This window comes from Vulpes vulpes, chromosome 7 (assembly GCF_048418805.1).
Source record: "Vulpes vulpes isolate BD-2025 chromosome 7, VulVul3, whole genome shotgun sequence".
In the NCBI taxonomy this organism is placed as follows: Eukaryota; Metazoa; Chordata; class Mammalia; order Carnivora; family Canidae; genus Vulpes; species Vulpes vulpes.
The window spans coordinates 24,046,939-24,265,718 of NC_132786.1; the positions used below are offsets into that span (position 1 = coordinate 24,046,939).

The 218,780-nt window shown below is 45.6% G+C and overlaps 2 protein-coding genes and 1 long non-coding RNA gene across 4 annotated transcripts; 2 read left to right on the forward strand and 1 right to left on the reverse strand.

Annotated features, from left to right (window-relative positions):
- Positions 1-28,441: 28,441 nt before the first annotated feature.
- Positions 28,442-38,064, reverse strand: LOC140599650 (uncharacterized). Its single transcript, XR_012002535.1, has 3 exons — positions 37,764-38,064; positions 34,469-34,592; positions 28,442-31,635 (listed from the first exon to the last, which is right to left on the reverse strand). It is a non-coding gene; the product is annotated as an uncharacterized lncRNA (long non-coding RNA).
- On the forward strand, positions 35,055-35,379 carry LOC112916281 (small ribosomal subunit protein eS27-like). Its single transcript, XM_025993895.2, has one exon. The coding sequence runs from the start codon at positions 35,076-35,078 to the stop codon at positions 35,328-35,330; it is 255 nt and encodes an 84-aa protein (XP_025849680.1). The 5' UTR covers positions 35,055-35,075; the 3' UTR covers positions 35,331-35,379.
- UBE3C (ubiquitin protein ligase E3C) lies at positions 37,156-164,730 on the forward strand. 2 transcript variants are annotated; one of them, XM_072763262.1, is made up of 23 exons: positions 37,156-37,644; positions 65,213-65,266; positions 69,481-69,555; positions 70,010-70,156; positions 74,227-74,342; positions 74,707-74,864; positions 76,957-77,110; positions 77,539-77,771; positions 78,397-78,551; positions 82,235-82,422; positions 92,257-92,343; positions 96,337-96,494; positions 96,648-96,880; positions 105,337-105,441; positions 107,405-107,492; positions 108,555-108,652; positions 109,736-109,868; positions 116,066-116,313; positions 137,973-138,185; positions 146,656-146,844; positions 146,947-147,013; positions 155,022-155,152; positions 163,193-164,730. In XM_072763262.1, exons 1-23 carry the CDS (start codon positions 37,579-37,581, stop codon positions 163,361-163,363), a joined length of 3,267 nt encoding a protein of 1,088 aa, XP_072619363.1. In that variant the 5' UTR covers positions 37,156-37,578; the 3' UTR covers positions 163,364-164,730. The 2 variants fall into 2 exon arrangements, with proteins under 2 accessions (XP_072619363.1, XP_072619364.1); XM_072763263.1 differs by having other exon boundaries at positions 37,446-37,644; positions 74,275-74,342.
- The last annotated feature ends 54,050 nt before the right edge of the window (positions 164,731-218,780 follow it).

Genomic DNA, 218,780 nt, shown 5'->3' on the forward strand with positions numbered 1-218,780 from the left:
GGTTAGGACAGTTAACTCAGGAAGGACTCCAATCAGTCCTGTTGAATTCCACAAATTTGCACCTCTGGCACAAAATCCAGGAGTTTGGGGCTTAAATGGAGGCCAGAGGTTAGGGGGCACACAAAAGGTTGGTGCAGAAGAAAGTTAGTCTAGGGTCATTGAAAGAAGTTGAATGTGTGAGGAGAGTTAGCTGTGGGGGAAAGTTGATTCTTTCCGTTTGGGATTTGGTAGTTTGAGGATATGAATGGGACACCTGAGTGGAAATGTCCAGCAGATCCAGAGGTCAAGCCTGAAAAAGTCAGCTTTCTCTGCCTGTACCTCCTCGTGGATCTACCTCCTGACAACCAACCTCGGCCATCAAGCCCCTGTCCACGGCCACCCTGAGGTCAGGCACTAGCCCCTTCCGGCCTGTGGCTCAGCAGCAGCCACCTTCTTGACTTTACCTCCCAGTGTGAGGCCAACGGGAGATGCTCCACAAAGGTTTGCCGAATGAAATGAGATGGAATCTGAGATGTGCAAAAAAAGAGGGGAGTGTTAAACTGCTAAAATTTGGAGTTGGCAGCATTTTTATACTTTTTTTCCAGACTGGCAGGAAGAAGAGGCTGATGGGTTACAAAATGGCAGTGTGGCAGGAACATCTTGGCACCAAGGGCAGGCCTGAGACCGTGGCTCTCTGCTGTCCTCAGAAAGGTGGTGGAGCACACTCAAGATGACGGGTGGCCAGGGGCTTTAAAGAGGGTGCACCAGAGAGTTTCTGGGGGTCTCCGACAGTCCTGAACAAGTGGCATCCGTGTTCTGGGCCACTTTCTGGCTTATGGTTATGTTCCATACCCCTCCTGGCCTCCTCAGGAATTAACAGTGACCCTAAGAGGAGGCAGTTAGCCTGGTGCCAGGAAAGTCTCTGCTGGGCAGGTGCAGAGAGGAGGACATCGAAATTGGAAGTCACTTCTTGAGAGCCACACAGCAGGGCAGTGGTGGCAAATGGTAGAGGAGCCCCCACACCTTGTGCTTCAAAACTTGAGGCAGCGGTTCCAAGCAGCTCTGGGGTAGCTAAGCACTTGCACTGCTAGGCTGTCCCACAATGAATCCCCTTCTTCCCTCCTCTGTACCCTCTTCAGACAAGATTTACTGAAGTCAAGTGAACCTTGGTTCAACCTTGTTCGCAGGTTCTAAGTGGTCGTTTCACTTAAGACATTTACCTAAAAGCCCTTTCCATAGAACCAACTCCTGCAGGCATGCTGCCAGCAATTAATGAAAGATGATAAAATAATAAAAGAAGTAATACATTAACTATATTATCCTTGCACATTTGGGCAGTCCTTTTCATTATATCCTCTTTATGGACATTCTCCAGCAACATTTGAAGAGCTCCTTTATTGCTGTTCTGTGCCTGTTTAGGTTTCTAGACATTAACAGGCTACTTAAATGCTAATGCTCTCTTCGGCTCTCTGTCTTCGCTGGTGGGCTTTGATGCAAATGCTCAGTGGGTACATTACATCCATACCTTCCCCCTTCTGCTTGGAGAGTGAGCGGAAAGAGAACTCGGGATGACAGATTTCACTTTTGGGCTCCCAGCCCCTGAAGGAGATTGGCTTGCTAATTAAGAGAAATGATGCAATCGGCCTTCATCTCTAATTTGCTTAGAGAACAACGTGGTCTAGAAGGCAGCGTCCCTTGGAGACCTAGGATTTCCAGGTCACAGTCTGGGGTGGGCACCAGCGACACCTGTCTTACCCGGAGCAGCCAACCTGGGGTGACATACTGTGTGCTGCGTGTCTGTGCTTCTGTTCCACCGGCTTGTCCCGCCCCCTCCGAGCCTTTCCCAGACCCATTAATACCTGTCTGATACACCTAAGGCCCAGCTGCTAACTTTTGAAAAGAGCGCGGGTTTGGGAGTAGAGAAACTGTGCCCAACAAAACCACGTGGCAGCTGGCCACGTGACACGCTTCTGACCAATGAGATGTGAGGAGAAAGTCGGAGGGGATGCCTGGGAAAGTCTATGAGACCACGTGACAGTTGACCAATGAGAAGCAAGGAGAGTTATGGGTGTGATTGTTGGGAAAGTTCAGGTGGCCACGTGACACGGTTCTGACCAATGAGATGTGAGGAGAAAGTCAGAGGGGATGCCTGGGAAAGTCTATGTGACCACGTGACAGTTGACCAATGAGAAGCAAGGAGAGTTATGGGTGTGATTGTTGGGAAAGTTCAGGTGGCCACGTGACACGGTTCTGACCAATGAGATGTGAGGAGAAAGTCGGAGGGGATGCCTGGGAAAGTCTATGAGACCACGTGACAGTTGACCAATGAGAAGCAAGGAGAGTTATGGGTGTGATTGTTGGGAAAGTTCAGGTGGCCACGTGACACGGTTCTGACCAATGAGATGTGAGGAGAAAGTCGGAGGGGACTCCTGAGAAACTCTATGTGACCACGTGACAGTTCTGACCAACGAGATGTAAGACGGATGGCACGATTTCTAGGAAAGTTCATCTAGCCTCACTCAGGAGGCCCTCCTTCCTCTCTTTCCTTCCGCCTTCCTCTTACCTTCTTTCTGCCTGGCAAGGGGACGGATGTACTCCGGACAGGCAGCCTGCACCCCGAAATCATCGGGTAATAAGCCTGAGCGTGGAAATGAGCACGCTCAATGCGAGGAAGAGAGCAGACACACCGAAGAGCCTGAGGGGCTGGCAGCATCTTGAATCGATGTGGGTCGGGTGTGGGTCACCTACCTCGGGATTCGTGGCAGAGACGAAGTCCCTGGGTGTAGGAGCCACTGTGGGAGAGGTTTTCTGTTCTTGCAGCTGGTTGCCTTCCTCGCTGATGTGGTGTCACAAGGAGAGAGCTGGGCCGGGTGAGCAGTCATCATCTTTGAAGCCTGGGCAGGACTGGGGACCTGCCAGGGGTCCTCTGGCGGGCACAGCCTCACCCCTGCTATAAACTTGGTCCCCGTGGCCTCCATTCCTCCTGTGCTGGTCACCCTTGTTCCTGTGCTTACCTGGCAAGAGCTGACTTCTGGAGGCCCCGCCCAGGACGCGTGCTGGGCCCCTCTCCCTCCCCAGCGTCTCCTCTTGTGTCCCCACTGCAGGCACATCTTTCAGTTTTGACTGTTGTGTGACGGGAGGCGCAAGCCTTCTACCTCCCCCTGGCTGGAAGCTGACTGCTCTAAAGACAACAAGTTGAGAGCAGACGACTAGAGAAAGTGAAAAAGACGCCAGAGAGTGGCAGTGGGTGCGGGTGAACCCAGCTGTGCCCCTGATAGCTTATTCTGCAAACCTCCTGTGTCTGCCTTCCTTCTTGAACCCTCAGCTGAAGAACTGAGCTCAATTTTCTGAGCTGATCCAAGGAAAGGAGAGAGCCTTATGCCACTGGAGCGTCGTGGAGGAGAACATGGGCTGCTGGCCAGATGCCTGTGGCCTCCCTGGGTGTGGACAGGTGTCCTCAGATGGGAGGAGGCCATCATTCACTGCAGCGCACGTTTTAGTGGTCTCTTGCCATTTTACTTTTCAGCTATTTTTATCAAAAACTTAGTTTTTCCCTGCAGTGGACTTACCGGTCCCTTTGCCTAATGATAGTTCTGATTCTTGGAAGCTGAATGTCATTCGGGTTGTGCCTCCAGTGTGACGGCGTTCTGGGGCAAGGCCTTCTGAGTTCCAACCCTCTCCTTGTACTCCTGAAGAAGCTGTCGCAGAGGCGAGCGGCGCTCCTGCCACAGCTGCAACCCCCCACCCCTACCCCGGCTTTTCTCTTCAAGGTTCTGGGCCTCTGCTCTCTCTGGTAAAGAGCAGAAGTGGGTCTCCAAGGAGGCGGACAAGAAGGATTGAGATGCAGAGGGGACAGGTTCCAGCACAAGGTAAGGTCAGGAGCCTGAGAGGTCACAGTCTTTTGTGAGCTCAGGAACAGGGTGACCAGGACAGGAAGGGAGGACGGTAGCCAAGGAAGAAAGCAATAATCTTTTCCAAACTTCGAGGCCTCTCCTGCTCTTCCCTCTCACATGACTTTCCTGGATGTCTCTGCTTCTCTGCTAAGACTCCCAGCGTCTATTGGCTCCTCAAGTTCATAGGGGACCTGTGGACCACAATCCTTTGCTGTGACATAGCTGAGCTCTCAGGCAGCTCGCTCCCCAGCCAGCTGCCCCAAAGGGTCAGTATGAGCTCGTCCTGACCTTGGATCGGTCCTATCTCCAGTGAACACCAAGAGCTGTTTGGGGAGGAGCTCCAAACTGACCCTGTGAACCCCATAGAAAGTCCCATGTGTGTAGTGCCGTTGAGGCCTGAATGCTCTGGAGAGGTCGCCTCCAGCACTCATGGTGATGAGAAATTTTTGTGAATTCATGAGCACCTGTTTTTGCCTAAAGAATAAAAAAGACAAACACAAGTTGCCCGTGAGAAAAGATCCTTGGTTTCATCCTCTTCAGCTCAACTGACCAGTGACATTGCTCGCTGGTACGACAATGACATATATTCACTGTATTAATATTTTGTGAATGGCTAATCTTATGCATCCTCCTTTATTCCTTTTATTTTGATCTTGGAAGAAACACTCATAACCTTTCAATTTAGACATTTTATATTATTCACGATGGAAATCAAAAAGCTTTGCCAGATTGGAGCTGAAATGTCAATTAATTGTCAATTCGTCACATTGAGTAATTGATTAATTGGCACAATGTTAATCTCTAAATCAGTGGTAATAAATTACTTGGTTTTTAATCTTGACCTTCAGAGTGCTAAAACTCTTCAAATTGCCACTGTTCTGTGGGAAAATGACTGATGGAGCTACATTCCTCCCATAATTTTTGTTGCTCCTAAAATTTCTACCTAATTGAGAGTCACAGGAGTGCCTGGAAGCCAGCTGAGCCAGAGCACTCCAGCCTTGCGCCGACGTCAAGGTGGAAGGATGAAAAGTGGGTCAGGGCGCCGGCTGTGCCCAAGAGCACAGCCTGGTTGAAGGCTTTGGTGTGGGGTTTTTGGATTTTTTGTTTTTTTTTTTCAAACCTAATCACTTTAATATCACTTAGAATTAATGTAATAGATGCCCTATTTACCACAAAATTTATAGCTAAGCCACTGGGAAAGTGTCCTTTTTTTTCTTTCTTTCACTGTTGAGGCCAAACACGGAATATGTAGTAACTGTGTTCTTCACTGTTCTCAGATCTGGCTTCCTGGGGTTTCTGGTCTCACGTCCACAAACCCCATTCTCTCCTTGACCAGAGGAATAAATGCATTCACCCTGACCCCACATGGCTCAAAAAGGGTAACGTTTTTGCAAGCTGGAAAGCCTTGGGAGTAGCTCCTTTGAATTTCCTTTCTAAACCAGGGGTGAGATTTGAGGTAGGTCACCTGGTCCTGGGCCTCAGGGCTCCACTCTCAGCCTCCTTCGTCCTTCCCATTCCCTTGCTCCCTCTTCTGTGAACACACTACAGATAGCTCGCGTGTGGACCTGCCACCTTCCGGGGCTGCTTGATAATTAACAGGTCCTCCTGAAGGAACCCCAGAGCTGCCCCTGATGCCCTGGGAGCCCCCACGTGCCCCCCCGCCCAACCGCTGCTGTCAGCCTCTCCTGGTTGACAGTCCGTGGACTGTCCTGGGACTGGAGCATGGGCTCCTCTGAGGGACCACAGACGGTCAGCTGAGGAGTGGTCATGTTGTTATGTGAACAAGTCTACACAGCTGGGCTCTCACCACCTGGACCTGGCTACCGTCTTTTTGCCTTTGGGAAGCCACTCTGGCCTCCCTGAGGGCTTTCCCATGTGGAAAAGGTTTAGGAAGGTAGCGTTGTATATACATAAGGTGGGATTTCACTTGTTTGATGTTTCTAGGAGTTTCAGTGAGATTCATGGCTTTTCTGGGAACCCCCCACTGTACAACCATCAGGCCTAGGGACCTCCTGACCCTGGTTTCTCAGGTCCTCCTGGGACCCCACAAGGGACTAGGCCAGGCCACACACAGGGAGATTGACCACCAGCCGGGCCAGGGTGGCCTTGAACGCAGCCCCTTGTGACCCAGGCAAGGAGGCCAGGCTGGCAGAGGCAGAGGAACTATAGGACTTGGGGTGGGCGTCATGGAGACGGGAGTGTGTATGTCCTACACACAAAATGCTAGCGCATTTTGCCAAAAAAAAAACCTCTTCTGCATAAACATAACCTGTGTCATCTTCTTCCCAGAGATGCTAGCCTGCATAAAATTAGGAGGAAACAAGCAGGACACTACAGAGAGGGGTCACCAGACAGAGTCGGGGAGACCCGGCCTGGCCTCAACTGGCAATTTGATGCTGTGGAAAATAATCCCTCGTGTAAAAGAGACCAGCAGAGTAAAACCCAAATGCTGTGTAGGGACCTGCAGGGAATCATGACTTTAAAAACTCCCTCTTTAAAAAAAAAATGAAAAAAAAATAAATAAATAAAAATAAAAAAAAAAAAACTCCCTCTTTAAATGGCATTTAGGGGACAAGCGGGGAAATCTGAGGATGGACGGTGTAGCACGTGATCTGTGGGGTGGTCTGTTGTCTTCAGGGTGATGGTGACATGTTGCTTGTCCCATCACTCCAGGAGATGTGTGCTGACGTATTAGATGTGAAAGTCATGCTGTTTGTAGTTTACATTCAAATGGTTCAGCAAAAAATGTGTACACCCTCGCCCACCCAAACAATACGCCCACAACTACATGGACACATGTGTATACACACCCACGTTCACATCCACAGACATGTACTGCATGCATACACACGCACATAGAGCAAGAATGTAAATGTGACAAGATGTTAACATTTGGTGAATTTAGGTGTAGGATATGTGAATGCTTTTGTACCATGTGTTTAGTTTCATGTAGATCTAAAAAAATTCTTTTTAAAGATTTTATTATTTGAGAGAGAGAGAGAGAATGAGCAGGGGGAAGGCAGAGAGGGAGAAGCAGACTCCCTACTGAGCAGGGAGCCCAATGTGGGGCTTGACCCCAGGACCCCAAGATCATGACCTGAGCCAAAGGGCAGACGCTTCACCAACTGAGCCCCCGCAGCTGCCCCAATTCAAACATTTTTTTAAAAGGATTTTATTTATTCATGAGAGACACAGAGAGAAAGAGAGGCAGAGACACAGGTGGAGGGAGAAACAGGCTCCATGCAGGGAGCCCAATGTGGGACTTGATCCCAAGTCTCCAGGATCACATCCTGGGCTGAAGGCGGCGCTAAACCACTGAGCCACCCAGGCTGCTCTCAAACATTTTTAAAATAAAAAATGGAGCGATAAGCACCGTGCAGGTCGAAGAAAACCCATTCGTGGCCTGGGTTTGGCCTACTGTTGCCCGTAGAAAATTCTAGAACTAGTGGTTCATTTAAATTTAGATTTGAATTTTCTTCTTGCATCTCCTAAGCTGCTATAACTTAAAAAAATACTTGAGAATAAGTAAAGAAGTAGTATTACAAGTTTTTCTAACCTTTTGCTTCCTTCTTCAGATTTCCAGCCCTGGTGTCTATTTGGTTGGAGAACAGAGGGCAATAGCCACAGAGAAGGGAAACATTCTGGATTTTCATAATTTATCAGAGAGCTTAGCGGAAACCTGACTTGATATTCTGCGTCCTGTGGGCCCGTTTTACTGACTAGGACTGACTACTGCCTGGGTCTGGAGAGCAAGGGAAAACGCAGGACTCTTTCTCTCTGTCACTCCCAGGTGCTGGGTGCTGGTTTGTGTCCAGGACCCTTGGGACAGGAGGTGTCTAGATCCTGTCTGGATTAAATACCCTCCTGTGCATTTGCCTCCCTGGAGATGCTCTTCTGTGGTCCAGTATGATGTGTGCTTGAAGAATGTCCTAGAACATTCTGGAACATTTTCAGCTTGGTTTGTCCCTACGAATGAGCAACGTGGTTTTCCTCTCACTGGGAGCACACCCCAAACACCAGTGTGAGGAGCTCTCCTCCGGAAAGGTGATGACGGGCACAGAGTGGGCCTCCGTTCCTGAGGTGGACTCGGGAGCTTTTGAGCAAGGAATGCTAATTTCCGGGCCCTGTGAGCTGGTTGCCTTGGGCTCCCTTGTGAGCTGGCACCACGTGCGCCCTCTGCTTCTTGGGGGGCTTTGGTGGGGGGGGGGGCTTTCCTGCCGCTGTGGGAGGAGGGCCGGGCCCAGTCCTCACCCAGCGGGGTCCTCAGCCACCGTTCAGGTGACAAGTGACAGATGCCCATGGCCACTCCGCTGGATCTCAGCCCAGGACCTGGGTCCTGCCCAGGGAGCAGCGGCGGTTTGCATGGTCTCCTGACCCAGTGACTGGGAGGGCACCCGCAGCCCCCAGGACGGTGGTGAGGGCGGGTCTGGTCGGGGCCTTCACCACCTGCTCGCACCGACCTGCTGTCCTCACGGGGCACGAGCTCGAGAGGGCTTGGAACTCGCGGCCCTCGGGTCAGAAGTACAGTATAAACACCTTGGCAACACAGGCTGAGGGCGGGGCTGAGGATCACGTGCTCACCGTGCGATCCAGGAAGAAAACCCCGGGAGGGCAAGATGGCCTGGGTGGTGTCCGGGTGATGCAGCAGGAGGACTCCGGGACCCCGGGCCGTGGGGCACAGCTGGGTTTTCTGCTCCAGGCTTGAGGCCCTCAACACGTGCGTACCACCAGATCCATGGTTCTGCCTTTGCCTTTCCCGTGAGACTGGGCTGCTTACAGTTGGGAGTCCGCCCCTTGCTGACCCTTGGTTCCCGAAGACCCCACCCCAATCGGTGTCCTAATGCTTCTGCTCAAGAATCCTCAAAAGGAAAAAAAAAAAGCATCCTCTAAAGGACGATTTGGGGCTCTTGGTGTCCCCGCCTGGGGCTGGGGGCTTGAGGCTGCTCCTGGTGCCTAGGACACCCTCCCTGACGCCTGGCCCCTGCACCCCCAGAACCAGCCTTGGGCCTCTGGTAGCCTGCAAGGGGCCCGATGCTGCCAGATGTCCTATAGCCCCACGGGGCACCCCCTGCAGCACAGAACGATCTGACCCCAGTGCCGAGGTTGACAACTCTTCCTGCCCATATAGCCCTCTAACCCCATTCCTAAGTATAGTGAACTATTTATAAAATACTTTATTTATTTATTTGAAAGAGAGAGAGCACCAGCAGGGGAAGAGGGAGAAGCAAGGTCCTTTCTGAGCAGGGACCCAGATGTGGAACTTGATCCCAGGACCCTGAGGTCCTGACCTCAGCTGAAGGCGGATGCTTTACCAACTGAGCCACCCAGGCGCCCGAAGTATTATGTATTTTAGGTAAGAACTTAGACTGCTCCCTTAATTCCAGGCTCGTCCTTCTAGCCAAGGGTGTCATAGGCCTCTTGGGGATGTGTCGACGGGGACGTGAGGAGGAGAGGGCAGACAGAAACGGTGGTGGCCCCGCTGGGCCCTGGGCTCAGTCCGTGTGGCTGGCCAGTCAGCCATGAGGATTCAGGTTCAAACTCTCTTTCTTTAGTCACAGTATTTGGCCTAAATGATACAAATCATTCCTTTAATTCATCTCCCTTTTTCTATATGGACAACCAGAGGGGAAGTCTGTTTTCTTTGAACGTGTTCTTCCCCTTGCTCTGTGCATGCTCACAGGCATCTACACACCACAGATGAAATACTAAAGCCAATGGACTGTGTTGACTAAACTTGCACTTTAGCAGGTGGCTTCAAAGCCTCTGAGTAAGAGCATGAACATGCACAGAGCTTTGCCAGGCTTCTTCCTGATTCAGCTTCCTTCCACATCCCCAAATCAACTTCTGACTAAGGTGGGAATGCCCAGTTCTTGAAGGAGCTGCTATCTGTATGATGCAAGCTTGAAGAATGTCCTGGAACAACAGTATACAGTGTGTAGGGAGCATAGTGTGCACAGAGCAAGAGTCGGTGCCAATGAGTAGTGGGGCCCCCACATAGCCTGTGTTCGCCTGCGACATAGCCATGTCCTCCCGTGCAGCCAGCAGCATTGATTTCATGCCTCACCAACCAGAGCACCATGCTGGTTTTGGGGGTGACGCTCGGAGGTGTTAGCACAGACCTCAGGTCTCCCGGGATGGCTCACGAGCGCAGGACAATGGGCTTCTACAGTCGGGGCGCCCCTGACACTATTTATACTGTCATTTGCCAACTTGCCCTGGGAGCAGAGGATGGACGGCTCGCCCAGCTTCCGCGTGTAGGAGTGACCCCACTCATAGCTTCGATTTTTCCATGCCCACTCAGATGCTTAGCACCCACATCCCTCCCCCAAGGCAGGGGGGCAGAGGTCAGGTGGAGAGGCAGTGATCACACTGCAGGGCATGGCTGTGCTGCTCCAGCTTCTGCTCCTCTCGCTGTGCTCAGCTCCTGCTCCTCCTCAGCGGCCCGCTCCTGCCCTGAGACTTCGTCCTTGGGTTTCGGTGGGGGGTATCCATAGGGCCCATGGAGACCAGCACGGGGGAGACAAATCACCCACTTGTTTGAAAGGGAAAGGGCCACAAATCAGCATGGGATGTGCGAGGGGCGAGGGAGCAGAGGTCGGGTAGCAATTGGAGAGTGATGGGGGAGGCCGATGCACTCAAAACCCAACCCCCGCATTCACACCTAAAAATATAAAACTGTCAATTTTCATTAAGGCTGAAGCAAAGGAAATCTAGATGGTGCCAAATAATTAATGACTTTTAATAACCCTAATAAATTTGAATTTCATCGAAACCGTGTTGCCTACCATGGACGAGCTCTAGGAGAGTGGGGAGCTGTTAAGGGGATCCTAACACCTGTGTAAAAATGGATGCCACTGACATCCTTCCCAGGTACATCAATTATAATTAAAGAGTAATAAGAATGCCAAAATGGACTCCTTTAGCACTTTGATACATAGGCCTTTGCATTTAAAATTAAATCCATTAATTGTAACTACTGTACTTTTGTGATCCTGCAGGTAGCGCACAAACTAATTCATGGTTTTGGCAATCACACAGGCTTTGCTAATTAAGGATCTTGATTTATCTCACATAGGGAGGGCAGCAGGAGGGTGCCCAAAATCACACTGATAAAGGGTCATTAGATCATTTTGCTCCAGACATTTTAGGAACTGATCATGAAATATGTTCTCGAGAACCTGGACCAGAAATGACTGGGGAAGACGCAGTGGCATCCAGCTGTCCCAGAGCTCGCAGGAAAAGAAGCATGGTTTTCTCTTGCCTGCATGCTGGAAATTTATTTTAAAATAAGAGATTTTTAATGGCACTTGGCATTTTTTCTGACTATTCGGGTGGCGGCCATTTCGATGCATCCGTTTTGATTTCAGCCCAACAGAGGCTAGAGGGGGAGACAGAGGAACCGGCCTCCGAGCAGCCCAGGCAGGCCCGTGTAGAGGATGACGGTGGGGCAGGGGGGCCGAGGGGTGGCCAGCCTGCCACTTGGTCCGAGGGAGCAGGGAGCGAGGGAGAAGAGGTGGCCTCCGGGTGGGCACTGCTGGCCCTCCGGTGGGAGGTGCCGGGGGGAGTCTGGGTCTGCCTTCGGGACCAGGGCCAGGGCCCCCAGTGGGTGGTGGCCAGGGCGGTGTCAGGGAACACAGGAGGGGCCCCCGTGGTGGAGGCCTTGAGTGGGGAGACAGGCCATCTGCCTGGGAAGGCTGCAGGTGGAGGCTGCAGAGGGGAGGCCACACAAAGTAGAGGCTGCGAGGAGAAGCTAGGCCCTGGGCTCCTGGCGGAGGCGCTGCAGGGTGATGTCCTGAGGAGAGTCCTGGAAAGGGAAGAGGCTTGTCAGAAGCCGACAGGCCCTGTCTTGAGTCCAGCCCCCCGTGGGATGCCCTGACCCCACTGAGCAGGTGGGGTCCCCTGCTGTAGAGGTGGGGGGGGTGGTGGACAAGAGGTCCAGCAGGTGGATGACCAGCCCCCGAGGACTGTGTTGTCCCCTGGTGCTTCCACTGCCCCTTTCTGGCAGTCCCCTCACCTCCAGTGTCCCTAGGGAAGTCCTCCCTGGTTTCCTCTGTCAGGCTGGCCGGGGGTCCTCAGTTTGTAGCTCTCAACGCACTGTGTGTCCTTGAACGAGCCAGGAAGCCTCTCAGGACGGGGTGTCCCTCCATCATAGTGCATGGCCGGCGCCCTCCTCATGAGCCTGGGACAGCCTCCACGGACGGAGTGTGGCTGGAATCCTTTGCTGTCCCTCAGCCAGGTGCAGCCTTCCCTCCTGAATTCTCCAGAAGCGGTCTCACCAGTTTCTGCTGAAAATCCTGAATTGTCTCCCCAGGAGCCCTCAAAAAAGCTCTCTCCTTCAATGTGAAGCTCTCCCACATATCTTAAATAAAAAATATACTTCTAGTAGGCAGAGTAATGCCCCGTAAAGAGGATCACGTGGTAGTCCCAGAACCTGTGACTGTCCCACCCTAGAGGGTGAAGCAGATGAATGTGGATGTGATTATTTAGGGATGCTGACCTGGGGAGATTTCCTGAACTGTCTAAGGGGGCCCACGGCAACCCAGGAGTCCTTATAAAAGGGATGCGGGAAGTCAGGGTCAGAGGAGGAGACTTGAGGACAAGAGAAGCAAGAGCAGTGTGGTGGCCAGCAGGCTGTGAGCCAGGGGACAGGAAAGGCAAGATTCTCCCCCAGGCCTCCAGAAGGAGCCAGCCCTGCTGGCGAGCGGGAGTGTGCAGGGCCTCCGAGCCTCAGAACCGTCACATTATGGGTGTGTGTTGTTTTAGGCAACTAGATCTACGGTCACTTGTGATGGCTGCATGGGAACTGATACAACACTTATATTCCCACCTCCTAAAAATGAAAACTCAAGCCTTCCCTGCTCTGTAAGAGCAAAGCTCAATAGAGTCAAGAGGCCTTACCCAGCACCCCGGGAAGTGACAGCCTCGCCGCTCAGCGGGGCCTTGCACACCTGCACACAGCACATCTGTCCACGCAGTGAGGACCTGGAAGGCCACCCCCCACCCTGTTGCCTCTTTCCTGCGTCTCTCCCCCAACCTGGCCACCAGCCGGTGCTCAAGGGAAGCCCCTAACTGGCACGGATGGTGTATTCAATCGTTACCCTAAGACTCTCTGAAGCCACAGTCTGAGATTACCTAATACCTAATAACCTGATCACGTATTCAAAATAATTGACACATTTGGTAACATAGATAGGACATTCTCTGCTCTTGGATTTTGAGGTTTCATGCTTCCAGTTTTCATTTTCACACACCCTCACGATACATTCAGTATCTTCACTCAACCACATACTGTGCTATTCGTACTTTCTTTTATTTTTTTTTTTTAATTTTTTATTTATTTATGATAGTCACAGAGAGAGAGAGAGAGAGGCAGAGACACAGGCAGAGGGAGAAGCAGGCTCCATGCACCGGGAGCCTGATGTGGGATTCGATCCCGGGTCTCCAGGATCGCGCCCTGGGCCAAAGGCAGGCGCCAAACCGCTGCGCCACCCAGGGATCCCTCGTACTTCTTTTAAATCAAAAAGAGTTATGTTAATCTTGAGCGGTTTTTCAACTTATTGTTTTAAGACTCTTAATTCTTTGGAAGGCCCTGGGACTTCACAAACTCAGGTGTGGCGTTGTGTCAGGTATAGCAGATGTGTGGCTATGGTACAGGGAGGCTGTCATGCACCTGATGGGTTGGCCATAGAACATGGTGCGCGTGGACCGGAGAACAGCACCCGGCTTGCACCAGGCTGTGTGAGTCTTCATAAGGTATGTGAAGAAATCTCATATCCTAGCTGCTTCACTCACAAAATACTGTTCAAACTGTCACAAGGCAGGTCTGAACAATTCCTAGCAGTGTGTGGACAGGAAAGGAAATGAAGGTTTTTTCAGCATCAGATCGCATTACCCGTGTAGGGAGAAGAAATATCCTAAAAAGCAGGGATGTGTGGAAATGTGTCAGGAATGGCAATTTCTAGAGCAAACAGCTACGTGAAGTTGTTATTTTGGTTTATGAATTGCTTGTCTGGAAGCAGAGAATCCTGACAGTGGCCTTCTGTCCAGGCCTGGGAACAGAACTAGTAACTGTGAAGATTAGGTTTTTCTTGATTTCATTTCATCTCACAGGCTGAGTATATTTTATGGGTTTCGTGAAAGGCATGATTTATGCCTTGAGACTCCTGGAAGGGCTCACAGCTTTTAAAAATAATTTCTGAAAATGAATTTCTTTTTGGGGTCACTGACTCTACTGTGTAGCTCAAGAAGACTCAGGCATTTCCAACAACAGAGCGTTCAAATGTTCCCCTCTTCCTTCGAAATTCATTTATTCCTATGGAATCTTAAAAAAAAAAGTCAATAGTAGCCATGTAAAATACGAATCTCTTATCTTTAACATATTCATGCTCCTGTCCCCCAGCATTTATCTCAGCACCTCATCTGTGGTAGGCGAGCCATAAACATTGGCTGACTGAATTTCGGGGAGCCTACAGATGCCTCACCAGATGGAGGTGCCAGGCAGGCTGTTGTTGCCTCAGAGCTGAGGTCCTCACAGGGGTTGTGATCAGCATCAAGGTCAAGGTTGTGGAAAAGAGGCCGTACCCAAACCTATGTACATATTCATCACCTCGTGCAATTACCATGTGTGTCGAGGAAGTAGAAGCTTTAATTTTTAAGATCTGTCCACTTTGGAAATTTCAAGCATACGGTATAGTATTGTTAACTAAAATCACATTGCAGCTCGTCAGGCCTGTAGGACTTACTCATCCTGTGGAGCTGCAACTGCATTCGGCAACCAGCACCATTCCATTTGCTGGCCCCCACCCCAAGCCCAGCCCAGCCCCCCAGCAAGTGCCACCTGTGCTGTGTCTGTAGCTCTCACTGCATTAGATTCTTCCTACAAGTGAGGTCATGCGGTCTTTGTAGCAAATGGCAGAGTTCCCTACATTTTTTTGAGACTAAATGATATTCCACTGGGCATATAGGCCACATCTTTTCTACCCACTCATCCATGGAAGGACACTTGGGCTGTTCCCCCAACTTGGCTGTTATGAATAATGTCGCAGTGAACATGGGGTGCAGATCGCTTCGAAATTCTGATTTCAAATCCTTTGGTGATGGTGTATACCCAAAAGCGGAATTACTGGATCATAGCGTAGGTCTATTTTTAATTTTTTGAGGAACCAGCATACTGTTTTCCATAATGGCTGTGCTAATTTACATTCTCAGCACCAGCGCACAAGGGTCCCCTTTTTTCCATAGGCTTGCCAACATTTGTCACCTCTCGTCTTTTTGATAATTGCCATCTTAACAGGTGTGAGGTGACATCTCATTGTGGTTTTGGTTTGCATTTCCGTACTGATGAGTGACACCAAGCACCTGTGTGCCTATTCAGATCCTTGGTCCGCTCTTTCATTGGGTCATTTGTTTTTTGCTCCTTATATATTTTGGATACTGACCCTTATCAGATATATGATTTGCCAATATTTCTTCCAAATCTGTAGGCTGGATTCTGCTCTGTTGCTGGTTTCCTTTACTATGGAGAGGCATTCCGGCTTGATGTTGTCCCACGGGGTTACTGTCGCTAGGTACCTGCGGGTGGCCCTCCACCCCCATCCCTGATGGGGTTTTGGAAGACCTCTTGAAAGCAGTTGTGGGGAGGCTCCCCTGTGTCCCCATTCTCCCTGTGAGATGCTCTTCCTCCCTGGAAGGATCTAAAATGGTTAAGGAGAGATAAGCCCTTTGGCTCCCAATGCTGCAGGCCTTGCCCCGGGCCGACCCTGGGCTCAGATGGAGCAGACACCGCAAGGGGATAAACAGGAGGATAAACAGAGGATAAACGGGTGAGTGGGGGGCGAGGGGAATTCCCAGGGAGAGTTAGCCCCTCATTGATCCTAAGAATTCTGAGTCAGGCCTAGGAAAGGGGGAAAGGGGCAACTTTGATAACAGATAATAATGGAGACAGGAAGTAGGTGAGGTGAGGTCCATGTATTACTCTCTCATGTATTACTCTCAAAACTCCCTTCAAATTCCTTGACTATTTATTTATTTACTTATTTATTTTTCTTAACTAGGCTCCCTGCCCAGTCTGGAGCCCAACATGAGCCTTGAACTCACAGCCTTGAGATCATGACCTGAGCTGAAACCAAGAGTCAGATGCTCAACCAACTGAGGCACCCAGGCACCCCAGATTTCCTTCCTTTTTAAGGCGGGTTGATAGTCCAAAATTCCTTTTTCAACCCATAACTTAAAAACTTGCCCAGAGGAGCCTAGCTGGCTGAGTTGGTAGAGTGTGCAACTCTTGACCTCAGGGTTGCAAGTTTGAGCTCCACGTTGGGTGTTTTCTTTAAAAACAGAAAAACCTTCCTCTTAGCTTATCAATCTTCATTGATAGTAAACCAAAACTTGTCCCTACGCTGCTTAGCACCCTTCTGTTGGGGATCAGAGGGGCCCTCTGGGGCTCTCTTTTTGGAGGCAGAATCCAGTTTACAGTCTTAATCACAGCCTTCCAGGGATGCCCCCATTGTCCCCCAGAACATTCTCTCCATGCTGGGCACTGGCCCCACCACGCTCCTTTGGGTCGCCAGGGGCTACAACTGCTTTGGCCTCAGGGCATCCTTCTGAGCTATTCCCTGGGTCCTGGATCCTCTTCTTCCACATCCCCTCCCCACTACTTCCTTACAGTGAGGTGTCACTCAGTCACCTCCGCAAAAAGGCTTTCCTGACCTTTGGTCAGGCATTGTCCTCTACCCTGCCCCCTGTCAGCATCACACCATCCATCTTACTTCCCTCCAAACCCGAGTCATTCTTTCATGTGTTCTCAGCCTGGAGAGCTCCCGAGGGCCAGCACCTGGTTTGGGCTTCTCCTGGCACTACTAGACAAGAGCTGGGCGCAGGGCAAGTTTCAAGACACTTTATCAAACAGGGACACGAGGCAGACACGAGAGGTTGGTGGCACCCATTTGATACCCCAGAAATATTGAATGTAAAAACACCTACCTGGTTGTTAAGTTTCAGGATATTAGGGTGACGATCCTGCACATTTCTGTGGTTGGAGGAACAAAGTTGTGTGCAAAGGATTGGAAGTCAGAGCCTCATCAAATCCTCAAAATCACCAAGGTAAATGATGAGACAGTGAATCTAGTGCTCTACATCCAACCAAACTATTACTTACTTACATGTGAGGATAGAAAAAGACATTCAGAGACACTGAAGATCTCACAAGATCGACCTGTCTTACATTCTTCTCTACCAAGCTATTGACAGATGTGTTCCACCCAATGGTTGAACCAGGCCCTAGGAGATCACATTTCCAGAGAAACAGCTGTGTCCTCCCAGAGACAGATGTAGCTGACAGGTGTGACTGCATGTGTGGCTGAAGGTGTGGCTGACAGGTATAACTGACAGGTGTGGCTGACAGGTGTGACTGACATGTGTGGCCAACAGGTATGGCTGACACGTGTGGCTGACAGGTGTGATAGGTGTGACTGACACGTATGACAGATGTGACCAGTAGATGTGAATGACACGGGTAGCTAATGGATGTGACTGTATAAAAAGATTATTAGAAACATTGGGAGACATTTTATAGGGCTGCTGGAGGTGAAGACATGGATATTTCAAAGATAAAGAAATACATAAAAAATTAGACAGTTATTGGGACACCTGTGTGGCTCAGTTGGTTAAGTGTCCAACTCTTGGTTTCAGCTCAGGTCATGGTCTCAGGATCACGGGTGTGGATCGAGCCCTGCTTGGGGCTTTGAGCTCCACACAGAGTCTACTTAGGACTCTCTCTCCTTCTCTCACTGCCCTTCCCTCTTGCTCATTCACACTCTCTCCCAAATAAAATAAATAAAATACTTTAAAAATTAGGTTTTTTTAAAGTAAGCTCTATATCCAACATGGGGCTCTCATGACTCTGAGATCAAGAGTCAAATGCTCTACCAAATAAGCCAGCCAGGCACCTCAAAAATTAGATATTAACTTTTGGGAAAAGGTTATATAAGAAAGGAAATACCGTCGTAGTATAGATTTATTGTGCTGTCTAGTATGGGAGCCATGAGACACAAGTGGCAATTTAAATTTGAATTAACTAGATTAAACACAATTCGGTTCCTCAGCTGAGTTGGTCACAAAAGCTCGTAGCCACATGCATTTAGTGCCTTCTGTATTAGCTCAGATACAGAACATTTATGTCATCACAGAAAGTTCCGTTGGGTAGCACTAGCACAGAACTTGGGTCAGCAATGAAAACACAGAGTCATAATGATGAAAACACTAAATGTGGATACACTATAAAATTGTAATATATCTGGGTGCCTGGGGGACTCAGCTGGGGAAGAATCTGTCTTCTGCTCAGGGTCAAGTCCTGGGATCAAGTCCTGAGTTGGGTTTCCTGCTCAGCAGGGACTCTGCTTCTCCCTCTCTCTCTGCTCCCCCTGCTTGTGCTGACTCTCTTTCTCAAATAAATAAAAATTGTGATGTATCTGTCCTGGGGAGATGGGGAAGGGTAAGGGGCACGGAGAGCTGCAATCCTCATCTTTAACCCCACGTCATCTAATGCAGCCAAAGTGTTGAAGACGGACATATCAGGGGCTAGCTGATAATGCATTTTATATAGAAATGAGGAGGGAAATAGCCAGAATAAATGACTAAAAAAATTAAAAGTGGCCACCCCTGAGGATTGTGGATAGGGTAAGTTGAGACCTCATAAAATTTTTTTATGTCTACAAAAAGCTGTACGTATTTAATGCATATAACTTGATGAGTTTGGAGATGAGTATACACCCATGAAACCATCACTGTGATCTATGCCAGAAGTCTATCCATCACATGAAAAGTTTTCTCCCACCCTCTTATAATAATTATTATTATGTTTTTTTGGTGACAAGAGCACTTAAAAGATCTATCCTGTTAGCAAACTTTAAAGTGTGGGATAGAGAATTGTTCACTCTAGCACTACACTGTGTGGTCGCTCTGTAAGACATCCATGTCCTGTAACTGGAACTTTGTATTAATTACTCCCAATGTCCCCCTTTCTCCAGCCCTTGGCCACCACCGTTCCACTCTCTCCTTCTATGAGATGTTTTGTTTGTTTGTTTGTTTGTTTGGTATTGTTCAGTGTAAGCAGACTTTACTGAAGTCAGTGCTTCTGTAAAGAGACTGAAGACACTGTCCACATAAGACATAATGTTACATAAGACTGTAACATTTGACAGTTTCTCAAGGAAATGTCAATAATGATGATGCTCACGCCCACAACCGTCGACAATCATATTTTAGAAGCATTTTCAACCATTTTAAAGAAATGCTTATAACATCGTTGTATGCTTATATGGGTTTCAATAGTTTGAATTCTTCACATATGGGGCATTAGCAGTATTTGTCTTTCAGTGACTGGCTTATTTCGCTGACAATAATGTCCTTCAGGTTCAGTCACCAATAGCAGGATTTCCTTCTTTTTTTGAAAAGGCCAAATAGAGGGGCTCCTGGGGGGCTCAGTCGGTGAAACATCTGCCTTCAGCTCAGATCATGATATCGGGTTCTGGTTTTGAGCCCCAGGTCGGGCTCCCTGCTCAGTGGGGAGTCTGCTTGTTCCTCTCCCTAGCCCCCCTCCTTGCTCATGCTCTCTCTCTCTCTCTCATAAATAAAACCTCTAAAAATAGATAAATTAAAATAAAAGGCTGAATATACTTGGTGAGATATGCACGTCACCTTTTCTTTATCGGTTCATCCACTGAAGGACGCTAGGGCTGTTTCCACACCCTGACTACTGTGAGTAATGCTGCAGTGAACACGGGGTGCAGACACCTCTAGGGGATCCTGATATTACTCCTAGAGGTGGGACCGCTGTGTCATATGGTAGTTCTGTCTTCCACAGTGGCCGCATCAGCGTGCATTCCTGCCAGCAGTGCCCGAGGGCGTCCTTCTTCTCCGCATCCCCACCAACACCTGTTGTCTTTTATTTTTTATTTTATTTTTTTATAATAGCGTCCTCACAATGGGAGGGGCTATCTCATTGTGGTTTTTTTTATTTATTTTTTATTGGTGTTCAATTTGCCAACATATAGAATAACACCCAGTGCTCATCCCATCAAGTGCCCACCTCAGTGCCGGTTACTGTGGTTTTGATTCGCATTTCCCTGATTTGTGAGCCATGTCGAGCAACTTCTTGTATAACTGTGGGCCATTCATCTGTCTCCTCCAGAGATATACCTGTTTGGTTCCCTTGCCCGTGTTTAAATCTGGTTGTTTTTCTGCAATTAAGTTGTAAGGGACTCTTGCTTTTGTTAAAAGCTTTGCAGTACTCTTTGATTTTGAAAACCATGTTCGCATACTCCTTTGAAAACAATAAAAAATAGTAAAAAACACGAGAACTGCAAGCCACATGGTACACTTGGGAGACAGAATGCTGGGGAATGCACATGGAAGATAGAATGGTGCCCTTGGGGCCACAGGGAGAGGAGGGACACGCAGGAGTATTTCCCCAATATCTGACAGTTTATTTATTTATTTATTTTGAGGGAAAAGGGTGTAAAGCAAGTGCAGGAAATATTTATTTTATTTTATTTAAATTCAGTTAATTCACATATAATGTATTATTGGTTTCAGAGGTAGAGGTCAGTGATTTATCAGGTTTATATAACACCCAGGGCTCCTGACATCCGTGCCCTCCTCAATGTCGGAAATATTTCTTAAACGTGGGTGATGTATACACAGCTATTTGCTATGGCCTCCGTACTTGCGTATGAAATGCTTCAAAGAATGAAAGAGAAATTCCCCCCTTACAATGAGGTCTGCAGTCCATTTCTAGCAGAATGCATTAAGGTGGGTTCTTTCGTAAATGGGGCAGGGATCATCTGAGTCAAGCCTGGAATATCTTGTCATCAAGAAAGCTGTCACAGGTGGCACGGTTGATGCCAGGTGGGTGTGGGGGCTGGGCACCCTGAGCATCTGGAAAAAGAATGATTACCGTGGGTTAAACCACATCAACCGTATTTTCACTGACGCTTTATAAAACCTTTGCTGTTACCCAGTTGGCCCAACTACCCTCCACAGGACTGCTCTAGCTTCACACACCAGTCAGAAGTTTGGGGTCTCCAGGGCTACTCTCACTTCTGACCAGCTGGCTACAAATTCTGGACCACCCTCAGGTTCAATAATTCAGCCTACATTAGAAAGTCTAGAAAAGGGATCCCTGGGTGGCTCAGCGGTTTAGCGCCTGCCTTCAGCCCAGGGTGTGATCCTGGAGTCCCGGGCTATCTGCATGGAGCCTGCTTCTCCCTCTGCCTGTGTCTGCCTCTCTCTCTCTCTGTGTCTCTCATGAATAAATAAATAACATCTTAAAAAAAAAAGTCTAGAAACACTGGCAGAATTCAGGAAAGAGTGATCCTTAGGGTTATAGTTTCATTAAAAAGGATGCAAATCAGAACCAGGCAAAGGATGAGGCACAGCCCAAATGCTGTCGCCTTGTTCTTAGGGATACATGACCCTCCCAGCATCTGAGCGTGACTATATACTCAGAGAGCCTTGCCAGTTCTTACATCTCTGGCTCTCTGGCATCTCCTGCCCCTGAGGAGGTGGTGGATCTTGTCTGAGGCCTTCCCCACGCACACACCCCAACCACATTCGTATAAACTGTCATGTGTCATCCACATGAAGAATGGGGACTTGCCCAGCACGTGCAACCTCCAGGGTTCAGAACACACATCCAGGGGACAGGGACAAAGGCCCGCTGAATTCTTTATGACACTGCTGGTCCTTTGGAGAATGCTCAGGAGCCAATGCTTTATTTTCAAAGCTGGTGGACAAAGGTAGAGAGCCAATCAAGCATTTATCCCTCTTTGCCTTTTTTATTGTATCAATGAGGGGAAATTTTTCTTAATAGAAGTTTGTCATTAGTAAAGAAAGAGGGAATGGACTGGAATCTCTTTGTCCAGCACACACTCATAGAGGTTGAGTGATGATGGTGACAACAGGCACCAGCATGTTGGTGAGACTGCTGAGAGGCAACAGGACAACCAGCATGACCAGCCTCCTGACGCTGCCCAGGCCCACGGATCTCACTGGTTTCATCCCCACCACAGGGAAGAATTTTGTATAACAGGCACCAGGGACCTGGTGTCTTCAGAAATGAATTGTTGAAAAAAAAAAAAAAGAAATAGAGGTGGAATCTAGAGATTATATTAAGTTTTAGAGACATCTCCACAAATTGCCACCTGTGAACATCATTTGAATCCTGACTCGAAACAAAGTAAAAAATTATGAGACCCTCAGGGAATCCAAACACTGCCTGGATATTGGATGGATTAAGTAATTATTTTTCATTTCTTTAGGTGTAATAATAGAACTGTGGTTATAGTCTAGAAAAAGAGCACTCCTTATCTTTTCAGGAATACAGCCTGAGGTATATATGGAGGAAATGGTGCAGTATTTGGGGTTAGCCTCAAGATACTCAAAATGATCTGGGGCTGGGAAGAGGACAGGTGGCCAGAGAGGAAACACGATCAGTTATGAGTTGGTACTGTTGAAACTGAGTGATTGATCCGAGAGGGTTTATGATACTTGGCTCCCTACTTTTGCATATGTTTACATTTTTCTCTAATAAGAAGCTTTAAAAATGTCCATGGTGTTACCTGGGCAGAAGAAGAAACATTGATGTGTCATCACTCACTTCCAGATCAGCAGCTAAGGCCAGGGGAGCAGGGGACGGGTCAGGTCAGGGGCCCTGCCTGAGGAGGAGTGGCCCCCCGCCAGGGCCTGGCAGTCCTGTAAAGGGGACCAGGATGGCATGAAGGAGGGCAACAGGCTGCGGCTTGGCCCAATCCTGGGTGTGTTCCGCTGAATGTCCTCCTGGTCCTGAAATGTAAGGGAAAAGGCTCTCTTTGAAACGAGATTGAGATAATGTTAGGATAATAAACAAGGCATCATGATATTAATGTAAAGAATGAGAATTGGAAATTACATCCACTCGGGTAATTTTCTTGACTTCTCTGAGTTCAAATTTTTTAATCTGTAAAATGAGAGGGTTGGACAAGATCCATGGCTATCAATCTTTGTGCTAGTTAACATTGATCTATTTAATATCTGTATGTCAGTCTTTGCACCTCAAAAATACATTAAATATTTTAAAGTAATCACATTTCCTCAGGAAAAATATCATCATAAACCTACTTACCAAATTTAATTTGAAAGATGAGTTACAGGTGGATTACGAAGGCTTGCTTTCTAGTGTGACACTGAGCACTTGGACATACATTCGTGGCTCTGCATTCATTTATTATTATATTCTGTTTTTTTGTGTAGAAGTGACTATAAAACCCAGATTCCAGGATATGATGTTCTATTGCACATCAATTCTATAATTTTTAAAAAGATTTTATTTAGTTATTCATGAGAGACACAGAGAGAGAGGCAGAGACACAGGCAGAAGGAGAAGCAGGCTCCATGCAGGAGCCCAATAAAAGACTAAATCCCAGGACCCTGGGATCACAACCTGAGCCAAAGGCAGATGCTCAACCACTGAGCCACCCAGGTGCCTCAATTCTATAATTTTTTAAATTATGCAGTCCCAGGACATATGCTCTTAAATAGCTTTGAATCCAATCACAATTTCCAACTTCAGGAGGAAAACATCCTTGCTTGAGGAGCCTAATTTCGCCCTCCCCTGAGCCAGCAGTCTTGTGATTATTTTCTGAGGAGTTGTCATGGGTGGCAAATGACAGAATCAGCCACTGCCTTCACATGCACACCAGATTTCATGTTTCCTTTCTGTGGCCGTGATTGTGCCATAGCAGAGAGGAGTTTTATTGAGTCCCCAGGTATATGACTGATGGAATTGGAAGTGGAGACTCAAACATACCTGTACACCAATGATCACAGCTTTATTATTTACAACAGCCAGAGGTAGGATAGCTAAATTCACAACAGCTAAAACATGGAAGCAATCCAGGGTCCACCGATGGAAGGATGGAAAACTAAATGGGAACTATCCATACACTGGAAATTACCAGCTTTAAAAACGAAGGAAATCCAGACACTTGCTACAGTACAGGTAACCTGCATGGGCCGAGGGAAATAAGACAGTTGCAAAGGACAAACACTGCACAATTCCACTTTCATGAGGTCCCTGGCACCATCAGATCCATAGAGATGGAGAGTAGAGGATGGGCATGGGGAGAGGGGCAGGGAGTGTTAGTGTTTTATGGGGTCATAGTTTCAATTTAGGAAGATGGAAAGTTCTGGAGATGGAGTTGTGGTGGCCGCACAACAATATGGATGTACTTAATGCCACAGAACTGTGCACTTTAACATGGTTAGCACGGGGGGCATCTGGTTGGCTAAGTTGGAAGGGCGAGCCACTCTTGATCTCGGGGTTGTGAGTTCAAGCCCCATGTTGGGTGCAGAGATTACTTATATAAGTAAATATTATAAATAAATAAATAAATAAATAAATAAATAATGGTAAATTTTACGTTGTGGGTATTTTGCCACTGTTAAAAAATACATAAGTACAAAACAGGTTAGGTTTAGCTCATTCCTTAGACCCCATCCCTTGACTGGAGGGGGTGTGGCAAAGTCCTGAAGGAGGGACTGAAAACAGTTCCGTGGCCCTCCTCAGAAAGCAGTCAGCTGTGTTTGCCCCAACCGCTGTTGGTAACACAAAGGTGCCAAGCTGCTCCTGGGCCGCGGGGAGTGGGCTAAGCGTTTGGCTCAGGTCATGAGTCCTGGGATCAAGCCTGATATCCGGCTCCCTGCTCCAGGGGAGTCTGCTCTTCCCTCTCCCTCTCCATGTGCCCCTTCCCTGGCTTGTGCTCGCTCTGTTTCTGTCAAATAAATAAATAAAATCTTTTAAAAAAAAGATCAAAGGCTCTCTCAAATTTCAAATACAATGTGCTATGACATTCAATAGTTTGTTATAAGGGTTTTCTTGCTTTTAAATTCGATTATAGTGGCAGACTTTCAGATAGAATCCCTTATCTTGAAGGAGACTCTGGTCCCCTAGGTATCTGCCAGCTGGGAACGAGTAGGATCCTGCTGAGCGGGTCCCCAGGACGAGCGTGCTCGGGGTGCAGAGATGGGGGTGGCGCTATGCACCTGAAGGCCAACCTTGAGGAGAGGGAGCAGGAACCCATGGTTGCCAGGCTCGCTGGCAGACGGGCCACAAACAGGGCTGGAGGCGCTAATGGGGAGGACTACAGGATGGACCGGGCAACCTGCTGGCGCCCCCGAAACTCCGACCCGAGTGGAGACAGAGCAGGTCGGAGGACGTACCTGCTCTACCCACCAGTAGGAGCAAGGCCATGGCGGTCCTGAAACATGTCAGTGCGGAGGCCCTGGGTAGTGGTGCCAGCTTCCCGGACTGTTCTCCCCTGAGCCCCCTGCTTCTCTGGCACATTCCCTCGAAAGCCCCCACGAGGCGGGATCTAGAGGAGGACAGGCTTCTTCTGCAGCCTGAGGCCAGGGGCTCTTCCTACGACCATGAGCTGCTTTCCCCTCATGTGCTGGACACCGACGAGGACACTGGCCACCAGGTTATCAAGGTACAGCTTTTAATTCTAGACCTAGGCAGTGTTTTAAGGGGAAAATGGTCAAAATATGGCACAGACAGCCACACTTTAACTCATGAGCAAGACACGGAAGGGGATGGAGGAAAGGTGATGCGCAAACCCTGCAGGTGGTTCTGGAAGCCTCCTCCCCTCTGCCTGCTATCTGCTTAGTCTTGTCAAAATAGCCCCTTCTGATCAAATGAGATTAAAGACTCATAAGAGCTCCATGTAATGTCTGTTCCTCAACTGGATTCTGAACCAGGAAGAAAACTCCAAATTACTCTGGAATGTCTCAGGAAGTGGTTACAGGCGGCTGGAGGAGCTCAAGCAGCAAAGGTGAACTGTCAGGGCAACTGGGCAATGGCGCCCAGTTCTTCCCACTGTGATTGTGACTTTTCCATGTTTCACATTTTTTGTTTAATTTTTAAAAGTTAAAATAAGTTCAACCCATTCTACCACACACCTCCCTCTGTGTGCCCACTCCCAGCTGGGAACCTCAGGTGGCTTTGTGAGTGTGACAGATGCACAGTTCCCAAGGCACCACTGCACCCTCATCAGACCCTGCTGTGACCCGTGGGGCCGGAGGTGACTGGAGTGGAACAGGCATTTCAGAAGCAGTTATGAAAGTGAATTTCATCAAAGAAAAGGCTTCTGCAGTCCTTGAGATCCGGCATGGCTCAAAGGTGAAGCTGGACACAGGGCAGGCCTGGGGGTGCAGCTGCTGGCACTTGGCCCCTGGGGGAGAGGGAGCCACAGCCCCTTCTCAGTCACGGGCCATTCCAATCCAGGTGGGTGTCTTTAGAGCAGACACACGGTGCTCCAGCCCACCAGCACCTCCATCTGGAAACCTCTGGAACTGACTAGAAATTGGTTCTGCAATTTTCTCTGGAGAACTTGTATCTCAAGGGTCTGAGTACTGTAAACAGCAGTGCCAGGATCCAGCTTGACTGCTTTTCCTGGTATCAGACCCACAGTCCTGGCCTTATTAACTCTGGGAAGATCCAGATTTGCCTTAGAGCTGTATTGCTGCCTAGAGAATTACCCCAACAGCCAGTGGCTTAAAACAATAAACATTTTGTATCTCAGTTTCTGTGGGTCAGAAATCTAGGAATGGCTTAGCCTGGTGGTTCTCCCTCAGGGTCTCTTGGGAACTTGTAGTCAAAATGGTTCTGTGGCTAAAGCCTCATCTGAAGGCTCACCTGGGGCTGGAGGGGCCACTTCCAAGATGCCACTTACTCCTGGTTGTTGGCTGGCAGCCTCGGTTCTCTGTGTTAACCACATCTTTTATCTTCTGTGTTCTGAGACTTTGATGTCTGGGCCTCACTGGCCCTGGAGGCTCTGCCTACCCAGGGTTGGCCACTGCTTAGGGACAGTCGACACTTGTCCACCTGTGAGGGCATTTCACAAATGCAAACTAAGCAATTTGGAGCCCATACCCGTATCGCCTATTCTATTGGGTCCTCACACTCTGGGCCACTGTCCACCTGCCCTAAGCACCCTAGAGCAAGGTCCCAACGATTTGGGGGTGGCTCCTATGCCCCAGAGTCCACCTAAGTTGTTCAAACCCAATCCTAAGCCTAATTACCCTACCCGCCCATTCTTTTCAGCAGAAACCACAGGGAAAGCTCTTGCCCATCTTGCCCAAGTCACCATCACCTGCCCCACACCTCTTGACATGCTTTAGTGCTTCCCACATGGCCCCCATGGTGTGGCAAGCCCCCTCCTCTTGGGACCTAGCATACTACTGTTTCACTTGGCAGTTTTGTCTAGTCTGTTGGCCTCACATGCCTGACTAATAAAGCCTACTAAACCAGACACCCAGCTCGGTTCTCTCCATCCCTTGCAAACACTCATTTGATGCTGCTGCAGACACTGTTGAGGTCATAGCTGGAGGATTCACCTGCTTAGACCTTGTCTGAATTACAACCGACTGCTGTGTGGCCTGACTGCTCATAGAGAGCTCTGAACAAGGCCTGGATTTTTCTGGATTTTCCTTCAGGCTCCCTGTTGCTTAGAGCCTTGGCTCTTAAATGAACACCTTGTATCAGAAGAGATTTACTACTCTAACTATATCCGTATCTCAATTTAATGAAAATGTTAAGGATACTTTGATGGTCTTGCGCCAGTGTAATTTTAAATAAAATGTCTTCATTCTTTGGCAGCATATGCTGCCCTGATGTTTAACTATTGGAAAGTACTTAACTGAAGTGCTCTTTACAATATTGTCTTTACAACATCAGCTTGTTTTACAGCATTATTTTCCCAGAGTAAACAAAAAATATTTATGGAAATATTTAAGGCAAAACTTCATCTATGTTGCTAGAAATTAAATCTTAGTTGACTGTAGATTATGAAGCAATGTATCTTGAGCAGGGAGGGGTGGGGGGGACAGAGGGCTTTGAAGTTATGCAGTAGCTCTGGATTTGAACCTTAGCCATGTGCAGACTAGCTGTCAGACTTGTTATTAGAGTGTCCAAGCTTTGGTTTCTGGGTTTGTAAGATGTGGATAATGGTATTTATCTCGTAGGGTCGCCATGAGAAGCTGATGTGAAAAAGAATCCATTTTCTGACTATGATGCCAGTCAGAAAATGAATGCTTGAAACATAGTTGCTTCTTTTTCCCACTGCTGTGTTTATATACTCTAGCACTTAGTTATTTGTAGGTGACTTTGAACAAAAGTGTAAGTGTGTTTCTTTCCAAAACACAGTGCATTTGGAGGTTTAATACTTTTGCTCAGCTTAGGGAGGAAGAGCTCTCCTGACTGTCCTGGCAGCTAACAGCAGGCCAAGGCAATTTGGAACATTTGCAGTTTGGCCTCCTGCCTCCCGCATGTTGACACTCTTAATTGTCTAACCTTTTTAAGTGATTAAAATGATGATGATGATAATGCATAAAAATAGAATCAGTAAAATGTTAACAACGTATTACTGATGCTGGGCCTTTCGATATTGTTTCTTGTTAAACTTTCTTTTTTCTCCTGGGCACTTGGCAAAATGTCCTTTGAGTATAGATGTTTAGTACAAACAATAGACTACAGTGGCAAAGTTCGTTCGATATATTTGTATCACCAAGACCTCGATCTCAAGAGCTATCTGGGCCTGCCAATTTGGCAGGTGAAGTTGATGAAGTTACAAAACTCATCCAAAGTCACACAGCCAGGACAGCAGGGCTAGGACCCCTACATGGGCAGGGCTGGGACCCAAGGCTGCTGTGGCACAATGCTCTGCAACAAGAAAACATGTTACCTTATAGCAATTGCATTAGGTATTTACCCCAAAGATACAAATGTGGTGATCTGAAGGGGCACCTGCCCCCAATATTTATAGCAGCAATTTCCATAAGAGCCAAACTATGCAAAGAGCCCAGATGTCCGTTGACCGATGAATAGATAAAGATTTGGTATACATATACTATGGAATATTACTCAGCCATAAAAAAAAAAAAATCTTGCCATTTGCAAGAGGATATTATCCTAAGTGTAATAAGTCAATCAGAGAAAGACAATTATATGATGTCATTCACATGTGGAATTTAAGAAACAAAACAGAGGATCATAAGGGAAGAGAGGAAAAAATAAAACAAGATGAAATCAGAGAGGAAGACAAACCATAAAAGACTCTTAGTCAGGGATGCCTGGGTGGCTCAGTGGTTTAGTGCCTTGCCTTCGGCCCAATCCATGATCCTGCGGTCCTGGGATCGAGTCCCACATTGGGCTCCCTGTATGGAGCCTGCTTCTCCCTCTGCCTCTCTCTATCTCTCTCATGAATAAATAAATAAAATCTTAAAAAAAAAAAAAAAAGAAGACTCAGTCATAGGAACAGGGTCACTGGAGGGGTGGGGGTGGGGGGATGGGGTCACTGAGGCATGGGCATGAAGGAGGGCACGAGATGGGATGAGCACTAGGTGTTATATAAAACTGATGAATCACTGAACTCTACCTCTGAAACTAATAATATATTATGTGTTAATTAATTGAATTTAAATTTAAAAAATAAAACTAAAATAAAAATATGACCTTCATAGAAAGAAAGAAAGAAAGAAAGAAAGAAAGAAAGAAAGAAAAAAGAAAACATGTTAAACTTTATTTTCCTTTGAAAGTGGAAAGCAGGGATCCCTGGGTGGTGCAGCGGTTTAGTGCCTGCCTTTGGCCCAGGGCATGATCCTGGAGACCCAGGATCTAATCCCACGTCCGGCTCCCGGTGCATGGAGCCTGCTTCTCCCTCTGCCTGTGTCTCTGCCTCTCTCTCTCTCTCTCTGTGTGACTATCATAAAAAAAAGAATGTTTGAAAGTGGAAAGCATGCATGGACATATGTGCACAATTTTAACCTGTTAGTGACAATAGGAAAAAGGTACAACTCGAAAGGATGAGGCCATTTTGTATTAGATTCAGTTCAGTTTTTAGCAAAAGTAAATAAATAATTCATAGCCCATAATCTTTTTTTTTTAAGATTTTATTTATCTATTCATGAGAGACACAGATAGAAAGTGGCAGAGACACAGGCAGAGGGAGGAGCAGCCTCCATGCAGGGAGCCCTACGTGGAACTTGATTCCAGGTCTCCAGGATCAGGCCCTGGGCTGAAGGCGGCACTAAACCGCTGAGCCACCTGGGCTGCCCATAGCCTGTAATCTTAAAGAGCTTTCTGAGAAAGAGAAGAAAGGTAAACACTGATCAATGCAAAGCCTGGTTATGACTCAGGAGCTCTGTTTCACTCCATTCGTTACACAGGACCTGCCTCCAGCTTCTGGACATGGCTGTGGGCCTTTGCCTATTTTCATACATCCCCAGCCTCTTGTACCTTCACTTCCTGGTCTCTACATTTAAGGTACAAAGTCACGTATGGTGACCAGGACCATGGGACAGGCCTTTGGGGGCACATTTTATGTCCAGAGAGAGCACGTGGCCCTGGACATTAGGCCTCAGAGCACTGCACTGACCCCAGTTTCCAGAAGCGTGGTGCTGAGTGCTGGCACAGCTGACAGCACACGAGGCTTCCCACCGCTGTGGGGCCACTCTACTGCTGCAGCAGAGCGAGAGGATGTTCATCTTGGGCCATACAAAGTTTTGACCTCATTGGGCGAGTGCAGCTGATGGTGGGTTTGCCCACGTGCAAATGTCACGTGTGCCCTGACTGTCCTGGTCCTGCACCAGGTGAGAACATCAGAGAAGGTGTGGCTGTGGGCCTCAGCCTGGGCACAACATGGAGGGCATCTCGGCCACACAGCAAGGGCTTGGGGCCAGCTGCTGGAGCACGGCCTCCACCTCGGCACAAGGCATGGAACAGGTCAGATGGAGAGACACGCTTGCTGTGCAAGGGTACAGACAGAGGGAAGGGGTCCGGTGATCCCACGGCAGCCCGCATAGTACCTTCAGCGTGGAATCAGCTGGATCCAATGTGGGATATGAGGAAACTGCCCTAATCAATGGGCTGTAGGTCTAAGCAATTCTTCAGTAAGGCGCAGGCTGAGGGCCACTGTGGGGGAAACTCACGGTTCCCAAACCACCACGGTGGAGCCCACCCCTGGTGGGCCTCCATACCAGAGACACAGTTCAGGGGGAAAGAGATGAGGGCTTTCAGACATTTGGGGTAGGAGACAAAGATGACCCAAGTCAGGTCTGCTTATTGGGCCTGTCCCACCGCAGATTTGTAAAGTTCGCAAAACTGCAATATCTTGAGTCCAGCTTTCTGAAAAGCTGGTCCAGGTAAATTGGCCTCCTCCTCTGGATGTGGCGGCCACGTTGCACAATTAACCTCTCGGTAGGAACCAAGAATGCCTGGCACGGGGCCTAACTGGCACAGGTGAGCCACATTTTTGTGAGCCTAAAATTTTATCTACCTGTGCTTGGGATGCCACTGCCCCTGCCGTGGTCCCCAGCGTGTTCTCTGGATTTTCATTCATCTCAACAGGCTTTTTTGGTTCCCCTTGCGATCTCTTCCGGAGCTAGGGACCATCTAGAATGTGTTAAGCTCCACATTTGTGACTCCCTCAAATTTTCCTTGTCCAGGATTTCTCATTTCATTCCGCTCTGGTCAGAGAACATATTTTGATTTCCGTCCTTTTACACGGACCAAGATTTGTTGATGGCTAGCATGTGACCCACTCTGGAGAATGTTCCACGTGTGCTGGAGAAGAGCTGTGAGAGGTGGGCACTCCTCAGCGGTTGGTGTACACTCCAATTCCCTTGGATTTCCATCTTGCAAAGCAAGCAATTTAATTTTTGTACTTTCCTTCCCCTGGAATATAATGGAAGAGGAGTGTTTATTCAAATTAAGGGCATCTTCTTACTGCCATGTTACTTATGTTATGGACTGTCCCCCCCACTCCTATGTTGATATCCTTATTGCCACCCCCCACCCCCCGCCCCCCGTGATGCTGTTGAGAAGTAGGGCTTCAGGAAGTGATGCCACATCCAGAGGAATCCCCTCAGGATTGGGATTAGCACCCTTATGCTGGGGCCCAGGGAGCCCCTCAGCTCTGCATGTGAGAACCTGGGAGGGTGCCAAGGGTGAACCGGGAAGTGGTTCTCACCAGACATCAGATCGCTGGGCCTTGACTTTGGAAACGTTTCTGTCGTTTGTAAGCTACAGAGTCTGTGGTGTCCTGTTGCGGCAGCCCAAGCTAAGACAATGAGGTCTTTCTAAAAGGATCTTATCCTTAAAATCATTGCACACACAGGAGGTATGTGTAATCTATCCACATTCCGAAGAATGATACCAAAGTTAGCACCCCCCAGGCTAAGTGCAGCCAGTACCTGAGAAAGCTCCCCCAAGACCTTCCCTGACCAGCAACTATCAACTATCATCCCCACTTCTGCAACAAAATTCTTTTTTTCTTTCTTTCTTTCTTTCTTTCTTTCTTTCTTTCTTTCTTTCTTTCTTTCTCTTTCTTTTCTTCCTTGTTTCTTCTTTGTGTATTTCTTTCTAGTTTAATTTACTGGAGTCTTTTTGTATTTTATTATTGGAAAAAATGTGATCACTTCCTCTCATTGCATGAGTTCTGGGTAATTCTGCCAGACAATGTGGGTGGATTTTGGGGGGCATGATAAATGGAGGAAGGAGTGAATTTCCAGCCTTGGGTGTACAGTGGCCTTGGTGTTAATTTAATGAATGCTCTCTCTGGATGAATTCCAGAGTCTCTGAGGCAGCACCTACATGGCTCACCAGCATTCCTAGGATGATTCCAAAGGAAGGGAGTATATCCTCTGGGGAGAGTGAGGAACTGACCTTATCAAATGTAAGCTTGCACCCCTACAACTCAGCCATGCAATGTTAGGGAGTCTACCCCACAGGAAGAATTCATTGCTAAGCGTGAGAATGTTCTTGTGGCAGAATTTGTAACAAAAAAATGACATCAACCTCAGCATCAAACAATAGGGAAATGGTGAGATAATAAATTATGGTCCATCTGTACAATGAGATCCTAGGTAGCCAATGCAACTAATGCAGTACATTTTTAAAAAATTATTTATTTATTTACTTATTTGAAAGAAAGAGAGCATGTGAGCATGGGCTGGGGGGGAGGTGGTGGGTAGGAGCAGAGAGGGAGGGAAAGGGAAGGGGAAAGATTCTCCAGAAGACTCCACTCTAAGCATAGAGCTCAATGTGGGCTCGATCTCACAACCCTGAGATCATGACCTGAGCTGAAACCAAGAGTTGGTTGCTTGACTGATTGAGCCACCCAGGTGCCCCCTAATGCAGATTTCTAAGTCCTGTCATGGAAGGATATCCATGCTACATTTGGTACAAAAAAAAAAGATTTTGGGGTTTTGGAGGTTAATACGATCTCTCTTTTCTTTTTAAAGTATGTTGCACACCCAACTTGGGGCTCGAACTTATGAACCTGAGATCAAGTGTCACATGCACTTCCCACTGAGGCAGCCAGGTGCCCTGATCTCTTTTAAAAATAGAACAATCCCCAATAGACAGCATGGTACCCAGAATAATGCCTCTCCTTCCAAAGATGCCCACATCCTAATCCCTAGAGCCTGTGAATATGTTACCTTACCTGGAAAAACTGACTTTGCAGACGAGGTTCAATTAAAGATCTGGAGATGGGATGATTATCCTGGATTATCTGAGTGGATCCAGTGTAATCACAGGGGTCTGTATACGAGGGAGGGAGGAGGGTTAGGTAGAGAGAGGTGTGGGGACAGAAGCAGAGGAAGGAGTGATGTGAATGATGGATGGGGGATGTGGAAGCCTCTAGAAGCTGGAAAGGGCAGGTAGATAGATTCTCCCCTGGAACCTCCTGAAGGAATCAGCCCTGTAGACACTTTGATTTTGGCCTGGTGAAATTTTTAAAATTTTTTAAAGATTTTATTCATTTATCAGAAAGAGAGAGAATGTGCCCATGAGAGCACAAGCTGAGGTTAGGGGCAGAGGGAGAGGGAGAAGCAGACACCCACAAAGCAGGAGCCCAGTGAGGGACTCCATCCCAGGACCCTGAGATCATGACCTGAGCCGAAGGCAGACACTTTACCCACTGAGCCCCCCAGGTGCCCTCCACAAGACTCCTGACTTCCTGAACAGTACGGTAATACATTTGTGTTATTGAAGCCATGAGGTTTTTGGTGATTTGTTAGACTAGTGAGAGGGAACTAAGGCAGAGAGATCATCTCAAAGGCAGGGTGAAGGCAATGCAAAGCAGATGGAAATTTTCACCTTGTACTTTGCTTATGTTGCTACTGTTTTGATTTTAGTACTTAATAGTATTTTTTTTAAGATTTTATTTATTTATTCATGAGAGACAGAGAGAGAGGGAGGGAGGCAGAGACACGGGCAGAGGGAGAAACAGGCTCCATGCAGGGAGCCTGATGTAGGACTCGATCCCGGGACACCAGGATCACGCCCTGGGCTGAAGGCAGGCACTAAACAGCTAAGCCACCCAGGGATCCCCTGTTTCATTTTTTTAGAAAAAGAAATGACCAAACGCTTTTCCAGTATGGCTGTAACATTTTACATGGGGGAAGCTGGGTTTCTCTACCTCCTTGCCAGGATTTGGTGCTGTCAATATGTTGCAGTTTAGCTGTCTTAATGGCTGAGTAATAGTTACGTGATTTTAACCTACCTCTTTCCACAGCCTTTTAGAAATCATGGATGCAATTCACAAATACTTGAGGGCCTATTGCACAGCAACTAGAGCAGAGCCGCGAGGGAGCCAGCTGGCTCCTGTGCTTTAGAGAAGCTGCGTTCTAGAAGAGGAAGGAGGACAGGACACAATTAAGGGTCACTGGAGTCACATTCCACTGGCTTTACGCTCTGGGGTCAGCACATATGGTGGGGAACCTTTATCCCCAACCTAACTTTGACAACTGTGGTTAGTTTTTGTAGGGTGATAATGATAGAATAATGTCTTCAAAGAAAATTCCCCCCGTTTTTAGGAGACACATACGGACATATTTACATGAAATGACATCTAGAGTTTGCTTCACGATAATGGGGAGAGTGGTTAAGAAATGGGACATGAATTATACCAGAGTGGCCACGAGGTGATAATCTCCAAAGCTAGGTGACAGGTAATGGGAACCCATTACACCATTTTATACTTTGCATCATCAGCCTTGAAATTTCTACTTAAAAGTATTTAAGAAAAAAAAAAAAAAAAAGTATTTAAGAAAAGTCTTTAAAAATCTTTCAGAGTCCCTTTCCGGCGGTGACGACCTCCCCACGAGAATATGCCCCTTGCAAAGGATCTCCTCCACTCATCCCCAGAAGAGGATAAGAGGAAGCACAAGAAGAAGCACCTGGTGCAGAGCCTCAACTCCTACTTCATGGACGTGAAGTGCCTGGGATGCTACAAAATCACCACCATCTTCAGCTGCGCACAGATGGTAATTCTGTGTGTCGACTGCCCCACTGGCCTCTGCCAGCCGATGGGAGGAAAAGCAAGGCTTACAGAAGGATGCTCCTTCAGGCGGAAGCAGCACTAAAAGCTCCCTGAATCAAGATGAGTGGGACACTATCCCAATAAACAGATTTTGGATACTACTACTACTACTATTAATAACAACAACAATAATAATAATAATAATAAAATAAAAATCTTTCAGAGGAATCATATTTTGATAAGCCATTTTTCCCTCTAGCTCGGGACAGATGACTGATTCTTTAGTGGAGCTCTAGGCCAGTACTTGGCTCACACAGCAGGCCACCTGATAAACCAGCAGAGTGGTGTTCACACCACAGTGGCAGGTGTAACCTAAGACCAAGAGCAACGCTGGCTTTTTTATTTTTTTAAAGATTTTACTTATTTATTCATGAGAGACACACAGAGAGAGAAAGGCAGAGACACAGGCAGAGGGAGAAGCAGGTTCCATGCAGGGAGCCCAACGTGGGACTCGATCCTGGGACTCCAGGATCACGCCCTGGGCTGAAGGCGGCGCTAAACCGCTGAGCCACCCAGGCTGCCCAATGCTGGCTTTTTTAAAAAAATAGAACCACCTTCCCTGCCCATGGTCCTGGTCAATTAAAACATTGGAAAAATACTCAGCAGATGGAGGCCACATGCCTTACTTCCCAACAAAGCTGGTACAGGAGAGCCAGGGGTGGTATTCACACCTACTGGGATTGTCTGGACTGTGGAAGAGTTTATCTGCAGCCAACTCTGAGAGCTGTGAGCAGACTCACTCAGGGCACATACTGGATATTACCAATAGTTTTAAGCACTGCTCATCTGACAGGTTAAAGAAAAGCATGATGTTCTATTTACAAAATCTGGAAAATTTCAGACGGGGTAGAAGTCAAACATCTTTGTTGAATCAAGGATCTGTTGACATATCAGAGGAGCTGTATATTTTAGGTGATATAGTGAGTACTCTTCCCGAGGCTTTCAAAGTTTTTTGATCCTGATTTATAAGAACCACACTCTGTACTGCAACCCCGTTCACAGTTTGTGTGCACACATGGCACAATTTTTGAGACTGAAACCCATATCGTGTTGTGAAAAGTAATTTGTGCTTCATTAAAACTAGCATTAAAAAGGGACGCCTGGTAGGTTCAGTTGGTGAAGCCTCTTCCTTGGCTCAGGTCATGACCCTGGGGTGCTGGGATCAAGCCTTGCATGGGGCTCCCTGCTTATCGGGGAGTCTGCTCCTCCTTGTCCCCCTCCCTCTCCCCTTACTAGTGGTGTCTGTCTCTCAAATAAATAAATAAAATCTTAAAAAGGATCAGGGCATTGCACCGTTAGGATAAAGCGTCCTAAGTTTGGTTCTAGCGGGGCGTAGATGACACGCACCTATGTGTACGCACTGTGTGTGCGCGCACGGGCGTGCACCTGCACGAGTAGGACGTCCGTGAGCGCCTGTGCACGCTCGCACAGCAGTGCACGAGCACACGGCGTGCAGGTGCCGGTCCCCGCGTCCTGCACTTGGCCCGCACGCTGGCCGCTCCCAGTCGCCTCCCAGGAAAGCGCACGAGCCCCTCGGCGCCCAGCGTCTGGGTGCACCTGCCCCGGAGTGCGCTTTCGCGGGGCTCCCCAGCACCACTCCCCGGGGAGCCCTTCCCTTCCCCTCCCCCAGTGTCCTCGCCGCAGAGCGGGGTCACCCCGGGGTCTTCTGAAGCTCCGGCGCGCCGGCGGCGGGCGCGCGCACGCTGGCGGGCTCCGAGGAGCGCCGCGGCGTCGGCGGCGGGCGCGCGCACGCTGGCGGGCTCCGAGGAGCGCCGCGGCGCCGGCGGCGGGCGCGCGCACGCCGGCAGCCCGCGGGGTGGAGGGCCTCGGCGTCGGCGGCGGGCGCGCGCCCGCAGGCGGGACCGCGCACGTCAGCCCCGGCCGGCGGCCATCTTTCCTCCCGGCGGCTGCTCCCGGTGCAAGTGCGGGGTCTGCGGCCCTGCCGGCGCCCTCGGCCTTGGCCGGAGCAGTGGGGAGGCGTGGATGAGGGGGGAGGTGAGGAGGAGCCGTCCCCTCCCCAGCGTCGCCGCCTCCCCCCCGCCCCCGAGGGCAGGCCGGGCGGGCACAGCCTCCAGGGCGAGCTCGGGCTCGGGCTCGGGCTCCAGCTCGGGGTCGCCCCCCGGTGCGGCGTATCCCACCCGCGGGAGACCCCTCTTCTGGCAGACCCCTCCCCGCGGAGACCCCTCCCCCGAGACCCCTCCCCGCGGGAGGCCCCTCCCCCCGGGGCCCGCCCCGCCCGCCCCGCTGCTCTCAGGGTCGGGGGCTCCTCCCAGATGGGATAAGCTGTAAAGATGTTTAGTTTTGAAGGGGATTTCAAAACGAGGCCCAAAGTGTCTCTCGGCGGCGCCAGTAGGAAGGTAAGAGCGGCCTGCGTTCGTGCGGCGTCGGCTGGGCCTCCGGGGCGAGCTGCCTCGGGCTCCGGGGCGGGGGCGGGGGCGAGGGGCGAGGGGCGAGGGGCGGGGATCCGCGGGCTCACCTGCTGCGGAGGCCCGGGGCGGGGGTCCGGCCGGAGCCGCGCGGGCTCACACCTGCAGCCCAGGCCCCGGCGGAGGTCCGCGAGCTCCTGAAGCCGCGGGGAAGCTGAGGGCGCCCCGTCTCGCCGTTCCCGAGGTGAAAGCGCTCGGGCGAAGGGCAGTGTTTCTTCTCAGAGATGAAATCTGGATACTCTGTCACCCGTGACCTGTGATCGCGGTTGCGTGGAGAACGCTACCCAAGGAGTGTTTCCTGCTGTAGCAAGCGAACGGGTGTGTGTGCCCATGTCAGCAGCTCCCGAAATCGAGGCTGACCGCCTCCTCGGCCACGTGTCTGAACCCGAAGCGGCGTAGATTATTCTTGACCGGCTTTCTGGAAACATTGCTGGGGAGACTCTGGACCGTTGCTCTCTGAGGCTCGGTCGTCTGTTACTCTTGCAGTTACTCTGCCGCCCTCCCTGATGCCTGGCATCTATTGATCCAGCGGACTTGCTGATACATGGTTCCTTCGGTGCCAGCGTCGCTTCACTCGCTTGTTTTCACCTCTTCTCCACTGTTCTGGTTCGTGGGCGCCTTTTCGGTCTGTTTAGATTTTAACGGGTTAAAGATAAATGTGTGGTCTGCGCGCTGAAAGTGTTTGAAAAGTGTAAGTGAATCTAATTAGCTGATTGTTTACGAAAGGATTTTTTTTTAAGTGTGTAAATGCTTTGCATATTATTTTTGGCCTTACTCGGGTAACTGTGTTGGCATGTAATTCTGGGGGAATGCTCGAATCCAAGTAGGAACTTGGATCGTGCCCTGGGTGTGTGTGTGTGATGGAGGAAAGGAACCCAGCAGGGAGTTGGTAGAGAACTGCTGGTAATTTTCAGGTCTTGAGTTTTGCATGAAGGTAGCTGGCTGCAGAAGTAGGTATTAGTACGAGGTACTGTGTAGGTGTGGCAGGATTCCTGTGGGTAACGCTCCGGGCCCTGGGTATTCATGAAAATGACAAATGAGATAGAGGAATTTCTGCCCTTGGAGGGTAGAAGAGGCCTTGGGGATTCTGTGGGAAGATCTGGGGTACAGGTGAAGTAAGTAGAGAGCATATGGATGGTACATGGCACACAGCAAGCTGGTGGCAGGCCACCAGCTCATAATCTCCTGACTTGTCTTTCAGACAAGGGTGCCCCTGCATGCCCTGCCCAGGTTCTCAACTACTAAGACAACTCTAGTCTGAGGAAAGTGCTCATCTGTCCATCAGAATCTTGGGGAGATTGTACATCTTGCTGTTTACCTGTGCAAAACAATTTATCTTTTTTATCCTTTTTGGTTGAGGTATGGACTAAACCTTAAGTGTATGTGTCTTAGGTCATGTCCCAAGAACTTGAGGAGGTGACCTTGGTGCATGTGAAATTGAGGGAGGGAAATGGTCTTCTTGCTTGGCGTCTATCTGTAGCCCAATCCCACCGAGAACTTAGGACTGTAGCTGGCATCATAGAACTGTCCCTTCTTGACGTACGGGGGCTAGAATTTTGTAAACCTGCCCCCCCTCCCCCATCAGTTGGTCATTGGCTGAAGGCGGGAGTGTGACACTGCTGGCCTCTGAGCTAAGTAAGGGCAATTATTGGGAGAAGGTAGCACTAAGGAGCCAACAGTAGTTAATACACAGCGGCTGGGCGATGGGTGCTCTGATCTGGAATCTGGGTGAGGAATCACCTGCAGGTTCAGCTGGAAGGATTTTTATGGATGACTGCCCCCTTGCGACCCCTCCCCCCAAATCAAATAACATTCCCAGCATTCCATAGGCTCCCACCTGCTCCCTTCCATTTAGTATTCCTTCTCCTGAAGACAATTGATAACTGCTGTTAGGTCTTTTACTGTAGCTTAGTTTTGCCTGATGAACTTCTTGTAAATGGAGTCACATACAGTTTCTGTTTTTTGGGTCAGCATTCTGTCTGAGAGGTGGAGTCCATTCTCCTTGTTCTGTTGCATTGTATGAAAATAGCGTAGTGAATACAATCTGTTTCTAGGTGTCTCCTGGTGTGCTCACGCGCACTTAAGCTGGGTTATTCACACACTGAGGCCTAGCTCTGGTGCACACACGTGCAGTGTGTCCAAGGGTATCGGTGGCCTCACTTGCTTTCAACATTTATTGTCAGTCCTTTTAATTTTGGCAGTTCTTTCTTTTTCTTTTCATTTCTTTTTTTTTTTTTTTTAAGATTTTATTTATCCATGAGAGACACAGAGAGATGCAGAGACACAGGCAAAGGGAGAAGCAGGCTCCATGCAGGGAACCCGACGTGGGACTCGATCCTGGGTCTCCAGGATCACGCCCTGGGCTGAAGGCGGTGCTAAACTGCTGAGCCACTGAGCCACCCAGGCTGCCCTAATTTTGGCAGTTCTGATGGGGATGTAGTTTCATTGTTGTAGTTTAAATTTTGTTCCCTGGCAAAATTGTTGAGCACCAACAAATGCATATTATCCTTAATTCTCATTAGCTACAATGTAATTCCCTCCCCTCACTTAAAAAGCAAAAGGTTGGGATGCCTGGTTGGGTCAGTGGGTGAAGGGTCTGTCTTCAGCTCAGGTCATGGTCTCAGGGTCCTGGGATTGAGTCCCACGTTGGGCTCCCAGCTCAGCAGGGGAGGGGGTCTGCTGCTCCCTCACCCCGCTGCTTGTGCGCTCGTGCTCTCTCTCTCTCACTCTCTCACATGCACACACTCTCTCTTTAAAATATTTTTTTAAAAACCAGAAAGTTATAATGGTCTTTCCTTCATGTATCTTTTTTTTTAAAGATTTTATTTATTCATGAGAGACACAGAGAGAGAGGCAGAGGGAGAAGCAGGCTCCATGCAGGGAGCCTGATGAGGGACTTGATCCCGGGACTCCCGGAATCATGCCCTGAGCCAAAGGCAGGCGCTCAACCGCTAAGCCACCCAGGCGTCCCTTTTCCTTCATGTGTTAAATGATTTGTAATTTGTCGTCCTTTCTTGAGGTTGGTGGAAAACTGAATATTGCTACCTTTTTAATACATCTTATCTTTTCCAAATTAAATGAATATTTTTAGTGTTTATTTAGAGGTTCTGTGTAGTATTGAAATGTAATAAGGAGAACTCTGCTCCCATTATAATCTTGTTAGAGAGATAAGACTTAAACAATTAAAATTTAAGTAACAGTAGAGAGGGCAGCCCCGGTGGCCCAGCGGTTTAGCGCTGCCTTCAGCCGGGGGTGTGATCCTGGAAACCTGGGATTGAGTCCCACGTCGGGCTCCCTGTGTGGAGCCTGCTTCTCCCTCTGCCTGTGTCTCTGCCTCTCTTTCTCTCTGTGTCTGTCGTGAATGAATGAATAAAATCTTTAAAATAAATAAATAACAGTAGAGAATAGTTACTGTGTTCTAGATTTCTGTTGGGCTGGTCCAGGAGAAGGGTAGAGTTGGTTGGGGTTTAGCCTTTTTTTTTTTTTTTTTTTTTAAGATTTTATTTATTTATTCATGACAGATACACAGAGAGAGAGGGAGAAGCAGGCTCCATGCAGGGAGCCTAACGTGGGACTTGATCCCTGGTTTCCAGGATCACACCCTGGGCTGAAGGCAGCATCAAACTGCTGGGCCACTGGGGCTGCCCAAGTTGGGGCTTAGTCTTGAAGGATGAATAGAATCCGGTTTGGCGGGGAAACAACACGGGCATTCTAGAGGTGGAAGGGCATACATGGAATAAGTATGCACTGGATTCCACTATTCTAAGTTACACAGTTTACTACTTTTTAATGTTCCTGAGATCAGGATACATCTTAGTGGCATGACAGTTCACTGGCAGTATTTTTTTTCCTCCTTTCTTATAGTGCAGAGAAGAATATCTTAGCGGCCATTCGATTACAAGTATAGAAATCCACTGAAAATTGCTTAGTGGGGGGAAAAAAGTGTATGGGAAGAGTATGATTTCTCAAAGAACCTAAGCACAGAAATATATCCAATTACCAAGTCATCAGCACCAAGGTGGTTACTCCTGCGTTTTCTCCCTGGGCTGTGCTGTCTCCTTCATTCTTGCTTGATGCACTGCTGACTGGCTTCCTCCCTTTTACTTGTGCATGACCTTGGCAGTGTATGCTTTCCTAGTTTAGGTGTCCAACTGAGACAGTTGGATATCAGTTCTATTTCTCAGGAAATCTGGTTTGGGTCTGCCTTTCACCTGATGAGCTGAGACTGGGATGGGGTTGTAGGGAGTCTAGACGTGTGAGTTGTAGGGAGTGGATTATCCAATATGGGGAAGTGGTGGTTGAATGGAATGTCTCTGTTTCTGTGGACTTAAGTAGAGGTGTGTAAGGGGCTGTTGATTGTCTATGTGTGAAATGAGGGAGAGAAATTGGGGCTAGACATGCAGATTTGGTAGTTACAACAGGTAGGTGACGCAGAAAGAAGTCCTTAGAGGAAGGCCTGGAGTTTGGGGTGGGGTGGGCTTGTGGGGTATTATAACATCTAATGGGCAGCCCAGGTGGCTCACTCCAGGGAGTGATCCTGGAGACCCAGGATCGAGTCCCACATCGGGCTCCCTGCATGGAGCCTGCTTCTCCCTCTGTCTGTGTCTTTGCCTCTCTCTCTCTCTCTCTCTCTCTCTCTCTCTCTCTCTCTCTGTCTCTCATGAATAAATAGTCTTTCTTTAAAAAAAAAAAAAGGGGGATCCCTAGGTGGCTCAGCGGTTTAGCGCCTGCCTTTGACCCAGGGCGCAATCCTGGAGTTGTGGGATCAAGTCCAGCATCTGGCTTCCGGCATGAAGCCTGCTTCCCTCTCTGCCTCTCTCTCTCTCTCTCTCTCTCTATATATATATATATATATACACACACACACATATATATATATATATCAAGAATAAATAAATAAAATCTTTAAAAAAACTTAAAAAAAATCTCATAAGTGAGGAAGAATACTTAGGAAAGAATCACAGCTGGCCTGGGGCTAGAGCAAGGAGGGGGAAGTGACCTCAGTGCTAAGTGCTGCAGGGGTGCCGTGAGGATACAATAACCAAATATGAAGGCCCGAGTGACTTTATGGGGTTAATAGTCCAGGGTAGTAGGACTTGGAAGTCAGATTGCAGTACATCAGGGAGTGTATGGGAGGTCCAAAAATGGCTAGATCTTTTCTGAAAAGGACCCGAAGAAGGATGCATTTGGGGTCTAAGGAAGGTTTTGTTTTGGGCCTATGAAAGAAGCTTGAGCAAGTTACAGACTGGGGAAGGAGCAGGTGCAGGAGGGAGGAGGACTAGGGGAGGGAGTGGAAAGAGGTGTGAGCAGAAGAAGAAAATATTTTGATACGTACAGGGAGGAAATGGATGTGGATATAGAACAGTTTGTAGGTAGGAGGAAGGAAATTAAAACTTCTTTCCCAACTTTGCACAGTTGAGGAAGAGTGGCAGGAGAAGTAATATTTCTTATTTGTTTTTAAGATTTTATTTATTTGAGAGAGAAAAACAGGGAGCACAAGCAGGAGGCGTGGCAGAGGGAGAGAGAAGCAGACTCCCTGCTGAGCAGGGAGCCCAACATGGGGCCTGATTCCAGGACCCTGGGACCATCACCTGAGCTGAAGGCAGATGCTTAACCCACTAAGCCACCCAGGTCCCATAATATTTCTTTAATGTTTGTTGCTTTAAAAAAAAAGTAGGATTTTATTTTTTAGAGTTTTATAGAAGAAAATCAAGCAGATGGTACAGAGTTCCCTTTTGCCCCCTCATCCTCCACCTTCCATTTCTCCAGTTATTAGAATCTTGCATTAGTGTAGTTCATTCATCGTAATTGATAAACCGATGTTGATACGTTAACGTTCACTCTTTATGTTGTATTTTCTTTTCTTCTTTTTTTAAGATTTTATTTATGCATGAGAGACACAGAGAAGCAGAGACATAGGCAGAGGAAGAAGCAGGCTCCCCATGGAGAACCCAATGTGGGACTGAATCCCGGGACTCTGGGATCACCACCCGAGCTGAAGGCAGATGCTTAACCACTGAGCCACCCAGGCGCCCCTATGTTGTATTTTCTTTGAGTTTTAACAAATGTATAATGACGTTATCCACCCTTATAGTATCATACAGAAAGATTTATTGCTCTAAAAATCCTCCCTGCTTTACCCATTCATCCTCCCTCATACTCCCATGGATCATTCGGTAGGAGTGTTTAGTTTTAACACTGCAGAAGCTAGGGCATCTGGGTGGCTCAGTTGGTTAAGTGTCCGACTCTTGGTTTCAGCTTGAGTCTTGATCTCAGGGTCCTGAGAGTGAGCCCGGCACTCAGTAGGGAGTCTGCTTCTCCCTCTCTCCTTGCCCCTCCCCACTGTATGTGCTCTCTCTCAAATAAATAAATACATCTTTAAAAAAAAAAATCTGCAGAACGGTCCTCCAAAGTGGCTGCACCATTTTGCGTTGCCACTGGCAATGATTGAGAGTTCTGTTGCTCCACATCCTTTCCAGCATTTGGTGGTGTCAGTATTCTGAATTTTGGTCATTCTAATAAGTGTGTAGTGGTATCTCATCATTCTAATTTGCATTTCTCTGATGACATATGATGTGGAGTGTCTTTTCATATGCTTATTTGTCATCTGTATACGTTACCTTTTGCCCATTTTTTAATTGGGTTGTTTATTTTCTTTTTACTTCTTTTCTTTTTTTTAACTAATTTTTTTTAAGTAGACTCCATGCCCAGTGTGGGGCTCAGTCTCGCCACCCTGAGATCAAGACCTGAGCTGAGATCAAGAGTTGAATGCTTAACCGTCTGAGTCACCCAGGTGCCTCTGGGTTGTTTGTTTTCTTATTGTTGAGTTTTAAGAGTTCCTTATATATATTTCTTATGTATTTGTATATATTTTGTAAATATGCAAGCCCTTTGTCAAATATGTCTTTTGCAAATATTTTTTCCCACTTTCTTCTAGTTCATTTTTAAAATTATCTTAACTGTCTTTTGCAGAGCAGTTTTTGATTCTAATGAAGTCTAGTTGTATCAATATTTTCTTTCATGGATTATGCTTCTGATGTTGTGTCTGAAAAGTTGTTGCCAAATACAAGGTCACCTAGCTTTTATAAAAATGCTATCTTCTAGCTTCTAGTAGTTTTATAGTTTTGTATTTTACATTTAAGTCTATGATCCATTTGAGGTTAATTTTTCAGAAAGGTATAAGGTCTGTGTCTAGTTTATTGCTTTTATTTTTATTTTTTTTCACGTGGATGTCCAGTTGTTCAGCCTGTTTTGTTGAAAAGCTGTCCTTTCTTCGTTGAATTGCCTTTGCTCCTTTGTCAAGGATCAGTTGATTCTATTTTTGTGGGTCTATTTTTGGGCTCTTTTATTCCATTAATCTATTGGTTCTGTTTTGTTTTTGCCACCATACTATCTTGAATTCTGTAGCTTTATTCTAAGTCTTGAAGTTGGATAGTGTCATTTTGTTCTTTTTCTTCAGTACTCTGTGAGGTATTCTGGGATTTTTGACTGGGATGATGTTGAATCTGTAGATCAAGTTAGAAAGAACTGATAGTGACAATACTGAGTCTTTCTATCCAACATGGAATATCTCCAGTGTTTAGTTCTTTGACTTCATTCATCAGACTTTGGTAGTTTTCCTTATGTAAACCATATATATATATATATATATATATATATATATATATATATATATTTGTATATATAGTTAGATTTAGACACGTATTTCGTTTTTCTGGTGCTAATGTAATGATACTGTGTTTTTCATTTCAAATTCCAGTTGTTCATTGCTAGTATATAGGAAAACAATTGATTTTTATATTTATGTTTCTATTTCTCCCATCCCCTAGCCCCTGGCAGCCAGTTTCCTACTCTATGATTCCAAATGTTTGGCTTTTTTCTTTTTCCTTAAAGATTCTACATGTGAGTGAGATCATACAGTATTTGTCTTTGCTTGGCTTATTTCACTTAGCATAATGCCCTCAGTGTCCACCCATGTTGTCACAGATGGCAGGATTCCCATCTTCCTCGGGGCTGAATAATATTCGATCGTGTATATAATTTACCACATCCTTATCCATGCGTTTGTTGATGTACCCTTATGTTGTTTCCATATCTAGGTTGTTGTGAATAATGCTGCAGTGAACACAGGGGTGCAGGTATCTCTTTGATATCCTGTTTCATTTCCTTTGGTTATATAGCCAGAAATGGGGTTACTGGATCATAAGGTAGTTCTGTTTTTTATTTTTTTGAGGAAGCTCCATATTGTTTTCCACAGTGGAAGCCATATTTTTGTTTTTAATTTCAAATTCCAACTTTTCATTGCTGGTATGTGGAAAGGCAGTTGATTTTTATATATTAACCTTCTATCCTTCAATCTCACTATAATCACTTAATAGTTTCAGGAGTTTCTTAAATCAGTTGTTTGGAATTTCCTACGTAAATGATCCTGTCATCTGTGATCAAAGATAGTTTTCTTTTTCTCTTCCCAAGTCGTCTACCTATTATTTGTTTCTTTTCTCCCTGCATTAGCTAGGACATTTAGTAAAATGTTAAAGCAGTAGTCTGAGAGGGAGCATCCTTGCCTTGTTCCGATCTTCCTGGGAATACTTCTGGTTTCTTACCATTAAGTATGATGTGAGCTGCAGATATTTTATGGATGTTCTTTATCAAAGTGAGGAGGTTCCCTTCTATTCCTAGTTTACTGACAGTTTTTTTTTTTAATCATGAAGGGGTGTTGGATTTTGTCAAATGCTTTTTCTGCATCTACTATTGTGATCATGTGATTTTTCTTGAGTCTGTTGATGTGGCAGATTGCACTAAGTGATTTTGGGTGCTGAACCAGCCTTGCATACTTAGGATAACTTCCACTTGGTTATGATGTGTAATTCTTTTTATACATTGTTGAATTCCTTTTAATAAAATTTTGTTGGGAATTTTTGCATCAATGTTCATGAGAGATAACTGGTCTGTGATTTTACTTCTTGTGATGTTTCTGTCTGGTTTTGTTATTAGGGTAATGCTGGCCTCATAGAATGAGTTACTATACTCTAGGGCCTACCAAATTCAGCTATTGCAGTTTTAATTTCCCCTTTGATAGGTTTAGACTACTCTTTGGATTTTAAGAACTTTGATTTGCTGGCTTTACAAAACTGCCCTTGTTCTGCAATTGCAGATCTTACTTAAAATATTTGAACTTAAAAAATATTCCTTACTATATATATGTATATATATAATTTTAAAGTAGGCTACTTGCCCATTATGAACCCCAACATGGGGCTTAAACTCATGCCTGAGATCAAGATCTGAGCTGAGATGAAGAGTCAGATGCTTAACTGACTGAGCCATCCAGGCGTCCCTCCATGCTCCTTTTTTTTGAAGTTGGCATTCGGTAAATGGTCCTGCTACTCTGTGTACATAGAAGTGTAAGATAAAACTGTTTCTTACAGATCTGGCATTAAGTAAAACAAAAATATTTTCTAAGATCAGATTTAAAAAAAAAAACTTTATTGTCAGGTCTGGTGTTATTACATTGCTATTTTTTTAAAGATTTTATTTATTTATTCATGAGAGATAGAGAGAGGCAGAGACATAGGCAGAGGGAGAAGCAGGCTCCATGCAGGGAGCTTGATGTGGGACTCTATCCTGGAACTCCAGGATCACGCCCTGAGCCAAAGGCAGGCACTCAAAGGCTGAGCCTCCTAGGCATGCATCCCTGTTACGTTGCTGTTTTATCTAGCAGTACCACATCTGTTCTCTTGAACATAATTGTTGGTAGCTTTCACATATGAGACCAAAAAACTGCAGTTCCCTGTAGCAGATAAGGTCAGGAGTTCTTGACCTGGTGCTTAGGGAAATTAAGCAGAATAGAAGGGCTGAGACTATTTTTCTAATTACCTCTGTACTTTTAATCAGGGCCTGGAGTGAGACAGCAAGGCACCTGGGGCACAAAGTTTAGGGAGGTGCTCACTTCAGTTGCACAGCTGCATGGTGTAAGGTGGTCCATGCTCTTGTGGTGGGCCCCACACCTGCACCACCCATAGAGCAAGAACAAGAACACCTCTGTAAATCTCGTACCCTGGGGACCTAGTTTGGCACCAGTCCCTGCCTGGCTGTGCACACTGGAGCTGATTTTCTTGGGTTAAGGAGTTAATTGCTAACTAAGTCTCTTTCTCTCTTTTTTAAAAAAATATTTTATTTATTTATGAGAGAGAGAGAGAGGCAGAGGCACAGGCAGAGGGAGAAGCAGGCTCCATGTAGGGAGCCTGACACAAGACTCGATTCCTGGGTCCCCAGGATCACACCCTGGGCCGAAGGCGGTGCTAAACCGCTGAGCCACCCAGGCTGCCCCCCCCCCCCCCCCCCCCCCCCCCCCGCCACTAAATCTCTTAACTAAGGGAACACCTAGGAAGTGTCGTGGACTGCAGAAGAGTCTCAAAAGAGTTTGTTGCTGAAGCAACAGGGAGTTTTCTTCTGTGACTCTCTTTATTCTTACAACTTTTATTGAATGCAGACAGAAGTTGGGAAGTTGACGATCTTATTCTTTGATGCCACTGTTAGAGTAGTTGCTTTCTACATGTTCTTGTTCTCCAGTCACAGCCTCTTCACACCTTCTTTTACTTACACTGTTGTCAGTGTGAAGGGAGGAGCAGAAACTTTCTTCTGCTGGTGTGTCTCCACAGAGCCCATCACTTGCCATGGTAACTAGGTTAAAGATGGAAATACAAAAAAAAAAAAAAAAAAAAAAGAAATACCTAATGGTGTAAATTGGCACAACCTACTGGGATGGGAGGGATGACACTTTAGCATCGCAAGTTTTAATGAGTACGTCCCCTCTATTCCAGTAATTCTACTTTTAGAAGTTTATCCTAAGGAACTAATTTGGCAGGTGCATAGGAAAGATGTATGGGAAAAGATCATGACTGTGGCAATACTCCTATTAAAAATTTGAAACAACCTAAATGTCTAACAATAGGAAATTTGTTAAGCAAATGGTAATATAACAATGTAATGGAATATATTACACAACCATTTAAAGTGGTCGTGATGGGGATCCCTGAGTGGCTCAGCGGTTTAGCATCTGCCTTCAGGCCCAGGGCATGATCCTGGAGTCTTGGGATCGAGTCCCACATCAGGCTCCCTGCATGGAGCCTGCTTCTCCTTCTGCCTGTGTCTCTGCCTCTCTCTCTGTCTCTGTCTCTCATGAATAAATAAATACAATCTTTTAAAAAAATAAAGTGGTCATGATGTTTGCTTTTTATTTATATTTTAATGTCTTATATTTATTAAAATGATTCATTGTTAATAGAAATAAACAGATTACAAAACAGTACTGCAGTGAGCATTTAAGTTATTAAGCTAAACAGTCATATTGGGGCACCTGGCTGGCTCAATCAGGAGAGCATGCGACTTTTTGCTTTGTGTGTATGTGTGTGTGTTTAATGATTTTTATTAATCTGAGAGAGAGAGAAAGAGCATGAGCAGGAGGAGGGGCAGAGGGAGAAGCAGACTCCCCTCTGAGCAGAAAGCCTGATGCAGGACCTAATCCCAGGATCCTGAACTGAAGACAGATGCTTAACTGACTGACCCACTCAGGAGCCCCAAGTATGTGACTTTAATCTTGGAGTTGTAAATTTGAGTCCCATGTTGAGGTAGAGATTACTTAAAATCTTAAAAAAAAAAAAAAAGTCATAATATCTGCTTTACCACTTTCTTAATTTCCAGTAAATGAAGGACATGTATGTGTTCTCTATTCCTGCATAATGTGGCTTAAGGCAGTACAGTCTTATCATCTCAATGAGTTTTGTGGGACCAGTATCTTAGAGCAGCTTTTGGGGTGGTTCTGGCTCAGGATCTCTCAGAGGCTAAGATGTCTAAAGCTTGGACTGAGCTGAGGAATCCACACCTAGGCTCACTTCTCCACGTACCTGGAAGTTAGTTGCTGGGTCTTGGTGGGAGGTATCAGTTTCCTGCTACCCGCACATCTCCTGAGGGCTGCTTGAATGTCCTCATGACATGGCATGTAATCTGAGAGGGCAGAGAGAAAGTGGCATGCCTGTACAAGGTAGTCCTGAAAGTCATATACACTTTCATCGTATTCTGTTTGTCCATTCAGTCCACACTCAAGGTGAGAAGAATCAAGCTCCGCCTCTTCAAGGGAAGAAACAATTTGTGGAAATATTCTTTTTAAAAAATATATATTTCATTTATTGTGAGAGAGTTCAAGTGGCACACAAGCAGGGGGAAGGGCAGAGGCAGAGGGAGAATCTCAAGCAGACTCACCACTGAGTGCAGAGCCAGACACAGGGCTCGATCTCACGACCCTGAGACCATGATCTGAGCTGAAATCAAGAGTTGGAGGCTTAACTGACTGAGCCACCCAGGTGTCCTGAATTTGTGGAAATATTCTAAAACCACCATGGAAGGGGTTATCAGTTTTAGCTGAGTTGTAAATGCTACTACCATGTGACTTATATGTCATTTTCTATCTTAACCTATTAAGATTTAAATATTATGGCTTTCCTTCTCTCCTACTATACTGAGTCAGTAGTTACTAGCTATGTAACTATTATATAAATAATGAAACAGTTTAAAAGTAAAACTTGTCAACTAGATAATTTTCAGTAGACATTTTGATGAAACTTGGTTGACTTGGAGGCAGTTTTGTAGCTCTGTGTCTTCGAAACTTAAGCAGATGTCATTTATTTGCAGCAATGTGAATTTACTTAGGTCATTTACTTCTTTAATCCAACCACCCTTGGAGAAAAGGGGGGATATACTGTTGGGCCAAGGGGAGTAGGTAATTTTGGAATGAATGTCTTTGGGTTGTCACCATGACAACCATAGGGCAGGAGGCAGATGTGAGGATATGGAAGAGAGGTGAGTGAAGTAGGAGAGTATCACGGTAAATTTTTGGTCATCTGGGAATTTTTTTTGGACAGTCGTATACCAGGATAGAGGGAGGAGGTCAGTTTTCCTTCTCTTCTAATATTGATGTATGCTATTTGCAGAGCCCCAGACAAATGGTACAAGGTTAGTGCCATAGGCTTTTGTGTGCTGGACTGTGTATCTTAGTACTGTTTATATATGAACATTGTTGCCATGAGTGAGAAGGAACAGCATGGGCAGAGGTGTCCAACCCTGGAGGAGTGGTAATCACCTACAGGTTGCTCAACATGGCTGGCTGGAGTCAGGGTGAGAGAAGAGAAGGCTGGGGAGAGGCAGTCAGGGGGCTAGATCCTAAAGGGCTCTGGGGGGCACATCCAGCAGTGGTGAGCCAGTGAAAGATTTAAACAGTGAAATGAGGTTTTGGAGAGATGAGTGTGAGGCAGTGCCGGTGTGGGAAACCATGCAAGAGAGCTGCAGTTGTGCAGAAGAGTCACGAGGGCCTAAAGCCAAGCTGCGGGCCCCTGAGTGGGGAGGAGTTCAGGAGCTGTCAAGGAGGCAAAACTCATAAGCTCTGCAATGAGAGGGTCACCTCAGGTGTTGGTCTGGGATTACCAGAGTGGATAGTGACTCCAGAAACCAGACGATGTTAAATTCCTAACATCTTGATTCAACTTGAGATGTTCGGGGATGTTCAGGAAGCACTGCTCTGGACTTTTGGGTGGAGACTGGGAGTCCATCAGTAAGTGGTGGAAATTGGTAGATGCACTGGAATCTTCAGGAAAGTGTTCCTGAGAAGACTTGCAGGCTCAGAACAAAACTCTTAGGGATGCCAACATTTACAGAATCAGCAGAGAAGCGGGCATGCAGCTGGGGCCTGGAGCGTGGAAGGCCTGTGGGTGTGTCCACGTGTGAACGCCACCCTTACCATCAGACGGTAGTTGTTACTGAGGGAGTGAGTGGGGCTCATCAGAGGCCGCACACCTTATCATGAGGCTTTGTTGTGCTGTAGCCATTCCTCTCTATCTTGTGTCTGACCATAAAACATGTAGACTCTATGTTATCCCAAAGCTGAGAGTAAAATCCTTCAATCTGTTTTCTAAAATTAAAGTTTCGTTTAATTTTTTAAAATGACCATGCGTACTCATTTAATGAACTTTGTATGAAGTATATATGTTTATCCTTTATTTTTGGACGTTTAGGTCGTTTCTGTTTTATTGTGAAATCTGTAGAGCCAAAAATGTATAATTATTTCTTTAAGATAAATTAAAGAAGTTGAATTACTTGGTCAAAGTATGTTTTGTAAAGGCTTTTGATACGCTTTGTTCTCTAGAAAAAATTATATTGATTTCTATTCCTGGGCAGGACAGCTACGTGCTGCCTACACATCTTTGCATTGCTGCCTACTGTCCAGTGCTCTAAGAACATTTTATCTCTTTACTTGTCACAGTTACATAGGTGACTGTACTTGGGATCTGTCCTCCAGCAGGGTGTTTTGCCTGTGTGCTCACATTTCTCTGTGACTCCTGGAGGCTCTGGCATTCCATGGAACATCCTTTCAAGGGGGAAATCAGAACCCAGAAAGTCCAAAACTTGAGTGAGAACCACGGAGCTCAGATAGCCTGGTCTGTTCTCCATATGCTCTGCTGGATGTTGTGTAGCCTGCACATCCTGCATCCACCTCCTGCATGACTTAAGCTTCCCTTTACTGCGTGGGACGTCGAGGAACATGTCTTGCAGGCACGGAGAAGGTGGCTCTGATAAAATCCTATGTCTTTCTGAATTAATTTTCCTTATAATGAAGCTTTAATGCTCTAATGTTTTTTTTTTTTTTAATTTTTAATTTATTTATGATAGTCACAGAGAGAGAGAGAGAGAGGCAGAGACACAGGCAGAGGGAGAAGCAGGCTCCATGCACTGGGAGCCTGATGTGGGATTCGATCCCGGGTCTCCAGGATCGCGCCCTGGGCCAAAGGCAGGCGCCAAACCGCTGCGCCACCCAGGGATCCCTGCTCTAATGTTTTTAAGGAACATTAGTAAACTCTAGTGTGTTGGCAAGCAGCACCATTCGTAGCACATCTTTACTACAAAATGTGGAATTGGGATCCCTGGGTGGCGCAGCGGTTTGGCGCCTGCCTTTGGCCCAGGGCGCGATCCTGGAGACCCGGGATCGAATCCCACGTCGGGCTCCCGGCGCATGGAGCCTGCTTCTCCCTCCGCCTGTGTCTCTGCCTCTCTCTTTCTCTCTGTATGACTATCATAAATAAATAAAATTTTAAAAAAAAAAAAAAAATGTGGAATTGTAAAAAGTACAGTGGAAACCGGAAAAAAATATTTATCTTCATAACCAAGTGTCTTCAATGGTAACAAAATGCTTATCTTTTCTGGTCTTCTCTTTTTCACATCTTATACTATGAAAGTCATAATTCTTGATAATGAAAAAGTCAAACTGAATTATCACTAATCTTCCTTGCTTTAATAATGTCTCCATTTCCAATCTCCAAATAGGAGCCTTTAAAACAATGTTAACTTTTTTTTTAATTGAAAAAAATTAGAAAAAGTGAGATTCATCTAAAGGACTTATGATGAAACCTTCCTCTCACTGAGACTCCTAATTTCCCCATTAGTACCAATTTCCTCAGTGTCTGTTCAGAACTAGTCTAAACATAAATAAACTTATCCCCCATCATTTTTTCAGTAAAAATGAGGGAGCATACTGTTCTCCTTAGTGTCCTATCTCAGTAATGTCTCTGCAACAGCACCTTTCAGTCTCTGTAGCTGTGTTGTCATAGATGCATAATATTCCACTGCATGGTTGGTATCATGTAACCACTTTCTTGTGTGTGTCTAGGTTATTTCCGCGGTTTTGCTATTAAAATGGTGCCATATTTACCACCCAGTTCTTACGTAAGAAGAGAAAGTCTTTCAGAATTTATTGTAATGGGATTTAAACTATTGCATTTTGCTTTAGATATTTTATTTAAAAGTGAGCTCTTTATAAATTATAATGTTTATTGTAGAAAATTTTAAATATACTGAAATGAAGAAAAACTACCTCTTTGGAACGCCCCACCCTCCATAGAAATAAGACACTGCCGGGCAGCCCCGGTGATGCAGCAGTTTGGCGCTGCCTGCAGCCTGGGGTGTGATCCTGGAGACCTGGGATCGAGTCCCACGTTGGGCTCCCTGCATGGAGCCTGCTTCTCCCTCTCCGACTCTCCCTGTGTCTCTGCCTCTCTCTCTCTGTGTCTATGAATAAATAAATAAAATCTTAAAAAAAAAAAAAAAAACTGCAAATATGTGGGTGAATTTTTTTTTTTTAATTTTATTTATTTATGATAGGCACACAGTGAGAGAGAGAGAAGCAGAGACACAGGCAGAGGGAGAAGCAGGCTCCATGCACCGGGAGCCCGACGTGGGATTCGATCCCGGGTCTCCAGGATCGCGCCCCGGGCCAAAGGCAGGCGCCAAACCGCTGCGCCACCCAGGGATCCCGTGGGTGAATTTTTTATAGTCTTTTTCTATGTTTTTTGAATTAGGAATCATATTGGACATTCTATTTTATGAATATGATATTTAGTAATGGTATTCGATACACCTTTAAGTAGTTTTTGCATTACATGAAGTTGGTTGCTCTTTTATTTTCATAGAGGTTCTTAGGAAAAAACCATATATCATAGATTGTCTTATTCACAAATAATACTTTTGCTAACATTTAGCATTTTAATAACTCAAAAGGAAGTGTTTTACTTGAATATTTGAATTGTGTGAAACTGTTCTTACTATGTTAGTGCATGAGACTGCGAAAATACTAACTTAACACAGGTGTGAAACTGATTATTCTGTTTACACTGTTAAATGGAGTAAATTGCTAAGGGAAGATAACCCAAATAGTGAAACAAAGGAAACTTTTAAACTATGTTTAAAAACATAGTAGTTTTTAAAAATCAAGATATTAGTAAGCATGCTAGCATTCTTTTTATAAATGGTTAGCCCATTTGAGCATTTGGTTGATGGAAATCATATAAATTTATAGTTCTTTAACTTAAGTGACTGTAATTTTTTTATTCTGATAGTTAATGAAATCTAATTTAAACCATGTAAGACTTACTTTTTTAAAAGCTTCATTTTGTTACCACTGAATATATCTGCAAGATTTAAAAAACATTTCTTTTCTCACTTAGAAGCATTTTTGTTAATGGTACGTTTGAAGTTTGGCCATATTTAATTTTCCGAGGAGATAAGATAATGTGCCTAAAGCTCAAAGCTCAAATAGAGAAGTTTGCTGTCATTTACTCTTATTTACATATTGATGAAAAGTTGTAGTGTCACAGCTGTGGAGGTGAGATTAGTATTGAAAGTGACATGTACACAAGAACAGGCTTAGTCATTCCAAAAACATTTGATGATCCTGTTTTATGAAACTGGTATATAACTGCCCCTAAGAATTCCTAACTTTTCTAGGCCTGTATCATTTAGAAGGTAAAGGAGGTTTTCATGTATGTGTATAATAAATTGGAACCAAAAACTTGTTAAGAATCAAAATCTGAATGCCCTTTTTGCTGGTACTTTATTGTTCATTTCCTCCCAGCCACTTCATTATGAATTTATTCTTGGTTATGTGGAGCTGCTTTTAAATTTTTATGTTCTGGGACACCTGGGTGGCTCAGTGGTTGAGCATCTGCCTTCGGCTCAGGTCATGATCCTAGGATGAGTCCTGCATCAGGTTCCCTGCAGGGAGCCTGCTTCTCCCTCTGCCTGTGTCTCTGCCTCTCTCTCTATGTCTCTCATGAATAAATAAATTTTTTAAAAAACTAAAATAAAAATAAAAATTTATGTTCTGACATAGCTTCATTAGTTTATTATTCCAAGAAAGTGGAAGTATTAACATGGACATGGATAATAATTCAGGTGGTAGAAAGTAAAGATGCAAAATAATCAGTCTCCCCACCTTTCATCCTGCCTCTTAGTCCTTCATCCCTGATCCTGACAATCAGACTCTGTCACGGGTTCTTCCCTGTCCTCTTGGCTACTGTCTGCATATGGAATCATCCAGGTGCGTGCTCTTCTCTTATTCAAACACATGGTAGAGCATATTAGACAGTGGCACTTCTCTTACCCTTGTGATGATACGTTTTGGAGACAGTTCTAGTTCGCTGCAGGTAGATTGGCTGTACTCTTTTAGAAAGCTGGATGAGGGCAGCCCGAGTGGCTCAGCGGTTTAGCACCGCCTTCAGCCCCGCCTTCAGCCCAGGGCCTGATCCTGGCGACCCGGGATGAGTCCCACGTTGGGCTCCCAGCATGGAGCCTGTTTCTCCCTCTGCCTGTGTCTGTGCCTCGTGTGTGTGTGTGTGTGTGTGTGTGTGTGTCTCATGAATAAATAAATAAAATCTTAAAAAAAGCTGGATGATCCTCAGTGTAATTAATGTTTCAGAACTTAGCCCTTATGTACTTTAATGGCCCTTTGCTGTCCATTTTTTTGCTAATTTAAGCAACATTGTAGTACATATCCTTGTATATGTGCCTTTAATATGTATAGGTTAAATTTCGAGAAGTGCTAGGTCAAAGGCGGTGCACATTTTGAATTTCAACAGATTCTCCTAGATTGCTAAGGTTCTTTAGTGAATGAAAGTAGCTGCTGTCTGCTATAACTCAGAGCATACTGAGTTTGTTTGCCAGACAGGTTAAAAAGCCTGTTTCATTGTGTTTCTATTGCATTTTTTCCTCAAATGAGTAAAGAAGTTTTTATGTTTAAAAGATTTTTATTTCCCTCTGTACTGTGTATAGCTTTTGCTAATTTTTCTATTTGATTGTAGACCTTTTAAAATTATTTTGGAGAGCTTTTACAAACAGTTGGTTTTGCACTGTTACAAATATTTATTCCCATTTTGTCATTTTATTACCCTGTGCTACATTTTTCTGTGTAGAAAGTTCTAACTTTCATGTACTCAAATTTATTCTTAAGTAACTAATGACAAACAGTAACAAGACTTAATGTGTGATATATTTTTCTTAGAGGAAATCTTCCACATGTCTTTTTTAAATTCTCATATTTCTATAGTGCTTTATTTATATAAAGCACACACGCATATATAAATCTTAAGTCCCTGTGGGCTCTTTTTTGATATGAAGACTAGATACATTGTCCTTTATTTAGATCACAAAATTTTTGCTCGCATGTTTGTTGAACAGTATACTTCCTATATAGATTTTAAATGCCACCATTATCACATGCTGAATCTATTTCCATGAGTCTCCCTAGAGACCCTCTAATGTTGACCTGTCTATTCATGCTTTAGCTTCATTAGTATAGGTCACCATTTGTCTCAATGTTTGTGATGATTTAGGTGGCGTATGAAGGAGCATTTTAAAAACTTCGCAGTTCTTATTTCAGTGTCCAATAGAAAAATATAACTAGGGTGTCAAAGCTGTGATTTCTCAAAGTGCTAGCTCATGATGAGGTTAGAGTTTAAGGAGCTTTGTGGTAAGCTAGGCATGCCAGCGACGTGTCAGTATTCAGTGGTTGCAGTTTGGGGATGTATGGATACATAATATGGGTCATATGTATAGTCCGTGTTGCTCGTGTGATTTCTATATACTGAATCGCGTTATGCTTTGTTGTAGGTTTGTTTCTTTTTCTAGCAGCATGATGAAATTTCACTTTCAGAAGTTGATTGTTATTTACTAATGTGAGCTACACATAGGTATTGGTAATAGCAAATTAGGGTCATGCCTGTGTCTTTGTTTTTTTCCACCTGACTGCTGTGCCTGACATGCATGGTTTGAGTTTTATAACAACAGAAAATGTGTAATTTTAAGGCCTGAAGGTAAAGATTGTCTTATAAATTAAGCCACTAAGGATAATTAGGATTGTCATGATGTTTTCATTTATAATAAGGACCACATTTTGACCCACTGGAATTAGCTTTTTAGCTTTAGAAACTTAAAGCCTCCATAGGAAACACAAATTAAACAAATATGATAAAGATTTCTGAAACATGGTTTTTCATGCACTGGCTAAGACAATGAACCTGTCTCATTATGAGCCGGATCTCAGTGTGAAACCACCATGCTCAAACTTGATTTTGAACCACACCCAACCTGTTAAACTTTTTGGGAACAAACAGGAAAGATTTCTAAATAGCCTGAAAGTAAGTGCAGAATGTGATGGTGAGTTAAAATGAAAAGCTGAGAATGCTTCATCTGGAGTATTATATTTAATTGCAAAGGCTAGAGCTGCTAATTGGCAAGATACACGAAAAGTTATGATTAAAAGTGGTGATTGGTAACAAAACAAATAATTGATGAGATTCCTTTGTCTAGTGAGTTAGTTCATTGTTCTCTTATAAATAAGTATGGCTAGTTGTTAATCTTCCAGGGAAGACAGAGTTGATGCTGCTCTCTACAAACCAAGGAGCTCACTGATGCTTTGAAATCAGCAAATCCTTTGCTTGTCAGCTGTGAGCGGAATTAACAAGTCCATGAAGACTTTTTTGTCTGACTCATAAATTAGGGGAAATCTTTTAAAATCCTTTGGTGACTTCGTGACAAACAGTAACACAGACTTAACGAATGATGTGGAAAAAGCAGAGTTAGTACAGAACACCATGGTGGTTCAGTAAGAGATTTAATCCAGTGTGTTCCAGCCCTAGAAACTGGACCCTTTCGTATCTGAAAGGCAGTCTTGTTCCTTTCCTGTCTTTAGGAGTAGTACCTAATAGGATGTCAGTTCATCACTCCTGTGCCAGGTGACGTCATCCTCTAGCTTTGTGAAGGTATGACAAGCACTCGTTTCTCCCCAGACTGAAAGCAGAAAGGTCTCCTCTTGACTGTCACTTCAAGAGGAACGTCAGGTCCTGTCGAATAAACCTTTTACCTAAAGCCATGGGAATTCCACCTGCATTGTGGGGGAAAGATTTGGGAACATCTAGAAGGAAGTCTGTTGCATACCTTAGGTATCAAGTTAAGAGTGAAGGTCTCCAGAACATTCAGAAGATTGGGCCCTGGATGCTTTCCTGAAACTAAAGTTTGTTGAACCAAAGTCACACTTGGTGTTATGGTTAGGAATTCATTTTCAGAATCCAGTTCTGTCAGAGAAGGCTATTAAATAACATTTGCCTGATGTATTGATAAACATGTTAGCATTTTCTGTGTTGTCCAACATCAAAATTAAAAAATAGAATTATAAACTTATCCTCCTCTTAAACTTTACATAGCAACTCATACTCCTTTATTGTGATGATAAACTTCTTTTGCTTTAAGGGACTGTTTCTGATAGGTCTTTTCATAAATAAATTTATTAGGTTTTTCTTATAATTCATTGTTTATTTTTTAATTTAACTTAAAATTAATTAAGGAACATTAAAATGTTCCTGCAGTTTTGTTTTCATTGTTTTATTTTTATTGTTTCATTTTTTTTTAAAGAATTTATTTATTCATGAGAGACACACAGAGAGAGAGAGAGGCAGAGACACAGGCAGAGGGAGAAGCAGGCTCCATGCAGGGAACCCAACCTGAGACTCGATCCCCGGTCTCCAGGATCACACCCTGGGCTGAAGGCTGCGCTAAACCGCTGAGCCACCTGGGTTGCCCATTGTTTCATTGTTTTATTTTCTAGAGTACCTTGTATTTGTGACAATAATCCTGTAGGGGTATATGATGGCCTTGTGACTTACTACTGGGGAGGTTTGCTTAGTCACTTGGCTGGTGTCTGCAGGGTTCTCTACTGTACATTCACTGTCTTTCCCTTAGTAGTTGATAAATATCTTGAGGAGGTACTTTGAGATCAAACAAATCCTGTTTTTCCTCAAACTTTTGCCCACTGATTTTAGCATACATCAGTAAATATTGTCTGCACCATTTGTTAACTGTGTTGTTTGGTGATTGTTTTCCTCTTTCCTTCTACATTTATTTCTGGAGAAGAGATTTTTCTTCTCTCTCATTTATATATTTACTTGGTCATTTAAATAAGTATGGAGACACAGATATACATTTTACCATATACATTAAAGTCCGATATTATCATTATTGCATAACCTCATTCCATTCGTAAGACAGTATTGGAAAAACCCAAATCAAGGAGCAGAGTCCAGAATATAAAAGAAAAAGGTGGAGGAACTGTTACAGATTGGTAGGGGTTAGGAAAAAATAGTAATTAAATGCAGTGTAGGCTCCTGGATGGGATCCTAGAATAGGCAAAGATCATTTAGTATAAAAATGAGTGAATTTCTAATAAAGTTTGTAGTTTAGTTAGTAATGTGCCAGTGTTAATTTGCTGCCCTTGCTAATTGTATCCTGGTTATGGAGGGGTAATGGGGTAAGAGAGAGAAGGGATAAGGAAACTCATTGCAACTTTCTGCAACCTTGTCTAAAATTAATTCAAGGTAATACATTTTAAAAGCCAGTTCTACCTTTTACCTTTATTCCTTCTAAATTTAATCCTTCAATCTTTACATTGGGTACAATACTAAGTATCAAGATTATAAAGAATAAGGCATAGGCCTTATTCTGAGGGAATTTATAATTTATTGAAGGAGAAACAAATACAATTAAGGTTACCTTTACTCTTTTCTCTTGCCAGGTGCACTAAGATAAAAAATGTTTTTCTCTTTTAAATACACACTATTGTGTCTGAAAGTGATAAAATCCTAGAGCCTTTTCTAGGCATATAATTCCAGACCCTAGTAAAGATTTAATATTACCAAGCTTGTGTGGTTTGAGCTTGGTTTGCAGGGAAGCATCCTCGGTGTCTCTTCCTGTGGGTGTGTGCCCTGTGAGGCTGCCTGTGGGCTCCCACAGCACACGCAGTCAGAGCCTGCTTCTTCCTGCTGAGAGGTCTCAACTTGCTGTCTGCTCATACTCTGATCATTCATTACTTGCTGTTTTAACTGACAGAGTTCAAGTTTCATTTTCTTATTTTTTGCCCTGAGCCTAAAAATGCACTCCAAAATAATCATACCCACACTAGCACTCCACGTGTGCTGCAGAGTGATCTCCTGCAACATTTTGGAGACAGCGTCTGATCCCCGTATTGGCCTCTATGATTTCATCTAGAGCAGATACCATCATTTTCTGCTTGGTGAATGGTAAGCCATATGTGCTAAGTACACTTCATGAACATCTTCTGGTCCAAGACAATCTCGGTGCATTGGTGAACTCACCAGTTTATCGCGTGGAGGAGTGGGAGGGATGGTGGTCTTGTCGGGACAGCTTCACGGGGAGGACATTTAAGTGGAGTCTCAACTAAGATGAGCGGTACTTGCTCTGTGTGTGTTTTGGCGTCAAGAGGGAAGGAAGGCCAGATTGAGCAGAAGGGAGCAGGGGCATTTGAGGCTTGAAGGACCGTCGGAGGGAGAGATGCGCTTGAGGCAGCATCAGGAGATGGTGTGAGAGGAGTAGTCGGGAGACAGAGGAAGAAATGTTCCTGTGCTAAGGCTGTGTTTCAGCTTGATCCCTTAAAGTACACTGGTGGTTCTCGAATCAGATCCTCAGATAGGCTAACAAGAAATAGAAAATAAGGACAGTGGAATAGGTTTTCCATAATTCGGGTTAATTTAAATCACTGAGCATTGAGGAGATGATTCTTGTATTTGATGTTCAGTGGGTGATCTTTTAGGAAACGATTGAGAAGAGGTTGCAGTTTTTTCTTTGTTTTAAAGGATTGGCAGCACTCCATGAGATGATATAGATAGGAGATGGGGAGTCACAGAAGGAGCTCAAGCTGAAGTGGTGGCTGATCCCTCCCTGTTGTCTTCATTACCTGTTTAACGTTCATTAGTCCTGTGGACGTCTCAGCGGCACTGAATTATACCTTTATTGTCATCTCCTTTCCATCCATCCTGTGGTGACACGGGCTCCATAGCCAGAAATAGAGCTCTCAGGTTCTTCACTCCCATGGATAGTTGCCGAAGTCAGTTCCTCCCCAGCTCTGCTGCCTCATGCTCTCTTGGGATGTGTTCCCATCCTGCTGAACACATCCTTCCAAGTTGCCTCTCAAATTTGCCTTTTCTTCTGAGCTTTCTCTTAGTTGCTGAGGCAGGATGTGTCTTCTTTCCCCGCTCTTAAACCTGGCGCAGCTCTGTGTACAGGGGCACAGATTGTCTTCTTCAGGCTTCACCACTAGCGTCTAGAACTGTCTGGCCCACAATGCATACTCAGTAAACAGGCTTTTTTCTCCCACCAGACTAGGAACCCCTTGCAAATGAGCAAATGCCTCACTTACTTTTAAAATCCCTGGTGCCTGGCATGATACTTGATTCCCTAAATATTTGTTGAATTGATAAATGCACCTCAAATGTGCCTCATCTGAGTGTCTTTTGAATGAAGATGTTCTCCAAAACGGGGAACATATGGAGAAGTTGTGGTTCTGATCTGGAATTTGGTTACATATTTAAGGGCTCCATGTTGATAATTTACATAATTTATAGACACGGACTATGTGCCATGTCACACTTTTCTTTCTGTGCTAGGCTGGCTTTTCATGGCAACCTTTTGTCCTGATCCTTTTTATGGCTTAGTTTGTCTTTTCTAGACATTCTGTATTCATGTTTCTCAACACCCTGCTCCCCATGCTTTCTGAACTTATGTCAAGTATTGAAGGTCAATTTTTTTTTCCATGTCTTCCCTCTCCCCACCAGCCTCCTTTGTGAATATCTTCCAAGGTTCCCCTGTATAATGAAGACAAAGAATTTGTTTTAATTTCTCAAAAGATAAAATAATAGTTATTATTTTTCAAAGTATATAGTATACTGCTTAGTGAGCTAAGCTCTCCACCATCTGAGTTCAGATCCTGGATCTACCACTTTTAAGCCTTACTTTTTTCATCTGTAAACAGGAAAAATAATAGTACTGACCTTGTAGGCTCCTTTTAAGGAATACGTGAATTAATCAAAGCCAAGGGCTTAGAGTGTTGCTTAGTGTGTAGAAGAAGCCTTCAATCCCTGATAGTTTTCTGTGTGTGGCACACGTGGCCTCCTCTCCTTGTCCTTCCTGTGCTCTAGGGCACAGTGTATGGGTGTAGACAAATCAGTGTTGATGGCAGCTGGTCTGCGGTTCTTAGAGTCAACTTTGTGGTATGCCTAACTTGTAGGAGATTGAGTTGGACCTCAATCTTGGACCTCTCCCTGTAGACCGTTTTCTTTTGTCTGCACAATATTTAAGGAGCATACGTACCCTTTGAAAGGCCTTATTAGCATTTTCAAAAATATAATTTTACTGTTAAAATTACATATCAGGGTTTTTTTTTGTGTGTATATCCAGTATTTTGGATTGGCTTGCTATACCTTTTTTTTTTTTTTTTAAATGAATTATCTTTTAAGAAACTTTATAGTCCTTGAGCACAGGTAGGAGAAGTGACCTTCACATTTGTATGTCCTATGTCCTGGGATTTTCATCTTCGGATAATCAAAAGTTAAGAATATTCATCCTCAACATATTCAGCATTGCCTCTTGTGCTTTCCTGGCTCCTCCCATAGCATGAGCTTCAAACTTAGAATTTCCGAGAAATTCCAGTATTCAGTTAGAATCTAATTTTGCTTTTTGATACTTAGTAGCTATTTTGATTTCTAAAATATCGCAACCTAGGTACTGTGTTGCAGTATCAAAAAGTGCTTTGCAGCTGTTACAGTTACTCCTTCTTTTAGACTGCTTTGTTTGACTTAAAGGAAATGTTTGTTTAGTCATTTCATAAGTATGTTGAATACCTACACATGCCTGGTGTTGAAGCAGATGAAAGCAATAATGTACTCGGGGACAAGGAGGTACTTGAGCCTGTGAGGCTTTTAGATTAGTAATGACTAGGAGCTAATTTGTGTGTGGGAGTAAATCTAGTGACTGTTTTGCCAGCATCACCATATTTTTAAGGTAAAATGTTGGTTTGTTTAATTTTAAGAGGTGTATTCTTTCATAGTTGTAACAGTGTATACTATTTTAAGAAATCTTTACTTTTTAGCTTTAACCAAATAATGAACAATATTAAATCTGGACAAATGGAGATAGAAGGAAAAGAAATTATAGACACAAACCTACCAATTCTATTGATTAAAATGGATAATGGCTAGAAATTTTTATCTAGAAGCTTCCCATAATCCTGAACATCATAACTTTGCACTTTTTACATTAGATTTTCCATTCCCTCTCCTCCTTTTAGTTAATTAAAATTTAAGACAAAATTTTTTTCTGACTTTGGACATGTGGTAGATAAAGGCTTTTTATTTAAAATTCAAGAAATGAAATTTTCTATAGTGGAAAATATCTGGAGGATTTCTGTTCCTTTCTTTCCTCTTTTCATTGAAGTAAGCTCTGTGCCTCTGTGGGGCTCAAATTCATTCCCTGAGAACAAGAGTCGCATGCTCCATTGACTGAGCCAGTCAGGTGCCCTGGATTTCTTTGGCTTTAAATTTTGTCAGTGAGAAACTTTTTATTTTGCACACTGTTGATTCACATATCAATGTATAATTTTAAATTGGCTTAATTTCTTTTTGTTTTAAGATTTTATTTATTTATTCACGAGAGACACACAGAGAGAGACAGAGACCCAGGCAGCTGGAGAAGCAAGCTCCCTGCAGGGAGCCCGATGTGGGACTTGATCCCAGGATCTGGGATCATGCCCTAAGTACAAGGCAGATGCTCAACCACTGAGCCACCCAGGCATCCCAATTACTTCCTTTCTGACACTATTTTGAGGTTGTGTTTTTGTTAAGAGATCTATGTTTATTCATTTTTATAATGACTCATATATAATGTCTTAGACTGTTAATTTTATTTTGGATTACATTTACAAAAATAAAATGCCCATATACTATAGATTGGAACAGTTCTGGGGGAAGGATTATCTTTAAATATTTTTATTATTTGAAATGTTTAAGTTTTCCATTTATTACTTTGGTTCCTTCTGCATACCATGTAATTTTGTTCATAATTTAGTTTTACTTATGATGAAAGGAGAATTTTTAAAAATTCAGTAACAATACTGAATTTTGTTTCATCAGAAATTTTATTGAGATAATTGTAGACTAGTATACAGCTGTTAGAATACAGAAAAGGCCGCCTGGGTGGCTCAGTCAATTAAGTGTCTGCCTTCAGTTCTGGTCTTGTGGGATCAAGTCCTGCATTGGGCTCCTTGCCCAGCAAGGAGTCTACTTCTCCCTTTTCCTCTGCCCCTACCCCTACTTGTGTTCTCTCTCACTCTGTCAAATAAGTAAGTAAAATATTAAAAAAAAAAAGAAAGAAAGAAAGAGAAGAGAAGAGAAGAGTACAGAAAGGTCCTTTGTTCACATTGCCTGATTTCCCCTGGGAGTTATATTTTGCAAAACCGTAGTATGATCATCACAACTAGGATATTGACATTGATGTAAATCACTGATGATATTCAGATATTCCTGGTTTTACTTGAATTCTCTTGTGTGCGTAAAGAAATCATATTTTATTCTTAGAAAACTACTGAAATACTAACTTTAATTAGCTCTGTGATCTGTTGGGGGACTGTTTAACCTCTTGTGCCTCAGATTTCTCATTAAGTCACAGAGTTTGTATGATCTTTAGAATCCTTTTTGGGTCAAAAGATTCTGTAATTTTGTATGAAGAGTATTTTAGAATTTGAAATTATAGCCTTTATCTTTTCTCTTTTTGTGTTTAGGAAGAAAAGGCTTCTCTTTTACATCGTACTCAGGAAGAAAGAAGGAAGAGAGAGGTAAAAACAGTTTTGTAATAGTCTCTTTAAATAAGCTTTTTTCCATAGCACTTAAATAAGTCTTGGTTTTAGTGTCATACATGTGTATAGATAGATGTATGTTATAGGTAGATATGTATGTTATAGGTAGATATGTATGTTATAGGTAGATAGATGTATGTTATAGGTGACATAGCATATATTTTTATGTATATTAAACTACAGAAGCATATCTGGATTTTTTTGGATTTTATAATGCATAATTTATTCTGGAATCAATGTGGAAAAGATGGACTAGAAGGGCAGTTTCCAGAACAGAGCGGGGAAACAGGCTTTTATAAAGTTTACTTGTCTGCATGGTATGGCTTCCAGAAGATCTAGAAATGCTTAGTATGTGATGTTCATGTTTTGCCAAGCAGAAGAGCACTCACTATTAAGGCAAGTATCTTAACTATTTGTGAGGAAGGTAAATAAACAAATGGAGCTATTGACATTTGTTGTTTTATTCTTTACTTTTTATTTTTTTGTTTAATATATTCTTTATTTTACATGTCTCTCTGGTGACAATTTGTTAACACGGCTTTATTTTGTTGATTAATTAGCAATTATGATATTTTATGGCCTACTTTCCCAGATTTTTATTTTGTGTTGTTTTCTAATCATTCATTCATTCCTTTAACAAATATTAATTGAGAGCTTGATATGTTCCAGGTACTGTTCTGCTTGCTGGGTATATAAATAGTGAATAAGACAGATAATGTTCTTGCTGGGTTCTAGAGCACAGATGTTAACCAACATATTGAGCCAGTGATATGTGCCATGAAAGCAGTGGAGCAAGGTGATAGTGACAGGGAAGGGTATTCAGGGAAGGACTCTCTGAGCTGGTTAGAGGGTGAAGAAGAAGCTGCCTTATGGAAAGCTGAAAGAAGAGCATTCTTGGTGAAGGAAATAGCAAACACAAAGACTTTTATTTTTTATTATTTTTTATTTTTATTTTATTTATTTATGATAGAGAGAGAGAGAGGCAGAGACACAGGAGGAGGGAGAAGCAGGCTCCATGCCGGGAGCCTGATGCGGGACTCGATCCTGGGACTCCAGGATCGCGCCCTGGGCAAAAGGCAGGCGCCAAACTGCTGAGCCACCCAGAGATCCCCAACACAAAGACTTTTAGGTGGGGTTTCTCAGCCTCAGTACTGTTGACATTTTGGACCAGATAATTCTTTGTTGTGGGGGCTTATCCTATACATTGAAAGGTGTTTAGCAGCATTCATGTGTTCTACTCTACCCATTAGATGACACAGCACTCCCTCCCTCCAGGTAAGATAACCAAAAATGTCTCCAGAAATTATCCAATGTGGCAAAATTGCTGACACTTGAAAATGACTGCTCAAAAGAGAAGTATTTAAAGTATTGTTTATTTATTGTCTTTTATGTTTTCTGAAACATTCTCAGTTCTCATCTCTTGAGTAGTGTTTCTGCTTCATTCTTCCTCTCCTCTTCTTCTTGGACTCAAATTATGTACGCACTTGACCTTTGCATTGTGGCATGTATGTCTCCTATGCTCTTCTGTATATTTATTCTTTTAAATATTTCTGCTTTGGTTTGGATATTTTCTTTTTTTTTTTTTTTTAATTTTATTTATTTATTCATGAGAGACACAGAGATGCAGAGAGAGAGGTAGACACACAGGCAGAGGGAGAAGCAGGCTCCATGCAGAGAACCTGATGTGGGACTCAATCCTGGGCCTCCAGGATCATGCCCTGGGCTAAAGGCGGCGCTAAACCGCTGAGCCACCCACGCTGCCCTGGATATTTTCTTCTGACCTAACTTCTGATTTACAGATGATCTCGTTACTAGTGTCTAATTGTTACATATATCCCTTGAATTCTGAATTTCAGATTTTATTTCAGTTCTAGAATTTTCTTTGATTGTTTCATTTATTTCCCAGTTCTCTTGTCTTTAACTTTCATGAACATAGTTATGGATTATTAAAGATAATGTTTATACTCCAGTTTTGGATAACCTGTGGGTTTTTTTTTTTCTGTTGTTTGTCCTCTTGATTTTTAGTTCTTGTCTTTTGCCTGGTTATTTTGATTGAAGACTGACAGTTTATATGGCAAAATGAAGAGCAGAAGAGCTCTCTTTTGGAGAGCATTACATTTTCTTTTGGTGGGCAATAGGTAGAAGGACAAATCACCTTTAAGTAATACAGGGTTTAGCTGGTATGCAGCTGGTCTTCAGTCCTTGTCAGGGTCAGTCTACCTCCAGTACACCTGAGATGGAGCCCTTAAGTCCTGGTCCCAGCCAGAGGCTAGAATGCTACCAAGACTTCCTCCTTAGTGAACAAATGAATGTAAAAAAAGTGTTTTGAAAGCTCACTGGACAATATATTATGGGTTTTTGTTTAAGTGCTCTTAGAATTATCATAGTAATGAATAGAGATTCCCAAAGTAGTTTTAAGCTCGGGGGTTCCTTTGCTATAAACATTTGAAGTTCAGAAAATATACTTGCATGACCTAATTGGTGTTCTGCCATCCCAAGATTGTGGGTGTGCATGTATATTTCAAACCTGGCAGGTGGCCTTCATAGAAGACAGACACAGTGTCATGTGGTAAGATGAGTACAGGTTTCAGTGTCATACTAGAGTTTGAATTCTGAGTCTCTTACATCTTTCAGCATCACTTTATCTTCATGGAAATTTCAGCTTCCGTATCATAAAACCTGGAGTAGTAGTCATCTAAAATGATTGTGAAGTGTTAGGGCCAGCACATAGGAGCCTTTCAAACAGTGGTAGCTGTATTGATTACAATAGTGTGAAAAATAAATATTTTTGCTAGGTCACTGAAAATTTTAAAGAGTCTTAAGTCAATCAAAACTGAAGTTTTCTCTTTTGAGATAAGAAAAGTGGCTTTTAAAAATTGATGTTTGTGTTGTCTATATTCTTATTATATTTAAAACTGGAGGATCCCTGGGTAGCACAGCGGTTTGGCGCCTGCCTTTGGCCCAGGGCGCGATCCTGGAGACCCGGGATCGAATCCCACATCAGGCTCCCGGTGCATGGAGCCTGCTTCTCCCTCTGCCTGTGTCTCTGCCTCTCTCTTTCTCTCTGTATGACTATCATAAAAAAAAAAAAAAAAAAAAAAAAAAACTGAAATTGGGATGGCTGGATGGCTCAGTGGTTGAGCATCTGCCTTCGGCTCACGTTATGATCGAAGGGTCCAGGGATCAAGTCCCACATTGGGCTCCCTGCAGGGAACCTGCTTCTCCCTCTGCCCATGTCTCTGCATGTTTCTGTGTGTCTATCATGAATAAATAAAATAAAATCTTGGGATCCCTGGGTGGCGCAGCGGTTTGGCGCCTGCCTTTGGCCCAGGGCGCGATTCTGGAGACCCGGGATTGAATCCCACATCGGGCTCCCGGTGCATGGAGTCTGCTTCTCCCTCTGCCTGTGTCTCTGCCTCTCTCTCTCTCTCTCTCTGTGGCTATCATAAATAAATAAAAAATTTTTTAAAAAATGAAAATAAATAAAATCTTTAAAAATAAAATAAAAATAAACTAAAATTGTTGTTATAAGTCTTACTGTACTGGTGGGATTCATCTTGGAAAACAGTCTGACAGTTCCTCAAATGTTAATTCCACTCCTAGGCATACACCCAAGAGAAATGAAAACCTGTATCCATACAAAACTTTTACATGAGTGTCCACAGCAGCATTATTCATAATAGCCCATAGTGGAACAGCCCAAATGTCTATCAGGTAGTAAATGAACAAAATGTGAGACGTTCATACAGTGAAGTATTAATTGGCCACAAAAAGTAGTACAGCTTAGATATATGGTACAGCATGGATGAACCTTGAAAATAGCATGCACAGTGAAAAAAGTCAGACACAAAAGGCTATATATAATATGATTCCATTATAAGAAATGTCCAAAATAGGCATTGCCATACAGATAGATATTCGACTAATGGTTGCTGGGGATGGGGGGGACCCAGGGCTGGGATTGAGGAATGAGTGCTAATGGGTTCAGGGGGTTGGGAGTGGGTGATGAAAGTATTCTAAAATTGGACTGTGATGATACTTGAACTTTGAATATTTTGAAAATTGGTGAACGATACACTGAAAAGAGTGAATTTTGTGGTATGTAAATTCTATAGCTTTTTTTTTTTTTAAGTCTTTACTAGAAATGTCATTTCACTATGACCAATTGTTCCTTCCTCCCTCCCATTATGCAGGAGGAAAGGCGAAGATTGAAAAATGCAATAATTATACAGTCATTTATACGAGGCTATAGAGACCGGAAACAGCAAGTAAGTTTGCTTATAAACTGGGAAAGAATTAGAAAGGCATGCCAGAGCTAAGCGTGGCTTTGGAGTCTTAGAAATAGAATCTATTTTGTGGGTATTTTACTAAAATACACCTGTTTAATGAAAATTAATATTTATAATATTTCCCAAATAATTTCAGTGGTTTATGTTTACATAAAGATTTACAGGTAGAGGAATTTTGAGGTGATTTTTAAATAATGAAATAGAAACATGGGCTGCAGCTAAAGGTTGAAGTTGGTGGAAGAGTCTTTTGGGGGGTTGAGGGGTCTTTATTCCATCCCAGGTTTTCTAGGTTTCAGTTCACTTTTCTTAAGAACTGCACGGGTACGGCAACCAGACTATGAGCCCCTGCTGCCATTCAGACCCCCGGGTACCCTCAGGCTGCTGCAGTGTGCAACTGCCTGTCACACTCATGTGTCATTTGTCTTGCCTCCAGCACGCCATCCAGAGAAGCGCCTTTGATCGCTGCGCCAGTGCCTCACAGTCAGGTGGCACTTTCTCTATTGCCAGTGGGCCCAACCTTACCCTTTTGGTGAGGCAGCTTCTGTTTTTCTACAAGCAGAATGAAGACTCAAAACGTTTGGTAAGTATTGCCTACACTTCCACTTATCGTAGTTTATGTGTTTTCCAGCGGTTTTGTTTGTTTGTTTATTGTTTTTTAGTGGGGTCAGCTAACCCTCCAGTATGCCTTTGTGAACTTCCCTCAGCCTGCTATATATCATAGGTCATCTTTGTGGTGATGTGCTTTACTTCTTAAAGAGAGATCTAAATTGCCAGTACGTTTTTTTTTCCATTTTTAAAATTATGATATATTTCAAATGTAAGAAAAAATAGAATCATATATTGAACCATCCACCGTGTACCCAGTACTGTGTCCGTAGTCATCCATGCCTATCTCACCCAGAGCCCTCCATACCTGTGCCTCCCTATCAGTCAGCCATCATAAATCTTATAGCATGTTATCTGTAAATACTTTAAATCTCTAACTTATACGGTCTCGTTCTTGAAACATCTCAAGTATGACTGTAGTACTGTTAACTTTTGTAGGCTTTTGAAACTAACGGTGATGAGGAATGGTGTTTGAAAATAAGGATGGGTGTGTAGATGAATGAACTTTTTAAAATGCAACTTGTTACTGTGTCCCATTTCTCAAAATATTAAGAGGTTCCTATGTAAATTATTAGGTTAAATGTGTGTTTATTCTTAGGAATTCTTCTTTACTTGTAATAAAAATTTCAAATTATATTAAAAGATGGTATACAGGGATGCCTGGATGGCTCAGCGATTGAGCATCTGCCTTCAGCTCAGGGCGTGATCCTAGAGTCCCAGGATCGAGTCCCACGTCGGGCTCCCTGCATGGAGCCTGCTTCTCCCTCTGCCTGTGTCTCTGCCTCTCTCTCTCTCTGTCTCTAATGAATAAATAAAATCTTTAAAAAGAAAAGATGGTATACAATGAAAAGTATGTCTTCCATACTACAACCATACATACTGGAAAGATTCCCCAGAAGAAATATAAATACACAAACACTTTATTGCTTATCTGGTGTTTGGCTTTAAAACCCAACATTCTTTCCTGATTTGGGCTAGCCTGGAACCTGGGAAGAACTTGCCATAAACTAGAGACAGTCTAGAGAGGCAGTGAAAGTGGCTTCATTTGCTCATTCTAGACTTTCCTTAAGTGCAGGCTGTCTTCAGGCCTTCTATCTGAAGTTCATAAGAAAATGAACCAGAGAAGTACTGTAGTAGATAATCAGGCTTGCTCTCTGGGACAGTCCATTGCCACCTTCATGTAGTCTAGTCTTACAGATTGAGAGATTGCTAAGGAGCACAGACATGCAGGTGCCGTGGGAGATGTTGGTCATTTATGGCTCTCCAGAGCACCCCATTCCTCTGCAGAACTGCTCCTGCATGCTCATGTGTAAGGGCCAGTCCACAGTCCCCACATTACTGGTTCAGCAGTCATTCATTCATGCATAGCTTGGGGATGAATATGTGTTTGTTGCCAGGCCTTAGGCCAAACAAAGCAAATTGCTCATGTGTGGATTCTGAACTCCTAAATAAAATTAAATGTCATCAAACCTGGTTAATAGAACAGAAGTGAACTCAAATGTTTTTTCAGTTTGCAAACAAAAATGCAAGAACAACAAATTAATCCTGTGTAGGGAAAGAGTCTCCCTGCTCCAGTCTTCATACTCCCTAATTACCCCCTAGGAGCCAGCATGATGCCACTTTTGTGTTTTTCTAAGACATTATATGCAAAGCTAGGTATATACTATGCCTTCCTCATTTCCTTCCTTTATTTACTTATTATTACTATTATTACTTTAAATATAGTCTGATAAAATAGTATACTCTGATTATATTTTCTTTTGTGTTCAGCTTTATTTAATTATTTCAGAGTTCATAATTGCCTCACTTTTGTTTAACTTCCTTTGAGTCTCTTGATAAAGTTGCCTTACACTTTTGACAGTACTGTAAAATGCTTCTCAGTATAATTGTCCATGATTAAAGATGTCAGGTAGTCAGAAGCTCTGTTTCCCTGGAGCTAGCCTTCTTGGATTCTAGGAAATTCTTGTGTCATTATCTTGGAAAGGTCACTTGCTTTGCTTCAGTTTTAGATCCTCCCTCCTGATTCCATTATGTTTTTGCTTTCTTGATTTACTCCCTCATTTTATTGGTACATATCCTCAGTTGACTTCCTGAGAAATAAGGTGTTTTTAAAACTTTACTCATCTGCATTTAATAAATACCAACAAAAAGTTAGGCCAAGTAAGTGTTTAATGTAGTGATCATACAACTTTCTGGATGTTGTTGGTACATAATGTCAGGGTTGTAAAATACAGAATCAAAACTCAGTCTGGGGGCCCATGGGTGGCTCAGTTGCTTCAGCATCTGACTCTTGTTTCCGGCTCAGGTCACAATCTCAGGATTATGAGATCACGCCCCGAGTTGGACTCCATGCTCAGCTTGAGATTCTTTCTCCCTCCTGCTTTGCCCTTCTCCTTTGCACACTCTCTCCCCCCTCCGCCCATCTCTAATTAATTAATTAATTAATTAAAATCTTCAAAACAGTCCAGAGAGTGTTTAAATATCACTACTGCTTTGAGTTTTTTAATTTCATAAAGCAACTTGAAACATAGTTACTAGATTAACATATTGACAGCCTTATTCTTGAAGTTCCTACAATTGCCCTTTAGATTTTGATAATGTTTAGTTACTGTTTTTGCTATTTTTATTTGTTAAGATGGTTTGCAGAATGAACTGCAATATACTATACCATCAGATAGTATAGATAGTATTGTATCCTGTTGATTCTTGAGAAAAATATGGGCAGGGTAGCTCCATACACCTCAAGAAGAAAGCTTATGTATAAGCAAATTCATATTTGGAACAGGTCATAGAGTTCTTTCCACTCAACCTAGGACCTATTGTAATTTGTTTTATGAAACACTTTTGCATTTGTATTTCATCTGATAACATTTTATATGAAAGAAGTGCTGCTGTCAAAGGAGAAATTCCTGAAAGATAACACGCAAAGAAAAGATTGTGTGGCATATTTGCAAATAGCCACATTTAAGAGGCTGTGTTAATTTTAACTGGTTCTATGTGAGTCTTATGAAATTAACAAGTAAGTAACAGTTGGTTTTACAAAAATTATAGCACAGAAAATAGAAAAGATTCGTTGTTGAGTATTGAGTTTTCAAAATCACTTATGGTAGCTACACCCATAGCAGATAGGCTTCCTGGGTGCAAGTTAGATATCTTACATTTGCTGAGTTCACTGACTAGTCATTGTGTCCAGGAGAATGGGGAGTTCTGGACACCCTGGCATATCCCTGACTTTTTTTTCCCCCTAACTCTACTGAGGCATAGTTAGCAAATAAAATTTAAAGATATTTAAAGGGTGCACCATAATGATTTGACATATGTTAGCATTATGAAAGTATCTGTCCTGTCTCCGATCCCTCACATATTATGTACCTGAGCTTTTACTGGGTATAATAGAGCTATATGATTACCTTTCCTACAAAAATTTCGTAGGGAAGGGGAATATCCAGAAGGAAAGGATGCTGGAGACACAGAGGCAAAAGGTAAAGAAACAGAGATCCTTGTGTACCTCATGATTAATATTTCTCATGTTTTTTTTTTTAGTGTGGATTACTGGTTTTTGCAAATGAATGGTTTTATTTCAGATTTATTTTATTTTTTTAAAGATTTATTTATTTATTTGATATAGAGAGAGAGAGTACAGTGGGCAGAATGGCAGGTTGAAGGAGAGGGAGAAGCAGGCTCGCTGCTGAGCAGGGAGCCTGATGTGGGGTTTGATCCCAGGACCCCAGGATCATGACCTGAGCCAAAGGCAGATGTCCAACCAATGGAGCCACCCAGGCACCCCTTATTTCAGATTTAGATGAGTTTTAAGTGTACTTTGTTTTAGTAGTAAATTTAGTGATTTAGCTTACTGATGTACTATTTTAAGATGGAAAATCTAAGAAAATATAAATCTATGTTACAATATAAAACCTCATTTAGAAGATTTACTTTTTATCATATTTTAATTATTACCACTTAAGGAAATTTGGAATGTTATATAATATAAACAAGAAGTTTTTTTTATGGATTGAGAATGATCTGTATGTTTTGCTATTTCAGATATGGATGTATCAGAACTTAATTAAACACAGCTCTCTGTTTGTCCAGCAGTTGGATGGATCTGAGAGACTTACGTGTTTATTTCAAATAAAGAGGTTGATGAGCCTCTGTTGCAGGTAAGTCAGCAGCTTATCAAAGGTGTGGAAAGTCTTGAGGAGCTCTTTAAACTTCTCACACTGTTTGTGATCTTTGATTTTTCTTATCTGTTCTCCCTCTGTGATTGTGCATTTTTCATCTCTACAAACCCAGTGCCTGCATGCTATTTGGCACATAACAAGTTCTCCATATGAAGTGTGCGAGACAAATGTGATTATTGTCTGGTCTATCCTCGAGTCATGCCTGTTTTCAGAGACATCTAGTACTAGAACAGAGTGGCTCAAACACTTAACCATAGCAAATGAAAGTTGTTTGCAGGAGCTTGGGATAACATTTGCTATCCAGTAAGTATGTGAATACTTTTTGTTTGTTTGTTTTTTACAGGTTATTGCAAAACTGTAATGATGACAGTTTGAATGTTGCACTTCCAATGAGGATGCTTGAGGTGTTTTCATCTGAGAATACTTATTTGCCTGTTTTACAAGACGCTAGCTATGTGGTGTCCATAATTGAACAGATTTTGCACTACATGATTCAAAATGGTAGGTGGCAGGTGGGATCGGGGCTGTGCTTAGGTAGGATGTTGTGTTGGGCTTGAACACTTGGTCTGAACACCAAGAGTGACTGTAACAGGGCACTGTTAAGGGAAGCACCTGCTGGAGGCGCTGGTGCCAATATTGGTCTTCAGCCCTCCGCACCCCAAATGTCTTTACATTTTCCTTATGCTTGAAAATGAAGCAAATGAGTGTATGCTTCCAGAAACTCTTCTGGTTATGCATCTCTACAGCAGCCAGTCCTCCCATGGCTGGGCAGCCAGCTGGGTCCTGAGTTGGTAGGTGTGGTGGTGCCCCAAGTATGAGGGAGATCACCAGGATGGCCTTAGTAGAAAGTCAGTCTTCACATCAGTTCAGTAGAGGAGAGCAAGATATTTAGTCTGAATTTTTTTACTGCCTGGCTGTTAATGCTTTTATGCATGGACGCTCTTCTGATAATGATTCTGATTTTATAAAGTATAATAACCTAGATCTGAAATTCCTCTGAGGACACATTTGTGGCACTGTTCTGGAGAAAGACTATGAAATACATATGATATCTAAAACTTTTATGATGAATTAAGCAGTGTAAGACAAAAATTTTAAAATCTGACTTCCAGTGTTCTCACAGGTAAATAGTCAAACATTCCAGGGCTTGGACTTCAGAAGTATTAGCATTTAAAAAATATGTATGTTATTGGTCATAAGAGGAGCAGTATAATTTATATCCACTATAGATATTTCTAGAAGGCAGGAGTCACTGGTGAAAGTGAAAAATAAGTTTCCTTTTGTTTTCCAGAAGTGATGGACTAATCTAGACTAAACCTCACTAATTTAATCCTCAGTACTAAAACTGTAAAAATTAAATTCGTATACATCGCAACTTTAGCATTTGGCTTAGGTTTAAAATAAAAAAAGAAACCTTTGTTGAAAAATGAGGGAGTCAACTAAAATAGGATTTGATCTTTTAAAAAACAAAGGTATGGTAATTAGAAATCATTCCTTGAATCAATGCATTATTGTGTATACTGATTTAAAGCTAAGCAATCCGTGAGTTTTTTTTCTTGTTTTCTAAAAGCATGAAGAACATAACTCAGAAATGCATTATTTTGAAATGTGTCTATAAGTAGAAAAGTATGTCACAGTCTTGCAGTGAAAGTGCTGCTTTTGGCACCTTCTGTGGTGACCTGCAGAGTTATATCAGTTTCAAGTGTGCTGTCAGTATGTTTAAATCCATGAGTTCAACATATTTTTTAAAAACCAAAAACTAGGGATCCCTGGGTGGCGCAGTGGTTTGGCGCCTGCCTTTGGCCCAGGGCGCGATCCTGGAGATCCGGGATCGAATCCTACGTCGGGCTTCCAGTGCATGGAGCCTGCTTCTCCCTCTGCCTGTGTCTCTGCCTCTCTCTCTCTCTGTGTGACTATCATAAATAAAAGAAAAAAATTAAAAAAATAAAAAACAAATAAAAAATAAAAACCAAAAACTAAATATTAGAGGATGCTGAAGAGTCAAATGAAAACCATCACAGTATATGGGCCTTACTTGGATCCTGATTCAGGCAAACTAGTTAAATAAAATTTATAGCAAGAGAGAGTTGGAGACTTGAACACTGACTAGATGCTTGTGATAGCAAGAAATTAACAATTTATTTTAGCTGTCATTAATGGTATTTTTAAGAAAAAGTCCTTTGATGACACAATGAAATAATTATGTCTTAGATTTGCTTTCCGGCTTATGGAGGAGTGGGTGATGGGTACATGGAATTTATAGACCATTTCAGGGTACTTATGTATTTAACTTTTCCTTAATAAAACAGTAGAAGGGGTGCCTGGTTGGCTCAGTCTGTGGAGCATGTGATCTTGATCTCAGAGTCATGAGTTCAAGCCCCTCATTGGCTGTAGAGATTACTTTAAAAAATTAGTAAATTGGGGGAAAAAAAGCCATTGTCTGTTTAGCTAGTAATTTTTTTTAAAAAAGAAAGTTGAAGAAAAATTAATTTGGACCTATGGAGATTTATAAAAAGCATATAAAAATTGACATTTTTTCCCTCATTATGATTAAGATACCAAATTCTAAATATGTGTTTTTCCTTTCTTTTAGGGTATTATAGATCTCTCTATTTGTTAATTAACAGCAAGCTTCCATCAAGTATTGAGTATTCTGATTTATCTCGAGTTCCTATAGCAAACATTTTGCTAGAGAATGTTCTGAAACCATTGCACTTTACTTACAACTCCTGTCCAGAAGGTGCAAGGTGAGAATGGGATAATTTACCAATTGTGTAAATTCACAAGGTCTCTATCTAACAAAAACTTTTACATGGATGCTATTTTACATATAGAGTTAAGTCAAATTTTTACTTTATTAATGTGACTCAGTTTAAAGAAAAAGTTTACTATTTGTTTGGCCTGTACCCTAATATAAATGTATAATTCTAATAACCTGGTTATTTTCCTGTTCTAGTAGCTATTGAGGGATATAAAAACATGGCAGAATTTTCTCAATAGGGAAGGCCCCAAATCAGTTAGTTTCAGGGCAATTTAGTTGATATTGAATGCTGACCTTCAATTAATTTGGAAAATAATATTTTGAAAGTTAATTTAAAAAAAAAAGAAAGTTAATTTTAATCAGTGATTTAATGAACAATATGTTTTGATAAAAACTTGCATTTTTCTTTTTCAGGCAGCAAGTTTTTAGCGCCTTCACTGAGGAGTTTTTGGCAGCACCTTTTACAGATCAGATTTTTCATTTCATCATTCCAGCCTTAGCGGATGCACACACTGTTTTCCCTTACGAGCCCTTCCTGAGCGCGCTGTTGTTACTGGAGAGCAGACGCTCCGGGACGAGCAGCAGGACAAGCAGCAGGGCACCGTGGCTCTTCTTCTTTGTCTTAACTGTTGGCGAGCAGTATCTAGGTATGAGATCCAACATGTGTTTTCCCTCACTTCCCATGTACACAGTATTAGCACATAGAAATCAAGAGAAGGGAATCCGGTGACAGTTGTATGTTGTCAAGGCTGCTTCTGCTGGGGAGTGCGGTTGCGGGGGGGGTGGTTCTTGGAAGAGTGCTCAAGGTCTCAGCAGTTTCCCCAGGGAAGGTTTCTAGGCACATAAAAAAATCCGATTCAGGGGTGTCTGTCAAGCTCCATTGGTGGAGCATGCAGCTCTTGATCTCAGGGTTGTGAGTTCGAGCCCCACCTTGCATGTAGAGATTACTTTAAAAAAAAAAAAAAGGCCTGATTCAGATTCATGTTACAAGGCCACACAGATTAGAAAGAATTTTGAAGTTGAATAGGAGAATTCCTGTGAGCACAGGGATGTTATCCCCATTTGTGCTGAACTTCTAATATGCACCTATCCTAGAATTATTGCATCTTTCTCTGATGTAGTTTAATACATACATCTATACATGAATTATTAGAATTTTGATAATAAGTTCTGGTTGGAGATGTCTCTGAATATAAGAAAAATGATACCTGAGTTTTCCAGTTTCTGTTTAATCATTTTTAATGAAATGTTACAACTGACTGTTTTACAAAGGGACCCTCTCTGAGGAAGGACTGCTGGTGTATTTAAGAGTACTCCAGACCTTTCTTTCTCAGCTACCAGTTTCACCGGCCAGCACGAGCTGTCAGGATTCAGCCAGTGACTCGGAAGATGAGGGTGAAGAGGCAGACAAGCAGCCAAGCACTCCTGTAAGCTCCTGTGGGCCTGGGGGTCAGAGAACAGATTACACTGCACGCCACTCCATCTAAGTAATACATTAAAGGCTTCAGACTGCACATGGAGTCCCTTCCCTCTACTGCCACCCTGCCCTTCCAGAGGTGACCATCCTGGCCACTGGGGACTGGGGATGCTCTTCTACCCAGGATGTACCTTCTCTTGCCCGTCCATACAATTATATGTGGGGATACATAGTCGTGTGGTTGTTTTATTCAGAGTAGGCCATGCTGTATATTAATCTAATTATTACTTGGGAAGTTTTCCACGAAGGGCCCTTACTATGTGCCAAGCACTGTTGTATTTTTATTTTATTTTATTTATTTTATTTTATTTTATTTTATTTTATTTTATTTTATTTTATTTATCTTAATTTTTTTTAAAGATTTTATTTATCCATTCATGATAGACATAGAGAGAGAGAGAGGCAGAGATACAGGCAGAGGGAGAAGCAGGCTCCACGCAGGGAGCCTGATATGGGACTCGATCCTGGGACTCCAGGATCGCACCCCAGGCCAAAGGCAGGCACTAAACCACTGAGCCACCCAGGGATCCCCGCACTATTGTATTTTTAAGAATTTATAGCAGGGGATCCCTGAGTGGCGCAGCGGTTTGGCGCCTGCCTTTGGCCCAGGGCGTGATCCTGGAGACCCGGGATCGAATCCCACATCAGGCTCCCGGTGCATGGAGCCTGCTGCTCCCTCCGCCTGTGTCTCTGCCTCTCTCTCTCTCTCTGTGACTATCATAAATAAATAAAAAATTAAAAAAAAAAAAATTAAAAAAAAAAAAGAATTTATAGCAGCTTTATTGAGATACACTTGACCTTGAAATTCACCCTTTTAAAGTGATGTTCAGTGGAGTGATTTCTCAGTATATTAACCTAACCATAGCCACCACCACTCTGGTAAAGCATTTTCATTGTCTACACAGAAACCCACACCCATCAGCAGCCACGCCCTCCCCCTTTTTACCCTAGCTTGTGAACACCAAGTAATGTCTCCTGTTAATTTTTGGCAGTTTTGTAGATGACAAAAGTTGTGATTTATTTGAAAATTAATTTTGAGTGCATTGTCACATATACTCTCTATGCCACCCCGCCTTTTCTCACCTCGCCTGGTTTGCTGTGTATTTTCAAGGAATAAAAAGTTTTGTATCATACACGCACAATGTGTGTGTCTTCAGTGATACCTCTTTTTCTTTTAATTACAGAACTGAAATAACTTGAGATATGGCTGTAATAAGTTTAAATATTTTGTTGTTGTTAGGAACCTACTCAAGAGGCTCAGGTTTTCCAAAGGACCAAAGGAAGTAAATCTTTAGGATCTTGTGAAGTGAAAGGATGTGTTAGTACTGCCTCTGATACAAATAGTTTGATTAGCAAAGTTTGTTTTAAAAAGTAACAATAAGAAGAAACAGATGAGTTGTTGCCCCTTACAGCTAGGGGAAGGGTTAATTGCAAAGGGGCAAAACTGAGTGTTTTGGTGGAAGCTGGAAATCTTCCATCTGTCAGAATTCAGAACTGCACACAAAAATGTGAATTTTTTATATGGCTAAAAAAAGAGAGATTCTATAGATGGAATGTAGAGAAAATTTTTGTTTTTAGAAGACACTTTTTTGGGCAGCCTGGGTGGCTCAGTGGTTTAGCACCGCCTTCAGCCTAGGGCCTGATTCTGGAGACCTGGGATCGAGTCCACGTCAGGCTCCCTGCATGGAGCCTGCTTCTCCCTCTGCCTGTGTGTGTCTCTCTCTCTCCTCTGTCTCTATGAATGAATAAATAAATAAATAAATAAATAAATAAATAAATAAATAAATAAATTCAAAAATATGTATTTTTTATTTTTATTTTTATTTTATTTTATTTTTTTTAAATTTTTTTATTTATTTATGATAGTCACAGAGAGAGAGAGAGAGAGAGAGAGGCAGAGACACAGACAGAGGGAGAAGCAGGCTCCATGCACCGGGAGCCCGATGTGGGATTCGATCCCAGGTCTCCAGGATCGCGCCCTGGGCCAAAGGCAGGCGCCAAACCGCTGCGCCACCCAGGGATCCCAAAAATATGTATTTTTTAAAGCCCATAAAACTATAGATGAATATATGGCTTAGAGCTTTTTTTTTTTTTTTTTTTTTTTTTGGATTTTATTCATTTATTCATGAGAGACACAGAGAGACAGGGGGGCAGAGACACAGGCAGAAGGAGAAGCAGGCTCCTCTCAGGTAACCCGATGCGGGACTTGATCCCTGAACTCCAGGATCACACCCTGTGCTGAAAGTAGAGCTCAACTGCTGAGCTATCTAGGTGGCTCTGGCTTAGAGCTTTTAAAGTTTCTGAATGAAAGACTTTGACATGTAAACCATTTCATGGGTTAGGCATCCCATAAAGTCATTAAAAATTTTTTTTGATGAACCGCAAAAAAAAAAAAAAGTATAGCTTGATTTTGTTACTTATATTTGTGAGAATTTTTACTATATTTTTCTTCCTTTATATACAAGGGTTTCAAGGTCTGTATTAATATATGATTTATTTCTCTTTTTCATTTTTTTTCTCTTCATGTTTCCTTTGCATTGTTTATCATCTCTCCCTTCCTGTCCACATTTGGGTTCAGAGCCAGGGACACAGGTATAGGCCAGGTACTCACAGATTTGACTCCAAATCTCTTCTAAATTTTTCTGTCAGATGTTTTGATGGTTGCTTGCATCCTGCCTTTTCTTTCCTATGATGATTATGTAGAGTCTAATTGATTAAATGAGATTTTTCCAGAGTCAAATTTCATATAAACTCTTAGGTTTCTATATCGGTTTAGTTCTGGTTTGTGTGTAATGTATTTTAAATAGATACAGTACAAAAATAGTACCAACAATACTCTTTTCCTAACTTCTTTTATTAGGTGCATCTTATTTACAGATTCAAGTTTGGCAGATAGAATTTATTACTTTTATCTAAAGCAATGTTTTATTTGGTAGATTATTATAAATTGCATAAATTATTACCATTTAAGTTTCCAAACAGTGTAGTCAGCAATACCCCGTGTTGTGTATATAGTCTTATATATATACATATATATATACTTGGACATATATGTATGTGAAGAAACTATGTATCTTTGACTTAATACCCCAAAGAAGTAAATGTATAGTGTCTCAGTTCAGGTTTTATTCAGTAAATCGGATCTTTAGAGAAATTAATATGTAAAATATATCTCATTTGATTTAAAAAATTAAGTTCTTTAATATGCTAATTTTGCTTTAACTATTATTTCCCAAATAATTTAAAATGGAAATTCTATTAGATGATAAATTCTCACACATGTATGCTTACTTAGTACAATGGTATCTAAAACTGAAATGAATTTTTCTTAAGATGTCAATACTGAAAATATTATCACAAAAATCAGGCAGAAACTGAGTATTTATAGTTCTGTTATGCTGGGTAAAATTGGTGCCTAACGTTGATAGTGACTGGATCTCTAGAGAATCTCGTATTACTTTAGTGGATGCATTTGGGGAGATACTGATTTGTCCATCATGATGTGGGTAACTTTTAGATAATGCCTATTTTGTATTTTCACTTGAAGTAAAATCAGATTTTCTGTGTGTAGCATAGAGGCTCATTTCTAAGAAAGTATCATCAACTTAGACAAGTGTATCTGGTGTGTTTTAGGAGGATGGTCGACTGTCAGTCCCATACATAACAGAGGAGTGTCTGAAGAAGTTGGACACAAAGCAGCAGACCAACACTCTGCTAAACCTGGTATGGAGGGACTCGGCCAGTGAGGAGGCTTTGACTCTAATGGCGTCGATTGGCCATACACTCATGGTGCAGCATCGGATGGTGGTGCCCAAAGTCAGGCAAGTGTCCTTGGGCGCTGTGCACGCATGGCGGTCTGTTACCCCCAGACCCTGGGCTTGGTTTCTGTCTTCATCTCTGATGGTTTTATCTGCTACTTTCTGGTAGAGTATGGTGTAGGATGTTCGTTCAACTCTTCAAGCATGTCCTGGAAAATGAAAATGTGTTTTTCTTTTCTAAATCAGCTGATAACTATTTGAATCCATCTTCCTAGCCAGTAATGTATTTTTCTTGAGTATCTTGGAAATGACAATGGAGTTTAGCCCTAACCCCCTTTTAAACATTGAACTCATGCCTGTGTTATATAGTACCAATATATCATACATCTTTTAGGCTTTCCCACAGCACTCTTTTTATCAGATCGCCCTCAGAACTTTAGCACTCTGAAATTTTTGTTTTTCAAAACTTTGAAATAAACTTTTGAAAGGGACAAAACAAAACAAATTAGAATGTGGCTAGTTTGTGCTGAGGTGAGGAAGTATGATCATAGTGTTGAACTATTTTTCTCTCTCTAATTTGAGTTATACTTTAGTAGTTTCTTGAGAATTTGACAAATATTTAACAGAGTCCACGCAAAGATTCGTAGTAGTTGTGGTAGGAACAAAGGGACTGATGTTATACAGGCAACCTGCTGAAAGGCGCTGCCTCTTAATACATAGGTCCCGATTTACGTTACCCTAAAGAATCCTTTTCTGTCTTTATAAAATGCTTTCCCATAATGTGAAAAGAGCGGTTTCTCTTGTTCAGGAAGGCATTCTTTGAAACGAACTGTATGCAGAGAACACATCACCCGCTGAAACTACCTTGTAAACACTAATGCAGCCAACTAATCAGGTGCTCTCTTAGCACCCTGGTGTTTATTACTGTCGGAGGAAGTAAGATGTCCGTGAAACTGTGATCCCTCGATTAGGTAATTAGCTCTCTGGAGGCTAATTGCATTAGGGCAGGATGTGAGATCTCAGGATCATAGCAGCTCATCTAGGACCCTTGCTTTTATTGTAGCACAAAGTCCATCGCTTTGGATAGTAATTACTGGATTTAAATGCATCACTGCCCTTGTCTGAGGTTCACTAGTGAACTGTTTCCAAAAGGTGTTTAATGGGTAAAGAAGCTTTATATGTAGCCTTGATTTTATGAGTACAACACCTATTTCCTCTAAGAAACTACTCTAGGAATTTTATTTATGGTTTAAATACATTAGGTTTTAAGTATTTAGAGTGTTTTCATAGCTCATGAAAGCAAGTAGGCTCCCTTTAACTGTGGTAGATTTTCACTGCTTTCAAGTTTGTTTGGATTTTTTTAAGGTATTTAAAAGATAATTAATAAATTCCAAGGCTGATGACCCCTGTCAGCACCTTTGGACCCATATAAATCCCTCTTACTTTCATGGTTGAGATTTGCCATTTTAATTTCTTCTTCACCTTTTTTTAAAGATTTATTTAGGGATGCATGGATGGCTCAGCGGTTGAGCGTCTACCTTTGGCTCAGGGCACGATCCCAGCGTTCCCAGATGGAGTCCCACATCCAGCTCCTGTGGGGAGCCTGCACTGCTTCTCCCTCTGTTTGTGTCTCTGCCTCTCTCTCTCTCTGTCTCTCATGAATAAATAAATAAAGTCTTAAAAAAAAAAGAAAAGATTATTTATTTGTTGCAGAGGGAGAGGGAGACAGAGAAACTCCAGCAGGCTCCATACTGAGTTCAGAACCCAACTCGGGGCTCAATCCCAGGATCCTGAGGTCATAACCTAGGCTGAAATCAAGAGTTGGGTGCTCAACCAACTGAGCCACGTAGGCAGCCCTGCAATTTTAATTTCAGGTTAACATTGATAATCAGGATGTATGAAGGAACATGGAGACTCCTTTTACACTGATATGGAAGGAAAGGAAGCTATGGTACAATATGAATAATACCTACTTTTGTGTCAGAATGGTAGAAAAGGTAGGAATGTATGTTTGTATTTGCATAAAAAAATCTTGGGTGCAGGCAGGCCAGGTGGCTCAGCGGTTTGGCACCGCCTTCGGATCAGGGTGTGATCCTGGGGACCCGGGATCAGGTCCCGCGTCGGGCTCCCTACATGGAGCCTGTGTCTCTCATGAATAAATAAATGAAACCTTAAAAAAAAAATCTTGGGTGCATACACAGGAAATTCTTAAAACTGATTATTTACATGTCTAGCTGTGCTGGGGAGGTCAAGGGTAGAGGAGAGTATGGACACTGTATTCTGTATTTTTTTAAAGATTTTTTTTAAAAGTTTATTTGAGAGAGAGAGCGTGAGGAGAGGCAGAAGGACAAGCAGACTCCCTGCTAAGCAGGGAGCCTGACATGGGGCTTGATCCCAGGATCCTGAGATCATGACCTGAGCTGAAGGCAGATGTTTAACTCACTGAGCCACCCAGGTGCCTATCAGTGTATGTTTTTTGATACAGTTTTGAGTTTCAGATCATGTGAATTACTTAAATTTTAGAATATTAAGTAATAAATGAGTTGCCAGTTCCTTTTATGAGATAAAATTTGTAAATCTTGCCATTGGATTTTGGACTTTGAATAAATATTTGGATGTAGAATTACTTTTTCCTAAGAAAACATATTCACTATTTTTAAGATGAATGTTACATGATTGTATTGTGAGAGGGAAAACAAAAAGGCAGTGTCCCAGTATCCAGAGAACTAAACCCAGAAAAGTGGGCACTTAAGTGGACACTTGAAGGTGGCCAGTGTCCAGTGCTCAGTGTTAACCCTGGCTAAATCCGAATCGGGAGATAGTAGGTTAGTATGTCATTGGATGGATTTGTGCTGTTCAGAAGTGTTACACATAGAGCTGAGGACTTTGCCTTTCTGTTCCCCCCTTCTTCTGGCCACACCTTACCTTGCTCTGCCAGGGACGGGGGGACCCCATAGGCCCCCCAAGAAGCCCCTAGCAAGCCTAGCCCTCCATGGCCAACCGCATGGCTGCTCTTCCTCTTCTCAAACCTCCTCCCCTGTTAGCTTTGCAGACACTGATATGAATTCCCCATTGCTCTTGGGCTTCTCATTTTCCTCTTTTTCCTCCAAGGGCTCTTCTTTGTGTTTCAGTATTTCCTGAGCTTCTTTGAATTCTTTTTCTCTTCAGTTTCTTTGTTTTTTCCTACTCTTGATTATCTGGGTGATAGAAGTGGTATCAACCACTTTCTGGAGCTCCAGACTCCTATTTAGCTGCATAACAGGGACCGTCCTCAGACCCCTTCTATATACTTCCTAAGAATGAGTTTAGCATCTTTTCCCCAAACCTGGAGGTCACGCTGGGGGAGCCACTAGCAAAATGTGGCTATGTCACTTTAAATTAATTACACTTAAATGAAAATACCAACCCAGTTCCTTGACCACACAGCTTTCCACATTTCAAGTGCATAGTGGTCATGTGTGGCTGGCCAGTGGCTACCATATTAGATAGTACAGCATAGACAATTTCCAGCATCACAGAAAGTTCTGTTGGACAGTTTAAGCTTAGATCCGTTCCTTTCTTGGTAATTCCGCACATGCATTCAGTCACTGTGATAGGTGAGGGCTACATTTTTATACTCTATTTTTGCCAAACTGAATTGTCAGAAATGTAACCCTATTACTTATTCCCTTGTTCAGACATCTGCCAGGGCATCTCCTTTGCTTTGAGGAAAAAATTCACATTCCTTAGTTTATTGATTTGTTCTGCATCCTTCACTGATCAAGTATTTGATTACCTCTCTGCCCCAAACGTGCTCATGCTGGCTTTCTGCCTCCCCTGTATCTCAGACCAGTACCCTTTTGCCTCTGCTACACTCTGTCCAAAATGCATCTTCCCTCCTTGTCTTTCTTGGCTCAGTTGTCTGTTAGATTCATGCTAAGGTTTTCATCTTTGGAGGCCTTCCTGAGTTATACACAGATTTCACCTGTAATTTCACTTTGCAGTGACATTTTCATTTTATGGCAGGCACTTCCTGTTAGTGCTGACGTCGGGAGGGGGTGTACACCTTAGGTGCTAGGTGGACTTGTTCTTGGTGCACGCCTCTTCTGTTCCATGGATTTCTAAAACCTTTGAAATGGAGATTTAAAAGGTAGTGTTTTAGGGATCACAAAGGTTGCTATTTTAATTTCCCTGTGGTTTCCTTTTAAATACATCAAATCACAAGGCCTCACAGATCAGTTTTATTGCAACATGTGCTTCGTTTTTCTACCAAAAACTAATAGAATGAGGTGGCTTAATTGTATTTTATGTTATTAATTGTGGTTTAGATAATTGTGTGCCTGGAAGGACGTGGCTGTTGTCCCATCTGTTTTCTGAGCACTATCGAGTAATGGACATTTTTAAAATTCTGGTTCACAAGTTCATGTCTGTAATCATTTGAGGTAGCATAATTATGCACATTTTCAGTGGAGAAAAACACAGATTAGTGTTTGTTTAATATTGCAGATTATCCTGGGTTCATATTTTTGTAAACAAATTTTTACAATTTTCTTTTGAAAATATTGAGACTAGGTACCTACAGAAAGAAATTTACTTTTTCCTGTGATTTCATGCTTGCCTTTTTTTTTTTTAAAGATCTATTTATTTATTTATGTATTCATTAGAGAGAGAGAGAGAGACAGGAGGAGGGAGAAGCAGGCTCCACTCCAGGAGCCCGACGTGGGACTCGATCCCGGAACTCCAGGATTGCTCCCTGGGCCAAAGGCAGGCGCCAAACCACTGAGCCACCCAGGGATCCCCCTTCACGCTTGCTTTTATTATCAATGTTATTTTCAGTATAATTAATATATTTGATTTGTTTTTGATTTGTGTTAGAATTTTCTATGATAGAGGCCAAATAAGATTTGTGAGCTTTTATTTTTTTTTAAAGATTTTTATTTATATATTGGAGAGAGAGAGGAGAAAAAGAGAGCATGAGGGGAGCAGAGGAAGAGTGAGAAGCAGACTCTCCACTGAGCAGAGAGCTCAATATGGGGCTCAATCGAGGACCCCCGAGATCATGACTTAAGCCAAAGGCACTTAACCAACTGAGCCACCCAGGCATCCCAGATTTGTGAGCTTTTATTTTTATTTTTTAAAGATTTTATTTATTTATTCATGAGAGTTAGAGAGAGAGGCAGAGACACAGGCAGAGGGAGAAGCAGGCTCCATGCAGGGAGCCCGACGTGGGACTCGATCCCCGGTCTCCAGGATCACGCCCTGGGCTGAAGGCGGCGCTAAACCTCTGAGCCACCTGGGCTGCCCGATTTGTGAGCTTTTAAATATTTTAATACATAATGATTTTATTATTAAATCTATTTTGAAGTCATATGTAGTTTATAAACTAATTGACAGACACATCAGATTAATCAAGTGGTCTTGATTTGGTCAAAGAAATAAGTGAGTTTTGAAACTTCTGAGAATTTTCTAAACATTTATGAGTGACAGCTGATTCATAGGAAGCACAGGTGACCTTGAGAAAAGCAGCCTGTGTTGATCTTCATACGTGTATTTTTTAAGAGTAGTGTTAAGAAATGGTAAGGAAAACATCCAATGTAACAAATGTTACTTTCCCATTTTAATGAAACTGTAGTATGGAAAAGTTCAGTTTACAGATCTGTTCATTTTTAAATTAAAGCAGTTGTCAGGAGGAAGGGAACTATGTAAACTGGTAGTGGTTTTAGTACTAAAACATTGACTTAGTGGAGCTGTGTGTCTGAAGCTTCTCTTCTGTTCGTGGTTTTCAGTTTGTGAAAAGAAATTCTTTGACAAATTGCCTTAAACTGAAATATGTCTCAAAAATTTTATAATAGTAAAGGAAATTTAGTGTATTTTTAATCTTGTATTATCTCAGAGGTGAAATGTTATATGTGTTTTTTAATGTTACTTTTGTCAAATAAAGTGATACAGCAGGAATACACAAAGTATTACATCTGCACTTTGGTCGGCTGGCTTGTTCTTTTTCTTTTACCTGGGACACCTTCGCATACAGAGGAAGTGTCTAAGAATGCCTTTCCTGCCTATGTGTGCACTGCTCTCCTCCTCTGTGTTCTCTTTAATGACTTAAGTAGTCCCTGCAGACAGCTGGCCTGAATTTATGACTCAGGTTGAAAAGGTTGCCCTTTACTAAGTAACTCATAGGGTTATCTCCGCTAAATAAAACTTAGTATATATAAAGAACATGTTACTTCTTTACTTTTTAGCAGTAAGGTTCCAAACTAAATAACCTTCAGTGATTTAGAAAAATGTTTAATAATTTATTTTATTTTTTATTGAGTGATGAATTTATGAAATACAGTTGTTTCAAAGGTAACCTGAGATACAACTTTTGAAATGTGTAGCTGTTAAAATGGTGTTTCAGAAATATATATATATTTCAATGTGGAAAGATGGTAATTATAATCTTACAGGGAAAACTATCAGAATGTACTGGGAGGACCCATTTCTGTTTACATGTGTCCACATAATATCTGGAGGATTTATCCCAGGGCATTAAGTCTGGTTATTTTGGGATGAAATGTTGCTAATGCTCTTAGGCCATATTGTCGTGTTGCTCCTAGAAGAGCAGGGGCAGCTGGGTGGCTCAGTCAGTGAAGCGTCTGCCTTTGGCTCAGGTCATGATCCCAGGGTTCTGGGATCGAGTCCCATGTTGGGCTCCCTGCTCCACAGGGAGCCTGCTTCTCCCTCTCTCTGCCTGCCACTCCCCCTGCTTATGTTCTCTCTGTCAAATAAATAAATTAAATCTTAGAAAAATAATAAATAAATAAAACAGAGTGGAGAGTATCAGTTAAAAAAAAGAAGAGCAAAGGAGACACACATTGAAAATATATAATTTCTCAGTTTTTTTAGATACTAAGTTTTAGTATTTATATGTAACATAATTTTAAGAAATCTTATTGCTGTCAGTAAAATTATACTAGATAATGTGATTTTTAGAAGAACTCAGTTTCTTGAGGGAAGAGAAGACAGACAAATACTACCTTCGAGAATTCTTTTGTGTTTTTCATAGCTTTCTTCTCTCTACGTCTTATATGTTGTTTCAGCATCCTTCATAGTACATAAAGGTCCGTAAAGGCAGGAAAATCAAATTTAGCACTCTCTGCGTGTTAGGTGTGTGGCCAGCATTTTCAGGGATGGTAGTACAGCTACCAGTACAGCTCTCATGTGCAACAGGGGGGTCCTTTTGTTTTTGGAAGTGGGAAGTTTAGGTGGGAATTTGCTTACACATTAATGACAGGGATTCAGCATGTTGGAAAACATGGTTTTTTAACATTTCTCTAACTACTTTTGAAACTCACCCAGTTGAGCTTTTTCTTATGACTGAGTGTTGTGTTGTTACCTCTTTGTCCCAGTACGCACCTGTGACAGATCTAACGCACTCCTAGAATCACCATATGTCTGAGTGGCAAACCCATCACGTCCTGATGAGCACAGATTGCTTGTGGCCTCTGTGGCATTGCAGAGCGGGTGGACCGAATGATCTGATATACTGTTTGTAGCTGAGGTTTCAGAATTCCAGGTCAACTTCACATACTCTTTCCGGCTCTCACTGGTTTGTAAATGACTGTGCTTTTATAGCCATTTGGAAATCTCAAAATGCACCACACTACAATGAGATTGGATTTTTTATTTATTTTTTTAAGATTTTTTGTTTTTATTTATTTATCAGAGAGAGAGAAAGAGAGAGGCAGAGACACAAGCAGAGGAGAAACGGGCTCCATGCCGGGAGCCTGACGTGGGACTCCATCCCGGGTCGCCAGGATCACACCCTGGGCTGAAGGTGGCGCTAAACCGCTAAGCTACCAGGGCTGCCCGAGATTGGATTCTTTAAAACCAGGACTCCTTAATTGCTATTGTGTACTCAGAAAATGCTAATACTGAAGAATGTATCTGATATTTTGGATTGAATGCAGGAAAATAATCAATTTTGAGATATTTGTGTTGAAAAATGACTCACTTGTCTAAACTGTTCACTTCTACAGTGGACATTTAAATTAATGCACTCCTTATAGAATTCAGTCTGTTAAAATACTATGTATTACATTTACTGTACGAGTTATAGTAACTATAATTAAATGCGTGGAGAACTGCAGATGCACACAGCATAGTGTTTTTGGTTGAGATCATCCAGTCATTGGTAATGGCCGTTTCTTACCAAGACAAGTGGAAGTGGTCTTGGGAGATCGTGGGGGCTGGTGGAGATAGAAGGAGGAAAGAGAGGAGCCCTCTGGGACTCAGGAGCCTGCTGCTTATTCTTGCTACAAGCTGGCTCTTATGTCTCTTCCACCATGAAAATCCAGCGATTTAATCCTGTTAGCTCCAGCATCCCAGGAAAAGTATATAAGACTAGGTGATTTGCAGATATTTAAAACATGGGGTTCTGGGGCACCTGGGTGGCCCAGTGGTTGAGCGTCTGCCTTTGGCTCAGGGCGTGACCCCAGGGTCCTGGGATCGAGTCACGCATTGGGCTCCCTGCATGGAGCCTGCTTCTCCCTCTGCCTGTGTCTCTGCCTTTCTCTCTGTGTATCTCATGAATAAATAAATAAATAATCTTTTAAAAATACAAAAAAAACCCAAAAAACATGGGGTTCTGCCCTCTTAGTATTTTTATCTGCACATTTTCATTCCAGGATCATTTCTAACACATCCTGTGATTGAACTGACAATGTTTGTATTCTCCAACTCTGTTCACCTAAACCACCTATGTTTTTGCTCTTTTACTTTATTGTTTCTTCTGAGATGATTCTAAAGCAAGGTGACAATCCTTTCTTAAAGCCACGTTTTCCTACTATCCTAAACCTTTTTAACTGTGATTTAGTCTCATAAGTTTGAATTTAATTTTTGACTCCTACACTTCTAAAAATATCTTATGTTGGTTTTTTTCTGATTATAACACTGTGATGAGAAAGTGTATCCTATTACAAAAATGCAGTATACCACAGAGTTAAATAGATTTCTCTTTTTTTAAAGATTTATTTATTTTATTAGAGAGAGAGAGTGTAGGGAGGAGGGGTAGAGAGAGTCTCAAGCAGATTACACACTGAGCATGGAACCCAATCTCACAACCCTGAGATCATGATCAAGCCAAAACCAGGAGTCGGGAGCTCAACCAACTGTGCCACTCAGGCACCCCTAGACTTCTGCACTTTATCCACAGTTTTTTTTAGTCTTTTTAATCAAATTGATTTATTTTTAAAAGATTTTATTTATTTGGGAGAGAGAGAAAGGGGAGGGGCAGAGGGAAAGGGAGAAGCAGTCTCCTCATTGAGCAGAGAGCCCAATGCAGAGCTGGATCTGGGGTCTCTGAGATCATGATCTGAGCCGAAGGCATGCCTAACTGACTAAGCCACCCAGGTGCCCCTAATCAAATTGATACTATACAGGAGGGTTTTTTTTTTTAAAAAAACCTTAAAAATATACTTTTAGATTTGAATTCTATTTGAGATGCTAGTTAGCATTAAAAAGCACATTTTTATGTGTTTGTTCAAGAATGGTGACTTAAAATTAGTATTTAAAACAATTTTAATTTATATTAGTAACATATAATATTAGAGCATACGATACATACTCGGAGGGTGAGCACACTCAGCTTGTCCTCTAAAACAGCCCATCTCTTCTTCTTGGGGTGCACCTCGTGGCCCCGGCTCAGGACCGGCTAGCTCTGGAACAGCACCCGTGGATCGATGCCTTCTGCAGCACTCGTGGTGTCAGTGTGTGTTGCCCTCAGCAAGAGCCTGGTGCGGGATGCATGCTGTTGGTGGGCTTAATGTAGATGTTTCTAAGTTGTACACTATCTTCATTTCATAGCTTTCTTTAATTTTGAAGAAATATGTTGAGTATCTGTTTATTCCCACTTATTTTCTCCCATTCCCTTCTTAGGCTTCTCTACAGTCTAGCCTTTAATGCCAGGTTTCTGAGACATCTTTGGTTTCTCATTTCTTCCATGACAACACGGATGATCACAGGGTATGTATCACATGAACCTATAAACTGAGTTTAAGTACGTGGAAAGTGATGATCAAGTTAAAAATATTGTAAGATCTACTTATTTTATGTAAGAAAAATTCTAGATGGTTGCAATTTTATAAAAAGAAATTAATGCCTAATTTTACAATTGTTTATCTGTATACATAAAGAGTATGGCTTTATCTGAGAGTCAGTTTGTTTTTAATATCCTAGTTGTTTTTTTAAAACCATGACTTTCATATAGTGAAAACAGTTGAAGCAAATTTAACACCAATACAGGCATTAAGACATATTAAATATTGTGGAAGTTGGATTTTGAAACTTTTTATTTATATAATTTGATTTTTCTCATATGAATCATTATGCAACTTGAGATCTGAAATCTTTAATAAGAATATTTTAATTGAATGTGTATTTAACAGAACATTTAATATTCAGATGTCCTTCGTGGTGAGCTGACCTAGCCTAGTGCCTCATTGAATCTTTCCTCTGTCAGGAGTCCAAGCCAACTCCTCTCTGCTGTAGTAGGAAAAGATGAGTGTGTGACTCGGAACCAGAGACTAAACTTCCAAAATGCAACTAACTCTGCTAGTGATTACAGTGGTCTGCAGCCTGTCCAACGAAGGAAAGATACATCTCAGTTTTAGGGCAAGAGTTTGGAAGGGACTGTCTTCCTGTCTTCCCCACCCCACCCCCTATGCCTTGGCATATGACAGGTTTATTTAGCACAAAAGATCAGGGATTGCTGGAACAGGAAATTATCACTAGCCTCACACTGTTTGAGCTTAGCAACAGAGACCCTGCCATAGCTCTGCCTGATGATTGCCTATTTATTTATGGCATTTGTCTCTTGGTAAGGAAATGGAGTCATAGTGTGTGAAAGAAAAATGACATATTACTAATTATATTAAACTATCAGTATTACTTTATGAGTATATAAAGTTATACAAAATTTTTAAAACTCATTATTTCTTAAAAGCCAGTTTGAGTATTTTGGTTTCATTTTACTTGTTTTAATTAAAATAAAGTCCCTCAAGAAACATATGATGGGATATATATATATTAGTACTGTATTAACACGCTGTAAGTTTCTTGAGTTTACTATTAGAATAACATTTAAGTTGGAATGCCTGATTTTTCTGAAACTGGTGTTGAGTTAATTGGGAAATAGTTTCATAATGAGACTTACACTGGGACTTACAAGTTCTAGCGAGTGTAACGGTCATCTCCGAAGCATGTTAAAATGTGCATTTCCTTGTTTTTGTTTTTGTTTTTTTTTTTTGCTTTTTTTTTTTTTTTTTTTGCTTTTTTTTTTTTGCATTTCCTTGTTAACACCTGAGACCTGACAGTGGCCTGGATTTAACAGTCCAGGGCTCTGTGACCTCATAGACTCCTGGGTGGTTGAGGTGCAGCTGAAGTTGCAAGAACACACGGACAGCTGGTTTGTCTTTGTTGTTAGACATACCTTTCTTTACCAGAGGCTCACATGAGGGGCTTTGCTGAGTCACAGCTTAGGCTTTCATTCTTCTGATCCCAAAGCTGGTGTGGAGGACTTATCTGCTTATAATCAAAATTCTGTGCAGACTGTTTTGATTATAAATTACCCGTTTCTTGTCACACTGACACCAGTAGTAAGTAGTACTCCTAAAATTCTTTTTTGGCAAGAAAGCATTCAGGAGCAACTTCTGTAGAAGAGAAGTGCTCATTGAAGGGGAAGTGGTGCCACAGACCCAGCATGGGGGCACTCACGTAGAGGGTGAGTCCAGAGGTGCAGAGCTATCTGCACTCTCAAGGATGCTCACGTACCAGCCAACTCTCCAAGCTCTGAATCAATGTCTTTTCCATTATAGTAAATTAGGGATTTTTATTTGCACATAAGACTTTGAGATTGACCTGTTTTCAGAGGAATATTTGAGTCAATGTTTATGGCATAAAGTGGCCAGCAGAGAATCAAGAAACATGCTTCATTTACATCTCTGCTGGAGGAGACCACAGGCACACATCTGACCCTCCTTGTCAGTCACATTTTCTGTCATTAAGATAAAAATGATTAATTCTTTTTGTTTACCTTATGGGGGTTAAACAAAAAATAAGCTGATGTTGAATAATTACCCCCATCTTGTTTTAGGGAATCCCATTGTGAGCATGTTGCACATACTGTCATATATGTGCGTAACTGATGGTGATGGTTAAGTGCCAGGATGGGTGACAGCTGGGGGCTGGCGTGTCCCTGTTCGAGGTTCAGGATTACCTTCTCCACCTTGGCAGCCAGTAACAGCCTGTACCGTGTCCCCCTGAATAACATTTACTCATCACTGTCCTCTATTGTTTGTGTAGTTCTGCAAGGGAACCAGGAAATACAAAAAATTTTTACTAATATCAGTGACACGTAGGACATTAAGCTTTTTTTCTTCTCTATGTCAACAAAATTTTGTGTTGTAAATGACCCAGTACTAGGCTGGTGGTGAGTAACTCAGGAAGGTGAGGAAGGCTCCCACCCTCTCAACACTTGCCAGTTCAAGGGGAGCCCACATGCCTCTTTTATCCTTACATAAAGGGCCTTTTTCTGTCATCCTGACTTTGGCCGTGAGGTAGAACAGTTGTACTTTGTCCCTTTTTATATGTTCTCATTGAGCTTTTATTTTGGACAGACCGCTTTCATCCATTGCTTCACTCAGCTGGGCTAAGTGCTGTGACTGACAGAGCAGTAAGGCATGTTTTGGATCAAGATAGGAAGATGTTTGGAATATGTTTCTTCTCTGTGAGAATGAAGTTCAGGCTGCACATCTGGGTCCCTGTTGTCATAGCCCTGTTGGTAGCAGTGCTCTCCCCTCAAGTGGGCCCCGTGGAGATATAAAGCTCCAAATGGTTCAGGCCAGTTCACCAAGGCCTGGCCTTAACTTCTGCCTTGCTCTTTCACATAACTTTTGGCGGTGGTGGGCAACAAGTTGGTAATTTGTGAATCCTCACTCCTGATCACAGCTCATCTAAACCTGTGGTTTTGTGGAAATAGAGATTCAAGGCATAAGCATACGTGGATGAAGATCAGAAAGTGATCTTGTCAACAACATCTGCTAGCTCAGGGTTCATAGGACATGCTGTAGGTGACCATGGGGTGTTACAGATTGGAAAGAACTTATAGGTGAACCTCTGGTCACTGAATGTTCAACAAGACAAGGAACCACATTTAACCAAGAGAGAAAGGGAATAGATTCTAGGTAGAAGAAGTAAATTTAATAGCTCACAATGTCTCAAGCGTCCTGGTAAAAGGAGCAGTAACAGGAGCTGGTAAATAAGCTTGGATAATAGAATCAAGGCCCAGCATACAAGAGGGGAAACTTTGTTCCTAAAGGTTTGAATCAGGGTTCAATATTCACCTGTCTTGAGTGTTCCTAAATATAAGTAACTGGATAAAATTTTCATGAGACTTTGTTAAATATGGTAGGTAGAGAGGGGAGAAAGGGGACCGTTTTCAACATAAAAGTTAAGTGTGGGGCAGCCCCAGTGGCTTAGCAGTTTAGCGCCCGCCTTTGGCCCAGGGTGTGATCCTGGAGACCTGGGATCGAGTCCCATATCAGGCTCCCTGCATGGAGCCTGCTTCTCCCTCTGCCTGTGTCTCTGCCTCTTTCTCTCTCTCTCTCTCTCTCTCTCATGAATAAATAAATAGAATCTTAAAAAAAAAAAGTGTGTGTCTTTAATAGTGGCATTAGTCACTATAACCCTCTCTCTGGGGACCACTGGCTCACTCTCAGTAAGGGCATCCTCCCAGTTGATCACAATAGCAGGAACGTTAGTTAAGAGCAGTGGGTTACTGTCTTTGTAATTTGAGCTCTTTACAAGCCCATATTGTTAGAAAGACTTTACCTTCCCTTTAAGTAGTTTAATTGCTAATATGAGTGTTGTTTTCCCTGATTATATTTCCCTGATATCATGTCTTAATTCATTCCCAAATTGAAACCAATCTTGAAGTCACATTTGTCTTGCCATTTCAAGGTCTGTGGTGCCACTGCTCCAGGTGATCTCGAGGGGCTCCCCCATGTCTTTGGAAGACTCCAGTCGGATCATCCCTCTCTTCTACTTGTTTAGCTCTCTGTTCAGTCACTCGCTAATTTCCATACATGACAATGAATTCTTTGGAGATCCCATAGAAGGTAAGAGTTTTGATGAATCCATTTTTTGCTGGCTTCATGGACTATCCATTTTCGTGGATAGAAAAGTTTTAAGCCTCTTGAGTCTTTCACTTTGTTAAGAAATGAAAAAAAAAAAACCTCAAATATGGTAGAATATTGGATTATGTTTTCCAGTTGTAGGTCAAAGACAATCATCAATGATGCCTTTTACTCTAGAAGAACTAATAATGTTGTCTCGCTGCCTTCGAGATGCATGCTTAGGGATCATCAAGTTGGCTTATCCAGAAACAAAACCAGAAGTTCGAGAAGAATATATTACAGCATTTCAAAGTATTGGAGTTACGACTAATTCTGAAATGCAGCAGTGTATACAGATGGAACAGAAACGATGGATTCAATTATTTAAGGTATAGAGTATATGGGTGTGTGTGTGTGTGTGTGTGTGTGTGTGTGTGTGTTTTACTGAGGTCAAGTAATGTACAGATGTGTTCTGACCTGTTTCATAAGAATAGAAGTACCGCTTTGTTTTACGCATAATTTTTAATTTGCAAAACTTTTTTAAATGAAGAAGAGTCATTTTCATTTTACTTTTGCCGTATTTGAAACCCTTGTTTTTACATTGTTGCATGTATCGTTTGTAAATTGCTGAGTACTTTGAGTGACAAGATGAAGTATAAATAAAATGTTTCAGTATTTTCATTTTTCACTAAACAATCTCTTACAGATTTTATTTTTTTGATCTTTTCAGAAATTGATTAACAAAGGTGGAGGATAAGGTCATTAGTGTAATGCAAGTTGCATATAAATTATTTTTAAATATCTTCATTTTTAACCATTCAGAAAGAGAAGTTATGAGTTACTGTGGCTGGAGCACTGGCAGAAAGTCATCGCTGCTGAGAATATAACTGTGGGGTAGAAAAAAAGAAAAGAAAAAGGGTGCTTGACTTGCCATGAAATTTCTGCAGCAAACACATCTAGTCAGCTAAAATCGCTCATTAAAGGAGTGAGAGCAGAAGAAGTGCATTTTCCAAATTGAATGCTGGATTTACAGTCCGTTTAATACCCGTGACCCCTCGCACACTAATGTGCAGCTCGAGTCATCAGCTGTCCCTTCAGGTCTTTTATCACTGCTTTTGTCAAGCTATCTATTTAATTGAAAGAAGTTAATTGAATGAAAATGATCAACTAAGCTTGTATTAATATTGCTAATGGAACTTTCTTCTTGGCCATGTTTGGAGAAAGATGTCAAGCTAGACTTTAGGAAAGGCCCATTAATGCTTGCACTTAACCTGATGGGCTAATTAAGGACTGCTTATTCATCCTACGAGTGCACGATAGTCTCTATCCAGCCCATTCTGCCTGATTTTACAACACATTTCACTTATGAGCATGAGCATTAGTAGCAGTGAGAGTAACTGATAATGTTTTGATTGCACTGAACACAGTACTAATGCATCATTGAATTTATAATTTGTGCAGATTGATGTAATATATGTTTGCACAATTTATTTTAATTACCTATCTCTATATTCCCAAGTAAACTTTAAAGGTCACATGTTGAACTCTTAATATATCCTCCATTCTTAAAGATTGACAATTTTGCAACTTCTCTAAGTTAAAAATAAGCTGTCCGACCCATTTTAAACTTACAGTTCTTAGGTAAACTTTGCTGGATATGTATATTATGGTAGCATATGTGTTTTTCCTCAAGTATTTAATTAAACTCTGGGATCTTTGTTAATAAAGCTTTCCATTATATTAGGATATCAGGTTTTGTGTACAGTATCAGATAATCTCATTATTTTATAGCACCTATTGAGAATTTCATAATTTTCATATGACAGGCTTATCTTTAGGACCTAGAAATCTCAGGATTTAATAATGCTATAGAAGACATTTTCCCCTGGCCCTATTTTACTTTGTTTAAGCATTAAATGAAAATTTCATAGTGAATTTTTTTTTATGCCTCAAAAATGACTCATTACCACTTGATTGAGTGAAGGTGAAGGTCCACTTTTTTGGTATGGGATTGTTTTAGATTTGAAATTCAGGTGTTACAAAGACCTTCTGAGTTTAGGACAGAATTGTTTTAAGATAGTTTTTTGAACAAGATTCCTGTTCTTTGGAGGGTAAAATAAAAACCCAAACTTTCTCATACTATCTGCTAGTAAGCTGAGCCCAAAAGGTAATGAAAAATCAAGGCACATAGTCTTTGAGTTGTAGAGAAAGGTTCAGCTGCTACTAGTTTTTCTTTTAAGAAAAAATTATCCTTAATATGAGATAAAGAATCCCCCTCAGTGGTTAGTGTGTCCCAGGCAGTAATCTAAGGGCTTTACATATACTGATTCATTGAACACAATAATTCTACCAGGAAAATGCTATTATTACTCTCATTTTACAGATGAGCTCACATAGCCAGTAGGGGTAGAACCAGCACTTAAACTCAGCTGCTAATCGGCATCGCCCTCTGGAAAGTACTAGCACAGAATGTTAGCATTTTTCATGATTTTAGTGCCAAATTTAAGTTGAAGAGTTCAAGGTAGAATCAACTGAAGAAGGTAACAGCATTTTGCCAGTGATTTCCTGCCTTCCACTGATTTTGACAGAATTGCAAATGATGAGACCTGACTCCTTCAACCACCAACCATTTTCATTTTTCAGTCTTATGATGGTCCTTTCAAACTAATATCTGTGAGAAGCTCTGTTGGCTGGTCACAGAACATAGAATTTTAAGTGGAGAGAGTCATCTTTCTTTGTCACTATAAGAATTGAGGTCAGTTGCTAAGCCCTGCATTGACACTGCTAAAACAGTTTATGCATTTATCAAATTTATAAACTCCTCTTGAAGTGTAATTTATAGCTATAATTACTTTAGCCCTATGAGGAGATAGGAAGTCCTGTTTGGTATCCCTTTGTGTGCAGCTATCAGCCAAAGTCGGAGTCACCTGCAAGGAAGAAAGTCTCTGGGAAGAGGAAAGACCTTCTTCATGCCTTTCTCATCTACACACATCTGTATGAGAGAGAGAGGTCTGTGTTACGAGGGATGTTTGCTTTCTTAGTGGCTGATTTCATTTTTCAGTTTCAGAAAGAATTTTTTTTAAGTGAAAATTAAAACAGCAGCAATACCTAACATGACCCTCAAGTGCCACCATTAATTATCCACGTTAAACAAAAACAATATGCCCTTTGTTCTTATAGAGCTGTGTAGTGTCCTTTTCCACCTTCAAAGGTGTTTTTTGTTTTGTTTCTGACTGCCAAATAAAATGGGTACTCTAAGAAATAATTTTGTAGTGTTTTAAACATCCTGGAGGATATTGTTGTCTTTAAAAATACAGCAGTTTTCGTAAGTAGTAAGTCAGGGTTTTATAAATCTGGGTTAACCTCTTGACGTTGGTAGTCTGTTTGAGACACTGATGACTGATGCGGATTCAGGCTCTGCTACTGCCAGTTACTTGAATACCCAGTCCTTATCCCAGGCATATTGACTCCAGGGACCCCTTGCTGGGGTGTTATGAATGGTGTTAGACTGGGCCCTTGCTCGCTCAACGTTTTTATGTAGTAAAAAAGATGAACATTCAGCTAACCATGTTGTGATAAACGAGATCAGTACCATTAGAGCACACAGGATGGAAAAACAACTGCTGAGGTCACTCAGAACTTTGGTTCGCTCTAGGAAAATAGTAATTCTGGTCTACGAGATGATGTCCTTGGAGCTGGTGCTTTACCAGTGTTTCTCATATATTTCTCATTTTTCATTTCTATATAGTCTTCATTATGAAATCAATTTTTTTTTTTTTATTTATGATAGGCACACAGTGAGAGAGAGAGAGGCAGAGACACAGGCAGAGGGAGAAGCAGACTCCATGCACCGGGAGCCCGATGTGGGATTCGATCCCGGGTCTCCAGGATCGCGCCCTGGGCCAAAGGCAGGCGCCAAACCGCTGCGCCACCCAGGGATCCCTTCATTATGAAATCAAATGTGGCATCTGGCTGGCTCAGTTGTTTGAGTGTCTGCCTTGGGCTCAGGTCATGACCCCAGGTCCTTGGATTGAGCCCCACTTCAGGCTCCCTACTCGAGGGGAGCTGCCTCTCCCTCTCCTCCCCACTTGTACTCTCACTATCTCTCTCAAATAAATAAAATTTAAAAAGAAATCAGAGTGTAAAAAATTATTGTATGATATATATTTACCACATTATACATTTACCACACTTAAGTACCCATAGATTATGTGTTATATCCTGTACTTTGTATTGAACTTTTTGAAGAATTACCTAAGATGTTTGATTTTACTTACCAGATTTTACATACAAGATTTGAAGTAAAAAATTATTATTTTATATTATAATTTAATCTTGCAGTTGCCTTTCACAATTTAGACTATATGAACTTTTTTGGGGGGGGTGGGTGGGTTACAACAGTTTACCTAAATGTCAAGAATCTCCATTCAAAGTGTCAGAATTTACCATCGATAGTCTTCAGCATCTAATGTACATATAATGCTAATTATATTTATATATATGATGTAGAATGTGTGATGCTTGAGAATATTTCTTTAAATCATTAGGATTTTGTGTGATCATCATAGCCAATGCACTAAGACACATAGGGTTCTGTGGAACGGTGTCTGTTAATTTGCCATTTTGACCTGGGATAACTGTCAAGGGGGTTTTTATGAGCTGTCTCTATGTTTCTAAGCAGTTACCTACTTGATCTTTTTAACGTTAGGGTTCAAGGAACCTGTTTACATGTGTCACCTCTTCTTAATTCAAATGGCAAATAATAGAACATGTATAATAACAGTTGTGTGCATTTCTGAATGTTTACTTAAATAATTTTTTGAGTTATGGACGGTTTAGATCTAGCATGGAAAAACACGATATAGGGGACAAGAGTTAAACACACCAAATAAATGTAATATGTTATATTTATAACTATTGAAGTCTGCTAAACCTGTATATTGATCTGGGTATATCTAGTTAGTCCAGTGTTTGCTTGTTTACTATTTTATTGTACTTCGTAATTGCATATCAAGATCTCCTGGGGAACAGTTACAAACATGACAGACTACTTCACATAAATTGGATTAAATTCGCTGTTGGTGGGGCCTCTGCATGGGCATCCATTAACAGGAGATTTCAGGGATCCCTGGGTGGCGCAGCGGTTTGGCGCCTGCCTTTGGCCCGGGGCGCGATCCGGGAGACCTGGGATCGAATCCCACGTCGGGCTCCCAGTGCATGGAGCCTGCTTCTCCCTCTGCCTGTGTCTCTGCCTCTCTCTCTCTGACTATCATAAATAAATAAAAATTTAAAAAAAAAAAAGAATTAAAAAAAAAAAAACAGGAGATTTCAGTATGCAGGTAGGGGTGAAGAACCATAGGCCTCGCTGTACAAAGAGGTCACTCTGGACAGATATTTATAACCTTGGATCTTGGTTTACAAAATTGAGCTTATCTATGCTTTAGGTCCTGTTTAAATCTAAAATTCCTTCAGTTTTGGAAGTCTTTTTTAGTAGGTATATCTGTGCCAGAAAATTTAATAAAATTAACTGAAAGAAAGACTGCCTTCTGATTTCAACACTAGCTCTCTGTTGATCCAGTTCAAAATTGTGACCCCAGTTTCTCTTCCCTTTCACAATCTTTAGTCAGTTTCTATAATTGTAGTGGTTACCTCCATATATGTTCCAAGTATTTGTATAGCAGCTGAGAGTATGTGATCCTAAAAATGGGTACAGGGAAATCGTACAGATGTTCTGTGCAATATTTTGGATATATTTACATTTTTAAAAACAGTATTTAAAATATAGTTATACTTAAAAAAAGTTCTATATTTATCTGAAATTAAAATTTAATTAAGTATCCGTTATTTTTCTCTGGTAATCCTGTCCAAGACTCATCTTCAAGGTTGGCTTGCTATCAACTCTAACTTATTAGGCCTGCTTTTTCACAGTGACTCCTGTCTGGACATCTTGTCCTTGACACACCTCCTGAGGCTCCTGTCACTTTGTGTCTCCCACTTTCTCCTTCTCTCTCTCTTTGCTTTTTTTTCTTTTAAAAGAGGGTCACTGATACCAGGACATTTATAAGTGATGTAAGATTACTTCTTTTTTTATACTTTTAAATAAGAAAAGGGGTGCCCTGTATTGAAACTTTTTAATGTTCAATTTAACAGTAATTTATTATTTTAAAGATTTTATTTATTTGAGAGAGAGAGAGCATGAGAGAGAGAGATCACAAGCAAGAGGGAGGGATAGAGGGTGAAGCAGACTCCCTGCTAAGTAGGGAGCCTAACATAGGGATCATGACCTGAGCCAAAGGCAGACACTTCACCGACTGAGCCACCTAAATGGCCTAATTTCACAGTAATTTAAAAGAAGAAAGTAAGTTATGCCATTAATTGCTTCATAGGTAGTTTAATATTTGTGACCTGAAGAAAATAAATGACCTCATGACCATAGATTAAAAAGAGATGACTACGGAGTTAGGCAGCCCTGGCCCTGCCCCTTGGCAAGCCTTCGAGTAAGTCTCTTACTCTCAATAAAGGTAAGTTTCCTCCACTGTGCCATGGGGAAGGTAAATACATGAGGATGTCAGCATCTGGTGGGATGACATACATAAGCCGTAAGTGTATATATATAAATATTTGTCAGCATGTTTTTTAATAGTTGTGGTATATTATGTGTAAATTTCAGCCTGGTATGTATTCAATCTGAATTTATTTAAAATACTAATATAGCTGGTTATGAAAATGGAAAGCTAAGATGTAGTATTCTTCATACAGAAAGATTGTGCTGTGTCTCTGCTGTTGGAAGAGTGTATGTTTATGTGGTATGCTCCGTACACACTGACCTGACTTGTTCCAGACAAGATCCCACATGTAACATAACTCATTGGCATCTGGTCTTCTCTTTTGAAGAGCAAAACTGAGAGACTTCTAAAATTTAAGTGCATTAGTTTAATGACCATACTTTGTTATGACCATGAAATTAACCAGCTAGAACCCCAGACTAGGCTGTTCTTAGTCTACCTCACCTATACTTGAAATGATCATAAAACCATTGCATGTGTTATAACTTAACCCCTGAGCAAGCACAACAGGAGTCGGGGTAACTAAGTTCGAGGTCATTCTGACTAACCTAGGCTGGGTTCTGCTGATTCATAGAGGATACACTGTAGAGTTATGATAGGTAGTGTTAGGAAGGGTAGGGTTAGGATAGGCTTCAAAATACTACCAGGTAGGTGTCACAGCTACATTGGTAAGAAGCATCCATCAGTCAGAAAGCTGTATTCTACATCTTGAGACGTTTGTACTAATTGTCTCCATGGCCAAATTTCTACCATATTTGTCCTCGGTCAATGGGCACTGCATCTTCTTGGTGTGTCTGCATTATAGTGATCTGAGGTGGCAACCAAGGGCCATTTCTCACCCATTTTTATTGGACACAGAATTTTTGGGATCCCTGAATGCCAGGATTTGCATGTCACAAGAGAAGCATTTGTATTTCTATTGTATATAGATGCTGAATTGTGAAATTTTAAAGGGAAATCTCTATTAACAGTTGAAATGATGCAATTGTTTGACTTGTGGGTATATTTTAAAATTTATCACGTGATCCTAATATTATTCTTTACCCAAGTCATTATCTTATCCTAATTCCTTATCCAGATTATACTTTATTTAGAGGCAATGTGTATAGAGGCCTGGCTGACTTTTTTAGGAAACATCATTGTAGTCATACTTTTACAAAGGAGTGTGATCAAATCCTGTTGGTAAAGGTTTAAGACTTTGGATTTAACAATTTGCGTTGGTTTATCTTCATTTATTACAAAGTACATTTGTATTTAATATAAAGTGTCAGGCCTTTTTTATTTTTAATTCTAGCTTTTAAAGATTTTATTTATTTTGAGAGTGAGCATATGCATGAGTGAGCATATGGGGGGGGCGGGGTGTGGGAGGGACAGAGGGAGAGAGTGAATCACAAGCAGAATCCACACTGAATGTGGAGCCCAGTGTGGAGCTCTTTCTCCTGACCCTGAGATCGTAACCTGAGCTGAAATCAGGAGTCAGAGTGCTCAACCAAGTGAGCCACACCCAGGCACCCCATCATCAGGTCTTTTTAAATAGGCAATGCCATGAGTTCTCTTTAGTCATATATTTTAAAATTTACAATTAGTTAACTGATCCCAAGTCAGTTTCAAATGCCTGCTAGGTTTCCAGGTAGTTAGTTGGGAGTTTCTTCTTTAGGGAGCTTCCTGCATAGCCCGGGGCGGGGGGGGGGGGGTACTGATGCTCATTGTCAAAGCAGGAATGAACGATTTGGCTTGCTGGTATGCAGAAGTTAGACTGAGTTTGTGCAAAATTATGATGAGAAGTAGGCCTGACTTCAGACACTTACATAAGGGAAATACTGCAATTGTTTTTCTTTTCTTGATGGATGTCAGAGATCCATCCAGGACATTTGATAGTGTGTCTTTTCAGAAAAATATGAAATGCTATTACTGTAGGAAAAACTTTACAAAATTGCTATCCTTGGAGATTTCTGACACTATAGCTCAAACAAGCTAATACATTTCCAAATTTGTATTTCAGAACTTAATTACTACTTCGTGTCTGCCTTTAACATATTCCTGTAAATTTTTCTCCTTTCGTTGGCACATAACTGCTTTGTACATAAAATTCATTCTTATGCTCACAGGATAAGGTACTTCTCTGTGGCCTTCAGCAGTAGCCTAGGGCAGGCCAGGCGGAGGTGGGGGATGGGGCTGGTGTGCCAGGTCCTGGGGCTATTGGTTGGCACTTTGCTGCCTTTGCACCATGGTGGTCACTGAGCTTGTTTATGAGACTTAGCCCTCTGTTTCCTCTGCAGGTGATTACCAATCTAGTGAAAATGCTCAAGTCCAGAGACACAAGGAGAAATTTTTGTCCTCCAAATCACTGGCTGTCAGAACAAGAAGATATTAAAGCAGATAAGGTTTACTGACAGATCTTTCTAATATTTTTTGTTAAATGTATTTTTTCAGCTTTTGTCTTTCTGGAGAGAATGATAAATCCTTTTAAATTGTTTCATTTCTTTTTATGTAACTAAATATTAACAGTAAGCTTTTTTTATTATTCTTAGGTCATCAAATATATAGCAGTATCATTGACTTCAACATACATCCTGAATTTATTGTTAAACCTAATTTTCAAAAAAAAAAACCTAATTTTCTCCTTTAACCACAAATTATGTTGGAGCTTAGTGGTTCTTTGTTGTGATTGCAAGAGATTTTACTTTTATTGTTGTTATAATTATCAATCTGTATTTAGCACTTGAGGGAGATAGAGCAAGTCGTTGATTTTCTAAAGGAACAGAAACAAATTTGAATATTATTAAGATATAGATCTAAAGTAGATTCAATATAAATATTTTTAGAAATTTAAAGAACAAAGGTCATAAATTATTTTCATTCTTGTCAGAAAAAGTCATGATTGTATCCATTTCAAAATCTTGGGGCTGAGGGCAGAGAGTGGAGTGTATAGAAGAAGGGAGAGCATAGAAACATTAAAGAAAAGGAAGTAGAGGTGTTTTGCAACGGTTTCAGATACTATGTCTGCACGAATCTTGAAGCACTTGGCTTCTAGCCATGCCCACTGGTCAGACTGAGAAGCCATGACAGATCATATAGCCATGGCCACCTCCAGGGCCCAGGGTGGGGCCTCTGAACAACACTCACCACCAAAAGGAAACAGCCTTTGGTGTGATGGAACAGCATGGCTCCAATTCTCTAGACTAAGTGCAGGGGACTGAATGTGAAAGAGGCTTCAGTCTGCGCGCTCATAAATACATGAGAAAGAACTTGAGTGGCTACCTTGTGGGCTGCAGAGGAACCACCTCCTTATTCGAGTACTGTTTGGAAAAAAGAAGTAACCGCATACAGAGCATGCCTCCTTCGTGAACTTTAGTATCTCAGCCTAAGCAAGCGGTGATGTGAGCGCCTTCTCGGTGTAGAAGTAGCTAAGGATGCATGAAAAAGGCGTTTCTGACCTGGGGTCACACAGCGTACAGGCTCTTATGAGTACACAGTGTGGACAGTGCCCCTTAGGGTGCAGGCCCCATGGTGACCTGCTGAGACCGGACTGGAGACCCTGGCACGTGGGGGTCCAGTGCCGGAATATCTATCACCGTGCTGTGGGAAAAATGCCAGCTGAACCAAACTGCCTGCTATCAGGAATAATTGATTCCTGCATTGGCACAAGTTCTCAATCCCCTCACTGACCTGTAGCAGCCAGTACACAGGCCTGCAGCAACCAGACATGTCCCTGTTGAGAGAACATGCTGCCTAGGAAGTTTTCTGGCCAAAAATCAAACCTGGATGTGATGAAACCTCTGGATGGAATTGCAGATTTATAGGGAAATGGAGGGCCTGGTAGCCCACAATGACCCTGAGGGGATGCAGCCAGCAAAATCCAGGTGGTGGAACCATAGCTGGCCAGCTGGGCAGGGCCACAGCCAAGGCTGAGGGAGCAGGCAAAGCCACAGAGCATAACAGAATGTCCACAACCCCAGCCTTACTGGGGTGCTGATGCAGACATTATATTTTCAGAATTATGAGACACTGAATAGTAATAAGAAATTGTTAATTCTTTAAGTGTGATGTGTTTTCATTTATAAGGTAACCACATTATGACAATTTACTATATGCAGGTATTACACAGCATTAAACAGAACAAGTAGAGATTTCCTTGGGATATAGAGAACAGTTACCCTATACAAGTGTAATTGTGCAGCCGGCCGAGGAGAGGGCGCATTTAAAGGTAGCCTGAAAAGAACATGAGGTCAAAGACCAGGACCTGGTGCTAAGTGCATGGACAACATTGGTATAGTTCACATGTGGCAAGTGAAAGTTTGTACCACAACACAGGGATGTACTAAGCCAGGATTGCTGGCCCCACAGGTCACTCAGCTCTACGTCCCGGCTTCCAGACACGTGTGGAGGTTCCGGCGGATGGGGAGAATTGGCCCCCTGCAGTCGAGCCTGGACGGTGAGTTCTCTGGGGAGTGTGTTTCTCCTTCCATCCAGCCTCACGGGCTATCATTACATATGGAGAAGTCCACTGTTTGGTGTACTTTTCTGTGATTTTTCAAAACTTTTTTTTAGTGGGGAAGGGGCAAAGGGAGAGAGCATCTCCAGCAGACTCCACTCGGAGCATGTAGCCTGACATGGGGCTTGATTCCACGACACTGAGGCCACGACCTGCGCTGAAATCAAGAGTTAGACATTCAACCGACTGTACCACCCAGGCGCCTATAGTGGTCTGTGATTTTTGATAAACATCTGCCACCATGATCAACCATATAGAAAAAGTTCATCGCTCCAAAAATTATCTCATCATCCTTTATAGGTAGCTGCTTTCCCCATCTCCTGGCAACCACTGATTTGGTTTTTGTCCTGATAATTTTTCCTTTTCCAGAATGTCTTCAAATGGAGCTGTATAGTATGAGTCTGGAAAGGAGAAATCCAGACATATACTGCTGACACACGGCAGGTTTGGTTCCAGACCAGTGCAATAAAATGAATGTCCCAAAACAAGTCAGTTTTTGGTTTTCCAGTGCATATAAAAATTACGTGTGCCAAGGTGCCTAGTGACTCAGTTAAGCATCCAGCTCTTGATCTTAGCTCTGGTCTTGATTTTAGGGTTGAGGGTCCAGGTTCTGCACTGGGCTCTGTGCTGGGTGTGGAGCCTACTCAAAAAAAAAAAAAAAAAAAGGTAAGTGTGCAATAGCATTGCATCTAAGAAAACAATATACATACCTTCATTAAAAAGGCTTTGAGCTAAAAGATGCTGACTGACCATCCTCTAAGTTTTCAGTGACTGGTGATCACAGGTCACCATAACATATACAGGTTTGTTATAAGTTTGAAATATTGCAAGAATTACCAGAGTGTGACACAGAGACACAAAGTGAGCGAGTGCTGTTGGAACATGCTGGACATGCGGTCCCCACAGACCTTCGGTTAGTAAAACGCACAGCGTCTGCAAAATGCGATGAAGTGAGGTTCTCCTGGGCACAGAACTTAACAAAGGCTTTCCCATGTGTTGCAGTGGGTTTGGAGTCCCCGCCACTGTCTGTGTCTGAGGAACGACAGCTCGCCATCCTGACAGAGCTGCCCTTTGTGGTTCCATTTGAGGAGCGAGTCAAGGTGTGCAATTTGGTCTCTTTATAGATTGACTTCATATGTGTTATGGTTACTTACATCGTTTCAGTGTTAGAGAATTGACACCAACGGAAAAATCTCTGAAAGTGCTTAGTGCCGAGCTGGTTACATAATTTGTATTTTTCTCATTAGATTGTAATAGTGGACAGTGATTTATAAAATCATAGTCCAATCAAATACCTCTGTATAGACTTGAAGGATATTTTTTCCTTAGTTGTAAGTGTAGTTGAAAAGGCCTGTCATACCATTGTCTTCTTACAATGAGAATATAAGGGCCTTTCGTCTAGTAAATTTTGCATTGTTTTTAAAATGCAAATTTTTGAAAGATATGCTTCTATACATTATGTTGAGGTTATTGATCATAAATACTACTTTATAAAACAGAGTTGGACAGGTACTTTAATTTTCTGCCTGGTGGTTTTTGACCAATGTACAAAACTGTTTACATTTATGTTTTGAGATTTAAAATATTTTGTTTGTATTCACCAACTTAGGAAATTTCTAAAAACTATTAAGCTCTATTCCTAAGTAATGGCATCGAGAAGGTAATTTTAGTCCTGCCCACCTTCTTTATAGGGTGAGCAAAAGAGTGAGTTTCTTTTAAAGCTACGGTTTCTTCATTAAGACACATAGACTCGGGCACAGATGTAAGATGACATTACATGGTTCCTGAGCTCCCTCTACTGGACTTTTAGCATCCAGAAAAATTACTTGAATCTTTTAGGGAGATATTCTTACTATTAATCAATTTTCAGCTTTACAAAGCTCTTCTTTCTTTTTTTCTACCACTTTGCAAAAGAAAATACTGAAAATACTGAAAATTTACTACAGCATGGGACTTTTAAAATTTGTTGTAAAATGGGAAAGGGGGGCAATATTACAAACACATAAGTATTACACATTTACTGATAAGGCATAAAGTCTATATTTGATACCTTGGCTTTTAAAATTTGTTTCACAATTTATGGAGATAGAAAAGTTAAGGTTTATTTAGCAGTTTTCCCTTGTGTTGCTTATGTTTGTAAGAAAAAAGTTTTAGATAACCTGACAACTTCCCCTGTTTATTAGATCTTTCAAAGGTTGATTTATGCAGATAAGCAAGAAGTTCAAGGAGATGGCCCGTTCCTGGATGGAATTAATGTCACAATAAGAAGAAATTATATTTATGAAGATGCTTATGACAAACTTTCCCCAGAAAATGGTATATATAATTCTGTCTATATGTCTGCATGTGGCAGGGGGAGGCTGAAGGAGTATTTTAGAAGATGGTTATCATTAAAACATTAGTGTGCATCATTTTGTTTGGCAATGACTTGTTAACAGTGAAATGTAGTATGTCAGATTTGGCAGATGTGTCAAATAACATTCCCAAGATCGACAATTATAATAGAAGCCTTTCAAATACTGATTTTTTTTTTTTTAAGGCAAGAAACTCCACCCACAAATGTCCGTCTACAATTTAGTTGACAACTTTAATTCTGAAAATATTGGTGGGCAGCCATTGACATTCTGTAGTACATATGATAATCTATTTACGTAAATATTATAGACTCTAAGCCATATTTAACAGAGCAGAATAAACCTCCCCACAGTGCAGACCTCTCTACAGACAGGCGTAGGCTTCGGTGACGGTACTAGTAGGTGAACGCAGGGGATCCACACTGACAGTGATTTGCATTGCATTTACAGCTCACCGACATATTCTGTCTTATGTGAATATTTGACATGCAGTGTTAAATGTGTAGTATTATAATTTATGTATTTAATAATTTTAGCTTCAGTATATGGTATCCATGACAGTGCATTGAATTGGGGCTCGATCAGCGCAGAGAATCAACAACAGAAGCTTGGCAAGATCTGGATCACAGTTTTGGTAGATGATGGGAGGGTGTCAGAAGTGAAGTAACAGTTGCCTCTTCTAGGGGAGCAAAACCTCAAGTAATTTTTTTTTTCTTGGGGACCTGATTGTGTCACTCTGTGGGAATAACAGAGGATAGCTGGCAGCAGTCTCTGGCCACTTCTCTGTGCCAGGTTTTTTTTGTTTTTTGTTTTTTTTTTTAAGATTTATTTATTTATTCATTCAGAGAGTGAGAGAGAGAGGCAGAGACACAGGCAGAGGGAGAAGCAGGCTCCATGCAGGAAGCCTGATGTGGGACTCAATCCCAGGTCTCCAGGATCACACCCCAGGCTGCAGGCGGCACTAAACCGCTGTGCCACCGAGGCTGCCCCTGTGCCAGGTTTTGTGTGCAAGGGTTTGATGTTCACCTAATGTTGTCTTGTCATGTAATCTGTGCTGAAGCCCACTGAAGCCAGACACCACAGACTCACTCCTGACTCCTGGCTGTGAGCTCTCCACTGCACCAGCTTCCTCTTGCCTCGCATAGTATGTTTTTATTTTTATTTATTTTTTTTTAATTTATTTATTCATGATAGTCACAGAGAGAGAGAAAGAGGCAGAGACACAGGCAGAGGGAGAAGCAGGCTCCTCGCAGGGAGCCCGACGCGGGACTCGATCCCGGGTCTCCAGGATCGTGCCCTGGGCCAAAGGCAGGCGCCAAACCGCTGTGCCACCCAGGGATCCCCATAGTATGTTTTTAAATTTTCTATATGAACAAGGCAAAAAATCTGGGACTCTGACTTCAAGAAGCCCAACATATTTTTTGGGGAAAAAAAAAAGATCTCCCTCCTTGGGGATCCTGTCCCTGTAAATGAGCTCTCGTAGTTGTGTCTCCCACTTGGCCAGGGCTCCCTACTCTGTGGGATGGAGTCCTTATCCTTTGCTCCCCTGAAACAGCTGGTGCTCAGTAGATGTTGAATTTGCCACTGAACCCAGGGAAAACTCAATAGACAGACAAAAGTGTTAAGTGTGCCATCGGTTCAGAAGTCTTGGGAACAGAATTGAGGTGTGGTTGATGCTGGAGGGTTTTGTAAAGCAGTAGGATTTAGAAGAGGGAAGACAGTGGTACAGGTGGGGGAGCAGTGATGGGCATACCAACTGTGCACAGGGCTGGTGCAGGCTCAGAATGCTGGGGTCAGAATGAGCTCCTTGGCCAAAGGATGCGAAGTGTGTTTATCAGCAGTTCTAAATTAACTTTAAAACTGTTTCATGTAGATGGTTTTTAAAGACCTTACTGTCCAGGGTAGCCCCGGTGGCTCAGCGGTTTAAGCACCGCCTTCAGTCCAGGGCGTGATCCTGCAGACCCGGGATCAGATCCCACATCGGGCTCCCTGCATGGAGTCTGTCTGCTTCTCCCTCTGCCTGTGTCTCTGCTTCTCTCTCTGTGTGTGTCTCTCATGAATAAATAAATAAAATCTTTTTAAAAAATGAAAAAAACAAAAATAAAGACCTTACTGTCCAATTACAACAAGCCCCAAATTTCCTTTTTTTTTTTTTTTTTTAAGATTTCATTTATTTATTCACGAGAGACACGGAGAAAGAGGGGCAGAGACACAGGCAGAGGGAGAAGCAGGCTCCCTGTGGGGAGCCTGATGTGGGACTCGATCCCAGCACCTCAGGATCACACCCTGAGCTGAAGGCAGATGCTCAAATGCTGAGCCACCCAGGCATCCAAAACCTCAAATTTCCTAATGAATCCTTTAGGTTAAAGTTATTCAGAAATTGATCACGCCTTAACTCCCCAGGTGTGTGCTGATACTTGTGTTGAGTTTAAGGGACTTGGAAGAATCTTCTCCTAATACATAGGTTATAATGCTTTACATCCCTACAGATGTTCTCTAATTCAGGCCTTATTAACAATAGTTTTTTAAACCATATGTTAAAATTGTGATTTTGCTAGGGAAAGTAGTAAAATTAAATATCTCAGAATGTGTCACTTATTCATGGGAAATTGGTGTGAAGTGCTTTGTTGACTGATTATTTACACATAATCAGTTAATATGATTGCTCCATATGCCATCTCATCCTTACAGCACATCAGGCCTTTATGGATACTCATCCTCTCCTATTCATATCTTCTCAAGACAGTTTTCTTTCTTTTCTTCTCTTTCTTCTCTTTCTTTTCTTTTCTTTCTTTCTTTCGTTTTACTTATTAAGTAATCTCCACACTCAGTGCAGGGCCTGAACTCACAACCCCGAAACTGAGCCAGCCAGGTGCCCCGTAGGCCAGTTTTCTAGAGTGTGGGTGTAAGCCCCATGGGTGGTTGAGCTGACTGCTGGAGCTCAGAGACATGAAGCCATTTTTTCTCTTATTGGATAGTCAAGCAGTGCTGGTCCCAACACCAGGCTACCATGTGTGCTCTATACCCTGCCCCACCCAAGCGTGCGAAGATGGAGAAATGATCACGGTTACTCTTTGGACAACTCTAGACTCTAGCTCTTTGTATCATCTGTTCTCTTGGCTAAGAATCCGCTAGATTCTTGGTTCAGAGCTGGCTCTGAACTGTACTCTAGTTGGTTCCTGAGACCTCTCTATGCTTTTGTGTGTTGGCTGGTTTTATTATGTTTTATTTAACGGGCAGAAGGTATTACATTGTTTTCCTGAACAAGAAACTATTATAGGGTAAAATTCAGAGTAACATTTTACTTAGGTTTTAGGGGTTTTTCCCCCCTCCACTAAAACCTTCATGTGTAAGTAGATATTTTAAGTTTGTCGTTAGAAACAAATAATGAGGGGATCCCTGGGTGGCTCAGCGGTTTACCACCTGCCATCGGCCCAGGGCATGATCCTAGAGAGCCGGGATCGAGTCCCACATTGGGCTTCCTGTATGGAGCCTGCTTCTCCCCCTGCCTGTGTCTCTGCCTCTGTGTGTGTGTGTGTGTCTCTAATAAATAAATAAAATCTTAAAAAAAAAAACACAGTAATGGCCAGATACCTCGCAGGCTAGATTTGACTCTGAAAACATTATTGTGGCTAATACATATTACTGTTTACAGAAATGAGCTTTGGGGAACACAGAATCTCAATTCTAGCCAACTTAGAGGGTGACTTCTGTGACTGGCCACTGAGTCTGCAGAAGCCAATGACACACCCCTGTTCCCCTTACTGCCGCTATAGCTATAGGGGAACGGGTGTGGTAAAAAGGTGGGCCCGGGCTGAGTGTTTGCCACTTAGAACATGTGTGCACTTAGAATTTTTACAGGATCTCCTACTAACTGCTGACCATCAGTTTGAGAAATAATTATATATGACAAACAAATGCTTATAGTCCTTCCTTGAAACTGGGTATTAAGAGGAATATGTTAAGGTGAGAAATACCCAACTATATTTTTGCATTCCATCTATAATTATCTGCTTAGATTTCTTTTGGCATTTTAGCCAGATCTTGAGAGTGAAGATATTTTATAATTCTGTTAATCAGAATAGATGCAAATAACATATTCATGGAGTCAGTAAAAAGCATTTTTTCATGTAACTATAGCTAAAATTTAAAAATAGAAGAGAATATGGTTTAGTATAAAAGCCTGTGCTTTGTTGCCAGTAGACCTATCTTTAAATTACAGCTCTTTAGAGTGGTAGCTATATGTCTTTAGATACATAGAGACATATAGCTACTTATATGTATATATATACTTATATGTATATGTATATGTATACTTACATGTATACTTGGTTTTGTCACTGCAGAATGAAGATAATTCTTTTTTTTCAAGTTTTTATTTAAATTCTAGTTTGTTAACATACAGTGTAATAATGGTTTCAGGAGTAGAATTTAGTGATTCATCACTTCCATACAATGTTTAGTGCTCATCACAACAAGTGCCCTGTTTAATCCTCCTCACCCAGTGGCCTATCCAGAATGGGGATTGTTCTTAACCCAGAAGGTTGTTAAAGGACTTGAAGTAAAGTGTGTGAAATCCTAGTGTAAATTCTAGCTAGTGGTAAATAATCAGCGGTCGTTATTCTTTACAAAGTATGAGAGCGAGCTGTAACCAGATGGTTTAGACTTATTTGCCTTATTCCTATGGGAAATGCAGGCATTAACGTGGCACTTGCCTGGCACAGCGTTTGTCCCTGCTGGCAGGACAGGGGTGGCCCTTCCCCGTGCCAGCCCAGTGAAAGATGATGTCTGTACTGCTGTTCACAATGGTGTAGATCTCAGTCCATACAATAAATCATCCTGGCCCTGTTTGAACCATATTACAGAATATGCACAGCCAGGTTCTGTCTTCAGAAGTACTGACACTGTCCCGCCACAGTGTTGGAGGCTCTAGCAAGCATGCGTTCTGCTGAGCCTTTCTGGAGTGTTTTCTCCAGGTCCCCATCCCTTGGGATACTTGGGGTGGCCACATACAAAGCCTGAACGATGTCAGCCACTTGTTAAAGCCCGGGAACTCTGGCACCACATGCATACCCTGCTCCTTAGCACACTCACTTGGCAGCCCACCACCTCTGCCCTCCCCACTTGCTTAGATGCAGAGCACCCAAGACACAGGTGGGGAAAGGTGAAGGATGTGCCAGTTGCTTTCTCAAACCTGCACCTTGATTAAGCCTTTCCAATGAAGACCACCTGGTTTGGACTTTTGGCAGAATCGCTTTCTTTGGCCTTTGTTTGGTAGCTGTGTACCATCGTAGGTGAGTCCAGGGATGTTTCCCTGCTGATAGCAGAACTGTCCTCTTGAGGACCTGGGCGGGAATTACTCTAAGATATCAGGCATAATTAAGCAACTTCACAATTTAAAAAGATTTTCATCTTTGTGGCACACTTTTTTTTTTTAATTTTATTTATTCACGAGAGAGAGAGAGAGGCAGAGACACAGGCAGAGGGAGAAGCAGGCTCCATGCAGGGAGCCTGACGTGGAACTCAGTCCCAGGGCCTCAGGATCCCGACCTGAGCCAAAGGCATACGCTCAACCGCTGAGCCACCCAGGTGTCCCTTTGTGGCACACTCTTAACCCAAAAGACTTTCACCCTTTCAGCCAGATACTGCTTTTAAATGATAAGGTAGACTCTAGGTCCTGACTCTCCTACATTGTTCACCTCTTTCAAACACTGTACTGTTAATTGCACTGACATCTTCTTTATTCATTTATGTTTTCTGACTTTCCTGGTAACAGTTTCTATTCCTCTAGTGCTCTTATGTACTTAATTCCCTCCCTCCTCTCCTACCTAGTATTAGAGTGTCATATCCTTTAGAATATTTTATACTTTATTTTCTTTATTTTCTCCTGAGCACTCTGTTTCCCCTCACCTCTGTGTGTGATCCATTAACTTCTTTCTCTTTCTCCTCTTGGCTTTGGGGAAAATATGCGTCCATCTGTCTCATTTTCTATTATTAATCTCAATTGATTTTTTTGAGTCTTACATTAATATATCTCTAATATTCTTGCTCCCCTTCCCAAAACTTCCTGTAATGCCAGCTTATTTTATTGCTTTCTTTTAAAATCTTTTCTCCTCCGCACCCCCCCCCCCCCCGCCCCCGTTACCCTTGTTTTAACAGAGCCTGATTTGAAAAAGCGGATCCGTGTGCACTTACTCAATGCCCATGGCCTGGATGAAGCTGGCATTGACGGTGGTGGCATTTTCAGAGAGTTTCTGAATGAGCTGCTCAAGTCAGGATTTAACCCCAACCAGGGGTTCTTTAAGACCACGAATGAAGGGCTTCTGTACCCCAGCCCAGCCGCTCAGATGCTCGTGGGGGATTCCTTTGCCAGACACTACTACTTCCTGGGCAGGATGCTTGGAAAGGTAAAGTAACTGTGTGTGAAAATGGATCTCAGACACAGGATGTTGAAGTTTTGCAATTCTATGTGGTTGCTGTCTGTTGAAAATCTTTCATCAAAATTGCTGAAGTAATTTTGGTAAACCCTGAACAGGATTCTTTCACATAATTAACATTTCACTGTTATACATTCCATACACAGTGGTCACTTACATAAATCATTTGTACAGTGTAGAAACCCCAGGGAACATAGGACATGAAGTCTGTCGGTAGCGATCTGTAGCCATCAGTGAGCACCCTGGAAATACTGCAGACCTCCCCGTTGTTCCTGTTGACCATGTTCATTTCTTTAATGTTCTGTAAACTTTTAAGATGCTACAAGGCAGGAGACTAGTTGTTTGGTATGGGTTAAGTTTATTATGTTATATGCACACTCTAGGAAAATGGCCCCTAAAAATGACATGATAGTATTGCTCTAGAAACCATTGTTACACACCCGCCGCTACACAAAGAGTTTACCCTCTACTGTCAAAGAAAGGAAAAAAGGAATGATGTAGCCTAATGGAAGCATCCTATTTAATGGTGAAACAGTGATAAAGCAGATCAGTTCTACCCTGTTGTAGCCCCTTCGGGTGGCTACAACAGAACACCACAGCCTTGGCAGCTTATAAATCACAGACATTTCTTTCTCACAGTTCTGGAGGCTGGACGTTCACCATCAGGGTGCCATGTGGCCTCACTTGGTAGGGGCACTTCTCCTGCTTCATTACCTAGGGCCATCTCTCTGGGTCCCTTTAATAAGGACACGGATCACATTCCTGAGAGCTCCATCCTCCTGACCTAATCACCTCCTAAAGGCCCACCTCCTAATGCCATCACCCTGGGGGATTAGGACTCAGTGTGTGAACTTCCTTGGAACACCAGCATAGCCTGTGGGTATGCCAAAGGCAGGGAGCAGCAGGGGTGGCTAATTCCCTGTGGGTCAAATGCAGTCCAAAAAAGCAATTTAGTTGTTTTTCTTTTAAATTGCTTACTAACATTTTTAAATGGGGAATATTTATATGCAGGGTTATATTTCTGGGTTACTTTGTTTTATTTTGTTTGCATCTTTGTACTTGAAACAAATTCCGCATCAACAGTTGCTAATCCTAACAGGATACAGCTGGCAAATATCCCAATAAAATCTATAATTGAGACTTAGGTCTAAACTGCTCTAAATGAGGTGGGAAATCATCTAGGCTACTTCCCCGGGAATGGAAAGTCGATTCTTGATTTTTTTTCTCTGAATGAATGATCCATTCCACTCATCATAACTTCACAATAGAGAAAGCCTGAAGTGTGTGGGGCAGCGCACAAGGATCTCCCAGGATTCAGACTTACTACCAAATAGTCACTCTAGTGACAAGTGACTCAGGCTTATCCCAAACCCACTGTGTAAATCAGAAGCCCGCTGGAGTACCCTGAGAGTCGAGGGCTAGAGAGAGCATGGTGCTCAGCACTCAGCAGCTCCCTGAAGGACATGGTACCTTCCTGTCCTCACCAACAGTGCCTTCATGGCTCTTCATGTGGGTTTCGGCCAGGCACCAGCCCCAGTTCAGAAGATATCTTCCTTGTTTTCATTATTGGGATGTATCTTGCCGCATAGAATAAAGATGCAACATATCTGAATCTGTAAAAGGACATAACATATCCAATAATAAAACTATTATTAAATAAAATTTATGTTACTCAGGAATCTTTGGTGTCTTATTATAGATAGGTAGATGTTTTCCATGGTATTTGGGAGAAATTTGTTAGGATTTTTGGATAGTCTGGGAATGCATTTTGATTTCCCCTATTTAAGACTGGAATTGGAATGCCTGATACTATTTACTGCCCAGTACATTTTGAGAGACAGATTGGATTTTCACACAAGAATCATAATCCCTACAGTTTCTGCAGGTCAAAGGTATGACTAGACGTGACACTCTAGAATCAAGGGTAGCAACAACTACAGCCTCTGTCCAAGTCCAGCCACCTATTTTTGTAGTCTTAAGAAAAAAAAGGTTTTACTGGAAATCAGCCAGGCCTTGTTTACATTTTGTCTGTGGTTGCTTCCCCCACAGCAGCAGTTGAACAAAGCCTAAATAAGGTGTATGCTCTTGGGGTCTTTCCAGGACATGTGCTGGCCCTGCTTAGGGCTAAGCCAGCAGACAGATCATAAAGAGCCAAGAGCCTTTGTGTTACATAATAGAAAGTTTGGTCTCGGGGATCCCTGGGTGGCTCAGCAGTTTAGCGCTTGCCTTCGGCCCAGGGAGTAATCCTGGAGTTCCAGGATCAAGCCCCACATCGGGCTCCCTGCGTGGAGCCTGCTTCTCTCTCTGCCTGTATCTCTCCCTCTCTCTCTCTCTCTCTCTCTCTCTCTCTCTCTTTCTCTGTCTCTCATGAATAAATAAAATCTTTAAAAAAAAAAAAAAAAAAGTTTGGTCTCCATACTGTGGATCATGGAAAATCATTGTTTGGAGCAAATGGCTGAGACTTACTACATTTGTAAAGAGCCAGCATGGGGCAAATTGATTTTAGAGGGTAAGACTCAGGAGTTACAAGTTAAAGGTCTGGGACAGTGGCGTAGCTCCTCAGTGATACTAGCTGTGATCATAGCAGTATGATGCCATGAGCTCAGCAAGACTGAGAAGTGACTGCAAGATCAGCCCTCAAGTCTTGATTTCCCTGGTGCTTGTTCTTACAACCGCTTTATTAAGAAATGACTCACATACCCTGTAGTTTGTCCTGTTTAAGTGTGCGATTCAGGGGCTGGCTCAGTCAGTGGAGCATGCAACCCTTGAATTTGGGGTCACGAGTTCAAGCCCCATGTTGGGCGTGGAGATCACTTGAATGAATGATTTTTTTTTTAAGTGTGTGATTCAGTAGTTTCAGTAGATTCAGAGTTATGCAACCATCACCACCATCAGATTTAGAACATTCATCACCTGTGTCCTAACAGTTTTCGTTTCCCCCAGACTCTAGGCAAACCCTAATTTACGTTTAATCTCCATAGAGTGTCCTGTACTGGACATTTCATGTAATTTTACCACACGTGTGTGGCCTTCAGTGAATGGCTTCCTTCACCTGGCATCATGTGTTCAAGGTTCATCAGGGGTGTAGCCTGTGTCAACATGTCAGTCCTGGCATTGTGAAGTCCTAGTCCCTTCTGTAACAACCACAGTCGTCCATCCATCAGGTGAAGTGCATGTGGTTGTCCTTGGTGATGTTTTCAGCAGAGTGGTATGATAAAAATGAGTTTTCTATGGTGTGACGAAGAGGAAATGGAAGGTATAAAAGCAGAAAAGAGTGTCAATGCCTTTTCAGAAGGCTGAAGGGAAGGAGAAAGAGAATCCCTGAAGAAAGAACAAGTTCCAGAAAAGCATGAGCAGGTTGATTTTTCAAAAATAGGGCAGCTTTGTGCAGGTAAAATATCAATGATAAAGAACCACATGAGAGGGATGGTTTAGCATGCTGGGAAAGACAGCAAGGGACTGAGACACAGCTATGCACCAGGAGAATTTGCGTGGTGTATTGTCATCTAGCTGGGGCCGGGCTGGTTCAGGGAATCAAATTTAAAAAAATTTTTTTTTTTTAATTTATTTATGATAGTCATACAGAGAGAGAGAGAGAGAGAGAGAGAGGCAGAGACACAGGCAGAGGGAGAAGCAGGCTCCATGCACCGGGAGCCCGACGTGGGATTCAATCCCGGGTCTCCAGGATCGCGCCCTGGGCCAAAGGCAAGCGCCAAACCGCTATCCCGGGAATCCCGGGGGAATCAAATTTATGATGTAATTCTCATCAATTTGGATGTAAGCAGCCACTTGTGGTTGGTAGCTGTGGTGTTGAGCAGCTCTGGAGCATAGATAAAGGTAGTGGCTTCAGGTGTCATGAGCAAGAAAGGTGGGCCAGGGGGATTTCGTGTAGCCTGGGTGAGTAAGGAAGGTCAAAAGGTGGGCTGTCGCTGGCACAGGTGCCCAACTGATAGAAGGATGAAGAGCCAGAGAGACTTCAGGGTGTGGTCACGTGGGGAGGAAGATCAAAGAAGAGGGGTTTTAGAAGGGAAGAAAGTGTATCGCGTGCATTAACAGCCTTTTCCTCCAGCCCACCTCACCAGCCCCAGGCCATCACTAATCTGTTTCTGTGGATTTGTCTGTTCTGGGCATTTATAGAATGGAGTCCTACAATAGCATATATTGCCTTTTGTGACTGGGTTCTTTGACTTAGCAGAATGTCTTCAGTGTTCCTCAATATTGTGGAATGTGTCAGAGCTTCTTTTATAGCTGAATAGTATTCCATTGTGTGGATATGGGACGTTTTGTTTATGCATTCATCCATCAATAGACATTTGGGTGTTCCCACTTTTTGGTTATTATGAATAATACTGCTATGAACATTGTCTACTGATCTTCCCTTAGGATGTTACATCCTGATAAAAAAAAAAACATCATAAGTTGAAAATATCAGACATTAAAAATATATTTAACACACGTAGCCTAGCAAACATCACAGTGTAGCCTGGCCCACTTTAAGTGTACTCAGAGCTCTCACGTTAGCCCACAGTTGAGCAAAACCATGTAGCATGAAACCTATTTGACGGTAAAGTGTTGATTAGCTCCTGTAATGCACGGAATGCTGTACTGAAAGTGACAGACGGAATGGCTGTGTGGGTACAGACGGCGGTCAGTGTATCAGCTGCTGACCCTTGTGATCATGTGGCTGTGAGAGCTTCAGCCACCACCCGGCATCATGGGGGAGGATCAGGCCACATGTCATTAGCTCAGGAAGAGATCCACATTCAGAACTCAAAGCATGGTTTCTACTGAGTGTGTATCGCTTTCACAGCATCGTAAAGTCAAAAAATCCTAGGTCAAACCATCATAAGCTGGAGATCATCTGTATAATTTTCTATGTGGTCATAGGTTTGCATTTCTCTTACCCAAGAGACATATACACCTAGGAGTGGAAGTGCTGGCACATAGGGTGACTCTACTGTCAAAGTGTTTGCAGCCTTTACAGTCCCAGCAGCCACGTAGGAGGGCTCCAGGTTCTCCTTACCTTGGCAACACTTGATATTGTCTATTTATTTTCTGTCTTTTTTTTTTTCTGTCTTTTTTATTATAACTGTTCTGGTGAGTGTGAAACAGTATCTCATTATGCTTTGGTTTCTTTCCCTAATGACTAATACTGTTAAGCATCTTCTTGTATGCTTTATGTTTTCTGTGGAGAAAGATCCCTTCAAGTGCATTGTCCATTTCTTAAATCGAGTAGTTTGTCTTATATTAAGTCCTGTATATAGTCTAGTTTCAAGTCCCTTATCAGGCATGATTTGCAAGTATTTTTTCCCACTCTGTGGGTTGTCTCTCACTTTCATGATGGCAGCCTTTGAAGCTCCAGAGTCTTTACCTGTAACGAAGTCTAATGCATTTATTTTTCTTTTGTTGTCTGGGCTGTTGGTGTCTTAATCTAAGAAACCAGGGTCCTACGGCTTAATCTGAGGTCACAGAGATTTACACCTGGATGTGTCCTCCTAAGAGTCTCATAGTTTTAGTTGTTATATGTAGGTCTTCCATTTGGAGTTAACTATTTTTGTGGTATGATTAAGGATTTTATTTTTAAGTTTTCAGGGCCAGATAAGCTCCTCTCTTTCCAGTTACATACCATTTTGAGTTAATATTTGTGGGTAGTGTGGGTTGGGGGGTCCCAGATTCCTTTGAATGTGGATATCCAGATGTCCCAGCATCATTTGCTAAGACTGACCTGATTCCCTTGTCAAGAATCAGTTGACCATGAATGTAAGGCTTCATTTCTGAATTCTCAGTTTTGTTTCATTGATCTCTGTCTAGCCATACTGTACCTCTGTAGTCAGTTTTGTGTTGTGTATGTATTTTTGTTTGTGTTTGTATTTGTCATTAATAAATCATGACAGATGGTGGGTGCCTGAGGGGCTCCCTCAGTGGAGTGTCTGCCTTCAACTCAGGTCATGATCCCAGGGTCCTAGAATCGAGTCCTGCATCAGGCTTCCTGCTCAGTGGGGAACCTGATTCTCCCTCTCCCCCTGCCCCTCCGCCCTGCTCGTACTTCTTCTCCCTCTCTCTGTCAAATAAATAACTAAAATCTTTAAGGAAAAAAAAAAAAAGACAAATGGTAATGGAACTCCAGCCCAGCAAAGCAGAGGGGTAGTGTCGAAGGGAACCAGTAGATCCTCAGTATAAAAATCATACCCCTTTATTCCTATTTCTGAGATACATAGAGGCCCAATTATTATTCATTTGTTCTGATTCCAAATGTTACTTTAATAATATGGTCTCTTAAGTGTTGTTCACATTTAGTAATGGGCTCCAACTTGACCTCACCATTACTACAGTATTTCTTTAGGCTGTCCTTACCATTTCAGAGACAAATTTCAGACATCGGCCTGGTGTTAAATTCCTTTGCATAACTGTCAAACAGACCATTTTCTCACTTTATTTTAAGACATAACCTGTCTCTCCCACTTGAAGCTGAGTGCTGGCTTTGGTGTCTGTTTCTTCGAGATGCTGCCTCTCCCTGGCAGTGGTCCCCATGACTCAGCTTCAGCTCTCCCTGCCCTCCCCAGAAGATACACATTTCATAACTTATTTCATAAAAGTCTTTGAAATGATGCACTAGTTCTTTCTATTGAGGCGAGGCCAAGAATCTCCTATATTAACAATAATGAAATTCAATTTTTTAAGATTAATTATTTATATATTTGTGAGAGAGCACAGGCAGAGGGGAGCTGCAGGCAGAGGGAGAGGGAGAAGCAGACTCCCCGTGGAGCAGAGAGCCTGATGCAGGACTCAGTCCCAGGACCCTGAGATCATGACCTGAGCAAATGCAGACACTTAACTGACAGAGCCACCCAGGTGCCCCTGAAATTAAATTTTAAAGTAATAATGGTAAGCCTTCATTTTGGTAGACTAAACTGAGATATCCTCTAAGTCTTTTAAGTATTTACTTTTTATTTAAGCAATCTCTACCCACAACACGGGGCTTGAACTCATGACCCCGAGATGGAGAGTGGCACACTCCACTGACTGAGCCAGCCAGATGCCCCTGAAGTACCCCCTTAATTTGGTGGTTCTCACACAGTGTGGTTACAGACAACAGATGGAGTGATTTTATTTGGATGAGTTAAATCCTATTAAAATTTTATATTTTTCTTCCTGACTGTATAAATTATCCAATCTTGATTAATATAGAGATAAGATAATTAGAGGATCCTGGTTCACTGAAGTTTTCTGGCCAGTAGTTAATGTAAGTTTGTTAAGGATACACTCACTTTTCCCTTCTGTTCATTGACATGCTGCTCTTAAAGCAGATACTGTGAAGAAGAGGTTTCATTGTGAAGTACTGGGGCTCAGAACAGACAATAGATTGCTCTTACTCCTCTACTTGTGAATATGTGTCTCTTTAAACCAGATTCCAGGGAGGATAATTTGAAATGTACATTTTTCTCCCAAAAATGAAGTTTATGTAAATTATGTATCAGTAAAGCTCTTTAAAATTGTGGAGGTTAGATGGAACCAGTAACAAAACTATAGTTATATGAGGATGTTAGATAACTTAGTTACATGTATTTAAGATTTTACTTACATAATTTTCTGCATTTTCTGGAAATTCCTAAGGGAATAGTAGTATCTAAAACATCTGATTATTATCTGATTATAAATGGTTAAACTTTATACCAACATGTTAAAAATTGTCCAGATCTAAGTGAGCATGATAGAATAGCACTAATAGTGTGGTATCTGCACATTAAATCCTTAGGAGAAGAAAATTGTGTATTGATTGATTATGATATTTATTGGGTCATAATGTATTTAAATTTTCTTTAATGCATATGTTAGTGATTGTTTACTGTGATAAAGTGCAAAGAGGTCTTCAAGAGCAATCCTACGTAGAAAGAATTACCTCATGTCACTGGTCACTTCTCAATTAGAAGTTCCATTAGCAGATGATTCCTGCTTCTGGTGTGGGTCGTGATTGCATTTTATTGCCTGTAAATCAGGCTTTAGACAGGGAATAAATAAACAGCTCAAGGATGTGGTAATGTCATCTTGAACTTTTTTTTTTTACAGATAGAAGCACCTAGGTCCATTTAAGCCAATTAAGTTCAGAAATTTATTGAAGGAAATCTTTTATCATATTTGAATTCTATTTCAAAATGGCTTTTTCCCCCTTGCTTCAGAATATTGATTTAATTGGAACAAGATGCCTATAAATCAAATTACTTGATAATGTCTTAATCATATATTTCCAATTTTTAATTAGCAGACTGCGAAACTTGCATGTGATTGGTAATTTTGTGTTTCAGTAGAATACAGTGTGCACTTAATGGAGCATAGAGTGTAGTAGTTAACGGTTTATCCTTTATCCTGAGATTTTTGAGAGTTGGGAAAATTTATTTTTTTCTATCATTTGTAAAATGCTCACTGAATTTGCTGAGCCTTTTAAAGTGTAGATTGAAGTGAGTACTAGTGATTTAAGTTACCTTGGTCTTTAAATGGCAAATCTTCTCTTTTATAATATCTTGTTTTGAACTCTCAAACTCATTAAGGGTCAGTGCAATTGAGCATCTTCATCTGATTGTCATTGGACTAAGTGCTCTTGTCTCTAAAGTTAATATATCTTTCCCCTAGATTTTTTAAACATGATATTCAGCAAATAGTTGATCATTCTGTGCTTAACACAAGCCTTCCAATCAATGTTAAGACTTTTTTACTTTGATGTCAGCAAATTTCACAAGCAAGCTTTTTCTGAATCTCCCAATTATCCACAGTGGACATTCATTATGAGTTTGCTCTTGTTGACCTTCAACTTTTTTTGGAAGCAAAAAAATCAAAGACCATAATAACTTACAAGTGATCAGTTTATTGGACTCTTGCCCTTTCTGAGGACTGTGCCCACCTTCACAGCTTTCTGATGCTCACAGTTTACATTCTTTCCCTTTAACAATGAAGTGCTCACCCATCTGCAGATTATTCCTCCTGTCAGGGCCGTAGTTCTCTAAGTTCATTTTATTTCTTCAAAAGTAAATGTGAAATTAAAATAAATTAGACTCTATGGTAAAAATAACACATGTGCTCCAGAATTCAATTGCTTCTGCTACCTAAAAGTATTATTGGGATCCCTGGGTGGCGCAGCGGTTTGGCGCCTGCCTTTGGCCCAGGGCACGATCCTGGAGACCCGGGATCGAATCCCACATCGGGCTCCTGGTGCATGGAGCCTGCTTCTCCCTCTGCCTGTGTCTCTGCCTCTCTCTCTCTCTCTCTCTCTCTCTCTCTCTCTCTCTGTGACTATCATAAAAAATAATAATAATAAAGAATAAAAGTATTATTGTAGTTTTAGCCACTCTGAGATATTTACTAAAACTCTGCTCCTGAATAAAGTAGAGCTTGCTTACTATTGAGGTATCCCTTCTTATAATTTTTAAGCACATCCAAACACTAGTTAAACACAGATCAGTACCGTATTGAGACCATTTTCCTTTCTGTAAGCCATGTTAAATCATCACTGTGAAAATTAGAAACATAGACTTACTGGGTAATTTGGGTGGCTGAGTAGATTGAGCATCTGCCTCCAGCTCAAGTCGTGATCCCAGGGTCCTGGGATCGAGTCCCATCAGGCTCCCTGTTCAGGAGTGGGGGGTCTGCTTCTACATCTCCCTCTCCCACTTCTCCCTGCTTTTGTTCTCTCTCTGTCTTTCCCAAATAAATAAAATCTTTAAAAAATTAAAGGAAAAAGGAACACAGGCTTACAGATTTGCTGGTCCTGCTTTAGTCTTCTGCATATCTTTGGTCTTCATTTGTGCAATAAGGACAATAAATATCCAAAAATAAAATAAAGCCCACCTAAATCCTTCTGAACATTTAGTATGTGTGCTACTGAAGCAAGCACATTCATTCTGAACATTTAAATACTAATTGAGGGGAGTGCCTAAGTGGCTCAATCAATTAACATCCTGACTCTTGATTTCAGCTCAGGTCATAATCTCAGGGTCATGAGATCAAGCCCCGCGTCAGGTTCTGCACGCACCTGGGCGCCTGCTTGTTCTTCTCCCTCTCCCGGCTTGCACATGTGCGTGCTCTCTCTAAAATAAAAAAAAAAAAAAATAAAATAAAATAAAATAAAATAAATAAAATATTTTTTAAAAATACTACTTTAGAATTAGTAAACTTAATTTTATGAAAACCAGACCAAGTAAAGATGTACATTGTTACTCTTGTTTCCAAAATTGTGATGAACTTTGTATGGGGGCAGCAAGAGATCTTTGAGCTGAAGCACTTGAGTAAGACCAACCAGTCTGGGATTCCGGTTTCAGGATCTGAGCAGAGCAGTGATGGGATATGAATTATGTTTAGCTGATCTCCTGCCGCTACTATTGTAAATAGCTTAAATGGCAGCAGGACCTCATGCAGAGACCAGTTGGAGGTATCACAGGCACTCAGATTGAGTGGTCATTAGTATCTCCATCCTGGGAGGTAGTGTTGGAGAGAAGTAGTTGGACCCAAGGATATTTGCTTTAAAAAAAAAAAAAAATCCGATGTTGAGATATGAGGAAGAGAGAGATGGTGGGGCTACACAGAATTTGTTCTGATAACCAGAGGATGAAGGTTTCATCAACCATGGTGGGGAAGACTTGGGGAAGGATGATGAGATGTTCGTTTTTCCTTAGGTCTGAGATGTTTGTCAGACATTCATTCAGAGACTTCATCTAAATATGCAGTTGAATCTGTGGACCTTGAGTTGAGGGGTGAGGTCTGAGCAGAGCCATCAGCGTTCAGGTGGTACTGAAGATCATGAGACTGGACAGTGTCGCCCAGGGAGGAGCACTGAAGAACCTAGTTCAGAGGCTGCAGGAAACTGTAGCCACCAAAGATCAGGAGAAGCAGATGGAGAGTAGGGAGCAAACCAGGAAAGTGCAGTATTTCCGAGACCAAATCAAGACAGTGTTTCAAGGGAGAGAATGATGAATAGTGTCAGATACTATTCATATATCAGGAAAATAAGGGCTGAGAAGTGAGCATTCATAGTGTGTTCAAGAAGCTTGTGTGGAGGGTGGAAGCCAAAGCCTTAGCACGTGGAGGCAGTGTCTTCCAGAAATGCCTTATTATGTGCCCTGTCCTGTTCCTCTGTAGCTCTGTCCCAGCAGGAACACATATGTATTTTTGCCAAAATAGGCATATGAGAATGGTTACGGTAACACTACATTGTAGAGCCCGAAACTGAACCATCCAGACGCCCTTCAGAAGGACAGCGTATAATAAATTGTGGGACATTTACGGGAACTAGGGAATGACCAAACCACAAGTATTCACAACGATATGGAAGACTGGCATGGACCTAATGTTGAGTAAAAGAAGCCAGAAACAAAGGAGTACATTCTGAGGACTCTATTTATAAGCAGCTCAGAAACATGCAAGCTGGTTTCTGTTGTTGAGCGTCCGGTCCTTTCTCCCTGACGGGGTCAACAGGAGCTTCTGGAATGCTGCTAAGTCTCTCTTTCGGGGACTGAGTGCTTTGAGGGTGGTTCACACTTAGGACCGGGGCAATCTGCTGCAGTAGATGTCTGTGTGGTTGTAGGAGGAAAGGAGGGGAGGGGAGGGTTGGTGGGCTGGGATGGACAGTTCTTGAGGAGTGTTTCTCTAAAGAAAACCTGAGCAGTAGCACAGGTATGGGCTTGATGGAGCTTAGATTCTGTTTTAAAGAAGAGAGAAGGCATACGTGTTCGTGTGCTGCTAAAGTGGCCATGGAGACATAGGGACACTTGCTGGAGCAGTGGACTGGAGAAGGTGGCGGGCAGGGCTCTGGTACACAGTCCAGTTTGCACGCGGGCAGTTTGTGTGGGAAGCAGAGGCAGAGTGTGGGGCATGGTGGTGGGACGTAGGTGCCCACAAGCTGTCCTTCTGAGCATGCCTGCTCTCTTGAGGTAGGAGGGCAGCCTTTGGCGAGGTGAAGGTGGGGAGGGAGGGTGAGAAGCCAGAGATGAGATGAGGACGAGGCAGGGTCTCAAAGGGTGGCTCTCAGAGCAGCAGTGGGGCTTGTCAGTCATGCCTTTTCATGGCCTCTGCCCCAGGCCTGCTGGGCCGGCTGGCCTCAGGCTCCCTTGAGGCTGGCAGCATCATTGTGTGGCGGAGGGGGGCGGGGGGGAGCAGGCACGGACACTGGTGTGGTGGCAGGTGTTTGCTGGCAAGTATGATAAAGAGTGAGCTGGGTACAGGGGAATCGAGGACATAAGAGGTGATCATAGCCATGAACCTTTAAATCTGGGCTGTGGCGAGGACGCTCTCCATGAGGACCCGAGGGCAGGGAAACAAGAAGGTGACGAGACAAGGTATGGTGTTGTGGTTGGAGGGGAGCCACATGGCCTGACAGGAAGGAGTCAGAGTGTGGGGTGGTTGAAATCAGATCAGGGAGGAGCACTCAGTGACTGGCAGCAGCACTTCCAGGACAGGCCTAAAGACTGGGTGGCTGAGGCGGGAGCAGAGGACAGCTGAGGGCAGAGTGACAGAAATGTGTGAAAGCCAGCTACAGGCTCAGGGTCAGCGTCAGAGCATGTGGGAGATGGCCGCGGAGTCGGGGTCAGGGAGCTGGCAGCCATGGGAAGAATGGCAGTGGGTGCTCTGGCCCAGCACACGAGAGTGAAAGCCAGGGACGGGTGGGTGGCAGGTGTGGTGTGAAGCGGCAGTGAGAAATGGAGGGTTCCCTACCTCACTTTTTCCACTGGTGCAAGAGTACGACAGAGCAAACAACTACCAAAGGAGGAGGGTGCTGAGGAATACGAAGAGCATAGCACTTAAGGCACTGGTGAGGTGTTGGTGAAGCATCCGACTCGGTTTCAGCTCAGGTCATGATCTCAGGGTCTTGGGGTCAGCCCTGGTCGGGCTCCCTGCTCAGTGGGGAGTCTGCTTCTCCCTCTGCCTTCTGACCCTCCCCCTGCCCATGCTCTATCTCTCTTTCTCAAATAAATAAATAAAATATTTAAAAAAAAAATAGGTTGGACTTCATCAAAAACTTTTGTTTCAAGGAATACTGTCAAGAAACTGAAAGGACAGCCCACTAAAAGAATGTATTTGTAAATCATATCTGATAAGAGACTTGTAGGATGTAGAAAGGACTCCTTAATAAAAAGACAAACTAATTTTAAAAATGGGCAAAGGACCTGAATAGATATTTCTCCAAAGAAGATAAATGAACATTTTTTAAAAGATTTTATTTATTCATGAGAGACACAAAGAGAGAGGGGCAGAGACACAGGCAGAGGGAGAAGCAGGCTCCACACAGGGAGCCCGATCTGGGACTCGATCCTGGGACTTCAGGATCATGCCCTGGGCCGAAGGCAGGGGCTAAACCACTGAACCACCCAGGGATCCCCATAAATGAACATTTAGCACATGAAAAGATGCTCACCATCTTTAGTCATCAGGAAAATGCAAATCAAAACCACAGTGCAAGACCACTTCATGCCCACTGGGATGGAAAGAATGGCCAAGACTGGTGATACCCAGGGCTGGCAAGAATGCAGAGAAAGGGACACCTGTGCATGAGGGTAAGGAGGAGTGTGAGACAGTATGGCCACTTGGGAAAGCAGAACGGCCCATCCAGGTGACATGGCTACTTTTGATGCAGCCAACATATGTTCACACAAAAAGCATTCACAGTAGCATGCTTTACAACAGCCTACAGGGAGGAATGAGCCCAATGTCTGTCATCTGACAAGAGTAACAGAATTGGTCTGTCCATACTGTAGGATGATTTGGCCATGAAAATGAATGAGGTCCTGAGAGCTGCTAGCACACTGCTGTACAAAACACGCTCTGTGAAAACAGTGCATCACGGAGGATCACCATCATAGGGTTCCATCTCTCTGAAATGACCAGAGAGGGAAATATGTGAAGTCAGAAAGTAGATTAATGATAGTCCCAGGAGGAGGGTGGGAGAAATGAGGACCATGAAGGGGTAAAAGGTTTCTTTTGTGGGGAATGAAGATGTTCAAAAATGAATTGTGATAGTTACACAACCTGGTCACAGAGCCATTGGATTGTTCACTTTGATGAATGAATTATAAGGTATGCGAATCTTCTCTCAATAAAGGTGTTACCCAAAAAAAAGTGTCACGCAGTGATTTTGCAAGAGCCAAAAAGTGTCAAAGGAGTTAGCAGAAGGAGAACTGGATATGGGGTGGAGTTTGTGAGTGTGGTCGTTTTATTTTTTTTTAATTTTATTTATTTATTTATGATATCACAGAGAGAGAGAGGCAGAGACATAGGCAGAGGGAGAAGCAGGCTCCATGCACCGGGAGCCCGACGTGGGATTCGATCTTGGGTCTCCAGGATCACGCCCTGGGCCAAAGGCAGGCGCCAAACCGCTGCACCACCCAGGGATCCCCCGGTCTTTTTTTTTTTTAATAATAAGTGTATTCCTTATTGGTGTTCAATTTGCCAACATACAGAATAACACCCAGTGCTCAGCCCATCAAGTGCCCCTCTCAGTGCCCGCCACCCAGTGACCCCCCCATGCCCCACTCTCCTCCCCTTCCACCACCCCTAGTTCGTTTCCCAGAGTTAGGAGCCTCGGTGTCCATTGAAAGATGAATGGATAAAGAAGATGTGGTCTATGTATACAATGGAATATTACTCAGCCATTAGAAACGACAAATACCCACCATTTGCTTCGACATGGATGGAACTGGAGGGTATTATGCTGAGTGAAATAAGTCAATCGGAGAAGGACAAACATTATATGGTCTCGTTCATTTGGGGAATATAAATAATAGTGAAAGGGAATAGAGGGGAAGGGAGAAGAAATGGGCAGGAAATATCAGAAAGGGAGACAGAACATGGAAGACTCCTAACTCTGGGAGTGTGGTCGTTTTAGCGGGAAGGAGCGGTAGCAGTCCTGTGTCATGCTGTAGAGAAAGTTTTCAGCACCTGGTGGTAACGAAGTTACTTGTTCTGGAGGGACATCCATATCCTCAAATTTCAAGGGGGGGTAGCATGATGGATTTCACCTTCTACTTTATTACTCTGTGTGGTAAAAAAATGTTCAAACCTGAAAAATGTTTCCTTTTATTTTTTTTTAAGATTTTCTTTCTTTTTTTTTTTTTTTCTTAAGATTTTATTTATTTGAGAAAGAGAGCCACAAGTGGGGGGCAGAGGGAGAGGGAGAACCAGGCTCCCTGGAACCTGACATGGGGCTCAACCCCAGGACCCCGGGATCATGACCTGAGCCAAAGGCAGACATTTACCCAACTGAGCCATCCAGGTGCCCCAAAATGTTTCCTTTTAGTTAGTGAAAGCAGTTCTGCCGTGTGGGGTACCCTAATCGGGCCTCAGTGTTTTTCTGAACTCCTGATAAATCTTTCAGAAGCAGGGATGTAACAACTGTCCTAACTCCCAGGTATTTCCTTCTTGGGGTTTGTCACTTTGGTGTGAACCCTTTTGGTCCTTTATCTTCCAGAAATAGCTCTGTGGACCAAGCGGGAGGAGCAGGAGACCTGTGTTTCTGGGGGAGCTGGAGCCTGGGAGAGCGAGGGTGGACACGCGCAGGAGGGAAGCCTCAGCAGTCGGCTGGTCAAACTGACTCCACGTTACTGGTTGGTCTCTGGGTGTCCAATGAGGAAAATAGGCTTTGAGAAGTGAACTTTCATTTCCCACTCACCCAGCATATCCTGCATGTTTTCCTACAGGTTTAACTATTTTTAAAAATAAAGCTGTCAAAGCATTAAGTGCAGATCATCAGTTAACAACAAACAAGAAAAGACCTGTCCCAGTGGAAGCCTTTGTGTCCAGTGCTGGCGGGTGGTGGGTGCCAGCAGCACCCCTGCTCACTCTCCTGTGCTGCTTCTGTGAGAGGAGGCCTGTGAGGAAGGTCTCAGAAAAGGAAGCTTGGGAGCAAGGCCCGGGCGCTCTGCTCGCTGGCACTTCGGAGCCTCTGTAGGGAAGAGGGAGGCAGTGCCTGCATCCTAGCATGGAACTTCAGGGTTTCAGTGATTCCTTGTCTTTAAACACCAGAGCCACCAGCCTCTGCTCAGTTGTGCCTGGTGGACGTTTGCTGAATCACGAATGGACAGTTACTGTACGGTGCCCAAGAGTGTGAGGGACTGTGGAGCTGGAGGGGCCGCCTTGGCGTCCTGGGTGGTGACCGTGCATGGGAGACGTGTAGAAATATGGGACATCACCCGGTAAAATGCAAATCTTGACATTCCGTGTTGCTGCCATTGTGAACAGTGTGGAAAGACCTCTGGGATAGGATTGCGAAGGCCCAAAGGTTTGAAATGAATCTTGACACATACGTGCTTTTGCATAATCTGAAGCATCTGTTTCAGAAGAAATGGGATTTTACAAACGAATTCATGGTTGTAGAATTCCAGTGTAGAATGCAGTCCCTAGCACATGGTTGGCACTTAATAAATGTGTCTTGAATGATTTGGATGCCATATGGTGTACGTAGACTTGGGCATTAAGGATGAGGTGTGGTTTCTGCCCTGCAGGAGCTTATGGTCCTAAAAATCCACTGTAGTCCCAATCAGAGACCATGTTTTCCACTCCCAGTTATTATTCATTTTGAAGTGCAACTATTAAAGAGCATATTACTATCAGCCTACATCCTTATGTCCCATTTCTTTTTTTATTTTTTTAAACTCCAAGGTTAGGGATCCCTGGGGGGCTCTGCAGTTTAGTGCCTGCCTTCAGCCCAGGGCATGATCCTGGAGTCACAGGATCAAGTCCCACATCAGGCTGCCTACATGAAGCCTGCTTCTCCCTCTGTGTCTATGCCCCTCTCTCTGTCTGTCTGTCATGAATAAATAAATAAAATCTTTTTAATAAATAAACTCCAAGGTTAGCATGATCTGAAATAATTAAAATTATCTTCTTGTTCAGTTAGAGTGGCTTTAACACAAGACAACTCTGATATAGTTTTTAGATTAAGTTATAAATGTTCACTTTAGAACTACCTGAAGATTGATAGAGATGCATTTGAAAAGCATTATTTTTTTATTGATTCTTAATGTAGTAAATTACTGAAGTTATTTGGCAGCAAACAGAAATGGCCTCTCATGCGGCTCACATTTATTCTCTCGATAGTGCCACGATTTGCATTAATTGCATTGCGACTGCACTCACTTATATTAAAAGGCTTCTACTATAATTAATCCTTTTTATTTCAAATCATTTTGGCACAATTTCTAGCTATAAACACTCATAAAAGACAGACAGCTGAAAAATACGTTACAGGTTTTTTCCATATACCTATTGCAATTTTTTTCGTGACAAGTAGTTATTGATGTGCTTCTGGGATGAGTGTGGTGCAACTGGCTGAGAATTAAGGCCAATGTGAAAAATGCTAAGTGGATTATTTTGCATAAAAAATAGGCAGTTTTGAAATTGTATAATTAACCTGTGTTTAGAAAATACCTTGATTTATGCTTACATTTGTATCTCGGTTGCATACATTATGGAAATTTAATTTATAATCCATTTAGCTGATGCAATCATAGTTTTTAGTGCTATCATTTATTAGTGCTTGTATATTAAATGCTCTAAAGGTTTAAACCTGCCTTATGTAAAAAATTATACCTAGGCATTTACATTTTATGAGTCACAGTGGGATTTCTGTTTAAAATTCAGGTAGCTGATACATTTAACGAATTTCACTGGTTTATTGTTACTGATGCAGAAGTGGCAAACAGTGACCTTATATATTGAACGTCACATGATTTACACTCTTCCAGTTTCCTTTAAAGTCCACTGTACACATGAGGCTTTTTCCTCAACACCTGGAATCAATCACGACGTCTGGCTCACAGTGTTCTCCTTGGCTTTGAAGCCATCATTCATTTACAAGTAATGGGATTTTTAAGTGCTTCAGGTTAATAGTATTAGCCATTCTTAACTTTAAGCAAACTGTGGCTTTTCAAAACAACTCTTTGTGTTATCAGTAGATGAGATAAGTGCTAGTCGCCATTTTATTGCCCATTCTCTCCTCCAGGAGTCCTTTTTTGCCATGTTTTCAGAATTAATCAGGTAATCATTAGTCTTCAAATCACAAGTAAAAGCACAGGAACATAACAGTTCAGTCTCCCTGGCAGAGAACATCTGGAGTCTTAGCTGGGGGGTTGGATATTATGAAATAAATAGTTAATGGTAAGCCTGAAACCCTTAACCTTGGGAAAAGGGTTATTCGTGCTGTCTGTCCACAGCTTTCTGAAACTAGAAGTCAGTACACTCTGGATGTTTACTTTCAGGAGGATGTGTAATTGCTGTTTTCTGGTTCCTTCCACTCCTGTTAGCGGGAGAGACTTTAAAGTGTAGGTGTCAATGTGAACCTGAGCATTCTCCAGTGGCAGAGAAGGAACGGGGAAACACTTGTGTGAGGGTGTGTTTAAGGATCAGTGGTTTACAGACCAGTGCCACTGCTGGTTGTTACTCGTGCGGAAATAGCACATGTCTGATGTGACATAGCTGAGTAAATGCTGTGGTGGTGCAGGGAGCCATCACCAGGGCAGGGTGATGCAGGGGCCGGGGGCTTGGAGGCCCGGAGCCTCTTCTTCCTGGAAGCTGTGGGTCTCCTGTGAATTTGCTTGCACGAGTATGTTTCAGCAAAGCCTTGTGTCTCACTCCTTGAGTGTGTGGAAGTGGCCAGGTAAATGGCCTCCTAAAAGAGGGGCTTCTGAAGTTGCATTCTTATGGCTGAATGACTCCCCCTGGGGTTCAAGTTTGTTTTTATGGCCATGTTCCATGAGCAGCATGGTGGCACTTGGAGCTTCTAACAATGACTTAAAAGCTCTGAGTACATCTGCAGCACAATACACACGATGCAGCTTACTGCAGGACTTTCTGCAGTAGGTCCCCTCTGCCATCCCCCTAAAAGAGAAAGGCTTGTGATAATGTGTGCTTGAGACTTTGCCTCCAGCTCCCTACCTACCAAGTGGGGGTGATGACTCCACTCCCCCTGTCATTGTCATGTCTCTGCAGACCACTCTTATTCTAGCAAAAATGGCCTTGGTCATGGAAATCCAGATTTCCCCTAGACTTCTGTAGAAGAGTCACTCTTCCCTTCTACTTAGGAGATCCTCCATAAAAAAAAAAAAAAAAAAGGAGATCCTCCATATAGGCCAGATGGAAATGAGATCATTGATGTGTGCTTAGTGCAGCGCCTAGCTAAGTAGTAGCTTCGTTTCCTCAGAACATTTTTGGGAAGACTTTTGGAGCTTCCAAGTCCACCATCTACTAGAATAAAATAATAAGAATGTTTCTGAAAATTTTACAGCCCACTTCTCATTCCTTGTTGCATTTTACAGCCTTAGGCCATGGGAATGTTTGTCATGCAAGATGAACCCTAACATCATGTTGGAAAACCAGCATCACTTGACCTCCTCCTTCTCTTGATAGAGAATCTGGAGGTTAATACAGTACTATTTACCAGGACTTAATTTATCCAGTACCACTGGTCATCAGGGAAATGCAAATTAAAACCGTAGTGAAATACCCCATTGCAGCAACTGGAATGACTAAATTTAAAAACTGGCAACACTAAAAAATCAGTGAAGTTCTGGACCATCTGGAACCTTCTTGTGTTGCTGGTCATGGTTGAAAATGGGTGCGTTTTGGAAAACAGCATGTCATTGCCTAATAGAGCTAAACGCACCTCACGACCCAGTGCTTCCCCTGTCAGCAGGTCTTGTGTCTATACTGAGAGACGTCAAAGCACAGATCCACAAAAAGGTTCACCTGGACAGTCCAGCAGATTTATTTCCCTTAGCCCCAAATAGGAAACAGCTCACATGTCCATCATCAGGTGCAGGGCTGGAGATATTACACAGCCTCAAATAAAAGAACAAACAGTAATGCAGAGGAACCCCAAATACATTATGTTGTAAGAGGCATGTATAAAAGAACACACACTTAGAAGACATTGATGAAGTCCTAGAGCAAAGCTTACCCATGGTAATGACCACAAAATGGGGTTAAGGTGAAGGAGGATGTGGCTAAAGGACATAAGGGAGCTCTCATGGGGAGTTTGGGGAGGGGGAAATGTTCTGTACCTTGACCTGAGTGGCCACTACACAGGTATGATCAATTATAATAATTCAAGCTGTATTTATAAGTTGTATGTACATTTTATTTTACTCTGTGCAAATTATCCTCTAATATACATGAGTGAAAAGATAGTTATGCGTTGTGTCTGGTAACTCAGAGTGGAACAGTCTTCCATGTGGGCATCCAGGCATCCAGGTTTGACTCCAGCTCCACCGTGTGCTAACTCATGTGTCCACACAAGTGCCTGTTGACTTCCAGGGTCCAGTCTCCTCACTTTAGAACAGGGCTTGGCAGACTGTAGCGTGTGGGCCCAGTCCAGCCTGCCACCTGTTTCAGTGTGCTAAGAATGCTTTTCCTTTTGATAGCTGAAAAAATCTAAAGAATAGTATTTCTTGACTTTGGGAATTAGGTGAAATCTAGCCCTGGCACACAGCTGCCCTCGTTCGTCTACATGCTGTCTGTGTTCCATTTTTGCTACAAAGGCAGAGTGGAGGAGTGGCCACCAAGTTGGTCCAGCCTGCTGTCATGGGCAGGATTGACCCCCAAAAAGATGAAGCTCCACGCTAATCCCCCATACCTGTGAACTGATTTATTTGGAAATGAATCTTTGCATATGCAAGCAAGCTAAGATGAGCCATACTGGGTTAGAGTGGATCCCTAAATCCAACAACTGGTCTCTAGAAGAGAAAGGTGAGGGAGGTGCAGACACACATAGGGAAGACAGTCTCTGAAAGAAGCAGGGTTTGGAGTGGCTCAGCCAGAAGGCAGGGGGCCCCGGGGATGGTTGGCAACACCAGAAAAGACAGGGAAGCCTTTCAAGAGAGTGCGCCCTGCTGCCACCTTGATTAGACCTCTGGCCTGCAGAACTCTGGGGTGTTAAGTTTCTGTTGCACATTATGTGATGAGCACTGGGTGTTCTATGCAACTGATGAATTACTGCACACTACATCTGAAACGACATACTGTAAGTTGGCTAATTGAATTTAAATTTTAAAAAAAGTTTCTGTTGTTCTAAGCCCCCAGTGAGGGTGTTTTGTTACAGTGGTCCTAGGAGACTCCTATGTCTGCAAATCTCTGTACAGAAAACATGTGCCAACCTCTGCTGCAGCACAAAAGATGTGGCTCTTGAGCATCCCCATTGAGTCAGCCCAAAAATACACTGACATTCTGTTTTAGGATTTGTGACATACTGAATGCATGCATTAAATGGTTAAACTGGGGATCCCTGGGTGGCTCAGCGGTTTGGCACCTGCCTTTGGCCCAGGGCGCGATCCTGGAGTCCCGGGATCGAGTCCCACGTCGGGCTCCCGGCATGGAGCCTGCTTCTCCCTCCTCCTGTGTCTCTGCCTCTTTCTCTATCTGTGTCTATCATAAATAAAAATAAATAAATCTTTTTTAAAAAAATGGTTAAACTGGCCTAGCACAGGGTAAATGCTCACCAAATACTACTAGCTTCCACCATTGTCATTATCAGGAAGAAAAGTATCTGCTGTTTTAGGATTCTGTTAAATCTCAAGTTGGACTTTTTTTATTCATAGGTAGTATAAAGAAAGAATTCCTCTGAAATGCTAATCATTGGTCCTTGTTCTCATTTGAAGGCTCTCTATGAAAATATGCTGGTAGAATTGCCCTTTGCTGGCTTTTTCCTGTCCAAATTGCTTGGAACCAGTGCAGATGTGGACATTCACCATCTGGCCTCGTTAGATCCTGAAGTGTATAAGAATCTGCTTTTTCTCAAGAGCTATGAAGGTGACGTGGAGGAGCTTGGACTGAACTTCACCGTGGTGAACAATGACCTGGGGGAAGCACAGGTGAGAAGGCCCATCACCACTCTGTGACAGACACCAGCTCCTGTCCACACAGCCATAGGAAAAATTCCCAGTGTGCTCAGGGTGTGATTTCGGGATCCTGTGGGGGCTGAGGACACATGAGCCCTGGCTCCAGGCCTTGGTGACAGCTGTCCTCTGGGATTCTCTGCCCCCAGGAGCGTTGGTTAGCACCTTCCCAATGGGAGTCCTAAGGGTCCCTAATGTGCCCTTGTTCCTGGCCCACCCTGGCTGGCCCTGGGGTGCTCTGACACTGATCGCTGGCCTTCATTATCAGTCTGGTTGGTCTTGCTGTCTTTATCCTTTTTTTAAAATCCTTGCATGTTAGAAATTAAAACTAATTTGTTAAATGACAGCATTATTGGGATATAATTTGCATACCACAAAATGCACACTTTCAAGTACATTCCTGGTCAGTGTATTCCCAGAGTACACAGCCACCACCAGCATCTCAGTTCAGGATGGTGTCATCTCCCCATTAGCAGGTCACTCCCACCCAGCGTAGGTGAGCATGATCTACGTGCAGTTTCTATGTGTCTGTCTACCCTGGAATCTTAGAGTCTGCAGCCTTCTGGGACTAGCCTTATCACTTGTAGGAGCCACGACTTCCTTTGTTTGGCTGAACATTGTCCCATTGTATGGATATACCACATTTTCTTTTTCAGTTGATGGACATTTGGGTTCTTTCTACTTTTTAGCTACTAGGAAGAGTATGCTATGAACATTCTTGTACAACATACTAAACTGTGGAAGAATTGCTAACATCTGGAATTTGCTTCCACTATTACAAGAGCAGGGGCAGTGTGTGGAGGTAGAAATAACCTATATTGGCCACGAGGGGATACTTGCTAAAATGGGTGGTCAGGGGTTGGCATTTTGTCTACGTTAGCCTATGTTCAGATGTTCCCATAATTCACAAAACCTTTCTTAACATCTACTGATGAACCAGGTTGTTTGAGGACCTTTGAGGTCGTGTTATCTCATCTTATTAGATTTTAAAGTGACGAGCTATGCTTTTCTAACTTATTTTTGTTTTTCAGACAAATAGGTCTATTTTGTGTGTGGGGGGGAAACAGTTTTTTTGCTATTCTTATGCAGATCAGTCATCTTTTCTGGATCTACTAGTTGTATTTTAACTATAAAACTATTATCATCTTTTATCTGTTATTACTTGGTTTTTAATTCAAGCTTTCAAAGGTCATCAGCTTTGCCAGCTTAAAAATAACTTCATGAAAAAAAAAAAACTTCATGTTAAATATATATTTAGTGTTTAATCAAATCACCATTGATAACACATCGCCCCATACAGGATACTTCTTAACTTTAACCCTCCAGGTTGTAAGCACTAACATTTTATTTCAATAAACACATACACTGGGCAGCCTGGGTGGCTTAGCGGTTTAGCGCTGCCTTCGGCCCAGGACATGATCCTGAAGCCAGGATCGAGTCCCATGTCGGGCTCCCTTCATGGAGCCTGCTTCTCCCTCTGCCTGTGTCTCTGCCTCTCTCTCTCTGTCTCTCATGAGTAAATAAATAAAATCTTAAAAAATAATAAATAAATAAACACATATACTGAACAAATTTGAGCTATTGCAATTTTAGCTATTTTTATATAACACTACCTACTTGCCATCCTGCCTAGTCTGTATTTCTTCATCCATCCATTCATGAAACATAATTGCTGCTCTGTACCAGCCATTATGCTGTGCAAAGGAGTTTTTTTCTAAACTATGAGAGCATACACATTCTAACAGGAGAGGCAGATGTGAGCAGTAGCTCAGTTACAAGTAGGTCAGGGAGAGCTACCTGGAAGAGACACTGGGTGGGTAGAAAGGCATTCACCGGGCAGGTGAGCACATTTAGAAGTGGCTAAGCTTAGGGCTAAGCTACGAGATTCCAGGAGGGCTGGGCTTCTCCTGTTATTGTGGAGAATAATTAGAGGCCTTGGACTTTAGAAAGGTTAGACATAACACTCAGAAGGAGAACCAGTGTCTCATCCCATAGTTGGTCTGCAGTATTTAGTGCTTCAGGGTAAGATGGCCTAAACAGATGCATTTCAGAGCCAATAGGAAAAGAATAACAAGAAAACATTTTTGACAGGTGTCTGGCTGGCTTGATTCGTGGAGCATGTGACTCTTGATCTCAGAGTTATGGAATCTGTCTCCATGTTGGATATGGAGATTACTTTTTAAAAAAGAAAAGAAAGAAGAAAACCGCTGAGCTTCCCTTCAAGGGATGTGAGATCCTGATTCTCTGAGTCAGGGCGGGACCCAGGAGCAGCCTACTTATGTTCCAGGTCAGGTGGTCCAGAATTCAGAGAAACCACAGCTGGAGGGTTAAGCAATGAAGGCGTTTTAACAAGAGAACATCTGCATAATCTTCATTTTTAAGGTTATGTTCTGTAGGTATAGGTCAGTATCTTGAGTAGGAGGAGGAAGGGGCAGGCAGGACATTGTGATACTGAACCCCTGTGCCCTGGTGCCCACCATCCTACTTCGGGTCTCTGTGTTTGAGGACTGTGAGGACCTCATGTGAGTGGAATCACACAGTGTCCTTTTGTGACTGGTTCATTTCACTGAGCAAGATGTCCTCCACCTTAACCTGGATTGCAGCACTCCCCAGAATGTCTTCCTTTCTAAGGCTAAGATTCCACTGTACGTTTATCCCTTCATCCCGTGCTGGATATTGTCTCAGCTGTCATGAGTAATGACACCATGAATACGGCCGTAGAAATACCTGTTCAAGTCCCTGTGTTCTACTCCCGTGGGGATATCCCTAGAAGTAGGACTGCTGGATCATACACTGATTCTAATGATTAACTTTTTTGAGGATCCACCATACTGTTTTCCAGTGAAGTGAAGTGCTATTTCATTGTGCTGCTGTAATACATAGAGCTAGTCCTGAGAATTCAAAGTTAGGAGTTAGGAGATTTAAGGAAAGTTAGGAGATTTAAGACCTTTTTATTGGCTTCCTCCCCGGACTGTAGAAGCGCTGCATGGCTCCCACACCACAGTGGTGTCTTCAGAGACTAAGATAAGCACACACAAAGATGTCTACATCCTAGTTCTAAACCCTCTTGGGAGGGATCCCTGGGTGGCGCAGCGGTTTGGTGCCTCTCTCTCTCTGTGTGTGACTATCATAAATAAATTAAAAATTAAAAAAAAAAAAGATAAACCCTCTTAGGTATTTTTAATGTCCGTCTTTGTGGTACTTGAAATTTAGTCTATTAGCATTATATATATATATATATATATATATATATATATATATATATATATATATAACGATAGAGAAAGAGAGAGAGAGAGAGGCAGAGACACAGGAGGAGGGAGAAGCAGGCTCCATGCCAGGAGCCCAACGTGGGACTCGATCCCGGGACTCCAGGATTGTGCCCTGGGCCAAAGGCAGGCACCAAACCGCTGAGCCACCCAGGGATCCCCCTATTTCTTAGCATTTAAAAAGCAACCTATTTAATAGGGCGCTTGCGTGGCTCACTCAGTTAAACATCCAACTCGGTTTTGGCTCAGATCATGATCTTGGGGTCATGAGATCGAACCCCACATCAGCTCCGTGCTCAGCAGGGGAGTCTGCTTGGGTTTCTCTCTCTCTCTCCTCCCTCCACCATGTATGCAATGTGCTCTCCCTAATAAATAAGTAAAATCTTAAAAAAAAAAAAAAAAAAAAAAAAACCTACCTATTGAAGAAGTAGTAGGTATAGACTAACTTGTGAAGGGAATAAAGGAAATGATACTGCATTGGGTTCCCTCCTTCGCTCTCTCACTGGGACATCTCTAGGCTTTCTTGAAAACTGACCTCAACACTGAGAGAAAATAAGAAAGATGAGGACAGAACCCTATTGTGTTTGGACAGCATATTTAGTTGCTTTTGTCTCCACCTCTTCTTCCATTTTTTTTTTAAGATTTTATTCATTTATTCATGAAAGACACAGAGGAGAGAGAGAGGCAGAGACACAGACAGAGGGAGAAGCAGGCTCCATGCAGGGAGCCTGATGTGGGACTCGATCCTAGGACTCCAGGACCATGCCCTGGGCCGAAGGCAGGCACTAAACCACTGAGCCACCCAGGAATTCCCTCTTCTTCCATTTTATAGAGCTGAAGTTTCAACATGTAAAATTCAGATTTTTTTTTTTTTTTTTAAAGAGGAGGTTTGTTAATTGATGTGAGGGCACCATGAACACATAGAGCCACTGTTGCCTCACTCCACCTGGTGGCATGATTTAAAAACTAAATAAAAGCACTAGGACAGTCAGTTTTATAATGACCTGTCCACAGTCTTTGCTAATGGGAGTATTTCCCATTTTTCCTTCTGAAATAGATGGTAATAGTGAAATGTCGCATATGTAAGAGTTCCATTAAAGCACCACTGCTAATATTGGAATCTATTAAAAGCAAAAGTGTGAAGATGTTCCAGTTATTCATAGAAATTCCCACAGAATAAAGAGATTATGGATGACAGTGCAGAGGAGTAATTACACTAAAGAGTCAAATAGGACAAATTAAGAAAGTCACTGGCAAAGCAGCTATTTGTGGGGGAGATCTTATGGGGGAGATCTACAGAGATAGATAAAAAAACGTAGTCAGGTTTAAGTTCATAAAATACTATGATTTTAAAGATTTCTTATGGGCAGCCCCGGTGGCGCAGCGGTTTAGCGCCACCTGCAGCCCAGGGGGTGATCCTGGAGACCCTGGATTGAGTCCCACGTCGGGCTCTCTGCATGGAGCCTGCTTCTCCCTCTGCCTGTGTCTCTGCTACTTCTCTCTCTCTTTGCATCTCTATGAATAAATAAATAAAATCTTTTTTAAAAATTAATTAAAAAATAAAGATTTATGATATGCAAATACTTCTTTATGTTGGTAGGATATGTTAATCTTCCCTTTTAAAATACTAGTGTTCCAGGCAGCCCTTGTGGCTCAGCGGTTTAGCACCACCTGCAGCCCAGGGCGCGATCCTGGAGACCTGGAACCGAATCCCATGTCGGGCTTCTGGTGCATGGAGCCTGCTTCTCCCTCTGCCTATGTCTCTGCCTCTCTCTCTCTCTCCTCTCTGTGTATTCTCATGAATAAATAAATAAAATCTTTAAAAAAATAATAAATAAATAAAATACTAGTGTTCCTCCCCAACTTGTTTTCTTTACTATAATCAATATGGCTATTTGTAAGCCTGCTTAAAAATGAACATGAGGGATCCCTGGCGGGCTCTGTAGGTAAAGCGTCTGCCTTCGGCTCAGGTCATGGTCCCAGGGCCCTGGGATCGAGTCCTGTGTCGGGCCCCCTGCTCAGTGGAGAGTCTGTCTCTCCCCGCGCCCCGTCCCTCCCCTTGCTCGTGCTCTGTCTCTCTCAAATAAATAAATCTTTTTTTTTTTTTAAGTGACATTTTAGACTACTGGTTTGTACACATCTCTTCCCTGAGGACAGTGCTCAGGGCTTAAGATGGTCCCATAAGTGATCTTTGTTATGTACAAGAGCATGAACTTGAGTCACAAGACCTTGTTAAAGTCCTGGTTTTGGTGCTGTGCTCTGTGACCCTAGGCAAGTCACAGAAGCCCTTCCTCATTTTCAGAGGGTGTGTACATAGCTCTGAGGATAAAATGAGCTCACTTCTAGCAAGTAAATGTGAGGCCCCGTGCATTCTGCAGCGACATTTAGGAGTATCTATCAGGGAAGATAGCTCTTGCCCTAAGAACTGCTCTAGTTCCATATGTAGAGATTTAAATATGCTCTTAGAACTGAAATTCTAGGACAGATTTGACATGATTTGAAATAGGGATAGTTTCGATGTAGCCTAGAGAGGAGTTTATATGACCACAGCACAGTCCATGTACGGTCGCTGGAAATGTCATTGCCATCTGATGAGGCAGGGCTACTGGGGCTTTGGAAGTCCTTTACCTGATCCTGATCGTTTCACGGGTCCTTTGTCTTTGAATCACTTAGTACATGATCATTTATTACCTGCTGTTTATCCACTTAAAGGAAGGGGTGGTGTTTTTGTACATTAAAACAGAGCAGTGAGCTCATGAGGTAACAGATGGCCCATCAGCTGACTGTGAGCGCGGAGGCATTGCAGCCTCTCCCCGGAGCAGAGACATGTAAGGAGATGTGGGTTCGCAGCCCTTTCTCAGGCCTCTGGTTCCAGCATGGAGCACGAGAATTAGTGAGAAGTGAGGTGTCATGTAGAATGTGCAGTGCAAGAGGAAGTAAATCTAATAGAGCTTAGTAACTTCTGTAGCGCGAGATGGCCATGTAACCACTGGGTATATGGTGATGTAAGTAAAGCTTTTCAGCAGACTTTAAAATGGCCTTTCTGGGGGCAGCCCCAGTGGCTCAGCGGTTTAGCGCCGCCTTCAGCCCAGGGCGTGATCATGGGGACCCGGGATCGAGTCCCACGTCGGGCTCCCTGCATGGAGCCTGCTTCTCCCTCTGCCTGTATCTCTGCCTCTCTCTCTCTCTCTCTCTCTCTCTCATTAATAAATAAATAAAATCTTTTAAAATAATAATAATAAATAAAATAAAATGGCCTTTCTGTAAAGTGGTTTAAAAAAAAAAAAAAAAGGCTAAATGTCGTTGCCCAAAAGAAGAGAGTTTATGCTTGGGGTATAACAACCACCAAGAGAACCGAAGACTGTGACAGAACCATGAGGGGGACGTTGTGTGGTTTCCATCACCCACAGTCTAAGCAGCACTCTGTTTCTACCCTGAGGTTTGCCCCCTGCTTGGTCATTCTGGAATGGCATCGTTCACCTACTGTGGATTTGTTCTGTTTCTTTATCCTTAGCATGGATGGCCTTATCCAAATGCAACTGAGAATGTATTTCTTCTGTTTAAGTTCTAGTAAACAAGCTTTAGAAAGTGCATTCTTGTAAATTAGGCTTTTATGTTTATAATTGTCTGTGGTGTTTTGTCTATCACCTTTGGGTGTATATGAGTTTACATAATCACAGTTCTAAGATAAAGTAAAAATATCAGCATTTTATTAATGATGAAAGCAGTTCACGGGGCTAGGTGTTTTGTGTGTGTCCACGTTACGGTGGTGGGGGAGACTCAGCATCCGGCCTCTGCTCCTGGCTAGTGCTTCCAGGAGTGTTCTCCAACTCTGTGCTAGACCTGCAGATTTTGTGAGTGTGGTTACATACAATGAAAGGTTGTTCTTTGGGATTCAGCCCAAATATATAAGAAAGATTGGTCAGTTACCTCAAATGTACCACTGTCCTCTGAGTCATACTTAAAGTGCTCATCGGGGCCTGGCTAGCTCAGTTGGTAGAGCATGTGACTCTTGATCTCGGGGTTGTGAATTCAAGCCCCACATTGGTGTACAGATGACTTAAACATAAAATCTTTTTTTTTTTTTTTTTTCTGATAGTCACAGAGAGAGAGAGAGAGGCAGAGGGAGAAGCAGGCTCCATGCACCGGGAGCCCAACGTGGGATTCGATCCCGGGTCTCCAGGATCGCGCCCTGGGCCAAAGGCAGGCGCCAAACCGCTGTGCCACCCAGGGATCCCAGACATAAAATCTTTTTAAACATTGAAAGAATAGGGGCAGCCCCAGTGGCTCAGCTTTTTAGTGTCGCCTTCGGCCCGGGGCGTGATCCTGGAGACCTGGGATCGAGTCCCACGTTGGGCTTCCTGCATGGAGCCTACTTCTCCCTCTGCCTGTGTCTCTGCCTCTTTCTCTCTCTCTGTTTCTCATGAATAAATTTTTTAAAAACTTAAAAAAAATGAAAGAATAAAGTACGTTGTAGTGGTTAACAGCATGATGGAGATAGAGAAGAATGTGCTATTTGTACAAATAGGAGTAATCGTTCTATTGCAACCTTCATTCCTTAGCCTGTGTTTCCTTCAGATTGAATCCCTTTTGACGTGTTCAGTTTTTGGATCATATCTTTGCCCTTTGTGATTCCTAATTTTTTATTTTTTTAAGTATGTATGTATGTATTTATTTATTTATTTATTTATTTTAGAGAAAGAGGGAGAGTGCGTGTGAATGACGGAAGGGCAGAGGCAGAGGGAATCTCAAGCCGACTCCTTGCTGGGTGCAGAGCCCAACACAGGGCTCAATCCCATGATCCTAAGATCACAACCTAAGCTGAAATCAAGAGTTGGACGCCCAACCGGCTGAGCCACCCAGGGGCCCCAGATTCCTAATTTTTTAAAACAAAGTCGCTGTGATTACATTGCCACATCATTCCTTACTACTTTGAAGAAACATTGGTGACTAACGATTAACTTAAAGACAGAATAAGATGCCAGGCTTTGGAGATTCCCACCAAGGGTGCATCTTTGCACTCACACAGACTGGTGTGTGCAGCAGTGGTATGGCTTTTTATGTAGACTCTTGTGTACAGAGCAATGCTGTCAAATTTCTTTGAAGTATGTGCTTCTTGCTTTTCTTTTCATCCAGTCATTTTTAGAATTTTCAGACCCTTGTTTTAATATTTACAGGTAGTAGAACTAAAATTTGGTGGAAAAGACATCCCTGTCACCAGTGCCAACAGGATCGCATACATCCACCTTGTTGCTGACTACAGATTGAACAGACAGATCCGCCAGCACTGCCTGGCCTTCAGACAGGGCCTGGCCAATGTGGTGAATCTAGAGTGGCTGCGAATGTTTGATCAGCAGGAGATTCAGGTACACTTCTTACTGGTGCTGGGAGTCACACTTGTCTTCCAACATGGAAAAGCTTTCTTAAAATCTACCTCAAATTTTATGAATTGAACTTTTTTTTTCCAGGTATTAATTTCTGGTGCACAAGTTCCCATAAGTCTGGAGGACCTAAAATCCTTTACAAATTATTCAGGTATGTTGTCACTGCTGGGTATTTATCCCTGAAACTATTATAGATCTTTCCAAACTAATTTTTAGTATACTTTTTGTATAGGTAATTCATTCCCAGGGTTTAGAGCCCAGCATGGGGATGGAGGTGTACAGTGAGACCCCTCCTGTCCCGTGCTGCCTCTGTCCCACCACAAGTAACCACTCCTCTCAATTCTCTGTATATTAAAAAAAAAAAAAAAATTCTCTGTATATTTACACACAAATACAGAATTCTCACCTTCCTCATTCTTACACATTATTCTGCACTTGTGGTTCTCTCGTTACACCATGTCTTTGTAAGTGTCTACCAATGCAGTAGGTTGCTTCCAGTCTTTTGCTTTTATTTATTTTATTTTTATTTTATTGTATTTTATTTTATTTATTCATGAGAGACACAGAGAGAGAGGCAGAGACATAGGCAGAGGGAGAAGCAGGCTCCACGCGGGGAGCCCGATGTGGGACTTGATCCCGGGACTGCAGGATCACACCCTGGGCCAAAGGCAGGCGCTAAACTACTGAGCCACCCGGGAGTCCCAAGTCTTTTGTTTTTATTTTATTTTATTTTTTTTAAAGATTTATTTATTCATTTACGATAGACATAGAGAGAGAGGCAGAGACACAGGAGGAGGGAGAAGCAGGCTCCATGCCGGGAGCCCAACGCGGGACTCGATCCCGGGACTCCAGGATCGCGCCCTGGGCCAAAGGCAGGTGCCAAACCGCTGAGCCACCCAGGGATCCCCCTCTTTTGTTTTTAAAACAGGGCTAACTAAAAACATAAAAACAATTTACTAACAATAAAAGAATAAACAAACAAATTGGACCTCAGGGTTATGAAATTAAACTTAAAAGTTTCTGCTCTTCAAGAAAATGAAAACCCAAAAAGAACACAAATGGCCAATAGACACATAGAAATGTGCTTGACAACATTAGTCGTTAGAGAAATAATGAAATTATTCAGAGATGGAATTGGTGTATCTTTTGGGCTTTTGTAAGATTTTTAAAAGATTAACTTCATATATACTTAGCCGTGAATAGAGGGGAAAAAAATCATCCTTAAAATAATCACTCATTTTGGTGAGTTTTCATAGTCTATTATTCTAGTTTGTGGTGATATATAATTTATAGTATACATTCTGTTTGTTTAGCATCAAAAAAAAAAAAAAAAATTTCTAGGAGACAGCTTCTCCTCTGCTGCCCTGCTTGCCTCTCCCTTGAGATGTATTCCATAAACTTCTGTTTCCTTTAAAAATGTGTGTGTGTGTGTGTGTACTCTTTATGCAATTAATTGTTGAGATTAAATAGATATATTTTTTTAAAGATTATTTATTTATTTATTCATAGAGAGAGAGAGAGAGAGAGAGAGAAGCAGAGACACAGGCAGAGGGAGAAGCAGACTCCATGCAGGGAGCCCGATGTGGGACTCTATCCAGGGTCTCCAGGATCACACCCAGGCTGCAGGCGGCGCCAAACCGCTGCGCCACCGGGGCTGCCCGAGATTAAATAAATATATAAGATTTATTTAACCTTCCACTATAATAAGTAACTTCATGTATATTTCAGGGTATAAAGTCTTTTTCTTTTCTTTTTGTTAAAGAAGTTAAATTCCTTATTAAAGGATCTGAAGATTTCAGGGGTGAGATTATGATAAGTAGGACTCACAGGGAAAATGTGGCAAGCAGTAATTAACATTTAGCAAGTGGCATATATTCTTGAGCTTGGCTGAAGATAACTCTACCCTTTCAGTCTTTTTCTCTCATCTGTAAATACATATTAGAGAAATCTATAGTTGTGAGTCATTGATTCTTTTCATTAATGTGCACATGGACATTTTAAAGTATTTTTTAATTTTTTTCTCCAAAGATTTTATTTATTTATTTTTAATTTGAGAATATGGGAGCACGAGTGGGAGAGTAGCAGATAGAATGGCCAAGCAGGCTCCACTCTGAGCACAGAACCCGACTCAGGGCTCCATCCCAGGATCCCGAGGTCACAACCTGAGCTGAAATCAAGAGTTGGACGCTTAACCGACTGAGCCTCCTAGGTGCCCTGAAAGTATTTTATATACCAGGGTGCTTGGTAGAACATGTGACTCCTGATCTCAGGATTGTGGGTTTGAACCCTACCATGGGGTAGAGATTACTTTTTTAAACAGTAAAACATAATGTAAAAAAATGTTTTATATATATTAGAAAATTTAAAATATAACCTTAAGTAAACGTGATGATGAATTCAATGTGTGCATGTGATACCACATCTTCGAAGCTGGGATTAAGATCTAAGCAAAAGTGTTAAGTGGTTGTGAGATGATGAGGCACCTTTGTTTCTATAAAGTGTTATTTCTCTTTCTTTATTATGTTATACACTGCATAATTCACTTTTCAAAACCAAGAAAACTTTAAAGTCATTTCAGTGTTGGGTGCCTGGCTGGCTCAGTTGATGGAGCATGTGTGTCTTGTTATCAGGGTTGCAAGAGCCTATTTTTAAAAATTAATTTTTTTAATTTTTAAAAATGTAAAGTCCATTTTCATAAAATAATAAGTCATTTACAGTTAACAAAATTACAGGTGACTTTTCTTCATTGTACTTCTCTCTTTTTTCTAAATACTATAAAATTAATATTTCTTTCAGAACAGTATTTAAGCCTTAAAAACATATCCTGTACAAGATTTACAGCTATAAATGGGTAAAGAGAGGATTTCTCTCCTCAAAGATCACTATTAGCCTGATATCCAAAGCAAACAAAAATAACACAAGAAAATAATAATGTACCTCAGGAACGTAGATGCAAAAATCCTCAAAATATTAGGAAACTGAATCCAGCAGCTAAGTAGCATTTATCCCATGAATGCAAGGGTAATTTAACATCTGAAAATGTATTAATGTAATAAGCAGTAATGGCAGTATAAAGAGCAAAACTCACATAGTCATCTCAGTAGATGCAAAAAGAGAAAGAATAAGCAAGCGCAACCCGTGAGCATCTAAGCATCTCTTACCTGTTCAGGATTAAAACCCTCAGGAAACCAGGAACAAAAGGGAATTCCTCACCCTGATATAGGACATGCACAGAAACATCACAGCTGCCAGCACACTGGTGAAAGTTAGAGGCATTTGGCTGGGGTTTCTAGCTGGTACAATAAGGCAGGAGGGAGAGAAGAAAGAAGAAAAACAGCCAGCTTGGTAAAGAAAACTTGAAACAAGTAAAACTAGGGGTACTTGAGGGGCTCGGTCGGTTAAGTGTTCAACTCTTGGTTTCAGCTCAGGTCGTAAGTTCAAGCCCTGCATTGGGCTCCGCACTGGGCATAGAGCCTACTTAGATTCTCTCTCTCACTGCACCCCCCCTTCCAAAAAGGAAGTAAAACCGTCTTTCTTCGTACATAGCTTGACAAAAAATGAGAACTAAAAAAAATTTCAACAGGTGACAGCACAAATCAGTACATACAAACCAAGAAAGGAATTAATTAAACAGTTCCATTCAGAGTAACATCAAAAAGAATAAAATACAAACATAGCAAAGTAATTGTACATGCAAGACTTCAACACTGGAAACTGCACAGCTCCGCTGTGAGAAATTGAAGAAGATCTAAAGAAGTGGAGAGGTAATCCAGCTTCATGGATTGGAAAATTCAATATTGTCAAGATATAATTCTCTTCAAATTACTCTACAAATTCAGTGCAACCCCTATCAAAATCCCAGTAGTCCTTTTTGTAGAAATCAGCAGGTTGATTTTAAAATTCATTTGGAAATGTAAAGGACCTAAAATTGCCAAAACAATTTTGTAGAAGAACAAAGTTACAGTATTTATACTCTGATTTAAAACTTACTATAAGGCCACAGCAATCAAGACATTGTGGTATTGGCACAAGGATTAGCATATTGATTGATAATTAGGAATTCAGAAAAAAAATCCTTATATTTATGGCCACTTTACCACCGACTTGACAATACGAGAATGCTGGGACAACATTCACATGGAAAAAAATGAGATTAGACCTTTACCTCACACCATATACAAAAATTAGCTCAACAGAGGATCAGAAGCCTATAGGTAAAAGCCAAAGCCATAAAACAAAACAAACAAACAAAAAAAGCCAAAGCCATAAAACCTCCAAAAGAACATAAAGGAGAAAATCTGCATGACTTTTGGATTAGATGGAATTTTTGGTTGTACACCCAAAAGCATGAGCCAAAAAAAAAAAAAAAGAAAGAAATTGATAGAAAATTGAACTTGCTCAAAATTAAAGCTTTTGTGCTTCAAAAGATACTATTAAGAAAATGAAAAAAAAACAAAAAGAAAATGAAAAAACAAGCCACAGATTGGGAGAAACTATTTTCAGGTAATATATATAATGATTGCATCCACTGTGTGTGTGTATATATAAAGAACACACCTTAGTAAGACAAGCAATTGAATTTCAAAGCATGGCCAAAAAAAGCTTCACCTAAGAAGATATATTATAATGGCTGGTAAGAATCACATGAACAATTGTTTAACATTTCATCTTTGGGGAAATGGAAATCAAATCATAATGAGATATCACAACATACCCACTAGAAAGATTGCAACCAAAAAGGTAAATAGTACCAAGTGTTAGTATATGGAGAAATTGGAACCCTCTTGACTGATGGGAATGTGGAATGGTAGCTTCTTTGGAAAAGTTTACCATGATTTAAAAAGTGGCTGTACTCCTACTTCACACCATATATAAAAATGAACGCCAAATTGGGCAACAATCTTAATGTAGGGGCTAAAAGCATAAAACTCTAAGGGGGAAAAGGTAAGTCTTTATGACCTTGGATTTGGTATTGGATTCTTTGATATGAGGCCAAAAGCATGAGCAAAAAAAGAAAAAATATGTATAAATTGGGCTTCATCAAAATTACAAAACTTTGTACATCGAAAGACATTATCAAGAAAGTTTAAAAGACCAATCTACAGAAGGGGGAGAATATTTGGAAATCATATATATATATTCAGAATATATAAAGACGGGCAGCCCCGGTGGCTTGGCAGTTTAGCGCCACCTTCAGCCCAGGGCCTGATCCTGGAGACTCAGGATAGAGTCCTGCATGGAGCCTGCTTCTCCCTCTGCCTGTGTCTCTGCCTCCCTCTCTCTCTCTGTGTCTCTCATGAATAAATAAAATCTTAAAAAAAAAAAAAGAAAATATATAAAGACCTCTCATAACAACAAGAAGACAAGCCAATTCAAAAATGGAAGGTGGGGGCAGCCTGGGTGGCTCAGCGGTTTGGCGCTGCCTTCAGCCCAAGGCTTGATCCTGGAGACCTGGGATCGAGTTCCATATCAGGCTCCCTGCATGGAGCCTACTTCTCCCTCTGCCCGTGTCTCTGCCTCTCTCTCTCTCTCTCTCTCTCTCTCTCTGTCTCTCGTGAATAAATAAATAAATAAATAAAATATTTTTTAAAAAATGGAAGAAGGACATGACTAGACATTTCTCCAAAGAAGATAACACAAACAGCCAGTAATCTCACAAAGATGTGCAACATGACTAATCACTGGGGACATGCAAATCAGAGCAACAGTGAAACACAGTTCACACGTCCATGAAGACGACCACAAACAGACACCATGTAGAAAATTATAACAGGTGTTGGCAAGGGTGTGGAGAGACTGGAGCCTGTGTTCATGGATGGCAGGCACATAGAGTAGCCACTACAGAAAATGGTTTGGTGGTTCCCCAAAAAGCTAAATATAGATTCACCGTATGACCCTCTCTCTCTCTCTCAAATTTTTCTTAAAAAAGGCTTAAAGGGTGCCTCAGTTGGTTGAGCATTATGCTTAGGTTGTGATTTTGGGGTCCTGGGATCACACCCTGCGTCAAGCTCCCAGCTCAGTGGGTATCTGCTTCTCCCTCTTCCTCTCCCCTCACTCATGCACTCCCTCACACTCTTTCTCTTTCTCTCTGAAATAAAATCTTTTAAAAAAGGAAAAAAAGGGCAACCCAGGTGGCTCAGCGGTTTCACGCCTGCCTTCAGCCCAGGGCCTGATCCTGGAGTCCCGGGATGGATTCCCACATCGGGTTCCCTACATGGAGCCTGCTTCTCCCTCTGCCTGTGTCTCTGCCTCTCTCTCTCTCTCTGCCTCTCATGAATAAATAAATAAAATTTTTTAAAAAAGGAAAAAAATAAATTATTTTTTTAATAAAGATAAATTTTAAAAGGTTTAAATGGGGCGCCTGGGTGACTCAACAGTTGAGCGTCTACCTTTGGCTCAGGATGTGATCCTGATCCTGGGATCCGGGACTGAGTCCCACATCAGGCTCCCCACAGGGAGCCTGCTTCTCCCTCTGCCTGTGTCTCTGCCTCTCTCTCTCTCTCTCTCTCTCTCTCTCTCTCTCTGTGTCTCTCATGAGTAAATAAATAAAATCTTAAAAATAAGAAGGTTTAAATGATGAAATATATTTTCTGTACTTTACCACAGTTTAAAGAACCCACCCCACCCAGACTCCTCTGTCTTTTTTTTTTTTTTTAAGATTTTATTTATTTACTCATGAGAGACACAGAGAGAGAGAGAGAGAGACAGAGAGAGAGGCAGAGACACAGGCAGAGGGAGAAGCAGGCTCCATGCAGGGAGCCCAATGTGGGACTCAATCCCAGGACTCCAGGACCATGCCATGGGGTGAAGGCGGCTCTAAACCTCTGAGCCACCCAGGGATCCCCCTCCTCTGTCTTATTGAGTGCTGTTTCCCAGGCTTTCCTCCCAGGTCCCTCTGACCGGGTTTTGGAACAAGAGCATGGTACAGGTGGCAGTGTTTGCGTGTGCTCTGCCATGTGGATGAGCCATCCCAGAGAGCACACCTGCAGAGATAGCAGATGCTGGTTATCTGTAGGGGAACATGGGATTTGCTCAAGGAAATGGGAATGTTCCAAAGTGGTTTACGGCGACTGTTGCAAAACTCTACATTTGCTAACATCGTTTACATAAGTAAATGTGTATCTATTTATGTATATAAATATATGCATGTATCTCCCCTTTCTGTAATTCTTATTGCTGTAATTTTGAACTCTAATGTTTATGTAAAGGCAGATAATACATAAGGTCACTTTGTCCCTACTATCAAGTCATAAGTTTAAAAAAATGAAATCAATCCAACCATTCCTTTGCCAAGAAATTGTCTTGGGTTGTTTGCATTACCCTATCTGCACTGAAAGCTTATACCTTTAATGGTCTTAGCTATTCCAGTAAATAGGTTTTAAAATATTATCATATTCATTTTGGTGCCAATTAATGCACTTAAGATATTTTATCGATGTTATTTCTGTAGTATATTAACAATGAGGGAACAATATATAGCAATTATTTCAGTTTTAGGAAGCACTTAACTAGATTAAAAGCTGTAAGTAGCAGATATTACATTTGAGAATAGTGGTCTCATCGTGTGCTAGGGTTAGTGGTTAGCCATGGTCTGTACCTTATTATCACAAGAACAGGTGATAAAATGAATTTAGACACTACGATCACATTGGGAAAATAACTAGCTCTATTAGATATAAAAATCCCAGCGTGTGCTGTTTTCAGATATATGGCTCTCCTATAAAGCCTTTGTTATTTAGCGTCTGCTACTGAACAGAGGCTGGTTTTTAACTGCCAGCAGAGTTCCTAAGAGTCAGACCCCTTTGCAGCTTCCTTTGCTGCCAGGGCTCATCCTGTAGCTGCAGGCTATGCCTCATTCTGCCTCCTCCTGTGCTTGTCCATCATCTCCCAGGAGCAGAAGGAGTGGTGTCTCTTGGAATGCCTGGCTGGCTCAGTCATGAATCAGGGTCTTGAGTTCAAGCCCCATGTTGGGTGTGGAGCCTACTTAGAAACAAAGAAAGGTGTCTCTGGAGTTGGCTCTCAGCCGTGAGCTAGCATCCATTACTAGCAGGTGGGCAGCAGTGAATTCCTCTTACCAGTTTATTGCTCTGGGGTTTTTAGGACAATCTTGTTTTGTAATTACCTTGTTTTTAATAAAACATTTGTTCATGTTGTCATAGGAGGCTATTCTGCTGACCATCCTGTAATCAAAGTCTTCTGGAGAGTTGTGGAAGGGTTCACGGATGAAGAAAAGCGTAAGCTGCTCAAGTTTGTGACCAGCTGCTCCCGACCCCCTCTCCTGGGCTTTAAGGTATTCAGCTTTTGTGTCACTTGCTTTAAAAACCAGCATGTAACTAGGAACAGCAGCATAACACATGGGATTAAATGAAGTAGTGTGCTACCCATTGTTCTCAGGGAGTAACATATACTGTGTAGGGCTTTTATAACACCAATTTTTTCTATTTTTAGCTACATTAACTAAGTATTTCAGCCAGGTTGATTAAGTTTTGGTTATTAGGTGTATTTCGTGTTGCCAGTCTTCGTGTTAACCTGTTGGTGTGATGGCAGTGATCATGCCTGCCTGTGAACGGGGCCTGCAGGCTGCCAGGCCCTGAGGTGGGCTCCCCGGCCCATCTCCTAAGTCTGTAATGCACCTTAGGCCAGTTTTACTACTGAACTGAAGAAAATACACACCCAAAATGTGGATGTCGTGTGTTTGGGAATGATAACATATGAGCAGAGGTGCAGTTGACCTTTGAACGGCACGGGGTGAGGGGGCTGACCCCACGCAGTAGAAAATCCACCTTCAACTTTTGAGTCTTCAGAAACTTAACTGTGGGCAGCCCTGGTGGCTCAGCAGTTTGGCACCGCCTTTGGTCCAGGGTGTGATCTTAGAGACCCATGATCAAGTCCCATGTTGGGCTCCCTGGGTGGAGCCTGCTCCTCCTCCCTCTGCCTGTGTCTCAGCCTCTCTCTATCTGTGTCTCTCATGAATAAATAAATAAAATCTTTTAAATAAATAAATAAATAAATTTTTACTTTGAAATTATTTTAAAAGTATAGAAAAGTAAGAATTGGACAGAGAACTTCTAAATATAAATTGGACTTCGATCAAGCTATTTTTATTTATTTTATCTTTATTTGTATGTATATATACACATATATTTTTAGAGGGGTGTGGGGCAGGGCAGCAGGGGCAGGGGAGAGAATCTCAAGCTGACTCTGTACCCAGTGCCAAGGGTAACTCTGATGGGTCCATCTCACAGCCCTGAGAGCATGACCTGAGGCAAAATCAAGAGTCAGACGCTTAAACTCTGGAGCCACCAGGCGCCTTCCAATCAAACTATTTTTAAAAATTGACATAAAAAAAAAAATTGACATCAATAGAAGCACCCAGCCAGTTCAGTCAGTGGCGTGGGCAGCCCTTGATCCTTGGGGCTGTGAATTCCAGCCCCACGTTGGGAATAGAGATTACTTAGAAATAAAAGTTCTTTTTAAAAAAGTTGACTATCAGTAGCTTCATACAACATCCCACTAGTACCATCAAAGCTGGAGCCCTAAAACAGAGAGGTTGGGTTGGGGGGGGGTGGCATGAGGGCAGTGGTTTTATTGGTCACAGGACCTGCATTATTGACATTGTTGTGCTTTGGAAGCTGTGAATAATTTTCAGTGACATTAGAACTAAAACCACTCTTCTGTCTTCCAAAGTATCAGAGGAGGAAAATAGCATGCCCAACAAGACAAACGGAACCCACTTCATTAACCAGATATAGAAAACAAAGTTAAAAAAAAAAAAGGAAAAAAAAAAAAGAAAACAAAGTTAACACTTAACAGTCCTAAAGTGGACACTTCACATCAATGAGAGAAGGCTGAACCATTACAGTGAATGTACATAGAATAAACTCATCTGTTAAAGGGAAAAAACTTTCAGACAGGGTTAAAATATTCTGTGTACCAGCAACACACCTAAACAGAGCAATTCAGAAAGATTGAGTGACGCTTCTGGTCTGGTGTGTAACTGCCCCCTGCTGACCCCAAAAGAACTAGAGGGATCTGCTTCATGGTTTTATGCACTGGCGCCATGACCAGACATGAAAAGGGGCCTCTGTGAACCTAAAGAAAATCGGGCAACCACCTGAAAGAAACATGTCTTTGCTTTCTGGTTCCCTGTAGGTGTCCCTGCAGTCAGGGATGTTGCCGTTGCAGGGCGTGGAGAGCAGGAACACGGGCGGTGCACGAGTGCACAAACCCTCTTCGGGGGAGCCCTCTTCGGTGGCCCCTTAGTTTTAGCATCTAGTCATGTAAGCAGTCGTGGAAGCTGAATTCTTACATATTAAGATTGTAATACAATTAGGTCATTTTATCAGTAACCTTTATTAGGAAAGACCAGGCTTCTAGAATCTGCCAGTTTCAAAATGACACCAAACTGAGAAGTAAAAAAAAATTCATGAAAGGAAGTTTAGAAGATATGCTCCTGTCAGAATTGAGTGGAGGATCCACTCATCTGGATGTCTGCCAGCTCCTGATTCATTTAATCCAAGGCCAGTAAAAATTTGGGGTCTTGCTGGATGGAAGGGGTGTAGGTTCTAGACGTTTGGGCAGCCAATGGAGGAGTCCGCGTAAAAGACCAGTGGAAGCATTTCAAGTTCAGAGGGCAGGAGAAGTAAGGGGCTTACATTGGTTTTTAAAATCCCAGATGGAGGGCAGCCCCAGTGGCTCAGTGGTTTAGTGCTGCCTTAAGCCCAGGGCATGATCCCGGAGACCCAGGATCGAGTCCCACATCGGGCTCCCTGCATGGAATCTGCTCCTCCCTCTGCCTGTGTCTCTGCCTCTCTCTCTCTCTCTCTCTCTCTCTCTCTATGTCTCTCATGAATAAATAAATAAAATCTTAAAAAAATAAAATAAAATAAAAAGAATAAAATCCCAGATGGAGGGACACCTGGGTAGCTCAGCGGTTGAGCATCTACCTTCAGCTCAGGGCGTGATCCCACGGTCCCAGGGTTCGAGTCCTGCATACGGCCTCCTTGCGTTGAGCCGGCTTCTCCCTCTGCTTCTGTCTCTGCCTCTCTCTGTGTATCTCATGAATAAATAAAATCTTTTAAAAATAATAATAGGGATCCCTGGGTGGCTCAGTGGTTAAGCATCTGCCTTAGGCTCAGGGCGTGATCCTGGAGTTGCGGGATCAAATCCCACGTCGGGCTCCCAGTGCATGGAGCCTGCTTCTCCCTCTGCCTGTGTCTCTGCCTCTCTCTCTCTCTCTCTCTCTCTCTCATGAATAAATAAAATCTTAAAAAAAAAAAAAGCTCCCCCCCAAAAAAATAATAATAAAAATAAAAATAAAATCCCAGATGGAGTCACAGTGAGAAGGCTATTGTCCCTGTTAGTGACCCCCATACAATCATAAACATGTTGTCACTGTACCACGAAAAATACCTTTTGGAGGCTGTGAGACAATCTCCCTATTGTAGATTTTTTTTCAAGGATCTGAAATATATTAAATGTGAAATTTAATTTAGAGTTTTGTTTTTTTTTTTAATTTAGAGTTTTAAAATATCTTTGGAATTGTCAAACTAACCTTGGGTTAAGCTAATCTTGAACTTAACCTAAGTTAAGCTTCCAGGGTGGAAAAAAATCACCTTAATATCTGTGCTGTCCAGTTGGCTCTGTGTGCCAGGTGAAGGGTCGACAGGATTTGGATGTAAGAGAAGACAGTGTCCTTCAATCCAGTTCTGTAAAGAGCAAAGGCAAACTTGCATAATTTAAAAGTTACAAAACTCCTTAGTGCTGGATTATTGGAGAAGAATAGCGTCTGCTAAAGCTAATTAAAGTTTAATATGTTCAATGAATGTGATTGTTACAGACAAAAAAATCATTAAAGCGCTGTAGAAAATTGTTAAGTTGCCATCAGGCCACATAACAAATTGATGATTTTTCTCACTCTGAATTAATGCAAATTCCCGTTGTGCTCTATTTAATTATGCACAAAAAAGTGCCCTTGACTCAGATTTCAATGAAGAACTTCATTTTTTTTTTACTTTTAAGACTCCAAATAGGAAATTCAATTAGCATTATGAAAGAAATGCTAAAATGGGGCATTTAACTCAAAATGTATTTCAGCTCTTCCCATTTAGCCAGTCACTCACCTGTCCCCTGTGCTGACTATACTGGCAGAGGCCCTTTTGTGTTTCAAAATGTGAAATGTTTTCATTTTAGTTTATTCACACATTTGAGAAAATTATTGCCCTCGATGTTCTCAGAATGTGAAATAATAAATGTAAGTAATGTGCTTGCTATGTCTCCTTTGGTTCCTCTTCTCACACTCTTACGAGACACTTAAAATAGCATATAAACTGCAATTTTTTTAAAATTTTTATTTATTTATGATAGTCACACAGAGAGAGAGAAAGGCAGAGACACAGGCAGAGGGAGAAGCAGGCTCCATGCACCGGGAGCCCAACGTGGGACTCGATCCCGGGTCCCCAGGATCGGGCCCTGGGCCAAAGTCAGGCGCCAAACCGCTGCGCCACCCAGGGATCCCTAAACTGCAATTTTAAAGAGTCGGTTTAAGGCAGCCCTGGTGGCGCAGCGGTTTAGCGCCACCTGCAGCCCAGGGCATGATCCTGGAGACCCTGAATCTAGTCCCACGTAAGGCTCCCTGCATGGAGTCTGCTTCTCCCTCTGCCTGTGTCTCTGCCTCTCTCTCTCTCTCTCTCTCTTTTTTTTTTTTTTTAATTTTTTTTTTTAATTTTTATTTATTTATGATAGTCACAGAGAGAGAGAAAGAGAGAGGCAGAGACACAGGCAGAGGGAGAAGCAGGTTCCATGCACCGGGAGCCCGATGTGGGATTCGATCCCGGGTCTCCAGGATCGCGCCCTGGGCCAAAGGCAGGCGCCAAACCGCTGCGCCACCCAGGGATCCCTCTCTCTCTCTCTCTCTCATGAATAAATAAATTCTTAAAAAACTTAAAAAAATATATAAAAGACAGTCGTTTTAGCTCACATTATATGCCACATACACTTTTTTTTTTTTTTTTTTTTTGCCACATACACTTTATGAAGTTTTTAATTTACCAGTGGGAAATGTACAAAGGCTGATAAAAAGTGTGTATGTCTCAACTCAGCATTCTGTGGGCTGTGCTATCCCTCAGTTTTGCCCCATTGTAAAATACATGCTAAATCTAACACACAAGCGGAACAAAACCAGCTGAGAGGCAGTTGTGGGCAGTTGGGCACCTGATGTGCTGGGGCACAGGGCTCCAGGTATCCCCATCAGAACAGGGACGTTGCTCCAGTTCTGTTCTCTCATTTCCACTACAGTGGTTGGTAGGTCATTTTTTTTACTCTTCGATCATAATTCCTAAATATAATTTAGGCTGATTATGTGCTCAGTTTTATAGGCTTTTTTTCACTCAGCATTACATCAGGATCACTGTTCCTCATACTAAGTCATCTTTGAAATAGTTTTAATAAACTTCATAATGTCACATCATGCAAATTTACCACAATTTACTTACTGTTTTTTATTAGTTCCTTATGCTAGGAACATCTTTGTGCATAAATCATCATCTGTGTCTCTGCTTAGGATACAATCCTGGAAGTAGAGATCAGAAGACATGCATGGTAGGCTCTCAGCGCCCGCTGCCAACCTGGCCTCGCGGGCAGTTAGGCCAGGCTACGCCTTGGAGAGGAACAGTCACAGAGAGTGCTAGCAAGTATCGGTGGGAGCCTTTGCGCTGGTGTTGAAAGCATAGATTGTCTTGTCACAGTTCTGAGGAGGAAGCATGTGACAGTGTACAGGGCACTGGCCTGGAGGTGAAACCATCCTAGTTCCAGATACTAGCCAGGCACCTGTGTGAGTAGGCCACCATTTTGCTTCCCTGGGCCCCATTTTCTGGCACAGTCAGGGAATGCAGGTAGTAATAGAGCTAAAACGACACTTGCCGGAGAGTTAACAGATTCAGGCTTTCAGGAGGAAGACAGTCTCTATTTCATTGGGCTCCTGTTGGAGGAGAACATATAAATCACATCTTATGCCTAATGACATTTGTGCAGAAGAGGAAGTTAGAGTCCTTGGCTATTTGTAGCTATTAAAGAGCTGGCATTTCCAGAGATCTCACATACATCTGCCCAAGTGTGGAGTGACTTAGCACATGCTTATTCATAGCACTATTATTTGTAAAATTAATAAGATCAATAACATCAACAAATGTTGCTGCATACATCTGGTGGCATACCTTTCAGCCCCCCAAAAGGAGGGAATTGGATTGATAGGGAAAGATCATAAAGACAGGGTATCACGAGAAAAATGATCAAGGTACACCCCAGGATACATGGTGTGCTAACATATTTTAAAATGGAGAGAGAGAAAATATTTTCTTGTCTGCGCACTAATGTGTGGGAAGGTACATAAGACCCCCAAGCATCGCTGCTCGTGGGCTGGGAGCTGGCAGCCGAGATGGAGAGAGTGTGCACTGTGCCTGAGAAAATAAGCAGAGGGATGCTACCATCCACTGCGTTTGCTCAGTGTACTGCTCTCCTCTCTCTCTCTCATCCATGCTGTCGGCCTCCCTCTTCTCTGGTACTTTTGTCCTTTAACTGATGGAGGAGCCTCATCGCTCCTTTGTACATCTTGTTAAACTGGCCGTTAGAGGATCATCAGACTCCAGATATGAATTTTTCTTTGGCAGTAATGTTGCATAGACAACGTCATCTGCTTTACATTTTCTCACTTGGGCGTCAAAGACCCAATGTCTGAGTCGGTGGCCCAAGGGGCTTGGGCACGGACTGGGGCACAGGTTCCACTGTCTGCTGCTCCCTAGATCCACTCTTTCATGCGCTTGTAAAATAGCCATATTACAACTACATCATCTCTTCATTTTTTAGATGAAATTTCCTCCAAAGAAAAACTTCATTTTTTCTCGTTATTTGGTGCAGAAAAGATAAAAATAAATCGTGATCATTGTTCATTGACCAGTTTTCAGAATACTGAGTGGGTTGACTAGGCAACCATACGTTTGACTCCTTTACTATCACCATCAACTCATGGGCTTTAACATTTTATGTTTTGGTCATTTGCAAGGATTCTTTCTCGTATTCAGAGTGTGCCATCTGGGCATAGGGCTGCCTTCAGGTGTGCCCTATAACCCAGGGGGTTTGGGATAAGCTTGCTTTCTGGTGTGACACGTGGTGACACTTGTCAGGTGCATTTCCTAGCTCCACGTGGAATCCTGTATTTTCCTAAAGAGCCCTGATTCCTTTCCATGAGAAATGGGTCAATAGAAGCCAAGACCTGGGTGCTCAGTCTGTTCCTTGTCACACGTGGTCGTTTCCAGGCCTTGGAAACTACGGACAGTTACAAAATGGGTGGGTTTTATCTCTAAGAGAAAATTCATCACAAGTTCAAACTGACATTTCCAATTCAAATTTAGACTTCCAAGATTTTTATTTCTTTGATTTTATATTTGGAATTTGTTTTACCAATGATATTCATGGTTTCAGTTAGCTCTTTGGCTTCATCTTCTAGTGAGTTCTGGGGTCCATAGTCAGTCACAGTTCTGTATAGATATGCAGGAGTTATAGGTAACTCTGTAGTGGTCTTGGAACAACACTGCAGGGGCGGGGGGAGTCTGGGAGGCCCAGTAAGTGAAGCATGACCTTAGGGTCATGGGATCGAGCCCCCATGTTGGGCTCTCTGCTCAGTGCGGAGCCTGCTTCTCCCTCTCCCTCTGCCCTCCTTGTGCTCATGACTCTCTCTCTGTCTCTTTCTCTTTCTCTCTCTCAAATAGTAAAACTTAAAAAACACCACTCGGAGTAATGCCTCCCTCTGTGATTAAGCCACCGTGCACAGTTCCTTTGTTTCGTTCTGCTTTCAGTATTTGAGATTACTCTTCTCCCCTCCTGAGTGAATTTGGTTTGTACATCCTGTTGCTACGTCGTCGCATGGCTCCTGAGTTAGAAGACGTCCCTGCACTCTGCTCCTTCCCCGGGTGGCTTCTGTCTGTCTTAACAGAAGCAAATAGGCATATATATGCAAGTCTTGACCCTCATACCTTTTTGAATTTTAACAAAAATTCAAGACTAAAACACAAAGCCATAAAGGCCCTGCTCACTGGAGAGGTTCTGTTTGCCATGAGTGAACATTATTCCTGTCCTTTCTCAGGTACAAAACGTAGTGCACGGTATTTGGTACGCTATACTGCTCTGCCTGCAGTGTAATGAGAAACCAGATGTCTTTTGGGAAAATGTGACAATGGTTCACTGTTTGAAGCAGGCAGGTTTTGTGTGCTCTCAAAAAAATCTGTTCAAGGGCCTGCGTGCTAAAGCTGCGTCCTGCATACCTGCTGTCTTTCAGGAGCTGTACCCCGCATTCTGCATTCACAACGGGGGCTCTGACCTTGAGCGGCTCCCCACGGCCAGCACCTGCATGAACCTGCTGAAGCTTCCTGAGTTTTACGACGAGACCCTTCTGCGGAGTAAGCTCCTCTATGCTATCGAATGTGCTGCTGGCTTTGAGCTGAGCTGAGCTGAGACTGGGACTGACCCTCCACAGAGGGGTGACCAGCGCCCACACTGCGGGTGGTGCCCCCTGGCCACTGAGGGGGCTGGGGCCGGACTCCTGCAGCTCTCCTGTGTTCCCCAACCCCTGTCCCTCACTCCCCCCTCCCCATGTTCTAGATGGTCCGTTAAGTCGTGGTCACTTACTTAGATGGATACTGCTTTTCAAGGAACTTAGAATAACAAATGTTATGTGCCACGTGGCTACTTTAGTCCTTTTGCCAAGAAGAGCACAGCCTCAGATGCGTGGCGACTCCATGAAATAACCAAAGATGAAGCTTTGGCTTTGCCGATGGACTCGAGCCCGTCCAGAGGTGCCCAGGCTCCCACCGGGGGCTGCGCTTACTCGGTCTATGGAGACACAGGGCCTGGGAGGGGAGACACTTCCTCTCAGGGCCCTCTGCTTCTCGTGTGGCTGAATTGTTTACAATCCCAATTGTTAAAACTAAAGGCATTTTCTCTCCTGCTGCCTTTTCCCAAAGTGGTTAGGTTTGGAAAATACACAACAATGAGAATATTTTATTTGTGCTTTTTAAGCCATTCCCCTGAACGGGACTAGCATGCTTGTTTCGGTATACCGTTGACCGCAGCGTGGTGGTTTGGGTATTCCTGTGTGTGGGTGTGTGTGAGGGGGATGCTCCATCCCTCTTCCATGTCCGGCTCCACATCGTGGCTGGAGAGCATCCGGGCGAGGGGCAGGCTTGTCCAGCTCCCACAGCGCGTGTGGCCTGTGATCAGCAGTGACCTGGGGAGAGCAGACACTGGCATCGATTGAAGTCACTTGAACCAAAGTGGCGGCCTGCTATGGCGGGGCCGCCGCCCATCCTCCTCCCCCCAGGGCCGCACCCGCCCCTCCTCCTGGGTATTTGGGTAGTGCGCCATGCTTCTGCACCCTCTGCTTCTCGATGGTGCTGCCCTGGAGAAGACTGGACAGTCCCAAACGCGTGTCCGGGGAGAGGAGTATTGATGACCCTTCCTTAAAAAGGCACTTTATCAGGACCTGCCTTGTTGCTGGGTGATTTCGCTCTCTGAGCATGAGCTGTGGGAGCCAGAGTGACCCTCACTACTGCCGGGGGCGGGGGGGGGGGGGGGGGGGTGTCTCCTTCCGTTTTCCCTCTGCCTCGCCCAGCGTTTCCTGTCACTGGGGCTGTGGGATGTCCTATGGAATTGACCAGAATTAGCAATATGCTTTTAAATGCGGGGATACTGAATGACACTTTTAAGACAATGACCATATCAAAAAAAATGTATAATTTCATAATTTGAATAATAAATTAAGTGTTTAAATGCTGTTTGTAGTCTTGATATACAGAAATAAAATAATTAGGGTTTGTCCTTGGTTTTATTTTTATCTTAAGTTGGGTTATGTTGAATGTTCTGTATCTTCTTATAATAGTTTGTGTATTTTATTATCAGTATTTTGAAAATGGATTACCTGGGACTGAAGGGAGATGGGTGGTTATCTCTACTTGGGTTTTTTTTTTTTTTTCTTAGCTTCTCTGAGCTTATTTATTTATTTGTATGTTCCAGTGGTTAAATATTTGCATTAAATGTTTTTTTCCCCAAGACTGTTTTGGAGTCCCCTGAAATCATTGTGATTAGTTGCTGAAACAATTGAAATTCTAAGAATGGACTATTTTCATCACGGGTGCATGAGTGACGTCAGGTAACACGGTGTAAGAACAGCCTGTGATTATTGCTGAGAACCCAACAAACCAGACAGGATGCCAACCATCTGCACACTTGGAGAGGCTCTGGCAGGCGGCCGTGTGCTGGGGAGCCCTTCCCGGGCTGCTGCTGACAGCCAGGGTCCCCTGCCCCAGGGGACTGCCACCCTCCTGGGGCACTTGAAGGATTAGCAAGACAGTATTGAGAACCATTATATCTAAAGGGAGGCTCTCGTACAGTGCCTTGTTTGCCTTTCTCTGTGTTCTGTTCTGCATCATGTTCACTGCTGGTAGTTTTGTGCTCAAACCTGAACGTTGAATTAAAGTAGGGCATACTCCAGGTATTTCTCACAAGCTGTCACCTGCAGGTGGATCTGGCCAGTGTCCTCGCTCATCAGTGCTCTTGTCACCATATCCTGTCCTGGTGCCGGTGACAACCCCGCCCCGTGGCTTATGTGTGCCATGCGCCTCTGCAGCACCACCGGGCACCGCGGAGCCCACAGAAGCCTCGTGGCACGGCCCCCGGCAAGCGGCAGCCTGCCATCCATGCAGGCCAATCCACGCAGGCCTTCTCACACAGACATGCCGCTCACAACAACGGAGAACTGAGGCAGCGCCTCGCACACCTGTGGGCTCCAGAAGCTTCCTCGAGAGGAGTGGTGAGCTGGACATAATTTCATATTTAAGCCATCTCATACCTTGAAGAAAGACAGCCAAAGGTGTATGAAGATAAAAATAAAATAGAAATAAAAATAAAATAGAAATCTGGAGCCTTGACTAGGAGCCTGAAGGAAACCAACACTAATGATTAGCTGGCCTCTTATAGCCACAAAATTAAACTCAGACATGCAAGGCAGTCAACTCCATGAAATTCACCTGTGCCAGGTCAGGAGGCACAGCACATGCGTGTTGGCCTGAGAGGACACGGCCACGCTTGGACCACACCAACAGCAGGTTTCCCCTGGCATGTCTCCTTCCCAAACTATGGGTGTACAGAGGCCTTACCCCACGCCGCAGTGGCAGCCTCAGCAAGTCCTGGTGGGAGGCCTTGGAGAGCTGAGGACCAGCCAGGCTGCAGGTGGGCTCCAGGGCCAGGGGCCACGCAAAGCTCTCTGCTTGCAGAAAGTACTGAGGGCGAGTTCTTAAGCCTAAGTACTTTGTGCATCGGCTCCTGTGTCTGTGAAGGTGGGGACAATCTAGACACTTGGGCTTCGCAACTGTGTTAGGAAGGGATGAGGAGGGGATCCCTGGGTGGCGCAGCGGTTTGGCGCCTGCCTTTGGCCCAGGGCGCGATCCTGGAGACCCGGGATCGAATCCCACGTCAGGCTCCCGGTGCATGGAGCCTGCTTCTCCCTCTGCCTGTGTCTCTGCCTCTCTCTCTCTCTGACTATCATAAATAAATAAAAATTAAAAAAAAAAAAAAGGGAAGGGATGAGGAGAACTGTTCTCCCATGGACTGCTATAGTAGAAATGCAGTGGACTCTAAGCTGTGGCCTTACGAGGTTCGGCCTCACATCTACCAAGTGCAGAAGGATGACCTTCGCCCGACCCCTGCCGTAAGCAGCACGCAGCCCTGTTGACGCCATCGCTGTTGCCTCCACGGACTTGCCTGCCTCTTGCCCTGTGCATCTCCCCCTTCATCCTCGGTTTACAGCAGTAGCTCCCGTCAGCCGCTGAGCCTTGGGTTGTGCATTGACAGCCTGCTACTGCGGGATCCAGAGGCAGCGCCTCTCGGGAGCAGCCTCCTCGGGTTACATTTGTGACAACTAGCAACTCACTGTGTGATTTCTGACATGGCTTCTTTACAGGCAACGCCGGCGAGCGGAAGATACTTCACCTTACACTGGCTGCGCAGCTTTGGCTAGGAGCCCCCCCGCTGGCCACCCCGGGGTGGGGGGGGCACAGCAGCAGTGGAGGCTCATCACTTGGTGTTTTTACTGCAGAATAAAAGCAGAGGGCGTGTCCCTTGTCACTTGCCCAGGACAGTGATGCCGCATCATGGCGCGTAGCCTTGTGATCGCAAATTTACTGTGGAGGTAGGGGCGTTTGTGGGGTATGTTGGGAACACAGGGTCTGAGCAGCTCTTGGTGCTAAGGTGAGTCAACTGCCAGGACTGCAGATTCAGGATGAGCCTGTGAACGTTAGTGTCTGAGTGGTGTTACCAGAAGCTTCTGCTTGGACACAGTGCTAGGTGAAGGGGGCGCTATTTGAGAATTTGAGATGGGGCAATAAATGCATGCTGTAAAGGACCCATGAGAGGAGGGCCAGCCAGAGATACAAGGCCCAGAGTCATGGCTGCACGGATTGCAGAAGCTTGGGGAACGATCTGCGCAGAGAACGTGAGTGTCATGGACGTTAGACTCCTGTGGTGGCCATGCCACGAGCTCAGCACCCATCCTCGTGCCGGAGGCCCGGCCCCAACTGGGAAAACATCTGTCCCCTGCCTCCCCGTGTCCTGGCGGCCGCTGGTGCCCCCACATCTGCCCATGTCACATCTGTGTCTGCCCTTCTCTACAGATGCTCGTCCACTGGAATCAAGGTCCCACAGAGAACCCAGAGTGACCCCTTCTCAAGGTCCTTGGTTACATCTGCAAATACCTGTTCCACATAAGGCTGTGGGGACAAGGACGTGTGCCTCTGTTGGGCACACCCCCACACACACCGGTCCCCTGGGGCGAGCACAGTGGTGGGTGAGCCCAGCCCTTCTGGTCCTTTCTGCTCGGCTGCAGGCAGTAGAGCCTCACGAGTCCGTCCCTCACCATGAGGAACCTCGGGCCCATGGCAGAGCCCTGTCCCTCAGCCTGAGCCAGGTGGTCCAAGGGAGGAGCTCACATGTCTGCAGTTTTACTGTCCCAGTTGGTCCCTGGGAGTAGTTGTTGGGAAATGATGATAGCACCTCAGAAACTCTTGGGCAGCTCAAATCATGAGGGCAGGGACTTCTGAGCGTCCCACTTGAGATGTGTGGGGTCCGTGCCCTTGGTGCTGGGTGACACCCGGCCCCTGCTGCTGTCAGAGCCAGTTCCCTCCCTCTCGATTCCCCCATGTCCCCCACCCCTGCCGCAGGTGCACAGGAGCAGGTGTCTCCCGGGATTCTGGTCGGGGCACTGCAGGCCAGACCCTGCTTCTGTGTCCACCATTCTTCCATCGCAGTAAGGGGGGGATCCCCAACCTCTTGCTAACTGGGCTCCACTGGCTTCTTTGGTGTCCTCCTCTGGACTCTGGGCCTTTGCACTTGTTCCCTCTACATGAAAGCACTCCCCACAGACACTCAGGTGGCTTGCTGCCTCACTTTCTTCAGGCGATTCTTTGCTCAGTGTCACCTTTCCTTGTCATAACCTTGTTGTGAGTTGTCCTTGCTTATTCACAATTTTCTGAGAAGCACTAGTCCCTGTCTGATATATTAACACACTCCACACCTTCATTCTCCATCCGCCCCCACCCCACTGGCATGTAGGCTTCATTAGGGCAGCAGTTCGTCTGAACTGCTCAACACCAATACCCAGGGTAATGCCTAGTACACATCAGGCTCCATGATTGTTGAATGAATTTGCTTGATGAATGAAGGTTTGGTTAAGGCCTCCAAGACCCTGCGGATTGGGAACCCTTGACAAACACAGTAACGAGGAGGAGTTGATCACCTGTAAGACTGCCCTGCGCTTCCAGCCCTGGAGCAGACACCGGGTGCCGCCCCCTCCACTGCCATCCAGGTCTGGGGCTTCCTCGCCCTCCCTGGCTGGCCACTTCCCGGGTGACCCCATAGACTGCGCACATGTTCCATCTGGCAGTGGCCGCACGGCTGTGGGATTAAAGCCCGGAGGAGCGGTCCTCCCTGCCTGTCCTGGTTTCTTATGGTGACAGCACCCTGAGCTGCCACTGTCAGGAGCTGGCGGCTTGTCTTGAAACTCGGACATCTTCACGGAACCCGTGGGATTATCCTACTGTGTCTCTATCATGTGGCAGCTTTAAAATGATAGGATGTGGGCAGCCCCAGTGGCACAGCGGTTTAGCACCGCCTGCAGCCCAGGGCGTGATCCTGGAGACCCTGGATCGAGTCCCACATAAGGCTCCCTGCATGGAGCCTGCTTCTCCCTCTGCCTGTGTCTCTGCCTCTCTCTCTCTCTCTCTCTTTCTCTGTGTGTGTGTGTATCTCTATGAATAAATAAATAATATTTTAAAATAAATAAAATGATAGGATGTAAAGCAAGGCTTCTAATAAAACCCTTAGATAAAGGTTAAAATCCCATTGCCTTAGTTCCTCAAAGCGTTACACGCTTGGCACGCCATGCCGTGCCACTTCCAGGTTCATACCAAGACATGAAGACGTCCAACAGGCTTGCACCTGGGCTGTTGGAGTGACATTATTCATTATCCAGCCAGAAGCTGAAGAAAACCTATGTGTCCATCAGCTCAGGATGAGGAAATTAGTATTTTTTGGACATGACACCAAAAGCACAGACAACAGATAAGCAAGACAGGCTCAAACCGCAGAGCTCCTACACTGTGCCAGCAGCAAACGGTGAAAAGGCAACTCACCACTTGGAGAAAAGACGTGCAAACCATGTGTTGTTAAGGCTTGATGTCTGCACATAGAAGGAGCCGCATGGCAAAAGCAGCCAAATTAGAAAGTAAACAAAGGACCTGAGCTGACATTTCTCCAAAGAAGATGTGCAGATGGCCAGCAGACACGTGAGAAGGTGACGCGCGTGGCTCCTCGTCTGGGAAAGCAGGTGAGATCCAGTGAGCTGCACTGCACGCCCGGAGTGAAAGCAACCACTCAGAGCAGAAGCTGGCCAGGTTGTGGAGTGGGACCCCGCATGCCCCACCGGTGAGAATGCAGGCTGGGGTGGCTTCTGTGGAGAGCAGTGTGGGGTCCCCGAGAAGATCCCACTAGTGCTACCGGCAACCCCATCTCTGGGTGTGGATGGGCCCAAAGGACACGAAATCTGGTGTCAGCGACGTGCACCCACACGTTCACTGCAGCACTGTTCGTAGTAGCTGAGATGTGCACGACCTCAGTGACAGTGGATAGGTGAGCGGAGGAGGATGATAGGGGCAGGGGGTGAGCAGGAGAGAGCTGGAGTATTCCTCAGCCATGAAGAGGCAAGCCCTGCCAAGCATGACAGCGTGGATGGGCCAGGAGGCCCAACACAGAAAGGCCAACGCAGTGTGATCTGTGATGCACGGGGTGTGACAGAGCGGAGGGAGGGGAAATGGTGGTCACCAGGGCTGGGGAGGGAGTGGTGGGTCAAGGGTGCAGGCTTCACGTGGAAGAGGTCCAGGTTCTGAGCACCTGGCACACAGCCCAGGCCCGTGGTGAGCGGTGCTGTGCCATGTACTTGAGATGTGCTGAGAGGGCCCGTGTGTGTCCTCACCGTGCTCACAGGTCAGCAGGGTGGGGGCATGTGCATCTGGACGATCGTGTGCGAATCAAGCCATCACGTTGTACGCCTTTAAGAAAACCAGGTACGTACCGTCCTACCAGGGTAAGATAAGAACCTAAAATAATGAAAACAGTGCATGGAGCCCCGTGGACGGCTGGGATGGTGCGCGGGTCCGTGGTGTCCACCTTGGTGCTGCTCTGGACACGAGCGGTGCTTACCTGATGCGGGCGCCGCACCCTTAGGACAGAGCCCGGGAAGGCCGGCGCCGAAGACCAGTGACTGAACCTGGCAGGAGCGGCGGCACACACCACAGGGGCTGCCCCCACGTCCGTACAGTTCTCGCGTCTGCACAAGACGTGTGCTTAGCTCATCTACCGTCTTTTTTCCTCTTAAATGGTTTAGCTTTTAGGGCAATTTAGTTTAATGCACATTTAACATCCACAACGATGTAATGGGAGACGGGCCCCATGTGGGTTCTCACCCAGGACTCACCCACCTCTCGTGTCCCTGCTCGCCTGGCCGGCAGAGCTGCCATGAAGGCCCCTGTCCTGAAGAGCCCCCCAGCTTCCCCTGCTGGTGCCTGGGGCAGGTCTCAGGGGGCGGGGCCTCTGGGAGGCGATGGGCCATGAAGACCAGTGGCGTGGACGGGGTGTGCCCAGAACTGACCACCACGAGGGCCCGACGGGGCCGGGGGGAGAGGCCCTGGGCAGCTGCTGCTGTCCGCCTCTCGCCACGCTCACCCCTCCCAATCCCAACTGTGAAGGGCCGCTGCCCCAAAGGCTGTGCCTGGTGGGTCCCTAATGGGACAGCACCTCCCTGCTGGGCCCCCCTCTCACCTGTGCAGCTGCACACCCACGTTGCATGTGGCTCGTTAGCCTCTCTGATCCCTCCCTTCGTGTCTGTCGTCTAACTTTGTCTTGGGCCAGAAGCCAAGCTCAATGTGTAGTGAAATGTCCTGGGGTTTGGAGTGAACCTGCTGTAACCCTGCTGATGGCCGAATGAAGCTGCCTGCGGGGATGCAACTCGCACGTGTGCCTTTCCCGCAAGCTCACCAGAGGCCCAGGACGGGATGAGTGCCGCGCGGGGGGCAGACGTGAGTGCACCTCCAAAGGGCGGCAGCTCTGCCTGCCAGTGAGAGACTCTCACCAGGCACGCGATGCTCCTGGGCTCCCAGGGGCCAGAGCTTGAGAAGTTGGTGTCCCCATCGGCCTACGGGCTCATCCAGGGCCCCCCACCTTCTCCGGGCACAGGAAGCCTCCTGCTGGCTCCCTGACCTGTGACCTCCATCTCCAGCCTGACCCCACCTACCCTTCCCCTGGTGTCTGTGACCCCCCCCCCCCCGGCTTGGGTGGGCCACAGGGCCCTCCGTCCCCCAGCCGTGTCCTCCTGGCTGGGCTCTCCTGGGGTCAGCTCTAGCCATCTTGTGTTCTGTGCTGGGCAGTCACCGTGTCCTGCCCACACATGTACTGTCCACACGCAGCCTCTGGTGTAGACTCCCCTTTGTGCCTCGCCGTCCTCCATGTGAACTGGGCTCCCCCACGAGGATACATCAGGGATCCTCAAAGTGAGATCCCCCAACCAAACGCAGATACTGCATCATGTTGTCCGTGCCTCCAGGGGCCCCTCGAGGCCTCACCTCAGGCCGGCCTGGCCCCTGCTCTGCATGGGCCCCGTGCTGCCCCCCACCATGACCCCATGGCAGGAGCCGCCCATGCTGGGCTGATGTGAGAACGGGGGCGGGCTGACCACGCAGCTGCCGCACCCAGCACAGCATCTGATGCCCGCAGATGCAGGGAGCTGTAGAAAGGAGAGGCAGCTGGGGTAGGGCGGGAGCAAGAGAAAAAAATCTGTGCAATGAATATGATGACAAGTTTCTCTCTGACATTTTATGGGTCAAAGGCATAAACAGCACATTTCATGTGGAAAGATCACTGCAAACATGAGGCCTGGGCTGTCCCATCACCACTTTCTGTGGTTTCCCAGAACACGTTCACTGTCTCCTCACGTGTGAGCATCTCAGCCCCACATTCAAGGTGGACCCCCTGGGCTCTTCCCCGCCTTCCCCGATCATGGCCCAGCCATGATCCCAGGGCACTCCCCAGCCTCCAGGGGCCCCACTGCGGCAAGGACAGGGTGGCCCCTGGAAACTCACCAGTGCCTGGGGGCCGGGGTTTCTCCACGGTCAGCCACGCAGGCCGAGGGCATCCCTGAGGCGCCCTGCTTACTCATCCTGCCCCCAGGACTGCGGACCCGGCGCGGCCCACACTGCAGACACAGAGCGTACCGCCTTACCTGCCAGTGCTTGTGGGCCCTGTCAGTCTTGGCATCAGGGGACACTCCTCTCAGGGGAGTGGCCTGTGGCCCTGGGGCACTGGGGACACTGTTCTTGGGGGGGACAACCTGGGAGCTGCCAGGGTCCTGTAGACCGTGGACCTTTGGAGTGCGCAGTCAGATGAACCTGGCCCCCTGGGGCCCTGAACCATCCAGTGGACCTCGAGCCCCTCAGCCACATGGACAGGACCCAGAGCCTCACCCAGGGCACTTGAGGCCGGGGCTGTAGGGCGCTGGCAGGTCCCTGGCTCACAGCATCTGCCGAAGACCAGCCGGGCATAGACATCCCCGCCCTGACCTGCCAGCTGACCCCCTCCCCTGAGATGGCACCTCCCACAGCCTGATGCCAGTGGTGCCCCAGCAGCCAGCCACTTGCCACCCGCCATGGTGAGGCTGCCCCTGGGGAGGCAGTGCCTGTGCTGGGGGCTGGGGGTCCTGGGGAGGGTGCCTGGGAGCAGCCTCACAGAATGAGGGGGTCCAATGAACGGGTGAGGGGAGGTGGGCACACAGTCCAGGTGGGGCCCCTGGCAGGTGGTGGGGACACAGACCTGTCCCCCCAAAAGGAGCAGGAGGTCACTGGGTGGGAGTACAGGCTGGGCAGGGAGTCAGGGAAGGGGCTCCCGCGTCCCTCGAAGCGGATCCTAAATGCCAGAGCTGGGAACTGGCTTGGACGCCAGGCAGTTGTGAGCCCGGCGGGTGACAGGGACCCGCAGGTGGGAGGGTGGCCGGCACCCCTCAGGCGGCTGGGGTGCAGGTGGCGAGGTGGGATCATCACGACTGTGGCGGAGTGAGCAGAACGCAGGTCCTGTTCACTGAGCAGAGGAGGGCCCGGGTGGGGACGCGGCCTTGTGTGAAGGTTTCGGGGGACCCTCGGGAGCCAGAGAGAACGACACCCCCGTGTCCTTGGTCTGCTGCTCTTCAGAGGCGGCAGATGTGCGCCCCACGCTGGTCGCCTGTGGCCGGAGGGCTGGGTCGCATCCCGCGAAGACCCCGGAGCCCGCGGCCCCGGAAGGCGGCTGCCACCTGCCGGGGACACCCGGTGGCTTGGCCGAGCGGCGCAGCCCGGGCCCGGAGGGAGACCGCGGGCCAAGGGAGCAAGAAGGAGCTGCCCACGGCGGAGGCGCCCGCAGCCCGAGGGCCCAGAGGCGAGGCCGCGGGGCTGGGGGTGGACGGCGACCCCCGCGCCGCCTGTGCTCCTGCTCCTGTGCCGAGCCTGCGCCCCCGGGGCGGGGGGGGGGGGGGCGCCGGAGGACCGGCCCCGGCCTCGCAGGGCGCCCGGCGTCCCCCGAAGGCGGCGGTGCCGGGCGGGGCACCCCGTAACCCGGGCTCGGGACCACAGGGCCGCCGCGCGGCGTGCGGGGGACGGGAGAGGGGGGCCCCGGCCCGCCCGCGAGTCTAGACGGCCCCGCCCGCCGCAGCCCCGCACGTGCGGACCTGGCCGGCAGGGGGCGCTGGGGCTGCGCGGACGGCCCTGCCCCCGGGCTGCCGACGCTCCCAGACGGGAGGGCCGCGGGCGCCTCCGCCCCGCGCCGGGCCGGGCTAGGGTGGCTCTCCCAGGTCCCGCGGCCCCACCGCGCCGTCTGGAGGAGTACGAGGAAGGCCGTGCCCCTCGCCGACCCGGGAGAAAAGCTCCACGACCTGGAAACCCCTTCCGCGCAGACGGTCGCGCGGGCCCTCCCGGCCCTCCCGGCCCCGCGCACCCGGCCCCCCCCCAGCCCCGGCCCCCGCCCCGGCCCCGCCCTCCGCCCCGACCCCGCGCACCCGGCCCCGCTCCGGCCCCCCCGCCCCGGCCCTGCCCTCCGCCCGGGCCCCGCTCCGGCCCCGCGCACCCGGCCCCCCCCGCCCGGCCCTGCCCTCCCAGCCCCCCCCGCACCGGCCAGCAGGCCCGGCAGCCGCCCCCGGTCGGCCCGGCGGGGAGGGGGAGCGTCAGTTGCGGGCGCGGCTCCGGGTCTGGGCCCCTGGTCCTGCCGACCCTGCCGACCGCCCTGGCCGCGGACCGGGCCCGCGACGGCCTCTCCTGCAGGGGCTGTGCCGGCCGGATTGGCTCCGGGGTGGGGTGGGGGATGTGGGCGAGGCTTTTTCCCAGATAAGGACGCGGGGACGTGGGGGGGGGCACCCGATGATCCAGGATAACCTGCAGCCCAGCATCCTAAACTGAGTCCCTGCCGACCTGCCCCGTACGACGCTAAGTGCACAGCTTCCAGGGGTGGGACGGAGGCCTTTGGGGGCTGCCATTCAGCTGCCCCCACCCCGAGATGACTCCGACGCTGTCTTAATGCTGGTTTTGATTTTTTAATATTTTTTGTCTCTCACAGTCTCTGGGCCTCAGTTTCCCTGGTTGTAAAATGAACATTTGCACCAGCACGTGGGCCCAGGGCCTCCCCAAGCCAACAGTGTGAGGGGCCAGTGCTCAGGGCTTGGGTGCCAGCCCAGCAGGGGACCCCACCTCCTGTCCACCCCGGATTCTGCACTGTGTTCAGATGGCTGCTGTTTTTGTGAAATCGAGTTGCGCATGCATGCGGCTGAGAGGTACAGAGGCCCACCTGCCTGCCCTCAGCCCATGAGCACCAGCGCTGCCACATAGCACAGGACACGTGGGTGGCTCCTCGGGAAGCCTCAGTGTCTGTACCCCTGCAGCAGCAAGTGGGGGCACCTGCCGGAACCATGGCCGCTCCCTGCTCTGGGCTGCAGCCTGCCCGCCTCCTGTGGCCATGGGAAGCCTTCCTTCCAGGGCATTGCTCTGGCAGGCAAGGCATTTGCACCCCAAGACCACAAATACCTCTGTTTGGTTTGTTAGGGACACAGCACAGGCCAGGCCCGTGGTCAGGGTGGTGGAATGGCCACTGTGCCCCCTTATGCCTTACCCCACACACACCTTGGTGGGACACGGGCTCTGGGGTCTTTCCAGGCCCACAGACCAAGGCCCGAGGACAAATAAGCCTCGCCCTCTGCATGCATCGGAGCAGGTCCGGTCCCTGGGCTGGTCTCTCTGCTCCTGCCTTCCCTCTACAAACACTTCATAAGACACCCCCCTCACCACCCCTCCTAGCTGCCACCGCCTGCCTCCCCCTGCCTCCCCAGTAGGGCAGAGGTCAGACAGCAGCACTTGCTCCTCCACAGGGGATGGAAGCAAGCTTTCCCACACCAAGGCTGAGCTGAAACCCAAAACCCAAGGGGACCAGCTCTGCCAGAAGGGGATAGCAGGGGAGCAGCAGGGCAGGGAACAGCAGCATGGCTGGGGATACGGGACTTGGCAGTGGGTGCAGCTGATGGAGCGGCCACATGGGCCCAGAGCACCGGGATTTGGGGATCAGATGTGGGGCCCCAGCCATGTGCTGGCTCAGTGGCAGCGCGCAGCATGGGGAGAGGTGGGAGGCACGTGGTAACCAGGAAGAGGGGCCGCCACCCCGTGACACCTGCTGCCCGGGGCAGTCCTCGCACCCACTGGAGGGTGAGCCGGCGAGGGCTGGCGGCACATGGGGAGGCAGGCTACGTGCACCAGCGCTGACAGGTGAGCAAAGCCCGGGTCATCCTGGAAAGGGGTGGGGACCACGCTCGGCAGAGCCACCAAGGTCAGCACGGCTGCTCCTCTGGGCCAGTGGGCAGCTGCCCTCGTCACCCTCGCGATGCTGGCCAGGCCCCCAGGCAGGGAAGGTGCCTCCTCTAGTGGTTCAGGGAATTGGGAACCAAACCAGATGTTGGCTTCTGCTCTGCGGGGGCAGGGAGAGGTGCAGGTGTCCCGGGCTCTCCCACCCTTGCAGTGGGAGGTCGGTGTCCCGCAGCTCATCCTGAGTCTGCCCCTGGTTCGGACTGCGGAGCCTCCCCTGCCTCAGGCACGGCCCCCGGTGCTGTGACCTGGGTGAGGCTGCCTCACCCATTGTTGGGAGCGAGCGGGCTACCCACACCCGATGAGTGGAGGCCCCGGGCGCTGTGGACCAACCACCAGACTAGGACCCCCCAGCACAGAACGGTCAGCCTCCAGGGCCCTGGGTGCACTGTGGCCAGGGGCCCCATGAACGGATGCGGAGGTTTCACAGCAGAGACCCTGGAGCCCTGCCTCAGCTCTCTGCCTGCCCACGGACACGTCCCCTGCCCGAGCTTCTCAGCCCTTGGCCGGCAACATCCTCGGTCAGGACTGGGCAACACACTGGCTGTGGCTTCCGAAGCACCTTACGTCCTCCAGGTAATTTAAGTTATGGTTTCTTTAGCAAAACCCTCAGTCCTATGGTGCAGTCTGCTGTGTGCCGACCATTCTGGAAGGTGGAGATGTGGGGCCGGCTATAGGAAGGCCCCTTTGCAGTGCAGGTGGAGGTGGGGGAGAGCTCGGCCCCAGGCGCCCCTTTCTGCAGCCCTGGGGCCACTTTCCGGAACATTCCATTGGAGAGCCAAGGCCCTTGGGAGATCATGGCTATACCCGCCTGAGGGACAGGACACCCAGGGAGGTCGGATTTCAGGCAAACAGTGAGCTCCACCCATTACCCCAGGTGTGCCTGGGACCCAGGGCACCACCAAAGCCAGGAGGGCGCGGTAAAGACTGGGTCTTGGTCCCAAGCATGTCCAGGGGGGCAGCAGCCAGGACAGCCGATCCCTGGGGTGGCCTCCAAGTCCTCCTTGGGGATGGGCCAGAGCCTGGCCAGGCACAAAGACTGCCCCAAATAGGAGACCCTGGTCTGTCCGGCCTGGCCTGGCAGTGGGTGGCAGACATAGAGCGGACCTCATAAGGACCTTGTAAAGGAGCCTGGAGGGCAGAGGTGGAAGGTCGGCATGGGGTCCTCTGTCTCCCCAGAGGGCACGGGGTGGCTCTTCCGGCTGGACCATGGGGGCATGCCCGGAGCCTGGGCAGGCTAGAGAGAAGGGAAGAAGGTAAACACAGCCACGGAGGACAAGGGCCACCTGGAGGGATGGCAGGCCCCTGAGTCACGCCCTGATGACACGGGGCCCGCCAGCTGGGCTGGGGTGCTCCCCCTGCATCCAGAGCCCCCAAGGAGGAGAGGAGGCTTCACAAACTCCACTGGCCCCTGCACCCCCCGAGTGCAGCTCCCCAAGACTCCCAGGTAGGCCTCCCCACCTGGGCAAGTGCAGTGGGGATGGGGCCTGTGGTCCAGGGCCAGGTAGGTGTGAGCACCCTGCCCCAGGGGCCGAGGAACACAGTCCTCAGGCGCCTCAGACGCACCCTTCCCACCTTAAGGTGAACCCGTGTGCCATCCATGGGGTCCACCTGCCCGCTGCTCTCCCTGTGCCTCCTGAGGGACACTCCACTACGCTTGCTGCTGTGGCCCTGGTGACCTTGTACTCTGAGGACGAATGTGCAGGGAAGGAAAGGGTTCATACACTGTGGGAAGTACCCCGTCCCTTGTCCCTCCCACCATGCCCCGGGGACAGAGCTGGCCCCAAGGGGGTGGGCAGGCTGGGGGCCAGGCCAGAGGAGCAGGTGGTGGCCAGATCTGGGGCTTGCCCTTCCAGTGGGAGGGAGAGAGGGGGCATCGCCTGATCCCAGGGCCCTGGGGCTGCGCGGGGCGGCGGGGGGGGGGGGTGTGCAGTGACAGGGGCGGGGAGCTGGGGCCGATTCTGCAGCCGGGGTTTCTAGGAGGAAGGGGACAAGGACTGGAGGCCTGTGACGCTGATGAGATGGGCACAAGCTCGGGGGACCCCACGCGGACATTTTGAACTTGGGTCTCTGGAGCCTCTGGGACCCAGGGCTGCGGGAGCAGCCTGGGGCATAGGGAGGGGGCTGGTTGTCCCATCTATGTCTCTTCTGGCCCCTGGCTACCCATCCCCAACTTGCTCTGCTTCTCCAGGGCCAATCAGCGCCATCCACCCTGTGTCCTTGCTTGCTCCTGTTGTGCCCAAGATCATGAATCCGAGAAACCACCAAGGAGCCGACACCGATACAAACACACGAGGGTTTATTTACAAGCTCGAGCTTGGGTCCAAATGTACCCGACACAGCCGAGCAGGGACTTGGACCCCGAGGTGGGTTCCAGCTTAGTTTTAAGGGCTGGTCTAGGGGACCTCCAGAAGGGCTGGAGCAATTCCTCAAGTTCTGTTTACATTCTGATAGGGGGCTTTCAAGGGCATTGAGCTCTGTTCTCATTCTAATATGGGGCTTCCTGCCACTGGCTTGGGCTCTGTTCTCATTCTAATAGGGTCTTCTTGCCCTTGGCTTGGGCTCTGTTCTTATTCTAATATGGGGCTTTCTAGGACGTCAAGCTGTAAGCTGTTTCTTCCTGTAACTGAAGTAAGGTAAAGTTCAGCTTATTCACAGGGGCCTGGGACGGCTGTACTTGTGCTAACGCTGAACTTAAAGTGGAATGGCCTTAATTTCCTCGGCCTCCACAGCTCCGACCATCACCGTCCTCAGGTTTCATTCCTCACGAATGCACCTGTGCCCTCCCATGCAGGACTGGATGGAGGAGCCCCAACAAGAGCCCTGGGTCTAACCCATGGAGACCTGGGGCTCATGGGGAAGCAGGGCCGTGCCAGAGCACGAGCCAAGCGGGGGACACAGGGAGGCAGGAAGGAGCAGGTGCCGAAAGGACCCTGTCTCAGGAAGCTGGGGTGGGGGGCACCTGGGGGCCTACCCAACATGGCCCCTCACTGATGGCACCGTAGTCCTTCCCCTCCCCACATGGAACCTGATCCCAGGACCCCAGGACCATGACCTGAGTGAAGGCAGAGGCTTCCCCGACGGAGCCCCCCAGGTGCCCCCAGAAATCAAAATGTTTTTATTACATGAAGGAGCAAACATGCAGGGCTGGAACCAGGCAGTTCGGAGCAGCCGCTCAGGCCTGGGGCTCCCCGGGCACCCCCAAGTGAGGCAGGGCTGCTGCTGGCGGGGAGCCGTGGGCTCAGTGACCTATGGCACCCTGTCTGATGGCTCCCCCACCTGGGCCGTGCTCTGCGGATGGTGGGGGCGGGGAAGAGCGTGTGGCATGTGTGGCCCACCGGGCGTGTCCCCACCCTGGGCCCCAGCCAGGTGCGCCCACCCTGTTGTAGCCGCCCCCACCGCACCTGCGTGTCCTCCTGCAGGAAGGCCCGCTCCGCGCACCACCTGCACACACCTGCACACACCCGCACTCGCCCAGGCCACACCCTACGGCCTCCCCCCCCCGCCCCCCCGCCAAACACAGGGCCCGCGGGGCCAGGGAGGTGGCAGGAATGGAGGCAGTGAGGACCTGACAGGTGCTCATGGTCCAGATCCGGGAGGAAGTCGGAATCTCTGCCCCGTGCCTTCCCGGAATCACGTTCTGGGGCGTTTTCACTATCCCCCTATTTCCGTGCCTTAAGCACTGCTGGTTGCCCATGACAATAAGGCACCATTTTTCTGTGATAGGGTCATGGGAAACATTTGAGGCTTTCTGTTTTGAAGATGCGACACTGAACACCTGGCTCCCTGTGGATGGTTCCCTTAGGTCTCCCACGGTCATGCCAGCATCTCTCAGACGCCTGACTCCGCATCGTGGAAAATCTAAAAAGTTTGGTCTAATAATGAACGTTGTGTTACTGGCGCATCAGAGGACCTGCGGCTGACACTCCAACCCGGGGGCCCTGGTCACAGGGTAGGCTCTGGCCACCAGGGGATGGTCTCCCAGCACGGGACCCTCCCTCCCACACCGCAGGACCTGGAGGCCAGGGGTTCGTGGGGGGCGGGGGTCCCCCCTCGGAGTCAGGCTAGCCAGGGCTGCTGTGGGCAGGCATGACTCACAGTGGCAGCATCCAGGCCCCATCAGGCATATCATGACGACAGCGGCTCCCGGGGAGGGTGCCCATGTCACTCCCACTCCCACACCACACCCAGTTCCCCAACTCATCCCCACCATGCCTGCCATTTCCACTCCAGCCTGTGCGTCGGCACCAGGGGTGTCCCCAGCCAGCCCATCCTTACGCTGAGCTTAGGCTCTAATTGTCCTAAGGGAATCACAGTCCTTTTTCCTGTCTTACCGGTTTCTCAAATGATGATTCTTGGGATTCCGAGAAACATCTGTATTTCCCCAGAACCGGGAAGGAATTGCAGGCAGCGCCACTGGTGGGCCAGTCCCAGAGGGCGGTGTGGGCAGCACACCACAGGCCTCACCGCACACCCGCGGGAATGGCCGTTCACGGAGACGGTGCCAAGGCGGATCCGGCCACCCACCCCAGTCCCGGTCCCACCTTCCCAGGATCTTAAAGGTCCTCTCCGCGGGCTCCATGGAGCCAGTGGACCTTAAGGTCGACTCCACAGGGAGAAATGAAGGGTTCTGTGTTGATTTGGCTCAGCGGTTTAGTGCCACCTTTGGCTTGGGGTGTGATCCTGGAGACCCGGGATCCAGTCCCGCATCGGGGTCCCTGCATGGAGCCTGCTTCTCCCTCTGCCTGTGTCTCTGCCTCTCTCTCTCTCTCTCTCTCTCTCTCTGTCATGAATAAATAAATAAAATCTTAAAAAATAAAAATAAAAATAAAGGAGGAACACCTGGGTGGCTCAGTGGTGGAGCATCTGCCTTCGGCTCCGGGTGTGACCCCAGGGTCCTGGCATCAAGTCCCGCATCAGGCTCCTCAAAGGGAGCCTGCTTCCCCCTCTATCTCTATCTGTGTCTCTGCCTCTCTGTGTCTCATGAATAAATAAGATCTTAGAAAAAAAAAAACAAATAAAAGAAAACGTAAGCCTGATGCGTATTTAATGTACAAAATGACCTTTCTTGGCGCCTTAGCCCAGGTCTTGAGCCCTCAGCAGGAAACACTGCTCCCTCACAGAGCTGGTGACGTCCTCCGCCGGGGTGAAGACTTTGCACCTGGTGGATATGCGAGTGCTTCCGGCCACCTGGGCACCCAATCCAGGTTGGGGCCCACTCGATGTACCAGGAGCCGAGGAGGTGTACCCCGGGTCCACAGGGGCACCCAGCTAAGGGATGGGGCTCGACAAAGAAGCTGCAGGGGATCCCAGGCCCCCCACCCTCCTGGGGCCTCACTCTCTGGGGACTGGTTTAGGTCAGGACAGTGGGTGTCCCTGGGGGGCATCCTGGGTCTGGGCAGGGCAGTGGCCTTCGCAGGGCTTGCCGGGAAGGGGAAGCTGTCACAGAGACCCAGCTCCCACAGAAGCGGAGGGACTGGGTGCTCCCTCGCCTGCCGCCCTCCCACCCCCTGCTGCGGGTGCCCCCCTCACTGGGCGGCTCTCCTAGCTATGCTATGCTCCAGCATCCACTGCGGGAAGAGTGTTGTCCACGCAACCAGGCCACTGCAGGACCCCCCTGCCCCCCAACGTGGGCCCCCAGCCTGCACACTGTTGCTCCATTCAGCTGAGGGCCTCGGTTCGGGGTCTGCTGAGCACAGCAAGGGGTGAAGCCTGCTCTGGGCCCAGGAGTCTCTATCCTCTTCTAGAACTTTCTGCAGGTGGATGCTGCCCATGCCCCTGCTTGCCCAGCCCCTTCAGGAGAAGGCTGCCCTGCTCTCTCCCTGGACATGTCTGCCCTTTGGGAGCTTGAATGGACAATGCTTCACCCACAGTGACAAGAGCCAGGTAGCCAGCCTGGTTTCTAGATGCGGGCAGAAGAGAGGCCCTGGGTCCAAGCCAGGGTCTGTGTTCCTGCTGGCAGTGGCAGGGGACCCAGCACCAGGTGGGTCTGGCAGCTTGCCTCCCTGCTCCCTGCCCCGGGGACACGAAGGGCACTGGGCACTGCCCTGCAGGATGGAGCTGACCAGACGGCAGGAGTGCACACCTGACCTTCACAGCCTGGGGTGCTCGTGGGTCTCCAGGGAGAAATAACCTGAACCGAGGCAGCTGGTATCCCTGCTCCTGCTCGCAGCACCTGCAGGTGTGCAGTCATGGGGCCCGGCTCCCGATGGGGCCAGCAGTGGAAGGGGAGCCTGGGAGCAGGGCCAGGAGTGGGCAGTGCTGGGCCGAGGTGGGACAGACGCCCCCGGGCCGCATGGAGGAGGTACTATGCCCCATCGAGGGACCGCCCTGGACAGAATGTGCTGGAAGTGGGTTCTGAGGCTGGCTGGCGGGAGAAGCACCACGGGGAGCAGAGACCTGACCTCTAGCCCCCTCCTCGCCTCCCCCAAGTGTGTCTGTGGGCAACCTGGGGCACTGTGCCCCCGCCGTTGCTCCCCTCTTCTGGGGCAGCCTCCTCCCTGGACGGGTCCCTGCATCCCAGCCCGAAAGCAAACCAGCTACTTGGAACCAACAAGGGTGTCAGTGACTGACAGCCTCCCAGGCAAAGGGACGCCCACAGGGCAGGGACAGGTTTCTTTAGGGGCTGGGGAGGTGGGGGTGGCTCCCCTCCAGGCCTGGGCTGCAGGAATGGGGGGCAGGGGCAGCTAACTAGGGCTCCGTGAACAGCTCCTGTGTGGGGGCAGCGGGAGGGGCAGGAGAGGCCAATGCAGTGAGTCAGGGCAGGGACGGCAAGCAGGTTCGCCTGGCCATTCCAGAAGCAAGTGTGGCGGGCGTGTCATTCAGCAGAACTGGGCTTTGAAGCCCAGGGCCTCCCAGAAGGGCTTCTGTCCCCAGCTCTGGGCCTGACTCCACCAGCCCTGCACCCAGGGCTCCCGAGGCCCCAGTGACCATGCACGTGGGCACACCCAGTTTCCCCAGATCCCGGCAGCCAGGAGGCCGTCTCTGAGGGGACAGGTCAGGCCGGGCGGAGGCCACTCACTGGGCACCCAGGACCCTTCCTGGAGCTGCGGTGCAAGGTCACAGCCTCTGCCTTAGCTTGGGGGGAGGGGCCAGAGGCCTTGACCCCCAGGAATCCTGGTCTCTGTGGGATGAGGGGGCCGGACACACGAGCGGCACCTGCAGGGCTCCCTCCCCCACCAGCAGCTGAGTGGTGCTCAAGGGTCACCAGGCGTGAGCCATTGCTTTGAGTGTCCCCTGAGCTGATCCGCAGGCCCAGGACATCTGGGAGGGAGGGGATGGGGGTGGTGAAGGAGGAGAGGATCCCTGGGCCTGGGTCCAGGTCCAGGGGGGTGGGGGGCCAGGAAGGAAGAACAGTGAGAGCACACGCGGGTGGGTCATCAGCCAGAGCAGGACGGGGCCTCTGACGCACTCCGGACATCAGGCCTGAGGTCTGGACTCCCTCTGAGTGACCCGGGCCAGGCCCAGGACAGCGACGCCATGTGTGACCACGGCCAAACCATCCTTGGAGGAGCCAGGGTCACACACAGGTGAGCGTTCACCGGGGCAGAGGTTCCACTTGGGACCAGGGAGATGTTCCGTGGTGGGTGGTGGCCATGCAACAACGTAAGTGTCCTTATCGCCCCTGAAACGTGCACATGAAAATGTCACAGGGGTAAATGTTATGTGTATTTTACTACAGTCAAAGCGAAAGGAAAAAGAACAAAAATCCTAAATAAGGATACAAGTTAGCAGGAGGAGGGCATGTGTCCCGACCCCCTGAGAGCTCCTGGAAGGCAGTGCCTGGCTCCGTTGTTGTCCCCACTCGCTGCCCCCACTCTCACCCCGCAACCTGGGCACCTGCTCTGGGGGACCGGCAGGCGTGTCCAAGCAGCAGGAGGCCCTCCCACCGGGAGGGTAACAGGACACCACCTCCCAGAGGGCTTCCAGGAGATGGCATGGCCCACCCCCGCGGCAGCAAGGACATGCACACTCGCCGTGCCCCCTTTGTGACAGGAAAAATCCCAGAGCTTGTTCCCGTTCCCGAGTCGTGTGTGAGACATTTTCAGACGGACAGTGACTGCCTTTGGGGTATAGGATGCACCTGTCGCATATGCATGTTTACTTTGGGCTCACGTTACTGTCACATCTCAAAGCATTACTGTTAAAAGGATGTTATGTAGAGTCGCACCTTAGGCTGCTGCTATGCGGACCCCACTGTCCCCAAACCGCAGTGATGAGCCACGCAGTTCACTGTTGAGTGCTAGTGTTACTTATTCATCTGTTTGTACATGTGTATGCATGTGTGTTTGAATGTTGTGATTATGTGTGAAAGCACATGTGTACAGGGGTATGCATGGGTGGGTGTGTGCTGCTGTGTGTGCATCGTGTGTATTTATGTGTGTGCACCAATGTGTACATGTGAGTGTGCCTCTGTGTGTGTACACATGTGTGAGTGTGCCTGTGTGTGCACCAGTAGGTACATGACTGTGTGTGCTGATCTGTGTACACGTGTGTGTATGAACACTTGTGAGTATGTGCTTGTGCACGTGAATGTGTGCTAGTGTGTGCGCGTGTCAGTGTGTATACATGCGTGGGTGTGTGTACGTGTGTGTTAGTGTGGGGAGTGTGTGGGTGTCAGCATTTGCCAGTGTGTGTATGTGTGTAGGTGTGTCTGTGGGTGTCAGCATGTGCATGTTCCAGTGCATGTACATGTGTGGGCGTGAGTGTGCGTGCATGTGACAGCCCTAGGCTCCTTGGTCTGCCCAGGCCCATGGGACACCAGCCGGGGAGTCCTGGACAGAGGCACCCATAAGGCCTGAGGCCATCACCCTGACCTCAGGCCCAGAGCTTCAACCTTGGCTGCCCCTGCAGAGACCATGGCCCCAAGGCAACAGTCCGTGTCCGACCGGCCACCCAGCTGGCCCCCCAGCCACACACAGGTCAAGGACCTGGCGGAGGTCACCGCTGTGTCACCCTTGCTCGGGCCTGGGAGGGGTGCGTGTGACCCCACAGGTAATTCCCAGTCCAGTCCCAGAAGCCCTGCCCCTGCCCGGACTCTGGCCGGTCCCCGTGCGGGAAGGTCGGCCATCCCTGGGGAGCCCCGTGCTCCGGGCAGCAGGAGACTCGCTCTGCGCTGGGGATGCCAACTCACCGTGGCTGCAGCACCCACACCCCCACGGGAGAGGCTCTGAGTCAACGGTTGGGTGGGGGCCCAGTGAGCTCATCCTCCCTGGGCTCTGAACAGGGAGGGCCGGGCTCATGGAGCTGGTGCTGGACTCCCTGCCCCAGCGCCGTCTCCTGGTCCTGAGGGTGTGTGGTCCGCCCCCAGGAAACATCTGGAGGGCCCTTCTGTGAGGGGTCACCCCTGTGGATCCCCGGGAGCAGACTGAGAAGTCGCAAAGACCAGCCTTTGGTCGTGGTGAGTGTCCTGCTCAGCTGTCAACAAGACCTTCCGTCGGGTTCCCTCCCGTCATTTGCTCAGTGCGCAGCCCTAGTGGCGGCATGTGGGGGTCCGCAGTGTGCCCCTGGCTGCCAGGACGCTGAGCACATGGTCCCACATCAACTGTTGAATGACATGTGGAAAGTGCCACGGGTTGTAGTGTGGACGGTGCATGGGGCCAGCCTGTGGCAGTGATAGGAATTTGGGGGGTAGATGGAGGCCACAGGGAGGGACAGGGGGATGGTGCTGGAAGTGACCTGTGGTCGGGAGGTGGTGACGCCCAGGTAGGACGCAGGGGCCCTGCCTGGCTGCCTGGGGCCCAGGACCCTTGGATAAGGACCAGATCCTGAGCTACGGGGCCGCTGTGACACAGTGACCAGTGTTGGACCCCGGAGCCCTCCGATGACCGCTGTGCCCTCTCACGCTGCAGAAGACATCATAGGGACCGTCATTTCCAACCAGTCGGCAGTGGCAGGGCTTGGGAAGGGCACTTGCCCACCCCAAACCCTTGATCTTCCAAGGAGACACTTGGGCTCCTGTGGCACCCCCTCAGTCCCCCAGGCCGAGCCCAGCTTACACAGGGGCCCCGACTCCAAGATCTGCCCCTTGGCTGCAGGTGCAGGTCCTGGTCCCTGAATCAGTGACCACCCCCCCCACCCCCCACCCCACCCCCCCGCCCACTGCCCCAGGAAGATCCTCAAGCCCCTGGTGCTTCTTTCTGGGGGGAGGGGCACCGAGGTGCTGTGCTCTCTGCTCACTGACTGAGGTTATGACTCACTCCTGGGGAAGCCCCCAGTAACCCCAGCCCAGGGCACGATGCCTCCCGTCTCCCTGCTGGCACGCTGGGATTCCCAGGGATCCCCATTTCCATGCCCCGCAAAACTCAGAGACCTGTTCCAGCCCAAATCCCCTAAAGGTCATGATACACAAGAGTAGCTCTGCCAGGGTCGTTTTATGGGAGCAAGACACACCCCTCCCCGGCGGGGCATCCATTCGGGCCAGAGGTGCCTGTAACCTGTTACCTGTGGGTCATCCTGATGCGGCAGGACTTCTAGTTGCAACCGTGGTGAGAGACGGGCTACTGGCCAGGAGTACCCCATGGGAAGTGGCTGGGTTGTCATCACAGTTTGCCCTCTGGGTCCAGGGCCCCACAGGAGCCCATCTCACTGAGCTAGAGCATCCCATGTTTACCTTAGAGGTTGTGGGACACAGGGAGTGCGGCTCATGCAGTGTTCGAGTACGGAGTCGGAGTCCGTGTTTAACATCAGGAATTGTCATGGCCTGTCAGGTAGACGCAGCTGTAATCTGGTCATTTATGGAAGGAGAAAGTTCCGAGGGACCCAAACTCCACTATAAATTCAGTAACATTTAAAAATGAGTTTGGGGGGGATCCCTGGGTGGTGCAGCGGTTTGGCCCCTGCCTTTGGCCCAGGGCATGATCTCAGAGACCCGGGATCAAGTCCCACATCAGGCTCCCAGCATGGAGCCTGCTTCTCCCTCTGCCTGTGTCTTTGCCTCTCTCTCTCTCTGTGTCTTTCATGAATGAATGAATAAATAAAATCTTAAAAAAAAAAAAAAATAAAAATGAGTTTGGGGACCTGGGTGGCTCAGCGGTTGAGCATCTGTCTGCCTTTGGCTCAGGGCTCGATCTCGGGGTGCTGGGATCAAGTCCCACATCGGGTTCCCCGCAGGGAGTCTATTTCTCCCTCTGCCTATATCTCTGCCTCTCTCTGTCTCTCATGAGTAAATTAAAATATTAAATAAATAAATAAAATAACATACAATGAGTTTGTAGGGAGGGGCGCCTGGGTGGTTGAGCATCTGACTGCTGCCTTGGGCTCAGGTCACAACCTCAGTGTCATGGGATTGAGCCCCGCGCTTCCTGGGGAGTCTGCTTCTCCCCCCCACGCCGGCCCCCTGACTCTGCCCCTCCTCCATCCCCATCTCTGAAGAGATGTGAGTTTGCATCTTGTCCATCAGAATAGCCGACACATTTTGCATCATGCATTTACAGGACACGTTCTATTCATCTACAGCCAAGTCCAGTCCGCTGTGTGCACGAATTTGCATGACTTAGGCAGACTCCGGGCCCAGGGCTGTGCACCACCAGGAGCAGCCTCTGATCTGCAAGGATAGAGCCTGGGAGGGACAATAGGCCATTTTAAATGGGTACATATGCCTCTGGCACCGGTTGTCAGGGGTTGAATGCTGCCCCCTCAGGAGGATATGGTGAAGATCCGACCCGTGAATGGCACTTCATTTGAGAATAAGGTCTGTGCGGATGCAATTAAATTAAGGTCACACTGGATGAGCTCAGGCCCTAAATCCAACGGTGGCCAGTGACCTTGGTAGGCGGGAGAGAGATGAGCTGCAGACACACAGGCAGAGGCAGAGATTGGGGCCCGATCCAAGGTCTCCCGGCCAAGCAGAAGCTGAGGACAACCTTGGGATACGGACCCTATGGGAATCCTAGAGACTGACCTCACATGTGCATGGATTTCCAACACCTGCCCTGGGACCGAAGAAAATCCATTGTGTTGTTCCAAACCCCCCAGCTGCAGTACTTGGCTGTGGCAGCCCCTGGGGACCTCATGCAATGGTTTTGTGGGTTTTGCTTTTTTATAGAAATAATTGTATCTTCACATGCAGTCATGACAATAACCCAGGGGTGCCTGGGAGGCTCAGTCAGAGGAGCGCACGACTTCCTCTTGGGTCCTGAGTTCGAGCCCTACATTGGGGGTAGAGCTTACCTAAAAAAAAGTTTTAGTTGGGGCGCCTGGGTGGCTCAGTGGGTTAAGTGTCTGACTCTTGATTTCAGCTCAGGTCCTGGTCTCTGGGTCATGGGTTTGAAACCCTACATTAGTTATAGAAATTATTTAAGTAAACTTAAAAAGATAATAATACCAAGATGCCCGTCCCCTTGGCCCAGTTTCCCGCAGTGGCAACACCTTGCGACTGTCACCACACAGTATGCTGACCCGGAAAGCAGCCGCCACCGCCACGGCCCAGGTGGGTGCTTGGCTGCTCTCCAGTGAGTGTGCCTGCACGTGTGTGTCCGCACATGTGTGCGGCCGTGCTGCCCTCTGACCCTCGAGTAGGCTCACCTTCCACCAGCACAGAGTGTGTGTGCAGCCCCTGCAGGGCCCTGCCGGGGCCTCTTCGGCCTCCCCACCTCCTCCCTCATCCTCTCCGCACCCCCAGTCCTTGTCCAACTCCAAAGTGGTGTCACTTCGAGACCGTTACACGGAGCATTCGGCGCATAACCTCCCAGGACCGCGTCTGCGACTCCACTGAGCGTTGCGGGATCCAGGGTTCGAGTCCCGCTACTGCCGAGCCACGCTGGGCGAGGGGCTGGCTGCGCGCAGGTGTTGCGTTGAGGGCTCTGCGGCCGCTGCTGTGAGCATCCGGGGAGCTGCCTGTGTTTCTCTGCAGTCGGTGTCCGGGACAGCTCAGTTCTGGGCCCCCGAGTGTCTCCGCGTGGATGAGTCCCTCCCGGAGAGGCTGGAGAGCCCTGCCCGGGGGCCCGCGCCTGGCTCCGCACCAGCTCCGCACCCGGCCCTGGGGCTGGCAGCCGGGGCTTTGCTGGGTGGCCTGCAGGCCAAGCTCCATCTGGGCTGGAGGCCTCCTCGGCTGCCTCCGAAGGACACCCCAGCTGCAACCCTGCGCCTCCCCTTTCCGGTCCTTCCCAAACCCAAATTCCAGGGGGAAGCCTCCCATCTGCGCTCCGGCCAGAGGGCCAGGCAGCCTGGGAGCCTCGGAACGTCGTCGGAAGGTCGTCGTAGTTTTTATAAAGGGTTGCAGAACACGAACCAACAAGAACATACGAGACCGAATGTGAGCCTCAGCCCGGACAGCCGTAAACCCCGTGGGGCCCCAGCCTGAGGGTCCCGGGCAGGGGGCGGGCAGGGGGGAGGCGGTGCGAGTGAGCCGCCCACCAGCCCGACCCTCAACCGCCCCGACCCGCAGGCGCAGAGGGAGCCCGTGGTTCGGGCGCAAGGGGAAGACGGCCCGGCCCTACTGGCAGGAAGGGCCCGCTCGGTCCCTGGAGGAGCACAGCTGCGCGCCGGTGAGCACAGCCCCGTCCGGTGGTCCTGTGAGCGCCGAGGGCACGGGCTTGTCTGCAGGTGGGGCCGCGGCACCTGCCCACCCCCGCGCAGACACTGGCCCAGGCGCCTCCCACAGCGACAGATGCAGCCACGGCCCGAGACCCTGCATGGAGAGGGCTGGCTCCCGAGGCTGGGCGACAGTGGGTGCAGGCCTGTCATGGTCGGGACAGCCGCCTCCACCGGGGGCCTCGCAGCGCCCTCCCACAGCTGGCGCCTCCCTGCCCGTGTCCCCGTGTGTAAGGCAAGTGGTCGTGCAGGATTAGACCCTCAGTGATGATCAAGTGACCCTACCGACGTCCCTTCACCTGGCCCCCCTGTAGGGACCTGCTCCACGGTGGTTGGTGGTTAGATTCCAACGTGTGACATGGTCTAGGGGACACGGTTTGGTCCCCAACCCAAGGTTCTCCATGGGAAGGTTTGGGGTTTTGTCCTACAAGAGTGGGGTGAGGGGCGCCTGGGTGGCTCAAAGGTTGAATGTCTGCCTTCAGCTCAGGTCATGCCCCCGGAGTCCTGGGATGGAGTCAGGCATCGGACTCCCCACAAGGAGACTGCTTCTCCCTTTGCCTGGGTCTCTGCCTCTCTCTGGGTCTCTCATGAATAAATAAATAAAATCTTAAAAAAAAAAAAAGAGAGAGGATTCCATTTTTAAAAAAGAAGAGTGGGGGTGCTCTTCAAGTCCCGAAGGGAGCTGGGGCAGCCCATGAGCTTCTGGGTCCTACCCAGTGCCAGGGGTAGCCGAGGCTCCATGGGCGGTGAATCCATCACCACCCTCCCTGCCTGCAGAGGAAGCTGCTTGGTCCTGGAGACCAAACACACTCCTTAGCGACAGTCACCAGAACCTCACACTCCTGCCTGCTGGCAGTTGTGATCACCCAGCACCGGGACCCACTGATGCTCTGGCGGCCCTGGGGCGCACAGGGAAGCATCCCCGGTGGTCTTACAGATCTTTCTGCCTGTGGGTTGTTGGACCCTGGCTCACGGGTGCCAACGTGTCCCAGTGGACGCCCCAGAGACTCAGACCCCAGACAGGCAGATGCAATTAGCAAGAGGGTTTATTGAACGTTTGCGCAAACGGGCTCTCCGCCTCCGAGGAGGAAGAGAGCCCCGATTAGCAATTACAGGTATCTTTTAAAGGCAAAAAAAACGCTTAAAGACAAAAGAATCGCGGGAGTCACATAGCATTCAGGTTATTGATTTCTCAGAAGGTCAACATGAACCTATTCAGGGACATTTCAATCAGGGCGTGGGGGAAAATGGTTTTCTTATCACAAACAGAATGCTTTTTGTTGCTAAAATTCCAGGAAGGCACCTGGATGGGCTGCCTCCGGATTAGGGCTGGTCCTACTCACGGGGGTGGGGGGGTGGGGGGGTGGGGGGGTGTTCTTCAAGGTCTCTGTTTCTTTCTGTTTGCTTTGGTTTTTATTCTAGTTTGTAAAATATGTTCCTGTTCCTATGACACATAACTACATGATCCTTATGACAGTCAGACAACGTCCCCAGTCAGAGCATTGTGATCTACGTTCTTTCCAAGGGCCACACATACTCCCATCACTTAGCCCCTCGAGATCGTTCTGTGGATTCCTCAGTAGAGAGTTCTTACTGTTGTGCCCAAGATTGCGAACCCGAGAACCACCAAGGAGCCGACACCGATGCAAACACAAGAGGGTTTATTTACAAGCTCGAGCTTGGGTCCAAGTGTACCCGACACAGCCGAGCAGGGACTTGGACCCTGAGGTGGGTTCTAGCTGAGTTTTATGGGCTGGTCTAGGGGACCTCCAGAAGGGGGGGAGGAATTCCTCAAGTTCTGTTTACATTCTGATAGGGGGCTTTCAAGGGCATTGAGCTCTGTTCTCATTCTAATATGGGGCTTTCAAAGGCCTTAGGCTGTTTTTTCCTGTAACTGAAGCAAGGTGAAGTTCAGCTCTTATTCACAGGGGCCTGGATAGCTGTACTTGTGCTAACGCTGAACTTAAAGTGGAATGGTCTTAATTTCCTCGGCCTCCACACTTCCGGATTCCAGTTTTTGCTGCTGTGATGTCTCAGCACATGTGCAGCACATGCAACCGAGTCCCCTTGTGTGGATGTGTGAGCAGTGAGCCCCAGACCTGCTGGGTCAAAGGCTGTGTATACTTTTCTGAGTAACACATCACCCGCTGATGTGAGCTAGTGATTCACATGCATGGTGATGCTGTCGTGCCTAACAAAATTTAAATTGGTTTAAAAGGGAGAAAAAAGGGGATCCCTGTGGTTCAGTGGTTTGGCGCCTGCCTTCAGCCCAAGGAATGATCCTATGGTCCCCGGATCGAGTCCCACATCAGGCTCCCTGCATGGAGCCTGCTTCTCCCCCTGTCTGTGTCTCTGCCTCTCTCTCTCTCTCTCTCTCTCTCTCTCTCTCTCTCTCATGAATAAATAAATAAAATCTTTTTTTAAAAAATATTTTAAAAATAAATAAATAAATAAATAAATAAATAGGAGAAAAAAGAGATTTCTTTCAGATGAACTGTCCAGAAGAGGCAAAAGTACAGACACAAAGTCTATGTATGTTTGCCAGGGGGGAGGTAGGACACGGTGGGGATGCTCTGTACCTGGACAGGTGTTATTTATTTGAGAGAGAGAGAGAGAAAGAAAGAAAGAGCAGGAGCTGGGGCTAGGGGGAGAGGCAGAGAGAGAAGGAGAAGCAGACTCCCTGCTAAGCAGAGAACCCAATGCAGGGCTCGACCCCAGAACCCCAAGATCATGACTTGAGCCGAAATCAAGAGTTAGATGCTCAACAAACTGAGCCCCCCAGGTTCTTCAAGGATAGACTTTATTTTTTTTAAGGATAGACTTTTTAAAAAGAGCCTCAGACATGCAGAGTATTCCAACATTGTTCTAGATAATGTTTTATAAAACTACAAATCATCTCGGGCAGCCCCGGTGGTGCAGCAGTTTAGCGCCGCCTGCAGCCCGGGGTGTGATCCTGGAGACCCGGGATGGAATCCCACGTCGGGCTCCCTGCATGGAGCCTGCTTCTCTCTCTGCCTGTGTCTCTGCCTCTTTCATTCTCTCTGAATAAATAAATAAATAAATCTTTAAAAAAAAAAACTACAAATCATCTCAATTATGAAGCTTCTAGAACGTATTTGTTGGTAATATGGGATTTGGATTGGCAAGTAAAAAATTTGGGAGAAGGGCACCTGGGTGAGTCAGGCATCTGCATTTGGCTCTGGTCATGATCCTGGGGTCCTGGAATCAAGCCCCATGTCAGGCTCCCTGCTCAGTGGGGAGTCTGCTTCTCTGTCTGCCCCATGTTCATTCTTTCTCTGTCTGAAATGAATGAATAGGGGCACCTGGGTGGCTCAGTGGTTGAACATCTGCCTCCATCCCAGGTCGTGATCCCGGGGTCCTGAGATCTGTTCCCATGTCAGGCTCCCTGCATGGAGCCTGCTTCTCCCTCTGCCTGTGTCTCTGCCTCTCTCTCTCTCTCTCTCTGTCTCTCATGAATACATAAATAAGATCTTAAAAAAAAAAAAAGAAATGAATGAATAAAAAAAAAGAATTTGGAAGAAGAGGATTTGGTCAATGGGAGAATGATACAGATAAGGATGGTGTCTACATTCTCCTCTTAGTTCCTGGGAATTTGCTAGAAGAGGCCCCATTAACTGCTCGTGTAGGGGTGCACTGTGGGAACCTGGTGGGATGTGAGAGGAAAGGCTGCTTTGTGTACAGAGCAGTAGCAAGGCACCAGGCTTGGTGTTCCTTCTGTTGGGTCATGAGTTCCTGGCACCAGGCAGAAGGAAGAGGAAGTCAGCCCCCCTGGGGGCCCACACCCCTGCCCCCAGGCACTGCGGGGAAAGCAAGAGCCCTTGGTTCTGCAGGCCTGGCCCCTCCCCCCTTTCCCTGAGGCCTCCACCTGCCTTCTTCCAACTCAGCTTGTGAGGGACTGAGGACGGGGAGGCTGCTGCCTCCAAGCCTGCGGCCCCTTGGGCAGCCCCTTAGTCAGAGGGCCGACAGATGAAGCCTTCATAAAATGGGAGGAGGCAAGAACGCAACCCCTAAGATCCTGCGTCCCCAGGCCCAGACTGAGTGGGTGTGCAAGCTCCTGCAAGACAAGCCTCATCCCAGGGAGCTCTGCATCTGTGTCTCCAGGACTCAGCAGAATCGAGAAATGCCTGGACCTCCAAATATGACCATCAATTCGGGGTTCTAGAAGGGGTGAGAATATGGATGCTGTGAGGTGACCCCTCCAGCCTGGGCTGGTCTGGGCCTCCTGACAAGTTCCCTCAAAGATGTTGCCAGTCACTGCTCTCACCCACCCTCCAGGAGGAACTGCACTTTTTGTTAATTGACTTGCGGGATATGAGTTCCCTTAGGGAAGGGACCATGATCTTACATGGCAGCACCCTCCTCAAGGCTTTTCAGGATGGGGTTTTAGGCAGGTGTGCATGATGCTAATTAAAATCTGACCATGGCCCATGAGCTCAAGTTCTTGATCTTGGGGAGGAGGAAGAAAACTTTTACCTCTACCCTCTCAGGCTCAGTCCTTGGGGCACAGCAAATTAAACTGACAAAGGAGATTAGCAAGAAGAAAAAAAAAAAAAACTCTTTTATTTCCCTGTGCAACAAACACACGTACCCACAGGAGAACTCAGACATGAGTAACACAAAGGGGGTGATTAGAACTGGGGGCTTACTTTCCATGTCAGTATGTGGAGGGGAGAAGGAAGAAGGCACGTATGGGGCAACAAATGCCTCTCTGGAGAGAGAAATGATTTTCAGGAGAATGAACGGGAGACAGTGTGTGACAATGTCTATCTACGTGGCTGTGAGTAGACTTCCATCTCCCTTCAAGGCCATACAACTCTTCTGGGAAAGGATTTGGCAGAGGTTTTGCTCTCCTTTCTGGGGGTAGATCTGCCCAGAGGAGGAGTTTCTGGCAGCCTTATTTCCGAGAGGTCACCCCTCGTCATTGGATAAGGAAAGCTCCAAGAAGGCCTTTCTCTTTCCATCTCTTGTGTCTCAAATGTCTTTCAGCTTAGTGTAGCAAATGTCTTAGTTTGGTGTCTGATCCCATCAACCTCCATCTCGGTCCCAAACAAACTCCAGGCCTGCCCAGCCCATTGGCCTACTTCCCAAGAGGCTGTGTCTTACATCCCAGTCACTCTCCATCCAGAACACTGAGAACTGTGGTTCTCAACATGAGGTTCCCTGGACCAGCAACCTCGGGGAGAGCTGCCAGAAATGTACGTCTCAGGCCCCACCCCAGACCCCACTCAGTCAGAAACTCTGGAGGTTGGAAGGCCAGAAAGTCATGTTTTTACAACTCCCTGGGTGATTCCAATTTACATTTACAGTTTGAGAACCACCAATAAAGCCTATGGGAGAAATGTCTGGCACTTGGAGCTAAGAAAATACTCTCTGATGTAGGAAAGATGTTGAGGTTCGAAGCCGATGGCCAAGAAAGATTTCTGGACACGTCTTTGAGGCAACAAAGTTGATTTTATTAAAGCACAGGAACAGGACCCGTAGGCAGAAAGAGCCACATCCAGGTCCTGAGGAGGGGCTGTTATATACTTTCAAATTGGGGGGGGGCGGTAGGGAAGGTATGGATCTAAGGAATTTGGAAGCAAGGTTTCCATGACCATGAGGGGGCTAGCTGCAGTTGGGAAAAGGTCATTTGTTATCCTCTAATAAAACCTGAAGCATGAGACCCTTCCGATGGCTATGGGCAGCCCATATGCCTGGAGGATGGTTTTCAACACTATCCTGGGGGATTTAGAGATAAAGGAAATTTCTAAAGGAATGTCTACACCTTAAAGGACATGTACAGGATCCTGGGGGGTGGGCTAAGATTGCCTGTTGTCGCCCTCAGCAGAGTATTAACACGGAGGCAGTATCCCCTTCAAGGAGGATCCCGCTGCCTATCTCAAGGACTTGTCAGTGGGCTGCAGGCAGTAAGGACATCTAATAATTCCTCTTCTGTGTTTGTTTCCCACATCACTTTCCATTAAGAAAAAAAAAGTACCACAATCATAACAATATAATCAGTGGCATTCTTTACCTATCAGACTGCAGAGAGTAAAGCAAAGAGTGGGAGGGAACAGGCTTTCTCCTCATTGTTTGGTGGGGGTGTGAAGCAGAGCTATTTGCAGGGAAGGCAATATGGCGACATGAATTAAGATGCAAAATGTGTTTGTTTTCCTCCAACAATTCTATTTTAGAAGTGAACCCTTAGGAGATAGTAAAAGATAATTTTTAAAAAAAATTTTTTTTTTATTTATGATAGAGAGAGAGAGAGAGAGAGGCAGAGACACAGGCAGAGGGAGAAGCAGGCTCCATGCACCGGGAGCCCGATGTGGGATTCGATCCCGGGTCTCCAGGATCGCGCCCTGGGCCAAAGGCAGGCGCCAAACCGCTGCGCCACCCAGGGATCCCAGTAAAAGATAATTTTTAAGAGGATATAATCATATATAGATATAAAGTGAATATGTGTCAACATTTTTTTTCACTCACGAATTAAGCTGCTATAGCTGGTTCAGAAGAGTTCCAAGAACAGTGCACAGTAGAGAAAGGAGGAATTCTGGTATGAATTTGCAGGTGGAGGTTTAACAACAAGCAGCAGAGTTCCCCTGGGCACCATTAATCTACATTTCTATGGACCGGCCGGCTGTATTATCAGCTTTCCACAATCCGAGTCACAAAGTATCTCACAATAAAAGGCCTAACTGTGACCTGTGCTCCCCCTTAGAGAGCCTGCAATCGGCTTTCCACCCCTTTCAGGACCGTTCAGGATCTCATTGACCTCAAAAGGTGGATCTAGAACATATTACAATGGAAGAAAAGCTAAAAACACCTGAAATGTCTGAAAACAAGAAGTGGCTTCAGTCGATGCTGGGGTGGGCTTAGAGCAGCGGCCACCACTGGCGCCAGAGGTGACAATGTAGGAAAAATATAGGTGGGATGCAGGCAAGGAAGAATTCCCGGGATCCAGTCCCACATCGGGCTCCCTGCATGGAGCCTGCTTCTCCCTCTGTCTCTGTCTCTCTTGTTGTCTCTCATGAATAAATAAATAAAATCTTTTTTAAAAAAGAAATAAACAAAAAATAAATAAAACTTAACAGTGGGAATATAAAGTGAAGGGAAAGAAAAGACCTCAGTGGCCCGAGTGTATCAAGGTCAACCTAGATCTCTAGAACCGCGGCACCAGGCAGGTGGAGGCAACCTGGCTCTTTCTGGGACTGTGAGGCTGGTGATGTGCTTGTTGTGTACCTGTGGGCCTCGAGGTCCTGAGTCCAAGCCCCCACTGGGCGTGGAGCCTCCTTAGAAAGAAAGAGAGAAAGAAAAGAAAGAAAGAAAGAAAGAAAGAAAGAAAGAAAGAAAGAGAAAAGAAGAAAAGAAAAGAAAGAAAAGAAAAGAAAAGAAAAGAAAAAAAGAAAGAAAAGAAAAGAAAAGAAAGAAAAGAAAAGAAAAGAAAAGAAAAGAAAAGAAAAGAAAAGAAAAGAAAAGAAAAGAAAAGAAAGAAAAAAGAAAAGAAAAGAAAAGAAAAGAAAAGCCGGGGTCAGGGCTTACCCTGCTGCATCCTGGTCTCTCTCCCCTGGTCCTCGTGACACCCTCATGGGCTTGCAGTGTTGGGGTGCGTGTGCGTGTGCGTGTCTCTATGATCATGTACTTGCAACGGTGAAAGCCAGAAAGCTCTGACGTGTAAAATGTTTTCTCACAGCTCATCGGTCGTGGAACCTGCCCAGGTGACCCGAGGCTGTTTATAGCCGGTGTAGACGTTCAGACATGTTGCCACAGACTGCCCGGGCATGGAGTAATCTTTCTAAAGTGTGGGAAAAGTCAGAATTCCAAACCATGTTTGGGCCCAAGAGGTTCACAAGAGTGTGCGGACCCACAGTGTGTACCGCGTTCACCAGATCTGGGGTCTGAGGCTCCAGGTGGCCGCCCGTGTCCCGGCCCCGAGCTCTCCCTCCTCACCGGTCTGGCAGGGCTGCGCAGGGTCCCGGGATTCATGGGCAGCCAGGGCCTCCGAATGGGAGCTTATCTGGACATGGGCTCTTTGCAGATATAAATGTTGAGGTGAGGTCACACTGGGTTAGAGCGCGTCCTAAATCTGGGGGCTGGCGTTGTAAAGAGAAGCTATCGTTTTCACTCCTGTCACACACAACACTCTGATAACTGCTGGCCCTTCTGTCCACCTCACTCCCCAACACTCCTGTTGATGTGGGAAACAGGCAGAAGAGGAATTATTAAACGTCCTTCCTGCCTGTAGCCCATTGGCATGTCCTTGAAATGGGCAGAGGGACCCTCCTTGAGGGACTCGGGTGCCTCAATGTCCAAACTCTGCTGAGGGCAACAGGAAACCTTAGTCTACCCCTTAGGATCCTGTATGTCTCCTCTCACATATAAACATTCCTTTAGAAATTTCCTTTATCCCTCAACCCCCGAAGATAGTGTTGGCGATCATCTCCCAAGCACATGATCCACCGGTACACATCTGAGGGGTCTCAGACCTCAGAGTTTATTAGACAGTAATAACCTTACCAGGGACACCTGGGTGGCTCAGCAGTTGAGCGTCTGCCTTTGGCTCAGGGCATGATCCTGAAGTCCCAGGGTTGAGTCCCACATCGGGCTTCCTGCATGGAGCCTGCTTTTCTCTCTGCCTATGTCTCTGCCTCTTTCTCTGTGTGTCTCTCATGAATAAATAAATAAAATCTTTAAAAAAAAAAATCTTTCCCAGCAATAGCTAGCCCCCTCCGGGTCCTGGGAACCTTGCTTCCAAATCCCTTACCCTCTCCCTCATCCCCTCCCAACTTGAAAGCCTATAATGGGCCCCAGGATCCTGTGAGTCTTCTTTAGCATATGAAAATCCTTTTGGAACTTCATCTTTACTTCCCACAACCCCAAAGTATGTAATCAGCTGCCCCTCATCGCCCAGGGCAGCAGGTCTTCCTGCCCACGAGGACTCTCTGCTTTAATAAAACCACCTCTTTGCACCAAAAACATCTCAAGAATTCTCTCTTGGCTGTTGGCCTCGAACCCTAAAAGTCTCTCCCACATCATGGTCACCAAACGTTGCGGCGGAAATTGGGGGAGGGGTTCCCACACATCAAGCAATTCTCTGACCCCAGCTAGGTGTCCTACAGTTTAACCCAATTTTGACATCATTTACCCGGAGATAGTGTTATATCACAAAAGGTTAAAGGCTCAGTCTGAACTCAGTTTCACCCCTTCCAGGGAGGTGGAGGCAAAACTAAAGTTCCAACCCTCAAATTACAAGGCCCCCATCCCCACCCCTATCTTTAGGGGCTTTCCAAATTCACCTCTTAACAGGAAGCTCAGTTGTGACTGGCAGGAGCTTTGTTTTGCAGATCTAAAATCACCTGTCGGCCACAATAGCCAAACTGTGGAAGGAGCCTCGGTGTCCACCGAAAGATGAATGGATAAAGAAGATGTGGTTTATGTATACAATGGAATATTACTCAGCCATTAGAAACGACAAATACCCACCATTTGCTTCAACGTGGATGGAACTGGAGGGTATTATGCTGAGTGAAGTAAGTCAATCGGAGAAGGACAAGCAGTGTATGTTCTCATTCATTTGGGGAATATAAATAATAGTGAAAGTTAATATAAAGGAAGGGAGAAGAAATGTTGGGAAATATCAGGAAGGGAGACAGAACATAAAGACTCCTAACTCGGGGAAACGAACTAGGGGTGGTGGAAGGGGGGAGGAGGGCGGGTGTTGGAGGGGAATGGGTGACGGGCACTGAGGTGGACACTTGACAGGATGAGCACTGGGTGTTTTTCTGTATGTTGGTAAATTGAACACCAATAAAAATTAATTAAAAAAAAATAAAATAAAATAAAATCACCTGTCTCCTTAAAATCACTTAGGAAATCCGGGAGGGGGTGGTTGTTCTGGAGCTCTGTGTGCCACAAAAGGAGGAAGATCAGATATCTACTTATTTTTTTTTTAAGATTTTATTTATTCATGAGAATACACTGAGGGGAGAGAGAGGGGCAGAGACACAGGCAGAGGGAGAAGCAGGCTCCATGCAGGGAGCCTGATGTGGGACTTGATCCTCGGTCTCCAGGATCACGCCCTGGGCTGAAGGCGGCGCTAAACCGCTGGGCCACCCCGGCTGCCCCAGATATCTACTTATTGTAAGTCAGAGAGGACAAGTCAGAAGGCAAAGCACCCGGATAGGAAACCTCCTAAACTGACATTCTCATCTTCTTTGCTGTCTATTCTCCTACAGGCTCACTTATCTTTCCCAGAACTCTGTGTTTTCCTGGAGGTGGACCTCCTCTCCACCTAGTAAGATAGCAGATTACCCCCAAATTCTAACCACCTCCTGGGGGCCAGTTTTTCCATAAACTCTCTTGGAGTTACTTACACGGATGGATAAAAGTCTATCATTTCTTTGGCTTGTCTCATTGGTTTAATTGGCAGTTTCCCTGAACAGGAACTAAGAGGGTAGAGGAAAAGTTTTCCTTCCCCAGCAGATATATTTGTTTTGTAAGCAAAGAGATAAAGCAGGAGGGATGCTCATCACAATGTTAATGGTGGTTTCATTTGGCACAACTAATGATACTCTGATGACTGGTTTCCTCTCCTCTTTGTATTTTAGTGGATTATTTGAATTTAAAAATTAACTGTCATAAGTAGATTGACACCTTTAGATCCTGGAGATGAGAGTGTTGCAGGAGGTTTCTGGGGGCACCTGGGTGGTGATTGCAGGTGTGGTGCAGCTCATCGGCAGCAGTGCAGTGACAGATGTCTGTGTTAGCATAGTTCTGGGTGAATCAGTGCTCATACACTTTGTCTCATGACTTGGTACAGAATACAGACTATTTAAAGTTTGGCTTAAAAAAAAATAAAGTTTGGCTTAAAAACATACTTAGGGGTGCCTGGGTGGCTCAGTGGTTGAGCATCTGCCTTTGGCTCAGGAATTGAGTCCCGGATTAAGTCCCACATTGGGCTCCCTGCAGGGAGCCTGCTTCTCCCTTCCCTGTGTCTCTCAGAATAAATAAATAAAATCTTTTAAATAAATAAATAATAAAAATTTAAAAAGTCATACTTAAATTTTAGTCACTATATATTAGGTTGAACCCAATGAAATTGCCAACGTTGGATGGTTTTTGATGTCTAAAATGGCAAATGTATTTGGCAGATTTTTACCATCATTTGAGTTTTCACATAATAAAATAGCAATTTCATACAATTAAAGATAGCTCCTGTATGAGCATCTCATGACTCACTGTATCAGACCCTGGGGCCGTGCTCTGAGACAGCTTGTGTCTTAGAGGAGGAGTGGTGACAGACCCTGGCTCTGCAGGCCACTGGGGTGGGAAGGAACACTCAGCAAGTCCCTATGCAGGAACAGATTCAAGAGCAAAAACCAAGTTAGAAATCCATGCATTTGGGTAAATTGCTTCTGCCTCAACCACAGGTGCACAAAGGAAATTCTCAAAACTCAGTCCCCAGCCCGTGTGTGGGGCTGGGCACAGCCTGTGGGGGGGCTGCAGATGAGGCCTAGGGCAAGTGCCAAGGTGTCCCAGCTAGATCCCGCCCTCTGTGGGCCAAGCCTTCTGGGGGAGACTGTAAGCTCCTGTGCTAGCTCCAGCACCACCGGGATGCCTGGGGCAGCAGAACTTCTACCCCTGGCAGTTCTGAGCCCAAGTTGCGGGGCCCAGAGCAGAATCCTTGCCTCCTCCATGTTCGCCTGGGCCTTCCAGGACTCGTGGCTGCACCCGCCTGCCTCCCCGGTTCTCACCCTGCAACCCTGGAGGAGTCTGTCCCTTCCTCCAAGGACTCTAGCCGCGGGCCAAGCTCACTGACCCAGCACAACCTCACTGTAACCAGTCCCAGGTGCAGCCAGCTTGCTTTCTTTTCTTTTCTTTTTTTTTTTTTGCCAGCTTGTTTTCAAATAAGATCCTGATCAGGACCCCCGAGGACCCTCCCCTCAGCCCTGTCCCTGCTACCCTTGCCTTCGGAGTGTGTGCACCCAGGATGCTGCTTTCCCACTCTAGGCTGCTTGGCTTGGAGTCCACAGAGGTGTCCTCGGGGCACAGGGTCATCTCGGCCAGGGGCACCCACTGTCCCTGTGTTCATGAACTCAGTGATGGTCCCAGAACCACACAGAGCCACGTTCTCCCACTCTCAGGCTGCCCCCTTCCTGTCCCCTGTGACCCCTACTCCCACCTGCCCCATCCCCCATCCTTCCTGTCCTCCCCCACATCCCCCCCATGCCTCCATTCAACCACAAGACAACCTCTTACCATCTACAGACATTAACTGAGTTGAATTGAACTGAACAATTCTGAATTGGACTTAATGTATTTCGAGGATTTCCTGCTGATGTATATTTGCCCTTTTGGGACACTGACCTTCCATAAAGTGCTCCCTATATTTTATTTTATTTATATTTTTTAAAGATTTTATTTATTTATTTATGAGAGAGAGAGAAAGAGAGAGAGAGAGAGAGAGAGAGAGAGAGAGAGAGAGAGGCAGAGACACAGGCAGAGGGAGAAGCAGACTCCATGCAAGGAGCCCGATGGGGGACTTGATCCCGGGAATCTGGGATCATGCCCTGAGCCAAAGGCAGATGCTCAAACACTGAGCCACCCAGGTGTCCCTATTTTTCTATTTTTAAGACATCTCTACGCCCAATGTGGGCCTAAAACTCACAACCCCGAGATCAAGAGTCACAGGCTCCATGGACTGAGCCAGCTGACTGCCCTATGCTTTAAATTGCCATCACCAGTTGGGATTCATTTCTATGGATGGACAGAAGGATTAAGTAGCCAGCACAGCTGCATTCATTAAAGGGAACTGAGATTTTAGGATGACAGAGAGTTGGGCAGAAAGTTTGGCTTAAATGGCATCACCTGCAGGGTCTCTAGTCCCTAGGCCACAGGAGGAGCCTGACAAGAGGCAGAATGGCGACTCCGGGGACTTCTGGAGGTGAGGGCAAGGACAGACTGTCACGCAGTTGTCCTGCCTCTGCGGTCATGTCCCTCTCCTGAGCACCACCAGGTACTGGTCCTCTTGGGTGGTCTGGGACACCTCCACTCTGGGCTCCCTCCAGCCTGGGACTGCTCCCACCCCACGGCCTCGCTTGGCTGCCCGCCCTTGTCTGCCTCCTAGCTACCTTTTTATTTATTTTTTATTTATTTATTTATTTATTATTATTTTTTTTATAAATTTATTTTATTTTTTATTTTATGATAGTCACAGAGAGAGAGAGAGAGGCAGAGACACAGGCAGAGGGAGAAGCAGGCTCCATGCACCGGGAGCCCGACGTGGGATTCGATCCCGGGTCTCCAGGATCGCGCCCTGGGCCAAAGGCAGGCGCCAAACCGCTGCGCCACCCAGGGATCCCTATTTTTTATTTATTTTTTATTTATTTTTTAAAGATTTAAAAAATTTTTATTCATTTGACAAAGAGGGAGCACAAGCAGGGGAGAGGCAGAGGCAGAGGGAGAGGGACCAGCAGGCACCCCGCTGAGTGGAGAGCCTGATGTGGGGCTCAACCCCAGGACCCCAGAATCATGGCCTGAGACAAAGGCAGTTGCTTAACTGACTGAGCCACCCAGGTGCCCCTTTTTTTAAATTAAAATAAAATGTTTTTTAAGTTTTTATTTAAATTCCAGTTAGCATGCAGTGTAATATTAGTTTCAGGTGTACAATACAGAGATTCAACACTTCCAAGTAACACCCAGTGTTCATCACAAGTGCCCGCCTTAATCCCTATTAATCACCCATTTATTAATCCCTATTAATTAATTTAATTAATTAATTTAAATTAATTAATTTATTAATCCCTATTAATCACCTATTTAACCCACCCCCTAGCCTCCTGCACTCATTGTGATTTTCATTTGCATTTCTCTGCAGATTAGTGACAGTCGAGTTTTTTTTTTTTTAATTTTTATTTATTTATGATAGTCAGAGAGAGAGGCAGAGACACAGGCAGAGGGAGAAGCAGGCTCCATGCACCGGGAGCCCGACGTGGGATTCGATCCCGGGTCTCCAGGATCGCGCCCTGGGCCAAAGGCAGGTGCCAAACCGCTGCGCCACCCAGGGATCCCATAGTCGAGTATTTTTGCGTATGTCTGTTGGCTATCTCTATGTCTTCTTTGGAACAATTATCTATTCACATCCTCTGCCCAATTTTTATTTTATTTTATTTTATTTTATTTTATTTTATTTTATTTTATTTTATTTTATTTTATTTTATTTTATTTATTTTCTCTGCCCAATTTTTAATTGAAAGTTTTTGTTGTTATTTAATGGAATGAGTTCTTTATATATTTAGGATATTAACCCCTTATGAGATCTCACATGATTTCCAGATATTTTCTCTCATTTGGTAGGTTGCCTTTTCATTTTCTTGATCATTTCCTTTGCTGCGTGGAAGGTTTTTAGTTTGATATGGTCCCACTTGTTTATTTTTGCCTTTGCTTTTGAAGCTGGATCCAAAAAATCATCACCAAGACCCAGGTCAAGGAGCTTCTCACCAATATTTTCTTTTAGGAGTTTTTATGGTTTCTGGTTTTACATTCAGGTCTTTAATCCATTTTGAGTTCATTTTTGGGTATGGTGTGAGATAGCAGTCTAGTTTTATTTTTGTATATGTGGCTGTCCAGTTTTTCCGACACCATCTACTAAAGAGATTATCCTTTCCCCACTGTCTATTCTTGGTTTCATTGTCATAAATTAACTGACTCCGTAATGCATGGGTTTATTTCTGGGCTCTCAAATGTCTTTAATAATCAGAAAGAATGTCCTGTCGATGTTACCTTTTAAAGAAAGTGCTAAGCCTCATCCCATTGGCCTGAGCTCGGCGCCAGGGATGCTGGGCTGCAGGCTTCATTCTCCCTGGGTTTAATTCTGTGCACAAAGGGACAATGGTCACTGGAGGACACAGCAGTCCCAAACAGATCCACTCTGGAAACAATGATCTCCCAAACCCAGTGGGCTGAGGTCTCCAGCCCAGTCCCCTGGGCTCCCTAGTGGCCAGAGAGAACCCTGCCAGGAGGCAGGAGTGGCCCACCAGTGGATGGAGAGCTTGGAGGGCCGTCCTGCTCTGCCAACTGTCCAGGGAAGCCAGCCCCGCCTTCCTACAAAGGCCTGACTTCCTTCATGGCCTCAACTGCAACTCCTGTGCTCGCAAATTATTTAAATGTCATCCAACCGGAATTTGGTCCTCTGATTTTATTGTCCTGACCCTTGAGCCCTGCTAATGCCACAAATATTTGCCAAGTGAGCAAGGAGATTGGCCGAGGAAGGTGAAGACAGTGCAACTGGTTTGGGTGCTGCTGAGCCTTGTGCAGTTGCGGCTGAAGATAAGAAAGAAAGGAAGGTGCTGTCCCACGTCGCTGTGGGTAACTGGGCCCAGTGAGAGCACCTACGTGGCCTGGAGAGAGTGGCAGCCACTCTGACAAAGTAACAGCAAGAATATTATAACTTCATGTCTTGTGAATGAGTGGCATAATTGCCATGAGTTTCCAGTTTTGAAACTCTTGTTGCTCTGCAGAAAAAGTATCAGATTAAGAAAATGAGAGTTCTTCTTAAAGCACAGCTGCCCTGAATTGCAATTCTTGTTTGTTTGACGATGTCCATTTTTCTGCTGTCATCGTGTCTGATAAACCATCAGTGACATTCACAGATTAGGCCTTTTTGGAATGGCTCTGGATGTCTGATGGTATTGTTAGGAGGGCAGATGGATGTGCACAGTCCCTAGCCCCTTGCCATTTCTTTTTTTTTCCTTGCCATTTCTATAAATAACAAAGGCCGTGTCGATGGTTCACGCTGGTGATGTCCAGCAGGTGCACCACAGACTGTTAACAGCTTGCAGGACGGGGTGAGCCAACGCTGTGAGGTGCACTCACCCACATTGGGGTTCTATCTGGGAGGCTTTTGGGGCCCAACTGTCAAGGCCCAACCAGAGAAGTTTGATCTCTGCACATCTTTAAACCACTGGAAGCTGATGTCCGGCTGCTTCTTCCCTATCCCCACACCGTCTGGGCATCCGAGGGCACAGAACGAGAGGATCCCGTAGACATGAGTGGTCAGGTGCACTTGCAGGGACACACGTCTGTGCATCCGAGAGCAGGAAAGCCGAGAACAAAGAAATGACCTGGCCCTGGAAGACGGTGCAGTGTCTCTGGCAGGCACTCCCTTCCCTGCCCACACCAGGGGCTGACACTGGGCGGGAAGGCGGGGCCTGGGTCCTGCACGCCCCATGGGAGCACCCCTGATGGCCTGCCCTGCCCACAGGCCCATTGGTCCTCTCAGCAGCTGCACCCTGGCCCTCATATCCTGGACCCCCCATCCCCATGCTGCACAAGCCCATCCTCTTGGCCCCATGCGGGCTGTCAGTATTCCCCAAATGGTAAGGAGCTCCCCAAGGCTCTTGCACAAGAAACTAGCCTCTTTGTCCATCCAAGAATGGATCCATCCACATTTTCACCCCATCGAGCTACTGATGCTCACGGAGCGCCCACTCTGTGTCTGGCTGTGAAGGCCCAGAGGTTCCCTGGGGATCGGGTCCACGTGGTGTGTCTCTGGCCGGAGGAGCAGCCAACCCTGCAGAGCTTGGGCTGCACCAGGCAGGAGGAGAGTCTGGTTCCATCAGTGTCCCACGAGGAAAGGCTTGCTGCAGTGACGAGAAGCCCAGGAGGATTTATTTACACAGGGGCCGAGGAGCAGGGCAGCTCTGGGCTCAGGCACAAGACAACTGCCACACCTCTAGGCTGAAGGGACAGGACTGGTATTGGCTGAGGTGACTGTGGTGTGGGCGCCCCCGCAGTAAATGCCCACTCGTACCCTAAGCCCGGCATCCACTGTGGACCTAGGGGCTTCTCCTTCTCCTTTCTTCTCTCTTTGAAACTTTTGAAAACATCTCCCTCAGAATTATAAAAGCAGGACCTGTTGATTGCAGAAGATCTAGGAAACACCAAGCATGGTAAACAAGAAAGTAAAAATCAGCCACACCCTCCCAAACTTGTACTTTTGCAATCAGGAGTGTCTTCTGGTCACCAGCCACCCACCAAGGGGTCACTCTGGGCTCTCCTTAGCAGAAGAACAAGATGGGTCCCAGTAGGCCCATGTCACATCTACAAGCTGCTCTTGCGGAACAATATTTACCTAAGTCTAGGTGGAAGTGATTAGACAAATCCTGAGTGTGTGGCATCCTGCAGCCTGTAAGGCTGCAAAACTCAATGTCATGGAAAACAAGAGAAGGGGAGGAGACTTGGGGGACTGTTCTAGAATAAAAAGACAGAAGAGATGAAACCAAGTACTATGCATGGATCTTGCCTGGATCCTACATATAAAACCAAACTGAAAGACATTTTGAGACAAAGGGGAACATCTATAAATGGATTCTGCAGGGGAGGGGGACATTTTCCTTATTCTCTTCCAAGTTCTTTGGCTGGTCTAATAATAAAATTGACGTAGGACAGATTAACAGAGAAAAACCAGTTTTGTACATGCAGGCGCCCCCACCAGCATAGGAGACTCATGGCAGTCAGACAATCATGGCTTCTATACCATCCTGAGGGAAAGTGTGGGGAGTGAGGGCCTGGGGCTTCCAAGGAAAGCAGATCCTTTTCTCAGTGTCTCTGAAGCCCGGCATCCTTGTCTAGATCTGGATCTGGATCTGCTGGTGTCTACTGCCCCATCTGGCTAGAAATCTGATGGCCCTGCTGGGTGGGGCCGCATCATCACAGAGCTGGCTCTTTATGGTCCCCGGAAGAGAGAGAACGGAACTGACCAGGGCCTCTGCAGAACTTTAGGTCTTATGTCAGAATCCAGGTCCTGAGTGTGCACGCATCTGTCGGTCACAATTCCCTTCAGGAGGTACTTCCAAAGCTGGAGAACAGTGTATCCAGAGGTTGCTCTATGCAGCAGAATCAGGATTGTGTCCTACTTGGTTGTGATCATGACTATGGGTGCTGAGCTAGGTGCTTCATGTCACTAATCCAAAAAATGGGCTTTCCACAAACAGCAGAGATGGCTTTCTGAAAGTGCAAACCTGAGCGGCTTTCTCTCATGCTCACGGAGCTGTGAATACGTCCCCTGCAGGAGATGTACTCTTCGAAAGTCCTTATCAGTTGCCTGACTCTGCCATTCAGCGGTTCTGCTTGGCTTGGCACACATGGGAAAGAGGAAATGTTGGTCATGTAAAGAAATGCAGAGCGGAAAAGGATCCTAGCTGGGGGGATCCCTGGGTGGCTCAGCGGTTTAGCGCCTGCCTTTGGCCCAGGGAGCGATCCTGGAGTCCCGGGATCAAGTCCCATGTCCGGCTCCTGGAATGGAGCCTGCTTCCCTCTCCTCCTGTGTCTCTGCCTCTCCCTCTCTCTCTCTCTCTCTCTCTCTCTCTGTCCATCATAAATAAATAAATTAATTAATTAATTTTAAAAAAAGGAACCTAGCTGGCTGTGTTGGGGCTCTGGGAACCCACGGATGGAGGTTATCACCCACAGAATCCTGCATTTTCAAGATGTTTGGCTTCCTTCCAGTGCAGTCCTCATTGCTTCAATATCCTCTCAAATTTCCTGACAAATGTCAGTTTGCTGTTTGAATGTTTCCAATGATGGGGATCTCACTACTCCATAGGCAGCTGTAACTCATTTTGGCAATGCCTTGCCTCCTCTGTGAGTCCTGCCTGGCTCTGCCTCCCCTGCTGACTTTCTGGGGCCAGGATAGGGTCTGGCGGGCTGTTCATGGGGCCAGCTCCAGAGTGAAGACTGAAATCTGTGAGAGGGACAAAGCCTCATGATTGCCTGTGGGCAAACCTGAAAGATCACACATTAGATTTTTTTCTCCTTTTTTTTTTTGTGGTAAAATACACATAATATAAAATTTACCATTTTAACCATTTCGAAGCCTACAGCTCAGCAGCATTAAATACATCCCCTTGCTGTGCAACCATCACCACCACCAGCTCCAGGACTCTTTCCATCTTGTAAAACTGAAACTCTGTTCCCATGAAACACTAACTCCATCCTCTCCCCAAGCCCCCCAGGGCCAACCTTCTACTCTCTGTCTCTGGAGATCTGATGGCTCCAGGGACCTCCTAGAAGTGAAATCATAGAGTATTTGTTGTTTTGTTTCACTGAGCATAAAGTCTGAATTTCATCCATGCCGTAGCACGCTGCAGGGTTTTCTTCCTTCCTTTCTTTTTTTTTTTTTTTTTTTTTAAGATTTTATTTATTTACTCATGGGAGACAGAGAGAGAGAGAGGCAGAGACACAGGCAGAGGAAGAAGCAGGCTCCATGCAGGGAGCCTGAGTGGGACTCTATCCCGGGACTCCAGTATCACACTCTGGGCCAAAGGCAGGCGCTAAGCTGCTGAGCCACCCAGGGATCCCAGATTCCATGTACGGATGGACCACTTTTGCTTCTCTATTTATGTGTCAGTGGACGCTTGGGTTGCTCTCCTGTCTTGGCTACTGTGACCATTGTTGCATGAACACGGATGTGCACATTACTCGTAGAGAGCCTGACTTCCATTCGCTGGGTTCGCACCCAGAAGTGCAATGGCTGGGTCACAGGGTAATTCTATTTTTAACTTTTTGAGGGAGGAGGTTCCTGTTTTCCACAGCAGCTATTCCCATTGCCCATTCCCACCCAATGCACAAGGGGTCGGCTCTCCCCACGGCCCCACCAACACCCACTTTCTGGTTTTTTGATAGCTGTCCCAGTGGGCATGAGGTGGGAAACAATGTGGATTTTTGTCCTGGAGGTGGACTTCTCAGCAACTGGTTTGTCTTCTTAATTTTTTCATAACTGAGGTTTTTGAACAAAAGTTTTAAATTTTAATAAAGTCCAAAATATCTTTTTTTTTCTTTTATGACAAATGCTTTTAGTGTCCTGCACAATCTCTGCTGATGAAAGTCTTAAAGACTTTCCTTGTATTGTCTTCCAGAAGTTTTCTGTTTCAAATTGACATCTAGGTCTTCAAGGCACTCCAAAGTATAAATATGGTACATCTTCTGAGAATGTCACTGTAGCTGCACATAGTGTGCAGGCCAACCACTTAGCAAGATGAACCAAATAATGAAGCAATTAATGGACATTTTCACCACTTGAATTCCTCGAATGCATGGTTTGGTGATGTGACTGCTGTGGTATTAGCACACAGGGATCAAAGAAAGCAATTGGAATTAATAAGAACCTACAGAGAGGGATCCCTGGGGGGCTCAGCGGTTTAGTGCCTGCCTTTGGCCCAGGGTGCGATCCTGGAGTACTGGGATCGAGTTACACGTTGGGCTCCCTGCATGGAGCCTGCTTCTCCCTCTGCCTGTGTCTCTGCCTCTCTCTCTCTCTCTCTGTGTGTCTCTCATGAATAAATAAATAAAATCTTAAAAAAAAAAAGTATCAGGAAATATGCAACCACCTCCAGCTAATACTTAGCATGACCACATGCAGGACTCCTCACGAGGAGATTACTCAGCTCCTCTTTTCCTGGGCCTACTGACTCCGTGTGGGTACCTTCCCACAGTACAGGACTCAGACAATAAGCATCAGCAACCAGCTTCACATCTCACCCACATTTACTCAGCTTCTCGGGCCCAAGCCGCCACTCATTTTCTACTCCTGTGTATCTGCTGGCTGCCTCCCTCTGCCCGCCCCATAACTTTTTTGAAAAATATTAAAGCTATAGAACAGTAGAATGAATATTTTATATCTTTCACTTAGACCCATCAATTAGTAACATTTTCCCACATTTTCTCTTTTTATATATCCAGACAGGCATCATGTCTGAGGCTCACTTTAGATGACTCAGGACGTGTGTGTGTTTGCTGGATGTGTGTGAACACTTCACAAATGTCACAACTCTTTACTTGCAATGTGTAGCACCTGGGAATAAGGACAGTACTCTTAATTTTTGTAGAATTGTAACCAGCACATGGTCATGAATCCTAAGCAATCCAGGAGAAAAGCTTTCTTTTTTTTTATATTATTTTTTAAAGATTATTTATTTATTTATTTATTTATTCATTCATTCATAGAGACACAGAGAGAGAGAGAGAGGCAGAGACACAGGCAGAGGGAGAAGCAGGCACCATGCGGAGAGCCTGACGTGGGACTCAATCCTGGGTCTCCAGGATCATGCCCTAGGCTGCAGGCGGCACTAAACTGTTGCGCCACTGGGGCTGCCGGAGAAAAGCTTTCTAAAGGTATAAGTTTTTATTTTTAATCCTTGAACAAAATACACATAAAAATCTCCAACAAAATCTAAATATAAATGAAAACCCCCGTTGCCCCAACCCCAGCTGTCCCCAAATACTTCTTTTTTTTTCTTTTTAAAAAGATTTTATTTATTTATTCATGAGAGACACACACACACAGAGGGAGAGAGAGAGGCAGAGACACAGGCAGAGGGAGAAGCAGGCTGCATGCAGGGAGCCCCATGTGGGACTCGATCCCGGGTCTCCAGGATCACACCCTGGGCTGAAGGCAGAGCTAAACTGCTGAGCCACCCGGGCTGCCCCCCATATACTCCTTGTACACAATGGCATCATATGGCACATTCTGTTCTGAGCTAGACGATGTGTGTTGGAGCTCCTGTGGTTACATACAGATCTATCCCGTTAATGTTTTATTTTTAAAATGGTTTTGGAAAAGTTTCAATAGGTGATATGTTCACTAGTTTAACAGTGTAACTAGAGAAACTGTTCAGGAAGAAGTCTCATTACCATCCTTGGTCCCTCCCTCCCCTACCCCCTCCCCTATGTTTAGGGTTTGATCTCAGAGCTCCCTAAGCCAACTGGAGCTCTGGTTCTTCCTTTCTCTTTTCACACAAAAGGTAGCAGGGCACACACACTGGCCACTCTTTTGGCTTTTTTTCCAGTTAGCAATATCTTTTTTTCTTTTTAATTCATGAGAGACACACAGAGAGAGGCAGGGACACAGGCGGAGGGAGAAACAGGCTCCATGCAGGAAGCCCAATGTGGGACTCGATTCCAGGACCCAGTCTCTTCAGGGCACGGAGTAAATTCAGGTGTCACACCACTGTGGCCACCACTTGGCAGCTGGCTTTCCTTCTCTGGCTTCTGGGTTAGTCCTTGCTCTCTCCCGCCCCTGAAAAACCAGCTGGCCCAGACATATGGCAGTATGAGCGCTTCAAGACCCACTGAGTTCCTCTCTATTCCTGTTTCCTTCCAGAATACCAGGGAACTTTTCTACTGCCCGACTGTCACGCCTGTTCCTCGGTCTGGCGCCCCCAGCACCCCTGATGATTGTCCCCTGCCTGTCGTCACCAGGAGTCCCACCTCTGTGTCCACCTTTCCTCATTCCTGGCTGCTTTGAAGGAACAGATATCAGTCCCTCTTTTCCAAGGTTAATCATCCTGCACCTGAGACCTCCTCTGAGAAGGAACTCCTTTACCTATTGCTTCTCTCTCCAGCATCTTCCTGTCCACTGGCTTTGGTTGTGGGTGAGGGACAGATAGGCCTGAGGCCTGGGAGGGAGAGATAGGTGGGGGCTGTATGATCAGGCTCACAGAAATCCCCCCAATGTCAAGGCATAAGGACACCAGAGATAAGGGAACACTCTAAACCACCCTGCCCCAGGTGTGGGTGGGGAGGGTGTCTTTGTATGACAGTCATGTGTGAGGGACAAAGAACAACCAGGTCCCAAAGAAGACGTAAGCCATTGAAGATGTTATCACCAGTCCCTACTCAGTGGTGATATCAGCATATAATGTTTGGGTTCCCTGGTTGGCTTTCAAAGAGAGCTGACCCTAAAAGCCCCCGGTGGCAACCGTGTGGGGCCCTCTCCCTCCTGAGAGCTGTCTCTGTGTCTCTGCTTAACGAAGGTCTGTCACTTTGCTCACGCTCCTGTGTCCACAAGATCCATTCTTTGGCTCCATGAGATAGCACCTCGCTGTCCTTTACCAACCTGATAATATTTTTTTTTAATTTTTATTTATTTATGATAGTCACACAGAGAGAGAGAGAGGCAGAGACACAGGCAGAGGGAGAAGCAGGCTCCATGCACCGGGAGCCTGACATGGGATTCGATCCCTGGTCTCCAGGATCGCGCCCTGGGCCAAAGGCAGGCGCCAAACCTCTGCGCCACCCAGGGATCCCCCAACCTGATAATATTAACCAAGCCTTTCTCTGGGGAGATCTCCTCTTGTCTGAGGGCCTTCCTCGTCTTCCCAGTGAGGAGGCTCTCAGACCTCTACTCTGTTGCAGGAAGTGTCTGCCTTTAGTGCCCGCGGTTCTTGGTCCAGCTGCTTCCAGGAATGAAAGGTTGGCCCACCCAACAGCAGTGGCGGGGGTGGGGGTGGGAGTGGGAGACGGTGGCCACTGGAGTTTCTAAGTTTATGTTTTTTTATTATTATTATTTATTTTTTTATTTTTTAATATTTTATTTATTTATCCATGAGACACACACACACACACACACACACACACACACACACACACACACAGAGGCAGGGACACAGGCAGAGGGAGAAGCAGGCTCCAGGCAGGAAGCCCGATGTGGGACTCGATCCCGGGTCTCTAGGATCAGGCCCTGGGCTGCAGGCAGCGCTAAACCTCTGAGCCATTAGGACTGCCCCTGTTTCGGGGTTTTTATGAGCTCTCTGTGGAACTGTCTTAAGCAACCAGGGTGTACGGGATCGTGCCAATCAGGGCTTTGGTCACTAGTAGTTTAACATCTATGTGCTGCTGGTCTTTCCTTTGCTGCCCCCCTCCCCCCGGGGGGGCTTATGTCTTCACTGCCCCTTGCCCATCCAGGATTGGTGATGTCACTTTTGAACGTGTTTAGGTGAGGTTTGGTGGGGTCTGGAGCCGACGGCCAAAGAAGTATTCCTGAGCCATCTTTGGTGCAAAAAGGTGGTTCTGTTGAAGCACAGGGTATGGGACCCTGGGCAGAAGGAGCTGCTACTGCCCTGAGCTGGTGAGGGTCCCCTGATTATAGATTTTTGGGGTTGGGGAAGTAAAGATGAGGGGAGTTCCAAAAGGACTTTCTTTTTTCTTTTTTTTTTAAACTTTTATTTATTTATGATAGTAACACAGAGAGAGAGAGGCAGAGACACAGGCAGAGGGAGAAGCAGGCTCCATGCACTGGGAGCCCGACGTGGGATTCGATCCGGGTCTCCAGGATCGCGCCCTGGGCCAAAGGCAGGCGCCAAACCGCTGCGCCACCCAGGGATCCCCAAAAGGACTTTCATATGCTAAAGAAGACTCACAGGATCCCGGAGGCCTTGCTGTGGGCTAACTGAGGCTGCTCTTCCCCCTAGCCAGGCATCAGCCTGAAGAGAGGAGCTTCCTGGGAGAAGCTTATACTCTGCCTGTCTCGAGTATTCTATTCGTCAGTGGGCAGCAGTTTCTTTCTTTCTTTTTTTTTTTTTTGGGGGCGGCAGCAGTTTCTAAGGACATTTAATTCTGCCCTTGTTTCCCACATCAATATGGACAAATGCCTTGTGGTTAATTGTCTTATTTAAGGGTGTTTTGCAGCAAAGGCTGCAAAACAGAATGCTCGTGTGTGCGGTGCCGTCTAAGATGTAAAACAGGATGTCTGTGCTGTTTTGTCTTAGGTGTCCCCCTTCCATATTGTCTTGCTGGGGACCCTGGCCCTACCTCACTGTCCTGCTAACTCCGAACGGTTTCAGTCTTCGAAGCCCCAGGTGATAACTGGTGACACAGTCTTCCACCGCTCCCTCCTCAGGGCCCATATCTTAACTCTCTTCTCCCGCGAAACTGGCTCTTCCCCTCAATGACCCATGTCAACTATGGTACCTCCTCCTGGTGACTTTGACTTGATTTCCCTTTCCTTGGCCCGACCACATCCGGGCAAGCACTAAGCCTCACCGTTGCCCTCACGGAGTCCTGAAGCATCTCCACGGCTGTCGGCATCGTGGTTTCTTCTGGTTGTCTCAGCCCGCCCTGAGTCTCCTCCACAGAGGCTGGCCTTCTTCTAGGGACCCCGGGCAGGCGTCCTTTGCTCGCACGGTACAAACCCTGGCTCTCGCCCATCCCTCAAAGCCCCTTACGTTGCAAAGGGAACCATAGGCTGCAGAGGTAATACTGTTCCGGGACTTCTTGAGATGCCACAGAAGGAATGAAGTCTGGAAACATCATATCATGGCCCCTGCCCGTTCTGCAAGGTGCCCACCGTCAGCCTCCGTCCTTGGCTGCCCACTGCCACCAGGGAAGCCTGTGAACTTCCGCACCGTGCTCCTCTCCTCAAGGTGGCCTCTTAACCGAAACAGAGCCGGGGCGCAGGGGGCGGGAGTGCCTGGTTCCGGAGGCCCCAACATACCATGCTTGGCCGCGTGACGCTGGCAAAACCCAAAGGCAGAGACGATGGTGGCAAAACAAGAACTTATTTCAGTGGAGGCCCACGCTGGGCCTCAATGTGCCAGGGTCCCAAAGACTCAGCAAAATGCTGGAAGTGCTTCTGGGTTTGTAGAAGGAAAATACGGGGGAAAGGAGGGTAGTCCGTGCAGGCAGCAGCGAGGGTCAGAGGGTCCCTGTCTGGGAGTCAATTCTGCAAGGGGCCCGCTGGCCCAGGGCAGGCCTTAGGATCCAGGGGATAGTTTCGGGGGCTCCCACCGGAGGATGCTTTGCTCTAGGGCCTCCCGCCTGAGCTGAGGACCAGCTGGAAGGTTTGAGGTGAAAATGGAGGCCACTAAAGTCCACTTTCATCCTCTGTCACACACACACACACACACGGTTATAATCTTGTAAAGATGGTACCACATTTTACCCGCTATCTTCATGTATCTTGGGAATGTTATATTTGTTACCAAGAAATAGAATGACATTGTTATTTTTATGGCTGGGCCTGGCATTTCCTGGTGAGGAGGAGCTGGTTGTCCGCAAAGCTGTGATCAAAAACGTTGTATGTATACTTTTTTTTTCTTTCTTTCCCGAATATATCACTTTAGGGAAATTCCTATGGAATGTTGTTCTGGAATAGAATGTACATTTTAGTTTGATAAAAATTGCCAGCGGTCATTCAGGACCTTGGGCTAGGGTTCTCAGACTCCTGAGTGCGCGGGGCAGGGTGTGTGTGTGGGGGGGGCGTGGCGGGAGCCTGACATTTGTGGATTCCCTGCTATCACTTGCATGTTTCTTTTTTTTTTTTTTTTTCACTTGCATGTTTCTTCTGGGAAGTTTGGACTTTCTATTAGCTTCTCAAAGAGGGCGTGACACAGAAGAGCCATCATTTACTGAGTATTACTGTGTGCTAGGCTGAAATGCGCACATACCATCAACTCTCACCACAAGCCTATTAGCTCCATTTTACAGATGAGACAACAAAGTCACGGAAGTCTCCCCACTCTCTTCTACTCATCTTGCAAACCACAGTACAGGAGGGCTTGGGTACCCTTTCCCACCAGATAAGGAGTAAAGCCCTTGTCCTGTTGTCCACTCTGGCAATTACTTCCCATCCTTGGGGGTTAAAGTCCATGTGCACCATCTCCGCAGGCCGACTTTGTGCTTCTGCACTTTGCCTCTTCATTCTGTTCTAAATGTCCTTCGCCCCAATTTAAATCCTGATCGTCCCCTGGACTGGACTTTCCAGTAGCACCACCATCTGGGGTAACATTAATGTTGGAATAAACCCTCCATCTTATTCTGAAAGATCCTTCCTCTTGTTTACTTAAAATAGTTTTTTTTTTTTTCTTTTAAGGGTCACTTAAATATTGCCGTGTCGTTTAATGTTCAGGGTGTTTATTCCTGTTCAGCCAGAGCACCATGTGATCCCATCAGGGCAGGAGCCTTGTTTGGTCTTATTGGTTTTTCTGATAATACAGCTCACCGCAATGACAGATGGTTTTGGTTTTTGTTTTAAAGATTTTATTTATTTAAAAAAAATATTTTATTTATTTATTCATGAGAGACACACACACACACAGAGGCAGAGACACAGCCAGAGGGAGAAGCAGGCTCCATGTAGGGAGCCGGACATGGGACTTGACCCTGGGACTTCAGGATCACTCCCCGGGCCTAAGGCAGGCGCCAAATGGCTGAGCCACCTGGGCTGCCCAATGACAGATGTTTTATTTTTTAAAGATTTTATTTATTTATTCATAGAGACAGAGGCAGAGACACAGGGAGAAGCAGGCATCATACAGAGAGCCTGACGTGGGACTCGATTCAGGGTCTCCAGGATCACCCCCTGGGCTGCAGGCGGCGCTAAACTGCTGAGCCACTAGGGCTGCCCGACAGATGTTTTAATAAATATATATATATATTTGGAGGGAGGATGAAAAAGTTATTTGTGGCTAGCCTGCCACTTACTATTTAAAATTCATGCTTCTGTCCTGTCTGCATTTCAAGATGAGCTCATACTTGCTGTAGGGACTTATTTAAATGTGAAATGTCATGTGATAGTACCACCAGCACTGGAGGGGACAGGAGACTCCTGCCAGCAGGCTGGTGTATAGTTACAGTGACAGTGCCAAACTGTGCACACACCTGAATGAAATTCCAGTCTTAAAGATTATCTTTTATCACCAGGTGTCAGTACCAAAAGCAAATACCATATGATTCCTTCCTTTTGACCGTTTATATTACTTTACCTTCTAAAAGAAAGAATAGGAAATTGACTCAGAGGAATTCTTTTGTTTCCTTATGCTAACTGGTCACTTAATAAAAACTATAAGTGATACAAGGAGTGTTTAAGAAACACAAGAAAAGACTATGCACACCATAAAGCAATCTTTTAGAATTCCTGTTCTCTTCAAGGTCCTTCTACCTGGATGAAGGATCAAATTAACATGAGGTAGATTAGCAGGAAAAACCCACATTGAGTAGCTTACACACTGGGAAGCCACAGAGACATGGAGGTTCCAGGCAGTTGGACAAAATGAGGTCTATACATCATCCTGTGCAAGATGGGGGGGGGGGGGCTGGACTTTGAAGGGAAGAAATAAGAGCACACCTTTTGCTAAATAGACATTTGTTCTGCCATTTGACGGGTGACTCAGATAAAGCTGATGTCTGGTAACAACCAGTGTTCAGTCCCAATATAGATTCTTCCCTGTAATTACAGGAGGGCCAAAAAGCTCTGTTGAGCTATAGGGTCTCCAAGGCCTTCAGCTCAATGATCTCCAGGGCCAACTGGCCATCTGGGGGCAGCCTGCCCTGAGCCTCCAGAGTAGCAACAACTAGAGCCACTGCTCCTTCATTAAGCCTTCCAGATGCCTATAGTGAAGATTATTAATCAGATGTTACAAATTAAAAGTGTTGAAAATTAAAGGATCTCAAAGGCTTAGATCAGCTAGGGGAGGAGCGGTTGCCCTTCTTCCCTGTGTTCTTGCTCCTTTAGTAACAGGAAGAAAGCAAACACAAGTCTAACAATGTGTGCACCTCCCACACCTACAGGAGACACCCAGGAAAATGGAGGCGCTCCCTGAGATGGCCCAAGGCACTGCCTTGGATGAAAGCCAGAGGATGCTGGGGTGGAGGATCAGTTCCAGGAGGGGAGAAGCTGAGGCTCTGCAGGTGGGGGTGGGGGTGAGTTCCAGGATGGGGGAGGGGAGGGTCTGCAGGTGGGGGTGGAGGTCAGTTCCAGGAGGGGGGCAGCGGAGGCTCTGCAGGTGGGGATGGGGGGTCAGTTCCAGGAGGGGGGAGAGGTCAGTTCCAGGAGGGGAACAGGGGAGGGTCTGCAGGTGGGGGTGGGGGTCAGGGAGGGCAGCTGAGGCTCTGCAGGTGGGGGTGGAGGTCAGTTCCAGGAGGGGGGAGGGGAGGGTCTGCAGGTGGGGGTGGAGGTCAGTTCCAGGAGGGGAGCAGGGGAGGGTCTGCAGGTGGGGGTGGGGGTCAGGGAGGGCAGCTGAGGCTCTGCAGGTGGGGGTGGAGGTCAGTTCCAGGAGGGGGGGCAGGGGAGGCTCTGCAGGTGGGGGTGGG

Coding starts and splice junctions, on each gene's coding strand:
- LOC112916281 (XM_025993895.2), top strand. CDS start 35,076: ATGCCCCTTGCAAAGGATCTCCTCCACTCATCCCCAGAAGAGGATAAG.
- UBE3C (XM_072763262.1), top strand. CDS start 37,579: ATGTTTAGTTTTGAAGGGGATTTCAAAACGAGGCCCAAAGTGTCTCTC. Junction 138,186..146,655: donor ATGACCTGGGGGAAGCACAG/GTGAGAAGGCCC, acceptor TAATATTTACAG/GTAGTAGAACTAAAATTTGG. Junction 146,845..146,946: donor TTGATCAGCAGGAGATTCAG/GTACACTTCTTA, acceptor TTTTTTTTCCAG/GTATTAATTTCTGGTGCACA.